General features: G+C 43.2%; 1 protein-coding gene across 4 annotated transcripts; it reads left to right on the top strand.

Moving 5' to 3' along the window:
• The first annotated feature begins 46,480 nt into the window (after positions 1-46,480).
• On the top strand, positions 46,481-284,235 carry LRFN2 (leucine rich repeat and fibronectin type III domain containing 2). 4 transcript variants are annotated; one of them, XM_083497190.1, is made up of 3 exons: positions 46,481-47,101; positions 237,784-239,176; positions 282,011-284,235. In XM_083497190.1, the coding sequence occupies exons 2-3, from the start codon at positions 237,804-237,806 to the stop codon at positions 282,930-282,932; spliced, it is 2,295 nt and encodes a 764-aa protein (XP_083353316.1). In that variant the 5' UTR covers positions 46,481-47,101; positions 237,784-237,803; the 3' UTR covers positions 282,933-284,235. The 4 variants fall into 4 exon arrangements, with proteins under 4 accessions (XP_083353316.1, XP_083353319.1, XP_083353317.1 ...); XM_083497193.1 differs by lacking the exon at positions 46,481-47,101 and adding an exon at positions 47,232-47,253; XM_083497191.1 differs by lacking the exon at positions 46,481-47,101 and adding an exon at positions 47,262-47,890.
• The last annotated feature ends 4,123 nt before the right edge of the window (positions 284,236-288,358 follow it).

Raw genomic sequence — 288,358 nt, 5'->3', positions numbered from 1 at the left:
AATCTTTCTTTTCCCTTGCCTGTGCTTCCAGCCGATGCTTCGTGACTCATTCATTCTGTGTTTTTTTAAAGTCCTACCATCCTATGCTGTAATATGGCGTTTGATTTAATGCTTCTCTGAACCAAATCCTGTGCAAACCACATAAAAGCCACTTTTATTATGAGTAAAATGAGGGGAAGGTCACAAAGCTACATAAAGCGGGGAGAATGACATCAGATATTGACTGTAACTGCCTGAAATTAATGACTGTTTGTTGATAGAGGGCCGTAAGTGGGGACTTTAGGCACTGTGCAGGGATCTTGGCAGTGGGCGGGGGGGGGGGGGTGTAAATCCCTGGAAGTCTCTCCAGCTGTAACCTAAACAATGAAATTTGGATAAGAGAATGCCGTTTGAATGTCAAAACCTGGGATGAGATTTATCTATCCGGTTTTGCTGAACAAATTGAAGGGTTCAGGGCATGCCACAGAACTCTGCAGTCAAACAAAACAGTAATAACTGGGAATTGGTAATCACCCCCTTGGCTGCCTCTCTGAACTGCTCACCTGCAGGCAAAGGAAAATCCCCTGACACATGAGTGAGTGTGTGTACGCAAGACCTAGCACAAAAGGGAGGTCTCGTTCCTTCCCCGCTTCACTCAGAAGCATCCGTCCGTAGATTGCGGGGCAATCTTCCCGACTTTTTGCACCATTTGCACAAGTGATGAAACGCAAGAGTTCGGAAACTGAGTGAAGTGCACAGCCCATTCATCTCTCTGCAGTGAATGAAATGGAAGGAAATATTTGGGATTCTGCGGAATGTTAGTGCTGCTTACTATGGCAAAGCCCCTCTGATCTGATCTGTGGGCCCCAGGTCAGACCCATATGATGCCACAGGGACCACCAGCACCCCTTGGATCAATTCCTGAAGAAGACCAGGGGCTGGCACTAAGTTGTTTTTTAAACAACAACAACCCTATTTTTAACATAAACATTCGGGTTTAAAAATACAGCTGGAAGGAGCACCACACAGGATTCCTTCTGCATGCCAGCTGGCTAGCTAGAGGATCTGGTCCTGCTGCTGCTTTGAAAGCAGCTTCCCTTTATGCAAGGGAAAGCTAGCTTTTTACAGAGGAGAAGTGACCAGCACCCGGAAAGATTGGATCCTCTTGTTTTCCAACTGGTAAGTGGGAGGATCCAGATTTCCAGTCAACAGCTGTTGAACAGAGGCACTGATCCTGCAGGGCAAGGATCAAGGCAAGAACAGGCAAGAAGGAAAGCCACAGTGTTGGGTTTCTCTTCCCCTGGAAAGGTTCAGCCAGTGGTCAAGTAGGTTTCAGACATTTAATGCAGTTTTCCTGTCCTGTCTTGCCTGCCTCTCCTTCCTGGCTGATGCCCCAACCCTGACAGCTATGGATCACTCTGGGCCATCAAACCCAATCCTCAATGTTTCATGACTGCCTGTACCCAACTAGACTGACGCCCAAGTCCTTCCAAATATGCCTGATTCGGCTAAGGATTTGGTGATATCCAGTGCACAGCTCTTCTGCTTACCACATTGGCTCTGACCACATGGCAGTTTTAGGGTGGTGTGATCAGTTCAGCACAGCAGGGGGCGCCACAACTATGTTGTACAATGGAGAGCAAGAGACAAGGGGAGCCAAATTTTAGCATCGCATGGGGTGCCACTGAAATTTGAGAGCCCAAAGTCCACCTCTGCACATGGGAGTAGTCTTGTAAGTTATTACTGGTCTTGCTGGCTCGTAAGCCTTCATTGAGGATTTTGCAAAGGTGTGCATGTCATTCCTTGAGACAGTCCCCAGAGTCTCATTTGCCTTCTTCTCTTCTATGGGTTAGGACTGTGTTGGGTTGTCATCTGCAGACTTAAGCATAAAGTTGTTGAGTAGTAGCAAAAACATATAGAAATTGCTATTAAAATGTGTACACAAGTAAAATTCAGCTATAACCTCACAAAGCGTGTTCTCCCTAACAGAGAGCACGTGTTGCGGTTGGGGGAACAAGCCACCCTGCAGTGACTAGGCAAATTTGGTAGGGAACCCAAGCCTTTAAGTGGTTAAATTTGGGTTGCTGGGGAGTTTTGATTGTTGCCAATTTGGAGGAGGGGTCAGAGTCTTTAAATACAGGGGCCAGACGTTGGATGTCCTCTTGGCCGTTTTGTACCGGATCACCCGCCCTCCCTCCCTTTTATAGGGTGTTTTTTTCTTGATCGCTTGACCTTGCTATGCCTGTCATGGGGTTGTCTGCCTTGGAGCGGGGGCCTGGTAGGAATTTTGCCATTTGGCTGATTGGCTGGTGCCATTTGGTTTTTGCCTACTGCGTAGCAAATCGTCACAACTTATAAGGTTGGCAGTTAGGCATTGGTTAAATTGGTTCTTGGAGGGGTAAGTGCCTATCCCTCCAAATGATGCGGAAAGGGAATTCCGTTAAAGGAATCCAGGGGCTTGCCATTCTTTTCGTCCTTGTCCCCGTAGTCGGACTTGGGCCGTGCAAGCCCCACCGGAACATGAGGGTGAGAAGTGTTGGTCTGATTCCCAGCTTCATTTCTCACCCAATACTTGTTTCCCACGCTGGCTTCCGCTGGAATCCGGAAGTCAGCCTAAGCAACCACTCACATTTTTTGTATTCTGAATAAAGTTGTGGCCAAAATTATGCCAAAAACCTTAAACAAAAATTGATGTGTGAAGTGTGAATTTTTTTGGGGGTGGCATTGTGGGACTCAACACGCAAAACATACAGTAAACATATAAATGAAATTAAAGCAATTATGGGATCAATAATTATGATCCCAAAAACACAAAATGAGGCCTCAGCTTCAAGCTCATTTGATTGTTAAGATCATAATTATATTTTTGTTCCTACCCAACTTTGTGCCTACATTAAGTCTACATTTGAGGTTGGGATTTGCATTTCCCTTTGTGTGTTAGTGTGTTGAGTTGCGTGGGCATCTGCAGCCACAGCTCACAGCCAGTTTGAGAACTGCTGAGTTTTAACACTGCTTAGATATTTGAAATAATAACTGACATATAACTGCTTTTAAATAAATAATCATAAGGATTATGAAATTAATAGTCATGAGGATCCATGAAAAGCTCAGCAATGCCTGGATCTGGCCCAGGTCTCAGTCCCTGCAAGCTGCCTGAGTGGGAAATCTGGAAATGCCTGAGAACCACATGGACGCTGCTTTTTGGAGGATGGAGAGGATATAACTCTATTAAATAAAAACTGCAAAGGATAGCTCCATACTGTGTCATTAGGCATTCCTGCATGAAGATCTCATGCACAGGTGTGACTTGCAGGAGAAATATGCTCAGGTAAAAAAACAGAACAAAAAACCCCCAATCAAACAGCTTTACTGCAGGGATCCTGGCAACCATTTCTGCCCCACAGGGGAATACAACCTAACAGTTCCTTGCTGCACTTCAAGTTGCTTGCAGGCTGTTTCATTGGGTGGTTTTTTGGTATAATCGCAAGTGGAAAAGGAACTGGGGAAAGGGTAATTGCTTCTTCAAAAGCATGTAGGCTTTAGAGCTCTAGCTAGACAAACCCTATAGTCATGCCTAGCTACAGTAAAATATGTCAGTTTCTTTCTTTTAACAACAAAGCAAAAGCCTTGTGACTTAATTGGGGTTTATTTCACCCCAGTACCACATTAGAAAAGTGATTTTTAAAAAACGTATAGGAAAATCAAGGCAGGGAGGCACTGGCGGAGGAAGAGGAGTGGGGGGGAGTGCACCGCCCCCAGCAGCAAGATCCCAGTAGGGTGCCATCGTGGCAGCCCCCCACCTGTACTGGGTGCCACGCCCCTGCAGGCAGCGTGCCCCGCCCCCAGAACATGCACCAGCCCCGCCCCCACCTGCTCTCCGCCCCCCCCCCCGGTGCCAGAGTATGAAGCTCTGCCACTGCAGGAAGGGTTATATGAAGTATGGGAATGGGTGAACCTGTCAATTCTACTTTCTCTTGGTTTCTCATCTTCCCATTCTTCAGTTCTCCACATTTCCACTTCAGCTTGAGGAACTTGTTTTTCAAAAGTCCTCATGAGAATTCATCAGGATTTCTCCTAATACACACATTTGTATGCCATTTTGCCTCTCATTCATAATATATATATATATATATATATATATATATATATATATATATATATATATATATACATACACACACACACACACACACACACACACACACACACACACACACACAGTGGTACCTTGGGTTACATACGCTTCAGGTTACAGACTCCGCTAACCCAGAAATAGTGCTGCTTCAGGTTAAGAACTTTGCTTCAGTATAAGAACAGAAATCGGGCTCTGGCAGCACGGCAGCAGCAGGAGGCCCCATTAGCTAAAGTGGTGCTTCAGGTTAAGAACAGTTTCAGGTTAAATATGGACCTCCAGAGCGAATTAAGTACTTAACCCGAGGTACCACTATATGTATATATATATGTGTATATGCGCACACACACACACACACACACACACACACACACACACACAAACAGTGTGTGTGTGTGTGTGTGTGTGTGTGTGTGTGTGTGTGTGTAAAACAAAGCAATTTTCCCCAATACAATACACTTTGCATATAATTTTCATGAATATATGCATTTCTGTGGACACTTTACCCTGGTATATGTCTTTTTGTACACATGACATGAATGGAGTAGTGGATTGCAAAATTTAGAGAAGTCTGCATTGTGAAGGCCAGCTTTTTTGTGTGTTCTCATGTGGTTTCAGACAGTGCAAATGTGGTAGTTTCATCTTTAAATGTGAACTCTGTTTAATTTATTCCCCATGTCTCATCCAGTGGTGGCTTGCCCAAGGCAGGGCACTTGATTGGTTTCCTGATTTGTTGCCGCTGGAGCCCCCACACCTCCTAAAAACCTGCTCATGAGGGACCCTCTAGAACAGGATGGGATAGGGCAGAAACTGTGGTAGGGAGGAGGGAACTGGTAAAGTCGGGTTTCTCACCTTGCACAGATAGGCGTGCTTTCAGCTACACCGAAGCCACTGTTGGATACAACTCCAGAGGCCTGAGAAAAATCCATAACTAGCAAAACTAATATGAGCGATAAAAAGGAAGCAGGAGATGAGATTAACAATGACTATTAAATCCAATTAAAGGGTATTATAAAGTAGAATTATAACAGGAAGATAGCTAGCACTAGAAATATGAGCATGTGAAGCATTGCATACTGTGAGTGCCTAGTGAAAAATATAACACGGTTGAACACAAATAGACAAAAATTCTGAAGGAATGATTCTAAGATGAGCAATGCATCACTGCTACAAGGTATATTAATTAAACCATTATGTTCTCCGTTTAGGTGATTTGCTTCTCCATGAAGTTTTGCTGATTCCATCTATGCTATTGTTCGAAATCCATTATCCCCCCTTGAAAGGTGATATGAAGCAAACACCATGGACCAAGATCTCTGCCTTTTTTCACCCCACAGCCAGTGTGGGCCTGTTTGGTTCCTAAGGCCCCATGCAGCACTGGATAATTTTCTTTATTTATTCATTCAATGCCCTATGTATGTCAGTTCCTGTTCCCCCAGGGGTGTATATACAGGGATGAGCTGCCTTGTGCCAGTTACTATTCCTTTGCAGTGATTTTCTCATCCCAAAAAGAAAAGGCCACAAATCAGATCTGCAGAGGAGGGCAGAAAGTGTGCTGTAAAGCTTAGAGTGTTGGATCGTGATCTGGGAGACCAGGGTTCGAATTCCCACTCAGTCATGAGGCTCACTGGCTAGGCTTGTGCCAGCCGCTATCTCTCAACCTAACCTGTGTCACAAGGTTGTTGTGAGGATGAAATGTGAACTATGCAACACCCCCTTGAGCTTCTTGGAGGAAAAGGTGGTACAGTAAGTCCATGGGGGTTATATTCCAGGAATCAAACTTAAAGTCAAAATTGTGTATAGTCAAAACCCATTGGGCTCAATGGCATAGGAGCTGAAACAAAGCCATTTATCCCAGGACCCTGCCTACTTTCCACCCCTTAAAAATAATATTTTTTTTACCACAAGCTGAATGTGCACATGTTAAATGCACATACTGCTGGATATAAATGTAATAAATAATAAATAAAGTGCTGGAAGGCAATGATTTGGAAAGGACATCACCTTGTAGCTCCAAAAAAAAGGATGGATTGAAGGATGGCAATGCCAGAAAAATGGGCAAGTGTGTAAGTGCCGTAAGATGAGCAGAATTTAAAAAAAAAAGAGATTTTGTGTGTGCCTGATTCCTCTTTTCTCGTCTGTGACAAATATGCAGCATCAATTCTCCTCTTCCTCCTCCTCCTCCCTCTTCCATTCTCAGGAAATACATATATATTTCAGTGTTAACTTCCAAGAGAAATTAAAAGACACCTCTGCTTACCCAGGCATTTGATGGCCAAAAGACACTACCCCAGGCAACCCTGGGGTCACTGTTTTTAGAATGTTTTTGAGGTTTTTGTTTTTAAAATGTTTTTATTATTGATGTGTTTGCTGACTTGAGCTTCTTCAGGAGGAAGGGTGGAATGAGTAAATAATTATGTTTGGTTCTTCATATCTTTGGCTGAAGAAATGTGAATAGTTCATAATCATCCAAGGCTCTCTTTTTTAAACAAAAGAAAAAAACAGCTAAAGGAGTTGGGAGGGCATAACTTGCATAATTTGTTTAATTCAAGGCCAGGACACTTGGACTCAACTGGAGACCTACTTTCCAATCAGCAAAATATGCACAGGCACTTGAGTCATCTTTCCACTCTCCTAATTCTGCCCCCCCCACCCTCTTGACCTATCTTGCCCTTCCTAGTCTATGCTATTTCCTTAGATATATGCCACGTTTGGTGCAAGGCTTCCCTGTAACTTTGGATCTAGATCTGCTTCCTTCTCCTTCCCACCTGTTTTATTGCGATTCAGGTAATTCCACTCCTAAGCCTCTTTTAAATTAACTCTGCCTCTTACACGTACATTATTATATTATGCTTTATGAATACAAATAGGTCCTTCGGCTTGGCTCGTCAAGACATACAGTGAAATTTTGTAACTTGTTACTAACACTCTCGGAGATTAAGCGTCTCAAATAAAAACATAATACGCATTTCATTAACGCAGGCAAGGAGGTACAGGAATCGGATACTACCCTGCGCAGTCTGCTTCGCGTCCTGCCTCGCACATGCAGAAGAAAACGAAAAGTGTTCAGCAGGTCATCATTTTCCTTGGAACTTAATTATCTTAATTTCCCCATACTTTTAATCAAATCGTGAAAAGGGAGGGCAGAGCAGTGAGGCTTTTACGGAATAATTGATATCTGAGGCTCAATCATAAATCCCTTTGGCAAGCGATAAGGAGCTAGTCCGAGTGCGCTGCAGGAATAATTGATTTTACTCCACAAGCCAATAGCTCACGTTCTTCGTTGCCCCCTAATTGCTCACTGAGGAAATGGACAGCTGCACAGGAAACTCAGCTCAGAGAAAGACAGACCAAGCCTCTCACTGCATTCTGTAAGAAAGAAGTTGAAAGTGTAGCAGAGCTGGAACCATACAGACTCATCCTGTTGCTCTGATACACATCCAGGAGCTTCATTGTATTCTGGGGGCTCCACGTATTTTTTTTATTAACCCCCACACCCCAGGAAAACAGGCATGAGACTAGTGCTAGATGAATATTTCAATTTTAGTTTCTCTTGATTTCTTGTTTTCCCAATCTTAGTTGAGGTTCTTTAAATCAGTTTACAACTTTTTTTTAGCTCCTCATGAAAATTCACCAGCATTTTAACATGAATTAAATTTCTCCCAATGTACACATTTGACAAAGTGATTCTCCCCAATTTAATGCATTTCTGTATGTTATTTTCACGAATACATGAATTTATATGCACACTTTATTGTATTCAGTTTCTTACACCCTATATGGCTGGAGTCGTTTTGCAATAATAATAATAATAATAATAATAATAATAATAATAATAATAATAATAATAATATATTACTTATACCCCACCCATGTGGGCGGCTCCAACAGAATATTAAAAGCACCATAAAACATCAAATATTAAAAACTTCCCTAAAATGGGCTGCATTCAGATGTCTTCTAAACGTCAAATAGTTGTTTATTTCTTTGACATCTGATGGGAGGGCGTTGCACAGGGCGGGCGCCACTACTGAGAAGGCCCTCTGCCTGGTTACCTGTAGCTTCACTTCTTGCAGTGAGGGATCCGCCAGAAGGCCCTTGGAGCTGGACCTCAGTGTCTGGGCTGAACAATGGGGGTGGAGACACTCCTTCAGTTCTTGTATTATGAACATAAGAAGAGCCTGCTGGATCAAACCAAAGACCAGTATCCAATCCTCCCTGTGGCCAATCAAGTGCCATAGGGAAACCTGTAAGGAGGAACTAAGCAGGAGAGCACTTTCCCCTCCTGTGGTTTCCAGCAAGCAGACTTCCTCCAATGGTCAAGGTATAGTAATCATGGCTAGTAGCCTTTCCCTCCATGATTTTTTCTTATCCCCTTTTAACAGCTTGAAGTTTGTGACCATCTCTGCCTCCTGTGGGAGCAAACTCCATAGTTTAACTAAATACTCTCTTTTGTCTGCTCTGAATCCTGCAGCTTTCAGTTTTATTAGAGTTCCAGTGCTAAGACAGAAGGACCAAACCTTTTCTCTATTTTTCTCTCTCTCCATGCCATGCATAATTCTATGAAATTATATCATGGCACCTCTTCCTTGCTTTTCCTCTAAACTGAAAAGTCCCCAAAACTGCAACCCTTTTTTATAGGGTTCCCCCCTACTCCACCCCCTTTGCTTGCCCTTTTCTGAACCTTTTCCAACACTACAATGTCCTTTCTGAGGTGAAGTAACCAGAACTCTACACAATATTCCAAATGTGACTACACCATAGAATTTGTATAATGGAATTACGATAGCAACAGTTTCATTTTCTGTTCCTATCATTTTATTATTATTATTATTTCTGTTTGTCCACAATGCACACACAGAACAATGATGACGACAAGGCCAATGCAGGCTGTCCACAAACAGCTTCCCACCAATGAGGTTTCCCAACAAAAAAAGCATTATTTCATTTCTAGGTTTTGCGCTGCAATGTCCAATCTGGATGGTAGGCAGCTGAGATGCGTTGACACTGCCATGCCCTTTGACATGCTGCAAAGCATAGTCCTCTAAACCAGGGGTGGGGAACATGTAGCCCCACTCAATGTTGTTGGACTATATTTCTCATCATCCCTGATTACTGGTGATGTTATCTCGTGATGAAGGGTGTTGGAATTCAACAATAACTTGGGGGTTTCCAGTTTTACCACCCCTGCTTTTAAAGAATCCAATCAGATAATTGTTTGCTGCATAAGATGCATCTGACCATAAGAGGCACCTAGTTTTTAGAGGAGGAAAGGGGGAAAGCCCTGTTTTGGGGGGATCAGCTCAAAGTTGTGCAGCTTCTTTAGCAAAGGGGAAAAGCCCCCCCTTTTTTTTGAGGCTCAGCTCAAAGTTGTTGAGCTTACTTTGCAGAGGGGAAAAATCCTGTTTTTATGGGGTTCAACTCACAGTTCTGCAGCTTCTTTAGGAAAGGAAAGGGAGTAATTCTACAGTTTCCAGACAGATAATCTAATCACCCAGTCACATGTCGCTGGGGAAACAAACAGGCTCCGTCTGCAGAACATTCAACAATGGAGGCCTAGGCAAGGGGGAGGGCTGGAAAGGGAGCCAGCGATCGACCACCATTCGCTCCATAAGACGCACAGACATTTCCCCTTCCTTTTTAGGAGGAAAAAACTGTGTCTTATGGAGCAAAAAATACGGTAGGCACATTCAACCTAATATGGAGAAGTGTTGCCCTCCCTTAAATGTACCCCCTCCACACACAACAGCCTTTCATCTATTTCAGAAAAACAATAATGGTGGAATAGGTGGAACACACTTTATCTCTTCTCATGGTTGCCTTTATAGCCACTTTGCCAAGATTTTGCTATATATTTGTGAATAGAAGAACCACAGGGCTGGGTAGACCATATGATCACCACTCTCTGGGCTGGAAAGTGGTGTGATGGGGAAATAATTCTCATAATTGGTCCTGCCTACATCGTTTTCATATTCATATGCATACAACAGCCATATGGACTCACACTATTGTGGAAGTAGCTCCTACACTGTTGTGGGTGTAAGTGAAGGGGACCTAAATGCAGTCTGATCCAAAGGAAAGGAAAGCTCAGTCCTGCTTTACCATAGATATTATGGGAAGGAGCGGCTACTTTCTAGGGGCCCCTCTTTCTCCATTGGCTAATGCCTGTGTTCTGACGGTAGAAACAGCATTATAGTGGCACCTGGTGGCAGGAAAAAAAGCATCACATCATCAACAAATTGAGGACAGACAAAATTGTTCCTCTCCCTCCCTTCCAACATTTAGGGGTTTTCCTCTTTTGCCCCTCACCCCCACAAATAGTCAAACACAGTTTACAATTTATAACTCTACTCCAAATTTCACAACTTTTTATTCTTTATCCTAAAAGCAAATACATCAACTTTATTGCAGTGTGGGAAGCATAACTTCTTACTTCCCAGCATAATGAGCACAATTCACAATGGCTCCTGATCTTTCTTTGTTTTTTTTTCTTCTTCCAGATGTGTTTATTTTTGCACTGGCCTTACCGAAAAGAATAAAAACCTTGTATTAGAACACAAAAACACTCAATACAAAATCCAGTTTCAAAATATCCATTCGATTCATTTGAAGTTTAAGCATATAGGAGGAAGTTCATCCATCCAAATTCCTGCCCAGTTTTGGAACTGAAACTTCTGAATTGAGCAGTTCCTTTTTCCAAAGTGGAATTTTTCCATTGTTCTATTTTGTATCCCGTTCTTGAATTTTGTATATCACACAGGTGTGGCCAGGTTTCAATTCCTTCAGTTCTTTTATGCCTCCCCCTCTGTAAATAATATGCATTTCTTCTTCAAAAAACACTGCAAGAGGGCAATTTTGATATTACCATATATGTAACTGAATCAAGATTCTGCGTGCATTCAGATATGGGGGGGTCGCTGTGTTAGTTGTCATAGAAATAATGCTAGTGCTTCTGTCCTGGAGTCTCATATTCCTTTTACAGTGCAGCACCTGTTGCATAATGGAACTGTCGCTTTTTGATCAATGTACCATACTACCATGTTGTGCTAAATTTGAAATGGCAAGTAAGAAATTTATGCTGAAATACCACCCCAGATTTCATCATGTGAAAGTACAGTGCAAAACCCCTGCAATGTTCCAGGTTAAAGGGATTGCAAATGGATATTTTTTGGAAGCAAACAGAAACGAGTGCTAAGCTTCTGCTAGATTCTGCTATTTTTCCAGAAGTGAAATGGGTAAAGGTAAAGAGTAAAGGACCCTTGGATGGTTAAGTCCAGTCAAAGGTGACTATGGGGTTGCAGTGCGCATCACGCTTCAGGCCGAGGGAGCAGGCATTTGTTCACAGACAGCTTTCTGGGTCATGCAGCCAGCATGACGAAACCTCTTCTGGCGCAATGGAACACTGTGACGCAAACCAGAGCGTACGGAAACGCCGTTTACCTTCCTGCCACAGTGGTACCTATTTATCTACTTGCACTCGTGTGCTTTCAAACTGATAGGTTGGTGGAAGCTGGGACAGAGCAATGGGAGCTCACCCCATCACGGGGATTTGAACTGCTAACCTTCCAATTAGCAAGCCCAAGAGGCTCAGTGGTTTAAACCACAGTGCCACCCAAGACCCTTCAGAAGTGAAATAACTGCACCCAAGAACAAGCTTCCCCAGAATCATCTACAAAACCCATAAGTTCTAGTGCATATGATCCTAGCCAATTGTGGGGAGGGCTTTGACTTCTTGAGGCTGCAATTTTGCACACACCTACCTGAAAGTAAGTCCCATTGAACTGAGTGAGGCTCAGTTATGAGTAGATGTGTTCTGGATAGCACTGTGTAGGTATACAGTTTAAAAACCCTTGAACAAGCCTAGGGAAGAGATTTGGTGACAGAAATAAATTGAAATGAATTGAATTCAAATAAATAAATTGAATTTTCTATTACGAGCTATGCATTATTCAAACATTTTGAAGAGGGCAGGGGAGGACACAGGCCAAATACTGAATTATGACTGAAAATGCTTAGCCTTTGGAAAGGATTTTTTTTTCTATGAGCAAGCATAAAGCACCCTGATCCAAATCAGGAGCTGCATGCACTGAAGACTTCCAAAAATACAAACAAATTCAGGGTTGTACATTGCAAAACAATAAAATAAGAAACAGCCTTCTTCAGCTTTTTGGTGGGGCTCAGGGGGTGGGCTACTGAAAATAGCTGGGCTGCTGAATCAGAATGATGCCCTCCACCAAGGCCTGCATATGCAACATCAGTTGTTGCACTGAAAAAGGGGAACCACACAGACAACCTGTTTAAATAGGAGCCTCCCAAGCCTTTGAATGGGGTAGGTTTAAAAGTATGGGAGGAATTCAATATTGAGCTCTTCTAATTGTTCTGTTAGTGCAAGCATTTCTTCTTACTAGACAGAATGATCATCTGTCCCCCCCCCCCCAATGTGTTGTTCTTGAGGTTCTCCTGATTGTCCAGATCAGATTTGGAAGAAAAATGAGGTAGTGAGGGATTTTACTTTCTTGGGCTCCATGATCACTGCAGATAGTGACAGCAGTCACAAAATTAAAAGACGCCTGCTCCTTGGGAGAAAAGCAATGACAAACCTAGACAGCATCTTAAAAAGCAGAGAGATCACCTTGCTGTCAAAGGTCCGTATAAGTTTAAGCTATGGTTTCCCCAGTAGTGATGTATGGAAATGAGAGCTGGACCATAAAGAAGGCTGATTGCCGAAGAATTGATGCTTTTGAATTATGGTGCTGGAGGAGACTCTTGAGAGTCCCATGGACTGCAAGAAGATCAAACCTCTCCATTCTTAAGGAAATCAGCCCTGAGTGCTCACTGGAAGGACAGATCCTGAAGCTGAGGCTCCAATACTTTGGCCACCACATGAGAAGAGAAGACTCCCTGGAAAAGACCCTGATGTTGGGAAAGATTGAGGGCACAAGGAGAAGGGGATGACAGAGGATGAGATGTTTGGACAGTGTTCTCGAAGCTACGAACATGAGTTTGACCAAGCTGTGGGAGGAAGTGGAAGACAGGAGTGCCTGGTGTGCTCTGGTCCATGGGGTCACGAAGAGTTGGACATGACTAAACGACTAAACAACAACAATGGGGGGGGGGAGGAGAGGGAATAAAGCCCAATGCACTAGTGGTAGCTGGCTTCACATGTTGGGTTAGTTGAAACCAGGGACTATAGATACCTTTGAAGAAATGGTAGGAAGTGTTTGGCCCCTTCAGCTGTTATTTTATGAGATCTATTTCTCAAGGAACTGTTCCATGCTTGGGCTTTAATTTGGGAAGCAGTTTCACTCAGATCCTTCCATTTAATGTGCTCCCTTCCCTATATCTGCAATGCAAAAGGGCTGGTTTTGAATTTCACTTGTCAGTTTCACAATGTGATCTTTGATGTTTGAATGAATTTCAATTTAGGAGATGGATGTTAATCAGAGATGAGCAGACCTCTCGTCTTCTGTTATTATTCCATCTCTAGTTTTCACTGCGTTGCTCTTCTCCCCTGCCTCCTTTCATTTTATTGAGGAGCACTATCACATTGGCACATGGGTTAAACCAGCAAGCAATGGGAGGGGGGAGGAATGGTCTGTGAGATTGTGATATCACTTCAAGAGCCCCTTTTTCTGCTGTGATTTAATGAAGGTGCATGGGCACTGGTCCAAGTTGGGAAGCTGTAAAAAAAATATATGTCTAGCTCAAAGTCAACTGAGAACTGTTCCAAAGAGTGCATTCAAGGCAATTAGAAAAAACTTCTTTTCAACCTCATTCTCTTTTCCCACCCCTGTACTTCATGCAAACCTCTCTTATCAGGATCACCCTCACAGGTCAAATTTGACAGGTAGGTAGGGTCACATGCCAAAATCCCTTGTGCAATGCTCCTGCTTGGGAATCACATTTCAAGGGACGTTATCAACCCCATATTCGGAGCTTTGAACATAAGAACAAAAGAAGAGCATGCTGGATCAGGCCAAGGTCCATTTAGTCCAGCATCTTGTTCTCACAGTGGCCAACCCAGATTCCTGTGAGAAACCTGCAAGCAGGATTCAGGCACAAGAGCACTTTCCCCTCCTGTTGTTTCCAGCAGCTAGAATTCCGAGGCATGACTGCCTTTGACTGTGGATGCAGGGCATAGCCTAGAGCAGGGCTCAGCAAACCTTTTCAGCAGAGGGCTGGTCCACTGTCCCTCAGACATTGTGGGGGACTGGACTATATTTTGGGGAAAAAATATGAACAAATCCCTATGCTCCACAAATAACCCAGAGATGCATTGTAAATACAGTGGTACCTCAGGTTACAGATGCTTCAGCTTACAGATGCTTCAGGTTACAGACTCCACTAACCCAGAAATAGTACCTCAGGAAATCGTGATCCAGTGGCGCAGCGGTGGTGGGAGGCCCTATTAGCTAAAGTGGTGCTTCAGGTTAAGAACATTTTCAGGTTAAGAACAGACCTCCAGAACGAATTAAGTTCTTAACCTGAGGTACCACTGTAAAAGGACACATTCTACTCATGTAAAAACATGCTGATTCCTGGACCGCCCATGGGCTGGATTTAGAAGGTGATTGGGCTGGATCTGGCCCCTAGGCCTTAGTTTGCCCCCCCATGGCCTAGAGGGTGAGGGGTTAGCTTCTGAAATGTTGCTATGTGTCATGCAATGATTGAAGTGGGAAGGAGCAGTTGTGTGAAATTGGGTGGAATAATTTTGCCTGAGTAAAGTTCCACTGGTACAAGATCCCACAGCTTGACTTTTGGTGCTCCTTTTCCCACTACAGCCTCCCAAATTGTTTGGGAATCAATAGTGCCCCCACCTCTGAGCTTTTAGTTTTAGTGAGTCTTTGCAGGGGGCACAGTATGGGGAGGAGGGAAAGACTGGTTGCCTGAACTGCCTTCTGCTTGTGCAACTACAAGATACAACTTAACGCCAAAAAATAATTTAAAAAAACCCAGAAGAATGACAGATTGCTATTACACTGGTAATACTCTAGAAACAAGACAAAGTAATTCAGAAAATCCAGGTAAAATTAAAATGGAGAGAATTTCATAACCATTGCTAATGTTTATAAGTATTTGATGAATACCAGTGCTGAAGACCCAATGGAAAATAAACCTGTGGTGTTTCTGCACCATAAAAGTATCCAAATGTCATTCACCCATTTCCTACAAATATCCCCAGGGTGAAGCTATTTTCAGGCATTTCTTCCTCATCAGGAATTATAATAATTATCTCATATTTTGGTATGATATTATTTGTATACTCCAACATGTTAAACAGAAGGAATCAATTGGAGCATCTATTGTGTATATTGGGAATCCAGAGTTTGCTCACATTTTGCTGAGAAGATGAAGCGGAAAAAGAGGAGGAGGAGGAGGAAGAAGAAGAAGAGGAGGAGGACTGTAGTACCAACTTCAAAAACCACATTGCCTGGAACCCTGAGTTGCCCTTCTTTGAATATAAGAGACTTTGATTCAGCAGAAGCTCCCAGTGATGGGAAGGGCATCCACTGCAGCCCCAGGTGTCACAGCCAAATATTCTGGTGGATCCCAGGAGGATGCAGTAGGAAACAGGGTTGAAAGGAGGAAGGGAATTAGTAAAAAAATCCTACCCCCTTTTGTCAGTGTGAGTACCCCATGAGTGGAGTTCACCTCCCAGAAAGATAGGATCCAGACCATTTCATCTGTGTGGTCAATTCCAGCTTTCCAGTACTGAAACTCCAACCAAGGTGTATAAGCTCGTCTTATGTAACAGGAATGGAGAATCTTTTCAGACCGAGAGCCCACCTTCTGGGGGACACATGCCAGTGGTGGGTAGAACTAGGGGCAAAGACGGGTGGAGGGCTGAATGTCAATTTTACTTCTGTACAGTAGCCTAATTTATGTACACATTCGCACGCCCCTCTCTGTCCTCAGTGCAAGCAAATAAAAGGCACAGTCGGAGTTCAAAGACACATTTCAGACAGGCAAAAGCAGGGCTGGTAAGGGGTGAGGCTCTGGAACAGGAGTGGTGGCATACAGAAAATCCTGAGGACTAGATAGAGAGGTTCAGAGGGCCTAAGTTTCCTCACCCCTCAAAGCTTCAAAGCAAGTGCACAGACAGTCTAATTTAAACAACATTTTGACCTTTTCCCTTGTGTTTGTGGATGGAATTGAAAGGGCAATTGCTTAGTACAGACTGGGTGTGCTGCATTAACTTCTTCTGCTGCTGCTGACTCATGCTGGAGCAAATCCCAGTCAGTCTGACATCAATACCAGGGAAGATTCTGAAGCAGATCATTAAGCAAACAGTCTGTGAGCACCTAGAAAGGAATGCTGTGATCACCAACAGTCAGCATGGATTTCTGAAAAATAAGTCATGTCAGACTAACCTGATCTCGTTTTTTGACAGAATTACAAGCCTGGTAGATGAAGGGAATGCAGTGGATGTAGCATACCTTGATTTCAGCAAGGCATTCGACAAGGTGCCCCATGATATTTTTGTAAAGAAGCTGGTAAAATGTGGTCTTGACTATGCTACCACTCAGTGGATTTGTAACTGGCTGACTGACCAAACCCAAAGGGTGCTCATCAATGGTTCCTCTTCATCCTGGAGAAGAGTGACTAGTGGGGTGCCACAGGGTTCTGTCTTGGGCCCGGTCTTATTCAACATCTTTATCAACGACTTGGATGATGGACTCAAGGGCATCCTGATCAAATTTGCAGATGACACCAAACTGGGAGGGGTGGCTAACACCCCAGAGGACAGGATCACACTTCAAAACGACCTTGACAGATTAGAGAACTGGGCCAAAACAAACAAGATGAACTTTAACAGGGAAAAATGTAAAGTATTGCACTTGGGCAAAAAAAATGAGAGGCACAAATACAAGATGGGTGACACTTGGCTTGAGAGCAGTACATGTGAAAAGGATCTAGGAGTCTTGGTTGACCACAAACTTGACATAAGCCAACAGTGTGACGTGGCAGCTAAAAAAGCCAATGCAATTCTGGGCTGCATCAATAGGAGTATAGCATCTAGATCAAGGGAAGTAATAGTGCCACTGTATTCTGCTCTGGTCAGACCTCACCTGGAGTACTGTGTCCAGTTCTGGGCACCACAGTTCAAGAAGGACACTGACAAACTGGAACGGGTCCAGAGGAGGGCAACCAAAATGGTCAAAGGCCTGGAAACGATGCCTTATGAGGAACGGCTAAGGGAGCTGGGCATGTTTAGCCTGGAGAAGAGGAGGTTAAGGGGTGATATGATAGCCATGTTCAAATATATAAAAGGATGTCATATAGAGGAGGGAGAAAGGTTGTTTTCTGCTGCTCCAGAGAAGCGGACACGGAGCAATGGATCCAAACTACAAGAAAGAAGATTCCACCTAAACATTAGGAAGAATTTCCTGACAGTAAGAGCTGTTTGACAGTGGAATTTGCTGCCAAGGAGTGTGTTGGAGTCTCCTTCTTTGGAGGTCTTTAAGCAGAGGCTTGACAACCATATGTCAGGAGTGCTCTGATGGTGTTTCCTGCTTGGCAGGGGGTTGGACTCGATGGCCCTTGTGGTCTATTCCAACTCTATGATTCTATGATTCTATGAAATCTGTAGTACGGTCACCTACCTGACAGAAACAGAAGGTCTCTCTTTTACAGCACTCTGTCTCCAGAATGTCTTCCTGGAGCTGAGGGTGCTTCACAGAAGGGGGGTAACTAGATAAAGCGTAAAGAAGGTCTTCTCCAGGACTACTCTGCCTTGCCTCTGATTGCAAACAACTGCTTTTTTGACCATTGCATGGATGCAAAAATCTGCTCTAAAAAAGTGGGCTTCAAGAGCATTGTGTGCACAGTAATGCTTCAGTTAGCAAAGGGTCGAACCAAAGTTTTATGTTCAAAGCAGAAAGGGCCAGCACCTCCTTCCTTGTCCTAGTTTCATCCTGAGCATAGCATTGTTTAGAAAAACTCTGAAAGGTACTGCAGGGGGAAATGGCTATCACCAGTTGCAAGGAGCTATGGCATACACGCCCTGAAGCAAATGCAATGGAACATATTAAAATTGACTATTAAAATCCAATAAGAGCTTTAATAAAATCCAGATCAGGCATGTTCCCAAGATCCCCATAAAACTATCAAGCTTAGCAAGTGTTGGAAAAAACAGCCAGTGCAGAATTCAGCGGCCAGGCTGCTCACTGCCGCAAGGCGGCTTGAGCATATTACAGTGGTACCTCGGGTTAAGTACTTAATTCATTCCAAAGGTCCGTTCTTAACCTGAAACTGTTCTTAACCTGAAGCACCACTTTAGGTAATGGGGCCTCCTGCTGCCGCTGTGCCGCCATAGCCTCATTTCTGTTCTTATCCTGAAGCAAAATTCTTAGCCTGAAGCACTATTTCTGGGTTAGCGGAGTGTGTAACCTGAAGCGTATGTAACCTGAAGCGTATGTAACCCGAGGTACCACTGTACAGTGGTCCTGGCCCAACTGCACTGGCTGCCAATTTACTTCTGGGCCCAATTCAGAGTGCTGGTTTTGACCTATAAAGCCTTAAATGTCTTAGGACTGCAACACCTCAAGGACCACCTCTCCCCATATGAACCGACCCAGACCCTGCAGCTATCATCTGAGGGTTTTTTTTTCATGTACCTTCTACATCAGAGTTCCGGAGGGTGGCAACACAAGAACAGGCCTTTTCTGTGGTAGCTCCATTTGTTGAATGCTCTCCCCAAGGAAGCTCACCTGGCACCTTCATTGCATATCTTTAGGCACCAGGTGAAAATGTTTCTCTATAATCAGGCCTTTGGCTGATTAACATTCTATGGACTTTTAAATGTCTTTGCAAGAGGAGGGTTTATTGGCTTGTTTTTGTTTTATTATATATTTTGTGTTCTGATTTTATGTTGTGATCTTCAGATGAAGGGTGGTATAAAAGTTTAAGAAATAAAAAAATCACTTAAGGTATAGTTCACTGTGATATCACAACTGTCAGCAAAAGGGGTGTTTTTTTCTTCTTGCATTTTTGGTTTCTGGCTTCTGAAAGAAACAAATTTTCAGAATTATTGACATGTAATACTTATAGTGACTGAACAAACAGAAATAAAAGTATTGCTGACTAAGAAATTATCAGCTCAGCGTTGGATAAAGTATATTCATTTTGCAGTACTTAGTGCACAATCTTGAAAGTAAATTGATTCTCTCCATTAAAGATTAGAAGGTCTCTCCATTGTAACATTTAATGGATCAGGAGCAAAAACTGGAAGAATGTCTGAACAAATACAGGAACCTCCCTTATTCCATGCCAGGCTATTTGTCCATCTAGCTAGTATTGCCTACTTTAGCCAACAGCATCTCTCCAGGGCTGGGAGAGCCAGTGTGCTGCCTTCCAGATGTTGGGCTTCAATTTCCATCAGTTCCAGCCAGCTTGGCCAGAGGTCAGGAAAGATGAACATTCTACGCCAGCAACATCTGGAAGGCAGCACGTTGACTATTCTACCTCTACAGTCTCAGAAGCTAACTCCATCAACAGCAACCATAAAAAACAAAAAAAAACCCTGGGGATATCAGGGATTGAACCTTGGACCTTGTGCATTCAAAGCATGCACTCTGCCATTGACTTACATTGCCTCTTGCCAGGTATTCAAATGCAGGTGTCTCCATCCACATTGTGTTGCTTTCAGTGTAATATGAGAGCATTGCCATCCACAGCTAGCCAAGCGTAGATATAATCCTTATCCACAACTGAAACAAGATCATTGTACGAGAGTTTAGCCCTTGGCTAAGGAGCAATGGTTTACTGTAAGTCAAAACCACGGCATTTTCATTCTATTAATTATTGAACACAGAGCTGGAAAACAGGTCACTAATGCCTAACTTTTGTTGGCTTTCGCTGTGATTTCATTGTTTGCTCTAAAACTGAATCCTGGGTGTTTAGAACTAGGTTGCTCTTTTGAAAGCAAAAAGGAAAAGAAAGGTGGATTTTGTAGGGGGTGGGAAATGGATAGGGGGGATTCAGGAAATTGCAAAGCAGTTTGCTTAATGTTTGTTCCAGGTAAATGGCTGTAAAATGTTATTAAATGTATAGTTATTAAGCATACAGTAAGCCTGGAACTTACACAGTACTCCATGTGTGGTCTGACCAAGACAGAATGGAGTGGTACTATTACTTCCCTTGATCTGACCACTATACTTCTGTTAATGTAGCCAAGAATAGCTTTAGGTGTTTTTTCTTTTCTTTTGTTTTTGGAATGTGTGCAGAGGAGGGGAACCAAGCCTTATGAGGAATGCTTGAGGGAGTTGGGTAAGAGGAGACGGAAAAGGGATATGATAGCCATCTTCAAGTAACTAAAGATGGTAGATGAAACACGCTGTTCTACTGCTCCAGAGGCTAGGACCTGCACCAATGGCTTCAAATTACAAGAAGATTCCAATTGAACACCAGCAAGAACTTTCTGATGGTAACAGCTTTTTGACAGCAGAATGGGCTCCATTGGAAGATAGTGGTCTCACCTAATATACACATACAGTGGCATCTCAATTTTCAAACGTCTCTGTTGATGAACATTTCAATTTTCAAATGCCATAAACCCGGAAATAAATGCTTCAGTTTCGAACATGCCTCGGAAATTGAACATGCCATGCAGCTTCCATTTTGAGTTTTCCGTATTGAGTTTTCAGTTTTCTAACGTTTCAGAACTTGAACCGTCTTCTGGAACAGATTACGTTCAAAAACCAAGGTACCACTGTATTTGCAAATCAATTTCCCCTGAAAGAATACATTTATGTGAGTGTGGGGGTTTTTAACTACTATATGCATTTTTATGTACATATGCCAGTCCAACAGACATCTGTTAATGATGGAATTGCTAACTGGGCCTCTTCAACCGATCTCAAAATGTGGACTAGATGGTACTTTAAGAGGCACCTTTCATTAGAATTGATCCCATGTGTTTCGTAATGCCATCTTAGATTAATCTTAGAGAAGTGAGGCTTTGGCTTCTGTCACAGTTACACTTGCCCCACTTCTGCAAGCTGTGAGAGGTTTCAGGGCACAGCACTTACCTGGATTTAGCTTTCTTTGGAAGGAGGCCACCGGAGGCTTATGGAGTGTAAGACCTCCTTATTCAGACAAGCCTTATACAATTAAGGTGCAGACAATGGAGTTCACTGGGTTACTGGCAGGCCAAAAAGTTTGCATTTGCTGATTTTATGCATTGTAATTATTGCTTTTGACTAGTTTGTTTTTTATGTCTTTGCAATTTATAATGTTTTTAAAATGTTTTAAGCCATCTTGAATCCTAACAGGAGAAACGTGGGGTATAAATATATTTAAATCAATCAATCAATCAATAAATAAATCAATAAAGGGAGTTAGGGAGGGAGGGCTGCATCTCCAGAAAATAGAATAAAAGATTATACATACAAATAGAGATAGAGATATATAGATATGGATAATGAAGATTTAGAAATAATTATTGTAACTAAACAAAGAATAAAACATATCACACATTAGCCAGAAAACTTACATTTTGTAAACTTTTTGCATATCATTAAGAGGCTACAGTGTTAAGCAGTATATACATAGTTGAAATAAATATGACTGAGAGGGTCTCCTTCTGCTGTCCAGGTGTAAACTTCAAGCCCCCACCCCCGACTCCCTGGTTATGGTTCTTTATCTTTAAAGTGGACTTGCAGTCAACAGTTCTTCAAATAGAGGGCTCTATTCTGATAGCCGTTGTCTGGTAGCCCTTCAATTCGATGGCTGTCCTCTGTGAAGCAGAAATATAATAAAAGGTAAAGGTAAAGGACCCCTGGACGGTTAAGTCCAGTCAAAGGTGACTATGGGGATGTGGCACTCATTTCACTTTCAGGCCAAGGGAGCCGGCGTTTGTCCACAGATAGCTTTCTGGGTCATGTGGCCAGCATGACTAAACCACTTCTGGTGCAATGGAACACCATGACGGAAACCAGAGCACATGGAAATGCCATTTACCTTCCTATTTATCTACTCGCACTGGCATGCTTTCAAACTGCTAGGTTGGCAGGAACTGGGACAGAGCAATGGAAGCTCACTCCATAATGCGGATTCGAACTGCCAACCTTCTGATCAGCAAGCCCAAGAAGCTCAGTGGTTTATACCACAACGCCACCCGCGTCCCTGACAAAAACATAGTAGCCTACTCATGGGGTTGCTGTGAGGGTCGAAATGGAGGTGGGGCTTCTTCACCACCATGAACTCCTTGTTGGAAGGGTGATATATAAGGTATCGAAAGGGCATCATGGAAGAGAGATGGCTCCTTCAAAGGCAAATCCTAAGCATAAATCCTTGTTTCCACTAAATGTTTTTGCTAGCTTCTTAATCAGAAATCTTTTTAATAGCCGGATGTCTGCAGAGTTTTCTCCGACTTCAACATTCTGAGCATGCAGCCTCAATTATACAAACATATTCCTTCTGCCCCTATTGGGACCCCTTTCTAATTTAAAAAACAGCCAAATCAACACTAAGGGGAGGGGGAATCTTATTTTCATCCTGATTGCCTCCCGTCCCCCCCACTTCTATGTGAGCTATTTGAAATAATACTCTTCGAAGGAAAGATCTTTGACAAGAACATGGAACTCAATCGATTTAATATGGAAACGGAGTCAGAAGAAAGAGAAGTGAAGATTGTTTCTTAGGGGTCACAAATGCATTGCGCCTATAATGTGTGTATATAACAAATCAAACCATATTCCTCTTCTTCAATTTCCTTGTCCCAGCCTCAGTCATAATTCTTGAGGCTGGCAGAGCTTAGGGAACAATAAAGAGAAGGCAAACATCCACACACATGCATTTGTACTGGTTGATGACACAGCCTTCTGGAGTGGAATCTCCAGGTGCTGGTACAAGGTAGCATCAAATGGAGGGCAAGACTTACGGAGACAGAATTTCAATTGTAGCAAGCTTTTTGGCCGTCATGGTTCCCCCTCCCCTTCATCCAATTTGCATGATTCTTTCTCAACAAATGATCCTTTTACTGGTCATCATTGACCTCAATTCCACTGTAATTGCTTCCCAGCCAGGGCTCATTCTTCACCCGCCTAGCTAACCCAGCTAATGAAGAGAATGCATAGGAAGTTGAAAGCAAGTTGAAATATTTGTTATCCATTTGATCATTACAATGTTCACTGTGTATCTGACCTGAGCAGTTTCATTCAGGCATGTAGGTAATGCCTCGGAGGAAATTTGCTCTGCCCTTCCAGTCTAAAGCAGCAGGTTTCAACAGAGAAAAATCTGGCTTTTAATTTAAATTCCACCCAGCTCCAACCCTGTGCATTTTTGTTCAATACCGTGGTACCTCGGGTTAAGAACTTAATTCGTTCTGGAGGTCTGTTCTTAACCTGAAACTGTTCTTAACCTGAAGCACCACTTTAGCTAATGGGGCCTCCCGCTGCTGCATGATTTCTGTTCTCATCCTGAAGCAAAGTTCTTAACCTGAGGTACTATTTCTGGGTTAGCGGAGTCTGTAACCTGAAGCATCTGTAACCTGAAGCGTCTGTAACCCAAGGTACCACTGTATTATCAGTACTGTGGAAGCCAGTTTTTGCATGTGTATTCAGTGGTGTGCATTTGTGAGGGGTGACACACACACACACACACACACACACACACACACATACACACACACACACACAGAGAGAGAGAGAGAGAGAGAGAGAGAGACCAGGGATGGATCAGTCTATTTCAGTCCATGTCAAATTGCTTTTCATCCCATATAAATCTGTATTTAAATGCATATTTTATCACAAATTTCAGAGTACACATTTCAAAACGTATTTTATTCTAATAGATGTGCATATATTTACACATTTTTGTACATTTTGAGCTTAGAACTGTATCATAAAATTTTGAGATGTTAAATATCCAGTATATATATGTGTGTGTGTGTGTGTGTGTGCGCGCGCGCACGCGCGTGTGTCTTGGAGGTGCACAATTGGTCATTTCACCATAAAATGTGGGCTAAAGAGAAATTATTCTCTAAAATATATACATATATTCGCACCTGCATCTGAATCATAAACAGAGCAATCCTAACCATTGCTCAGAAGTACATCCTGTTGAAATCAGCAGGGCTTGCTTTGAGGTAAGTGAGATTAGGATTACATCCTAAAGCTACACACTTATATGGGAGTGAAACTCATTGAACTCAATGGGACTCACTTCTTTAGTAGATGTGGATAGAATTGTGCTATAAGACTCTGTTATTTTTCCACATCCTGACCAGCCAGGCTTCAGCATGCCTCTGCTCAGCTTTCAGGGTCAGAGGCAGCAAGCCTTATGAATACCAGCTGCTGGAAGCTGCAGGAGGTGAGAGTACTCTTGGACTCAGGTCCTGCTGGTTGAGCACTGTGAGAACAACTCAATCGGTAGAGCATGAGACTCTTAAACCTAGGGCTATGGTGCTGAGCCCCACACTGGGCAAAAGATTCCTGCATTGCAGAGGGTTGGACGAGATGACCCTCATGGTCTCTTCCAATTCTATGATTCTCTGCTGGACTAGATGAATGATGTGCCTGATCCAGCAGCAGCCTCTTATGTCTTTACAGCTTTCCTTTGGAGAGTTCAGTTCTAACCAGCATTTGCCACAGTGAGCTGTCCAGGGTCCTGACAGAATGTGGTTTGCCTTGCCAGTTGTGAACCTGTATAGCAGAGCTTTCCAAACTTTTAATGTTAATGACACACGTTTTAGACTTGCATCATTTTGTGACACAGTAATTCAGTTTCACGAGCAAACCAGAGGTTAAAGTGCGGGGAGTGTTCGCATGACTCATCCACACACTGTAGCCAACACACTAAGGTGTCGCGACACACAGTTTGGAAAGCTCTGCTGTATAGCCTACCTTGCCTCACCTTCATCAAACTTGATACGGCTGTTCTGCGACCCTTCCTTTCTAGATAACAGCTGCTTTTTCGGCAAAGATGCCTCAAGTCAGGCTAGGGAACAACAAGTGCTAGCAAAATGGTGTACCAAATGGATCATTGTGATTATATTGGGCATGTGGCATGTGCAATGTAGGTTCATTCCATGAATCACATACTTGCCAAAGAGCTGCTCACTTAAAAACTAAAATCTGCTGCTAGGTACAGTGGAAAAATGTGAGCCAGGTTACAGCACAAGAATAAACAGGATGCCCTCAGGAAGTTCTGGAAGTGCATCTGGTGCAAGGTGTGATGCTGTGATGCTGATCCTGGCATTGTGAAATGGAGGACAGCACTGGACTATAAGTCATAGGATCATAGAATTGTAGAGTTGTTAGGACCACAAGAGTAATCTAGTCCAACCCCCTGCAATGTAGGAATAAAGAAAAGCTACGCATATTATAAGAAAAAGTGAACTCCTTAGATTCCAAGCTTTAAGGGAAATCCAATAGATGGGGAAGAGGAAGGACTAGGGGGCATTGAAGAAGAATTGGCTTATGTACTTCCCCCTGAGAGATGTGCATGGAATCAACATCTTCTGAGTGGTTTATAAACAATGAGATGCATGAAACGTTATCCATCATTTGGCAGATGACTTGCAAATACATATCTTTTTGCCCAGACTTCCCCTGACCTATAAGATTAAACCCTGTTGTCACTAAATTCCTGTGTTTTTTTCCTAATGCTTTTACTGGTTTTTATGTTGTTTCTCTGTTTTTATGGGAGTCTTTTGTTATTTTTATGTTGTGTTTTGTATAATCCTTACAGATTTTAAAATATAAAGCTGTTTAGAAATGCATTAAAATAAAAAAAAATAACAAGCTGCTTTTCTGTGTAGCTGTAACACTGGGAAACAGTTGGTTTCCACACACACACCCCTCACCCTGCAATGGTTCTACATCTTTGGCTGAATTAGCTTTATAATGAACTGTTCTTAAGGAAGGTTACCCTCTGTGTGCAGAAAGAAGTAAATCTGATTCCTAGTTAACTGGACACTCTCAGAACTGCAGCAGAAGAAAGCTAGCCTGTTGAATGGAAGGGAAAGGGGCACCAGTGTATATGTTTACTGACTATGTTGTTGAAATGCATATATTGCAATGAGCAGAAAAAATTCCATTTGCAAAGTCTGAAATTCACCCAGGGTCTGTCAGTTTGTAAATCTCTGTGAGCTTTAGGTTAGTATTAAGAATGCTGAGCCAGGATTGTGGAATAATCAGAGAGCTGATCCATGCAGGCAGCTCTCTCCAGCCTCAGCCACATTTTAAAAAGGGATGCTTGAGGAATTCTGATCTCCTGGGCTAATACACGGGCTAGACTTTAGATATCGACTAGCACTGGCAGTTCCTGTATGTTCATATATATATAAAAACTAAACCTCAAATTATATTTAACAATCTTTGCTTTGCAAGTGAATACATACAGAAAGCATTATTTGACAGAAAATATGTTTAAAGATGCATATGTAAATATGTTCATTTTCATCATCAAATGGTTCCTTGTCAACCTGGGGGGAAAGTGACAAATGGAGTGCTGCAAGCTTCTGTCCTGGGCCTGTTGTTGTTCAATGTCTTTATAAACAACTTGGATGAAGGAATTGAGGGGATGCTCATCTAATTTGCAGAAGAAATCAAACTGGGAGTGGTAGGTAATCATAATCAGGATTCAAGATGTCCTTAACAGATTGGACAACTGGGCCTAAACTAGCAGAATGAATTTCAGCAGGGATAAATGTAATGCACCACACTTAGGCAGCTGCACAAATATAAGATGGGGGGGGGGAGAGACACCTGGCTTCCTCATAGTACATGTGCAAAGGACTGCAAGCTTAACAGGAGTCAACTGTGTGATGCAGCAGCTAAAAGAAAAGAAAAGCTAATGCTATTCTTTTCTGCATCAACAGAAGTATAGTGTCCAGATCAGAGGAAGTATTAATACCACTCTATTCTGCCTTGGTTAGACCACACCTGGAATACTGTATCCAGTTTCGAGCACCACCATTTAATAATAATATGCTTATATTGACAAGCTGGAATGTGTGCAGAGGATGGTGACCAAGATTATCAAGGGTCTGGAAACTAAGCCTTATGATGAATGGTTGAGGGAGTTGGGTATGTTTAGCCTGCATAAAAGGAGACAGAGGACATATGATGGCCTTCTTCATATATCTGGATTGCCACATGGAGCAAGCTTGTCTCCTCCTTTCTGGTGGTAAGAACTGTTTCACAGTAGAACAGACTCCCTCAGAAAGGGGATGGGTTCTCCTTCATTGGAGGTTTCTAAGCAGAGCTTGAATGGCCACCTGTTATGGATATTTTAGTTGAGATTCCTGCATTGCAGGAGTTTGGACTAGATGACCCTCGGGGTCCATTCTAACTCTCTAAGTTTATGATTCTATGGATTTTAAATAGGGATATAATTGTGGATTGAAGGCAGTATTGAAGGGAGTTAATTGTGAGTCTTATAGGCAATATAAGTCTATCACTGGAATGTGATCTGTTTAGATATGACATGTGTGATCACAAGAAACACGGGTTTTATGAGAATCCTTAAAACCCTCTCTTCTGTCTGCATAGATATGCAATATTGAAATTGGAAGAAACGTGGAACCCAAATGAGCATCAAGCTTCTTGGTAGATATTCTCATATTCCACTGAGACAGCTTTATGGTTCTATCTCCAAGAAATGGGTTTACTGGTGTTGAATTCGGGGGGGGGGGAATCCATTTACTTTAGCATCTTCATAAATACCTTGGGTTCTACCCAATGTTAGATCCACACAAAGTAGACCCCTTTAAATTAATGTAAACCACCCTGTGATCTTCAGATGAAGGATGATATCATCATCATCATCATCATCATCTGAGGTCCATTAATTCCAATTGGTCCACTCAGAGAGTAGAACTGAGGTTAGATACAAACCATTTCTTTGTTAACTCCGGGGAATCAAAGAAGAGCCACAACATAACACATTAGCATTTACATTTTTAGTAGCTGTACGGTTTCTTTGTCCTGCTGTACTTCTGTTCTCCCTGTCACTGACAGTGAATGTGACATAATGATCAGTAATGGGCATCTGAATGGCTGATTCACAGGCAGCTGCAGGGTGGGGAGTAATACTGAGAAACCAATATGATCAACTGCATGCACAATGTAAAGAGCAAAAAATGAGAAACTAAGGTGCAAACATCTAAGGCCAAGTGTAGTGCTATTTTTTCTAGAAAAAGTGGTGCCAGGACTTACCATGAACACCTCCCTCAGTCTCTTAAAATGGCAATGGCACCCCCTGAGAGGTGCCCGAACTGAGTTCCAGTGAGTAGTGGCAGAAAAAAAGGTCTGTCCAAGTGGAAGAAGTGTTGATACAACATGTTCACCCATCAAGTCGATTCCAGCTCTTCTGCAGTTTGAGCAACAGTTCCCAAACTGTATTTGATATTGAACTGAATCTCTGTTGTAAGATGAAAATTTCATGAATAAAATATATACATGGTGGAACTGTGGTGCATTGAGGTGTCTGGGATGTGTCTGGTCAGTGTCAGATCAGACTGTTGTCCAGTGTTCAAAAGAACCTGTGTCATGGATACATGATATCTAGGAATAGCAGCATATACAATGCAGATCCCCAAAGCAGTACATGCTGGCAGGCTGCTCTTTTCCAGGAGCAGGAGACGACTCCCGCAACCCCACGCCACTTTGGTGCAGGGAGATCAGGAAATGAAGGAAGGCTGTTTGGTCTGATGTTACAGGGAATCAAACAGGGTTCAGCTGCAAGTAACTGACCACAGCAGCACCAGGGGTTTAGTCCTGGTGAGGTTTCTATATATTTATGACTCTGACATTTATATTGTGCCTTTCTGAACAGTTATGCTTAGCAATAACAAAATTAAGTATCCCGCAGAGCCAGGAGGGGGAAGGTTTGCAGACTGGCTGTGGGCCCCTAGCTGGAGTGTGGGCTTTGACAGGTGACACTAGCTGAGACTGCTTGGGGGTTAAAAAAAAGTCAGTTTTCAACACACATTTAACAGCAGGCAATGAAGGGGCCAGATAAACCTCTGTTGAGAGGCTGTTCCATTATCTTGAATCCTCAAGCAAAAAGTCCCCTATTAGATACTTATTATCCAGCAAGCTCAAAGACATTGATGTTGTACAAGTGTTATACAATGCTGACTTTTGCATTCATGAAAGAAGGAATGCCTATTTTATTCAATGGCACCATGAGGCCCCCCCCTCCCTTTTTTGTCACTGATATTTTGGTTCTTCATATTTTACTGAGTTTTAATTGCAGCTGTACAAGAATGAACTCACATCATAAATCCGTCAGTAACATAGGAAATAAAACCCAACCATAGTGCTCCTCCACTTGTAACTGTAAATCTTGCATCAGTAAACCGAGTATATAAATTATACTAACAAAGGGAATGGAGGAGGAAAGAAAACACACGGGAGGAATATGTAAAGTCATTTATGGAGAGCAGCATTTATTTAGTTGGGGTTTTTTTTAAGGGAAGCTGAGAGACGAAGTTAAATGTTTAGCAATAAACAAGATCCCCAAGCCCATTTTTACCATCAGTGTGAATAACAGGATATTTGTAGGGTGTGGGAAGAATCCCTAACCCTTTCCCACCCACCGTATTCCCCCTGCAGTCCTATTCCTTCTTCATGACTCCTTCCCCCAACCAACTCCAAGTGAGAAAAGCAACTGGGAAAGGAACCACAGAATAAAAATTGGTGGGTGGAGGAAAATTAAGCACGTCCTTGCCTCTGCTTCCACCCTGCAAATCACCTCTCTACGCATATATTCCATCTTCATATGTTGAAGGCAAGTACAGTGGTACCTTGGTTCTCAAACTTAATCTGTTCTGGAAGTCCGTTCCAAAACCAAAGCGTTCCAAAACCAAGGCACACTTTCCCATAGAAACTAATGCAAAACCAATTAATCCGTTCCAGACTTTTAAAAACAACCTCTAAAAGAGCAATTTAACATGAATTTTACTATCTAATGAGACCATTGATCCATAAAATAAAAGCAATACTCAGTGCACTGTACTATAATAAAATAAATAAGACAGTATTGTAGATGATAAAAATAAAATTAATTTTTTTCTTCTTACCTGCACTGATGATAATCATTGTTTGGATGGGGGTCTTTTATCCATTTTTGCAGTCACACAATCAATCAATCAATCAATCAATCAATCAGTAGCTGAACTGGGTTCCACACAAGCACAAAAACAAATTAATTGAAAAAGCCTCAAAAACACAAAATAAATAGCAAAAACAAAAGCGCCAAACTTAATCAGTTCCGGAAGTCCAACTGACTTCTGAAATGTTCAAAAACCAAGGCACAGCTTCTGAATGGTGCAGGTGCCCCAAAAACAATAGCTGACAGCCGCATCGGACGTTTGGCTTCTGAAAAATGTTCGGAAACCGGAACACTTACCTCTGGGTTTTCGGAGTTTGAGAACCAAAGCGTTTGAGAAACCAAGGTACCACTGTATATGGTGAGGGATCCTGTGACTGCAGTCAAACATTGAGTCCTGCTCCTACCTTGTTTCAAAACTTCATTTATTGTGTTGCACTTGAAGGCAATCAGGAAGCTCCAATTGCTCCAGAATACAGCTGCAAGGGTTCTGGCAGAAGTGGCCTGCTGCCTAGGCAAGCAGTAGAGGGAAAAATTGCTTGGCCCACATTTTGATCCACAACTGAACCAATCTACTTTGTGAGTTCTGAACTAAAAATCAGCACAGCTGCTGAATGGCTAATTCATTTCTCCAAATTTTATGCTGCAGTTTTGATTCAAGAAACCACGCATTCAGAACTATGTATTTTAGGCGAAATGTTTTAGAGAGCATACAAAGCAGTGTATTTTAGGGGAAGAATTGTGTCCTTGTTTAGGGATAATGCTGCAGTGAGGATAAGGGCTTATTCACACCTCTATTTGCCCCACCACTCTAACCCTAGGAAAACTTGAACTTTAGGGATGAACGGGAACAATTGGTTTTTCCACAGATTGCTGTTTGTTCTGATTCAGCACTAACGTTCAAGTTTTCCTAGGGGAAAGTGGTGGAGCAAAGGCAAAACCACATGGATCCATGTCATGCCTAGAAAGTGCAGAAGAAGCAGAAAACAGCTCATACCCATGCCTTCTAGGTACAGGACAAGCAGAAGTGTGGATGAACCCTTAAAATAACCCATCTGTGCTATAGGGCAGCCCAGACCTTGCAGTTAGATATCCTTCAGGAGTTCTTGCAATGCACAAACTCTCCCTTCACACAACCCAACCATGGAAAACAATGGACATTTCACTTATCTATAAGAACTCTAAAACAAATGTGTTCTCTCTCTGGTGGAATCTACACACATACAAAATGTTCTGAAAATGCTTTTTTAAAGCATTAAAAAAAATACATTGAATTTTCCATAAGGCTTACCATCACCATCTAAACAAAATAAAAATATTTCTTCCAGTAGCACCTTAGAGACCAACTAAGTTTGTTATTGGTATGAGCTTTCGTTTGCATGTATCTGAAGAAGTGTGCATGACCACAAAAGCTAATACCAATCACAAACTTAGTTGGTCTCTAAGGTGCTACTGGAAGAAATATTTTTATTTTGATTGACTATGGCAGACCAATACAGCTACCTACCTGTAGCCATCACCATCTAGTGTAACTTAAATCGATTTATTTGCAGCTGTGTAGCTGAGTCGTGTGTGTGTGTGTGTTAAAGAATCTCTTTTGATTCCATTTGTACTGGGGCCAAATACATCAGTTAGTAGAGGTGTAAACTGAATCTACTGCCTAGTGTTCATGCACTCAACTAATAATTTTTCCCCAGTTCATCAAATGTGAGAAAGGTGTCTTGTACTTTCATTAAATGTTTGTTGTAAGCAACAAATACCAGCTCTTCCCCAAGGCTTCCGCATCATAACTAATTCATTCAGTATACATAAGCTCGGATTACCCCAGATGGGAGGAAATATGAATATGGGAAGAAGAAGAAAATGTTGCTTTCAGTCTATCGTTTTCTAATCTGTTGTGTATAGCAGTTACTCTGAAAAGCGGCCTGCTAAGAAAATGTAGAAAATGTAGAAACCAAACTGTGATTTGGGTAGGGATGAAAAATGATTTGGAGCATTGCTCCTTGAACAGTGCTCCGAAGCATCATTTCCTACCAGAGATGATAAAATTCATAGTTTTCTATGTCTCCTGAACTGAATATTGTTATGAAGGCTTTTTCTGCCCTGCACCCCAGTCCTCCTGACTTCTGCTGAAATTAGCTCTGAAACTGGAACACTTTGTTGCTCCTTGAGCTCACATGGAATTCCTCTCAATGTAGACATGCCCGCGGGAGTCCTGTAGGATAAATGGATGTGTAGAAGAGGGAATTTCAAGAGGTATAGCTTTCATGACAGGTGCCTTCATCCTTGCTGTCCTAAGACATTTTGCCACCTGAGGCAAAGGATAAGACATCACTCCCTGCTTTCCACACAGAGGAGCTGACCCAGTTGGGAGCTGAGTCTAACTTCAACACCGTAGATGTAGCAACATCCTCCGCTGTATCTGATGGCAACAGCCTAGTTTAGGGGGCATAGGGCATGCCAAGTGGGGCACACACAGGTTTGTCTTACAACACTTCAAGACACTCCTCACTTACCAGCACCTGTGCCTTTTGCAGCTGCCTCACTCTGCCTAATGGTAGAGCCTATCCTGAGGGACGTGGGTGGCGCTATGGGTTAAACCACAGAGCCTAGGACTTGCCGATCAGAAGGTCGGTGGTTCGAATCCCCACGACGGGGTGAGCTTCTGTTGCTCGGTCCCTGCTCCTGCCAACCTAGCAGATTGAAAGCACATCAAAGTGCAAGTAGATAAATAGGTACCGCTCTGGCAGGAAGGTAAATGGTGTTTCCTTGCGCTGCTCTGGTTTGCCAGAAGCGGCTTAGTCATGCTGGCCACATGACCCGGAAGCTGTCTGCGGACAAATGCCAGCTCCCTCGGCCAATAAAGCGAGATCAGCTCTGCAACCCCAGAGTCGGCCACGACTGGACCTAATGGTCAGGGGTCCCTTTACCTTTACCTTTATCCTGAGCCTGTCCTCTTTTTCACCTGGCTACCTTAGTGTGCCATTCAGGCATTTTCCCTCTCATAGGAACATAGAAACTGCCTTTTACAGAGTCAGACCAGTGGTCCATTTAGCTCAGCAATGTCCTACACTGACTGACAGTGGGTGTCCAGGGTTTCAAGCTTAATAAAGATGCTGGAGACTGAACCAGGAAAGCAGACGAGATGCTATACCAAGGAACCATGGTCCTTCCCCACTTTGACCCCCCTCAGCTGCCTTCTACTCTTGAAGGAGAGACAAAAAGTGGGGCCATTTTGAATGACAAAATATCCAAGACACTACTTTCCCCCCTACTTCCATCCCTGGACAACCTGCTCTGTGGATGAAGATCTGCTTTTAATGTCTCAGGTCCTTGTGGTTAAGTATGCTGTGACTCAAGCATTTTAGCTTCTTGTGTTGTGGCACTAATTCTCCAGAATCCTCTTCCCTTTGAAGGCCCAATATTGCTAAGCGTTTGACATTCGTTTTAAAAATTCTTTTCTCTCAAACCTTCCTGAATTAATCTTTCTTGCTGAAGCTTGTAATGCTTCTTGGTTTTCAGTCAGCGGCTATCAATGGCTACCAGCCATGAACCTCCCCTAAGTGTGGGAGGCAGTAGGCCTCTGAATACCATTTGCTGGGAACTATAATTGGGGTGAGCACTGTTGCATCAAGTCATAGAATCATAGAACTGTAGAGTTGGAAAGGCCCATGGGGCCATCTGGACCAAGAACATGAAATGCAGGAATATTTTGCCCAACATGGGGCTTGAACCCAAAACTCTGAGATTAAGAGTCTCAGGCTCTACCTACTTAGCTATCCCAGTTTGAGATTGCATCCAGGTCCTGCCTGCCTACAGGATGCTGGACCAATGGACTACTGGCCTGATCCAGCATGTTGTTATATTTTAATAGGGTTATATATTGTATTTCTGGGCTTTACTGAATTATTCTTTTGTTGTATTGTGCTTTGTCTTTTAATATTTTATTGTCAGGTGGAGTTCATTTTGATTGGAGATGATAAGCTGCTATGTGGAGGAAGTTCCTTAAAAACGGGGTATACATTTTTTAATAAATAAAGTCGAATGGATTAAAGCAGTCCCTTTCTCTTCCATTTGCCTTATTTACTCACAATCTCCCCAGCTACTTTTGGTTCTTAAAAAAGAAAAGGGGGAAAAAATACATACAACTATATACAATGACATTCTAGACTGGCCCTTAATATCAAAAGAAAAAACAACTTGGTTTTATTAGTCTTATAATAATTAGCTGCTTATGATTATTGACTAGGGTCGCCTTCAGACTGGTGTTTTGTTTTTTTGTTTTTTGTTTTTTGTTTTGTTTTATTGATTTATTATACCAACGCCAACAGAGAGAACACTCACAAAACAAACTAACAAAAAGATACTACAACTACAAATGCAAAGCAGATGTTACAGATACATCCCTAATTCAGTTCTTATTCATTTCTATTTGACTTCCTTCATCCTCAGTGCGGGTCCGGTTGTATACTTAATCAACTATTTCTTTCTCAATTCCTCTTCTCTATTTTTCTCTTTATGTTACATTCTTACACTTGTGTTACACTTATGTTACATTCTTACACTTTGTGGGAATTAGTCAAGACAAGTCCAGGTATTAATTTTAGGGCACTGCTTTTTCAGATACAATATTTTCCCCATTATTTTTGAAATTTTTGTTTGCATTGATCTGTAATTGCATCTGTCAATTTAGCCAGTTCTAAATACTCAAATACCTTATCTTGCCACTCTTTTTTTTGTTGGGATTGTCTCATTTTTCCTGTTTTTGGCAATTAGAATTCTTGTTGCAGCTGTCGCATAAAGAAATATTCTCTTATTTTTCCTTGTGATATTTGACTCTAATAGTCCCAATAGAAAGGCTTCTGTTTTTTTTAACGGTTCATTTGAATATTTTCTTCAGCTCTTCATAAACCATATCCCAAAAACTCCTAATTTTATCGCAAGTCCACCACATATGCAGCAGTGTGCACTCCACTTGTCTGCACCTCCAACACATTTTTGATTTTGTTCTATACATTTTAGATAGTTTACTACCTGTAGAACATCTTTAAATAATTTTCTTTTATTGCCTCACATGCCGTGAATCTCCAATTCTCTTTTCACAATTTTCCCCATGCTGCTAATTGAATAGGTTTACCTATATCTATTTTCCATTTCACCATCACTTCCTTTACTTGCTGGTCTTTTACCTCCCATTCTAGTAAGATTCCATACATCCTAGATATTACTTTTATCTTATTTTGTATTACCGTATTTTTCGCTCTATAAGACACACCAGACCACAAGGCGCACCTAGTTTTTGGAGGAGGAAAACAAGAAAAAAAATATTCTGAATCTCAGAAGCCAGAACAGCAAGAGGGATCGCTGTGCAATTAAAGCAGCAATCCCTCTTGCTGTTCTGGCTTCTGTGATAGCTGTGCAGCCTGCATTCGCTCCATAAGATGCACACACATTTCCCCTTACTTTTTAGGAAGGAAAAAGTGAGTCTTATAGAGCAAAAAATACGGTAATTCTCTTTCCAATATTGATACTTCCTTTGCAAAACCTTTTTAGTTATCTGTTTTAAACACTAAATTTAGTTGGTGGTATTGGATCCAGCTTGTTAGGTTTTTTTGTTTTTGTTTCTCATGTGTATTCTGCAATATTTCATTGATGCAATGTAATTTAATGGTTGGATGACTGCAGGCCACTAACACGAGCATATCACACCTTGCTTGTGGGATTTGCACTGGCTTCCAGTTTGCAGTTGGAACAATTTCATAACATGTAAGCTGCTATACAGCTCAGGACCAAGTTGCTTGAGAGACTGCCTTATCCCTTATGCAACCACTAGATCACAGCTGTCTGTGGGAAAGTTTCTCCAGCAAGTTGAAAAGATCTCAGAAGCCCCTTCCGCAGAACTGTGGCTGTTCCTGTTCTGTGGAATAACATCTGTGTCCTGATATGGCAGTTGCTCCCTATCTGCACTTTCTGGAAACAGTTTAAGACATTTTTGTTCCAATCGGCTTGATAAATGTCTTCACCATGAGTGTCCACTTTTTAGGGCTTTAGTGTAGGTTTTGATGCATTTGTTGTTTTTGTGCTTTTAACTGTTTTGAATTATCTTATGTGCAAATTGTTGGGAATTTCATTCCTCTGTGCTGCAGATGTGTGATTGTTGTTGTCACTTGTCTGTGTTTTCATTCCACACTGTTGGATGTCATGGGAATGGAAGTTCAGATACACTGTTCCGTTCTGTATTGGTTTTGGTTTTCCCTTCTCTCCGAGGAAGAAAGAGAGAGAGGAGCCATGTTTCCTTTGTTCTGTTACGTTTGATTTTGTACATAATAAATTTAGGCTTAGATGTCACACCTCAAGGCTCAGCTTCTCTTTGGACTCTGCTAGTGTCGTGTGCCCATGTCCTTGGATATGGGTCACATCAGCGCAACGGGACACAGGAGTGATAAATCATCCCTGGCGGCACTGCGTTGGGGGAGAGGCACCGGCCTCAGTGTTTCACAACACAAATTGCCTTGAAGCTGTGGTTTAGAAGGTGATACAGAAACTAGTTGGGATGATGGTGGTGCAATAATGGTGCATTAGTGGTGAACTTATACTGGAACATACACACACCATTCCACTTTATTAGTTGTTTTGTGCTGCTGACCCTAACATTATACCATTATTGTCATCTGGAGGGGTCTTCTTGCACTGTAGAGCAACAACAGTGGGACAAGATAACAAGCCCAGAACATTTTTAGTATGAAAAATCACAGGGTTTCAGCAGAAAGCTACAGGACATGCACCAGGTGGAAATGAAGTAGTATGTCCATAGAGTCATAGAAATTTAGAGTTGGGTTCCAAGGGTCATCTAATCCAACCCCCTGCAATATAGGAATCTTTCACCCTGAGATGTTTCATGCTCTACCGACTGAGCTACCCACCCAAAACATTTGCAGGTACCAACCAGTGCCGGATTTACGTATAAGCTAAACTAACTATAGCTTAGGGCCCCACTCTCTTGGGGCCTTCCCAAAAATATACTTCTTCTTAATTGTATTTCACTATTAATATACTTCTTCTTAATTGTATTTCTGTTCAACAATTATTTTGATAAAATACATATTTTGTTATGTGCAAATGGCTTTAGATACCTATTAGGTCTATAAATTACCATATAGCATATATTCAGCACAAAAAAACAGTGACAATTTGTTGTTGACAAAGGACAGCTGGCCATATAAAGGGCCCCTTTGTATGCTTAGGGCCTCATCAAACCTAAATCCGACCCTGGTGTCAACAGTATTGAAAGCGGGACTGTGTATAACCACTATTATGCATCAGGAGCACAAATAATCATGAAAGCACAAGAAGAAAGGATGGCTGGAGGGGCTTCTAGTATTTACCTTTCTACATTCCCCTGCTCTGCATACTTGTGGACAATCCCATGGACAATCTGCAAAGAAACAACAGCCTTTTCTATATTTTATTACTTCTTGATAAATGAGCTGGCAAGGAGTAATGTTAGATAAACGTGAAATACCCAGAGACATTTCACAGAGCAGCAGGACAGGTACCTGTGGAAAAGAAGACTCAATGAGCTGCAATAGAATGACAGTGTAAGAATCTCATTTAATTTGACAGTGCTATGAATATTTAAAGTTTTATAAAGAAAATACAGGCGAGGCAATCAGCCTTCTTCAGCCCTGTGCTCTGGGGAGCAGAGTGATCTTCCTCGTATTGTCAGCACTTGTGCAAGAGATTAAGGGTGGAAGCCAGCAGAATGCGTCAGCAGAACCTCCAACCTCTTCTCAATAAGCTTTCTAAAGGAGGACAAGGGGACGGAAAGGAAGCAGATAATTAACCCAAGGTGCTGACACCGAAAACAGCTTCTTCTTTTTTAAAAGAATTTCCAGGGTCTTTGCATAGGATGCTCCAATACTGAGATATTAAAAGCTGGACCCCATTATTCTGGAACAGCATTGGCGATGTGATAAGGGCACTTGTTATTAAAACAGGGGAGGATGAAAGGTTTTCTCTCGACTGGCATTCAGGGCTTAAGTGCTGTGGCTCTGAACAGCTGCTTCACAAATTGTGAGAGCCATTCAGCGTAATACAGCTAGAAACAGAAGGATGGGTGGAATGGGAGGAGCTGGACGCTGCCAGCAAAGATGAAGGATCCCTGATGTTAGCGGAGAAAGTGAAGGCAGTCTTTGGTTACAGAATACCAACAGTCATCCTTGGACTTAAAAGCCAAGTGAGCCAAGTTCTTGTTGGAAACATGAGCTCTAATGACGACATTTCCAATCATCTTCCTGAAACAACTTCCCAATAGGTAGCCATGAAAATGTGCAAAGGTTGAACTCCTAAGGTAATCAATATTATCACCTTGGGTGATCTGTGCTGCCACACCTTGATAGGTCACAAATCATGCTGGCCTTCTGTAGGAGTTTCCTAATGCAACCCTTCAGGACCCATTTTTTTTTTTTCCTTTTCACTGGGGTGTTTCCTAACAAAGTGGTGAAACACTGTAACCGTTTGTTAGTGATTTAATTAATTCTTGCTGCACTTTGAATGAAGCCATGGAAGTGCTTGTGGTATCATTTCCAGTAGCCTTTCTATTTAAGATTCTATAGACTGTTGAAAGACTGTCATTTTAATAAGCTGTTAATAGCTTTGCAAGCAGTGCAAATGGCTGCTAAATGGGTCCTTTTATGCCTGTTGCATAGGCTTGTAGGAAGTGAAAGCAATAGTAATAGAGCTATAATTCCGGCGGGGGGGGGGGGGAATCCCACACAAGCCCAGTGGCAGACCCTGGGGTCTCAAAACACAGTGGCGCCCTGTGCAACACCACAGTTCAACACCCCCCCCACACACTTCTTGCACTCCATTGTAAAATGGTTAGTAGTAGTAATAACAATAACAGTAATAATTTATTATTTATACCCCGCCCATCTGGCCGCGTCTCCTCAGCCACTCTGGGCGGCTTCCAACAAAATATTAAAATACAGTAGTCCATCAAACTTTAAAAGCTTCCCTAAACAGGGCTACCTTCAGATGTCTTCTAAAAGTCTGGTAGTTGTTATTCTCTTTGACATCTGGTGGGAGGGCGTTCCACAGGGTGGGTGCCACTACCGAGAAGGCCCACTGCCTGGTTCCCTGTAACTTGGCTTCAGCAAAAGTGAGGACAGGGCAAAGAGTTGGACAACACACAGAGACCTCCATTTCTTCAAATGCTCTAGAATGCATCGTCTCTCTCTCTGTGTGTCCATATTCATGAAGTGATTAGGGAGTAGAAAAAGCAGGACACTGTCTTATGACGAGCACCACAGCTACCATAGGAAAGCACTGTCTGTCTGCATCTCTCCCATTCTTTTGAAAGAGTGCCTGCCAAGAGAGGGAAAGGGATGTGGTTTACACTGTTGATTACCTTCATTAAAGTGCCAGTTGCATTCATTACACTTGAAAGGAGGTGCGGTGGGGAAGTTCAGTGGTTGACTTTTCTAGGTAGATGGTGCTGCATTCATTTTCACTCTTGATTATTCATAGACTGCAATATCATTCATTCTGGAAGAATGGATGTAAAGACCTATGCATTAGAACTGTGGGAGGCCTCTAATTGCAGCTGTCAGCTGTCTTATGGGAAGGGGGGGGGGATTATGGCCAAACCATGCACACCTGCCCTATACCTGATGACATTCATGGTATCAGCTGTGGAGCAGCTACAGCTGTGACTGGACCAAAATGGGGTTTGTAGACACTATGCTGATCAGCAGCCCTCTGCACAGTGCTATGCAAGTGACAGAAACCGGCCGATTATCATGGCTTCTGATTATCAGAGTGCTGTGCATTTATTATAATTTTTATGTTTTTGTGCTGTTGGGTGATTGACAGATGGGCAGCTCCACCCACCTTTCTGACTTGGTTCATGGGGGAAGTGGGTAGACAAGGATCTGGCCTGCTGGCCTGGTCCCATTCCCCACCCCTGTATTGCTGAGGAACAAAAAGGGAAGAATCATTATTTGTCCATGCTCTGAGAGATGCAGAAAAAGATGCTTAAATGAATGTGATGTACATAAATGCTTGTAGCTTTATTTTACAGTAGTCTCAACAGTTCCTTACATCAACACTGCCATCGATTGGTTGTTCTGGGCACTTCTTCAATAAATGAAGTTGATTGTCAACCAATGATTAGGCATCTTCTTCAAGTCCATGCAGATCAACTCCGCTCTATATCTTTTAGCATGTGGAAAGCAGAAATCATAAAGCAGAATCGCAGAGTCTCTGGACATCAGCAGCAAATTGTGCTGTCAGTGCACAGTGCAATAGCAAAGGCTTTGGCACATGTTATCTACACATTTGTCAAGGTGAGTGACATTTGCAGCAAATTAAATTGTCCAAGCAACTGTTGGAGTATCTCGGTTTCTTTAGCTGTTCTGAGATCTCCTTGTTCATCCTTCCTTGAGTGTTGATAGCAATGCTGTCTTCCCAACAAGAAAGATGGCATTTGCTTGGGGAGAAATATTATGGCTTGCTACATTTTGTGAGTGTATGGCTATGTGAGTAGCGCAAATGGCCTAGGACTGGAATTTTGAAGGATGGTCTGGTCCCAAATGAGCCTTCTCAGGAGCAAGCTCATCATCAAACATCTCTGGCTCATGTTTTCTCCACCTTCTGAAATGAAGTGGATGGCTACCTCTAGTTGTGTTCCGCTCTTGTTACGGACTTTCAGCTTACAAACATGCAAACCCAGAAGTGTTTACTTCCGGGTTCGCCACATGCACATGCGCAAAAGCAATCTGCATGCTTCATGCATGCGCAGAAGTGCTCGATTGCGCCGTGCACATGCGCAGAAGAGGCGCTCTAGTTGCAGACTTTTTGGGGTGCGAATGGCACCCCGAAACGGATTAAGTCCACAACTAGAGGTACCACTGCACCTATTTTTACTTTGAGGTACTTGGTTAAAATGTATCATTTTTCCGGACTTTTGATAGCTTTGGATGCTTTCGAAACAACTCTTTTAAATGGTTTTGTGTTCTTTCCAACTGCTGCTGTGAAATGCTATTATTAATACGTTTCAATTGCTTGAATGGCTGTTCTTTAAACAGTGTCTGGACAGAGTTGATCCAAGTGACAGTCTGTGCTCGGACTTTCAAAAAGCTGTTGAAAAATCCCTCACCCAAAACTCCTGAGCAAGTTCAGCAGTCATCTGAAAAGAGGACAAGTCCTCTTCTGGAGCAATAGCTGGTCAATGAAAAGGGATAGAGTAGGAATAAATTGATGCAATGGGGGGTGTGTGTGTAACAAGTGGAGTCTACCAAGGCTCTGTACTAGGACCAATGCTTTTTAAGCTGTGTCATGAATGATATGGAGTAAGGAATGCATAGTAAGGTGGCCAAGTTAGCCGATGACAAAGTTTGACAAAGTGATATAGAGTATTAAAAACAATGGATTATAAGGAGATCCAAAAGGATCTATCTCAAAGTGCAAAAGTGATTCAATGTAAGCATATGAAACACTGCACCTTGAGGCATATTCAATGATGGAGTTTCATGCTCCAGCACTGGGGGTGGAGAGCAGGCGGGGGAGGGGCTGGTGTGCATCCCAGGGGCAGGGCGTGCCACCCAAAGGGGCGGGGTGCACGTCTTGGGGGGTGCGTTGCCCAAAGGGGTGTGGCATGCATCCTGGGGCATGGTGTGCCGCCCGCAGGGGCGTGCTGCGCGTTGTGGGGACATGGTGCGCCGCCTGCCAGGGCGGGGTGCCCAGCGTGTGGGGGGGACAGCCGCAATGGAACCCCAATGGGATCATGCTGCCGGGGGCGGTGCGCTCCCCCCGCCCCCCTCTTCCTCCACCAGTGGGCACATTATTATTATTATTATTATTATTATTATTATTATTATTATTTCACTAATTGCACACATACACTATTGGGGTCTGGTGGACAGCTCAATGAATATGTGCAGTAGCTACAAAAAAGGTTAATTCCATGCAATGGAACTCTGGGAAAGGGCTGGATATAAAACTGTCAATGTCACAATACCATCACGTAGCTCTATGGTGTGACTACACATTGAATACTGTGTACAGATCTGGTCACCACACCTCGAAAAAGGGCAATGTAGATCTAGAAAAGGTTCAGAAAATGATCAATGGGATGGAACACCTCCCCTAAAAAATAATGCTACATGTCTGCCTTTTTAGCTTATAAGTTTATGAACCAGAAATTTATAAGTTATACATGTAGAAGTGTGGTTTATAAGGGGGAACGTGGCATAAGTGTTGTGTTGTGAAGAAAGAAAAGCTTTTCTTTCTTTTGTAGAATACAAAAACTCAAAGTTATCTAGTGAGGCTGAATGTTGCAAGATTCAAGAGAGACAAGAGGAAATACTTGCTCACTCAGCAAATAGTTAAACTTTGGAACTTCCTACAACAGGATATAGTGATTGCCACCAACTTGGACAGCTTTAAAGGAGGATTATATATAAAATCAGGATAAAGAATAAAGAATAAAGGATCAAATAGGGCCAAAACAGAGTATCCGGAGTGTGAATCAGATGTACGACTCAGTAGTGGTGACCAGGACAGGGCCCTGTTTCGGAGTAAACGCCTTCTTCAGCTCGGTTTTTTTGAGGACTATAAATCTGTTGGAAGTCTGTATAATTTAATTCTTTTATGTTTCTTTTTCGACATGCGTCTTAGATAATTGAATCCAAGTTTTCTAGCGTTTCTCTGTGCGTTTCTCTGTGCACAGAGAAACGCAAGAAAACTTGGATTCAATTATCTAAGAGTAGGAATTATTCCTTAAATTGAAAGTTGTGGCCAGAGTTCTTGGTATATCCTTTTCAGTGCATTTCCAACAAGAACTCCAATTTCTTTAAAGGATTAGACACATTAATGGAAGATAAGACTATCAATGGCTATTAGTCGGGATTGATGCGCAAACTACTTCCACAATGGGAGGTGGTATGCCTCTAAAACCCAGTTGCTAGAGAACACCAACATGTAGAGAACAGTTCTGCTCATATCTTGCTTGCTGGCTTCCAATAGTCATCTGGTTGGTCACTGTGAGAACAGGATACTGGACTAGATGAACCTTTGGTCTGTTCCAGCAGACCTTCTATTTGGTCCTTATATTCTTAAGCCTCTTCGGGAACATAGGAAGCTACCAAATCAGACCAGCTCTGTATTGCTGACACTGAGGGACAGCAACTTTCCAGGGTTTAAGGCAGAGATTATTGCTGATCAACAGCTTTTCATTCTTGAGAGAGAGAGAGAAAAGTTGGGTAAAAATAACTTAAATAAGTGTGTGTTGGAATCAATGTGATGCCGTTTTTCTAAAGCTATCCACATTATCATTATTATTTAGGATCCATTTTTATGGACCATTGATCCTCCACAGCCTGCACTGCAGTGTCTCTTTACTTCAAGAAACCAGGCAGGAGGGGAGAAATGCTTGCTTTGTAGTTTGGTTCAAGTTTCTGAGGTATCATCAAGGGAAGCTAATTCCATCGGTTGCATTGCTGGTTGGCTTTTGTAAGTCATGGATAAATTAAGGTTTCTAAATGCCATTTCACAGATTACCAGGAAACAAACCTGGGTTTATCATGGTTATGCTGTCACACACACTCTCATTTCTGAGTGGCAAGAGACCTCATGCCAGATCCAACCTTGGTTTTGGTTTCTTTGGAAAGAAGGTCACTGGAAACTGTGGTCCTAAGATAGTGGGTTACTTCAATTTCAATTGATTGTTCACAGTTAGTTACAGATTGATCATCTTCTTTTCCTCCATTAGGTTTCCAGGGAGGCCCTGCAACACGGAGAGCAAGTGAAACTTCTCTGTCCTCCCAGCTCCAGATGCCACAAGCCCAGACTAGCCACTTGGCTATTGTACAGCTAGGATGATGTATGGTCCAGCCAGGTGAGGGGGGTGTCTCCCCTCTTCTTCTAGATGCATCACTGGCTAGATGTTTCTATGGCAACACATCTGTATGGCATCCAGAGGTTCCTACCAAATCCATTGTATAAACTGACCCCAATTCCTTTAATCCAGTGTGAGAAAATGTTGTGGTTATTCAAACATCTGTGTTGGTCCTCCAAGTCAAAACAATCTTTAGCTTTATTAGTGCTGGATCAGGCACATCTGGTCCAGCCTCTTGTTCTCACAGTGGCCAAACAGATGCCAAGAGGAAACCTGCAAGCAGGACCTGAGCACAAAAGCACTCTCCCCTCCTTAGGCTCCCAGCAACTGGTATTCAAAAGCATTGCTGCCTCTGACCTAGTGGCAAAGACCAGCCATCATGGGTAGTAGCCATTGATAGCCTTATGCCAGTGCAAGGATACGATAGGACTTCATCTTGGCAATTCCAAGCCTCTTTGTGTAGCAGGATATACAGCCCCCCTCCCCCACATCAGCTCTAAAGGGATAATCCGGTTCCCTTGTAAACAAATGTTTGGCATTCCTCAAGACTCATATGCAAAACTGAGCCATATAAGAAGAAAGAGAAATCTTGATGAGTGAGAATAATCAATCAGCAGAGAGCCTTGATCACTTTCCCCTCCCCAATACTCCTGTTCTCCAATATCTCAATCAGTTTTCCCCTTCTCCCACTCCCTCCATCTCTCTGTGTGTGCAGGTACATTTGTATAAAGGGGTGGGCGTTCTGCTTTGGGATGCGGGTGGCACTGTGGGTTAAACCACAGAGCCTAGAGCTTGCTGATCAGAAGGTCAGCGGTTTGAATCCCCGCAACGGGGTGAGCTCCCGTTGCTCGGTCCCTGCTCCTGCCAACCTAGCAGTTCAAAAGCACGTAGAAGTGCAAGTAGATAAATAGGTGCCTTTCTAGTGGGAAGGAAAACGGCGTTTCCGTGCACTGCTCTGGCTTACCAGAAGTGGCTTAGTCATGTTGGCCACATGACCTGGAAGCTGTACACCGGCTCCCTCGGCCAATAAAGAGAGATGAGAGCTGCAACTCCAGAGTCGTCCATGACTGGACCTAATGGTCAGGGGTCCCTTTACCTTTATTCTGCTTTGGGGTAGGTTATATCCAATTAAGCCAGTGTGAAAGCCAGTGTGGTGTAGTGGTTAGAGTGTCAGACTAGGACCTGGGATTCTATGGTTCTGTTATGAGTTTGTGGGTGCCAGGGTTCAGGAGTGCCAGCTTGGACCTGGGACCGTGGGTGCCCAGGGCCATGGGTACCATGCAGCTTGCATGGCCCTGGCACTGAAATTTGTGGGTGCCTGGCCCCTTCATGGGGAATGTTGTGGGTGCTCGGGCACCCAGGGCCCCAGGGAGTTGGCACCTATGCCAGGGTTTGTGGGTGCAAGACACCAATAATTCTTGGGTCTAGTAAATGTCAGAATTTAATCAATGCGTGGAGAGTTAAACTGGAAATCAGACTCTCTGCTCCCTGTGTTCAAAAGATCACCTGAAAGATGGGCCATTAGTGAAGGTTCTGTGCCAGCCAGCAAATGGGAAGGAACCAGCTCCCCCCCCCCCCAAAGCTCTGAGTGCATTAGTTAGAAAACAATTGTATTAGGAGGAAAATTTAGGATTTCATTTGGCTGTGGTGTGATCAACAGGTGTCTGTCTGTTAAACACAGCAAGCCTGAGGGGTGGGAGTGGGCAGAACACAATGTGGGCTGCCTGTTTTGAATTGGAGGCTACAGCAATGGGAGATATGGGACCCTCTTGGGGTGTATGCTGTGTATGCCTCCATTGTAGGCTCTGGTTGTCTGTGTGTGAGAGTGTGTATGTGTGTGTGTAAATCAGCCATATATCATAAAGACACTGCAGTCTCCACTGTGCATCATTTTGAAAGATCCCTGGGTCTAAACCCCTGGAATCTCACACCACTCATACTTGAGTGGTATGCAACAGTTCAGTTCTCCACTTGGCCGTAAAGCTCACTGGATGACCTTGACTGCTATTTGCGGCCTCTCGGACTAACCTACCTCGCAGGGATGTTGTTAGGATTGAATGAGGAAGGGGGAGAGCCACTTTGAGCTCCTTGGATAAAAAGATGGGGTGCAAATTCAATAAATAAACAAGCAAGCCAGTTGTGCTGTCAGCAGAGCCATCGGATTGAATTGACCCTGAGTTAGTTCCGTACATTTCTTTCAGCAGGTCTCCCCTGAGCGGGACCTCCATGGTCAACCCAACCTTCTAGCTATTTACTGCAGACTTTTCTAAGCCACGGAGGGAGCCAGAAACCAGCCCCCTCAAGCTTCCTCTCCAAATCATGTCCCTGCCCACCCTACTCCCACACCCCATCTCCTGGCAGCGAAGTTCCTAAAATAGCAAGTCTGCAAGAACATCTTTTTAGCACTAGAGCCGTGTGAATGGAGGGGAAGCTGTATTACCGATAGAGTTTACCCCTCTTCCCCCTTGCATTTTTGGGGGGCGTGTGCGCGCCTTGCACAGTTGCTTCCACACGCCTTCGTAGCAACAGCAGCAGCAGCAGCAGCAGCAGCAATGCTTTTCAGCACCCACGAGCGAAAGGCGGCAGCGCTTTCCTCTCGCCTCCCCGTCCCTCCCTCCTTTTCCGCGCAGAGCCCTGACATGCTTTCTGCTGACAAATGTTCACCGAGGCTGCCGAGGATTTAAGCATGCCGGGCAGCGTCTCTCCAGCTTAGGGGTCCCTAGTTACGCAATGGCTTATCCAAAGCGGCGCAGCGCCACGGTCGCCCAGCGAGCCTGCCGGAGAGTTTGGGACTATTTGGTTTCGGGAGCCTCGTCCCCATAAGTCTTACCCTTACCCCGCCGCCTCTGCCGCTTCGCAAGCCTCTCCGCCTACTTTTTTGCTTTCAATCGGCTTTTTTTCCCCTGGGGGAAGGGACTGGTCCCCCCCCTTTCTTTGGAAAGTATTGAACGAGGTTTGTTGTTGGAGATGGGCGCCTAGATGGATGCATTTGCTGCAGAGCCTACTTTCTTTACGGCGCGGCATCGGGAGAGGTAAGAAGAATTTCTCAAGCTGCTTGCGAGGGTGGATCCTTTTTTTCCTTCTCCTCTCTGTCCCCCCCCCCCCCCCGCTTTCCTCTTCCGCACCGCTTGTCTTACAAGCCTTGCCGGCTCTGCCATCTAGAGCACTTCGTGAGATCACTCCAGTGAGTCTGCTGGGTTTTTCTCCCCCCGTCCCTTCTCTTCCCCCACCCTCCATCCATCTCTGTCTCTCTGTGTGTTTGTGTGCACAGGGGTGGATATCCCCCCTCCTTTTCTGTTCTCACATGCATACACACATATACACAGAGAAGCTCTGCTAAGGTGAACTTGGAGACTTGCAATGCTCACATGCGTGTGGTACCCTGGGATGCGTTTGGAGCCATATGCCTGCAGGGCTGCTTAGTCGTTCAAAATTGTCTTTGGGAAAAGAAAGGGGGGGGGGGAGAGCAAGTTTATTCCTTCTCTGTCTGACACACACACACACACACACACACACACACGTCTTCTGCTGTTTTCTCTCTCTTTTTTTTCTCGGTTTTTTTTGGGTGCTGTGGATATTACTAAGAAGTCTGAAGGATTCAGTCATTTGGACCTCGCTGAATCAGGGTCCATCTGCCAAGGTTTCTTCCTATAAATATATTTTCATAACCGGTGATCGACTGAGGATTTTTTAAAAAAATATCATTATATTTTCATTTGAAGAAGAAGGGGGGGGGGCAAGGATGCATGGCATAGAAAGAAGAACTAAGTACCTTCCGGAGATTATATTGCCAAACCAGGGATAAATGTGATTCATCAAAGGTAAGAGCCGGGGTGTTTCCTATCAAACTCTCATTGTATATATAACATAACCTTTTCTTTAATGTCTTAGAGAGCATTTGAGGTGGGTTTGAAGGGCATTTGTGGGGAAATGCATAACTTTATTTGTATGTTTCTAAGACCCTTGGTAACAGAGATCTTGCGGAGGGAAATGAGTCTTGTTTTTGCTTTGCTTTTAATAAGGGGGGGAAAGGAGTTCAAAGGAATTGCATGGTGTGTGTCTCCCTTGGATGAAAAAAAAAACTGCTGCTAGAAATCTAAAATAATTTATGCTGGAGTAGATCAAAGATCAAAAAAGGGTTTGGAAAGGGGGAGCAGGAGAAATTACAATATTCTATTAGAACAAGCATTATGGGAAAAGAAGGAAGGAGAAATGTGTGGAAACCATCTAGGGATTTAAAAATAAAAATAAAAACCCTGTAAAGCTAAGGAAGAACTTTGCTATGCAGATAAAACTCCGTTCTGTCTGAAAGCATACAGTTCAAGGACAGAGGATCTTCGGAGATGTCATAGAAAGAATAGAAACTGGAGATACGTGGCAGGAGACCAGGAGAGGCAGCAGGACTGGAAGGGAACACCTGAGATCAGGTGAAATCCCAGTTTGTCTTACAGAGATTCCTAATAATGTAAAGGAATAGGTAAGGAAAAGAGGGTCCCAATGGGATTAAGCAAGTAGAGCTATTGAAAGGTGGGCAAATAAGGAATGGAGACCCACCTTGATTATGCCATATCATGTCACTCAAGCGTCATCAGATGTTTACAGTTCCCTGAAAGAGCTGGGCAGTTGATGTGACAGTGGTGGCATTTGCATGTAGTATGACAGATCAAAGTGGGCAGTCTCTCTTGATCACTTTCTTTGACACTCACATTCCCTAAATATATTAAACTGGTGTTCTAGAACCAAAGTAAGATTAAGAAGAAAGGAGATTCAAGAGATCCTCCAGCAGAAAATTGCTGGGGAGGCTCCACTGTGAACTTTCTAAACCCCTTGCCCATGGATAAATGGGCAGCCACTACATTTGATATGCACTTACACCTACAGAAAAAGGAAATGAGATCATGTAGCAGGACTCTATGTTGTGTGTGGCACACCTAGTGATTTGTTTCTATTTCCTAGAGATGCTAAGGGACGATCAAAGAGGTGGGGGGGGGGTTCCTCCCATACTCTTTTGCGAGTAACACCACCATTGTATGCAGAGACAGGAGGAAAGACGGACAATCTTGGAAGAGGAGCTTTTCCCTAATGTGCTTCTAAGCATATGCACTGCTGAGTAAACATGCATGTTCTCAGATACGCAGTACCAATCACTAGGAAGTCAAAGATCTGCCCCCAATTCGTTCCTCCAGGTTTCATGGATACGGAGAAGCTATGACACCTCAGGTGTCACTGGGCAGCAAATGTTGATCCTGTTATGGAAATGGTTGTGTGTGCTGGAACCATCACTGGTTTGAGAAAACGGAGAAACACAGCGTAGTTGGACATTGCTTTTTCCTACGATGCTTCCCATTTAGCCCCGCTTTGGTTCTTACCCTGAGCAGAGTTAGCTTGCAGTTGGCACATGCCCAATCTATGTGGTTTGCATCCTCTTGTCAAAACAGAGTGAGGGTGGCTGCAAAGCCCCTTTAGGGTGTATGATTTGCTGAAAAAAGAGGTTGTGCTTTTTGGGGGGGGGTGGACTCTGTCCAAATATGCCTTCATAACCTTTGGGAACTGGCACCTTCTGCAGCATGGTGTGCATTTTGAGACCATCTTCTCTGCAATGTAACTGTGATGAAATAAATAACATTCAGGACCCAGCTCTTATTTCTGGCTGATTAACATTGTAGGTGGAGTGCCTTGTTTCTAGGATCTCGCCTAGGCAGTTTCATCTCTGCAGACAGTAATAAAACCACGGTTCACTGTGAGCCCTGGTTCTGCTCCTCTTCCTCTCAGCCTGCCTGCTTCCTCTCCACTGTTGCTGCTGCCATTTAACAACACTTGTTTATATTGAAATGTGGAATATAATCACTTAGTTTTGCCTTCTCTCCTCCTCCTCCCCCTACTCTTCGGAAAATGTAAACAGCCCACTTAGCATTTCTATGGCAGCCTCTGTGCGTCCCTTTCTGCATGGTGGGATAGGAGCTGACAGCTCCCTGACAGTCCTTTGCAAGTCATCTCACTCTGTCTCTTTCACCACAGCCCTCAATCCATCGACTGGTGTTTGAAATGTGGCAGTCATGTCTGCTTCGGGCGTGCATGTATAGAGATGCTTGTTCTGGAGTAGGGATATTGCTATTTTCCTGGGCACAGGGCACTGTCATGTGTGGAAATGGGCTGGGGCGAAGCTTTGTTAGATGCAGGTGGGCATTTTCTCTTCTCTCTGAGCTTCTAGCCAATAGACTGGAGTGAAAAATAATGCCTTTGAGCACTTTTTCCTCTTCAGAAGAGAGGGGGACACTTTGGAGGAAAGAAAAGCGAGACTCATCTATGCTCCCGTCTCTGTACCCCAAACCTCTCAGCAATACTTGCAAAGACAGAAACCAAGTTCTGCTTTCCCTTCATCCAGTCATAAACAAGAGACTTCTGGGTAAAGATTCCTAACTCAGAACCACTTTGTTGGAGACTCATAGGGCTCTGAGCTTAACGCTTCCCCTCTTCCTAAACTGGTATTTGTGATCTGTGGTTCAACCTAACTTACCGTATATTTTACTTGTATTTTACATCCCTTAGATACACTAGTTTGAAGAGGCATATAAATAAACAATCAAATCATCTATCAGGTGACAAATTGAAAGGTTGTCAAATACAGCTTTAACTACAACCAGGAAAGTTTTGTATCATTCTAGAACCAATTAAAATTGAGCTAGGAGCCATGAAACTAGACTTGTCTTGTATTAAAAGAACCGTGAAACTAGGGTTGTGGCCAATAAATCACAAAAAAGCAAAAAGAGAGAGAGAATATTTCAGGACTACCATATTCATAACCTGCTTGTACAATTGCAGTAACCATACTAATATCAGCTGTTCTTGAGACAAATTCACTGGTTTAGGAAGGAAGTGTGCTTGTGTATTTGCATTTACATCAATAATCATTTCATATCCTTATGATGTTTGTATATTTGCCAGATGTCAGTCCTTTCACCATAAATCTTATAATACAACTTTTTCCTCTAATTAATTAGTGCCCATCTTTAAGACTACAATACCATGATGCAGTGTGATTGTAAGCGAAAAAGCATATACAACTAGCATAGATTATACCAAACAATTTAGAATGTGTGTGTGTCTGACAGATTGAAAGCTATACCTTCATGAGCCAGAGATCTCTGGTTGGTTCTATGATTACTGAAAGATCTAAAGAAGTATCTGGATTTTCCGCACCCACAATCCAGACCTAGAACATGTTCACATGGGAGTTACTTGTGCTAGTGGTTGATTACTGTAAAACACAGATGAAAGTGTGGAAAGTAGGGAAAGCCATGGCAGATGAGGAAAGTGATAACCTGTTCACTGAAGTTCATTGCATCTTTTTTCTGTGTCTAGTGTGTTATACTGGCATCCTCTGAATGCAACAGGGATACTACAGAATGACCCATATAAGCAAACAATGGGTAGCTTTCTTCTTGCGCTTACAAATTAGATCATTTCTCCCCCCTAGTGCTTAAGAGACTACTGGGAACTCAGATTATGAGAGCATGTTTATATCATCAAACTCTAAGGGCTTATTAAAAACTATGTCAATTTGTTAAAGTCTCTAGATGATAGTAATGGAACATGGCAAACATTAATAAGTAGAAATGTGATTGGAGAGGCTATCTAAGGAAGATACACCGGGCGAGGGAACTTTTTGGCACCCAAGGCCCAATCCTTATCATGATCAGCCTCATGGGCCAAACTTGGCAGGTGGATCTACCTGTCAATCATATCACATCAGTATGACACCGCATGATTGATGGGTGGGTTTGGCTGCCCACCTGTCAAATGCAGAGCTTTGCAGATCTCTCCCCACTTGAAAGTCCTGGTCTCAGAGCTCTAAAAGGGGAGTGTTGGGAGGCTTGCAAAGGCTTTAAAGCAGCCCTCATGATCCCATATCAGCCTGAGACATGAGTATGGGGCTGTTTTAAGGGCTTCTGCAATCTGTTAAATGAAAAAGAGTGGGATCAGCTGCACAGTTTTTGAGAAGTGCTTTGAAGCAACCCCCAGCACTCCCATTTCAGCTGAAATGGGGGCTGCCTTACATTACTCCCCAAAAGTGCTATTTGAAGCAGCTCCTATCAGTAGCCTGCCACTGCCACCCGACTGACTGCAGAAGAAGCACACAATCTGCTTCAAACAGCGTTTTTGAGAAGTACTTTAATCCCCACTCATCCGCTGATGAGTGGAGATTAAATCCTACTGCCTTGGCTGTGCGATCCTGTTCCCTGCTGGCAGCAGGGCACGCAGCCAATGCATTATTTAACCTTGTACTCCTGCCCATCAGCTGACATCACTGGGGATGTCAGCTGCTGCGTGGGTGGGTATGGTTTGGGGGAAATCCCCTTGTGGGCCAAACTATTCCCCTGGCCTGCTGGCATCTTCCAAGGTTGGCCTGCAGGCTGGTAATTCTCCACTTCAATATAAGGAATCACCTGTAGAGTGAATGTCCAGCCTTTCCTTATAGAACAAAAAATTAAAATATACCAAAACCATGTACCAATCTCTCTTTCCCTCTCTCTCCTCCACCCTCTCTCTCTTACACACACACTCCATTATATCATGCCACTAAAACTATGGCATAGCTCATAAATGTTGTTGGAGAGGATGCAAAAAGCTCTTAAGGATAATTTAATTAATTTGAGTCTATTTTGATTCTGTTACAATTTTATTAGTATTATGGGAATAAAAAGCCTTCCAGTGAATATGTACAACTAATACTGAGTTTATTCATGGTAGCAAAACTGATCATCACCTGACTGAGAAAAAGTTCCTTATTTACAAAATGTTGCTTGGTAGTGTTGTTGTCACAATCAGGACCGGCCCTTCTATGAGGCAGAATGAGGCAGCTGCCTCAGACAGCAAATTCTGAGGCGTAGAAATTGGCTAGAAATGTGTGCTGCGTGGTCTGCCCTGCAGCCCCTAAGCTTGCTTGCTGCCTTCAAGTGCGGTGGAGACACTGTTCCAACTATCAGGCTAGTCAGATTTGGTGCACAGAATGGGGAATGCACCTTCCAGTCCTTTGCCTCAAGCAGGAAAATGGCTTGAGCTGCTGCTGGCAAACATTGAACAAAATTTTGATGTCAGTCTTTACCATTGCAGCTGAAAAGGGTGCAAATCATCTGCCCCCAAGGGCACCCAAGAATGACTCCCATCCTTCAAGCTATTTCTTTGAATGCAAGCAGAACTGAACCCAGTGAAACTTACTGCTGACTAAACATGCATAAGATTGGGCTTGGACTCTGTGATCCCTTGAGGCACCTGCTGTTTTGCTTTCTCCAGATTTCCCACCATTTCTTAAAAGAACAGGCTCCCATTCCCACCCCCTTGTTCCTGATGTAAATCTCCACTCACCCCTTGTTCCCTGGTGAGGCCCCCCCCCCAATGTGTGGTGTGCCTCAGGAGCCCTGGATACAACCATTAGACAGGGACAAATCTGCCACATGCCATATCCAGAGAAAACATTGTGAGACTTCCCCTGGCAGGAGTGAGAGGTTGCTGGCCAGCTGTGGTCATTTGGAGTAAACCTTGGTGGCCCCCTTGAAAGACTGCTGGCATTTTCCAAGCAACCTCTGGTTTCAGTGTGGCATTCCTCTCTCCCATGGGGTGAAGCTAGTGGCATTTTCATGGTCTGAGTAAAATATTTGGGGATGCCCCATGATTGAACTTTGGAACACATTCCCTCCTCCCCACACCTATTCCACACTTCTCCTTAAGAACGTGGGTGCAACGTTTTCTGATTCGGCTATTCTGACAATTTACCACCACAACTAAACGGCAGGTAGTGATGGCTGGTGAACAGCTGGAGTCAGCTTTTGGGAGGAGGCTACTTAGACAACCTACCTCCACTTGTTGACTGGCTTGCTGGGCATTGATTGGCGCAATTGATTGGAGGTTTTATCTTTTGAAACATTGACCAGCAGAGGTGGGATGAAGTAAACAGGTGCCCCTCTGCTCAGCTTTAAGATGAGCTGTCCATGAAAGCTTTCATCAAGCATCTGGTGCTGAGCTTGGACCCAGTATGAGGAAACCGTAGGAGTTTAGTCCTATTTGTATACTCTGCTTATAGCTGCATTTAGTGAAGATTCTTGATGGGTCAGGTAAATAAAAGTTGTGATGATTTAACCCCCAAAGTCCTGTATTGTGCATTTGGTGACAACCCCCAGGGAATGTTAGCAGTGGTTAAATTGCCCCATTCTATGCACTGTAATATACACAGAGAATTATGTAATTGGAAGGGACCTGAGGCTCATCTAGTCTAATTCCCTGCAATGCAGGATTATGCAGCGGTCCCTTACCAGGATTGAACCTGCAACCCTGGCGCTACCAGCACCATGCTCCAACCAATTAAGCAATCCAGGCAATTCATAGTATTGATGATGATGCTTGGTGGCAGCATTGGGATGACCTGCTGTGATGTCACAGAGAGGCAAGATCAGCAGAATGGTCCCTGTTGGATGAGCTGTTCTGACTTCAAGGATGTCATGCTGCCATTGGGTGAGCTGCTCATAATATGAGGATATTCAGGCCTAAGTAAGAATGGATAGTAATAACAGGGTGTTGGTGAAGGAGAATTGGAAGAGAAAGTGGTCCAGAGGAAGAGAATGAGAGAAGACCATAAAGGGGATGGGCAGAGAAGGGAAAAGGCCTGGGAAACTAGGACAGAAAGTAGTAAATAATAGGAGTACACCTAGCAGGGAAAAGGATGACACTTTCTGAAAATCTTGATATCAAGCTTATTCACACTGGTCCCTCCCCCTATTTCTAGTCTCGCACCTTAATCTCAGTGTCCTCATTCAGCTAAAAATATGAGCAATCCTTGCCCATTACATGCACTATTACATGTATAATACTGTAAGAATATTATATGCATTTACACTCCTAGTTTCCTAGAGTAACAAGCGTATAAACAGATACTGCAATGCATTTACCTATATAAAAAAAGATGCATATATTTATATACATATGGAATTTTGTGCCAGAAGTGCAGTCCCATATGCAGCTTGACTCTTTCATACATATTATGTGTATAAGATATGTATTTCATTCTGTATCATTTTGCATATATTTAGCCGGGCTTTTAAAAAATGCTCGAGTGAACACAAATGGACACTTGACACAAGGGTCATTTTGATCCAGCAAAATTTGATCAGGCTCCAGCCACCCCAAATCCATGTATAGCCCACTTAAAATGGATTTCCCTTCCACCCCTAGCTATGAATTGCAGAGGCAAGGAACTGCATCTTGATGCAGAGCAACCAGCCAAATCGATGGATTTAGGCTCCAAGTGTTAAATTACGGGTGGTCTATCTGGAAAGAAGAGCTTTGTACTGGCATTGGATTCTTTTTGTACAATTTTGTAATGGGAGATCTGATACAAATGAAGTGGGTGCTCTATGCTTTTTATAATCTTCATCTAAAATATTTTGTTACAATCACTTTAAGGCATGTTGTAGCAATGGGTGTGTGTGTGTGGGGGGGGTGTAATCCCATTTGCAATAGTACTACAAAGCTCTTACCATCGTCCCAGCTGTTGCTCTTGATCCCACCCCATCTCCAGATTGGAAAGGAGGGGGGTTGTCACTGGTTGGTTTTTTTTACTTCAGAGTATAATAACCTGAATTACCTTCAACTTGGGAGGCTGCCAATGCCCTGCATGGCAGAAGCAGATGTAAACATGTCACTAAACAGCCCACAAAGATGCTGTATGGGATACTGAAAACATGCCATTTAGAGATGAGGCTGCTAAATTTCTGTTTGATTTGTTTTCTCCCCCCCTACTCCCGCCCCCCCGCTTTCTTGTTAGTTTTATTCCGGAAGGAGATTTGGGAGGAGTTTTAATAACAATAATTCTGTGGCCTTATCTGCCTGTCCTACATTTGTTTGATTTCCGTCGCTGCAGTGAAATGAAGTCTTTGACATCTCTGTAGACTGTGCAAAAGAGTGGTCACTTCCTATGCTGGAAATAAGGGGTGAGGAACCTTTGGCAGCCTGAGAGCCGTAATCCATTCATAGCAATCTTTTGAGGGCTTCATGACAGCGGTGGGAAGAGCCAGAGGCCAAAGAGAGCTGGCAACAAATGTAAATTTTGCCTTTGTACAGGAGGCTTGTTTACACACACACACTGTCTATCCTCCATCCTGATAAGCCAGAGACATTACCAGAGTACAGTGACACAGTCCAGCCAGGAAAAAGCAACCCTGGCAGAGCCAGTGAGTGTTGTGGCTCAAGGAGAGTTCTGAGGACCAGAGAGAGAAGCTATGAGGGCCACATTCATCCTGTGTCTTAGGTTCTCCACCTCTGCTGTAAATGTCACAACTTCTAAATGCATGTGGCTCCTGGAAGGTTTTCCTGAAAAGTTTCCTGGCTTCTACCTGTTTCCTTCTGGCTGATGAAGGTATCCAAATGCATTTCATTTTAGATTTTTTTTGGGGTAGGGGTAGGGGATGTTTCTTACTCCAGTGCATCTCATCTCTGAACCTACCTTAGAATGTTACACCTCCACAGAATACCCATGGAAAGCTATCTCACTGGTCCATCCAGCTCTGGTTTATCTACAGAGACTGGCAGTGATTCTCCACGTTGCCTGACTGGGGACGTTCCCTACCTTACCTGGAAATGCTGGAGGTTAAACTTGGGAGCTTTTGCCTGCAAAACAGATTCCCTACCACTGAACTAAGGCCCTTCCTTGAGTGATACATAGTGATGTATCTCTGTAGTGTTGCTTCGTTTGCTGTGGCAACTCTCTGTTAAATAGGAACTGTGATTCTGAATTTAGCAGTGGTAGAGATTGAAGGATTTGGATTAATATAAAGGTGTTGGAAGGCCAGCTGGGGTAGGTATTTTACAAAGAGCTGGCCTCTAATCCTACTGGCAGGTGTTGTGATGTCAGAAAGGTTGTGTTAAACTGGGTAAGATAAGGAGACAGGTCCTGGAATAGCCAACAAATCCCAGGGCTTAGATTCTGGTTGGATGCAAGATAAGAGGCTGGACTAGTGCATCTCAGTCCATGTCAGCCTCTGGTGCTCAGAAGTAAAACAAGGTGGATTAAGGAGGAGGTCAACTAAGAGTAAATGAATAGCAAGTTGTTCCTTTCTTTTTCACTTGGCTTTATATTGCTTTCAAAAGACAGACAGAAAACATATGTTGAAAGTGGTTAAGGTTCTTCCTCTGGTCTCATTAGTTACGTAAGTGAAGGAAAATACATTTCTATCAGGGCTGAAAATGACATTTCTCTTAGGGCTGGAAATGACACATTCTAGATTATAAGGATGCTGGTGGTGCTGTGGAACTTCACTGTAACCTCAGATTCTGGTGCAATTATATGTGCTACAATAGAGACTACAAAGATCAGCGCTGGACTCTCTCTGCGAAAGTGAGGTTTACAAGGAGCTTGACTTTGCATCTAGTCCATCAAGAAGATGGGAGAAATACAAGTGGACATCTAGCTTTTCACTTGTCACAGCTTGTACCAATAGTCCACTGGGAGGAAAAGCTCAAGATGGAATCAGGCAGGTGTATCTCTGCTGCTGTATCTCTGACTTCCTGATCAGGCATATCTGTGCAACATAGTTCATATCAACACAGCACAAGCATAACCTATAGAGTCTTCTGCTTACATCTATTGGAAGAGCCCTCTTCAGGTGTTAGTGTTGCTGTGTTACTCAACGTGGATGTGGGGGCCCCAACCTCCATGCAAACAGTGTGACCAACTGCAGTGATGGAGCCTTCACACATACAGCTGTGCACCATATCCATAGATCCAAGAACCATCACATCTCCATCTTGTCATAATTGAGCTTCAGTTTCATCAACCATGAGCTGCCACAACCCAGCCCTAGTTTCAGACACCATTTCAGCATTTCCATAGCTTCTCTCAGGGTTTTTTCCCCCCAGTTGGAACTCACCAGAACTCAGTTCCAGCACCTCTTAGGTGGGCACCATTGCCATTATAACAGAACAAGGAAGGCATTCACAGTGAGTTCTGGCACCTCTTTTTTTCCTAGAAAAAGCACTGGCTTCACTTGACTCGGATGAAAAGGGGAAATGGATCTGGGAGTCACCAGCATGCTGGTGACAGCTCAGCCCCAGTCTCCAGATGACCCCATCTATCAGCTTCATATATTTTTTCAGCCAATGCTTTGATCCTTCCTCCTGTTATTCATGTGCATATTAATACTGTCAGGTTGTATACTGAAAGCTTAGAAATTACCACACTGCTAAGTCTATTACTGTGGTGTTGCCGTAAGTGTGCACCCCTCACTCCCACCACACACCACCTATAAAATGGGATGTGTGGGGAAATAATGATCTACCTGTCCTTTAAAGAAAGCCTGCTCTGGAAACGGTCCAACTTCTGCCACAAATAGTGGTTCTGGAGTTGATTATAGTCAAAGTTGAACACCACCCCATCCCAAGTTTTGCGGGAAGTTCTTGTAGGCTTGCAGGCCTCTGAAGTTTAAATTCTGCCTTCAGATGAGACACAGCTTTCTCATCTGAGTCATATAAAGATGCTTTACTCTGTTACCTTGCTCACATCACCTGCACCAGACGGATACACTACAACACTTGAAAACAACAAGATGTTCTTCTGGTGTTTTGTTCCCCTGTACGTGTGATGTTGAAAAACAACTTTAGCAGGTAGCAGCAGTGTGTGAGTGTGCTGCACATTCTCTGTGGTGTGACAGATATTCAATCAGCTTGCTAACTGAAACAGCTCCATAAGATGTCCTTATTACACTGAACAAAATTGGCAATGCACACAAGCACAAAAGATAGGGATATTGTTATATCCAGTGCTTTTTTCAGGGGCTATTCAAGGGTTTGCAGTACTGGCACCTCTTTTTTCTTTTCTTCTTTTTGGTTAACAAGTGTGACACATACATGGTGAGTAGGTTTTTAAAAAGGTAAAGGACCCCTAGATGGTTAAGTCCCGTCAAAGGCAACTATGAGGTTGTGGCGCTCATCTCATTTTCAGGCTGAGGGAGCTGTTGTTTGTCCACAGACAGCTTTCTGGGTCATGTGGCCAGCATGACTAAACCACTTCTGGTGCAATGGAACACCGTGATGGAAACCAGAGTACACGGAAACACTGTTTACCTTCCCACTGCAGTGGTACCTATTTATCTACATGCACTGTCATGCTTTCGAACTGCTAGGTTGGCACGAGCTGGCACAGAGCAATGGGACTCACCCAGTCATGGGGATTCAAACCACCAACCTTCTGATTGGCAAGCCCAAGAGGCTCAGTGGTTTAGACCACAGCCACTCATCCATGGTGAATACCAGCGCTTATTTTTCTAGGAAAAAAGCACTGGTTATATCTTATATATCATGCTTCACTCTGCAGTTTGTTTTCCCCAACCCCTTCAACTGAATGTCTTCAACCCTTAGCAATGGCAAAAGGTGGGGTGAGGTGGAGGCTCTGACCTCCCAGCAGGTGAGATGCTCTTGCTTAGCAGGAGAGGAAAGGGGAAAGCAGTGGCAAAGCTGCCATCGTGGAAATCCGACAGCAGAGCCAATCTGGCACACCTCTTCCACCACCCCAGCAACCTTGCCCCCCTCCCAGTAAGAAGCAGTGACTCATCTGTCAGGTCAGGTACATGCCTCAGCCCCACCACTCAGTTTGCTACTGACCGTCAGAAATAAAACCAAAGCCCTCAAAATAAGGTTAATAAGGAACTGATTTCCTTCATGCTTTCCACCAGCCAGGAGAACGCTACTTATAGGACAAGACACGGCCTGAAATATTGTCAGAATCACTATAATATTGTCAGTCAGGCTCAAATGGTGACCTGGACTAAGCCAAATGTCTGCCCTCATGGGATCATAAGGAAATGGAGTGAAAACGAAACTGCCAACATTGCAATGGCTTTGCACAAAATCTATAGTGTGGCCACACTTGGAAAACTGTGTACATTTCTGATTTCTGCATTGGAAAAATGATACTTTTCCAATGGAAGAGGTGTGGAAATAGGCAATCAAAATGATTGAGGAGCTGGGGCAATTCCCCTTTGAGGAAAGCGAACAATGCATGGGGCTTTTTTAATATTTGTATCAGTGCTTTGTTTCCTAGGGAGGAAAAAAAAATGATGCCAGTCCTCTGAGCAGTTGCCCTTGGGTGTTAAATTTCCTCAGGGCCAGGAAAAACAATTACATGTTTTACTAGAACTTCATTAAGATCTTGGTATATAGTTATTACATGATAATTAAATAACTTGCTGCAACACTGTACCTTTCTCTGTACTCTCAACACCTGACAGTGCATGCCTATTTTCACTACAGGGTCGTACCCTGCAACATTCTTCTGGGTCATGGGCTCACGTCTCCTTCTCTAAGCTGGGCAAGCACTTCCTGGAATTGGTAGAGGAGATGTGATGCTCTGATGGGGTCACCCTAGCCACCTTCCCAAAGCCAGGAGAACTCCAGGAAGCAACTTTTATATGCAGCTTTTAAAACATCTCTAAAGGCAGCCCTGTGTAGGGAAGTTTTTAATGTTTGATGTTTTATTATGCTTTTATGTTTGTTGGAAGCCACCCAGAGTGGCTGGGGCAACTGGGGTGAAGCAGTTGTCAGTTTTCAGGGCGCCATTTCCCAGTAGCTCCAGGGCTCCTGTAGGCAGCAGGTGACAAAGAGATGTGGTTCTAACTCAGTCCAGGAATCATGGACTGTAGAGGCTCCATGTCCACTGATGGTTCCTAATAATTGAGGAACGAGCCTGGACAAATGGGTTGCCCTTGTCAGAGAGACTAGAATGCAAGGAATATTACAGGATTTGCTCTCCTACAGACTCACCCAGTCAAGAGAAGGCTGTACCCCTCTCATCCAGGCTACCCATTGGCACTGGCCTGAAATCAATAAATGTGATCATCAGAAAGTATAACATTTGCTGTGCTAAAAAAAAAATCAAGGGGGAAAATGAGCAGGTGTCTATGTAACAAAGAAATGACTCAGGCTGAATTGACAAAAATAAATTACGCAAATGCTATTGTATTTGCTAGGTCTTCAAAACAACAACTGGTGTCTGGCATTTTGTTAAAGCAATCTCACATGTAAATGAAATAGGCTACTGCTTCCTGATATTTACTGTATATTGGTGGGGGCGTTTTAATCACAGTACAGCACTGATTCCTAGTTCTTAAGGTTCCGACTTACCTTTGCCTTTGTAGTCATGTCTAAGGACTGCAAGTTTTCCATAACCCCGGTAGAAGTATGTTTCTGGAATTGGACATTGACTTGGTTGTGAGCTCAGCTAGAATCAAGAGGATTTCAAAGTGTTTACAATGGGATACCCAGTTTCAAAGTAGCGGGGGGGGGGGGGGTTAGATATCTCCCACTGTAGGGACATTAAGATATCACATAAACAGTGGGGGGGGGAATTGTGAGGGTGGGCATGGTGTTGCACAGGCTATCCCTGCCACCATTGACACGTGGCCACCCCTACCCACAACTTAAGTGTATTTAGTCAGTGTGTGAAGCAGCCTGAGGTACATTCCAACATGTGTACATAGACCTCCTCAACATGATTGCCCCACACAATGTTGGAAGACTTTTTTATATATTATATACAAAGGCTATCAAAATGTGCAAAAAGGAGAAGGCATGGTTGCTGGACACACTTGGTGTCATCTGAACCCCAGTTGTGAAAAGTCATTTGTTTGTTAATGTCCAAATTTTCACCAGCTTCTATTATGAGTTCCTTCTCATGGGAGCCATGGGAGCCAACTCCTAGGGACCAATGTCCCCTCAGCCCCTCCTCATAAAATATTTGAGGGGGACGGGTTCCCCCAAAGTTGATGGACGTTACCATTCAAACAGTGTGTATGCACCACATCTTGTGATCAATTATGGGGGTGGGACTTACCCCCCCCAATTTTATCCAAGTTGACACTGCTTATAGGAGCCTACTTTTTCCACCATTCTCTGTGGGAGAACTGTGCATGTGAGTTCCTGTCTTAGACACTGCAGTAGTCTGACACAAGGAAGTGTCAGTCATTTCCACTTCCTCGCTATGCCTCCTGCCCCTTTCTGCAATGTCTGAAGTTGCCCATAGGCAAGGAAGTTTGATGTCACTTCACATGAAATGCACATTGACAAGCTATTCCCCAGTTCAGCTTCCCCTGCTGCCATTCTACAGTACTGTAAAAAAACACTGGTTTTCAGTTATTTAGGTAAAAGATAGTCCTGATTAGGATAAAAATTTATTCATTTCTGCACTCTGATCGTGACCCTTGTATGCATTAAGTTTAATATGCTATCTATGCCTGTACATGGAGGCTTTAACATTGGTCACATTCAAATGCATGAATCCCCAAACACATTTAGACGTGGTATTCTAATGCGAAAAACTCATGTGCCATGCATGTGCCAATGTTAACTCTTTGACATGGCTGTGACTTATTTTTTCCAGAATCTATTGCTGGTTTTGCTTTATCCCAGCTGTTTGTGAAGCTCAAATGCAAGGAAGGCACTAATTGCTTTACCTAACTCTTATTGGCAGAGGTATCCATGTCCTTTACAGGTTCTTCTTTATTACTCTTCCCCTTTCATTCCCCTTCACTTCAAATCAATGAATGGAATGATTACAGCACCTATTAATACTTTCCCCTCCCCTTCAACACAAAGGAGGTTTGTCATTTTTATTTGGTTGATTTTTAGCAAGAACAAAAGAATCCTGGCCTGAGGACACTAGCAACACAACCACATAGTAATAATAAATGTGACCCTTTCGGAACTTGTGTATTTGCTGGTTATAACTATTACAGTGGTACCTCGGGTTACATACGCTTCAGGTTACAGACTCCACTAACCCAGAAATAGTACTTCGGGTAAAGAACTTTGCTTCAGGATGAGAACAGAAATCGTGCTCCGGCGGCGCGGCAGCAGCAGGAGGCCCCATTAGCTAAAGTGGTGCTTCAGGTTAAGAACAGTTTCAGGTTAAGAACAGACCTCCGGAACGAATTAAGTTCTTAACTCGAAGTACATAGTACAATGAGCTGATGATGAGATTATGTACATATGCATCTGGTTTATGAGTAGGCAGTACTGGCATCAACGCACAGCACCCTGAAGTAGAGATGGGGTAGAAATTCATGCAGTTTGAATTTAATTTGCACCTCCCAAACCAATATGGTACTAGCTACCTCTGCTGTCAGAGGCATTATGTATCTGAATATTGTTCGCTGGCAATTTCAATGCTATTGTGCTCATGTCCTGCTTCCAGGCTTCCAATAGGCATCTGGTTGACCAATGTAAGAACACGATATGAGACTAGATAGTATGATTCAACAGCAGGCTCTTTTTGTGTTCTTCTTTTAACAGTAGCTTGAGGGACGAGGGTGGTGCTGTGATCTAAACCACTGAGGCTCTTGGGCTTGCCGATCAGAAGGTCAGCGGTTCGAATCCCCACGATGGGGTGAGCTCCTGTTGCTCTGTCCCAGCTCCTGCCAACCTTGCAGTTTGAAAGCATGCCAATGCAAGTAGATAAATAGGTACCACTGTGACGGGAAGGTAAATGGCATTTCCGTGTGCTCTGGCACTCGTTGCACCAGAAGCGGTTCAGTCATGCTGGCCACATGACCTAGAAAGCTGTCTGTGGACAAACGCTGACTCCCTCAGCCTGAAAGCAAGATGAGCACCACAACCCCATAGTCTCCTTTGATTGGACTTAACCGTCCAGGTGTCCTTTACTTTTACTAATAGTGCCTTGTTTAGAAAAACTAAGACTGGATGTCAAGAGTCTCAACAATCTCTTGTATGATAGCTATCTTATTTGCCCACACCTTTCTATTATATTGAACCGGGGTTTTTAATAGATTTCGCCAACTCTAATATTAGCTTCGGTTATTTAGAGGCAGCAATTTTAATTGCTTTCTTAATACCATATGTCGCAGAGCTGCGAGACTGCAGTGGGCGTTTTGCCTGTATCAATCAAAATACATATTGCTCTCCTCTATCTCTAGCGATTATAAGGTCTTCTATAAATATTAGCTATAAATACCATTACATCTAAATCATGTTTGTATTGATCTGCTGGAGAGAAAAGCAAAACAGGCCAAGCCTTAAGTTGCTTCTTTTGCCTAAATACAAATTGCTTGCCCAGAGAAAAATCCAAGTTAGGGCACCACATTATCCTCCAGGTTGGTGTTCTGGCTCAAGTGTAGATTTGCAGGTGCATGTACTTGGAAGGTCAAGGCCTGCAGCATTAAAAGGAAAAACGGTTTTTGCAGGAAATCAATAGCCCTGGCAACCAAGAACAAGTTGCTGAGCTCTTGTGCCTGCAGAATGGAATCCAAAGCTATATTCTGCTATGTTCTGATTGAAGAAACAATAGTCTTCTCAGGTGATAAAGATTTTGGAGCAAGAAAATAACACCACTAGCTACTGATGTTGGTTTTGTTGTTGTTGTTAGCTTCACATGGGTAGAAATGAGATAAATGATCTCTCTGGTGCCTTGCTGTCTGTTTTTGTGCTGCTACTTATGATTTTACAGCAGAAGCAGAGCCTGCAACCCCTGGATGGGAAACCTGTCACTTTCCACATGTTGTGGGACTGATCTTTCATTAGCCCTGGCCTGCATAGACAATACTAAGAGACAGTGGCAATTTTAGCCCAGAGACATCTGGATTAAAAAGTGGCTGGAGGAGGAGGAGGAGGAGACAGAGGGTGAAGAAAGAGCTGTTAATGGAGAGGGACCCTTTTCCATTCCTTTGACCCCCCCGCCCAAACTCAACAAATCTGCTGTATCTGGAACTAGATGTGAGGAGTGCAGCTGGATGAGATGCAGCCTTGGGCCTGCCCATAAGAAGCAAGTCAAGAGGGAGAAACTCGGGTGATTAAAATACTTTACCCTTTTAAATGAGTTTGTGGGAGGGGTGGGGAAAGGGATGGTTTGTTCTTAGAATCATAGAGCCTCAGAGCTAAAACACCCATGACCGATGGCCATCCAACCTCTGCTTAAAAACCTCCATGGAAGGAGAGCTCTTGTTTTTATATGTACTTTGTGTTTGTGTCTTGGTGTCAGGGACTGGACTGAAGAGGAGGAGTGGTGGAGATTCCCCCCCACACACCTTCTGTAGTTTCCAGAGAGGAGGAAGGCAGTCTTGAATTACAGCAGCGCTTTGAGGAAGATAACAACAGCTCAAAGACAGGTGAACAGCAGAGTTATGAGGTGTTAGGAGAAGGAGGAGGGGAGGAAGAGCAGCTAGCTGACGCATCACTGGACAGCACAACCTACTCCCCTTCTCCCAAAATGCGAAGTTCGTTAAGGGTGCAAGAACAAAGGGCAGTTGTCCACTGACAGATACCGTAGAAGCAGATGTTATTAGAAAGGGGGGGGGGGAGCTCAGTGCAAGCAACGCCGTCATTGAGGAATGACTGGATTTCTTTGCCTTTCACCGTGATGACTGAAATAAATCAGAAGTAAGAACTTTCTTGTTTCCTCCCTGCTTCTTGGTGCCATCAGAGGGGAGGGGAGGATTCCTCAAGCCTGACACTTGTATTTTTATGTTATGATCTGCCCTGAGATCTATGGAAGCAGGGTGGTGTACACATTTAATACCACACATTTAATAAATAAATAACAAGTGCTGGGAGAACATCAGTGATGGAGAATTATGGATTGTACTGGATCTGGAGTGTGGCCCAGAAGACTCTTTAAATACTAGCCAACTACTCAGCCCAGCCAACTGCTCACCTTTTTGGCAGATGTAGATGCTGGCAATGATCCTTGGCTCTGCTCCCTCCTCTTCTCATTCTAAAAAAAAACCCTCCTTGTACACCTCATTTGATTCCCAGGTTTGAGTGCAGATGTATGAGATCCACTTGTTAGTGCTGAATCTGCACTGATGTTTTGGGTGGCTGGGTTGCACAACCAGATCAGGATCCTTGCACCATGGCTGTGGATCTTTTAGCATGGAACTTAGGATCCACAGGCATTCCTTTGTTAGACTGAATAATATCTGCCTGGAAGCTTAAGTCATGCTCTCTACCCTACCAACAAACAGTGGTTGTTTCTCATTAAAATGTCAACATATACAGTACAGCAAAACAGGGAGCTGTCTCATACTGAGTCGGACCATTTTTCCATCAAGCTCAATATTATCTATACTGATTTGTTGTGGTTTTCCAGGGCTGCAGATGGTAGTCTTTCATAGCCTTACCTGGAGATGCTGTGGATTGAACCCGAGACCTTTTGCATGCAAACCATGTGCTCTAACACCAACCTGTGGCCCATCCCATCCCATATCGACAAACTACTTCATAACACACCGGCATTGTGCAACACATTGCTGAAGCTGGTGAAAGGCACTCCTAATCACTGCAGCCACTTGGGCTTTCAGAGACAAGCCCTGCCATCCCATAACTAGGCTTTAGTACTGCATTGTCATAAATTCAACCTTAAAGGTAATGGTAAAGGACCCCTGACCATTAGGTCCAGTCGTGGACGACTCTGGGGTTGCGGCACTCATCTTGCTTTATTGGCCGAAGGAGCCGGTGTGCAGCTTCTGGGTCATGTGGCCAGCATGACTAAGCCGCTTCTGGCGAACCAGAGCAGCACACGGAAAAGCCGTTTACCTTCCCGCCAGAGCGGTACCTATTTATCTACTTGCGCTTTGACGTGCTTTCGAACTGCTAGGTGGGCAGGAGCTGGGACCGAACAATGGGAACTCACCCCGTTGCAGGGATTCGAACTGCTGACCTTCTGGCTCATTGGTTTAGACCACAGCGCCACCTGCGTCCTAATTCAACCTTAAATTGTCATTAAAAAATAATAACACTCCAGTGTGGGAAACAACGAAAGCATTTGTTCTTGGGCAAGTGTGGAGTACTTATAAGATCAAAGACTTATTAAATATAAAACAAATTCACAGGGCAGAATGAATATATAGGTTATAGGGAACCAGACAGAGGGCCTTCTTGGTAGTGGCGCCCTCCCTGTGGAACGCCATCCCATCAGATGTCAAGGAGATAAAGAACTTTTAGAATACATCCGAAGGCAGCTCTGTATTAGGAAGTGTTTTAGACATTTTATGTTTTGCTGGAAGCCGCACAGAGTGGCTGGGGTATAAATAATAAAATTATTATTAGTATTATTATTATAACCACTTGGAAGAGGGCCTTTACAGTGACAGCGCTTGCCACATGAAAAAGCCACTCATCAGATGTAAGGCACATACCCTCCAACATTTCTCTGATGAAAATAGGGACATCCCATTCTGTAATGATTATTTTACGATTTATACCCCACACATCTTATTGGGTTGCCCCAGCCACTCTGGAAACTTTACAACATAATAAATCATTAAAGATTTTTTTAAAAAAACTTCCCTATACAGGACTGCCTTCAGACGGCTTGGGGGTTGGATAACTCCATACCCTCCAACATTTCTCCAATGAAAATAGGGACATCCTAAAGAAAAGTGGGATCAAATCAGAAACCGGGACAGCTTCTCTAAATCAGGGACATCCCTGAAAAATAGGGACACTTGGAGGGTCTGAAGGCATGCACAGACTACTTGATGCTTCCCTGCCACCACCATACCTCCTCTGGGAGTGGCAGAAATCTTGCTGTACACTGTACTTTCCATAGCCACCTTGCTGTGTCCAGAGGTCTGCAACTGCTTTCCTTTCTCCTCTGACCCAGTGCCTGAGGTGGTTGTTGTTGTTGTTTACCACCCATTCCTCCAGGGGTTTGTGGGAAGTTTGCAATGGGCAATCTTCTTCCTCCCTAGGACCCTCCCACCCCAGCATCGCTGTTCCAGGACAGTCCACTCTGTTCTAGTGAGAAATTCCTCATCTTGCCTGACAGTTCAAAGTACAGTGGTACCTCGGGTTACAGATACTTCAGGTTACAGACTCCGCTAACCCAGAAATAGTACCTTGGGTTAAGAACTTTGCTTCAGGATGAGAACAGAAATCACATGGTGGCAATGCGGTGGCAGCGGGAGGCCCCATTAGCTAAAGTGGTGCTTCAGGTTAAGAACAGTTTCAGGTTAAGAATGAATTAAGTTCTTAACCCGAGGTACCACTGTACAGATAGGGGGCCTCAAGTCGCTGCATCTTCTCTTCCAGCAAGGCAACCAGCTTGCTGTGGGTGTAGCTTTGCACATTTTCAGGGAGTAAGATGACATGACACAGGTGTTGCAGGTCACTGCAGCAGCTCTCTCACTGCCTATGTCTCTGGGTCCTAGGCACACCAGTCTATGCTCCCCCCTCAACATCCCCTGCTAAATGCCCTCACAAGCACTCCTGTTTACAAGTCCTGGTCACAAGCTCCCAGAGGCTGCAACTGGCTAAACAGAACCACTTCTGGCTGCTAACTCTTTCCCCAACTGAATTCCTCCTTCAGCCTGGCTTCCTCTCAGCAGTAGCCCCTCCCCCTTGATGTTTTTCCCCCTTGAGCTGAGCAATAGTGTAGCACCTCTGTATGACAAATCACCGGGGGGGGGGGGGAGGTGAGGAAGAGAAATGAGCTGTTTTCCGTTACCACATAATCGCTAAGCAGTTTTTGTTAGGCATCTGTGGCCCACTTTACATGAGCAGCCGACAAAGTGGAAGAAAAGGGCTTTCTTCATATGTTTCATATTCTGAACCATTTGTCACCTTTATTGCTATTCCCCAAACCCATTTCTCATTTATTTCCACCATTCTTCAAATGAAATGACACAAATTCTCCACCTGAGGTTTAAACAGCATTGATTGGAATCCTAATATCGCTTCCTACGGCTTGCATGTGATATCTTCTTAATACTATCAAATTGACATTTACTATTTTCCAGTTCTTTTACCCTAATGCACATTTGCTTGTGTTCAACTGTAGCACCCTAGCACCTTCACACTCACATAAAGATTTAGAAATTATAAATTTTGTGTTCTTCATATGTGGATTTCCTTTCTTGAATTTCATATTAAGGCTACATACAATACTTTAAAAAAGACAACCCATGTTGCATACATTTTCCAACTCATCCACATCACATGTTGCAGCATCTTCCATTGTTCTGTTGATAGTTCTATTTTGTTTTAGAATAATCTGCCCACACAATAAAGCATATTTCAACACCTTAAAGATCAAGTTATGTATTGCTCCATTACTTGCTTTTTGTAAACGTTGATCCAAGTCCTGTGCATTTTTCCTAGGATTCAGGGTGGAATAAGCACATAACCTGATAGAGGGGAAAATGTGTTAGATTGAGTTTCTATTTCCCCTCAAAAAAACCCTGATTTTCCTGTTAGTTGGTTCATGGTAAATAGAAAGACTTAATGGGGTTACTATAAATGTAAGAGAAAAGGCCAAGATGTGAAGGATAAAGGATGTGGAAAACAGAGACAGACAAAAGACTGTGGAGGCATTGCTGAAAACATTAAGCAGCTGAGACTAAAAAGCTCATTCTGGTCTGTGAACAATTATTGCTTCTATCTTCTCCCTCCTACGCCTGTCTTAAGATGCATACCACAATAATTTGATGTCCAGGAGTAAGCAATTGTCTTGTTCTCTCCTCCCATCTCCTCTTGTTGGATGGTCCCTTTGAAACCATGTCTCTGATGGTGTTTCTGCTTTTCTATTACAGTAGCACAGAATATATGTCTATCAGTGGGACTATATTCTACCTTTGCTGTTGGAGGCAGCATCACTCTGAATATCAGTAGCTAGGAATCGTAAGGAAGGAGGGTGCTGTTGCTGTCAGGTCTTGCTTGCAGGTTTCCCTTAGGTATCTGATTGACCACTGTGAGAATAGGATGCTGGACTAGATGGGTCACTGGCCTGATCTAGCAGGCTCTTCTTACAGCTTCCTATTCCCCACAGCCTTCTCCCTGTCACTTCCTTCCTCATCTGTCCCCACCCCCTATAATTTGGCATAATCTGATATCTCACCCTTTAAACTGCAAATGCTAGGGATTGAACCTAGGACCTTTTGGCACAAGTGTTTTGCCACTGAGCTATTATGTCTCGCATACTTAACTGCTAGAGCTACTACTCACTGACATTACGGGGGGGTGGGGATGAGGAGCTGTTTCATTCAGATGTTACCTCCTTTGTGATGGTTAGTGGCACAATGGTATGTGTGCGTTTCTGTGTGGAAATGGGGGGTGGGGAGTCACCTTGTGTAACTCAGGCATGTTTGTATGAGCAGTTTCTATACCGACATTAATATTACAAAACACAAACATGCTTTGACTGCTGTTTTAATGGTTATAATTGCTGTGCTGTTTTAATGAGCTTGTTTTAATACACATTTTAATGATGGATGTTTATTTCAGTGTTTTGGTGGAATTGTTTTATTGTGTATTTTAATTAGGTGTGTATATTTTTTGTAATTGGTTTTATACTTGTAAACCACTTAGAAGTCACTTTGGCAATTAAGTGGTATATAAATTAAAAACATCCTTAGGGCATGTAGAAGAGATGTTACAATAGCACTGCAGACAAAAAGATTGATGCAAATCCTTAGGACTTGATTGTTATTTCTCTACCTACTTATTTAAGTGTAGCACAGCATAGTAATAAATTTAGGAAAGCTGAATGTGCTCTCTTTAAATATTTTTTGAACTGTAAACTGAAGGGGTTGTAACCCTTTTTCTGTTTTGTGATTTCTACGCAGAGGTCTTCCTCAAATAAACCAAATACCTGGAGCTTCGTGTGATTTTCAAGATTCTATGTGAACTTATTTCCTTGGGGGATGCTAGCTATTTGCTGCTGCTGTTACTTTCATGGCTTTTTTATTTGGTCGATTCAATATAAACGGGTAATTTATGATTCCTTATTTACTTATATGCAACTAATCCCTTACAGGGCAAATTTGTGGGTGTTTTCTTCTGTATTTTGTACTTCCAAATTAATTGTAAGAAATAATAGGGGAAAGAAATTTAGGGAAGCTGTCTTAATAAGCAATTCAAAAGGAATGGAAAAGCTGAAAGCTACTGATCTCTTTTCTATAGCTTTTGGGCAGGGGGCTAGCAGCGTGTGGGCCACATCTGGTTGTGGGCCACCTCAAAGAGGACTGCAGATGTTCCATCTTCTTGGACTACCACCTTGACTGGCAGCTGAAAGGGGAGGTGGTTGGAACATTGCAAGCACTGGAGGAGACCAAAAACCATCAGAAAAGGCAAGGGCTACACTAGGCTCTGATGCCTCACAGCATCTGGAGCCTGCTCCCTGCTGCTCAGCTGTGTTAGCTGAGGATGAGAGAGACAGCAGGGAGGAGAGATTTAAACATGTCACCATGGCCAGCTCCCTTCCGAAACAACAGAGCAGTAGTGAAGAGGAGGCCACATGTGTGTTGTGTGTACTTTATGTGCAGAGGTGCCAGCTTCTTAAGACGATTGAGGGGCCCCGACATGATGTCCTGATATCATGCACAGGATGTGAGGAGCCAGGGGGCTGAGTTGAACACCCTCTGAAGGGGTGTTCTGGTCCCCTAAAAAACAACAACATTGGGGGCTGGAAGTCTCTTGGCCCCTAGGAGCTGGCTGTGCATGTGTGTGCACTGTGTAAAAATGTTTGGATGGCCATTCACACTTGTTCTATCCACGCCCATGTGACCCTCAAAGGGTTGGGTAAGAAGGAATGCAGTCCTCAGGCTAAGAAAACTCTTCATTCCTGGGACAGTGCTCCCCTTTTGCTGGGATTTATTTTGCTGCTTTATCTAATTTTATTGTCCCTTAAAAAATAAATAAACTTGCTGTACTGCTGCTATATAAACTTTTAGTGCTTGAATTCTGTTGTGTTTTATGAGATGTAAGCTTTACGCGTGGCTGTGTCCAAAAAGACAGCCTATAAATAATTTTCTAAATTAATAAAATAAAAATAAGTTGAATCTAAAGGTGCCCTTCTGGGAACGGAAGGACCTTCAGTCCAGAAAGTCCAGAAAGATGGGCAATTTTCATTTCCTCCTCCCTTCTACAGCACAACCTTTTACTCTGATGCACTCTAGAGCAGAGCTTCAGCCAGATGCATAGGGGGCTGAAGGAGAAAGGGGAATGGATTCAGATTGCCCTTCTTTCCATTCATAGCAGCTAGGATTGCCCTTTTCATAAGCAGAAAACAATTCATGGAATTACTAGATCCAAACCTTTACTTTCAGTGAAGAAAAACAAAACCCAAAGCTTAGGACACTTTCCTGGCTTTTAAAACAGGGAAGTGTCACTTATCAAGGTGGGCAGGAATTGTGATCTGGAGTGGCAGTTGTGACCTGGCAGGGGGGGCGGGACTTCCTTTCCCTTGCAACCGGCCATTGGAATTGTCCTTGGCCGGACGCAGGCAGAGTTGGGATAGCATGCCAGAAATTTTGAAGAAGTCTTCACTCCGGTCCACCCCTGGAGGATAAAAGTTGACCATGCTAGGGATCATCTGGGCAGTTGGCTGAAGAGCAGCCTTCCTGCCAACCCATTATGCTGCTCTCTAGGCACCTTTTTATGAAGACCTTGCTGTGGTTCAAAAATGGTCACTGTATTTGGGGCTGGAGAGGAGATTGCCCGCAAACATATTGGGCCTGTTCTTGCCTTCCTCATAGCAACTGTCATAGATTTCAGCAGGGGAATCCTTCAACTATTTGCAGGTGCAGGGTAACATGGGGCAGCACCCCAACTGCGAGCAGGAATGATATCTCAGGGTACCCTGGGAAAGGCGTCAGAGTGGAAGTTCTGTCCTGAAACCAAGATGGGGGCAGATGGACCGTAGAACTTCCACTTGTGGTCTTGAGGTGGCCCATAACCTAGGCACGACCCTGTCCTAAACTCAGCCTTCTGCCAGGATGCTGATACAGGATACACATCCAGTGCCTAAGCCAAAGCCTACCTATATCTGTAATCAATAAAGTTGTGGCCAATTTTTAATCCCATAATGTTGTTGTGCTAAGTTTGTTATGCCTGTCATCCCTTCATACTTCAGCCCACAAGGTGCCATATTGTGCATGGGTCCACAAGGACAAAAACAAAAATGCAGCAGAGTCTTTTCCCTTCCTTCCTCCCTCCCTCCCTCCCTCCCTCCCTCCCTTCCTTCCTTCCTTTTTTTTATGCCCCCACCCCACTGGGCAAAATGATTTCAACTCAGAACCTTGTTATCAAATGCATATACATGTCCGTTTGCACACACACCTCTCGTCTGCCAGGAATTAATTGCTCTCCATTGTAAAATTATAAACAATGTGCACAGTCCCTTTAGACAATAATAGCACAACAATTAAGCTGACCAAAAGTAACCAGAAAACTTGTCAGCCTTCATTTCTTCTAACCCTCCCTCTCTCCCCCCCTTTCTTTTCAACTGATGCTAATGAGATTGGAAATAAGTTTATAGGTTTTGGACAAATGAAGCATCTGCCTGGATTAAGTAGGAGTGGTATAAGTCAAGAACATTATAATCAGCTTGTTAGCCTGTCAGGGATCATGTTTTCATTTTGGCCTTTTACATTGCACTCCCTTTGGCATTTTCACCGCAGCTGCAGCTTTGGCAGCTTGGAAACACAGCTGCTACTTGAAAGTGACATCGGATGAAAACTCTACCTTAAGGGGTGATTGGAAGACTGCTAAATAAGAGGCATTAGATGAAGGAAATGCAGTGCCTGTGTGGAGAAATTATTCAGGGCACTTTCCCCCCCCTCCAGCAGTGCTTATTAGGAAACATCCTCTGGGCTTCGTATCTTCAAAGCACAGTAGCCCATGACCTCCAGGCACAAAGACTATGACAGCTGCTGACTTCTGGCTACCATTGCCAGGTGGAGAGGTGGCCACGTGAAAGCTGATGCTGTGAAGACATAGGCTTTGACTATGCAGTGTTGTCCTTAAATCAGTATACACAAAATTTTGTATGTGGCTTTGGATGTCGCACATGGCGACTGCATGACCAGTATAATTCTGAAAGCACGGGACCTATAATATATGTGGATGGTTATGCAAATCAGCACAGAGGTAGGTGGATGTTCCAAGCCAAATGACTGTCAATGCTATTTCTGATTTCAGTGGTTTCAGGACCATGGCTTTTAAAGTTTTGGCTTAATGGCATTCATAATTGTCTTACTGGTTCTACACTTATGCCTCATTGCTGCTTTGTACCCCCCCCAACTATATATATCTTTAAGGATGCACAGCTATTTAAAGGAATTTATATACATTGCGTCTCTGTGATTCAAACAACCCACTTTCTACATGCTGAAATGTCAAGATTATTGTGCTCATGGGCAGTGGTAGACCTATGTTTTGGGGGCCATGAAGCTTGAACTGCTATGGGGGTGCCTTTGCAACCAGCAACAAGGTCTGGGTAACCACTGTTATCTTCTTTAAGTGGGTTGTTCCATGAAAGATCACCACATTTTTTTTAAAAAAAGAAAGAAAAATAACTACTACATCTCAGATTTTGTTTTTGTTCTGGATTATCTCACATGTCAAAGTCTCTGGTGTGAATAAACTCTTCCAATGCCTTATAGTTTTTGAGTCATGTGATTCGAATTGGGTCTAGTAGACTCAAAATTTTAAAGCAATGTGGACTGAATTCACTTCTGGGACCCCTCTGGGATTAGGGGCTCGGAAGTTTAAGCTTCATTAGTTTCATAGTAGAACCACCCTTGGTCATGGGAACATAGTCAAAGAGCGAGTTCTCAGAAAGAACAGAGATGATGATTTCCTGTGAAAGCATTTCTTATGAAAATAGCCTAAAAATCTCAGTTGTAGTGTTCCAGATTGCAATTTGCTCAATCCAAAACCCAGCAGTTCCTAATAATCCACTAGTGAGCTGCATTACATGCTTTGCTGTTGACTTATAAAGTCACAGAGCGTGAGTTCTGGATTTAAGGAGGCTGCTACACTACTCTAAATCTTCATAAGTAATCTTTACAGTTCATATGCGCAAGCAAACAGAGAAACATTATGATGAGGGGACAATAAAACATACAATGCTTACTTTTCATGCTATTTACAAAGGTATGTGATTTGTGAGTCCTTAGAACCCCTTCACTCATTTGTTATATTATTTAAATACTTGAGAGGACAGAGCTAAGAATGTATAAAGTCATTATGGGTATTTTATACTAAGTCCTATGTTTCTGTGACCAGGAAGATCTGTTTTGATTCATAGGACAATGCCTTTATGGGACAGGGACAAATTTGCTACAACCCTCCTCCACTGGAAGAAGAGGAGAGGTGAGAATGTTATGGCCTGAGGGTGGTGTGGTGATGGGCTATTTAAGCCTACCCCCCCCACACACACACACTCCCACACACTTTGGCACCCTGCCTCCTTCCCTTTTGTAGTGTGAACTATTCACCAGTATTCAAGGGGCTGAGTAGGAATTTTTTGGGATGACCCTTATTGGTTCTGGGTCTTTTCTTTTTTTGCCTGCTCCACACTGTCAGCTGGTGTTTGTCTGTTGAAGTGGTGTTCCTTCAATTTGGCTAATTGGCATGCAGTCCAAGCAGGTGAGAAGATCTCAGAAGGAATGGAGCACTTACCCGAGGCAGTGTTGAATTATAGGCATCCCTTAGACACTGTTGTGAAGCATGGCCTGAAGGTGCTGGGGGGGGGATGCCCTTTGGCCTAACAGATACATTGAGGTGAACATTGGCCAATGAGGCCACCATTTGCCTGTCACGCTCTTACAGCCAAGGTCCACACAATGGAGAGGGAGGAGTCTTAAGAAACATACAGCCAGTATGTGGCTGTTAACTTGCCCAGGTGATGGGGTAAAAATTACCACCATCTGTTAATGAACACCTGCATAGACTTAATTTGATTTGGTTACATTGGTTAAATCTTGACTGCATGGTATGTTTTGCAGCTCCTCAAGTTATTATTTGATAATTAAACCTATTTGCCCACGTTTGGTTTTCTTAACTCCTCTCCCTGGTGTGCTAGCAATGCTATACATGTCCACTCAGAAGGAAGTTTCATTGATTTCTACTTAGTCACAGGTAAGGGTGGAAGGAGCTGTCAATTCCAGTTCTCTGTTTCATGTGCAGCTTGCTTTTTTATAATCCTCTTGAAAATTCATCAGCATTTATTGCAAATTTCTCATAATAAACATGCAGTGTTGACTAATGTATGTGGGGAGAAGGGGGGAGTCCCACTTCACAAGCAGAAATCCTTGTGCTGATGGGACCCAGCAGTTAAATACTGCCCCTTGCATGTGAGTCAGAGAAAATTAAAGTCAGTTAAGAATGATTGTTCTTATTCTAAAAAACCCCACACAGTGTATCCCACCAAATTCTGAAGGTGCATTTGTACAGAGTATAAATCCAGTGTTCGGAAGATATAGCCACAACTTCCTAGTGGCAATGACCAAGATGCCAAAGCCACATATTTCAGCTGCCATGGTTCCAAAAAAATGCTGTAGAAAACCTGTTGCTGCATCCAACCAAAGCTTCATTCACAGCTTTTGTTTTCCATGATGAGCAGTGGTGATGCATCAAATGGAGCCTTTTGTAATGTGTGCACCAGCCCATTCCTTTGGAGACAGAACATTTTCACCCATGACATGAAAGTAGCTCTGGCGCATTGCCGTGGATTCAATTTCTTCCTTAAACTTTGCTTACTGTAATATTAACTGACATTTCCTCTCCCCATTCTCCCCAGATGGCTTTTGAGATGTTATTTGTCCATTGAACAAAACTTACACAGAGAGAAAGAAACCACCAGGTCATTCTATGTGTGATCCCAAAGTCAACAGGGAATTCCTTACCTTGTGTTTGTGGCCTTGTCCAGCCGACAATGTTCTTTGGAATAAATGATGCCCGGAGGGAAGTCTGCATTATGCTCTAGACAGAGTACTGATGGTTATGTCTTGACCTTGATCCTGTTTACTGGCCCTGCTGACTTACCTGCCTTAGGGCACTTTGTTGCAACTGCATCTATTGTGTTCTCCAAGATCAGGGCCGCCTTTACATTTTCTTCCTCTCCTCGCCTGCCCCCACCTCACCCACCCAAACATACATGCATACACATACATCCTGCCCCAAAGAACAGTCTCTGCCAATTCTCATCTTAATAGGGCTATTTAAAGAAGTGCTGATGCCTCCCAGAAAATTGGGAAGACGCAGTTCTGTTCGAAGACAATTCTGCTGAGGTTTCAGATGAGTGTTTCTCTGTTGTTTTCATCCCTTGGTTTTTCAAGTAAACAGAAGCTTGAGGCAGAATGTCAGGGGGAAAAATATCCCTGACAGTGAGATTTATGAGGAAGTGGGAGTAGGTCTCCCTAAGGAGATGCCATTACTGGAGATTTTAAAAGTAGTCGGGGAAAATCAAAGGGGAGAATCTTTGGGAAAGGAGGAAATGTACGAGTAGGTAGCTTGACAGACCTTACTTCATTCTGTCTTGGATTTTATTGTTTAATTATTATTTTTTAAAAAATATCCAGATTTTTGTTCCTCGTTATTTTTATATCTTCAGTGCTGGATTACTGATGGTTTTATGCAAAGAAATATTTTGGGAAGTGTGGTGCTGATAGCTTCAAGGTTTCTGCATATTCTGCATTGCCGGGGAGTTGGCTAATGATTCTTGGGGTCACTTCCAACTCTATGATTCTAATCCTATGCCACCCTTCCAGGATGTTAATCATGCAAGGATTCCACATCAGAAATACCAGGGATGGGGAATATGCAACCCTCCAGATGTTGTTAGACTCCAACTCCCAACCAGCATGGTTAGTGGTCATGGAGTTGTAACCTAATAACTCTGGATACCTAAGTACAGTCCTTCTGGTGTGCTGTTCTGTACAGAGTATGCTTAGTGTTAAGGTTTAGACTTATTGTAAGTTATTGTAAGTTTAATTTAAGTCTGCTGCAATTGGATTTATTATGGACAGTGCCAGTTCTGAATGTATTGGATTTGTGACCATTATGCTCATTTGCCTTCAGTAGCAGTAAAGCTCTGCTGAATGAAATACAAATGCCTCTGGTCTATTTTGGGGGGACTCCTGCAACATATTTGAGTTTTTATTCTGCTAACTATATGTCAGAGTTCTGCTCTAGATCAATATTGAGTAGAATTCCATGACACAACATGCATACCTATTAGAGAGCCTGATGGTGACTCTCATGCTAAGGAACACATTCCTAAGAAGTGTGCATCAGGTGAAACGGATGAAGAACTATATTCCCATGATGCTCTTACCCTCATTTCCCTCTTTCTGATCCTTGCATTGCTGTTCATGAGGGGAAGATTGCTGTGATAGCTATCAGGGTTAGAAGCACTTGTTTACTATGTTCTGTCTCCACTGTTGGAGACAGTACCCTTCTGAATACTAGTTGCTAGAAACCACAGGAGGGGAGAGTGTGGTTGTGGTCAAGTCCTGCTTATGGGCTTTCCACGGGCCTCTGGTTGGCTGCTGTGAGAAGAGAATGCTGGTCTAGATCAGCAGTCTAGATTACTGGTCTGATCAGCAGTGTGCTTCTTATGTCCTGTTGTGTGCTGCACAACAAAATGTTGAAAGACCTACATTGGCTCCCAGTACATTTCCAAGCACAATTCAAAGTGTTGGTGCTGACCTTTAAAGCCCTAAACAGCCTCGGCCCAGTATACCTGAAGGAGCGTCTCCACCCGCATCGTTCAGCCCAGACACTGAGGTCCAGCTTGAGGGCCTTCTGGTGAATCCCTCACTGCAAGAAGCAAAGTTACAGGGAACCAGGCAGAGGGCCTTCTCGGTAGTGGCTCCCGCCCTGTGGAACGCCCTCTCATCAGATGTCAAAGGAATAAACAACTATTTGACATTTAGAAGACATCTGAAGGCAGCCCTCTTTAGGGAAGTTTTTTTTAATGACTGATGTGTTAATTTATTTTTAATCTCCTGTTGGAAGCCGCCCAGAATTGGCTGGGGAAACCCAGCCAGATGGGCAGGGTATAAGTAATAAATTATTATTATTATTATTGTTGTTGTTGTTGTTGTTGTTGTTGTTGTTGTTGTTGTTAAATGGATTATTCTGTTCAAGTTTTCAGACACTCCGTTGCACTTCTGTCCTCCATATTTTCCATTCCTCCTCCCACAGTTACTTAGCATTCTGTGCCCACTGCTCTCACACACTTCCAGTCCTTCAGTCCAGATTTTCTCATACCAGGGATACACCAAAAAGGAGAGAGTATGAGAAAATAAGGACCAAGGGAGAGGAACATGTGGAAAGGCAGTGATTTGGAAGAAAGTATCATAGTGTTCCACGCCACCCCAATCTCTAAGCGGTGTGGGATTCCAGGGGTTCCAGGCGCTTACCCAGGGTTTAGTTTCCTTGAATTAAAGGACAGCAGAGACTCTGGTATCTTTATGATATACGATTTATTTACATATATATACTACCTGAGCCTACAATGGCAGGGTTGAAAGCATTAACATACCAATAGGGTTAGCTTCTCCCATGGCCACAACTTGGGATCCCAACAGAAATCAGGCTCTGTCTCTCAGCTCACCAGCCTACTGCCTGCTTCTGGCTTCTAGCTCACACATCTCAACTCTGCTTAAGTCTTTCTGACTACCAGACAGTTGAGGGTAGAGGACCCACCCATATTTCCTCTGGCACAGAGCCACTTCCTTTGTTACCTTAACAACCCATACTTAGGGGGCCATTACCAAGAAACTTGTCCCCCCACCTCACAAACTCACAACACTACAGCCATCTGAGAATTAATGGAGGTAGAGGAAGCTTCCTATCCGCATTGACCAACAGTATGGATAAGCCCCAAAAGTCCCTGATTAAGGAGGTTCCAATATCTTCTGCCCATTCCATCAGTGAAGTCTTGCCCTGGACTGACCAGAAAAGGATGTCTCACTTCCATCTGAAAATTCAAGAGACTGGCTCGTCCCCTTTTCTGAAGGTGTTAACTGAACCCACAAGCAGAGAGCTATCATTGTTGAATAGCTATCTTCCGTTGTGGTTGAAATGTGTGGTTGGGTTAATAAAACTGAGCTGTATCTTTTCTCTCTTTTGTGGTCTGGATTTCTCTTTCCAATTACACAGTATATTAAACCCTCAAGCAGATGTGCTTCAGCACTTACATATTGTGATCCCAGCACAGGGAGCATGAGTGGGAATGGTTCCTGGTGGTAACCCAAGTGAGTTTGGAAGCTGGCAGGGAGGGCCAGTGTATTTGGGGGCTGTTGTTTCACATCCTGAGAATGCCAGGATCACACCCTGAATGTGGCATTTAGATCTTGATTCAGCTTTCTGGAAAGTTAGCAAGTGCTTGTGCGAAATATAGTTGTACCTCAGGTTAAAGACGCTTCAGGTTACAGATTCCGCTAACCCAGAAAAAGTACCTTGGGTTAAGAACTTTGCTTCAGGATGAGAACAGAAATCGTGTGGCAGCGGCGTGGCAGCAGCGGGAGGCCCCATTAGCTAAAGTGGTGCTTCAGGTTAAGAACAGTTTCAGGTTAAGAATGGACCTCCAGAATAAATTAAGTTCTTAACCTGAGGTACCACTGTACTGAGTTGAAAAAAGAGAAAGGTGGACCCATGGAGCACAGATGCTTTTAGTGGTGATCTGGACCCACAGCTCCTGTTATTGCAGCAGCTTGAGGACTTGCAGACAAAAGACAAATAACATCAAAATAAAGAAATAAAGCAGGAAAGTTAATGCAGTTTTACATGGACCTTGCTTGTGCAAGTCAGAATTCTTTCAAGAATGAGAAGGGCACTGTGCCATGGAAGAACCTTTAGAGATAAGTCTTCTGCATAATGTTGACCGCTTTTTCTACTGCTGTCATCTACAAAGGTTGAGAACTAAATCAAGTTTCAGGGTGGGCTGCTGCAATTGCACATACAAGGGATTATGTAATTGCATAATCAAAGCAGGGGGTTGAGCGCAAAGAGTTGACCTGTAGCTAGTTCATGCATACAGTGGTACCTCGGGTTACATACGCTTCAGGTTACAGACTCCCCTAACCCAGAAATAGTACCTTGGGTTAAGAACTTTGCTTCAGGATGAGAACACAAATCGTGCTCCGGCGGCGCAGCAGCAACAGGAGGTTCCCATTAGCTAAAGTGGTGCTTCAGGTTAAGAACAGTTTCAGGTTAAGAACGGACCTCCGGAACGAATTAAGTTCTTAACCTGAGGTACCACTATATTGCTTGACTTCTTTTCTGATGATGAACTACTGTCTATGTGAACAGACTCCACTCAAAAGTATTCTGTAAGAAGTGATATATGCCTGTGGTGTTGTATCTGTTCTGTTCCATTTACACATGCGAACCATCATTTGATACTGCAGTCATCAATTTATGAGTCTTACATGTGTAATAATAGCTTGTTGCTGTTGCTGTTGTTAAATGTGATATGATTGAAACATTGTAGCTCATGCTGTGTTCTGAGCTGTGTTAAAAACATTTTTTCCCCTGGTTTTGTAAAACTACAAAAATATGAAATCCCACTTTGGCCAGAGATGGCAGCTGAACCAAAACAAAAAAGTCTATCTGTGTTTGCATGTATGCCATAAGCAGCAATGTATTTTTCTCTTTTTCTTTTAAAAGGATTATGTGCTACCAGCCAAATTGGATGTGGAAAGAATGGGTGGATTCATAAATAAATATTGTTCTGCCCATGCATTACCTAAGCACAGGGCAAATCTCTGTTGAAAGCAGATTGGAGCCACATTTTTAGACCCACTCTCCACCCTTGGGTCCTCTTGCAACAACCATGCATTGTGTGAGGTCATTTGCAAAAAATAAAATAAAATTCCAGAGCATGAGCATCTATGTCCATGGAGGGGCTACATATGATTGGGAATTTTTCTGCAGACAACTGCATGCAGCACATGGCTGCTTCAAGAAGAATACTGGGCAGTGGGGGTGGTTGGGCTAATAGCGTGGTCCCACTTTAGCATGAGCCCAGACTGTGTAAAGTGGTAAGATTTAAATCTATAGTGTAGATGGGGCCCAAACTAACTTAATGTTGGGGTTACTGTCACTCTTTGTTCTTCAATATTTCTTTTGAAATTGATACTATTCCAGCCATCATCTTTCCCTATTCTGCCTTAATTACCTCTAGTTGCAAAAGTTTGTTTGACTTGGAGAGTATGAAGAAGGAAATAATTGAATTTGGCCCTAAATTGAATTTTGGTTTCAGAGTTCTTCAGGTACAATGAAGGCCTCTTGAAAGAATATTTCCAAGGTTTCTGGAGTGTCCTCTGGTAATGAGGTGATGCTATTCCCTCAGTTATACCTGTCATGCAAGAAGGATATTAACTGCCATTTGTATTTTAAACTGATGCTATAATTTTCAGAGTCTCAGCCCTCCCTCTCCGCATAGGCCAAATCACCCCATTCCATCAGCTCAGCTGATGCCATCCGCTTAGGAGAATGACCTCTTCCCAGAATGATAGCTTCCTTCATTAAATGGATATTAACAGTCCCATTTTGTAATAAGTGAATCCAGCGAGTTGAATTCATCTGACTTTTACTGTTTGGCTGTTTCTGTCCATCGTTGCCTGTCATGAATTATTAGGAGGCTTGAAAGCACAGCCATTTGATTTTGCATCCCCCCAGCGGCCCTCGCTGGCTCTGTGAATGTGTGGGAGAGGTATAAAGGAGTAAAGATGTTACAGGTGTGTTTGTGTGTGTGTCTATAAGCTATGTTGTTCCTCCATTATCAGAGGCAGAACAAACCTTGCTTCCATAAACTGTTTCCTCTACATTTGGAAATTTGCTTGTGTTTTTAATTTTTAACACATGTTAAATCCAGCCTCTATTGCCTTTATGTTCATTGCCTTAGAGTTCACATATGTTTATATATACTGTTCATATATTGGGCGTCATGCCTTGGTGCTCATTCTATACCTGTGCAGTTGTCTGATTCAGCACCTGTAACATTGCCAAGTTTGACTGTTTTTATTTTCGCTTTTCAAAAGTCCCAGTTCTGGGAGCAAAGCGGAAGCTGTGCAATCAATATCTGTCACAGTCAAAGCACATTTGAGCAAAGTAAGCCTTTGAGGTGGAGGTGGATTGTCTCCTAACAGCAAACAAGTGTACTGAAGAAGCATGGGGACAACTGGGCACCCTTTGTGCTGGGCCTGGCTCATTAAAAAAGCTGTTGTACCTTTTCACAGCTGTTTTGCAAATATTCTGACGAGCTTCACCTGAACACAGTGACACCTAATGCACAAGAAGCCAGCCTTTGTGAGGGCCCAACAAAATTCAGGGTTTCCCAAACTTGGGAAACTTGTTTTTGGACTACAACTCCCATCATCCCTAACTAGCAGGACAAGTGGCCAGGCATGATGGGAACTGTAGTTCAAAAACAGCTGGCGACCCAAGTTTGGGAAACCCTGGTCTAATCGCAGAACTAATATACTTTCTTAAATACATATTAGATTTATTTATAAGTAAGAGATGTAATCATTTTATTTTTATCCTTTAGATAGAGTAATAATTACCTTGTTAATATCTCCCTTTAAGAGACCTTCTTTGGTTGAAAAATCCCATGAGAATTTGCTTTTGGCAGAATGAGAAAGGCTAATTGTTCTCAGTTTGGGAAGCAATATTAAGGCTTGCGGGGTTTCCATCTGTACAGCACACCCCCTCAGGACATGTCATGCAGATTGCAAGATCATCTGCTTCTCCTCTGAAGCCCTATTCCAATTTACAAGAGATATGTCAAAAATCTAGAAGTTTCTGAAAAGTCAGCTCAAAAATGTCTATTTTAAACTGAGTTTAAAAATGAGTAAGTTATATAATTGGTATAAAACAAAACAACATTTTCTAGATATTGCTAATGTCAGGGATATGTAAGAAAAGAAAAGAAAAGAAAAGAAAAGAAAAGAAAAGAAAAGAAAAGAAAAGAAAAGAAAAGAAAAGAAAAGAAAAGAAAAGAAAAGAAATCCAGCTAAATTATGTTTATACAGTGGTACCTTGGATTACATACGCTTCAGGTGACATACACTTCAGGTTACAGCCTCCACTAACCCAGAAATAGTACCTCGGGTTAAGAACTTTGCTTCAGGATGAGAACAGAAATTGTGCTCCGGCGGCGTGGCAGCAGCAGGAGGCCCCATTAGCTAAAGTGGTGCTTCAGGTTAAGAACAGTTTCAGGTTAAGTACGGACCTCCGGAATGAATTAAATACTTAACCCGAGGTACCACTGTACACCTAATATGGAATTTATGCCACCCAACCTTAGCAAATCCAGGTAGGGTGCATTTACAGCAAGACTCGAAGAAGGGCAAAAAGCCACTTCTGGGTTGCCAGCTGGTAAATATGCCAGTTTAAGGGAGGAGTCAAAGTGGGATATCAGGCATGGTTCCACCAACATCCTTCTCTCTTTAGTTTCTCAACTGCCATCTTCAGTTTCCGACCAGAACCCAATTACTACCAAGGGCCTGAGCAGGAAATTTGTTTTGGTCCTCTTCATAGATTGGCCTCTTTGGCCAAATCCAGGGATGTTGGGGGCACAGGGGGAGGAGAAAGGTAGAAGTCCCATTGTGCAGGTGGAAGGCCTCATGAAGGTCTTGCACAGACGTGAATTGTTTGGTGATTCCCGCCCAACATAACATATATCTGCAGAAGTAGGAGGGCTACAGAACAGGGAAGAGAGGAGGAATGGAAATGGCAGCAGTCCCTGCGCAAGGAGGAGTGAAAATGGTGTGTTCGTGCAAAAGGGATTGCAGAACACGAGAGAGGAGATATGGAAGTGAAGCGGTCTGCATGTTCAAGAGGGAATGAAGAAAAGGAGGGAGAAGGCGGGAGGAAAAAGAGGGTGAAGATGAAAGTGAGGGTTCAAGGTGGGGGGCTGCCAAATAGGAGGGAATGGTGGGTTTTTGATTGGGCAGAAGGTGAAAAGGGCAATTAGCAGCTACAATGTGTGAGAGGAGGAGGATCCAGGATATTACCATATGGGTGATCTGTGAGCAAGGGGGAATGTAAAAAAAAGAAGAAGAAAGAAAAGGAGGGAGAAGAAGGCATGGACATGGGAGTAAACATGAAAATGGGGTGCAAAGTGAGCTGCAGAAAAGAAGGGCTGAGTTGGGCTGAGTTCTTCAATGGGCAGAAAATTCAGCAAGTAGCATGTCTTATGGTGTTGGAGGAGACTCTTGAGAGTCCCATGGACTGCAAGAAGATCAAACCTCTCCATACTTAAGGAAATCAGCCCTGAGTGCTCACTCGAAGGACAGACCGTGAAGCTGAGGCTCCAATACTTTGGCCACCTCATGAGAAGAGAAGACTCCCTGGAAAAGACCCTAATGTTGAGAAAGATGGAGGGCACAAGGAGAAGGGGACGACAGAGGATGAGATGGTTGGACAGTGTTCTCGATGCTACCAGCATGAGTTTGTCCAAAGTACAGGAGGCAGTGGAAGACAGGAGTGCCTGTCGTGCTCTGGTCCATGGGGTCATGAAGAGTCGGACACGACTAAACGACTAAACAACAACAACAGCAGCAGCAGCATGTCTTATGGAGGGGGCAGCGGAGGCGGGGACGAGGTGCTGGCAAGCAGAGGGCAGGGTCACCATAGTTATGGGTGGTTTTTTGGAGGAGGATGAGGGACAGATTATTCAAACATGGTACAGAGCAGATTTACAACTGAAAACATGTGAAAGTGATGTGGAAGGGAAATAGGCAGATCCACCCATCCATACCTTGAAATAATCTTTAGCACTGTGCCCAAATCTACTTTATAGCAGCTGTAGCAGTTGCTCAAGTCAGTGTGAATTCCTACCTTTAGCTTCCCCCAATGTTGATTACTCTGTAGTAGCAGTGGCGGTGGTGGCGGCGGCACTGGTAGTGCTTGTTCTTTTAAGCTCTGGGAACAATCTGTCTTTTCCCCACCGAGGCGCAGGTGCTCAGTGTAGTACATTGATTCTCTCTTGGCGGTATACACTATATATGAAAAGTTAAGATAGGATGATAATGTACTACAAAATGGGCTTGTTTCTGTAGACTGTGTGCCGATTAATGTTCCCTGCAAGACTGTGCTTGGAAAGCGTCTTTGTGAAGTGAAAGCAAAACCTCAGCACTGTGTGCGCATATACATGCATGTATGAACACACATTGTGTGTGTGTGTGTGTGTGTGTGTGTGTGTGTGTTCTAATTAGGCATGGACAAATCATCTATTTCTGTTCCATGCAACCTGTTTGCATGAATTCCGACATTTCTGTCCCAAATCGGCAGCAATCGGGATTTCCCCCCCAAAATCTTCACAAACATTCACATTTCAATACATGTTTAAAGGCATCCAAGAAAACAGTTATGGTAGCACAAACATTTAGGACTGGGTAACAGAACTTCCCCTCCCTCTCCTCTTACTGCACCCCTCCCCCAACAGACCCCCTAAATCTGTTCTCAGCAAGACTCCAGATCTATGGGTGGCATGGGGGCATGCTGGAAGAGCAGAGGGAGGGGGTGTTCCATCGCACAGCCCCAAATGTCTGTGATAGTAAAACTGTTTTGTTGTATACCATCCATAAGTGAAAACACATTTTCAATCAAAATATAAATTTCTAAAGGGGACATCTGAAGGATGTGTGGGAAAGAGGGGTGGAACACATATGTGGTTAAACTGCCTTATCCAAAGTTTCGTGAGGGCGGAGGAGTGAATATATGCCTCTCTACCTTTTCCTGTTGTGTGTGTGTGTGCTGTCGGAGCACAATTTCTGTTCTCATCCTGAAGCAAAGTTCTTAACCTGAAGCACTATTTCTGGGTTAGCGGAGTCTGTAACCTGAAGCGTATGTAACCTGAAGCATATGTAACCCGAGGTACCACTGTGTGTATGTGTGTGTGTGTGTATATACATACACACACACACATACATATACATACACACACACACACACACACACATATATATATATGTATATATATATATATATATATATATATATATATATATTAGAAACAGTGGGCAGTGGCCACAAAGGAAATTGACACTAGAGAATCCTGGGAACTGATGTTTATGAAGATATCTAGCACTAAACTACAATTCCTGGGGTTCCTTAGGATGAGGCGATGACTAACAAACCTATCTAGGAGATTTGTGGTATATATATTATATGCCCCTCACAACAATGATGGTAGAACTCTGACTTCTGGCCACTTTTACATATTTTATTATGTTTGTTTCCCCTTGTGTTATCCTTTAGCTGCTTTTTGGAGTGCTACCTTTGGACAAAACATTGCGTGCAGCCTGGACATCTCCTTTCCCAGCAGAGTTCTTTGGGTGACCCACAATTCTGAAATGAATTTCTGCCTTAGGTGTTTTTCTCACCAGTCTGGTCCTTTGGTTCAGTTCTGCGGTTTCTTTTTCTATTTCTGGGCCTTGTGCCTGACAGTGGGGGGATGTCCAGAAGGAACAAAGGCAGTTCCACGTCCCATTGGCAGCCGGAAACACAGCTTCTTTTGAGACTTTCTGAAAGTGATCTTCTGAAGAACCAGCAACCAGTACAAAGATGAGGTGTTGATGATCCTAGCTTTGGCTCAGAACTGAACTATTTTGCTTAACATTAAACACACCGGTTAAATTCCAACATATTGTTCAGATTTCACCATCCAGAATTGTGTTGTGCGTGTTATAATGCCATTGTTCCTTAGAATTCCCTCTCTGCCTGAGATCCAGAAATGGATTAGTATCTAATTGATTAACCCAGTGAGTCAGCTTGCATTTGATAGCTTAGCCATCTGCCTCTTCTCTATGTGATTAGGTTCCCAGTTGTGTGTTGTTGGGTAGGGATAGTCCAACGGCTTCCATTTCTGAATGGCTTTTTCAATAGACATTCCTACCCAACCCCCAGAATTTAAGGAAAGCCCTGAAGGATCAGACCAAGGCCACATTCACACCATAAATTTAAAGCTCTGTAATTCAGTCATGGCTTCCCCTGAAGAGTTCTGGGAGCTGTAGTTTGCTAAAGGTGCTGGGAGTTGTTTGGAGGTACCCTGTTCCCCTCATACAGCTACAATTTCCATAGTTTCTTGTGAAGAGGGATCTGTTTTTGAACCAATTTGGGAGCTGTAGCTCTGGGAGAGGACTACAGGTCCCCTTAACAAACTACAACTTTTTTAAAAAATCTTTTTTGAGGGGAAAGACATTTGAAATGGTATCATAGTGCTTCAAACTTTTGCTGTGAAAGTGGCCTACTGAGCCCAGCATTCTGTTCTCACAGTGGCAAACCACGTGATCATGGGAAGCCCAGCAACAAGACAGGAACCTAGGATTCCTCTCCTGAAAGACAGTCAACAGGATAAACATGGGAGTGTGTTAAGCTTTGCCCCACTGAGTCAGATTGAAGAGCCTGCTTGACCAGGCCAAAGGCCTATCTAGCCCAGCCTCGGTTCTCACAGGGGCCAGCCAGAAACCCTATGGGAACCCCTCAAGCAGAACCTGAGCCCACCAGCAACCTCTCCACCTATGATTCCTAGCAAATGGGATTTAAAGGCATATCGCCTTTAACAGTGACAGTGGTTGATCCCTCTAGCTTTGCCTTGGCTCACCAGAGACACATTTCAACATGCAAGGTCAAGTCCGGTACTCTGCCCCCATCTCAGTTTGGATCCTTGGCTCACCCCCCTCCTTCACAGATAACTCTTAAGGGCTTTTCCTTAGAACTGATTTGCCTAAGATGAAAGAGACTGTATCTTAGCACATCATTGCATTCTGGCAGTCTTGATGTAAACTGCATATTATCCGTGTCTTTGACAAGAGCTGGCTATTATGAATTATTTCATGCTGCTTGGATCTTCCCTCCTTTTCCCCACAGAAGAAAATGCAGAAACCATGCAATAATTGAGGCGTAGCGCCTGGGGCAAATTGTTTGTAATGCCAAATATTGTTTTTATTCCAATGCCTAAAACTCATTCCTTTTGATTTCCTTAAATATCAGGGAGAAGACATTTGATTGCATCACCAGTTAGAATGTGTCTGATCCTGAGTCAATGAATACATTCGTAGTAACTAATTGGTATTTATTGAAATCACGGCCATGGTCTCATAAAGCTTTGTAAAACCAGCCACTGAGTAAAGTGCTACCAATTTGGCTTAATATGAGAGACAATTGGGACATAACTCAGGCAGCTTGAGGGACACAGGTAAACTTGCCCTGGAATCTGATGTTTCCAGAAAATCCTTTCAAGATTGTCTAAGTTGGATTTACAGCAGAGCAGTAAAGTAAACTAGCAGTAATATATATATATATATTAAAAATACTCAAATTATGATGCTAAGCAATCTATGAAGCTGCTCTGCAAATGTAAACGCTTTCGTTTATGAGGACTGATTTATCATTTCATAAGGACTTCTGCTCTCTGGAGGGCTTTTATGAGACTCCTTTTGTCATCATGGTAATATTAATGCACCTCCATTCCTATGGTATCCTTTTGAATTCATTTCTGCTTGTGTTCAAGCAGAACTCTAGGAACTAGTCACATTCTTTTATAGCATACCGCATATTAAAAGGTAAAGGTACCCCTGACCGTTATGTCCAGTTGTGGACGACTCTGGGGTTGCACGCTCATCTCGCTCTATAGGCCAAGGGAGCCAGCGTTTGTCCACAGACAGCTTCCGGGTCATGTGGCCAGCATGACTAAGCTGCTTCTGGTGAACCAGAGCAGCGCACGGAAACGCCATTTACCTTCCCGCCGGAGCAGTACCTATTTATCTACTTGCACTTTGACGTGCTTTTGAACTGCTAGGTGGGCAGGAGCTGGGACCGAACAATGGGAGCTTACCCTGTCGTGGGGATTCAAACTGCTGACCTTCCGATTGGCAAGCCCTAGGCTCTGTGGTTTAGACCACAGCACTACCCGCATCCCTTACCCCACCATATTATCTACTATATATTCTGGAAAGTGGTTTGTCTGTCCACTTGCTTCAATGCATGGGGTTCAGTGGTAGACCAGGGGTGCCAACTTGAATAAAATATGGGGGGGGCAGGTAAGCCCAGCCCCACATAATCAATCACATGATGCGGTGCACACACATCATCTGAACGGCAATGCCCAGTGCTTGTTTTCAGGGAGTACTCAGGGGCACACAGTACCAACACCTCTCTCTTTTTTTGTTAAAAAGTGTGGTACTTACTGTTACAACTTCATGATGACTACCAACACCTATTTTTCTAGAAAATAAGCGCTGGCAATGCCCATCAACTTTGGGGAAGCCCAGCCTCCTCAAATATTTTATTGGAGAGGGGCAAAGACCCCTTGGCCCCTAGGAGTTGGCTCCTATGTGGCAGACCCATAAGTCATGCCCCCAGCCAACCCTCAACCTATGTTCATTTGTACGCAATTGAATGTCTGAACATAGTTAGAGTGGAGTGTCTTATGAGGGATTCATTAGCTCTGCTTTATGCATTTTAAATAGGTCAGTGTAGCCTGAAACAGGAAGCCTTGCTGGTGTGGTTAAAACCTACCATGCTCATGCTCATGTTGCAATTCCTTCATTCAAAAGGCTTATCATGATTACTTCTTGGGGACCAATGGCCTGAAGCTGAATCTTGAGATGACAGAGAAGTCCCACCCACCCACAAGGACTCCATCTTATCAGGATTAGATGATCTGCCTGTTCTTGATGGGGCTGCAAGTGTGTTGTCTGGGGGTGCTCCTTGACCCATCTTTGTTACCCAAGGGGCTGCAGGAGTTGGGTAGTGTTGTAGCTACGGCTGTTACTCGACAGGGCTAGGCTGGCCACTGCAACCCATGTATTGGTAATCTCAAGACTGATCTACTGCAATGTTCTCTAGGCGGGGCTGCCATTAAAGTTGGACTGAAAGCTGCAGTTGGTGCAGAATATAGTGTCCTGGGTTGCTGAGTGGAATGACCAACCCTAAGCAGGTGGCACTGTTCTTAATAGAACAGCTGCCATGATTATGGCCTGGTATGACGCGGGTGACGCTGTGGGTTAAACCACAGAGCCTAGGACTTGCCGATCAGAAGGTCGGTGGTTCAAATCCCCGCGACGGGGTGAGCTCCCATTCCTCGGTCCCAGCTCCTGCCAACCTAGCAGTTCGAAAGCACGTCAAAGTGCAAGTAGATAAATAGGTACTGCTCTGGCGGGAAGGTAAACTGCATTTCCGTGCGCTGCTCTGGTTCGCCAGAAGCGGCTTAGTCATGCTGGCCACATGACCCGGAAGCTGTACGCTGGCTCCCTCGGCCAATAAAGCAAGATGAGCGCCGCAACCCCAGAGTCGGTCACGACTGGACCTAATGGTCAGGGGTCCCTTTACTTTTACCTTTATTGACTTACAAAGCCCTTAACAACTTGGGAACCAAGTTACCTGAAGGAACACCTCCTGCCATACAAACCTGCAGAGTGCTTGCTTGCTTCTTCTTTTTTTAAGGCTAAGGGCCACATGACATTAGGGTGAAAGCCATGGTTTTCTATCCCTGGTGTAAAGGTAAAATTGACCCTCCGCAATGCCTGCCAGAGCCAGCTGGGTGGGTTAGATTTCATTCAGAAGAGGACAACACAGTTCATCCTCTTCTGGATGGCAAGCTGCCAGATCCATTTCTGAGTGTGTGTACGTGGATCTCTGTATTAACACTCCTTAACATGCTTCACGTCTCTGCAAGATGAAAGCTAAAATATCATTTATATACATGGAAAGTATTATTGATTTCCATGAGTGCTCACAAGCCCTTTTCTCTCCTTGCCTCTCATCTTTCCTGCCTTTAAAAGGGTTTTTCAGCACCATGATTTGAATGCTGCATTATGACATACTCTGGCCCGATAAATGGAGAGCTAACAGCTTGTTTTCCTTCCCTACTGCTTTTTAAAGGCAGCAAACTTTTCAATTATAAAGAAAGGTCCCTTTAGTTGCGGGTGGTTGTGTTGGAAGTAAATAACTTTGTGTAGGCCGCTGAATGAGATGCCTGCATATGTGTGCATTTTGCAGCATGTAAGATGTGAGTATCATTATTGTTATTATAAAATCAAAATTGCAGTGGTAGAGAAAAAATAATATAATGATATGCTTTGTTATATATACACATATGCATAAACAGTAAATAATTTGCAGGCTAATATAATCTTAACTCAATTTTGTAAATATATATAATTACAAGTTTCCTAACAGGTTCAATGTCAGTGCAACAAAACGTAAGATAACATGAAACCTATTAGGAACCTGATAGGAATAACATCAAGGTTGCAGGTCCGATCCCTGTATGGGACAGCATACAGTCAGACCTCTGGTTGCGAACGTGATCCGTGCGGGAGGCACGTTCGCAACCTGCAGCGTTCGCAGCCTGAAGCGCCACATCTGCGCACATGTGTGACGTGATTTGGCACTTCTGCTCATGTGCGTGAAACCTAGAAGTAACCCATTCTGGTACTTCCGGATTCGGCACAGTGTGGTCCGCAACCCAAAAATGCACAACCCGCAGCATTCATAACCCGAGGTATGACTATATTCCTGCACTGCAGACGGTTGGATTAGATGATCCTCAGGATTCCTTCCAACTCTACAATTCTCTGATTCTACAGAGATTCTGTTTTCCAGTGAAATGATTATTAAGTCTCTTTGCTTCCCTTATGCTGACTACATTAGTCAGTTTCTGCTTTAGATGAACATGGAACTTCGAAAGCTGCCATATATAGCAAGTGGGACTACTGACATACTCTCCAACATTCCTCAGATGAAGATAGGGATTTTTCTCACTTCCCCACAATTGATCCTCCTTGACCTCCCATTTTGCCCCCACATCAGGGCAAGTGCCACCACAACTGCACCAACATCTTTGGTAGATTTACAAAAAGGAAAACACACATCGTGAAATTTTAGAAAGGGACAAGATTAGATGCAGATGCACAACACATTTTTTTTTTAAAAAAAGCAAGGCTCCTTGTGCTCCGCTCCACTTTGATCTGCACTGCTCCCCCTTTCTTCTCACCCAGGGCAGCCCTGCCATCTGTCTGCACCTCAGAGCCAGGGCTGGGCCTTGGTGACAGTAGTCTCTCTTGCTTCTATGCCACTGCCACTGCCACTCAGGACAAGGGCCAGCTCATCCTCCTTCCTGAACTTGGCAACGGCGGCACTGGCGTGAGAAAAAGGGACATTCCAGGAACAAATCAGAAGCTGTAATTCCAGGACTGTGCCTGGGAAATAGAGGCACTTGAGTGGTGGGCGTGTATGTACTGGACCATCTGGCCCAGTACTGAGTGTCAGTGGGCTTCTAGGGTTTTATACAAGTGTCTTTTCCCAGTGCTACATGAGAATGGCAGCAAACCATGTTCTCTACCATTTACCTCCGTCCCATCACCTTTGGCAGAAGCACACAGGATTACTCCAGTTACAGTGCAGTGTTTTAGTGTGATTCACTTTGCTTTACGTGTGATATCCATGCTAGTCATACTCCTAGCAGACACACTGAATTAATGGATTTAAGTAAGCCTGAGTTGGCTGGGTATAATCTGATCTATTCCCCCTGCCCCCAGACCTCAGTCCACTTTCACCCAAGAAATTGGGCTGCACACATTTTTGCTCAGACCCTCCAAGTGTCCCTATTTTCCAGAGACAGTCCCAGATTTACAAAAGCCCTCCCAGTTTCTGATTTGATCCCAGAATGTCCTGTTTTACCTTAGGACATCCTTATTTTCATCAGAGAAATGTCAGAGTGTGTGATTGGTATGTGCAAAGGTGTCACTCACTGTGAACTGAAAGGGCTTCTCTTGGCAAAGATAAAAGAATTGTACAGATTCAAAGAGGTACGTTGGAGACTGTCCAACTTCAAGGGCCTACTTCTGAATCATTTCTGCAAGGCCTCCACCCCCCCACCCCATTTCCAGTGTCAGCTAAAATGAATGAGTACGGTTTAAATTCCAGGGTGCATTTTATTCCAACCAGCAAGGAAGTTAGCTGAGAAATAAAAATGATGATTATTCTTATTTAACTAGGGAAACACAAACAGACATCCTTATGTATATCTCCTTTAGCCTTCTGCTCAGCAGACACATTTGATCTCTCCAGTAAAGAAGTCTGCTAGATGTCACCCGCAGCACCAATAGCCGGGTCAGCGTCTTCAGCTGCTGCTGCTCAGTCTAAATGGAAATGTGCGCCACACTCTTCTTCCTCTCCTGGAAGATTTGATCCTTATCTGCTGCATTGCAGGGAGCACTGAAACGTAATAGAGCAGTTCAGAGTAGTTTGCTTTGCGAGCTAAATTTGCTTTCTTTGATGGATATTCCCATTAGCAATAATAAATAGAGATGCCACGAAACCTTTCCTCGGGAGGACTGCAGAACAGTTTGCATCTGCATGATACCTCCATCACAACAGTGTGTGTTTGTGTGTGTGTGTGTGTGCGCGTACATGCGCGCACAATTTCCCATGGGCAAGGAGCAGATCTCTCTCTTTTTCAGCCGGAACTCTCCGGAACTTAGTTCCGGCTCAGGTTGCCATATTTCAAAAAAAGGTAAAATTCCCGACACCCACAAAGCAAACCCAAATTGTTGTTAAAATAGTGAGTTTAAACTTTTGGAGCTGTTTTTGCTGCATTTTCAATCGTGTTGCCATACATCCGGGTTTTCCCTAACATTTTGCTGATTTGGTAAAATTCCCCCCTGATGCCATTTTTACACCCCAAAGCAAGGACATGTCAGGAATTTTTCCGATGTATGGCAAGCCTAGTTCTGACACCTTTCAGATGGGTGCCATTTGCCATTATAAGAGAAAAGGGAGGCATTCATGGTGAGTTTAAGCACCTCTTTTTCTAGAAAAACAGCACTGGCAAGGAGAGCTATAGAGTTAGATAGTCTGCTCTGCCCCTACAGGAAGTACAGACAGTCATTGATACAGCACATAGTACTTCCTGTGACTGCAGCAGCAGGAGAAAGCAAAGCCAGCATCTCCCTAACTGCCGCTAGTCATACATGACATTGTCAATACAAGTGCCTATCTAGAGATGATCTGGGCTTCTCACATGCAGAAGAAGTTGCCTTGTGAAAATGCACTGTAACAGATTGCAAAATAACTTGAGATGTGCATACATAACCTTTTAAAAAAGTAAGAGTTCTGTATTAGTTAGGGGTGGGCATATCAGGATAAGCCCAGTTTGTGTCCATTCTGCATTTGTTCACAATGAAGCCCATTCCGTCCCATTTCTGCTTTTAATGGGTGTATTCCATCCAAAACAACATCAGCCCCAAATTTATTATTTTTAAAAAAGAATCCATGATGTGATCTAAAAGTCAATTTTTTAATCTTCCCCACATTTCCCAGGCAGTATTCACCTGGACAAGCTAGAAAGCATGACTTCCAATTGGAATCCAAATACTGCTGAGAGTAATGGAATGTGTTGGCATGGCATGCCACCCATGGACTTTGTACAGTGAAGGGGGGTGGGAAGGAAGGAATGACTTCCAACATGGACTTATTGGGAACCTTCTCTACCCCTGCCCCAATACAATGTCCCTAGAAAGAAATCCCAAAGTTTGGTTCAATATTATTTCTTAAAATACAGATTTTTAAAGAATACAGATTACTCAATTTCTATCTCAGCTTTGCCAACCTGTGCTCTGTTTGCCAATGATACCTTGTTGTTCCAGCTTGATAAGTCCTAAAATGGGTTCATTTTTATAAATGAAGAGGCAAAAAAGAAAAGGTTTGGATGAGAAATGAACATGGCTTGTCGCTCATTTTGAATCTCTTTCTAGTAAACCCAAGCCTCTAGTTGTGACTAATCAGTCAATCAATCAATGTACTTTGAATGCTTCCCTTTCTTTTCACTGAACACAAATACTTAAATTCATTTTCTTTCCTGGAAAAAAAGGACTTATATATAATTAGGCGGGTGATTAAGCACATTTTCCTGCTCAATTCTATTTACTATCTGTGGAAAGCACAGGCAGCGATCGTTTTAGGTGTGCTCAATGGATGACGTGCGGGTCCTTTTGGACCCAGGAGAAGGCAGAATGGGTGCAGAATGGGGTGGAATAGGGGTGGGGCTGAACAAGGTGTGACGGGGCAGGGTGTGCTTATAAGTGCTCCACTGACATGTGTGAGAGCTGAGAACAGAACCCCCATGTGAAAGAGATGCCACCTGTAATCATACAATCATAGAATTGGAAGGGACCACAAGGGTCATCTAGTGCAACTTGCTGCAATGTAGGAATCTCAACTAGATTGTGTATGACAGAAAACCATCCAACCTCTGCTTAAAAACCTCAAGGAAGGTGAGTCCACCACTTTCGGAGGGAGTCCATTCTACCATTGAACAGCTCTTGCCATCCAAAAATTCCTCCTGATTTTCTGGATGGGGTTTCACTCCCCTAGATCCAGTCACCGGAAGCACCATGTGGTGCCACTGACAAGGAGGGAGCATATATGCCTGTCACTATTGATTGTATTACTTGCTCTTTGTTCGTACAGTGGTACCTTGGATCCTGAACGCCTTGTGAGTCGAACATTTTGGCTCCCGAATGCTGCAAACCTGGAAGTGAGTGTTCCGGTTTGCGGACATTCTTTGGAACCTGAACGTCTGACACGGGTTCTGCAGCTTCCAGTTGGCTGCAGGAGCTTCCTCCAGCCAATCAGAAGCCGCGTTTCGGTTTCCGAACATTTTGGAAGTCAAACGGACTTCCGGAATGGATTCCGTTCGAATTCCGAGATACAACAGTACTTTGTTAAATTTTAGTTCTTGTGTTATACTTTGTATTCAATTATTTTATCGTCCTGTTGGGGGCAACTCACCCTGGAATCATTTTAATCAAGGGTGGTCTTATAAATTGAATAAATACATGAATAATTAAATAAAAATATGAGCACTCATCTTTCCTTGGAAGTTATATAGCCCAGTATATCTTTTGGCTTTACACCTTCTGACATACGAAAGTGTTTTTTTAAAAAAACCAAACCAAACGTAAGTAATGTGTATAATTGGATTTGATTACATATATGTGTTTGTGTGCAGGAACACATGTACAGATTTCTTTAAAGAGAAATTGTGAGGTTGGTCTTATCGTAAGTTGTATTTAATTTGGCATGGATGAAACCTTATTGGTACCTTGCAGAAGTAAAGGAGACGTGCAGACTTTCACCTACCTTCCCACCCCCCTGAGAGTTGACAGATGGCTGCACTTATTTTTAATGGGGTTGTTTTTGCTATGATTGTCTATATTGCATGGCTTCTGGCAGAGCACAGGGACAAGTCATCAGTCGTGCCTATGCATTTCAAAATGAGCTCACTGTAAAGGGCAAATGCATTTCTCCATCTGATTATGACAACAAGCAGAATAATGACACCTACATTGTATTACATTGTATTGCATCATAATCTGGCATGCTTAACCAAATCAGCAGAACTATTACAGACCTCCTATCCCATCCTAGGCATCATTGGATATAATATCCAGTGATTTTTTCCCCTCTGTCTTAAAAAAGCACCCTGCGAGTTTAAGATCAGTTATTTAGGTGGCAGTTCCAAATGCAAAAAAAGGAGTTTGAACTCTTGTGTGATTCAGTCTTATTGCACAGGCACATAAAAAGCCAGGTTTTCAAATATGCCAATGAGTGCCCAAAAGCTGATGAGCCCTCATCTAGCCACTGCACCACTCTGTGATATTTCATAATTAAAGGAATAGGGATTTAACATATTCGGTGGGTCACTCTCTCTGCAAATCTTGCACTGGTAGTGAGATCTTTGGCTTCACTCACATCTTGTGGATTAGAATTTGGCAATCCACCAAATTTTGCAGTTTCAAACGCAGTGCTGTCACTCATAGCAGTTTAACTGTATCAGAATATGCATTTAAAGACAAAGACTGAGAGAAAACATTTGTTTGGATAGAAAACTTACACAGGTCATTAAAATTTAAAAATACGTGTTTAAATATGTATTAAAACACACATTTAAATATGTATCTAAATACAATTTAAAACACACATTTAAATATGTGTTTTAGGGAGGGTTTTTAAAGTGTAGAAACAAAAGAGAATTAGAAATAGAAATGTGTGGAAGTAACCTGCTGAAGATATAGACATATTCCCCTATCTGGATCTGAATAGTGATGAATAATGACACTGCAAACTCTCTCTCTCCCCCTCCATCCAATTCTAATGCCTAAACTGCCAGAGTTGTGACAATTGCTATGAGGGTGGCAAAAACCAGGTGGCTGAAGCCAGTTCGCCAACTGTGAAAATTCCAACCTGGCCCTGAATATGGCGACCAACTATGCCATAGCAAGGTCCAGCAGAGAAACATCAGCAAAAGTGTTATGTTGTGGGTGAACATATCAGACGACACAGTGATTCTTCAAACAGCTCTTGTTTGTTCACAGGCCAGAACTGAACTGACCTGAAGGGTTCAGCCAGCCTGCTTATATAGAGCTCCACTAGAATGCAACAGTAACCATTTTCTGTAACTATCCAATCAATGAATGTCACTTTCAATCCCTTATTTGCATATGTGGACCTGAGTGAAAACTATCTACAGTATCCCCCTGCTGGCCCAGGGTGAGAACTTCAGTACATAACAAAAATAGGGAGGGGAGGTGGGAGATCTGACAAGGAAGTGGCTGCAGTGCAAACCATGGGTCTTCCACTAGGAGTGGCCTGCCCCATGCCTCTCACAATTTGCCAATTGAGTGAGCATGCGGGACCTGCCTCCTAGGCAGCAAGCTTGGCCCAGGGACCTCTTTTGCTGCCTGGGAAGAAGCCCAAGGGCTTTCCCCCTTCAGATCGCAGAGGGCAGGGGAACGCCAGGCCGCAATGGCACCTATTGAAAAGTTTGAGTGGTCTTTTACCCCGTTCCTGATTTGTGTTTGTGCTTTCCCTGTTGTGGGCATAACCAGAGGATTTAAATCTCTCGAGCTGCCAATCTAACATAGCTCTCTCCCCAACATCCGCTGCCAACACAAAATTCAAACTGACAAGTAACCCCTTGTAAAATCCCTTTCAGGGAAAACAATAAGGGGGGGGGGAGGAATCCCCGTGAAATCAGAGAGAACTTGGGGAACAAAGCAGATATTCTTTGCTCCTCACATTGACATAGCCAAGGCGGGATTCCTTTCTGTTCATCGTGCCGTTCTGCCTTTTCTGCGCAGAGCTCAGAAAAGTAGCTCGTGCCCTTATTAACAGAAAGGTCCTTCCATCCCGCAGAACAGACCAAAGCTGTGTCTGCCTTATACTAGTCAAGCAGAGAGATGCTATTTGTTCAGTGATCCTGTCTGTCAGGAAGTGACAGGTGTCACTCATCCGTGAAGAGCTTAATTTGAGGCCGGAGGATTTGTAGCCCCTGCAGTGGGAAGCAAGAGAGCCTGGTCTGAAGGCTCACATTGTTGACAGGAACTAGCATATTCCGCTTCTTCTGTCCACTTCAATCCATATACAGAAAGTATGTATGTGCGTGTGGTGATTTTTAACCTGTCTGAGAGGGAGACTGAGAGAACACAGCTTGTAGCGTGCACCATGAAAGGGCAGAGAGGCAAATAACCAGCCCAACCAACCTGTCCTTCAAGTTAGCCTCACTCCTGCCATCAAGCTTTAACTAGCACTATATATTTTTCATATTGGGTAGAGTCCTGTGGCATTTAGCCATGGAGTGAATAACCAGACCTCAGACCAAATGTTTCTAAAGCAAATTAGGTTTATACTTCAAGATAGTTGCCATGGGTCCCGGTAGTGTTTTTTTTCTTTATTTCAGTAAATGATTTATATATAGAATAAAGCTAATTTTACAGTTTGAGTAGTTATGCATAAGAGCATTTTTAAAAAAAACACACATAGATAAATGTATCCAGCTATATCTGTCCTAGACTGCTTCTTCAACCAAGCCAATTTTTATCAATTTGCATTACTCAGTTCTGCTTCGGAGTCATTCCATGATCATCTCCTGGTCGGGGGTGGAAGAAGGGGGGAGGAGGAGGTCTGCCCTAGGTGTCATCACTGAGAGGGGTGATATTCGGCGTGCAACCCACCCATGATTCCCAAGCCTACCCTGAGCCGTCGGGGGAAGGGGCAGAGCTGCGCAGCCTTTCCAGCAGCCTTAGCCCCTCCCCCTTTGTTTTGGCAGCTCGGGGGAGACTTCAGAGTTGCGGGAAGGCAGCGCGCCGTTGCCCTCACTCCCAGGCTGCCTCCTGGGGGTGGGGAGCCTCCCCAAGTTATCAAAAGGAAGAGGGAAGGGAGGAAGGCTGCTGGCAAAGCAGCACTGCTCCCTTCCCCCTGCCCAGGAAGCAGCCCACCATGGGTGGTTCGCTCCACCCCCCATGGGCATCTCACCCTCTGGGACACTCCCCATGGGCAGCGCTCCCCTGGGATGCTCACCCTGCCCCCTGGGACGCTCACTCCGCCCCCATTGCCCCGCCCCTGGGTTGCTCTGCCTCTGCTCCTGGTTGTTTCCTCCTACAGTGCCCAGCTGTGCTTTCTGAGAGCTCGTCTACAATTCTACCTGTCCCTTGCCTAGGAAGCATGGGACCAAGTGTTTTCCCACTTGACCCCTTCTTTCTACACACAGGTTCAATTGGTTTTCTCCTTGCTTGGCTCTGTTCCCAAGGAAAACCCACCCTTTAGCTCTAAATTGGAACAAACAGCAATCTGCAGAAAACCTGATTTCCCTTTGCTGCAGTTGACTTTCCTCCGGAGAAAGCAGTGGCACAAGAGGAAGGGAGGATAAGCCCTAACACTTTAAAGCATTTGAGTTCTTTTGCATCTCTTAAACTCCATCTCTTCAAGTTTCTAACTCCACAGCCTTTCTGACAGCCTGTTTTTTTAACTTGACTTAATTGCAACTTTCTCATCCCCTCTCCCAAGTTTTAGCCCATCAGAAGGAGTAGGTTACGATATACGATATCTTTATTGTCATAGTCCCATGCAGAACAATGAAATTGAAAAACTACATAAAACATTCAAAAACCCCTAAAAACTCTGAAACCTCATTTTAAAATACACTATACTATAGAGACCCCTTATGCTGTGTTTAGAACCAGAATTGTATTTGTGTAGAAACTGTTTCTCAGGCAGCTAGTCCTGGCCTTTATAACCCTGTACCTTCTTCCAGAAGGCAGAAGCTGAAAGAGATCATTTCCGGGGTGCGTACTATCCTGCGCTATCTCTGCCGCTTTCTTATGGCACCTGGCAGCATAGATTTGATCTAAGGTGGGAAGAGTGCACCCAATTCTTCTTAATTTTCATGTTCCTAGGTAGAGTGTTTGGCTCTCCTGTGCACAGCATTTCATTGTACAAAACTTCCTGAGTAAAGTGCCCCTTGTACTGGGAACTTTCTTGCAAACTTTTGACCCTTCTGCATAGGAGATCCTTGAAAGCAAAAGCTCCCATTTTATAACCAACACCCAAACACAAAATGACTGAAAGCCCTGTTCCTTTGCATAGACTTACTTCATATTAACAGGAAGGTTAAAAAAAGCTGGTGGTCCCTGTATTTGCAGACAATTGTATCCTTATCCTTGACTTTGACAGTGAAACTCTTTCTAGCTTACAGTCCTACAACTCTGAGACCCAATTTATATATGCAAATATCAGTACAGCTTAACCGCTGCTTAAAATGCAACTGTATGCAGGAAATGCTGCATAGTAAAATATTCATATGGAAGCAGCATTCTCTGCTTCCACAGATCTATCTGTTCAAATAAAATAAAATAAAAAATGATTTCTTGTTATGAAATCATTTAATGTAGTTCAAAGGGTAGTTAGCATTAGTGTAGTTCAAAGTACCCAAACTTTCATGACAACTGCTTTGCACAAGACAAGTTGCCAGAATTCTTCCATATGTAAGTGTATAAAAAGCAGCATGTTTGTATTGTGTGCAATAGATTTTAGAGGTCATGTGGCCAGAGTGACTAAACCGCTTCTGGCGCAACGGAACACCATTATGAAAACCAGAGTGCACGGAATTGCTGGTTACCTTCCCGCCACAGTGGTATCTATTTATCTACTTGCGCTGCTAGGTTGGCCGAAGCCGAGACAGAGCAACGGGAGCTCACCCTGTTGCGAGGATTCGAATCGCTGACCTTCTGATTGGCAACCCCAAGAGGCTCAGAGGCTTAGACCACAGCACCACCCGCGTCCCATCTGTCTGTGGACAAACGCTGGCTCCCTTGGCCTGAAAGCAAGATGAGCGCCACAACCCCATAGTTGCCTTTGACTGGGCTTAACCGTCCAGGGGCCCTTTACCTTTACCTTTTTAAAGGTAGTTCAAACATTGCATGGGACACAGAGTAAAATGAATGGATTTCATCCCAACAATTGTGTGAGGTAAGGAGGACAAAGAAATGGGGATTGGTGCATGGATATCTAGTAAGTTTTGTCTTCCCAACAACTCTGTGGGTAGGCTGAGGGATGGCAACTGATGTCCATAGTCACACTTCATGACTGAGTGGGCATTTGAAACCATGTCATCCTAGTTTAAGCCCATCCTTTACCCAATGTTGACTCGCTCCTGGCTCACTTCTGATGCTCATATGAATAGATGACTATCAAAACAAAAAAAAGCGACTCAGCTTAACATTTGAACTAGCCCATTTAAAGAAAAATACAAGCCACTTTTTAACACTGTGTCACCCCTGAAGTGCTTTCTGTCGGTTTTAGCAGTCCAGAGGCTGATTAACACAGTGACTTTCTAGATTGTGGCTGCCACTGCTACATTATGCTTCAGAGCACATAAAGCATTCAAGGATATTTTATTTTATTTTTTGCAAGGTGAAAGGTACAAACCGAATATGAGCAGTTATTATTTTAGTGGGAGAAAAGAATGAGAAAAATCTCAGGAGCAAAACTGGCTGGGATTATCTCTCCCTACCCCCCACCCCTTTTTAGAGGTGGGAAACAGAGGAAGACATTCAATAAATGAGCTTTGCTGATGAGACTTTTCATATTGAAAAGTCGGACAGATTAAAGGATCAGGCCATCTCTACATCAGGAAAATAGCTGACTGGTAAAGGCAGAGAATTCTCTGATAGATATTTTAAAATGAGATTTGAACTAAGGAGGCAAAGTTGTGGAGGAGATTTTGCCCCCAAAAGGAGCCATTTCTGTAGTATTTGTAAAGCACCAAGGCAGCTAGGACCCTGCGCCATGCACTCACTTGGGCTGCCTTGCTAACCATTTGCCTTACCTCCCTCGCCCTGACCTAGCCACTGTGATCCATGCAACAGTCACCTCTAGGCTTGATTATTGGAACTCACTCTACGTGGGGCTGCCCTTGAGACTGACCCAGAAACTCCAGCGGGTGCAGAATGCCGCGGTGAGACTCCTTACGGGGTCCTCGCTGTGGGATCACATTCACCCGGTGCTATACCAGATGTACTGGCTCCCGTTGGAGTACAGGATCAGGTTTAAGGTGCTGGTTTTAACCTTTAAAACCCTATATGGCCTCGTACCTATGGGACCGTCTCTCCTGCTATGTCCCATGGAGGACCTTACGGTCTTCAAATAAAAACATATTGGAGATCCGGAGATCCCGGGCCACAGGGAGGCTAGGCTGGCCTTGACCAGAGCCAGGGCTTTTTCGGCCATGTCCCTGATCTGGTGGAACGCTCTGTCGCAAGAGACTAGGTGGAACGCTCTGTCACAAGAGACTAGGGCCCTGCGGGAATTGACATCTTTCCGCAGGGTCTGCAAGATGGAACTATTCCACCAGGCCTTTGGCCAAGGCACAGTCTGACCCCCTCTCTCCGTCTGTAACCCTCATAGAACTCTAACCCAATGGTTGCCATTAATTTGATTCTGAATTGATTTTAGAATGTATCTTAATTAATTGACTGTGTGATTTTATGTACACTGTGCTATTTTTACTTGTTGTTAGCCTCTCTGAGCCCAGCTTTGGCCAGGGAGGGTGGGATAGAAATAAATTATTATTATTATTATTATTATTATTATTATTATTATTATTATTACAAACATAGCTGCTAGTGGTTTGGGTTTAGATCAAGGGAAGTAATAGTGCCACTGTATTCTGCTCTGGTCAGACCTCACCTGGAGTACTGTGTCCAGTTCTGGGCACCACAGTTCAAGAAGGACACTGACAAACTGGAACGTGTCCAGAGGAGGGCAACCAAAATGGTCAAAGGCCTGGAAACGATGCCTTATGAGGAACGGCTAAGGGAGCTGGGCATGTTTAGCCTGGAGAAGAGGAGGTTAAGGGGTGATATGATAGCCATGTTCAAATATATAAAAGGATGTCACATAGAGGAGGGAGAAAGGTTGTTTTCTGCTGCTCCAGAGAAGCGGACACAGAGCAATGGAGCCAAACTACAAGAAAGAAGATTCCACCTAAACATTAGGAAGAACTTCCTGACAGTAAGAGCTGTTCAACTCGATGGTTCGACTCGGGGGTTGGACTCGATGGCCCTTGTGGTCTCTTCCAACTCTATGATTCTATGATTCTATGATTCTATGGGTGTGGGGCACACAAGTGTTTGTAGGCATCGGTCCTAACAGGCAGCTTCAACCTCTGAGGAGAAAGGTGGGAAGCAAGGAAGCAGACTGGCTACCACCAGCAATTTCATCTTCCCCACCCTGTCACCTGCCATCCTAAAGGTTTGTAGATTACAGCTCAGCTAGTCATACTCCAAGCTTCTCACTAGGTCATTTCTTTTCCAATTGATCAGGTGCAATTTTGCTTTATGATGTCACAATAAGGACATATGGTGGGGAGGGGCAGGAATTTCAGCATCTTTGAGCCAATGGCGAGCCTTTAAAAGGCAGGGTGACTTTCCAGAGTCGGGTGGGTGGGTGTCTATTCTACTTGTGTGATCTCCCTGCTTAGGGAAGTTTTCAATGTTTGATGCTTTATTGTGTTTTCAGTATTCTGTTGGGAGCTGCCCAGAGTGGCTGGGAAACCCAGGCAGATGGGCGGGGTATAAATAAATAAATAAATAAATAAATAAATAAATAAATAAATATCATTCCCTGCAAAATCAGCACTTGTGAATCCCTTTTGTTGCTTCCGGTTCATCTTTTCCCACATTACATGTGTTCAGATGTCCCATTCTTTTGAAGGAACAAAGTTAAATCAACATTCTGTGGGAGGAAAGGAGAAATAACCTTAATATTTTTAGAAAAGGTACCTCAAAGTTGATTCCCAGGGTGGGATTCACCTAATGAACCCCATCAGCAGAAGCAGTGGGGCTTGTCTCCTCCTCATCTCCCTGGGTACCCCCCCCCCGCACCCTGTGAAATTGGCTCAGGGTAGTGGTCAGGAGAATCCCCAGGACAGCACTCATTCCATCTTGCAAGCTGATATGCTTGCACAGACAGAACATTTGCAATAGTGTGAGGTTGAATTCCACCCTTAGAATGTTAGAAACTCTCCTGAACCCATTTTCAAATGAATACAGTATAAGCCTTGGCTGCTCAATGTCTTTTAAGAAAGCAGCCCTTATTGTAACATGACCCAATGAACTCAATGAGACTTTCTTCTGAGTAGACATAGACAAGACTGGTCTTAAGATATGATATGTTTACTAGGGAGTACCTTCTTGTTGAGCAGAAAGTTGGTCCTGAGCAACAGGACTGGATTTCTCTTACTTCTAATGTCTATGATCTTTTATTCACCTCTGCTCTGGGGCTTATGCCTGAAATACATGAGAGGGAATAATACATCACTCTCAGCAGCAAAAATGCTTCAGTACCTTGTCTGTCACAGCTTTCTGGAACATCTGGAAGTCATGTATTTCTGGATGTGTGCAAAAAACCTGGGTTTCTAGATCAGATTTTTGAGTTCATCTAGGGTAATTTGGTGACTAGTATGTGAGACTTGCATTGGAATCTATGCTCAGACAGTATTATTATTATTATTATTATTATTATTATTATTATTATTAAATTTGTATACTGCCCTACATCCATAGATCTCACAAATTACAATATGAAAAGAACAACATGCATAATAAAAATAAGACCAGACCAAATCCAAAATTGTGCTTTTAAAATGCATCAGATGTCAATCAGCCAAAGGCATGGTTGAAGTGGGACATTTTCTCCTGGTACAAGTAACTCGTTCTCAGTTCTAAGGCTTGACTCCATCATGGGTGGAACAAGTTCTAGCTGCTCAGTCCCACTCTCCAGCTCCGGAGGTACTCAGGGAGCTTGTTGCCTAGTGGCACAAAGGAAGACCAAGGAAGAGGACAGGAAATGCTACCCAAATAATCCTTGTATCCCATGGACACCACATTACTTCCATTCCTCAAGCTACACTTGAATGCAAATGTATTGTATGATGCCTTTGTAAGCCACTGTGAGAATGACTTGGTGCTATAAATCAGTATATAAGTATTCTGATTAAATAAATACTCAAATGTAAAATGGGATAATAGTCATTGACTGATTGCAAAGGATGGATAAAATAAGAATTTGTTCAAAGATCAGATTTATATATCCAATTGCATAGCATTTTAAAATCATTGTTTTTAAAATGGGCAAGAACACGAGACAAACCCTGCTGGTTCAGACAAAAAAAAAAGCCTTTCCAGACCAGTCAATTGCTTCTCATTATCCCATGAGATGGGTCTGATGTCAATAGTTCTCCAACAACAAGTACTGCTGGATAACCCCATTTAGCCATCACAGCTAGTGATCGACCTATGACAGCAGTTCTCAACCTGTGGGTCCCCAGCTGTTGTTGGACTACAACTCCCATCATCCCTGAGATCTGGCCTTGCTAGCTAGGGGTGATGGGAGTTGTAGTTCAACAACATCTGGGGACCCACAGGTTGAGAAAGGCTGACTATGAGGACACCACTGCCATTGACTTGCTAACGAAAGACCACCCAATCATAACCTGCACCCATGTCCTGTTTGCATTATGTATTTCATTACCCTTGGCATATTTTCAAGTTTATGGCTTTATCAGACTCCTGGTAGAAGGGTGTTTTATCATGTTTTTAATATTCTGTTGGAAGCCACCCAGTCAGATGTGTGGCATACGATGATGATGATGTCCTCTAGAAGGCCTTTGTGAAAATGGTCTCAGACCTATCTTCAAGCCACCCTAGCCCTTATAACACACCCCAAAAGCCCATCCACGAACACTCCATCCCTGAAGTCCATCCTACTCTGGAGTTCTGGGAGATCAAATTTGGTTTATTCTGGAGTCCAGCAAAAAGCACTGACCAGTGGGAGATCCCAGTATTTGCATAGCTCTTTCCCCAATCTGCTGCCATTGATTTTGACTCTGGGGTAGGGCATAAGATGCTGGCAATCCCAAAACTTCTTTGGGATCAAAACAAGGCGGGCATCTTGAAAGCAAAGATACGCACCACTCCTTCGAAGTCTTTTTCTTGTGGACTTGATTGAGTGAGATAACTAAGCTGATATAGCATCCAGGGGCCAATTCTCTCCTTTCCATCTCTAAAGAATACAGCTTGGCCAAGATCCCTCCCTGATACTTGAATCAGAATGGATTTTGGGATCTCCAATAAGACTTTTACCTGACACTTGCCCGAAGTGCTATATTTTAGAAGGAAGGTCTCCCATCCTGTATTACAACATCAGCTTCCAGAATTGCTCAGTGCGAGGTCTACATGCTTTCCATAAAGATTCTATAAAACTCTATGAGCCGAGGAGATTTTATTACGGCTCTTTAGAAGTAAAAGGAATGATCCTCTCCCCAGGCAGCTAGAGTTTATCCTCAAGGAATGTTCACTACAAATTCCGAGGCAAATTCTCATCTCAGCCCTCGGCCTTTGTTTCTCTTGGTCTTCCGTGTCGCGATTGCAGGAACCCCTTTCAGAGCAACGGGACCTATGATTCCTTTCCCACCTCTCTTGCCCCAATAGGCATTGATTACATTTTAGATCAATGAAAGGTTCAGTCTGGCTATACAAGGAACGTTGCAGCATTTACCACCACATCAGAGAAAGCACTTGGGAGTGATAAACGTTGGTGGGATGTGTTTGGATCTGTTGTCAGATGGCATTATTGAGAAACTGTGGGAGGAAGTAACTGCCTCCCATGTGTGACTACTTGTTAACTGAGCTGGAGAAGGAATACAAGAAAACAGTCATGATTTCTTTATTCCCAAATTGAATAATGCATACTTTCTGTTGCATCTATGTAAGGATGAAACTTTCTTTTAAAAAAAGTGATTTTGAGCTTATCACCACAGATTTTTTTTTATAATTACTACCCTGCTCTTTGATCTAACCTTCATATTGAACATGATGTGTCTGCAGAGCTATACGGACATGTTTGGGAATAAGTCTTATTGAATTCAGTGAGGCTTATTTTTAAGCAGCCATATATAGGCTTGTATTATAAATTCTGTGTCTCAAGGAAGGAGAGCTCAAGGGAGGTTGATTGTTTAGGGGGGGGGGGCATTTCTAAGCAGGTTAGTTGAGCAGAAACATGCAGGGCAACCAGAATCCAAACTGTGGTCCAGAGAACAATTGCAGAGGAAGTTACAGGATTCGGCCTACAAACAAGGACGGTCAGGAAATTATTTTTGGGACCTTGTACAGATCACTTGGAGCGCATCACTTTGTTCCAACAGAATCTGCTTTTCAACTGAGCCCATGCCTGGTATGAGCCAGTCGTTTGTGGAATAGTAATAGTAAATCCATAGAAATTGTTTTATTATTTTTTAGAGTTTTGTAGGGGTGGCCAATGAGCAGCAATGATGGGAAATGTGGTCCAACACCTTCTGGAGGGCACAGGTTAGCCCCTGTGAATTACCTTCACCTTAAGTGTGCAGGAAGCAGGAAGACTGGAACCCTGAAGTGCTTGAAGTGACTTTCTCCTCCCAGAGACTTAGAAAAAGAAAAAAAGTTTAATAAAACATGCTTCGCCTTGAAAGGCACATGCTGCTGCCATTCATGCATTGGAGGTGCTGCTGCTGGTGAAATCAGCATGTAAGCAGTGTACTTGCATTCATTATTGCGAATGGGGTTAGCTGTCCCTCCAAGCAAGAAGGTTGAAAGACATAATGCTTTGCAAATGGCTGGATATTGCTGGAGATGCCATTTTCATAATGAAAATACCATTACATTTTTATGTTCCTCACAATACGGAAGCTCAACGGGCAGCTGTTAGCCCTCCCTCTCCCCCCAGCATCTATTAGCCTCCCTCGTTGCTTTCCTAAGGGAAGGCGATTCAGCTTTGCTCTGTCTGAAATTTGCAAAACAGAAGCGAAACCACAAGCATATGCTAAAGTAAACATGCGTGAATGTAACAGCCTGGGATTCCTTCGAGGGCTGGAAGAAGCTCCCTCCAAGCATGACATGCAGATTGGACTGATAGTTGAAACACTGGGGATGGAATAGCATCCTCCATGACACTTGAGGGCAAGAGAGTAGCATAAGGTATGCAGGGCTGGCTGCTGCTGGTGCATCTGCATCAGCCCAACCTTGCCACCACCCTTCCAACCCCACCACTCCTGTCCATCTCAGGAAGCAGAAACAGCAGCACTGTCAGGAGATCAGCAATATGGCCCCAACCCATTGTGTCAGTTGCTCCGGGCACCATGGCTGGGAAAGGTCTCTTCCCAGCCAATCCCATAGGCCCAGTGGTAAAGGTAAAGGACCCCTGGTGTCAGGATGCTGTCAGCAGCTCCCAGCTGGTTGCCCAGGAAAGTATAAAGACAAGGAAAAGTTTCTCACAGTCCTTTTTTATTTCAATCTTTACAGAGAGAGGCTATAGATTCCAACCGCTTGGATAATGGCATTGTCCCGAGTGAATCACCACCCTCCGTCTCTCCCATTTCCTCATTCGTTACTTCTACGGGTGCTACTAAGTGCCCTCTGTCTTTGAGCGCTTTGCTCTCCTACTTTTAAGACTCACCAGGTTCTGGGAGATTGAGAGTGGGGATTGCTTTCTAATGACAATATGTCAGCCAGGTGTTGCTCTGGCTCTCCCATGATTTCCCAACTTTCTCCCTCATCTACCTGTGAGTTGCGACCTCTGTCAAACCAGTGTTGTAAATCTATACTATCTTCCTCTTCCTCCCTGGAAGGATTAGGATGGGGAGGCAGTCTCACTATTCCTCCTCTGCCCAGTCTCTGGATGGTTAAATCCAGTCAAAGGCAACTATGGGGTGTGGCGCTCATCTCGCTTCAGGCTGAGGGAGCTGCCATTTGTCTGCAAAAAGCTTTCCAGGTCATTTGGCCAGCATTACTAAACCGCTTCTGGTGCAACGGGACACCGTGATGAGTGCTAGAGTGCACGGAAACACTGTTTACCTTCTCACCGCAGCGGTACCTATTTATCTACTTGCACCAAAACAAAAGCATGATTTAACACCATTGAACTCAATATTTCCCAGGCTGCCCCTAATTTGTTAGCTGCTGTTGACCAAATGTTATTGGGTAGACAGGTAAAGATTGAGATCAGCCATACATCTCCTGCAACATTTGGTTTAAAAGATTTGGTAAATAAACCTGTCCTTGCTCAGTAATTTTATGAACTGTCACAGTCTTCAGAATATGGACCCAGCAGAGCATGGACCCAGCAGAAAGGAAAAACTGCAAAGGCTTTTGTGCTTGATTGTCATCTGCATGTTGCTGTTCCCTTCAATGGTTACTAGGTGATAGAAAACAGCCAAAAATGATGACTCAGTAATTACAATCAGGGATGCCTTGCAGTGGTTAATGCAGATCTCCCTGTGTCGCCTTTTAGCAAGATCTACTATTCCCTGTGCGCATATCTGGGGAAATGATTTGGCGTGCTCCAGTATCTTCTTTTAGAGTGACTCAAATTGTGTTTTCCATGAAGTTCCACTGTATGTAACAGAGCTGTATGTAACAGACCTTGACCACCATTCTCTGGTTATTCAGTGTTCCCAAATGATTTGCTTTGAAGAAACCAGTGATTAAAAAGCTCCCCTTTCATGCTGATTGGGCAGCTCCAGCATGCAGAAAGACATCTGCAGAAATAGCAATAGGTGTTTGCCTCCCTGCACAACTCCTGACCATTACTCTACTGTCTCCAATAGAAGAAAAATGTTTACGTGGACTGAGTCAGTACTGACTCCTTTACTTGTTCCATTCCTGTTCATTATAAATCACACAGACCCTTTACACCTGAGGCTCTGTATTGGGTCAACTGCTTGGCCAGGCCAGCCTTCAAATTGTCATGCAATGCATCACTATCCCTATTTTGTCCTTGATCTTTTCCTTCCATATTTCCTCTGCTGCGCCACTGCTGTGTTCCAGGAATTGTAATGCACACAACAGCTCAATTTGTAATGTCATTTCCTGCATTTTGACCATCTCGCAGCTTTAGAAGCTGTGACGGACAGCAGAGCCAGACCAGAGTCTGGTGGTGCAGTCCCCCTGGAATTCCACTAGAGTGCTGGAGCCTCTCTCTGGTTGGCTACAGAGTCAGCTAGCCACAGAGGAGGGAAGAACAGTGCTTTGGGGGGGAATAATAAAAGGAGCAGTTTCTGAGGGGAGAATGTTAGATAGGGCTGGATTTATGATGAGAGATAGGGCTGGATTTGAGAAGAGGGATAGGATTTGATTTGAGGTGTTTGACAGGTTTCAGGTTGGGAGATAGGGAGTGAGATAGGGAGAACTGGTTCTGAGTTAAACATACACAGTGAAGATACCAGTGGGTTGTTTTTTTCTGGGGGGACGCAGGGGTACGCATATCCCTAAACGTTTTCTGAATCTTTGTACTTTGGTCCATTTACTGTATTTATTTCCCCCAATCTGAACTATAAAATGGTGATTTTCTTGAGTCAAAATGAGAGTACCCCTAAACATTTTTTTTTGGGGGGGGGAAGCACTGGAGGAGACTATCCATAGTGAGAGGACAGAGTCTTGCAGCTTGGATGGGAAGACCAGGTTGAGGGTCTGGGAAAGGTATACAGACAGGAATCTCCTGGGAGGGCTGTGTCTGAGCCAGTAGAGGTAGATCTTGTGGGAATACAGGCTACTTGGGTGTCAGTATAACTAAGAGGGGAGAGTTTTTCTAGGCACTGAAGACTCCCAACCCAGTACAAGGGGTGCGGTGATCCCCTAGTTCTGTTATATCCAGTGCTTTTTTTTTCTTTAAAAAATGTTTAGGAGTACTCTCATTTTCCTACTCATATTGAGGCCAAACTTAGATTCACGATATGTTTAGGGGTATGCATACCCCTGCGTACCCCCAGAAAAAGCACTGGTTAAACCATTTATAATACCTCAGGTGTGGGATTGTTATGAGAGTGGGTAACTGAGGAAAAGTGTCCCTCGCTCATGAACCAAAGTATTAAACTGTGAAGGAAGCAGTATGGTGTTGAGAGTATTGAATTGCAATATCAAAGTGACAGAAACTGAGTTGAGCATTTTACCATTTACTCTGGAAACCTGAATATTTATCTACCTGCAGTGTACCAACTGATTTTTAGTAGCTGAAGTTTAAAAAGAGTTGTGCCTATAATATTTTGTTTAAGCCTGAGACATTTTAGAGTTAGTTAAAGTAAACAAGTTAACTTCTACCTGAAAGAACGCATTTCTTTACCCACTTTGTTTCACAAACTTCCTTTTGTTTAATAAAACTTTTCTTGTTTCTTTGATCAACTCTAGTCTGAGACTCTATGTCATTAAGTTTTCCCTCACACAAGTTCCCCACTAGATAATCTGTGGTAAATTGTAGAAATGTGTGTAATTTGGTGTACCGTGAATTGTGTGCACTATATTTAATTGAAGGCAGTTAGCGGGAGTGGATCTGCCGCATTATTAATGGGTGGTATTAATCGGGCCGTTTCTCTACAGAAGCATTTTCAGTACCACATTGGGGCTCTCCTGTACATTATTACAAAGCACACTAATGCATGGTAAAGGGGTGCAATTACCTTGCCTGGCACAACCATCAGCCAAGATTTGCTTGTGAAATGTGTTAAAGTGATCTACAATATAAGCAAAATGTACGTTGAAATGTATAGGAGTCAACCATGTGCAATGCTCAGCATGCTAAGATCCAGTTGCTAATCTGCTTAGGCTGGTGCCAATTAAAGATCATGCCTCTTATCTCCTGTCAGCCACGGTTAGCAAAGAGCTCCCTTAAGTATTTATATGTTCTTTTCCTTGCCACCGGGTATTTATTTATTTATCTTTCATTTATTTAAATGGAAAATGTATAAACTTACCAAGAAGTTTCAAGGGCTTAGTTTAGAGCCCTGTATTAACTGTGATCCAGGCATGGCATCCATGTATATGCAAGGAGTCTGATTTGCTGTAGTAGAGAAAGCAGCTCTGTACACTTTAAAGCAGAGGCAGGGAATCTCAGGCCTGGGTAGTGAATGTGGCCCTTGGGCCTCTCTCTCTCTCTGGCCCTTGCGAGTTTCCCCAGGCCATGCCCCTCACTGGGACAACTTTGCCCACCCCAAGCCAATTGATTTGCCTGGCTGAAAAGGGCCGTTGAAGTCTGATCATGAGTCTTTGCTGGATGGAGAAGAGAGGAGAGAGTGGTGTGTGTAGAAACGAACCTACTGTACAGAGGTAAAATTCACATTCATTGGTTTGCCATTGTTTTGCCGCCAGACTGGTCCACATAGAAGCATAGAAAGATAGAATTGGACACAGTGCTATTTTCTAGAAAAAGTGGTTCCATAACTTACCATGAACACCTCCCCCCGTTCTCCTAGAATGGCAATGGTACCCACCTGAGAGGTGCTGGAATTGAGTTTTGACAAGTTCCGGCCAGGGGGAAAAAGCCCCAAAGGTCATATATTGCAGGCCTCTGCAATGCAGGACTACTGGCATGTGGTGCTTGGAAGTTATTCACAAAGAAAGGTGGCCTTCAGACTGGAAAAGGGATGGATGGCTGCTAGCGACAATTGCTATGTTCTACCTTCACTTCCAGAGGCATTGCGCTCAGTTGGTAGAACATGAGGCTCTTGATCTTAGGGTCTTGGTTCGAGCCCCACATTGTGCAAAAGATTCCTGCATTGCAGGTGCTTGGACTAGATGACCCTCATGGTCCCTTCCAACAATACAGTTCTATGATCTGTGATAACCAAACCCCATAACCAAACTCTGAATACTAGTAGCTGGAAACTATAGGAGGGGAGAGTGTTCTTCTACTTGGGTCCTGCTTGCAGGCTTCCCATAAATATCTGGTTGACCACTGTGGCTGGACTAGATGGACCACTGGTCTCATTCAACAGGCTTACCTTAGGAATGTGTGGAGTTGCATCCTCAACTAACAATGAATGGGGAAGTCCTTGCACAAGCCCTGGAATGCTCATCAAATTCCCCCTTCTCCGTTGTCAATGTCAGAATGGAATAGCTTTGACAAACTCAGCACATTTTCCTTTTAGGCAACAGAGATAACCACAGAGGACAATAATTTGATTCATTTGCTCGGCAGAGTACTAAGTCATTCAAACTAACAGGGAAGAGGGACCCCAAACAACTGTAGTTCACACTCGTGAGTTACTAGAAAATAGCAATGTAAATATATGTTAGGTTCTTCCGTGAAAGATGCCTTGCTTTCCTTCAGGAGATTTATCTGCCAAGAGAGGAACCTTTGTGGACTGTTTGTTTGGAACCTGAAACACAAAATAGAGGCTAGTAAATACAACCCACTGGTGTGGAAAGATGGGCTTTGGGAGTCATTCAAAATATAAATCCTCCAGAATTTTACAGTGATGTTCTGCTGGCAGGTTTTTAAGTTCCCTGATTTAAAACAAATTCCTTCTTGCCATTGTCACCTCCCGCTATATCCAGGCATATCTGCCCATTGTTGGAGGGCTGTTAAGTGATGTAAATCAACAGACTGGTTCTTTCAGCTCCGTTCCAACCCAGTCATATATTTCTGCTGCTGCAACCAATATGCCCAATAAATGCAGCACTGTTGAAGATGGAAATCTAGCTGTGAAATCTGCTCCTTGGGCAATAAATACCAATAAAAAAGAAGCTTCAGTGTTGTTAAAATTTGCACAGAGCCTACACAGGCCTCTCTCCTTATACAGACAGTGCATTGCTCGCTACAGAGTTCCAGACATTGGACATTAAATTCGTGTAAAATCCTCATAGGCTTTTTAATACCTTCCTAATTATTTTCATCTAACTGATATTAAAGACCCCCAATTGTACCTGGAAAGGCCTGCTAGCCTTTCAAAGGAAAACCTTCGTTAGTTCGAACTCTAGAAAGGGATGCAAATGGGGTTTTACACATTAAAATTCTGTTTCCCCCAGCAATTTAGGGATGGGAGTGGGGGAACACAAATTAATAACACCATGCTGTCAGGGGCTCAGTTTTTTTTCAGTGTTGCTTATATAATGTGTTATTTCTCCTGTGCAGTGCCCCTGCCCCAGTAGCTTGAGTTACTTCTCTACCTTTGTGCATTGGAGAACTGAGTCCACCCCCCAGGCATGCAGACACAGATTATGTGCAAAACAGTGATTGCTGTTAACTTCACATTCACCCAAACATAGCTCGGAGTGCTTTATATGTTTTTATTCACAGCTCATTCAATGCACTGGAAGTTAGAAGAAGACCCAGGAAGGCTTAGGCTTTAAAAAATAAAAATAAAATGTCTGGGTTGTAAGAGAGGAAGGATTTCTTATATGGAAACTGGAAGACGAATGAGCATTGTTTTCTAATTTATACCTTCTGGAGGAACATGGCTCAGTGTTAGCTAGGGAAGTAAGAAGGCATTCTTTCCCTTTTAGTCCTTCATTCATTCCATGCAGCTCTGTTTCCATTCCACTGCAGTTCATCTTCTGCCCCAAACCCCATTATTCAACTTGCGGTCTGCTTTGCTGAAATTATGTGCCTTACATAGTAAATTGCATACATTATGTAATTTATATTGTCATTACACTAACCCACCCTGTTCAATTCAATGCAAATGGGGGAGGGGAGTAATCCGTTAGGTATCGTATGCAAAGTGAAAGCAAGAAATGCTTATTGTATCTGCTGGGTTGATTTCCATTCTGGACTTGGAACAAATGAGCAAACACCAGCAATCTCCATTCCTGTTTCTGTTTTCATTGGAACTCTCCTACATTCACCTAGTGGTGGAACATACCTGTGGTCTTCAGAAGCCCCAAGCTTAGCCCCTAGTATCTCCCAGGGATCTGGCAGCAAGTGATGTGAAAGACGTCTGCCTCACAGCACACTCCTATGCCACTTCAACTCTCCTCAGCCCCAGCCAACATGACCAATGGTCAAGGATGACCAGCAACATCTGCAAAACCATAGGTTTCCCACCTCTGGTTTGAAGCCTAAGGCTCTGGATAAATGCTACCAGCTGGAGTGGGGAATAACGGGATATGTGGACAAATACTGTGACCTGCTATAAGACCCATGTCCTGCTTGTGGGTTTCTCAACAGCAACTGTTTGGCCACTGTGAGAACACGAAGCTGAACTGGATGGGTCTGTGGCTTGACGTAGCAGGGCTATTCTAATGCTCTTATGTTCCGTAAGGTGAAAGTAAGTGCCATTGATTTTCAACGGCACTTAACTGCATCAAAGTGTGGAGCAGGACAATGAATGGTGAATCTTCATGAGAACACTCAACTTTCTAAATATAACATTTGCCTCTGACTCACTACTCTTCATCTTCCTTCCCAATCACCCTTGTGTATATACATTGGCAAAGCTAGGATTGCCCTTTTTGAATCTGAAAGCTTATGTCAGATTGCCAACTTTTGGGGGTGTGCATGGGCATATTTGCAAACTGGAGAAATTGTCATGGGTACCATGAACCCCCTCAAATTGCTTCAGAGTATGTTGGGGGGGGGAGGGACTGCTTGCACTACAGAATGTTTGTAGTAGTGTGACACTGAATTCTCCCCCCCCCAAAGGTATTTGCAACTAGGTTCAGGTGGGAGGGGGGAGGGTTTGCATTCCCCGCAAGTCAAATGTGGGGAAGGGGGAGAATCTTTCTGGAGAGCTGGGGAAGCAAGTGGTAACCCCACACAAGTGACAATATCCAAGATCACCTCTCCCTACAACCATTAGGCTTTGCGGGGGGGGGGGGGTTAGTCTCCTTTTGTAGTCAATAGAAGACTTCCAGTTGTGAAGATGGGGCATTTTGGGGCATGTGGAGGTAAGAGTTGATTGATCATCATCCCCTGTGAAAACACCCCTTTGCTACTATTGGCTACAATAAAAGGCTCTCCCCCCCCCCAACCTAATAGTTCATGTGGTCCCTCTCATCCATTTTCCACTGTAATCAGGCTTTAAATAAGCCAATTGGTTAGCAACATATGCAGAGCACCACACTGGCTACCTCTGTGCTTAGTGAATAATGGCAATATTTGCAGCAATGATAAGATTTGCTTTATATATCTGTACTGTTTGGAAGCAACCTGATCTGTTTCAGAACTGCTCTGTGTTGTTACCATTCAGTTTGTTATTCAGTTCTGAATCTGGTCTGCCAAATGGGAAGCTCTAGTTTGCCCCCGCTTACTAGAATGTGGACTCAAAAAATGGCAATAACTCCCCCCCCACTTTTCATATAAGTGGATGAGATTTGCAGGCAAAGGAGCCCGTCTGGAGTGGATTAAGCCTGCCAAATTTCTGGGAATTCTATCCAGAGGCTTTTGTGCAGGGAGGCTTTTACTATTATTATTAATATCTCAACTTTTTTTCTGTGAGAAATGGATGCAAATTGCAATCTTGCTTGCCACATCTGAGGGGATGAAGCCTACCAAAGTTCAGAAAGATAAGTACAGAAGTTATTCTGCAAAGGAAGACTTTGTCATTTGCAAGAGGGGAAATGGAGGGTTACGAAACCTGCCAAACTTCATACAACAAAAATCATTCTACCTTTGTTTTCAATCTGGAAAAGTCACCAACCAAGTACTCTACTCCGATCTTTATGCCCAATATTTTAGTGAAAAGTGAAAATAAAATACAAAAATGTAATACAGTGGTACCTCGGGTTAAAAACGTTCTGGAGGTCCATTCTTAACCTGAAACTGTTATTAACCTGAGGTACCGCTTTAGCTAATGGGGCCTCCCACTGCTGCCGCACCGCCACTATGCAATTTCTGTTCTCTCTCTTTTTTCTTTTTTTAATAATTTTTATTAACAGGCCAATCACATCACATTATCCAAATCACATTAGTTCCAAATTATACAGCCAAATTTTAAATTTTGTTGGGGGTGCCCATACATCAAGCTCCGCACGAGTCCAAAACTCCGAACAAGTCCAAACATCACTTATCTTACTGCTTTAATTAGACAGTTCTATCCAGTTCAATCCAGATAGTCCTTTATTACTTTCTTCCTCTTCTTGTTGTTATCGTATATTCCTTTCTTTGCGATCTCTGATAATTTTCACAAGCAGATTAAAAACAGGCATCCTCTGTGTGGGTTTTGTACTCTCCAAAGATCATATCGTCCAGGGACAGCCTCTGTTCAACGCTTCCATAAAAAAAAAATTAATCTTCGGTCTGTCCTTTACTTTTCTCAGGCTTGCCAAATAAATCAAATGAATCAGGAGGCTCTGTCAGGTCAAGATTGCGTTTCAACATTCCTTCTCTTTCGAATGGTCCTGACTCTCCTCCCCCTGTCCTTCTTTCTCCGGCAAGCCTGTCTTGGCGAGACGCCATTTTTTAACTGCGTCATAAAATTTTTCCTCTTTCTCACCGTTCACCAATCCTCTCTCCTGTTATAATCCATCCCACACAGTTCTTGAATTCCTGCTTGTGATTTGTAAAAACGCAACGATCTTATTTCTATCTGGGGTGAAGGGTTATTAATATCACATCGTGCAAAAAAAAAAAGTTTTTTCCTCCACCCCCCCTTCATTCCAAACATACAGTCTCTTAGTGGTGATTCATCAGAAGATTTACTTATCCATCCTGTTAAAATTCATCTTGTTTGTTTTGGCCCAGTTCTCTAATCTGTGAAGGTCGTTTTGAAGTGTGATCCTGTCCTCTGGGGTGTTAGCCACCCCTCCCAGTTTTGTGTGATCTGCAAATTTGATCAGGATGCCCTTGAGTCCATCATCCAAGTCGTTGATAAAGATGTTGAATAAGACCGGGCCCAAGACAGAACCCTGTGGCACCCCACTAGTCACTCTTCTCCAGGATGAAGAGGAACCATTGATGAGCACCCTTTGGCTTCGGTCAGTCAGCCAGTTACAAATCCACTGAGTGGTAGCATAGTCAAGACCGCATTTTACCAGCTTCTTTACAAGAATATCATGGGGCACCTTGTCAAATGCCTTGCTGAAATCAAGGTAGGCTACACCCACTGCGTTCCCTTCATCTACCAGGCTTGTAATTCTGTCAAAAAATGAGATTAGAGAGTTTTCCATGTTCTGCTTCTACACTGGTAGGCAATAATGCTTCTGAATCCCAGAAGCTGGAAACCACAGGAGAAGAGAGTGCTCTTGTGCTTGAATCCTGCTTGCTGGTTTCCCACTGGCATCTGGGTGGCCATTGTGAGAACTTGATGCTGGCCTAGGTGGGCCCTTGGCCTCATCCAGTAGAACTCTTTTTATGTTCTTTAGGATGTATGGGAAATTGCCTTGCAAGAGTGTTTATATTAGGGAAAACTGCTAAGGGAAAATGTGTCCATTAGGAGAAATTAGCACAACAATGCTGATGAATTTTCACGAGGACTCACTTTTTTATCTATTCTTTTCTTTTAAAATTGCAAACTGATGTAGATATGTGGAGAACTGAACTTAAGGTTGGAGAATGAGAAACTGCGACAAACCACAACCTGACAGATTCAGCCACCCCTAACTGGCCATGACCAAGGAACTGGGCTTCATCCCAGATCCACCACAAATTGCTAGATTTCATCCATTAGCTAAACCACTTTTGGCAATAACTCTAGGCCTTTCGCAAATACAAGAGCACCTGTGGTTGTCAGTAGCTGGCAAGCCTAATATAAGTCCCTGTAGCCTGGAGAGGGGAATAGGGGGTCTCAGTTGTTGTTTTCATACTGAACTTAAAAATTCTCCCATGTTTTCCTCTGAGCTTTTTTTGGAGCATTCAATTCTATGCTGTTACTGATTTGTTGTGATAGAACACTGGGAAAAGGGGGCAGGGGAGGCAATTTTGATAGAATTGTACATAGGATTCTCTCAATGTACATTTTGTGCAGTGTTTCACTGTTGCGCACATATGCTCCTGAACACTAGTAAAATGTCATAAAAAATGTTGGTAGAAGCATGCCTGCAATCACTTCAGTTGCCTTTCTCTGAGGCTTGTCGGTGCATCCATGTCTATTAGAAATGTAGAAAGTGGGGAGGACACAAAGGGAATAGAGGAACTAAAAGCTGTTCTTTCTCAGTGCTCTCTACAAAATGCCACTTTGAAAACAAACCATGTGATTTGGAATTCCATAATTCAGGCATTCAGATGAGAAAGTTTCAGAAGCATCACTACTATGCTGGGACAGTTGTGTAAAGTGCAGTGCAGGAACAGTGCCACCAAAACCTTTCCCACTTTTGATAAATGCAATGGGAAGCTGTGCTCGCACTGGCTTTTAAAGCTGAAATCAGGATACCTTAGTATGATGCAATCCTTCTCATGTAAATGCATTTCCAGCTTGATTTCGCCTCTGTATTTTATAGCGTGCATGAGATTTTAGATGCCCTTGTTCAAGAATCAAGGGCAGAGAGCAGGCCTGCATGATTAAACCTTGCTTAATGTTTGAAACGGAATGGCCTTGTGAGCGTATATCAGGTGCAGAAATGTCTTGGGAGGATACACTCATTTGTTGCTTCTCCAGTACCCTTTGTATAAAATATACATCAGTCAATCAGACCAATTGAGTAACCCGAGGAGAACATTTCTCCTCCCCACTCCCCCGCCCCCCCCCCCAAGAATCAATATTTCTTCTCTGAAAATAAAATGGCTTGTCCTCCTTAGCATTATAAAACTGCAGGATAATCATGTCTGTGCAAGAATTTGACTCTGCATCTAATGGTGCTGCATAAAAAATCAAAATCCATTGATCAGCCAGATCTAGCAATGGTGGTTTTTTGTTTGTTTACATGCAGCTGATACTTTGAATGTATGGGATGGCTGTTCTATACCTGGAAGCTCCCACTGGTGTTCTTGGGAGCAGCATCTCGGAGAAGAAGCTCATATAGACCAAAGATGAGATCTGCAGGTGTAATTCCAAAGGTGGAGAGTCTTGTGCCTGTAGAACTATTCACAATGGCACTGCTGCTATTTGAAAGACAACATCAGAGAGTTCTTATTGCTGCCTTGTGGGGTTTTATTTTTGTTTTGCTTTGTCTGGATTGCAACACCATTGTTGTTGTTTAGTCGTTTAGTTGTGTCCGACTCTTCGTGACCCCATGGACCAGAGCACGCCAGGCACTCCTGTCTTCCACTGCCTCCCACAGTTTGGTCAGACTCATGTTCATAGCTTCGAGAACACTGTCCAACCATCTCATCCTCTGTCGTCCCCTTCTCCTTGTGCCCTCCATCTTTCCCAACATCAGGGTCTTTTTCCAGGGACTCTTCTCTTCTCATGAGGTGGCCAAAGTATTGGAGCCTCAGCTTCACGATCTGTCCTTCCAGTGAGCACTCAGGGCTGATTTCCTTAAGAATGGATAGGTTTGATCTTCTTGCAGTCCATGGGACTCTCAAGAGTCTCCTCCAGCACCATAATTCAAAAGCATCAATTCTTCAGCGATCAGCCTTCTTTATGGTCCAGCTCTCACTTCCATACATCACTACTGGGAAAACCATGGCTTTAACTATACGGACCTTTGTTGGCAAGGTGATGTCTCTCTTCTTTTTAAGATGCTGTCTAGGTTTGCCATCGCCTTTCTCCCAAGGAGCAGGCATCTTTTAATTTCGTGACTGCCGTCACCATCTGCAGTGATCGCAATACCATTAGATTAGCCAATAGGATGTAGATTGAGTGTGTGTTCATGACTGTGTAGACATCCCACACTGCTTGCAGAGCAAAAGGATCACTGGACTGAGAGAAGGTGGTTTTGATCCTGCAGGGTGCTACTTCCTTTGCAAGCAGCTCCCCTGCACACAAGGAAATGGCTCACCAGGGGTGCCAACTTGAATAAAATAGGGGGGCAGGTAAATTCCAATCTCTAAAATCAATCACAAGGCACCATTTGAATGGCAATGCTCATCAACTTTGCCCCCACCCCATCAAATATTTTATTCCTGGCCCCAAGGAGTTGGCTCCTATGAAGCTCACATAAGGGAATGGAAACCAGCACCCTGCAGAATCTAATCTTCCATCTCATCAGCTGGAAAGCAGAGGGTTTTGATACTGTGAGGTGCTGTTCCTTCACAAGAAGCAAGGATTTGATCCTGTGAGTTGCTGCTTCCACGTGGGCAGCTTCACTGTCACTCAGAAGGAGCAGCAGCTGACAAGATCGAATCTGCTTACCAGCTGAGAACTTGGGAAAGGTGCATAAGTCAAATTCCAGCTGAACTAGGTGCCAGATTCAGAACCCACCACAGGCCTGAGTCACGATGAATGCTGACTATTGTTATTGTTTGAACTTGACTATTGTAATTGCTTGAACTGTTGCACATTTTTGCATGGGGAAGGAAATAGTGTATCTACCATGCAGGCATGCTCTCACATGAAGTGGTCATGACATGTGTCTGAGCACATGAGTGCCTGATCCATGTTCTTTCCCCTTCCTTTTGCAGGAGAAACATCAGACAAGGTCATTAATGCTTAGAGATGCATAGATCAGTCTGTTTCTGGCCCATGTCCATTTTGCATGTGCTCATCCATAAATTTGTTCCATCCTGTTCCTGCATCAATCTGCAATTTTTAAAAATTTTTTTTAAAGAAACAGGAGGAGAATGCTTTATTGTTGGATGGATGCATGGATTGATGGTTATCGAAGCACATTCTGTTTACGCTCTCCATGTGAACAGAAACTCCGGGCACACAAGACTTCCTTGCTGTATGGAGAGCCTGAGCACATTTCAAATGTTGCACTGAATGCATGGATCAGCTTAGGGCCAAGGAGGCTAGGAGGTACGGCAGCTCCTACCCCATGCATTGGATATATGAGTGGTTTCAGTGAATTCTGATCCTCCCCCCTTCTCACGGCAGACAGACAAGGAAGTAGACAAGGAAGCTCTTACTGAGTCTCTATTCAATATACACAGTGAGAGGCCTCTGCACGCTGCCTCTTAGGTAAATGGCACTGGTCCAACTGAGCTCTCTCTCCCCCTCCCCCTTCTTAACAACCAGCACTTCCCCTTACAGTGGCCGCCAGGGGCTAATTGTCTGAGTCCTTTGCTCTTCCACTTTAAATGCACGCCAGGTTCTTGGAGAAGGAGATCAGAAATGCTCTCCAGTGAGAACATCTCAGCTGGCTGCTCTGCCTCTGTCTCCCCCTTCTCTTCTCCCAACACCTCCCAACTCTTCTGTTCACCTACCTCTGAGCTGTGACCTTCCTCAAACCACTGCTGTAACTCAATACTGCCTTCCTCTTCTCTGGAAAGTTCAGGAGGAAGGGGGGCAGTCTCCACCCTTCCTCCTCAGTCCAGTCCCTGGCACAGTCCTAAAGACATGTGTTGATTCAAGAAGGAGAAGAAAATATTGAATTACGTGAGACCAGCAGCAGATGGGTGTAAGAACATAAGGAGGTTGGGATCCTGAATCAGACCAAAGGACCACCTAGTGTTCTCACAGTGGCCAACCAGATGCCTATAGGAAGCCTGTAACCAGGACTTGAATGCAGCACCACTATCCTCACTTGTGATTCCAGCAATTGGGAACTGAGAAGCATATTGCCTCCGGCACTGGAACATAGCCATTGTGGCTAATAGCCATTGATAGCCTTATCCTCCATGACACATGGAATAAATTAAAGGATCCTGCCTTAAGGATCGAAAATCAATGTGGCAGTTTCATTAGAGCTGCCATGTGTTAGCGAATACTGAATGTATCATGCCGGAGCAATCCTAACACTATTTCTAGTCCCTTAGCAACAGCTAACATTAGAGGCTTTGGAAGAAGCTTCAAAAAACTCCCAGAATGCTTCATTTTACAAGTATATGCTTTTTTGCACTTTATATGTATGTATTTTAACATAAATATAACTTTGTCACCGGGAAAAATTGAGGGACCCGAGGCAGAGGAGAATAGGCAGAGTCATGCAGGCATCGCTATTCATGTTCATCAATAGCTATTGTGAAGTTATTGGTCAATCATACTCCAGAGGCTTTCTTCAAAGATATCTAAACTGTGCACGAACAGCAATCTCTGCATTCAGGCTGAATTATGTAAATCAATGCCATTTAGACCAATTTTCTTTCAGTGTGCTGCATTTAAATGTCCGGTGATTCTGCCAAGCGTGGCATTTTCAGGAGGTGCCAGGGTGATGGAAGGAAAATGCATGGGCATAGGTAAGAGATAAGTGGAGTGCCTAGGCAAAGCTCAGTGACAAAATGCCAAGGAAGAAGGGCAGGAAATGCTATAGAACACAGGAACTTTGCCCTTTGTAAAGGGCACAGTTTTCACATGAATCATGTCCAACCCTGAGGACTGGGAAATAGCTTTAAACAATGAAAAGTGAGTTGCTTGGAAATTCAAGTTTTCCGGATTTCACACTGCATTTTCATGGAATGTGCTTTATCAAGTCAGCTGCACTCCAGGCTCTCCCAGTAATGGGGAATCGGAAGCCCCCCTTTTACAGTTTTCCCCCACTCTGACATGTGGACAGCACAGGGGAGGGGAAGCAAGGGAAAGGGGGGCCAGCTCATCCCCACTCTCCCTGCCCATTTGATTCATGGAAACCTGACTGCCCAATTTGCATGCTTTCCCCCACATTATCCCATTTCCTAGTGCTAAGGATGGCTAAAGACTATGCTAAAAGCAAAAATCCGGTGAATAAAATTACTACTAAAATGTAAACAGACAAAGAAGAACTTCCTAACACACAGCTTTGGGAGGTGATCAGCTCTACTTGTGTGAGGCATTTAAGTGAGGCTGACTGGGATACTTCAGCTCCATTGTGCAGCACAGATCCTGCACTGAACCATGGGTTGATGACCTCTGAGGTCCTTGGAGCTCTAAAATGTTGTCACTTTAAGCAGAATATAGGAAGCTGTCTTATGCCGAGTCAGATTGTGATTATGGTTACCATGATTATTTGCATTTATATCCTGCCTTTTCCTCCAAGGAGCTCAAAGTGTACATGGTACAAATGTACATGGTGCTCCCCTTCTGCGTTTTATCCTTACAACAACCCTATGAGGTAGGTTAGGCTGAGGGGGAGTAACTGAACCAAGATCACCCAGTGACCTACATGGCTGAATGGGGATTCGAACCCTGGTCTCCCAGGCCCTAGGCCAACACTCTAGCCACTACACCAAACTGGCTCCGTGCTCAAGCTCTGGGCATTTCCCCAGACAGGTTGGTTTCATTTCTCAGAAAATAAAAGGAAAACAAACCAAAGCTCAGACATTTAACTGTTTAGGAGGCAAAATCACCCCAATTCATCTCATTACTTGGGATCCATACATGCATAAATTCAGGGAATTGTTGGTTTGAACTTTCTGGTGCTTTTGTTACTCATCCTTCAAGGTGGGATTACAGACAGAGTAAGGAACCTGTGGTCCTCTAGCAGTTGTTGTACTCTTAACAACCATCATCTCTGAGCATCAACCATCCTAGATGGGTTCTGATGGAAGTTGGAGTTCAGCAATAGATGGAGGTCCACAGGTAGAGAGTGATGACGTCTTTTTCTCAAGTTTTTGCTTAGCAATAATTTAACGTTGCTCGTATGATGGAATTTTGAGCATAACAAGGAGCACAGGGCTGCAGCTTATCCACCCTACTTCCATCCTTCCTATTATACACACTTTGTAAGCTGATGCTGAGAAATGACGGAGATCAGAGAACAGCTGGCACCCAGAAGGTCCTTCTGACCTGGACCAGCTTTTCAGATGAATCCAGTGCTAAATACGGGAAGTTTATAACTTCACAGATGTTTCGGGATTTAAAGTCAGAAAACCTTTAATCAAACGAGTGAGATTGCTTATTTAAACGGCTTATTCCAAGTAAACAAATAAGTATATAAATGTGAGTTGCAATGCCAATAGCCCCCACGAGAGATTTTTCCTCTAGCATTTGAGAGTAGATGCCCTGAAAATAGTGAACAGGTGGGAGATACTGAATTTGTTAAGGGAAGCTTGAGGATTTCTCAAAAGCTGGAATCTGCTATTCAAGCCAGGAGGAATTAACAGTAGATTTTCAACTTAATCTGCAGCAGGTTCCAGAGCTGCCCAGCACCCAAACCTCATGCCTGGCACCTGCTAGAGACTTTCATAGAAAACTACAAACTAAAGAAGTGGATGCATACCTGGGTTTATAGGAGACTGGCAACATGATGTAGATCAAGCCTATTCTACATAAGAAGAGGCCCATCTCATCCAACATTCTGTTCTCACAGTGACCAACCAGATCCTATGGGAAGCCTGCAAGCTGGATCTGAGTGCAACAGCACTCTCACCTCATGTGGTTTCTAGATTCACTGCCTCTAACGGTGGAAATCCCCCTGCTGCCTCATGAATGGTCTTGGGCTGCCTTCTCCAAGCTGGTGCCCCTTCCCTTGCCAATGTTTTGAACAACTACCACCATGGGCTGGCTGGGGCTGATGGGAGTTGTAGTGCAAAATACCTGGAGGGCAGCAGTTTAGCAAAGGCAACTCTGGAGGTAAGAGCCTCTGGTAGGCCTGATCCATACAACACATGGAAGCCGTGATTGTCTCTGCTTTCAAGGCCACACTTCGCTTAGGAACAGAAATCCTCAAACGTCAGATTTGTTTGTGTGCCCTCTATCCGTGGACATTTAATGGGGAAATCACATAACAGTCGTACCTTGGAAGTCAGACAGAAACCGTTCAGGAAGTCCGTTCCGACTTCCAAAATGTTTGAAAACCAAACTGCGGCTTCTGATTGGCTGCATGAAGCTCCTGCAGCCAATCAAAAGTTGCAGAACCGCCTTGGACATTCAGGTTCTAAAAGAACATTCACAAACCAGAACAATCACTTCCGGGTTTGTGGCGTTCGGGAGCCAAAACATCCGAGTTCCAGGGCATTCAGGATCTAAGGTATGACTGTATTGCTCCATCAACTGGGAATAGGGGGTGTTCATAGAATTGAAGAGTTGGAAGGGACCACAAGGATCATCTAGGCCAACTGTCTGCAATGCAGAAATCTTTTTTTGCCGAACGTGGAGCTCAATCCTACAACCTTGAGATTAAGAGTCTCGTGCTCTACTGATTGAGCTATCCCACAGGCTTATAGCATTTGTATATTGTTGACTAGACTATTTGGTGCAATGGTGGGGGTTCGCCATATAACCAGTTTGCAATTCACCCCATAGTTACAGCATGCCTGTGTTCTTCAACAAATCTCTGTTCTTATGGCATGGTGATTGCGCTCTGGCCCAACCATTAGAAGCACATGTGCGACAACATAAGATTAAAGGTACTTAGAAAGCCTAGTCTAAACTATTGCTACTAAAAAGAGAGAGAATAAAAACCTGAATGTGTACAACTATTCCCCTTTGCCTCTTTTTTTTTTTTTTTAAAAAAACTTCTGGATTTTTATTATAGTGCAAAATAAAATTACAGAGGCAGAGTTGTAAGTAAAAGAAAATTGTCAGTTCTTACAGTAGCATGAATCATACGAATCATATAAATTTTAAATTTCTAATAATATACTTTTTTAGTCTGTAAGAAAGGATTAATATTATTCAAAATATATACTTATTCCCTAGCTTTTAAGCAGTGCATAAATCACATAAATCACAGCAAGCTTTCCCTATCTTTAATTTCCATCTTTCCTTGATTTGTAGGATTAAATTAAGGAAAAGCGGTATTTAAAACTTTGATAGCCTTACGTCAACAACAAGTAATAAAGTTCATCCAGCTTCCTCTAAATTTCCCTCCTCTTCCCTTCCCTTCTTCTCTTCTAAGGCATGATGTTAATTTTGTTCTACATGTGTGTTTCCACCATTTGTCAGTGTTGCACCAATAGCATTGTTTGCAACCTGCAGTTCTTCCCCTTTGAACTCTTCCAGAGGTAGATAAGTTTTATTTCAGGTGCAGCAGAGGAAACTGCTCCTACTTCTGTTGCCTTCCTGCACTAGAGCAATTTTATTTGTTACTGACTAAGGCCTTACAGTGGCGTAGCAAGGTCAGGTGGTACCCGGTGTGAAAAATTTCTTGCCCCCCCCCCTCCCACATTGAAATTATTAAAAGAAGGAAAAATAAGATACAGTTGCAAATGTTATTTTCTGGATTATTTACTTAACATTGTGAGCATAAGAATTTAAAACTATTTTTCCACGGTGGGAATTTCTTATTTTTAAAACACACATTTTTGTCACCCCCTCACTGATGACACCCAGGGCAGCCCACACGCACTGCACCCCCTTCCTACGCCACTGAGGCCTTATACTGACCAAAATAAATGCTGTCCTGAGTCCAGCTGCTCAGATCTTATCCAATTACCTTTTCCCTAGGTAATCTCTCTCCACCTTCTCCTCATCATAGATAGATGATTGACAGTGCAGTCTAGAGGCCGTAGACAGTATGAAACACTTCAGCTGTACAGATGATGAACCCCTAAGTCTACAAAATAGGTATGAGCTCACAAGGGTGAGCTGGGTGTTGAAACACAGGAAGGAATCTTTATGTTCAGAGTCTGTTTTAAATTCGGGAGCATCTGGACAGCCTGATAACAGCTTTGTATAAAAGAATCAAACGCCTCTAAGAAATTCCACACGCAGGAAATTTCAGATGTATTCCTGAGCAGGAAGCCTGCTAACATCGTATCAACAGGCTCACCCCAAGGATTTCTTAGCCAAAGGTGCTGGATTAGCTTTTGATAACCATCTGACCTTTCTGGAGTTTATCTGAACCAAACACCCAAGCCACGCTGAGAATCACTAGAAGCTCATTTGAATGCATCGTTCTTCTGCCAAGTTGTAGGCAACCAAAAGCAGAGGTGGAAGTGTGCAGGAAGACACTGTAGCTAGGCAAATAATTCTTTTTTGCTTTTGTGCTGCTATGCGAAGCTATCTCCTTTATAAAGGGCAGCAGGCAGAGGAATCAATCAAGCCTCTTGGGTGCCGCCATTACTATATCTACTAAGAACTATTGATGATCTTTGGCATGATGGCAATGCATGACTGTCACAAATGCCAGGTCCCTTCAAATGTTCTCTTCTTGATCTATAGGGTCACATCTATAGGATCTATAGTGGACACATGACAAGGATTGGTAACATAGGCAGCTGTCCTGTACCAAGTCAGACCATTGATGCATATACTCCAATAATGTCTACACCAACCTTTCTCAGCCTTGGGTTCTTAGATGTTTGACTACAACTCCCATTATTCCTAGCCAGCATGGACAGTGGTCAGGGATTATGGTAGCTCAAGATGACCTTGGGACCCAAGCTTGAGAAAGACTGGTCTACACCGACTGGCAGTGGCTCATCATTTCAAACAGTGGTCTCTCCCAGCCCTATAGGAGATGCTGGAAAATCAACCAGGGGTCTTCTGCGTGTGATGTAGGCACCCCACCAGTATACTAGAGATTTATGCAAACTTGGAGGCAATGGGGATGGTACAGGCATCGCACCACACGATCCACATGGATTGTGTGGGGTTGTTGTTTTTTTTACTTTGCTACACCCCATTTCTTCCCCTCTCTAGAGCTTTGAAAGAGGAGGGTGGGGATCAGACGTTCTGTATGCACAATGCTTGTCTACAATTTTACCTAATGTGCCCTGTTTTTGCGAAGCAATTTGCACAGCAATGCATTTTATGTTATTTTCATTAATATATGTTATTACCCTAGAATATGCATTTTTACATACATTACTTGACTGGAGAATGGCGTTGTAAAATGTGAAAATGATGGGTTCATTTCATTTTGAAAACCGTGGCTGAAGTAGGCTTGCTTTTAAATGCTATCACCTCACCACACACTCATTTGCCCGGATTTGCCTTGCCTTCTCCCTGGCTCTCGTCATGACTGCCTTGATAGTAGCCAGATTTTGGAGCCAGCCAGATCAATTCAGTGCCATCCACCCCCTCTCTTCCTGTATTTTCACTTCCTCCCAAACAGCATCAGGCTTACTGCAGATTAGCGAAGGCACTTTCATCATAATGAAATCTTAAACCAAGATCTTCCTAAATTCCAAGAGAAGCAGCATAACCTCAGCGTGCAAAAACCCAAGCTTCACAGAATGGGGTTGTGCTGCTTCTCGTAGAATTTAGGGAGATCTTACTTAAAGATTGCAGGTTGCTTTCGACAACCAGGCTACCCATTGCTGCATTCTGCTTCCCCAGGGTCCCTGACGCCTGCTCACCCACTTGCCTCCCCTCTGGCGGCGTGGAACCTACATTTCACGGAACCTGATTTCTGGCATTCATTTAGAAGCAGCATTTATAAGCAGCAGAAATTCCCCCTAAGCAGAGTGAGAGAGCTGGTTTTATGCTGACACCAGATTAATTGGAAATGAACCGCTGAGAACAGGACGGCAGAGGATCAAGCTCTTATTTCTGCAGTCTTAGATTAGGCCTGGCATGATAGCCCAGGTCAGGGGCCTGGAGTGGGCCACACAACAGATGTGCCTGAAGGTCCAGTGTGACTTGGAAATGGACCTATCCTCTACCCTCAAGTAAAATGTGATGGAACCGTCTCAGAGTTTCTGCACATGTTGCAAAACTCCTGTGTAGGCTGTAGAGTAGACTGCTTATCTCTAATAAATTTGCCCAAGATGCTGTGCTTTGGGAGGTTTCCTAAAACTCAGGTGTTAACATAGCAGTTCACCTTTTGGTTCACGGTGTACCAGCCAAATGTTAAAACACAATGGGGAGAAGCCACAGATGATTAGGCATGATTAGGCATGCTTGCGTTCCATTGAACAAGAAAAGCAAATGCATGATTAAGGGCATGGGAAGCTGCCTTATAGTGAGTGAGATTATTGATCCATCAAGCTCTATATTGCCTAAACTAACTGGCAGAAATTCTCTAGGGTTTCAGACTAGGAGTCTGTCCCAGCCCTAGCTGGAGATGCCAGGGACCGAACTTTGGAACCACTTAGCCAAGTTTTTTACATGCTCCATCAGCACAATACATTTAAAGCAGTATCATGCCACTTTAAACAGTCATGACTTCCCACAAAGAATCCCGCAAATTGCAATTTATTAAGAGTTATGAATTTATTAAGAGTTACCGTATAGTAAAAGCTATGGTTTTCCCAGTAATGATGTATGGAAGTGAGAGCTGGACCATAAAGAAGGCTGATTGCCGAAGAATTGATGCTTTTGAATTATGGTGCTGGAGGAGACTCTTGAGAGTCCCATGGACTGCAAGAAGATCAAACCTATCCATTCTTAAGGAAATCAGCCCTGAGTGCTCACTGGAAGGACAGATCCTGAAGCTGAGGCTCCAATACTTTGGCCACCTCATGAGAAGAGAAGACTCCCTGGAAAAGACCCTGATGTTGGGAAAGATGGAGAGCACAAGGAGAAGGGGACGACAGAGGATGAGATGGTTGGATGGTGTTCTTGAAGCTACCAGCATGAGTTTGATCAAACTGCGGGAGGCAGTGGAGGACAGAAGTGCCTGGCGTGCTCTGGTCCATGGGGTCACGAAGAGTCGGACACGACTAAACGACTAAACAACAACAAGAGTTATGAGAGACCGTCACAGAGCTACAGTTCCTGAACAGTCAGTCCTTCTTTCTGGGGAACTCTGGGAATTGTAGCTTTGCAAGAAGAATAAGGGTCTCTTAAAAACCCCTCTTAAAAATGGATTGCAGGATTCTTCGGGGAAAGCCACTATTATTTAAATTGGTATGATGCTGCTTTAAATGTATACTGCAGATGGGGCCCAAACTCGCTAAGTTTAATAGGGCTTAAACCTCCTTCTATTTAGTATCAGCGAGTCGGTAAAGATCTTGGAGGTTCTTTAGTGCAACCTCAATGCAGGATCTTTCTACTAACAGTAACTTCTGTTTACAGAGTCTCCAATCCAAGAGTATTATTCACAGAGTACAACACTGACTATGTGAATCATGAGTAGGGAAAAATCCCCATAATTTTGGATCATTATGTGACTGGAAAGAGGCACTCTTCTCCCCTGCCTTTCATCTTCTCTCTTCCCTCCCTCCTGCTGCGAGCAGAAACAAACCAGTCTGTTAAATAATATAGTGTTGGAACAACTAGATGATATTTGGGTATGAAGAGGCCCTCAAGATAAAATGGAGACAATGGCAGAAGTGCATTAGGAATGAAGATGCAACCCTTTCCATTTTTTACTATGATAGCAATCTGGAGATGATAGCTTGATTCACTCAGTGCATATGGAAACTTTGCCTCTCCATGGCATTCCAGTTATCTCATAAATATAATTTCAGGGCTGCAGCTGCAAAGCGATGTTTCGTGTTTACTTTCCGCTTTGATTGGTTTTAAATGTATGATTTTCTCCTTCCACCACACCTCTCACCAGTTTGCTTTTAGAGACACAGAAATGCAAAAAGAAATATAAAGCAGCACTTCCGTTCATGTGGGTGGGGATGGGGGTGGGGTTTTGCTTTCCTGGAGAGTGCTTCAGAGAAGAGGCTAGTTTAATGGTGACACTGGGCCAAGGACTCTCTCTCTCAGGGCTGCAACAGACTGGTGTCTTTTTTAAAAAATTGATGCTCACCTGGTGGAAACTCTAGCTCACATTGCCCTTAAATGTAAAATGTATGATGATCTCTGCCAACAATTTTTAGACCATCTATGTATTCCAACATGGAAACCAGAGACAGACGTTATACGCTACTTATTACAGGAGAGAGACCAGGAGCTCACCAAGGCAGTAGCTAAGTTCCTCTATTTGATTTTTTGTTGCTGAAGTACGCTACAGGATCCTGCCCTTGCTGGAGAGCCACAGAGGTGAAATAGATTGCTCGCCTCTTCTTCCCTTTGGCAAATGATTGTAATGTTGAAATGGCGACGAGATCGCACTGGCCTATTTATTCTGAATGTTTGTAAATGATGCCAATAAAGGTTTGATGATGATGATGATTTCCTTTTCTGAGTGGTTCTGCGAAGTTTTCCAAATGTTGCTGCATGATAATTGCCTAGAGGGGCACTCTTGCACTACAGTCCAACAAAACTTTTATAAGTTCATAAAATTATGTGTAGCGTGGAGAAAGTAGATAAAGAAAAGCTTCTCTTCCTCTCTTATAATCCTGGAGTTTGTGGATATTCAGTAAAGCTGAACATTGGAAGGTTCAGGATAGATATAAGAAAATATATCTTCATGCAGGGCTTAGTTAAACCATGGAATTTGTTCCCGTAGAAAACAGTGATCACCACCAACGTTTATGACCTTAGAAGAGGATTAAACATATACATGAAGGATAAGGCTGTTGGCTGTGTTCTACCTCCACTGTCTGAAGCAGTAGGCCTCTGCAGACCAGTTTCTGGAAACCAAAGGTGGGCAGAGTGCTCTTGAACTCAGGTCCTGTTTGTAGGCTTCCCACAGGCATCTGTGAGAAAAGGTTGTGTGGCAAGTCCCCTCCCCCATGTGAAATGAAGACACTGGACACATTATTTTAGGTTAATGGGCATAAAAAGGCCACAACTTTATTGATTACAGAATTGAAAGGTATTGGCCTTAGGCATTGGCTCCTATCGACTACCCAGCATGGAGACCGGGAAGGGTTATCCACAAGCCGTGGGAGTCCTGTTGGAGTACGCCAACTAGTATCCCACGGGTGTCACCGCTCTGAGGCGTGCCGGAGGCCCTTACCTCCCTAGGTTTCGGACAAGGCAACGCCCCCCGGAGTCCTCTACCGGACTACCCTTTCCTTGGGGGAAGGTGATGGCGCTTCCTTCCCCCCATTCATTTGCATAACACAGAACCCCTGCCAATGCCTAACCGCCAATACCACAGAAGTTTTGACGATTGCTACGAGGTAGGCGAAAAAACCAAAAGGCTGACAGTGCGCCAAATTGGAAAAATTCCTACCAGGCCCCTTGCGGCGACCAACCGGAGTCCATAGCAAGGTCATAGCTAGCTAAGCCTAAGGGTGGGTGGGATGGGAAAACCGCTCAGCTGGCAAGGGGAAAGAGGGCGGTCCCCGGGCGTACCTGGCCTTAAGTATGCTAGGCCACGCCTCCCCAGCCCGCCGATTGGCGGGCCAAGTTGCAGGCACGCCCGGGGATTCCCTGGATCTCGCGGGGGCAAAAGGCCAGCCCCCGCGTGTGTGGGAGGGGGTAACCCACAACCCCCTCTCCTCCCAAGGTCGGAAATGGCTATGCTGAACTTTCTCCATGCCACATATAATTTTATAAACTTGTAAAAGTTTTGTTGGGCTATAGTGCAAGAGCAGCCCTCTAGGCAATTATCATTTGGGAAACTTCACAGAACAATGCACAAAGGGGGACCTACAACCAAAGCACAACCCATGTTCTTATGTTCTTAAAAGTGGGACAAACAACAACCCCAGAACACCTGCAGTATGAAAAGTTACAGGATTCATTCCCATGCACCCAGTGGAAATGAAGCTGTACGTTTGTCCCCAAACCTTTCTATACTGATATAATATTAAGAGTGGGAATGGATCTGAGTATTTTCCCCCTCCTCCCTCTAAAAAATAATAATGAAAAACTAGTGTGGAAATGTGGAATACTGAAGTTAGGATTGGAAAAATGCAATACTGAAATTAACTGAAATTGACAGATTTGTCATCTCTTTGACTAGTATTGCTACAGCCAAACACACACACACACACACACACACACACACACACACACACACAATCCCATGAGAGGTCATGACTGGCCCAAAAGCACCTGGTGATTGCACAAAGGTTCTATACTTACTCCACTTCAATATGTTGCCAAAGCAAGCACCAGAAGAGAGAGAGTGTGCGTTTTGTGTACAAGCCGCAAATAGCAAAACCTTCCTTCCTCTTGTATGCATGTAACAAAGCCCATTTCTTCTGGGACAAGACCTTTCTGCATTAGCTTTGAGGCATGGAGCACACCCCCCACCCCCCGACTGTGTGTATTGTGGTTTTACTTGGACTGATCAGTTCCAGTACGTCAGCAAGAAACCAGACCTTTGGGTTCATGTTTGCTTCAGCATCTGAATTTTCCCTGAAAGCGTCTCTAGGAAAAGCTTAGAAACAGCCTGGAGCATTTTAATTATTTCACTGACACTACATGGGAAAGGAAAGCTGGATGTGATATTAGAGGTGAAAGAGCAAAATAATGTTTTATTTTATTTTACTTTATTTTACTTTGGGGTTTCAGGCAATCTCATTGCATTACTTTTCATTCCATATTACAGATATTTATGGGCACTGGTCTCCATAGAAGATAATGGCCCCGAGGGAGTGGATTAGAAAGTGTTCAGAGTTTTAATCAGGGGTATTCTCCATGGAAAGTCCTTGCAGTAATTTCTATGGAAGAAAGGTTTGTGTTTTCTCTGTTTAGGCTCATGCTGACACAATCCGTTACTTCATTTTGATAAGCAGGAACATAGAAAGCTGCCTTATACCAAGAGCAAATCCACACTATACATTTAAAGCAGTATCACATCAGTTTAAACAGTCAGGACTTCCTCCAAGGAATCATGGGAATTCTAGTTCGTTAAGCTGGTTAGGAGACTCATATTCTCATCAGTTCCTAGACTTCCCTGGGAAGAGGAATCGGTTGTTAAACCACTCTGGGAATAGCATGGGGAATTTGGACAGTTCTTCAAACGTTGAACCTCTGCAAATATTTTTGCTTTGGCAATGTGAGCAAAAGAAAGCCACATTCTGTGCTGGAAATGCAGTGGAGTCCATTCTGAAAATGAGAAAGTTGTGGAAATGGGAAGCGTCTCAATAGGCGTTGTTGATGAAGGCTGATGAGTTGAAATTGGTGTGCCCATTGACAGCACATTAGTAGTGCTCTTGATAACTACTATTAACTGGCCGAGGAAGAAATGTTCTTGCAATTTTAAACCAACTAATTTTTCAGCAGGAGCCTACGCATAGCCAAGGCTCTTTTGTGATATGATTATAGACACATGGTGCAGAGAGACTTATACTAGCGTCTATGGGTGCAAAAGGAGGATTTAAATAGTATAAGGCTTCACCCTTTCCCAGTCAGGTTTGATGATGGATGAACTAGGACTTGGGCCAGCCAAAACTGCATTATTTGTAAAAGGGCCATTAGCTCAATGATGTGCTCATACTTTGAAATGTAATTTTCATCTGAGCTCCTTATTTCTGTGCCCCCTCCATGAGAGGTCCAGAGGGTGGCAACATGAAAATTGTTGTTGTTGTTTTAATGTGGTGGCTTCCTGTTTGTTGAATGCTCTCCCCAGGGAGGCTTGCCTGGTGCCTTCATTACATATGTTCAGGTGCCAGGCAAAAAATGTTTCACTTTAACCATTCTATGTCCTTTTAAATATGTTTGTGGGAGCGGGGCCAATAATAGCACAACAGAAAACCCCTTGCAGACTCGATTACTGCAGTGCACTCTCTGCGGGACTGCCCTTGAAGATGACTCAGAAACACCAAAAATTCTAAAATGAGGAACAAAACAATATAAAGGAATCATAAAAATTCAGTTAAAATCTCAATAATAAAACAACAGCAAGCAACAAAATAAATATGACTTCCAAAACAAGAGAATGCAGGTAGGCTTTCATCATGCAGCAAAATCCCATTGAGATTGGAGCCATGCATTCTTCTAAGCCGAGGGAGTTCCAGAACTTGGGTGCCACAACAGAGAAAGACCTGCTTTGGTTCCACAGACCATGAACTTCATGCCCCCTTCTTTTTCTACACGTCTGCAGCAAACCTAAATAAAATTTAAAAAGATCACCTATCATACACATTGTAGTGGCGCATGATATGCATATTGATCTCTTTTCTTGTTAAATATAACTCAGTCCTGTATGGAAGTCAGTGGGTTCTCATATTGTCACCAACAGTTAATAACCACTTAAGTCTACAACATGAGATTTGGGTGTTGTATTGGTCTTTTATGACCTTTTCCAAATGCCAGGGTTAAATTTTATGATTCATAGATTGTTCATTTTCTAATCCTGCTCCAATAAAAATAAAAAGAGCACCAGGCTATATTTAATCATTCGTAATCTTGTTAGCACACAATGTTATTGTGTAGTGCAGTGTACACTGCCATTGCTTAATATAAGAATGCTAGCAGTGAAACAGTGTCTTTCTAACATGGGTCGTTGGTTTAGTTATAATGTTTCTTAATTTTAACACAAATTCTGACACAGTGTAACTGCACTCAATGACAACCCAAATAAAAGAAAATGGGGTGTTCTACTTAGTGGTCACTTCTGAGACTATGGGATAGATATATAAGAATGAATTGAGTCCAAAACCTTCACTGTACAGTGCATTTTATGTGCTATTATGAGCCTCATTAATAAGGAAAGGGAGATAATTAAATTTAGCAAAATTGAAGGGATGAATAGAAATAATGCAATAATGCAATATGATGTGATTGAAAAGAGGGCTTGTAATAGCAGACAGAGAGGAAATAAGTTGCATAACAAAACAAGGTTAGGCATTAATAAATGAGCAAAATAAAGGAAAAATTATAACTTTATGTTACATGTTGTTAGAAGTGACCAGTAAGCGATGAGATGATTATTGTAACAAATGGAACATAGATTTGAATATAAATGTGGAAGTGTGGAAATATTATTGTAATATAGGATAGAGATTTCCCCCTCTGTAAATTGCACGGAAAATCATTTCAAATATCAGTGTGGTATTTGACAGCTTAGTGATTGGGCAGGGGGATCTGTCATCTTGTTGTTGAACATCTGGATGTGAGAATCTAGATAGGATGCATTTGTGGTGGAAGCACCCAGAAATCCAAAAGTTTTGGAAGGAAGTGGTGAAAAGGAATTTGAGAAAGATGCAAATTACACATGAACCTTTGGTACTGCTACATTGTTTCTTTAAAAAGCCTTTCCTTACATTACGGCTTTTGCTCTAAAAATCAACCTCAGTTTGCATCCAAGCATATAAATTGGCATGTGGAAATTTATGGTTTTGGGATCGGCTAATTACCCCAGTCATTTAAGAAACCAGCAGTACCCATTCATGGAGGAGGCAGCCATCAGTGGCTACTATGCTCTGCCACCACCGTTGGAGACAGCAATGCTTCTGAAAACCAGTTGCTGGAAACCACAGGAGGAGTTACTGCTCTTGTGCTTGGATCCTGCTTAAGGAGTTTCCCACAAGCATCCAGTTGGCTGCTATGAGAACAGGATGCTGGAACAGATGGGCCATTGACCTGACCAAGAGGGCTATTCTTATACAGGGCTTTATTTTTCCAGCCAGAGCTGATCGGAACTCAGTTCCGGCACCTCTCAGGTGGGCACCATTGCCATTATAAGAGAACATGGGAGGTGTTCATGGTGAGTTCTCTGCACCGCTTTTTCTGGAAAAATAGCACTGCTTATGTCGCATACCCATCCTTATGTGTGTACACACTCACACTATTTTCTTCTCTACCTACATATACTGAATTCATGAAGTGGGGAAAAGGATGGCTTGTCTACATCTCACAGAATAGACATGTTCAACCAGTCGACTGTGGTTGACAGGTAGATTCCCGGGGTGTTCCTGGTTGATCATGGGATTAAATGAAGTGGGCAAGGAATGTCACCTCCACCCTCCCCCATAAAAGCTCAACAACTCCTGGCAACCCACTCCACACACACTCCGCCTTCCTCCAATGACAATGGGTAGATCACTTCCAGTTTTTTTATACTGGGAGTAGATCACAGTCTCTTGGGAGTTGGACATGCCTTTCATAGAAGATTATTATTTTTCTTTTCCTGAATGTAAGGTGGCAGCCCAGTGTTGATTATGCAGATGCACAGCTATTATTCTCTCCAGTCAGCTCACCATGGTACACCACCTCAATCTACCTGCCCCATTTTATTTTTTCTTTCTTTTTTTCTTTTTGGCACTGTTTGCTTTTAAATACAAACCAGGGGTTTTTGGGCCGTTTGTTCTTTAGCGGATCAAAAAACAATAACACACGGCAATGGAAACTGTTTGATTTATTTCTTCTCAAGTTCTCTAAATTCCCCGGACACTTACTTTTATGGATTTATTATTAACCTTTCCTGGGTACAATCGCAGAGCAAATAAGGCAAAATCCTTGGCTGCTTATTTCCAGCTACAGTTAAAAATAACCTTGACCTACCATGCGCTGCTGTGCAGCCGGCGCACTTTAAAGTACCCTTTTAGAAAGCACTTTCTCTTGATACATAAAAGTGAGGGAGTTGTTGCTTTCTTGTCCCATCATTGCAGTGATGAAGGGGTGGCATGAAGGTGGTGGTTGGGGGCGATTCTTTCACAATTCTTCCTTCTCCTGCAGGTTCAAAGCCTGATGGCATGTATTTAGGTGGCCATTTGTCACTGTCACCCAGATCAGCTATATTTAGGGCTGGGATATGGGTATGAATATGAGGAAGCAATTTTTATTTTTTTTGTATGTGAGGGGGAATCTCAGCATAATGACATTTGCGTCCCAGCATGCCTTGCAAATGCTAAGCTCTAGTATGAGCCAAGCACTTCCCCACTCCCTTTTGGCAAGGTGTCAGAGCTGCTTCTGGCTCCTTTGATCCCCCGTTGAGAGCAAATGAAAACAGACAGCCCTTATTATCCGCCGACGATGTGGCACGGAGCGGCGAAAGCCCAGTAAGGCGAGGGTGATACAGCTGCTCCCTTTGAAAAATAAAGCCGTGGCATTCAGAGGGTTATCAAGACCACAGGAAAGAAGGCAACTTTTTATCTCCCTCTCCCATTTCACAGGCATATTAATGTGCACATATTATTACTGCGGTTTTCTTGAGGCTGGATTGAGTGGATGTGGGAGGCAGCGAGAGGTAGGGCTGAAACTGTTTCAACAAGCTGTGCTGGATTGGGGGTGTGCAGGGGAAAGCCTTGCCTGACAACACAGTTCTTTGCACACCTTCACTCAAAAGCCTTGTCAGTTTCCACAATGAACTACACTCTCTGAGATTTGGGGAAGAGGCAATAGATCAGTGACCAAGCTCATGCAACAAGGCCAGTATCTCTAGTTAATAGATGTTCAGTTAGGACAGTGTCCACTGATCTCTACCTGCAGGGGCGCCGACTTATAAAAAATATTGGGGGGGCCCATACCGGGGTCCTGCCGCTGGTTCGCTCGGGTAGCCGGGAGAACGCAGTTCGAGGTGGCGGTGTTGGGGAGAGACCCTCGCTCAGGGCGCCACTAGACTTGGCGGCCGGCGGCCTATCTGGGGGGTTTGGGAGCGTATTTCGGCAGAGCGATTGGGGAGGAGGGGGCTTGTTGCCGGATTCTTCAGCTGAGCCGGAGATCCGCTGCTGGGGGTCCCTGGGCCGAGTTGTGAGCACGGCCTGCTGAAGGGAGATCCAGCCGATTGCGCGACGGGGACGGCCGGGGCTCTCCGGCTAGGGCGCGCGGCTGGCTGGCTGGCGAGGGAGCAGGTGGGGAGGAGGCGGGGGTCCTCACTCTCTTAGGAAACGCACCCGCGCGCCCGATTGCCACGAAGTCCGAAGGGTGCGTGTGTGGAATTAAAAAGCAAAAACGAGATACGGGCAGGGCAGGCAAAGAGTTTTCTGCAAGAGGATGGAGGGCAGGTTGAAGAGAAAATCACTCAGGATGAGACAGTCAAATCAGCCATGATAAAATGGGCTCAGGATATTGGGTATAACATCATGTTTGAGGACTGGGAAAGGTTATGGACCACCGGAATGAAATTCACGGCATATAATGCCTTGAAGGAAAATATTATGAAAATGATTTATAGGTGGTACATGACCCCAGTCAAGCTTGCAAAAATATATCACCTGTCTGATAATAAATGTTGGAAATGTAAGGAGGCTGAAGGGACATTCTTTCACCTCTGGTGGACTTGTCCAAAAGTGAAGGCCTTCTGGGAAATGATCTATAATGAGTTAAAAAAGGTATTTAAGTATACCTTTCCCAAGAAACCAGAGGCCTTCCTCTTGGGCATTGTTGGCCAGAAAGAGTTAAAGAAGGATAGAACTTTCTTTATGTATGCAACTACAGCAGCAAGAATACTTATCGCAAAATATTGGAAGACACAAGATTTGCCCACACTGGAAGAGTGGCAGACGCAATTGATGGACTACATGGAACTGGCTGAAATGACTGGCAGAATCCGAGATTTGGGAGAAGAAACAACGGAAGAGGACTGGAAAAAATTTAAGGACTATTTACAAAAACAATATAAGTTGTATGAATGTTAAAAATTTACACGATTCGGAAACTATAGCTTCAGCAATTAGATTTGGGAAACAGGAAATTATATTTTAAGTAAGAAAAGGTCAAAATCTAAGGTAATACTATGTTTAATTTAAGATATAAGTAACTGATGAAAAGTATGTTAAATTTAGAGGTATAGTATTTGAAAAGTACAAAATAAGGTACGAAACAAGGTAATAATTTGCTGATATCTTTATTATAAAGAATGCAGGGTAAGGGAGATGCGAGGAAGTCCAGTTAGTTATATAAAAAATGTGTTGAATGGTTGGTTTTCTTTTCTTCTTTTTCTTTTTTTCTTTTTCTTGTTCTTTTACTTTTTTCTTCAGTGTATGTTTCCAACTTTGTATTTGAAAACTTAATAAAATATTTATTAAAAAAAAGAAGAGAAAATCCTTTCGCTTTTCTGGGGCGCAGGGAAGTCTCAGAGCCGGAGGTTGGGGAAGGGACCCCCTTTGCTCTGCCCTCTTCTCCCGTCTTAGATTCGCATGGGGGTCCCCGCCCGAGCTTGCCTGGCCACCGGGCCACACAAGGGCCGCGCTCTACGCAGCGCACCATGCTAGCCGCGCAGCTGTCCTCCGCGGCTGCGGAGCGGCCCTGCACCGCTGCCCAGCCCCTCTGGGCGCCCGCTGCGCTGCCAATGACAAGCGGGCGACGTCGCGGGCGGGGAAGGCGTCGCTTTCTTTCCCGATCCTTCATCCTCCCAGTCTTCCAGCCCTTTTTTGGGTTGGAAGCTCGTCTCGTTCGCCCTTCTCCTTTCTTCACCCTGCGCGCAATTTTCCTCCCTCGCCTCCCTCCCCATTTCTCCTTCCTGACTGACTGACTGACTGACGGGCTTGGGCTCGGGCTCAGGGTCGGGCTCGGGCTCCGGGTCGGGCTCAGGCTCAGGCTCAGGGTCGGGCTCAGGCTCGGGCTCGGGCTCCGGGTCGGGCTCAGGCTCAGGCTCGGGCTCGGGCTCGGGCAGCCACAGCGTCGGCGGTGTTGGGGATCGGCGGCGCGGGGTGATGGCCCTCCCGGGGGAGCCGGCGCTGCTCAATGGGGTTGCCAAGGAGACAGGCCGGCCGCCCCCCTCCCCCGGCCCGGCGCCCCCCGCCGCGCCGGTGCCCGTTATCGAGCTGGTGCGCGCCGGGCACCCTATAAAAGCCGCGGACGCGCCCACCGCCGCCCGAGATTATTGGGGGGGCTGAGCCCCCCCAAACGAATTTTTGAGGGGGCTCGGGCCCCCTCAAGCCCCATGGAGTCGGCGCCTATGTCTACCTGACACCCTTAAAAGTCTCCACAACTTTTGCCCTGCACCAGCCTTTCTCAACTTGGGGCTGAAAGGAGTTGTATGTAGTCCAGAATATCTGGAGAGGACATGCGTGTGGAGAAGGCTAGGCCAGGCCAAAGAATGGTCTGTCTCTGCTTAATAATGAAGCTTTATAGATTAATATCTCTTCACATGCAATGGCAACCTCCTCATACATGACATCTGAAACAGTTACATTAACAAAATGTAATGTACTACGACTACGGCAGACCAACACGGCTACCTACCTGTAACTAGTTACATTAACACCTGACATCTTTTTAAAATGCAAAAAAGTGATTTTGAAGTTTATCGCTGGATCCTGAAATCCCTACCGTGTTTGACCTTCTAACTTGTTTGACTTGAATTCCACCTCTCCTACATGCATAAAGAGGAAAGAACCAAGGGATATGCTGTGGGATAAATCAGCCTTATAACCAACATGCTTAAGTCTCATTAGTGCATGAATGGGATAAGATAATAGAGAAAGCTGAAAGGTTTTCCAAATTCTTTGTTCTCTTACTTCTACCATGTGAGCCCTACTAGTAAGGAGGTCTAAGGTGGATGCTCCAAATTTAGACCACCTTTGTGTTTCTATACAAATAATTTAGAAGCATTTACCATTTTGGAACTTAAGTTATACTGCCTGTCGTTTCTTGCTGCTGTATGGAAAACCAGATGAACCTGGTTTTTGAAGTTTGTAAGTAAACTTATAAGGGGATATTTTAGTGTCTAACAGTCTATATTTCCACAGTTTACTTTGCTGCATGTTTTGTGATTTTTAGTCTCTGCTGGGACTCTCTCATCAAAGAGTACTTGCCCCCCAACCTGGATCTAGGCATCCAGGGAATTCTCATTTTTATTTTTCCATATCCATTTTTTCTTTTACCAAAATACAAAAATCAATATATACAGTCTAATGCTTGATCCCATTCAGAAATCTGTTCCAAATGCTTCATAAAGCTATTCAGATTCACAGTAGATTTCAATCTTTGTTATGTTGCTGTTTGTAAATTCTGATTAGCTTGCTGGCAGAGCTAATCGAGTTCTAAGCAATCCAGCAGTCCAGGATTTGCAAAGGGTATCTTAATGGACTTAGAGCTGAGATCTTGCAAGGGGCTTTTCTTTGGTGCCTGGATATCAGTCAGCCAGTCTACTCTAGGCCTATGTGAACACAGGCATATATAAAGGCATGTATAGGCAGAATGTCTTCACTTCAGGATGACCAGATCCACACCTCCCAGAATAATGTGCAGATCAAAACATACTTCTTCTTTGAATGTTGCACACTTCTGAAATTTGTGCTACACTTTTCTGTTCCAGAAATGTAGCAAAATGTGTTACAAAACAGATATTTTAGGACAAATATATTTCTAAATGGGAACATGGAGAAATGCAATATATACCATATAAAATGGTATATAAAATAAGTATTTAAATATGTGTGGTTTTTTGGTCCAGTTTAAAAGAAAAATGACAGATTAATACAGAAACAGCATGCAGTGTATTGGCGGCAGAGATGAGTGAATCTGTCAATTTCAGTTTTCCTCAATTTCATTTTTTTTCCAGCTCTCCAAATTTCCACATCAGTTTGTGAAACCTCTCATGAAAATCCACCAGAATTTTTTGTGAATTTCTCCTACTACAGTATACATATTTTTAAAGGGTGGAATTTCCCTAATACACACATTTTTTGAAGGAATTGTCCTAGTAAAATTCACTTTTGTATGTAATTTTCATGAATGCATGGATTTATATGCACACTTTACTCTAGCACATGCATATTTGAATGCACTGTTTGGCTGGAGAACTACATTGCAAAATTCAGATCATCACGGTAAATTACCAAAAAGCAGTGTGTCCTAACAACATTTTTGCCTTTACTGCTTTCTGTACTAAATATAGTAAATCAGTGCACAGTAATAATAGCAATGTTATAAATGCAGGTCAAGCCATGCAACACTCTTTAAAAAGGGGGTGGGGGTTAGAATCTCTAGACAATTGTGCTTTTACTATGAATATCTAGTTCATACTTTGAAGTCACTCAGGGTGCAGTGAATTGGCAAACCAATAAAGAGGGTTGGTTCTGACAGCACTGCTCTTTGCCCTTTGATTCAGTGACGGCTTCTGTTTATGGATGGAGAGAGGGTTGTTGCTGTTGTTACTTCCCCCTTTTCATCATCCTGCAGCTCTGAGATTGCTGGTGCTTCACACATGCCTTGTACAAACCAGGAGACAGAATCCAGGAGGGCATTCAGCACTATGAAAAGTCGCATCCCCTTCCTTTCACATTAAAACATCCATGGCTATGAGTATGTCAAAAACAATGTTGCATTTTGTTATGTTTTATTTCTGTTTTATAATTTGAGTAGAATGACATCTCTGGCAGATGCTACATTTTTTAAAAAAATACAATTAGTAAACACAATTCAGGTTCTTTTCCCCACCCCTGAGGTTTACCTGGCCTGATCCAATTGGACGAGTCAATTTTAATGTCCTGTTATAGAGAAGGATTGAAAACGAATGTGGCTGAGTTCTCCTGTGTGCCAGGATGCAGAGGCTCAGCAGAGATAAGATAACCTTGCAAATAAACAACAGATGGCCAGTGGCCTAATGCTATGCTGTAGATGAGCATGACAGGGATTTATTCTTTCAACCTGCAGAAGGAACCTTGAAGAGGCTGAAGCTGCGGGAATGGATAGGCCCACCAGCAGCCGGGCTTTTGCTACAGGAATTCAGTCAAAGCAGATACAGGGATTCAGTCAAAGCAGATGGCATTAAAATGCTGCAATAGTATTATGCAGCTGTTTCCTTTCTTTCTTGGATAATGCGTGCGATTCAGAATAAATTCCCCCGAGGGATTCTTAGATCAACCATCGGTCTCAAATATGCTTCTCTCCAGAGGTTCGTTCTTTCTTTCTTTCTTTCTTTCTTTCTTTCTTTCTTTCTTTCTTTCTTTCTTTCTTTCTTTTGGCACACACAAACACATACACACCAGTCTGTCTTGTTGATAAATGAGGGTGTAAAGGCCATTGACTTTAACAGAGCTACTCTGGTGTAAGGAGATTGGTGGACAGGATCTGTCCTTTGCAAAGAGTTTTAGCTGCAGAGACCAGACTGCTGGGTAGATATCTAAAAACAGAAGGATAAAAATGCTATCACAGGAAACAATGTCTTATTCTGAATCAGGACATTGATCCATCTATTGTTTGGGCCCTTACTGAACTCTAACATATGTGGAACAGTTGTAGGACTTGGGTGTGTTTAGCCTAGAGAAGAGGAAACAGAGAGATGCCAACAATAACAACTAAACGAGAACTAGATGATGCTTTGGGTCCCTTCCAACTCTACAGTTCTATGATTCTATAACTTGTGTTATACCTTTTGTCTCCCCAAACTTCCAGATATTATGCTGTCTGAGACTGGTGGAAGTTGTTATAGACTGATCATCCTAGAGATTATCTCCTTGTTGTTTTTGTTTAATATTCAGGCCTTATTTACAACAGCAAATATTTGTTGTTGTTTAGTCGTGTCCGACTCTTCGTGACCCCATGGACCAGAGCATGCCAGGCACTTCTGTCTTCCACTGCCTCCCGCAGCTTGCTCAAATTCATGCTGGTAGCTTCGAGAACATTATCCAACCATCTCGTCCTCTGTCGTCCCCTTCTCCTTGTGCCCTCCATCTTTCCCAACACCAGGGTCTTTTCCAGGGAGTCTTCTCTTCTGATGAGGTGGCCAAAGTATTGGAGCCTCAGCTTCACGATCTGTCCTTCCAGTGAGCACTCAGGGCTGATTTCCTTAAGAATGGATAGGTTTGATCTTCTTGCAGTCCATGGGACTCTCAAGAGTCTCCTCCAGCACCATAATTCAAAAGCATCAATTCTTCGGCGATCAGCCTCTCACTTCCATACATCACTACTGGGGAAACCATAGCTTTAACTATATGGACCTTTGTTGGCAAGGTGATGTCTCTGCTTTTTAAGATGCTGTCTAGGTTTGTCATTGCTTTTCTCCCAAGAAGCAGGCATCTTTAAATTTCGTGACTGCTGTCACCATCTGCAGTGATCATGGAGTCTAAGAAGGTAAAATCTCTCACTGCCTCCATTTCTTCCCCTTCTATTTGCCAGGAGGTGATGAGCCCAGTGGCCATGATCTTCTTTTTTTGATGTTGAGCTTCAGACCATATTTTGTGCTCTCCTCTTTCACCCTCATTAAAAGGTCCTTTAATTCCTCCTCACTTTCTGCCATCAAGGTTGTGTCATCTGCATATTGGGGTTGTTGATATTTCTTCCGGCAATCTTAATTCTGGCTTGGGATTCATCCAGCCCAACCTTTCGCATGATGAATTCTGCATATGTTAAATAAGCAGGGAGACAACATACAGCCTTGTCGTACTCCTTTCCCAATTTTGAACCAATCAGTTCTTCCATACCCAGTTCTAACTGTGGCTTCTTGTCCCACATAGAGGTTTCTCTGGAGACGGATGAGGTGATCAGGCACACCCATTTCTTTAAGAACTTGCCATAGTTTGCTGTGGTTGACACAGTCAAAGGCTTTTACAAATATAGCAAATATAAGGTTTTCTTATTAGCATGAAAAACATATTGGCTATTCATTGATGTAGGTAACAGGAGATGCAGCTGGGAGAAAATTGTCTCTCTGCCCTGCTTTCTCTGTTTAGGGAGAGGGTAAGATGAATGGCTGGGTTATGCTATCTTTTCGCCTTTTGTGTATCCAGTCCAAAACCAGTTCAGGCGTGTAAATGTCAAGATGCTGGAGGGCAAAATTATGGTCCATGGAATCACTTGGGAGTCAAGCTTTACCCCATTTTTGGTAAGGGAGTAAAGTGTGTGGAGCAAAGTCATTCAAGAGAAGAAAGAATATAATTCTCAGCCCAGGAATGAAAAATAAAGCCCCCTTTTCATGAAAAGGATGTAATGAGAAAGAGAAAATTGCTTCTTTTCATTACAGCCTAAAGCTTGACCTCATGCTCTGTCTTACAATCTGCACTTCTCATTATCATCTGAAGCTATGCTTTCTATTCCTCCAGCCTTTTCTTCTCACCAAAGGAAAATAGCAAGTTGATGATGAGGATTCTGCCTTCCTAGAGACCAATCCCTGGGTCGCAGCTATTCATTCACAGTGCAGAATCCTCTAAGAGTTTTCTCCTTCTCAACATTCATGTAGCCTATTAACAGTCTCCTCTCTTGCCATGAGTAGGTGAGATATAAAGCCAGAGAGCATCTATTTCTATTTTTGAAGACATCCTGCCAACTAGAACCATAATAGTTTCAGTAAATCGAAAGAGGAAGCAAAGGGGCAAGATCATTATAGTAACAAATAATTTCCTATTTTTCTATCATCTCTATCTATCTATCTATCTATCTAGCTCTATCTATCTATCTATCTATCTATCTAGCTCTATCTATCTATCTATCTATCTATCTATCTATCTATCTATCTATCTATCATCTATCTGTCTATCTATCATCTATCTATATAATCTGTTGTTGTTGTTTAGTCGTTTAGTCGTGTCCGACTCTTCATGACCCCGTGGACCAAACCCCGCCAGGTACTCCCATCTTCCACTGCCTCCTGCAGTTTGGTCAAATTCATGCTGGTAGCTTTGAGAACATTGTCCAACCATCTCGTCCTCTGTCGTCCCCTTCTCCTTGTGCCCTCCATCTTTCCCAACATCAGGGTCTTTTCCAGGGAGTCTTCTCTTCTCATGAGGTGGCCAAAGTATTGGAGCCTCAGCTTCACGATCTGTCCTTCCAGTGAGCACTCAGGGCTGATTTCCTTAAGAATGGAGAGGTTTGATCTTCTTGCAGTCCATGGGACTCTCAAGAGTCTCCTCCAGCACCATAATTCAAAAGCATCAGTTCTTCGGCGATCAGCCTTCTTTATGATCCAGCTCTCATTTCCTTACATCACTACTGGGGAAACCATAGCTTTAACTATAGGGACCTTTGTCAGCAAGGTCTCTGCTTTTTAAGATGCTGTCTAGGTTTGTCATTGCTTTTCTCCCAAGAAGCAGGCGTCTTTTAATTTCATGGCTGCTGCCACCATCGGCAGTGATCACGGAGCCCAAGAAAGTAAAATCTCTCGCTGCCTCCATTTCTTCCCCTTCTATTTGCCAGGAGGTAATGGGCCCAGTGGCCATGATCTTTGTTTTTTTGATGTTGAGCTTCAGACCATATTTTGTGATCTCCTCTATCTAATCTACTTTTCATTTATTTTATTACATTTATACCACACCTTTCCTCCAAGGAGTTCAAGGTGATCTACATGGTTATCCCTCTACTGATTTTATCCTAACAGCAACTCTGGTTGGTAGGTTGGGTTGAGAGGAAGTGACAGCTTCGTGGTCACCCACTGAGCTTTGTGGTTGAACCCCACTGTCCCAGATCATAGTCCAGAACTCTAACTACTGCACTACATTGACCCTCATGGTCCTCAAAGCAGGATCTGCCATGTAAAATGCAACTGTAGTGTCTCTGACAGCATCCCATCCAATTTCTGCTTCAGTGCTTCCAGCCAAGGAAACCCCACCTCTTTGTGAGTTATTCTGCTCCACAGCTGAACAGCTGTTACCATGTTACAACATTCGTCTGGATGCTTCGACAAAAACGCCTTCCCTGAAACTTCTTCCCATTGACTTTTGCCATTCGGTTGTGACTTAGAAGTAAGGAGTTACACTTCCTTCTTTGTTCGCAGTGAAAAATAAAAGCTATGCTGATAACAAAGCTTCAGAATGAGAATGCTTTGGAATACCAGTTGCTGGCAACCACAGGAATGGAGGAGTCCTGTTGTGCTCAGGTTCTGCTTGCAAGCTTCCCATAGGCATCTAGTTGGGCACTGTGAGAACACTGGACTAGATGAGCCATGGGCCTGATTCAGCAGGCTCATTTTATGTTCTTATGAAACTGGTATGAGTCTGATTTCAGTATCCTGACTATACAGAGGATATGGGCATATTTTTAGGTCAGTCATGTTACATGGTCATATATGATATTTATTACCAATTTCAATAACTATAGTAAGGTGCAAGAAGTTAATTCCGCTGATACCTCTCCATCGTAGTAGTTTTCTTCTCTTTGATTATAGGCATGTATCTCTGTGCTAACCTTCTTAACCCACCTAAGCTCTCTCCTTTCTACTGACTGCCTGAAATAGCTTCCTTGGCACATGGGAGCAATGTCACAATTAGATACAAAATGGATACTAGATAAATGCTTCTTCTATATAAATTTATACTAGTATACCCCCAATATTGATCTTGGAATGTTTAGGTACTTCTGAAAATGGCCTCCCCCCTACACAAGAAGATTTCCTTATTTTCATCTGCATAAGCTCCAGAATGGCCATTCCTCATTTGGTACAATTCACACTTCCAGCATTGTATCATGCTGACCCTTTTAAAAGTCATATCTGAGGGGAAGAGACCCTCTCCCACAGACTGCTATCATTTCCCCCTGTATATCCAACGTGTTCTGCCAGGGAATTTCAATTTATCTTTTGAATACATTTGAATACATTGGAGAGTTGCTCCAATATGGGAAAGAGAGTGAGGCAGTTCAGCTAGAGGTGACGTCAGCAGTTGGTTAAAGTAATATTTGCCCATTTGGTTTAATACAAAAAATGTAAGATCCACATTGAACACAAGTTACATAAATCCATAAGGTAAAGTATACCTGCTACTACAAGCAACAATTGGAATCAGCTTCCCTGGAATCATAGAATAATAGAATCATAGGGATTTCATTCATATCTCTGGAATACAGCAATTCAGAGAAAGTGCAGCCATATAATAGCATAAAGTGAGACGTCTGTTGTAATCAGGCAGAGAATTATATGCTCACCAGGTTATGAGGTTCCACAGGGAATGCCTTGTCTGTGAGCCCCCAAAATCTTGTTGCTGGTTTTATCTTTTAAACCAGGGATGGGGAACCTGTAGCACTATTGCTATTGTTAGACTCAGATCTGCCCTAATCAATAAAACCAATGGTAAAATACCTTTCCATGTGCTGTTCATTGGGCTCGTCTACACTTTCTCTTGCCCCGTGCCTAGGAAGCATGTGCTTTCTAGGCATGGGTCTGAGCAGTTTCGCCTTTGCCCCACTGCTTCCCCCAAGAAAACCCAGTCTTAAGTGATAAATCAGAATAGCAATTTATGAAAATCCTGATTGCCGTTTGCTCTTATTCAGTGCTAAATTGTGGATTTCCCCATGGAAAAGCAGTGGGACTAAGTGTGGATTAGCCCAGGGTGAACCTTTAAGCACCTGCTGAAGACCCATTTATTTAAGCAGGCATTCCTGGGTTCATAATAATTCATCTCATTATTCTCATTTATTTAGCAGAATGTTTTATTGACAGCCTCCCTGCTTTCCCTGATTTATTTCTTCATATTTTTGCTTTTAAATGTTGGATATACATTTTTCCTTTTTAATTATCCTACTGTGTTTTATGCAAACTGCTTCGGGGTTTTACATATTAAGCGGCATATAAATATTCTTGATGCTGATTATCATGCCTGGCCCTGGTGTCCCAGCCTCAGATGTCACCATGGATGTATGAGAGAGATACAAGTGGTATCTGAGCAAGACTAATGAAATTTGCTGTTCTTAGCAAGGAAAGGGAATACAATTTTGGTTCTGATTCAGGCAGCAAACTGTGTTGGCAGAATACTCATGGTGAACAATCCTGCAATACCATGCACAGAGCATCTATAGCATATACTGGGTTTTATACCCTGAAGACATCTAATTCTGGCATGCTGGAGGATCCTTTTCAAACCAAGGGTGGATGCATTCATTAAGAAATGCCATCTTTCAAATAAGGTTTTGGTGTAGATGTCAAAACAGGAATAAAATTATTAACGAGATCCTTGAAAACGCAATGCAAGTAATGACACTGATCAAAGGGAAGAAATTGGCCCGAATACCAGGAGTGGTGGGTGGAGATAATGCTGGGATTAGTATTAAATATTTACATAATGCTCTAAATTTACCTTTAAAAAATGTAGAATAAGACATGATCCTTGTGTTTAAAGAGCTTACAGTCTCTCAAAGCCTATCAAGCTATAAAACAATCTAGGAAATGAAAGGAAGGCCTCATCCATAGGAAGACAAACCAATCAAAGTGCTGGAGATAAGGAACAGTTCTGTACAGGACTGAGCCAAAATTCCTTTTTTTGAAAATGTGCTTTTTTCCACCCTCAGAAAATTATTTTTCTTGTTTAAATCTCAGTTTTTACAACCCTTTCTTACAACCCCCTCTGATGTTGCTCCCCTACCCCCCCCCCAAAAAATCTTTTTTTTCAAGTGCTCCTTAACTGTTGGAGAATTACAGTTATTTTGCTGTCAGGTAAAGTATCTCAGACTGTACAACTGAGGATGTCTTCTGGTTGTAGCCTTAGAGGACACTTGACATGGACTAATGGTTTCATTTATGTGCAACTATTTAGTTCTGTATTCAATTATTTATTTAATTGTTTAGCTCATTTGCTCAACACCCCCCCATCTCCAATAATATTGATATGTAGCCCTTTTTCAGTGTTCCTAGTGCTTCCTTTGCGTTACCTCAGCAGTAATTACCACTGTAGCAAGAAGGTAAACTGCGCTTCTGTGCACTCTGGCACTCGGCACGGTGTCCCTGTGCCAGAAGTGGTTTAGTCATGCTGGCCACATGACTCGGAAAGCTGACTGTGGACAAGCGCCAGCTCTCTCGGCCTGAAAAGCGAGATGAGGGCCGCAACCCAATAATAATAATAATAATAATAATAATAATAATAATAATAATAATAATAATAATAATAATTTATTATTTATACCCCGCCCATCTGGCTGAGTTTCCCCAGCCACTCTGGGCGGCTCCCAATCAAGTGTTAAAAACAGTACAGCATTAAATATTAAAAACTTCCCTGAACAGGGCTGCCTTCAGATGTCTTTTAAAGATAGGATAGCTGCTTATTTTCTTCACATCTGAAGGGAGGGTGTTCCACAGGGTGGGTGCCACTACCAAGAAGGTCCTCTGTCTGGTTCCCTGTAACCTCACTTCTCGCAATGAGGGAACCGCCAGAAGGCCCTCGGTGCTGGATCTCAGTGTCTGGGCTGAACGATGGGGGTGGAAACGCTCCTTCAGGTATACAGGACCAAGGCCATTTAGGGCTTTAAAGGTCAGCACCAACACTTTGAATTGTGCTTGGAAACGTACTGGGAGCCAATGTGCTCGGAAATAGTCGCCTTTGACTGGACTTAACCGTCCAGGGGTCCTTTACCTTTTTACTACGTACCTCAGCAGTTCACTCGTAAAACAATCTAGCATTTGTTTCCCAATCCCCAGATTGCAGATGAAGGTCTGTCGAGAGATTGCACCTTTCTGCATCATGACCTAGTGGGGAACCTGAGACTTCCTGGTGCACAAAAGTCTTAGCTGCTCTGCAGCTCTAGATCTCTGTAGTAGCGGTAGCTGATGTGGTACCTTCCAGATATTGTTGGACTATAACTGCTATCTGCCCCAGGCAGCATGGCTGAGGGTCAGGGATGATGGGAGCTTTATACCATCAGTAACTAAAGGACAGCACATTAGCAATAGGCAATGTGGTTTATGATTAAGGGGGAATAAATGAAATGGCTGTCATCATGTTCACCAGGGGGCACCTGGCTTGACAGCAGTACATGTGAAAAGGATTTCGGAGTCTTGGTGGACTACAAGCTTAACATGAGTCAATCCCAGTATGTTTCTGAGCACAATTCAAAATGTTGGTGCTGACCTTTAAAGCCCTAAATGGCCTCGGTCCAGCATATCTGAAGGAGCATCTCCACCCCCATCGTTCTACCTGGACACTGAGGTCCAGCGCCGAGGGCCTTCTGGCGGTTCCCTCACTGCGAGAAGTCATGTTACAGGGAACAAGGCAGAGGGCCTTCTCAGTAGTGGCACCCACCCTGTGGAATGCCCTCCCACCAGATGTCAAAGAGAAGAACAACTACCAGACTTTTAGAAGACATCAGAAAGCAGCCCTGTTTAGGGAAGCTTTTAATGTTTGACGCATTACTGCATTTTATTATTTTGTTGGAAGCTGCCCAGACTGGCTGGGGAAGCCCAGCCAGATGAGTTGGGTATAAATAATAAATTATTATTATTATTATTATTATTATTATTATTATTATTATTATTATTATTAGTGTCCAGGTCAAGGGAAGTAATCGTTTCACTATGTTCTGCCTTGGTTAGACCCTACCTGGAGTACTGTGTCCAGTTCCAGGCACAATTTAAGAAAATTATTGAAAAGCTGCAAAGTGCACAGAAGATGACCAGGGACATGGAAACCAAGCCGTATGAACAACAGAGATAGAGAAGTATATCCAGCCAGGAGAGGAGAAGACTGAGAGGTAATATGATAGCCATCTTCAAGTGTCTGAAGGGCTGTCACACAGAAGAGGGAGCAAACTCATTTTCTGCTGCTCCAGAGGGTAGGACCTGAAACAATGGATCCAAATTATAAGGGAGGAGATTCCAACTAAACATTGGGAAGAACTTTCTGGTGGTAAGAGCTGCTTGACAGTGGAATGGATCACCCCAGAAGATGGTAGACTCTCCATCAGTGGAGGTTTTTCAAGAGAGGTTGAATCGGGGATTCTTTAGCTGTGGTTCCTGCATTGCAAGGGATTGGACTAGATGAGCGTTGGGAATACCTTCCAATCCTATAGTTCTATGATTCTATGATCAATTTCCTTTGGGATTGATTGCTATGTATGTTCTACCCTTCCAGCTAAGATCCCTGGACCTTGCTGGCACTGGATATTCCTTGCCAAAGAGCGGGTGCCAAGCAAGTCTGAAAAAGTTGCTAGATTTACAGCCACTTTTTGAGGTGTGATAATGTTGGAGGAAGCTAGTAAGGTTAATGAATTGCCTGCCAGCAACTTCCTCCCAGTGAACTCTTTGCAAAAAAAAGTTAACAAGAACCTTTCTAGCAAGTGCATTTTCCATATTGACACCAGCTTGTATTGTTTATTCATGCTTACTGTAGCAGGGAACACCTATTTTTCTCTGAAGAGCCTATTTATACTGCTTTCTAATTTTCCATTTCAATGACTTTATGACTTGTCCTTCAGCTTTGCTCCATTTTCTCGGCTGGAAGAGTTCTTTTTTTCTTTTTCTTTTAGATGAGAGGCACAGAATGTGGCAAGCAAAGTACAACGTTGATTTCTGTCCACATTATACCAGGTCAAAGGCATGATGGGTCATTGCACCTGGGCCATACAGTGGGGGAAATGGGATATATTTCGACTTGCTCAAATTTTCCCAGGTAGAAAAGGAAACACACGGTAAGAACAACAAAGAGCCTCGTAGCACCGTAATGATTAACAGATAAATTGTGGTAAAAGCTTTCATAGACTGGAGTTCTGTTTATCAGAAGCAAAGCCTTATTTGACAGAAAATCATACAAGGATGATAGTAATGCAAAGAAAGTTTGATGGTTTGAGGAGATGTATACCCAAAGGAGAGGTTTGCAGGAGTGGCGTACCCTTTTCAGGCTGGGGAGAAGCTTATAATTTTCAGTTTGGGGTAGAGATGGGTGTGCCTGTCTAGTTCTGATAGGAAGGGAAAAGGAACCAACCTAATTTACTGGTCCTGGACAGCTATCCGTAAGACTGCACACACCTCCAAGTGAAATTCTGGTGCGTTCTTGGGGGTGGGATGCATTCAAAATCTATATTATCAGGGGAATCCATTAAAAAACATACAGAATGAGGATTTTAGGGGATGAAATGTGTAAAAAATACAAACTTCAGAGGAAAGTGTGTACAACAGGTGTAGCCAGTGATGGCCACCAACCCGAGAGCATTAAAAGAGGGTTAGTTATATACTAACCTGTCCTGCTCTGGGACCACATTCCCCTTCTAAATGGCATCTTCTTAATGGGAGAAGTCCAGATTTACTGGCCAGGTTGCCATAGCAAGGAAGGTTCTAACGCTTTGACACACAGAGAGGATTCAAGAAGGCTAAACATAGCTGAAGGCTGGAAGATTCAGAACAGATAGAAGAAGGTACTTCTTCATGCAGCAAACAGTTAAACTATGGAATTCACTCTCACAGCAGGCAGGGATGGCCACCATCAAAGATGGCTTCAGATTTATCACAGGCATCTGGTTGGCCACTGTGAGAGCAGGATGCTAGACTAGATGGTCCATTGGCCTGGTCCAGCAGACTGCTGTTATGTTCTTATTCTGTGGGCTACATCCCCTGTCTGCCCTAGTCAGTGTAGTCAATGGTCAGGGATGATGGACATTCAAAGCATCTGCAATAGAAGCAGATTGCCTAGCCAGGTGATTTAAAAGCCCCCTCCCTTGTGTTTTACTGTATTTTAATTGCCCCCAAAGGGGAGTAGAACAGGTCTTAGAGTTAGAGATCTAGCATGTGCGTGACATACCCAAATTTGTGATTCTGCTCCATGGTTTTGGCACATGCCATGATGGGCCTGATCTTCCTGAATCCCACTAACATTTCTGAGCATGTATGCTGGGTGGTTGCATCAGCCACCAGATCCAGACATATGGCAGGTCAAATCCATAAGTTGTAGTCTGAGAAGTTTTAAAACCCTAATTAAACATTAGCCCTACCCCCAAACTTATTCAGAAATACGGTGGTACCTCGGGTTAAGTACTTAATTCGTTCCAGAGGTCCGTACTTAACTTGAAACTGTTCTTAACCTGAAGCACCACTTTAGCTAATGGGGCCTCCTGCTGCTACCATGCCGCAGCTGCATGGTTTCTGTTCTCATCCTGAAGCAAAGTTCTTAACCCGAGGTACTAATTCTGTATTGATGTTGACCCAAGGCAGATCAACCTCATGCTCCCCAGATCATAGCCACTGGTGTGTGTGTGTGTGTGTGTGTGTGTGTGTGTGTGTGTGACTATGCACAGTAATAATGTGCAACCAACTTTTATTCCAGATAATATTCTGAAGTTGACCTGCCTGATGATGTTCTCTAAAAGATAAGCACAGTCCTTTACTATTTAGCAGTGAAATCAACTGTGTCATCTCTAAGAGCAGCCGAATACTGTCATATTAGCCAGGTTTGATTCTTGCAGTGCAGAGAGGGAAATGAATAGATTGCTGTACAGCTCTAGTAAATGTAGACACATCTGATTGGAACGTTACCCACTCTTGGCTCAACATTTCATCCATAAAGAAGCAAAGATTGCTGCCAAACTGAAAATCTCCCCAAATTTTAGCAACAATATGACCTGGGAGAAGCCAGAGCTAAAAAGAGCTTAAATTAAAAAAAATCCTGTAGCCTCCTGATATACCAGCTGTGACCAAGGTATGCAATACTAAAACAGAAGTTCATAGCTAAAAGATGTATTTGAGGCTGATCTCCAGAAATGTTTTACACAGAAGTGTTGACTGTTTAATCAACCCAAAGGCGTGCATGTGTGTGTGTGTGTGTGTGTGTGAGAGAGAGAGAGAGAGAGAGAGAGAGAGAGAGAGAGAGAGTATCTGGGGCAACAGGGAGAATCTTTCCTTTTAATAGTATTTTATATTAGTGCAGTCATCATATTAATTACTTGGAAATTTTTGTTCTAAGTAAGCCACTTGTAAGCCATGCTTTAAATTTGTACAGCAAATAGTGTGATGGGGATAATATATGATTCCACTTCAGGTAATTTGCATTCTGCTTACTTAATATTCCAATTGTAGTTTTCACTGGGGGGGGAAATGCAATTCTTTGCCTTCCCCTGATCAGCTTGCTGGGCAAGAAGTGTTGCCGTTTGTGAATGGATGGTGAATTTCTGAATGTTTGGCAAGGCCTTGGTCATGCTATGAATGATGGAACATGCCTTTCATGTGTCAAATGTGTTGGCTTCCTTTGAGTGTCAGAAACCTAATCTCTTGCCATTCCCCCACCCCCGCCCCATGGGTGAGGGGCGGGAAAGCAAGTTATTAAGCCTCAGGCTTTTCCTATAAAATTGTCATTCATTTATTTGTTTTTAAAAATGCATATCTTCAAGTGATAACTTCTGAAACTGGGATGGCCAAGTGGAGGCTCATGGGCTGCAGGCCTGCCACCACCCCTACAATTTTGTATTAAGAACATAAGGCAAGTCCTGTTGGATTAGCCCAAAGGCCCGTTGCATCCAGCAGGTCCCACAAAATGGGGGCTGTACAGTGAAGGCAGTTTTTCTCTCCTCTTCAACTCTAACCCTGCAGCAGGCTGGATAGATGAAGTGATGCTTCCCCTCAGGCTAATACCAATCTGCTTATACTCCAAGGACCTCTTGCAGGGAAAATAATTGTGCCTGTGGTTAAGAATTGTGGCTGTGGATACACTCACTCTTCCTCTGCAATTTTTATTGGCTGTAGAATAAAGCCAAAGTCCTCGCCTAAATGCAGTGTAGTAGAGCTTTGTTGGAGGGACGCCTAGGACTTGCTGATCAGAAGGTCGGCGGTTCGAATCCCCGTGACAGGATGAGCTCCTGTTGCTCGGTTCCTACTCCTGCCAACCTAGCAGTTTGAAAGCATGTCAAAGTTCAAGTAGATAAATAGGTACCGCTCCGGCAGGAAGGTAAACAGCGTTTCTGTGTGCTGCTCTGGTTTGCCAGAAGTGCCTTAGTCATGCTGGCCACATGACCTGGAAGCTGTATGCCGGCTCCCTCGGCCAATAAAGCAAGATGAGTGCCACAACCCCAGAGTCGGCCACGACTGGACCTAATGGTCAGGGGTCCCTTTACCTTTACCTTTACCTAGAGCTTTGTTGAAATAGGCACAATTTCTCAGCAGTTTTCCTGCTCTGCAAAAATAAATTGCTGTTTTCTACCTCATTCTCAGGGCACTTTAGAATTTATTTAGAATCTCAGTGTGTGCTGGGTTTTGAGCTCACCATATTGTTATGAGATGGCCAAAGATGTTTTGGATGTTTTTCTATGAGCTATGAAGCAAAAGCTGTGAGCATACTTCAGCCCTGTCCATGCCCATATATCATGATTCAATGTAACAAACAAATGACAGTTGTGGTGTCATGGTATGTTTTTGGCTGAAGAACCCTCCACCAATCTTGCCCCATAGGTTAGACGGTAACCAATATGTTTGAAGGCTGTTCTTGCCTATGTTATGCAGTATCCATTGCCTATCTCTCCTGCTCCTCTCAGGTATTCAAAAACCCTCCTGTGCAATCATCTGAGCCACCCCTCACCCTTTCAGACCCATCCCAGGTATAGTTCAAGATGTGGTCCCAGCTATGCATGTTGAGGATTTTGTTGTACTCAACACAAATGGGCCCAGGTGCAATTTCTGTACATGGTGACACATAATTAGTCCTCCTGCGTTTGGCTCACCGAGACTCCGTCACCAATGTTTCCTTCCAGAGATTATATTTACATTTTATTCATGACTCTATCAGGATTAATTTCAGTGTTTCATGTTGCTTGTAACTTCTCATGCAATATAAATGAAGCAGCAGCTGCTGCAAGCTGGCAGCCTGGGCCTTCCAAGGGTGCAACATGTCTGCATCCGCTCACCACCATCACTTCCAAAGCTGTTATTCCACGGACCACAGACTAGACCAGGGCAGATCAAAGGGAATAACTGTTGCAGCAGTAATCAAAGGTGAGGTCCCCATTCAGGGATTCACTTGATCTTTGGCTGTCAAAAAGCCTAGTGAGAGATCCATAATTACCATTAAGTTCTGAAGATTGTAAACACTAGGGGGATGATGAGGATATATATAATGTGCTGCAGAGCACATTAAGCTTTCTCATAGCTGAGAACATCAGAGAATGGATGGAATTCACACTAGATTTCATTTTCTCTCCCAGGACTTTCAACCAAAACAGCAGCTAGTCATGTAGTTCAGCCTACCAGGTGCTCAATATGTTCTCTTGCTTACATTTCTATGCAGCTAGGCAGGCAGGAAAACATTTGGGGGGGGTATTAAGTGTTTGGTGAGCTAGAATACATGACTAGCTAGACTGCTCATGACTTGGGTTGTAAGACTGGGCAGCTTGCTTAAACAAATCTCAGGAAAGTCAGGGTGGAAACAGAAAGTACTTATTTACACAGTGTTGTGTTAAACTATGAAATCCACTCCCACAAGTTGTTAACAATGGCCACCAGCTAGGATGGAGAATTAGGCAAATTCATGGAGGTCAAAGTTATCAATGGCAGTCAGCCATGATGGTTGTACTCTTCCTCCACTGTCAGAGACAATATGCCTCTGAATACTGGGATCATTATTACCATGATGATTTCACCACCTTCTGCATGCACCTCCTGTATATATCACAAAACAGAAGACGCTACATGAGCCCAACACACAGTGAGTTTCCTTATCGGTCATTTATGTCACTGGTGGTCAGGATTTGTGTGCGGAGTTTTGCTTCATGGTGAGAAGTGGAAAACATGTCACAGAGGTGGTGATCCTGCAGCAAAAGTAACACCTAAAATGACTCTAGGTCATACGAGACAGCCCTAATAGCTTATGAAAATAGTAGTATCAAGATGGAAGTAGTAATATCAATGATGAGATCATCACTCTTAACAATTGATTCTGGAAATAAGATGATTATAGATTATACGAGTAAAAACTGAGGAGACCTGCTGCAATTTTTGAGTTATGTGTTTCCTTTGAGACCTTGAGAACCAGTGTGGTGTAGTGGTTAAGAACTCATGAGTTAATGAGTTAAGACTCATAATCTGGTGAACCAGGTTCGCGTCTCCACTCCTCCACATGCAGCTGCTGGGTGACCTTGGGCTAGTCACACTTCTCTGAAGTCTCTCAGCCTCACTCACCTTACAGAGTGTTTGTTGTGGGGAAGGAAGGGAAAGGAGATTGTTAGCCGCTTTGAGACTCCTTAGGGTAGTGATAAAGCGGGATATCTGCCTTATACCAAGTCAGACCATTGAACCAACCAGCTCAGTACACTGACCAGCAGTGGCTCTTCATAGTTCCAGACTGCAGACATTCCCAGTCCTACCTGGATAGGTTGGGGGTGATGTATGGAACCATTTGCATACAAAGCAAATGCGCTATCACTGAGCAATGGCCCTTCCCCTTTGTTCTATCTGAACACAATTGTGGTGCTGGTGTGATTAGGTCAGGCATGTTCTATCAGGGATGGATGGATTAAAGCCCAAGTCCAGTCTCGCTATCAAAATCATGGTTGCAATATGGTGTTTAAAGTCCCATGGCTTGAACAGGGCGTGCTGTCACTTCAAAGGTTAATGACCTCTTCTGCCTTGTTCTTGGCCAGATGACATCTCTTCTGCCACCCACACATTCACTAAGCTGATGATAATTAATCACCACTCTGTGAAACTGCTTTTCTCTACAGGAGCACACTTGGATGAAGCAAGAGCGGCTGATTGAGGTCAGGTGTGATTGAGGGGAATAAGCTTGCCAGATCTGAGTTGCAATAGAAATGAGCAAGGTGGAAGTGTAGTGTTCTAAAATAAAGGGCATTCATTGTGCCATGTAAATCAGGGAAAGAAAATAAGACATATCCCTTAAAAATAAAGGGCCATCTGGGAAATGCTGAGAAAACATGCAATCTTATATAGACCTCTTAAGACAGAGCTGTAGAAACGAGAACTAGCTAAATAGAAGAAATAAATTACCTCTCTTCCAGGAAAGGTGGCCAAGTGAGCCCTGAGGAATTGGCCTGAAACTCTTGCTAAAGAAGAAGCATTCTGGTTCTCTAGACCAAGCCTCTTGGTCATCACTGATACATGAATTTCTGTGTTCAGGATATATGGAGGCATTTCTCCATGTCTGGAGGCTGTATGCCCCTGAATACCAGTGCTGGGGAGCAATGGCAGGAGAAGGTTGTTGCCTTCATGACCTCCTTCTAGGCTTCTCATAGGCATTTGGTTGGTCACTGTATGAAACTGGCTACAGGCTTTGCTCCCTTAATTTTCAACTCTTGTTTAGAACACTGTGCTCCAAACCATTCAGTTCCTCTGTGACTTTTCTTCAGCATGGTGTTCTAAACAAGAGTTGAAAATGAAAGATGGGATTCAACAAACGAGTCCTGTCAGTGGGCTTGCCCTCCTCTCCTCCCACTTTGGGGCCCCCTGAAATTGTCTGAGGTGGTGGTGTCAGGAGAACCCCTAGAACAGGAGAGAGGGGACATTGTTCTGTTTGGCAAGTCCAAATGCTTGTTCTGATGGAACACTCTCCTTCACGAAATGCTGCCTTCCTCAAAAACCCTGAACAATGGAGATTCCTCAGCTCTACGTTAGAAATCAACCAACCATCACACATGGTAAGATCAAAGGCTTACAGCTATCTCATGTGGGAGGAGTGCCACCTACTGAGCCACCAGCAACCTGGTTTGAGCTTTCTCTAGAGGTCATCTTCCTTAAGCTGTCAGTGGCACCATCTGACCCTGCTTAGCTGAAGAGATCTAACAGGATTTGACAGTCCAACAAGATACGGCTGCTTAATTGGAGATTATGCTGAAAGTATCTGTTGCAGTCTATTCCCAACCCTTTCCCAGTTCCATGATTTTGAGTTAGGCTTCTTGATTTGGGCCTGGTTCATCAGTACTGTGTGGCCTTTGACAAAATAGGGAATCTAGGGTTGCTTCTGAAATCCCCCTTACCTGAGATTTTTGAACCTCTCAGTTGCCTGGTTTTCTTTCAAAAGCAGAACCGATCCATTCTGGATTCTCCATTGTTCCAGATTTTATTTTTTATTTTTGTAGAGAGCACCGTGCAAAATCTGTTTTGCCACAATGTTGAGTGCCTTCAGTTCCTCTCTGGGTTTTCTTCAGGAGGAATGGAAGGCATAGCAGAGGGAGCCTGTGGAATAATAAAATATACCTTCCATTTACAGCAGGAGTAGGATCCTCAGGTCCAGACCTCTCTCTCTGGCCCTTGAGACTCTCCCAAGGCTGTGCTTATCACTGATTCTGCTCTGTGCCTTTCCTTGAGAACTTTAGCCTGGCTGACATGTGGTCTTGCATAGCAATAATGTCTCTTGTTGCCTGGATGGAGAGGTGTGTAGAAGCCTCAGAGTTTTGCATGGCTGTAATGTAGGCAAAAATCATAGGTGAAGGTAAAAGGTAAAGGACCCCTGGACAGTTAAGTCCAGTCAAAGGTGATTCAGAGGCGGAGTGAGGTGGGTGTGGCCTGCCCTGGGTGTCATCCCTGAGGGGGGTGACATCACTGTGCTGCCCCCCTGGAAGCTCGTCATTGGTGGCGCCTCCCCGGGATGCCGTAGACAGTGCACCACCCGGGACTGTTGCCATGGGTGACGCACCGCCTGGGACGCTTGCCACAGATGGCGCACCCCCCCCCCGGGATGCTTGCCCCACCCCCTGGGATGCTGTCCCTGTCCCCCTGGGATGTTCGTCCCACCCCCACGGGTGGCTAGCCTTGCCCCCCGGGTGCACACCACTCCTGGTGCAGGAGCAGCTAACTCTGCCTCTGAGGGGATTATGGGGTTGCAGTGCTCATCTCGCTTTCAGGCTGAGGGAGCGCGTGTTTGTCCACAGACAGCTTTCCAGGTCATGTGCCCAGCATGACTAAACTGCTTCTGGCGCAATGGAACACTGTGACGGAAACCAGAGTGCATGGAAACGCCGTTTACCTTCCTGCTTCAGCGGTACCTATTTATCTACTTGCACTGGCGTGCTTTCGAACTTCTAGGTTGGCAGGAGCTGGGACAGAGCAACGGGAGCTCACCACCATCACACGTATTCAAACCGCCAACCTTCCCATCAGCAAGCCCAAGAGACTCAGTGGTTTAGACCACAGCACCACTCACATCTCTAGGCAAAAATAACACTTGTTACTTGGCCTACTTTTGCCTCTGGCCCCACACACTTTTCCCTTTGCATCTGCCCAAAACTGGCCTCAGATGATTCCCTACCAAGTGAGGAAGCCCTCAAGCTGAAGGTTCTCCGTTTTCCAGGACCTTGCTTCAAAAAAGATTTCTTGCGACTTAGTGAAACTTTGAATCCTTATTAGCACTGAGTTATTTGTCACTTCTTTGGGGTGGCATAGAAATTATCATAATTTGATCTCCTGTCATGGAACAGCATCCCAAAGTCCTGGGGATTTTCATTACAGTCAATAAACACCACAGGTGGCCCAGGACATGGGACATACCGTATTTTTCGCTCCATAAGACGCACTTTTCCCCTCCTAAAAAGTAAGAGGAAATGTGTGTGCGTCTTATGGAACGAATGCAGGGGGGAGGCACGCAGGAAAAGCCCCCAAAAGCCGCACGGAGAAGGGTGCAGCCAGTCAGTCCCTTCTCCGTCCTCGTAGAAAAGCCTGCAGGAGCTGTGCGCTCCTTAAAGGGTGCACAGCTCCTGTGGGCTTTTGCAGGAGGTGGGGGTATTGCCATAGCAGCGTACAGCCTCTCCCTGCCAGAGAGGTTGTGCAGGGCTAAAGAAGCATTTGCTCCATAAGACGCACACACATTTCCTCTTACTTTTTAGGAGTGGCAAAATGCGTCTTATGGAGGGAAAAATACGGTATGTCCCATGTCCTGGGCCACCTGTGGTGTTTATTGACTGTAATGAAAATCCCGCTCCCTGTCTTGGCTTCTTTGCTCTTTGGGGCTGGGGGGGGGGACCCGGGCTTCCCCGGCAGCCCCGAGAAGCTTGCAGAGCAGCAGAAGGCTGTGCGGCTTTCCGCTGCTCCCCAACCTGCTCTTTGGGGCTGGCGGTGGGCTTCCCCCTGCCAGCTCCAAAGAGCAGGTTGAAAGGCACCCGAAGCCTCCAGAGTGCAGCGGGAACTATGGAGGCTTCGGGTTGCCTTCACAGAAGCCTGGAGAGAGAGAGGGGTCACAATGACATGGAACAGGGCACAGGTGCAAAGCTTTGAAAGCAAAGCCTTGAAGTGGAAGCCTGTAAAATAGTAATTGCATCCAGTCCTAAATTCACATTATATTTGATATACCTTTATTCACCTCAATGGAATAATATTGGGACCAATCTGTCTCACTGTTTTTTAACAGAGGAACATAAGAAGGTAGCCTATCTCACTTACAATGAACTTGGCCTAAGACGGGGGCTTACCAGGCATTAATTTTTACATGTATTAGTCAAATTGTACAGCAGCCCTTCACTCCTGACCCTCGGCTTGCTCTTCTATCTATTTTTAGGGAAGAGGTTAAGAAGCCTCTGGTCTACAGAGATCTGATGCTGAAGCTACTGGTGACTGCTAGATAAGAAATAGCATGTCACCAGATGGATCTTGCTAACCTCCCTGGTATGCCAGGTCCTCCAATTGACTGCAAATGAGAAGTTAGCACAGAGCTGTCGGAAAGACGGGGGAGAGATACAAGTTCTCTGATACATGGTTTCAATATATTATATACGCTAATAACAAAGATAAAGGCACTCTGACCTCTGATATCCCATCTTTCCTTTAGTTTGACTCAGTAGTTTCAGCAGACCTACAAATTCAGAATGCTGTTGTTGTTGTTCTGTTTCCATCACTACCTATGCGGTGATTTTGCACTAATTTGCTGTTTATGTTTTTATGAAAAAGTTCAACAAAAACTTGTTTCCCCCCAAACAACAAACAAATAAACAAACAAGCCATACACTTTGTTTTAAATTGAGTCTGCAGATACTGGTTTGTATCCACAACTAAGTAATACTCAGAATCAATGGACTTAAGATAGTCACATCCACTTGGGTCTACACTGAGTATGACTTAGGTAGATAGAATCTGCAGACATCAGCATGGGACATCAGCATTTTGCCCTAGGCAAAGTTCAGTGTCAACTCTCTCCTCTATTTGCTCACCTTATATAATATTAGCCTTTCTTTGTTCCACATTCACGCACTGCTAGACTTCTAAATGAGGATGATAAGAGATACACCAGAAGGAGAAAAACGCAGAAACTGGATGGGTATTGTTCGGAGTAGTGGGAGACCCTGGATGTACTGCTGTAAGGAATGAGATTTGTATTTTAAAAAACCAATTTGTAAATAGTTTCTCTTCCTAAATTACTTTCCAATGGATAAACTGTTTGCCATTTTTCAATGTCATCTTCATGACATCCTTTTGAGATGGATTAAGTCGAGAGGCAGTGACTTATTTAAGGCAACCATTTGCATTCATTCAGTGATTCGAAGCAGGTTCTCCCTCAAGCAAATCCAATATATGAATTGTTGGATTAGTTAACTTCTGTTCTATGTCAGTTCCACATGTGTTTGTTCATGCCCATTCCGTCACATTTCCACATCAATCTGCAAATGTAAAATTTGCATTGCTTTTTAAACCTCCCCTCCCACCTTGAAAATATTCATTTTCTATGCTTTTTGGTACTTTTTAGAGCTGAGAACTGTATCACAAAATTCAGAGAAATGTGAAAAACGAAGAAGAATGTAGTTTTGATCTGCAAATTAATCCACAAAGCACATGGAAATATTGACTAAATAAAATAATTGAGCATTCCTAACACAGAATTATACCTGTGGCTCTGTACTGGCATAATGAAACAGAGATGGCTAATCTGTGTCTGTCCATGTCTTGCTGGACACCAACAGCCCTCAGTCCTAACCATTGACCATGTTGGCAAGTGGCTGGTGGGAGTTGCACCCAACATCTGGACAGCCATAGGTTAGCCCCCAATGTTGTAGAAGATCAGCTCCCCTCCACATACCTAGGAGGAAGGAGCATGGAAGCAAGTTGAGGAAACCTGGAAATGAAGATCCCTCTGACAGGACAATAAAGCTGGGTGAGATATTCAGTGAGACAGACATAATAGGCAAGGGAACCGATCAGCTCTGAACTGGCTGGATGTGTATGTGGAATTCTCTCCTTTTGGTTAAAAAAATGCAATTTCTTCGTGATCTAGAAAAATAATAGGATCCCACTGAATGAACTCTTCTTCTTTGTACATATCTTAGTTATGGATCCTTTTAGTATGTAGTGATGCCTGTGACCATCGCCCTCCTTGTACTTTAGTATAACTTTCAGATCAGAAACAGCCCCCATTGTGCAGATTGCAACTCGTTGGAAACATTAGCAACCAAGTCAGCATCGTTTTCTGTTGCTAACTATTTGTAATACTCTGCCGAACAAGGAATTATTTTTGTACAGGCTAAACTCTGAATCCCTCAGACATGTCAGGAAGTGGCCCCATCACTTTAAATCTGCATTGTGTTTGGTCACACTTATTCAAGGAGACGCAGTCTGTTTCTCAAACTGAAATTGATGAAGACATATTTGTTGAACTGTAACAAGTGCTGTTAGGGCCAATAATAACAACTATAGTTAGGCATGCTAAATGTAATAAAAATCTTGCCTGCGGAGATCCATGGGGTCGGGAAGCAATTTTTAATGCCCACGTACAGCATTGCACAATTTACCGGGTGAATTCCAAAAGGTTCACATTGTTTGGAGCAACAATGATTAAATAACGTCAGCGACAAGCCCACAAACTCAACAAAGAATGGCAAGTCTGAACACTCTTTAAGTTAGAATCCCTTTCCTCTGACTTCAGTAAAAAGAGGGTAGGAAACAGTGGGATCCTGTTGAGACCCTTTCCCAGAACACATGGAGGCAAAGGGGAAACTGTTTACTTGCCCAGGATCCAGTGTCCCTATCCCCACTGGTTGTAGCCCTAGATCTTTGCTCACTGAGCAGAAATGTCTGAATGGGAAATCTCGGAACATGCAGCTGAATGTGGTTAGAGTCCTCCATGTGATTTGGAGGTGTCAGGGAATGACTGTAGTTCAGTGGTAGAGCATCTGCTTTGCATGCAGAAGGTCCCGGGTTCAATCCTCAGCAGCTCTCAGTAGGGGTGGGAAAGAACCCTGTCTGAAATCCTGGGGAATGCTTCTGCCAGTCCATGCAGACAATGCTCAGCTAGCTGGAACAATGGTCAGACTCAGTAGAAAGCAGCTTCCTATGTCCCTATATACAACTAAGGAAACTCCGGCAAAAGAAGACAGATCTTCTCCCCAATACGTCTTTTTTTAAAAGGTATATATATCCCTATTTGAAAATAAATTGATGTAGGTTTTAGACTTCTGCATTTGAGTTTTGTATTTGTACTTAATCATTACACTTATTCCCCTTCGCCTCACTTCTTTATCCTTGCAACAACCTTGTAAGGTCGGCTAGACTGAGAGACTATGGTTGCTCCAAGGTCATCCAGAAAGCTTGATGGCTGACTGATTGAACCCTGATCTCCCAGGTCCTAATCCAACACAGTAACTGCTAAACCACACTGGCTTTCTTTTGACCATTGAGAACCACATCAGGACCATTGTGAACCACATCTTTTTGGATGAAAGATGGCATAGAATTAAATCCAACTTAAGCTGAAACAGACTGGGCAAGAAATTTCTCCTTGGTATGATATCATTTTCTGTGTGCAGAGGAATCTTTATGTAGCAGATAGGGATGGGCTTAAATTTGTTTCCATGGATGTCCTTGTTCCACTGAAAAGAGATATGGCATCATTGGGACTTTCCAACAGAAGAAGAAATACCAGTTTTAATCAATGTTAGAATTATATCAACTATTAATTTGAATGCTGATTCCTGGATTCCACATTGTTCTCCATTAAAAGGCAGGCAGACCTGCTTAAATTGTGCATGGCTCCCCTGTGCTCATCATGATCCAAAATTCAAAGCAGACAGTCTAGCTATTTTACATCCATTCAGTCCAATTAGTGTTCATCACGCTCCCCATTCAAAGCAAATACTGGGTAGCTTTTCTATGTCCACCTGGTCCATTGTGATTTGCACAATATGTTGCAGAACAACTTGTCACTCTTGTCTTTTCTTCTTTTTAGACCAAATCAGGAACACATAGATTCATTGGGATGCTTATCTGCAACAGCAAAAATGTGTGTGCTGTTGTTTTTTGCTTCTGAAAGAAACACTTAAGGATATTTGTTTCTTGTCTAGTGGTGGAGAGGTCGGGCGGTAGATTGCAGGCGGTTGGACTAGATGTCCCTAGAGGTCCCTTCCAACTCCACAATTCTATGATTCTGTGAACTGAATATGTAGATATGCAATCCTACCTATTTCCTTAAAGTGTTCCAAGGAACATAAGACGCTGCTTTTATAACAAATCAGACCATTATTCCATCCAGCTCAGTATTGTCAACTCTGGCTGGAAGTGGCTCTTCAGGTTTCCAGGCAGGAGCCTCTCCCAGTCTTTCCTGTAGGTGCTAGGAATTGATCCTGGGACCTTTTGCATTCCAAGTATGTGGACTGCTACTGAGCTATTGCCCTTCCCCAGGGAGACATTGTGTACATAGCTACCCCTTCTTCCCTCAAGAGACACTTGGCTTATTGATGCTCTGGTTCTGTCACCTTATTACCTGCTTCCTCACTATCTCATGAAGCTCTCCTTCCTTTCTGACACTCGTTCAGTTATGCTATTGAGTTTTCAGATTTGATTTGGCTTTCCCCTTGTTCCTTCCTCCCATAAATCTTTGTTACCCAAACAAAACCATTGGAGATGCCCGACCACCGCTGCAACATCTGAAGGCTTTTATGGATTGACCTTTCCTGTACTAAATGAGTTCCATGCTCAATAGGGCAACAGTAGAGAATGAGTCAAAGACTGCTGGAGAAGCACTTGTGTGTGTGCTCGCGCGCGCGCGCGCACACACACACACACACACACACACACACACACACAGAGTGTTCTCAAACACTTTGCTTTGATGCTTTATTTTCATATTTATATGAAGGGTTCATATATATCTGGGTGCTTGCTGAGAGTAAAAAGACATAGATTGTGAACTTTGCATATTTCATTCCCAGCATTTATGGGTTTTGTTTGCAGCCAGATGGGTGGGGTAGAAATAATAAATTATTATTTTTACTTTTACTGGCAGCTGATTAAATATATCTCATGGTAGGCAGACATGCATAAAAGGACTGCAGACTCGAAATTTCCCACCAGTGCCCCAATTGCTCTTTTTGGAGAGTTTAGCATCTTCATACCCTAAACTACTCGCTGATTTATATGAGTCCACTTTTAACAGCTATATCTACAGACAGCAAACATATTGAACCAACTCCTAATGAACTGATTACTTAGCTTAGCATTTTAACTGCCACATTTAACATCCTTTCACCCTCATAAAGATATTGAACTACGAAAGGGATTATAGCTTCCGGGCTGATTGTGACACCCTTTAAAATTAACCCAGAGATTTAATCAAAAGGCATAACCGTAAACAACAACAAATTAAAACAGGACGGAAAAACAGATTTTTGCTTGATGGGCGGATAAAAAGTTGGGGCTGGTGTCATTATGGAGGTAAAAGGATTAACAGGATTGTCTATTAGATTCTCTGCTTCTGCTTTGCACAGAGACTCAAAGGACACAGATATATGGAATTTGGTGCACAAAACAAGTATGCCATACCCATCTATTCAAGGGCCTGAACTAGCACAAAGGACAGGGTTCTTCTAAAGCAGGGATGGCCAACTCTCAAGCAACTGTGATATACTTTCAGAATTAAAAACTGGCAGTGATCTACCACCATTTTGGGCGGTTCAGTTCAAAGTTGTTGAGCTTTTTTTGGGAAGGAAAGCCCTTTTTTCGGGAGGAGAAAGGCCCCCCGTTTTTTAGGGGTTAAAAAAGCTTTGGGGGGGGACTTCCATTTCTGGGGGGGGGGGTGTTAAAGGCAAAGGACAAAGGGGTAAAGTCTCTCACAAAAATATCACTATGGATGAAAACAGCAGCACAGAGAAACCTCAGTCTTCCCTTCCAGAGATCAAACAACAATGGAGGGTGGGCCAAGGGGGCAAGGCAGGAGTCAGTTTTAGCAATGCTAAGGAAAGGGAGCCAGAGATCGACCGCGATCTACCTAAACCTCACAGGGATCTACCAGTAGATCATGATTGACCTGTTGGACATCCCTGTTCTAAAGTTTTCTCTCTGATCTGTTACTTTTACAACTTCAGAAAGTTTTTCTATGTTAGAGAAGACTCAGAAATGCAACACATCACCTATATACGCTGAAGTGGTACAGTCCAAGAACTCCTCTACCACCTCATTCTGTGAAAATGGCTCTGATTCCATGTGCACTTATGTGAATTTATATGCAATTCCACATGTGCTGGACCATTAACATGCAGTGCTCATGTGGCAGCAGTGCACCCACCAAGGCCATGGATAGCTGGCATGCTAACCAATGGTGTAGCAGAGAAGGATCATGGGTGAGTGTAGATCCAGCACATTTCCCAGAGGAAGCAATGGTGTCATCTGCTGGAGCAGTATTTGCCATTGTTGTATCCTTGGGGAGTTGAAGGACAGGTCAGGCCTGGCACATGATCTCTCTGTCAGGTAGGCTAGGCTCAGACAGTGACTGGCCCAAGTTGAACTTCGTAGCTGATCAAGTCTTCTCACCCAAAGTCCAATGGGGTAAGCCCTGCCCAGCCCATCAGCTCACTATTCTAGGACATGGCAGCTGATCTTAATAAAATGCTATACCGTGTTGCTTTGGGGGAAGTACGTTTATCACTGTGTATAATAATAAATCAGTGGTTGCTTACCACATGCTGGTGGCAGGCAGGACCAGAGGCAAAAATGGACGAAGAAATGTCACCTTTGTACTCTATGCAAATTTCTACCCAGATTTGCACAGCCTTCTCTGTCATTAGTCAAACAAGAAGCATGATGAGAGTTCAAGGAATTATTCCAGTCAGGAAAAAAACCAGTCAAGTAGGGTGCAAAGCATGGCTGGGAAGGGGGTGTGGCCTAGGGAGAGGAGGTGTGGCAAAGGAGGGTGTGTTGCTGGGGAGAGTTCCAAGGGCCAGGTAGAAAGGGCTGCCTGGAGGTTTTCCATTTTGTGATGTTGGTTCTCCATTTCTCTTTTGTGCAAATGGGACAGCGCACATGCTAAGAGCATTTTAGCAGGTCTTGGCATAAGCAAAAACGCTGGCACAGGTAAATGCTTTACCTGTTGCCTTCATCCTGTATAAATCAACCGCTGCAGAACAATATGCTCTGAAGAACTGAATTTGTTGCACTTGGGCATGGGGTGTGTGTGGATCTGATATGCAGAGTTGTATAGATCATCTGTAGTGTTTCTCCGGGAAATTCATTTGACCATCATATTCTACCATGATTATTGAAATTCTGTCTGATAAAAAGACACTGTGTGTGTGCGCATGTGTGGGGGGTGAGTGAGTATTGATTTCTCTGCAGCACCAAAATAGCATGTGTTGCCATAGCAACAGCTGATCCTCCAAAATCTTTTTTTTTTTTAATGCTTTGATTTAGGTTTGGAAGTGAGACATGGATATCAGTGGTGACACATTAATCCAGACCATCTGCAGCAAGTGACTGTGGTGCAGGGGGTTGGGGAAGTGAGAGAAAGAAAGGAAAAAACCCTCCTCGTTTGGTAATTATTAAGGAAGATACACTCCTGCAACAGCTCATGAAGCTCACTTGCCAAACCGATAATAAGCTTTTGGAATGAATATCTCTGTAAGAGCCTGATCCAAATGTCCATTAAGGCACCTTGTATTCTTTGGTATTTATCAGGCCCCATCTTTGAGCAGAGGAGTGTGTGTGTGTGTGTGTGTGTGTGTGTGTGTGTGTGTGTGTTTTCCAGCCAAATTTAAGCACTTTTAGATCCATTTGATTTAAGCATGTGCTTAACACTCTTCCATTGAATTGACAGTGTTTAACTTCAGGGTGCCATTTAGGAAGAACTGAAGCAAGTAACCAGTGTTTATTCCCCTAGAAAAATAGGTGCCAGTACTTACCATGAAGTTGTTACAGTAAGTGCCACACTTTTTAACAACAACAACAACAACAAGAGGTGCCGGTACTGCATACCTTTGAGTAGCCCCTGGAAAAAAGCACTGAAGTACGGAAGCTCAACATGGGATGATTCAGGTTAGATAAAAGAGAGTACATCTTCGTGCGGCACATACTTAAACTATGGAACTCAGTCCCACAGGAGGCAGTAATTGCTACTAACTTGGATGGGTTTAAAAGAGGGCTAGGCAAATTCATGGAGAATAAGACTACCAAGGGCTACTAGTTGTGATGGCTATGCTTTGTCTCCACAATTGGAGGCAGTAGTGCTTCTGAATACCAGTTGCTGGAAACTTCAGGAGGCAAGATTGCTGTTGTGATTGAATGCTTGCTGCTTGCAGTTTTCTGGCAGGTAACTGGCTGGCTACTGGGAGAACAGGATGTTGAACTAGATGGACCATTGGCCTGATCCAGCAGTCTCGTCTTACGTTTTTATGGGAATAAGCCCTGTTTTTGGTAGGTAGGTAGGTAGATAGATAGATAGATAGATAGATAGATAGATAGATAGATGATAGATACAGTGGTGCCTCGCAAGACGAAATTAATCCATTCCGCGAGTCTCTTCGTCTTGCGGTTTTTTCGTCTTGCAAAGCACGGCTATTAGCGGCTTAGCAGCTATTAACGGCTTAGCGGCTTAGCGGCTATTAATGGCTTAGCGGCTTTAAGAAAAAGGAAACAAACTCGCAAGAACTCGCAAGACATTTCGTCTTGCGAAGCAAGCCCATAGGGAAATTCGTCTTGCGGAATGACTCAAAAAACGGAAAACTCTTTCGTCTTGCGCGTTTTTCGTCTTGCGAGGCATTCGTCTTGCGAGGCACCACTGTAGATAGTTTTAATTAATTGCATTCCTTGTGCACTAGGGCTTACTTCTGAGTAATGCCTAGCAGAAATGTGCTGACATCTTTTAAATATATCCCCAAATGGTCCTTTGATCCTTGCTCCCCCCCTTCCCATATCTATGCGCGCACACACATGATTTTATCACCGCTGGATTACATCTCAGTTTTAAATGATGAGTCATTTCTCACACACTCAATAGGGAGTTGTGGCCAATCACAGCTTTCTGATGAGCGTACCTGTGTGAAGCACATATTTGCAAACAATTTTTCTTCACATTAAAATTTCTCATGTCTGATAGGGGTGTGTAAAGGGGGAAAACGCCTCATAAGTCTCTTCTGTGGTTCTCCCTACACTCAGTTATGTCTGTTGTGTTCTTCGTTCATTTCCATTATGTTCATTTCATTACACTCATTCTGGGCTGGTTTTTGTTTTGTCTTGTTTTATTTCCGATTTCTCCCCCCCCCCCTTTTATTTTGTCACCTCCAGCAGCAGTGAGTTACAGCAGCTGCCTGTTGGCTGCTGCCATTTTATTTTCCGACAATGTACCAGATGCCAGTTGTCACCACACACACACACACACACACACACAAACAAGACAGCTCCTGCTATTTTATCATGGAATGCACTGGAACGGCACAACATCTGGACATTCCTGGAAAATGAAATGGAATAAAACAGGAAATCTAGAAAACAGGGAAGGGGAAACTTTTTTTCAGTCTTAAGACCTCCCTTCCTTTCTGAGCAACATTCCAGGGACCACATGCCAGTGGTGGGTGGGGCCAGAGGCAAAAGTGGGTGGAGCAACAAATGTGGGTTGTGCACCTTTTATAGTAGGCTAGTTCTACACACCGTAGCATGCTCCTTTATATTATCCATTCATCCAGGCCAGCAAGAGTTTCAGGGCACATTCCAGTAGGAGAGAACTCAAGAAGATACTAAGCAGGTTCAAGGGTGTGACCTTGGGGTGGAAGGATTATTAGTGGGAGGAGCATGGTCAAGGGAGAGTACAGAAGGCCAGGGTCCTGATGTGTCTGGGGAGGTTACCCACCTGTGCTGTATAAGAGGATCCGGCCACCAAATCAGCTGCTGCCATTGGAGAAATGGAAGCCCTTCCCTGAATGAGTGACTCATGGAATAAGAAGAATAAACCCATTTGGCCCTCTGGTATTCATTGCATTTGTGCCATGATGAGTGAAAGTTGAACCTAATGGGCCCAGTACAGGGGCGCGGGTGGCACTGTGGTCTGAACCACTGAGCCTCTTGGGTTTGCTGACCAGTTCGAAAGCATGCCAGTGCAAGTAGATAAATAGGTACTGCTGTGGCGGGAAGGTAAATGGTGTTTCTGTGTGCTCTGGTTTCCATCATAGTGTTCTGTTGTGCCAGAAGCGGTTTAGTCATACTGGCAACATGACCCAGAAAGCTATCTGTGGACAAACGCCCGCTCTCTCAGCCTGAAGCATGATGAGTGCTGCAACCCCATAGTCGCCTTTGACTGGGCTTAACCATCCAGGGGTCCTTTACCTTTACCTTTTTACCTAATTGCTAGATGCACCTTCAGAGCATCTCAGGTATGCATCTAAAAATGTAATGTGTGGAATGACCCATAGAACCTCCAGATCCCCTCTCAGAAGCAAATGCTCACTGCCATTGCCTACTTCACAGCTGTAAGACTGTGGGGTGCTTTTTCTCCTTCACCTCCTGTCCTTTTGTGGGACGAAGAAGGCTGATTATAAAGGTATTTGAGGTAAGCAGGCGGTAGGACTTCAGTTTTTTGGAAATGAGCAGTCAGTAAGCCAAGGGCAGCTGGAGACCTTGCCTGCAAAGCAGAATAACCACTGGCACCAGGAAAGGCAAGCAGAGTGATCAGAGCTCAAGCAAACTGCAAAAGTGAGAAGGTCAAAGGAAAAGGAATGGGTGGGAAGGACTGTGAAGAAGGAGCTTTGTGACACTCATAGACCAGCACACTCTTTGCTAGTGTCAAACATGAGTTTTCTGCTCGGAAAGGCATAATGTTGATTGAATGCATAATGCATGTTTATTCTCTGTGCATTTCTGACAGCACTTCGAATTACCACATCTCTGGACTTGCTGACCTTCACGCCACATTATAAAGCATATCTGATTAGCAAGAAGTTTTATTTGGAGTGTGTTAATTGAGTGGTTTTGTTGGCCAACCAAAGTGATTAGAAAGCTATTTTCTTATTTATTTGCATTAGTTAAAATTGATTTGACACATAATTGGTGGCGGTGTTTATACTGCTCCTTCTGCTAAATGTTCTTATGGATTGATCAATAGGTATGTGTTACTACAAAACCTTGGTGGTGATAATGGGGGAGGCAATAAAGGACTTGACAGTAAACAAATGAGATTCTGCTAATTCTGTCGAGTTCTTTATTCATGTAGGCAAGTGTTGATCTCTTGGGATACCTTAAAACAATGAACACGGGATCCTGACTGTGTATGGAAGACATAATAACAGGAATGGAGAACCTTTCTCAGTTTGAGGTTTTTGAGATTCCTTCTGAGGGCCACATGCCAGTGGGAAGGGATAAAGTAAAAAATGGGTAAAGTATTACCTGTGCACAGTAGGTTAGTTTCTGCACACACACACACCGTGTATCCACCATCCAGACAGGCAAGAGGCATCAGAATTCAAGGAGACATTCTGGCCAGGCAAAAACACTTGGGGGGGGGGGAGGACAGGGACTTTAAGGGTTTGGCTGGGATAGAGGATATTTGACCTAGGGAGAGTTCTAAGGTCCAGAGAAAGATGGTTTGGATGGCCACATTCAGCCCCTGTGACTGAGGTTCCCTATCTGTGAAGATCCACTAATGAAAAATGTGTATTTGTTTGGGAGCCAGTTTCCTGTGTCATCCATGGACCCAGAGCTAAGTCTTATTCACAGCTGTTACCAATGCCTTCTTTTGGAAACCTAGCAAAGGTGTGAGAGAGAGAGACACCAAAAAGCATATCAGAAATTGAAGAACAGAGGAACAATGGAACCATGGATCTTAGGGGCTAGCCCAATACATTTTGCTGCCTGAGGCATCTCCCTAGGCAGCCCTATTGGGCTGCAGCTGAAGCTAACCTCATTCAGTACCGGCAACAAGACATCTGAGGATAAAAACAGGCTAGTTGTGGGGGTGCAAGACAGGGAGCAGGATACACACAGCACTGCCCTACAATGGAAAGATATAGCCAGAGGGCTTAGAAGAAACTGCTAAAGAGGCTGCCCCCAGCTTTTGACACTTGAAGTGGTTTTCTCACTCTGCCTAATGATAGGACTGGGCCTGATAGATTCCATCAATCACCCATCCATTTTCAAATTGTCCACACCAGGATTCCTTACACAGGCTGCCTTTTCTAATGAAAGCAAGCCCCTCTCTGGATCAGGAGATAAAGCCCTGTTCTATGAAGTCCAGCAGCATAACGCTGCTGCAGTCAGTTTATTCCATTTATATCACATCTCTTTTTCCTAATGGTAGAACTCAAGGCAAAATACAGGAAGTTATTGACCAACAATAGTCCTGCTTAGTTTCAGCACAGTTGCTGCTTTGTGTGTCTTCAGACCTTGCCCCGAGACCATTTTAATCATGCAGCAGAAAAATGAGCAAAAACTCTCCCTCTAGAAACAATTATTCTATCCCTCCCTTGAATCCGGTGCTTATCTATAGGCCATGATGATTGTGCATTCTTTGTATGCATTTTTTTAAACACACTCAGGTTCCTGCTGTTTCCTCCAAGAATGCTGAAAGGGGCTTTTGCTAGCAAACAGGCACCTTCTGTTTTGTCATCTGGTGACAACACAAGAAATCTGCAGGATACCTTTAGGGGACCACAAATGTCCAAATGAGGAAAACGATTAGGAACAAGAATTGCCCTTGTAAGCCTGGGAGCTACGAGTGTGTTCAGGGGAAGCAAAGCCATTTTTACGAGGGGGGGCAGCGGAATCAGATTATGTTCCACCCTCTTTGGAAACAGAGGTTAAATGAGCACAAGAATCTCTCTTAGTGGCTCGTTGCATTAAAGATAACGAAATGTAAATAAAAGTAAATGTGAACACAGTAGAGTGTTGTGAAAGGACAAATGTTTATTGTAATTTATGTGGTAGGGCATTTCCTCCACACAGAAAACGGGGGCAGTGGGGGCAGTGGCGTAGCGTGGGTTGTCAGCACCCGGGGCAAGGCAAGTAATTTGCACCCCCTAACCCGTGGATTTGCGCCCCCTAACCCTAACCCCCAGATGATGCGCCCGGTGCGGCCGGCCCCCCCTGCACCCCCCACGCTACGCCACTGGGGGGGGGGATAAAGGGCAGGGCAGAACAAGATATTCCGCTGCCTGAGGCAGGCCACTCTGCTGTCCTGCATGCTGCCTCCATTTACTGGCTTCTTCCTTCTTGTGTTTCCCTCTCCCACCCAGGGCCGTCTTACCCATAGGCGCTAGGGGTGTGGGGCACCCAGGCACCAGGCTCTCGGGGTGCCACACTGAGAGTCCAGGGCCCAAGAGTTGAGTCCGGGGAAGAGCCCGCCCGTCGGTTGGAGCGCCGCAGCAGGCTCTTCTGCTGTGGGAGGCTCTGAGCCGCGAGTTCGGGGGCAACTGAGCCAGCAAGATGCTGAGGCGGCCAGCCGGCTCCACCCTCCTGCGCGCTTGGGCCTGGGCAACCGGGGGGGGCACTGGGCGGATCTTTGCACCCTGGCACCGCATATGCTTAAGGCAGCCCTTCTCCCACCCCCACACTCCACACAACATAACCTTCTGTTATTGATGACAAAGAGAACTTACGGTTCTTTCGTAAAGGATGCTGGACAAAATGGATGTTTGCCTTGATCTTGCAAGGCTCTTTTTATGCTCTTGCTGCAACTCTGTCCAGTTATGTGTAAGTATACTTCTACTCAGAAGTCTCATTGAGTTGATGCTAAGGCAAATGGGTATAAGATGGGTAAAGGATTGCATGATTTTATTGCATATCTTTCCCCTAAATACCTGGCTTTCTCGCCTCTTCCTCTGTTTTCTCCCTTGGGTCAAATAATAGATGGTGATTGCTTCTACCTCCAGTATTCTGCCAAACACTATGCACATCAATAGTGCTAGGCAATAAAAAGATTTTATCTATCCATCTATCTCCATTCATCTTTTTCCATGGTAGCTTTTTAGTCCTGGGAATCATGCACAGGATTATTCTGTTTAACTCAATGAATATTATGTCACTTGTTTTCAAATTTGTTGTTTGCTGAGTTATTGAGATAGGTCAGGCTACGAGTCTAAATAAATTCACCCTTGTCATATTTATTAATGTGGAGTGGAGAAAGCTTTTTGTGGCGGGTACCTTGCAGGGTAATTGTTTTTCCCATTCCTCGTCCTTGTCAGTCAGACAATGCTATCTCCTTCAGAGTTTGCAAGATGCTACCCAGAAGTGCTGCCTTTGAAATCCTCCACATGAAAATAAAATCCATGCTCTTTTTAAAATGTCTGTTTAATTCCTATCAAAGGGCTGTCTTATGGTTTTAAAGCACCAGATGGTGTCCATCAAAAAAGAAAGGACGAGGAGCATATTCAGATTATTTCACTATGTTGAAGGAGATGTAAAGTGAGAGATTCTGCAGAGCTTGGAATATCACACTTTGGGCCAGTCTAGCTGCTGCCTTCCTTATGGTGCAGAAAAGAAAACATGTTTTTCGTGCTTCAGTGATGTGGTTTGAGAAGCATTTTTTAAAAACAAACAAACAAAAAACCTTCTCCGCGCTGTTTGATGATGCGGCTATCATATGCTATGTTTTAAACTGTGCACAGATAGGGAACCTCAGGCTGAGGGGCCAAATATGGCTCTTCCGGCCTCTATCAGGCCCTCAAGACTAGGCCACACCCCATTCTCCATTCCACAGGCCACACCCCTCACTGGTCCTTTGCTTGGCTGCAGTGTGCCCTTGAGCCATCCTATTGTCTCTTGCTTGCCTGGATGAGGAAGTGAGTGTCTGGAAACCCCTGTCCTTCGCATAGCTTGGAAGCTGTAGAAAGGTAAACATCACATCCATTGCTCTGCCTATCTCCCCCCCCCCCTTGTCTGCCTCCCACCTATAAGGAACTGTGGCCCTTATCAGAAAATACATCCCCCGGCATAAAGGAATATGGTGCTAGCTGCGCAACAGGTTCCCCACCCAGTCTTAGAGAGGAATAGTCTGGTAATTGTGATGGCGTTTGAAGGAGCTCCTTGCCCTGTGTCAAATAGACTTGAATTTGACAGGAGTACAAATCAGCAGTTAAATGGCATCATTCTCCTGCCCCAAATATTTTCTGTTGAATTGAAAAGTGCCCCCTTTTGGTGGTGGTTAGGAATTGCTTGCAACAGGTTTGCTTGATCAGTTCTATTGCCCAGCTGTGCTCTCTGGGATGTATGAAATATTAGAGGAGGGGTAGTACCCCTGGCTTTCTAGTTTGTCCATCTTTGGTCCCAACCCTGCACTCAGCTCTCACCTGTAGCTCCTAGAAGCTGTTAGCATGTGACAGCAGCCACCCCCTGGGAATTGCTTCGGCTGGCTGGCTGACTAAACCAGAGGGTAGCCAGTGGGTCTCAGATTCTCAGTGTATTAGGGGCTTCCCCTGCATGTGAAGACAGATTCTGGCAGGTTGAGTGGATAAGACCAATAGTGGGTCCAACTGTCAGGAAGGCAGTTTCTTCATGTACAGTAGAGGGAAGTGAGGGGCAGATGGGGCTCATCAACCTGGGAAAGTAGCCCATCTAGGAGAAGGAAAGTTCTGGTCCTAAACCTTTGCTGCGTTGCAGTGTATCTCCAGGAGAAGAAAAGGCTAAGGAGTAAATCCAGAGTGGAGTCCCTAAGGCAGTTGGATGGCACCTTGTATGCCTTCTTCTGTCAATACTGCAGTGAGGCTGAGAGGAGGGGTCTTGTGGTCTGGGTAGCCAGGATCTCAATATGTACTGCCCATCCCAGGGAGGTCACCTTGGTGCTGCTAATGCAGCTATTTGACCACCCCTGGAGGTACACTCCATTGTCTCTCAAGACAGACGGATGCCAACAACATAGTTCTCTATCTTACCTGACATCCCTTTCCTTGAATGACATCATCATGTAACCAAGTCTATGTGTTGTGATGTCATCAGCCTCTTCATTGCATGGTCCATGAATGTCTAGATTCACCCATGCAATAATCCAGGCAGTATTGTCCTCGCTCAAATGGCTTTTCGTTTGTTTGTTTTTACAAATACAGCTTAATCTGGAAGCTCCTTTAGATGCCTATTTTTAGCTGTGAGTGAGGTAGTAATGATTTAAGTAAATAAAACTGCCCAGGCCTGGCTTAGGGAGGTCAGTGGTGAATCTTCCTCCTTTTTTTTGCCTGCCAGAGAGTTGGAGGCTAGTGAACTAGCTCTTGCCTTGCTTTTTTGACTAATTAAAATTCTGAACTACACACCTGTAAAGAGCAGCAAGGAACCTGACAGAAAGATGCCACTGCTTGAGTTGCTAAGAAATGGGCTCAGCCTATAGCAGCTTCCAGTGATAAAAAGCTTATATAGATTCATACTAGCAGTAAAAACAGGAACAATAAACTTGCAAGCCCTGGGGAATAAACTCATCCTCCTGGTGCCAAAAGTGACAGCAAAGTGTCAACGTGTGCCTGGGAAAAGCACGCCTCCCTTGGGGTGCCACTACTGAAAAGGCTTTGTCTCTGAATCTCTCTTGGATATGGGCTTCTGATGCAGCTTCTTAGGAAAAGGACGGTTTCATAGCCAGCAGATAGCTATCTCCCAATTTGTATAGGTAAAACCAACAACATGTTGCAGTGCATCCTAAAATGAATTGGAAATCCATGCAAGGTTGATGTTTCGAGTGTCTCTGCCAAAAATGTTGTTGGTGCAGCGTAAAGAAAGCGGTACCGTATTTTTCCGTCTATAAGACATCCCCATCTATAAGACGCTCCCTATTTTTGGGGACTCAGATTTAAGAAAATAGGGGGGGAGATATATCCGTGTATAAGATGCTTCCTAATTTTTTACATTATTTTTTAGTCTTATACACAGGAAAATATGGTAATTCTGGTCTATGTTATGAATGTGTGTGGCTCACAGACCACTGTTCTTTTGCCTAACCCCTCCCCACCATGCATATTTATCTTCCTTTGTGATTCATTTATTACGGTACTTGCTGATGACTGCAGCTTCCTTCTGTGCTTCCTTTCCTTCCACTGCCCCAATTCCATTTGCTACATAATGCCACTATTTAAGGCCAGGAAGGCTGTTTAATGAGGAGGTAATCTGGTGCCTTCAACGGGAAGCAACAAATTACTCAGCCTTACCATTTACCCAGCCAGCAAACAGAGTGTCAAATAAAATAGCACTGCACTTTGCCCTAAATAACTTTTTTAAAAAACCACCTGCCTAGATATTTATCATTCTGCTACTCAGCTGACCCTGTGTTGTTTTGAGAAAGGAGATATCTCATTCCGAGCATAACTTATTACAAACAATGTCAGCATCACATTTAGAGTGTCGCTGCGAAGGGAAAAGTGGCAGCTGAAAATGGCAATGTGATTTTCCATATTTATTTCTCCCTGTGACTTCCAGAGCAATTTTGCTCCATGGGTATATAAGTCACCGGATGATACTTCCCCATGTACACACACTTTCTGGCACCTCTGCAAGCTCAGCTGTGGTGAGGGAGATCATGCTGGGCTCCCTTTGCCCTTTAGTTCAACTCTAGTAAAGGCAAAAAAATGCAAATTTAATATCTGCAGCTGGATTTTAGCTGACAGTTTTCATTGTTGCAAAAAAAAAAAAAAGAGCAAATCCAGATTCCTACTTATTTTTCTGTCTCTGCACACTCAACGGGAGTAAAATATTTCTGTGTAGGTCAGCCAAAGGCAGTACTTGGATGGAGCGAACTCGGGGAGATATGCAGGGAATGCATGTATAATACAGCACTTTCTCGAGCACTTTCTCTTTTTTATGTTGTTTAAAGTAATTAAATCAAGAGAGCTTTCATCGGCACCGCTGTAGGTGCCACTTTGTTTCGGTTGCTGAGATGTAAATGGGCTCCTTGAGTAGGTAGCCTGTGCGTCTATGTTTTGAATTGCAGTCAGGTAGGCAGCGTTTCGGGAATAATGACATCAGCACTCTGAAGTATGTGATCAATGTGACCTGCATTGCTGGAGAATCTAAGCCCCCTCACTGAATGTGGAATGACGTGCTGATCCAGAGAGCAGCCCTGTTATGGAGGGAACCAGAACCACATTTTACAGACTGGGTATATCAATGCAGGGGGCGTGGGTGGCGCTGTGGTCTAAACCACTGAGCCTAGGGCTTGCCAATCAAAAGGTTGATGGTTCAAATCCCCACGACGGGGTGAGCTCCCATTGCTCTGTCCCAGCTCCTGCCATCCTAGCAGTTCGAAAGCACTCTAAAAAAGGTGCAAGTAGATTAATAGGTACCGCTCCAGCAGGAAGGTAAGTGGCGTTTCTGTGCACTGCTCTGGGGTCGGTGTTCCGTTGCACCAGAAGCAGCTTAGTCATGCTGGCCACATGACCTGGAAAAAACTTTCTGCGGACAAACACCGGCTCCCTCGGCCTGTAAAGTGAGATGAGCGCCGCAACCCCAGAGTCGTTCGCTACTGGACTTAACTGTCAGGGGTACCTTTTGATATCAATGCAGAGAGAGCAGTGATTCTCCCCAGTTTGCTTTTGAGCTTCCTGATCTCATGGAACCCCAAATTCGTACTATTGATCTACAACATCACAATCCACATAGTGAATTAGCAAGACTGGCAGAATTCTAGCAGTAACTGCAAAAGGGATGTCTGCCATCTAATCAATATCCCTAACCGCTGTTTGCCAGCTTCAGAGTGTGGTTGCTGGTTTTTGTGACAAGCAGTTGAAATTCCCAAAGGACATCTCCTTATGTATTGTTCAGATCATGGGAGCCAGAGCAGCACATCAGCATAATATTTTGTCATTATTTTGGTAGATAGTTGAAAGTGATGAAAAGTCGGTCTTAATTTAAGATACCCATGCATATGAAACAGATTAGTTGCACAGCTCTTCTTATATTGATATCTGAAAATAAATGTATATTAAGGCTCCCTATTAAATCACACATAAGTTGGGATGGGCAAATCTACCAATTTTGTTTTCTCATTTTTCCAGTCTTATATTCAGCCCTCTACATTTACATATCAGTTTGTAATTCCTTTATTAGTTTTTTAAAAGGTCCTAATGAAAATTCACCAGCACTTTAGTGTTAATTTCTCCCAGCAAACAGATTTTTCTTTGCGCTTTTGCCTAATATACATATTTCCCAAAATATACAAAATAAAGTGTCTCTCTAGAATGGCGGTGCTCCCAATTAAGTCTTACCCCCCTGTCCCTATTAATCTGCACCACTCCTGCGTTTTTAATCTGAGCTTGTACCCTCTGTGCTTTCTGTTCTAACACTCTCTGAGCAATTTGTGTCTTTGGGGAAGGGGGTTGAATGCTGTCCAGAGATTGTGAATCTGTTAACCCTCTCTCTTCTAGTGTTTCTTCTGCTAGCTGTTTCCCATCCAGTATTTCCCAGCTTCTGCCTTCTGAACTATGCCCCTCTGCAAACCACTGTTCTAACACTATACTGTCCTCCTACTCCTCGGAAGATTCAGGATCGGGGGGCAGGCAGTGGCTCCCCACATTCCATAACTAATTTATGCAAACTTGACCAAGAATTGAAATAGAATAACCCATATATCCCTAGCCCAGGCCAACGTTTATAGTTTTGATTTCATTGACAGATATACACCTGAGAACTCCAGGTATAGGGTGGTATAATAATAATAATAATAATAATAATAATAATAATAATAATAATAATAATAATAGTAATATTAATACACCCAAGTCACAGTATGCCTCAGCATTTTATCACTATTCTAATTAGCTGGATGTACTCATCATCATTTTATAGACTTTCATGTGAAGTACGGAACAATTCCAATTATTTTGTCCTTACAGAAATCGAGGTCTCTCTTGATTGCTCACTCTGTTATTAGTACTCATCAGGGCTAGAAGTCCTTTCCTTTCGTCACAGGACAGAAGGATATAAGACTATGAGATATATCGCATGAAATGCTAGCCTTCACAGACTACATTTGGTTTGACCACCTTACTGCAGCTTTCTGATTTGTAGAAATAACAGCCTCTGTAATTTCAGGAGCAATACAAAATGCGCTAGCAGTAGATGTTTTTCTCCATCACTCCTAGAGCCATGAGCTGTGGATGGTTAACTCAATCACCAAGGAATGAGGTTATCATAAATAGTAGCGGTGAGATTTTATGACTCTAAAATATTTCTGAAATGACTTTCACCCATTACATTCAGGAGTAAATGGAATACAGAATGGTGTGGCGTAAGAGCTTTCTTGACACTCACGCGCCAAATGAGACAGATCCTTTTTCTCTGCTACTCAGTTGCAGATGCCCAATTCACACTTTCTAAAACAATCCATGAACCGAAACACAGCCATCCTTCAAAATCTGCAATGCAGTTCTCCAGCCAAACCATCTGTGGGGAAAATACATATGCTGCGCTGGGAAATGCATAAAAATGCACATAACAGTGGATATAATTTACAAAAAAAAAGCAATATACTTGGCAGAATTGCACCTAAACGTGTATATTAGGAAATTCACACTAAAATGCTCGTGAATTTTCATGAGGATTTTAAAATAAATTAAAAGCCCACAAAGTGCTGTAGTAATGTGCAAAACTAAACCAAAGATTAGAAAAAAGAGAGAAACTGACAGAAATTGAAATCTACGGATTTGCCAGCCCCTATTTGCAGAGGGCACACTCATCAAATCCAGCACCAAACATTCACCCAAGTTACATGATCACCAAGGGGAAATGTTAGAAGTTACAATCTGTATTAATTTTAAATATACATCATAGCAAAACAAGAACAACAACAAGAAGAAGCTCTTTTTAAAACATTTTGGTTCGAGTTTTTCCACCAGTTGCATGACCATCTTATGAAAATTTCTCCTACCTAGTCCGTATTTCCAGGTCTTTCTGTTTAAGTAGTTATTTTGAACTTCAATAGAGTGACTGAATACATATTATGACAACCCCACATGTGATTGTGTACTAAGCAAGTGAGTTTAAGTCTGGTAAAGGACAGACTTCTTGGTGTACTGGAGATGGATTTGGGGAGGAATGAAGAATAAGAGAGAAAAGAGCATACACAGACATCAAATCTCGGCACAGATCTAAGCATGCTTATGCTACCTGAAGTCCATGGTTTTTGGTGTGCTTTACTCTATATTGGATTATGGCAAGAGTGTGTCCACAGCTGCCACAGCTGGAGACAATAATACTTCCGAATAACAGTTGCTGGAAGGCACAAGATGGAAGAGTGCTCTTATGCTTGGCCCCTGTTTGCAGGTATCTGACAGGAATCTGGTGGGCCACTGGGAGAACAGGTCGCCATTGGTCTGATCCAGCAGTCTCTTCTTATGCTCTTATGTGTCTGTATACGTCACAAAAGCACACATCATTACATCTTTGGCTACGTAATCTTAAACATCAGGCATTTTCAGTCAGGAATCTAAAATAGTAGCTGCTCCTATGCACATTGTGTCAACAGTGTGAGGTAGAAAATGGCATCCTCTCTGGAACCTTCTGACCAACCCAACCCACTTCATTTCACTTAATAGCTAGCCCAGCGCAGGTGGAGTGGAGCTAGCGAGGAGGAGAAATGACTGAGCTGTCATTTCATTTGTCTATCATGAAAAATCCAGGAAAAATCAACAAAAGGAAACACTTAGTTCAGGCCAAGATACTGTCCAAAATGGTACTACTTCCTGCAGTTGCATTGCTAATCAGCTCTATAGATGACATTCATTTCTATTTCGTTTTGTGTTCTTGGCATTGACTAGGTTCCCAAGGTGATGTAGCCCCCCCCCCAAAAAAAAACCCTGTACAATAGAAACCTTTCATTGCCATAGCTGTCAACTTTTCCCTTTTTAAAAGGGAATTCCCTTATTCCGAATAATATTCCTCGCAAGAAAAGGGAAAAGTTGACAGCTATGTTCATTGCATATTAACTTTTCTGTCCCTCCCAAGATATCTTAGCAGTGTGTTTCAGAGTGACTTTACATGCTCTCAGGAATGTAACATTCCTATTTTCACATTGCAACAGCAATTCAATGACCAGAAGCACGACACACTTACATACCTGGTGTATACAGATCCTTTATTGTTATGCCCAGTATCATGTCATCTCACTACAAAGGCTGCAAGTGAGAAGCTTGAGTGAGAGACTCTTTTCAGCAGAGGTTGAGCTGACAACAGATTTCACAACTTTTTTTCATTTCTGCCATGAAGGGTTTTCTCTAGACTGACTACCTGGAGATACCTACATAATGCATAAGTGCTGAACTTTCTAGAGCCAGTGTCTGCATGCATTGAAAAAACTTTTGTGCAAGCAATTGAGAAAAGGGAAAAACAGCTTTTGTCAGAGTCAGGCTGGAGGAAATGGCACACATATGCAGAAGGGTTTTTATTTATTTTTTGGAAACTCAGTGACTATCCGAGGCACTCTGAATTTTCTATAGATAGCCATGGGGTAGAGTAGCAGACATATTCATGGAAATAAAGAAACAAAAGCTATACATCCTTATGTGGTGTATTTTATAGGAATGGCTGTTGAATCTGATTAACTTAGTGTGAAAGGAAATGAGGACAGCTGTAGTATATCCAGGGTTATTGTGCTAAAACATTTCAGATAGGAAAGGGTATGATCATATTTGCTTAATTGTTTTTTAACAATACATGTACAATGAATTTAATAAATCAAATAGAAACCTACCTTTTTCAAAATATTTATTTTCTCTTTTTTACATTTCCCTTTAAAGTAGTTTATAAAATAGGTTGGTTGATACCTAACAGTCATATTCTTAGTAGAGCCACTGAAATCAATGGGTAAGTCTATTCATTTCAATGGATCCACTCTGAGTATGACTAATATTAGACTTCATCTGCTGTTTTAACTGTTGCAGGTAGGTGATGCTATTGGTGAGAGTGTAGCAGCGGAGGTTGGGAATAAATCTTGTAGAACTACAACTTGTAAATCTTAAAAATTGACTATTTGTAACAAAAACATGTTCAAATGAAATGCCTGGTGTCATAATAATAATAATAATAATAATAATAATAATAATAATAATAAATGTTATTTATACCCTGCCCTCCCCAGCCAAGACCAGGCTCAGGGCGGCTAACATCAGTTATAAAGACAATTAAAATACAATTTAAAAACAGAAATAAAATACAACTTAAAATGCAGCCTCATTTCAGTGGAAGCCCAGATCAAAAACCGGGGGGAGAAACTGCTTTGTAAACCACTTTGATGTTTGTTTGTTTTATAATCAAGCAGTTACAAATTTTATGAAATAAAATCAATTATATGTGTGTTTATTATCATACCATTTTGTGCCAAAATATATTCAAAAAAACGTATTTAAATACAAATATGCCTTTAAATATGTATTTAGAATCATATAATCATAGAGTTGGAAGAGACCACAAGGGCCATCGAGTCCAACCCCCTGCCAAGCAGGAAACACCATCAGAGCACTCCTGACACATGGTTGTCAAGCCTCTGCTTAAAGACCTCCAAAGTAGGAGACTCCACCACACTCCTTGGCAGCAAATTCCACTGTCGAACAGCTCTTACTGTCAGGAAGTTCTTCCTAATGTTTAGGTGGAATCTTCTTTCTTGTAGCTTGAATCCATTGCTCCGTGTCCGCTTCTCTGGAGCAGCAGAAAACAACCTTTCTTCCTCCTCTATGTGACATCCTTTTATATATTTGAACATGGCTATCATATCACCCCTTAACTTCCTCTTCTCTAGGCTAAATATGCCCAGCTCCCTTAGCCGTTCCTCATAAGACATTGTTTCCAGGCCTTTGACCATTTTGGTTGCCCTCCTCTGGACACGTTCCAGTTTGTCAGTGTCCTTCTTGAACTGTGGTGCCCAGAATTGGACACAGTACTCCAGGTGAGGTCTGACCAGAGCAGAATACAGTGGCACTATTACTTCCCTTGATCTAGATGCTATACTCCTATTGATGCAGCCCAGAATTGCATTGGCTTTTTTAGCTGCCACGTCACACTATTGGCTCATGTCAAGTTTGTGGTCAACCAAGACTCCTAGATCCTTTTCACATGTACTGCTCTCAAGCCAGGTGTCACCCATCTTGTATTTGTGCCTCTCATTTTTTTTGCCCAAGTGCAATACTTTACATTTCTCACTGTTAAAATTCATCTTATTTGTTTTGGCCCAGTTCTCTAATCTGTCAAGGTCGTTTTGAAGTGTGATCCTGTCCTCTGGGGTGTTAGCCACCCCTCCCAGTTTGGTGTCATCTGCAAATTTGATCAGGATGCCCCTGAGTCCATCATCCAAGTCGTTGATAAAGATGTTGAATAAGACCGGGCCCAAGACAGAACCCTGTGGCACCCCACCACTGATGAGCACCCTTTGGGTTCGGTCAGTCAGCCAGTTACAAATCCACTGAGTGGTAGCATAGTCAAGACCGCATTTTACCAGCTTCTTTACAAGAATATCATGGGGCACCTTGTCAAATGCCTTGCTGAAATCAAGGTAGGTTACATCCACTGTGTTCCCTTCATCTACCAGGCTTGTAATTCTGTCAAAAAACGAGATCAGGTTAGTCTGACATGACTTATTTTTTTAACAACTTTTGACACAGCAGTCACATTCAGGGGCACATTGCCTTTAGCAGTGGATATACAACACAGTCATCATGTCCAGGATCCCTCAGTGACCAACTATGGAAAACACACAAGCAGAAGAAGAGGGCAACATCCCTCTCCCCCTGCTGTTCCTCCAGGAACTGGTATGGATGTTGCATTTAGCCACCATGACTAGCAGCCATTGATAGTCTTCTCCTCCAATAATTCATCTAAGCCTTCCATGTTGGTGGCCATTACTGCCACCTGTGTGAGCAAGTTTCAAAGTTTAACTATGTACTGCATGATTAAGTACTTCCTTCTATCTGTTCTGAATCTTCTAACATTCAGTTTCAAGAGTTCATGGATTTTTTTCAAAAAAAAGTTTGATATTTTATTGTGTTTTAATATTCTGTTGGGAGCCACCCAGAGTGGCTGGGGCAACCCAGTCAGATGGGCAACATTAATAATAATAATAATAATAATAATAATAATAATAATAATAATAATAATTTCACAAGTTCTAGTATTATGAGAGAAACTTTTCTCTGTCCACTTTCTCTATGCCATGCATACTTTTATAGACTTCTGTCATGTTGCCTCTTACTTCCCTTTTCTCTAATCTAAAAAATCCCAAATTCTTCAGCCTTTCCTCACAGGGGAACTTCCTCTCCTCTTGGCCTAGATCTATGCCCTTTCTCTCTCATCAGTGTATAAAGAAGATTCATTCAAAGCAAACTAAGCTGCCCTTGTGCCTCTTCTTTAGATGTTCTCTCGCCTCATACATCTGATTCCATCTGTCTTTTTAATTATTACACTGAGGGAAACCGTGAACAGGTTTTTAAATGTTCATGCTTTGTTGCATAAATTGTACATCCTGCATACTAGTAAATAACATCTTGCATTATTGTCTGATAAATAAAACATTTTTAAGCTATATGATTTTGGCCCCTAGAGAAGAGTAACAAGCTGCTTTAATATTTACTATCTTCTTTTCAAGCCTTCTTCAGAATTAGATTTGGAAGAATTTATGAACGTAAACACTGTGAAAACCACGCACCATGTCCATTGTGCTAACTTGGTAGCTATCTGTCTCTTTATCTCTCCATAGTCCATCAAGTTTATTTAGGGCGACGTGTAAGAAGGTCTTGTCTTTGTTGCATACAAAGTGCAGTTTTAATATTATGACAGGCAATAATTTCTCTTGTAAAGAAATTGAATCATCTTCATATTTGACATTAAGCAACATAGTGTTTGTTACAAGCCAAGCAATGCATGAGATTCCAGGGGTCTTGGCCTTGTCTCTTAGTGGAAATGAAGGAGCACCAGAGACTTAAAGTGTATTCACATATATACAACCTGAGTGTAGGTGGAGGGAGTGCAGAAGTTACAGCATTGCCATCTCTAGAGGGGTTCTCCCTGCTTCTCTCATGGCTTCACAGCCAGCTTGAATCTAGAGCAGCCAGCCATGTTCTCCAGTCTTTGGGTTGCCAGCTCTTCAGCCAGCAGCCAATATGGTTCTGGGCTTTCTTCTCCTCCTTTCCAGCAAACCCTTGCTCCAAGCAACTCCTCTTATCCACCTGCTATCCCACCTGGCAGGCATATTTTTCCTCTCAGCACATCCTGCCCCCTTCCTGTCACCTCAACAACCCCTATTTTGCCCAGACACAAAACACTTTCTTTGACATGTATTTACCTGACTTTTGTTTCATAATGGCCTACATTCAACCAGCCCAGCCAGGCTGGTTTGCATGGGCTACACCCAGGAGAACTGCTGCAGACTGCAATTTCCCTTCAGTATATCAAATATTAACTAGATTCTGACATTCATTAATTTATTGGGTTATGGGGGGGCTGCCCCCCAAAAAATCTGTCTGAGTCAGACCATTGGTCCATCATGCTCAGTATTGTCTAAGGCAGGAGTGGATTTGGCTAGAGCCTAGCCCCCCTCAAACTCAGGGGCTGTTTCATTTGCAAGCGCGATGAGTTATCTTCAATTTCCTTAGTGTTTTGATATTTTTGCTTTTCTTTTTCTTTGCTTCTGGTTTTTGTTTTTGTGACTTCTTGCTGGTTACTGGGTGACGCATATCTGCTGGTTCGGGTAGGTTGTACATTTGGTCAGTGTCATTTGGCTCTGTGCCTCTTTCTTGAGGTGTAAAATTTTCCACTAGAGCCAGAAGTAGCCCATTTGTTATCGTTAGAATTTTTTTCACGCTGGAGAGGTCCGTGCATATCAAGTGGAGCTGGTCCTGAAGATAACCATCTCCTCTGTTTGAGTACATCTGGAAGTAACCAGTTGACTTTGAAAGTTTTTTTTCAAGCTCAGAAGGTGGCCTCTGGGTCGTCATATCAGTTATATTTGCCTTATAGGATTTCTCAGCTAAGGCCAGTTCTTGAGCCAGGCTTGTTGGGTAGTTAATATTTTCAGAATCTTGTCGGAGCATTTTAAGATGAGTTGACCAATCCAGAACAGTGGAAGGAGGAGGAATGGCCTCATCTAGAATTAACTCATTCAGCTCCCTCTTACTCTCCTCCTTTTGGGGGCTGTTTCGACAGGTGAGCAGGGTACCAGGAGACCCATTTCTCCTTTTGTAGCAACCTGCACTACAAAGGAAAAACTGAGCCAAGCCAAGCCTAGCTTGACATGAGGCTTGACACTTTCTGTAGAGGGTGGCTGCACTGTTGAGCTCCTTGACAGTGTGGTGTGGTGGTTAGAGTGTCAGTCTAGGACCTGGGAGAGCATGTTCAAATGCCTGCTCAGCTATGAAGTTCACAGGGTTGTTGTGGGGATTAAATGAGGACAAAGGGGATCCATGTACACCATCTTGAGCCTTTTGAAGAAAAAGGAGGGATATAAATGCAGTCAATCAACTCAGTAGCACAGCTAATCCTGGCAATGTTGAAGTCCATTCCTATCATCTGACAGTCACTGACTTCAAACTCTGCTTTCTGCCAGGATCAGCTGAGCTACGGAAGTACCTGTAGCACAGCCAATCCCGGGTGACTTGCTCTAACCATCTGTCTGCTGATTGGCAGTGGCAGCAAACCTCCCTGGCTGATGCCCAATCAAGAGCAAACTTTAAGGATGCCAGCTGTGCACCGGCAGCCATGTCTCTACTTGGCCCTCACCTGATGTCACATTTGATGAGGCAAGTGAGCCTAGCTTTGTGGAAACGGCCTCATGGGAGCTGTGCTGAGCTAAATAGTCCCCCCTAAAGAGCCCAGAAGGGACGCAGGTGGCACTGTGGTCTAAAGCACAGAGCCTAGGGCTTGCTGATCAAAAGGTCGGCAGTTCAAATCCCTGAGCTCCCGTTGCTTGGTCCCAGCTCCTGCCAACCTAGCAGTTCGAAAGCGCGTCAAAAGTGCAAGTAGATAAATAGGTACCGCTCTGGTGGGAAGGTAAACGGCGTTTCCATGCGCTGCTCTGGTTTGCCAGAAGCTGCTTAGTCATGCTGGCCACATGAGCGCCGCAACCCCAGAGTCGTCCACAACTGGACCTAAATGTAAAGGCTCCCTTTACCATTAAAGAGCCCAGAGGTTCTCCATGCCTGGCTTACAGGGACTGACATTAGTTATCCAGAGTGTCAGAGAGGGTGCCAGACAACCCCAGACTGATCTGGAGATGACAGGAATTGACCCTGGAAATTTTTGGCATGCAAAGCAGGTACATTAGCACCGAGCCATGTTCCTTCCCAAGCAAGTGAGATGGCTTGTATTTGATCATATGTAGGCCACTGAAGAAGAATCTTCCTTGCAGGCAAGTTCCTTTGTATGGAAGAAACAGGCTAATGGATGAATAATATATTTACCTCAACAGACTGATAATGAGGAAATCAAATCCTTCCAGGTAATGCGGCAGAAAATCAGTCAATCCCTGTTTCCTGGCAGTCGCTGCTGCTTATTCAAACCTAATGCTTCCTGGCTTTAGTGATGCTGGAGGAACTAATTCTCTAGGGGAAATTTAATTTGTATCTGTTTATACTATTTATGATGCTTTTTGTCTTTCGAATGGGAATATCAACCATGTCTCTATAGTGCAAAGGTGAAGTGGAGGTCATGCATGAGGATTGCAAGCAACCGCTATCCCGTTTAGTAGAGAAAGAGGCTTGAGGAGTTTCTTCTCTCTCCCAGATTCATAATACTAGAACTCAGGGAGATCCGATGAAGTTGATTTGTTGGAAGAGTCGAGGGAGACAAAAGGAAATAATTATTCACACGGTACATTGTTCAGTTACGTAATTCGCTCACACAAGAGGTATGGGTAGTCACCAACATGGATGGCTTTAAAATAAAATACTAGCCATGATTGTACTGTTGTGGCTCCACAGTCAGAGGCAGCATGCTTCTGAATACCAGTTGCTGGGAATTACAAGTGGGGAGAGAGCTGATTCATGCAGTTCCCTTTGGGGCATTTCTGTGTGTGTGTGTGTGTGTGTGTGTGTGTGTGTGTGTGTGTGTATTAGATGAAATTTCTAAAAACAACAACATACAACATATTTTCTCATCTTATTCAGTGTTTTGGACTTCCATCAACCACATCTGAAGATTTTTCAATCTTTATCACTTAATCTGCATTTCATTAATCTCACTATTACTTTTAAAAGTCCTTCACTAATAGTTCTCTTCATACTTTTCTCTGCAATATTTCACATAGTCCTCCTTACAAAACTTCTTGCAATCCTACTAGTGTAATCTGTTGATAACAATTGCTTTTCAGATAGTTCACATATTTACTCCAGTCCTCTGAGAATCTGTGATCCCACATGTTTCGAATCCTTCCTGTCATCTTGTCTAATTTTGCATAGTGCATTAATTCTGTCTGCCATTCCTCTTTCATCGATAATTCTTCTTGTTTCCATTTCTGTGCCAATAGTACTCTTGCTGCCGTTACTGCATATAAAAACAGTTTATTATCCTGTCTATTAATATCCTCCCCTACAATGCCAAGTAGAAATGCTTCTGGGTTTTTTTAATAAATGTATATTTTAACATTTTTTTCATCACATTATATATCATTTCCCAGAAGCTTTTCACTTTCTTACATTCCCACCACATGTGGGAAGATAAAAAGATCCTTCTTTTTATTTACATTTCCAACATTTGTTACTTGTTTTATACATTTTAGCTAATTTCACTGGTGTAATATACCATCTGTACATCATTTTCATCACATTTTCTTTCAAAGCATTGCATGCAGTAAATTTTAATCCTTCCTTCCACAGTCTTTCCCACTCTTTTAGCTGTATGTTATATCCAAAATCCTTGGCCCCCTTTTGGGCATTTCCTACAGGCTAATGGTTGGCCATTGTGAGAACAGAGTGCTGGACTAGATGGATCTTTGGACTGATCCAGAAGTCTCTTCCTTATTGCTTACAATTTCCCATCTACTATTTTTATGCATTCCAAGTTCCAGAAGCTGCTATGCACTTTGACATATCCCTGTATTCTTTCTCCATGTTTTCCTATGATGAGCACAGGGGGAGAGAGGGAAGTAGGTACAGCTTCATTTCAGTGATAGGAAGCTGCTTACCTATCTTAGGAGGGTCAATTGTCCACAGGTTCCTTCTCATTGGCACTTATCTGTTTAATGATGCCACCCGGAGAAAGAATGGATTGGATCTAGACTTAGTCAACTGCAATTAGTTCCCCTTGAAATCAGCAGCATTGAAGTTGAATTGCAACTAATGTTATACATTGATTTCGGTGGGACGTAAGTGCAGCTAACTTCATCTGGATCTGTCCCAGTGTCCCTTTTCTTTTTGGATTCTACCAGTATAGCCAATAACTCAATGAAAAGAGAAGCTAAAAGATAGCAAATACAAAATGAACCCAAGAATGCGCTGCCTGCCAACCCAATGTCAACATAATTGGACAATAGAATCAATTTTTCAGAGACAGCAACTTCTTTCGACAAAGTGGCATTCAAAGCAAGTATTGGCTAGTCCCTTAAAATATCCTTTCCTGTCAGAGCTTAATTATCATGACATTGAGGGGAAAGATACATATGTATTGCAGAAGAGCCTAGGGATGAACAGATCGGCCTATTTGCAGTCTGTGTCAATTTCACATGTATTCATTCATATCTATTTCATTTTGTTTCCATGTTAATCTGTGATTTTTTAAAAAGTTTGCACACAAATGTACATTTAAATAGCTATTTTATCCCAGTCGATGCATTTCTAGATGTACTTTATTCTACCACACTCATTTTAAAACACATTTTGGTATGGTACATTTTTTCCCCAGCTGATTACTGTATTATAAAATTCAGAGAGCTGCAGAATCCAAAGGATGTTTGCATAATAATGTGGGAGGTGCTGATCTGGTCAGTTCAGGGAAACTGAATTCCTCAAGCATCCCTAGAATAGATCTCTAAAATGATTAATATGAATCTTCATGAAGGCATATGCTAGAACTGCCCTCAGTTTTATTCCTAAGACACTGAAGAAACGATGCTTGCATAAGTGGTCTGTGGACATGATCAGGTGCAGATATTTGAATTTTCTGGTGCTAGCTGGTAAGCAAAAATAGCTAACAGTGAATCTTTATTCCTTTGAGCTGTTCACTAGCCTAAGTGCTGAAAACAGAAGCATAACATTACATTGTTATTGACCAGAAACGAAATAAATAACTTGGGGGAGTTCTTAGAATTTCCAACCAAGGCCAGGTAAGAGGCTGCACAATATTGTGTGTGTGGAAATTTTATTACTGTGCCATTATACTTGTCTCCTAAATAAATAAATAAATGCACCAATGCAATGCTGTGGAGGCTTTTTCTTTGGAAAAACAGCCATGGCATCTCTGCAGTCAATGTCATGGCCCACAGCATTAGAAACAGGTGGCTGACTCTTTGAGGATGCCTTGAAGAAAGACTGAATCTAGGCTTTCCCCCATTTAGCACATTGCCATCTGCTTCTCACAGTGTGGCGACTGTGGGAATCTTGGCATCCTATGGCCTTCTGAAGCTTATGATTCTTGACAGACAGCATTTTGATTGGGGAGCCAAGCCAAGCCAATGTGCCCATTGGAGAGGAGAGGAATTAAAGACAGGGAGTTGTGGTGGTGCTCCATCTTTGATGAGACATCAGAAATAATTGAGATACAAACAGAGCTGGCCCAAGAGATTTTGGCACCTGAGGCAGACCCTAAAATGGCACCCTACTTCTCACCAAGGAAGAAAGGGTGAGGGAAGATATACACCAGGAACAAGGGTGGGAAAGTTTGATTTCATTCATATTTCAACGGAAGCCTACCTAACTGTAAGAAATCAATCTTTTAGTGTGGCAGCATCCACACTCTGGAACTCCCTGTCTCTTGGCACCAGGCATGTGCCTTCACTTCATTCTTTTCAGCACCTGCTAAAAACATTTTTGTTTAGGCAAGCCTACCCAGACACGTGGAATGCTGCTGGATGTTCTAAACAGGTTTTTAGTTTATTGTTAAGTTTAATTATTTCCTGAATGTTTCAAGCAGTTGTTTTTAACAGAGAATTTCATTGTTCTATTCTTTGGCATGCTTTTTCATGATCACAATGAACAAAAGCAACCCAAGTGTCAATGGATCTATAGTACAGAAATAAGAATAGTTCAAGACAAAAACAAGAAATCAAAAATATTTTTATCTCTCTAGCTTCTTTAACGCTCACAAGTGTATTCAATAAGCTTTTTTATCATTATTTTAAATAAAAACCTTTTGCTTCCAAACTGTTTTAATTAGAGACAAAGGAAGCATTTAGAAAAATATAAATCTGCGGATCCATTTCCCTTTTAGTGTGCTTGGAAAGTTTTTTTTGCAATTATGAAAAATGTGAAATAGCAAGTAGTTATGACAAAAAAAAGTGAGACAGCAGGCAAAACAAGCATATGTGTGCATCCTCAGTATGTGTATGTGTTCTGCTACTACTTTTAAAACAGCTTTTAAAGTGAAGATATAGACAGAAACATACAGCCAAGGGACCTGTACCCCCTTGAGAAATTCCGCTCACCTACACACACACACACACACACACACACACACACTCCTCCAAATTCCATAGATACTTTGCCCCTGTGGGAAAGAACAAATTCACTTTGAACCTTGCTTTAGAATACCACAGCAAACAAGACCCCTCCCAAGAAATTTCAGGGCTCCTAAAACATTTTAACTGCACTCAAAGTTCTTCAGATGTTTTGCTCTGCCAGGAAACCCACATTTGCTTCAGATTTCATGTTGGGAAGGGAATCAGTGGCAAGTTGAATACAGCCTCATCAGTAAAAGATGCAGTGTCTGTGTGTATCTGTAGGGAGAAAGTGTTGATAGTTATTTATTCATTGGATTCATAAGCCCACCCATCACCAAAGGGTCCCAGGGTGGGTTGCACATATCACAAGATAAAACATTAGTGTATGAAAGTACAACCAGCACACAACCAGGTGCTAATAGTACCTCAAGCATAAAGAAGAACATCAAATCCAAACCTAACCTAATGTCTAAGATCCAGTAAGATACTAATAAGCAGCAAGTGATGCAATGAGGGTAGAGAACCTTTTGTGGCCAGTGGACCAGATCCTCATCTCCTCACTCATGGCAGGGCATATTTGACCAGTGGGTAACCCGCCTTTCAAACACCTGATGTTACTAAGAAGTCAGGTGACCCTGTACTTTCAGAAACTGATTTTGGGGACTTCACAAATCACAGTGAAGGGCTGTTTGGAAGTCCTTTAGTAAACAGCCCCATGCTGTTCTTGGAACCTCTGAAAACCAGGTGGTTTTCAGAGGTTCAAATTGTAGCATGGGGATGCCTGCAGAAGGGCTTTCAAGTAGTTTGAATCTTTGGTTCCCCCTCTAGGAGTTAGTGGATGCTCAACATCTATCAGAGAACACACCTTTCTCCATCAAAGGAACAATTGGGAGCTCACTTGAAGTTCCAATTGTTGCTTTGAAGTCACAGCAGTACCTGCCATAGTTTACAGGAAATGTAATTTGGGCCCCTGGTGTGCCAAGTTTGACCAGAGGTCTCCCACTACTGTGGTACGGATTGCATGACTGGCATGTAACTCCTCACAAACACCTGGGTAAAGAGATGTGTCTTCAGACACTGGTAGAAGGTCAACAGTTTGGAAGGGAAGCCTGTTGACTGAGCATCCACCCTGATTTCCTTGCACAAAACTTTGATGGAAGTTAGGCTAAGTCTAGTCTTTATTGTGGATGCATTCTGATTTCTTTTCAACAATAAGCATTCATCATATATTTATCCTGATTTGCTTGTGGGCTGTTTATATGTATTCCTGCTAATGATTGCTTCATCCCACACATTTCAGTGCATTTCCCTGTCACCCTTTTTACTATGAAAATTCATTTACTTGCTTTTTAAAAAGATGGATTGGGAGTAGTAGAAATAATAATAATAATAATTTTATGTTGCCCATCTGACTGGGTTGCCCCAGCAACTCTGGTCGGCTCTCGACAAAATATTAAAAACATAGTAATCAGCTATTAAAAACTTCCCTGAACAGAGCTGCTTTCAGGTGTCTTCTAAAAGTCAAATAGTTGTTTCTCTGCTTGGCATCTGATGGGAAGATGTTCCATCGAGTGGATGCCACTACCAAGAAGGCTCTCTGCCTGGTTCCCTGTATCTTCACATCTCACAATGAGGGAGCCACCTGAAGGCCCTCAGCGCTGTACCTCAGTGTCCAGGCTAGAGCATTTGCTGGGCAACAGAGCACACTCACTCACTTTAATTGTGCAAACTTAAATTTATTGTATGTGCTTGTACCCATCCTGTAAAATCGTAGCAAGTCTGGAGGCACCCCTAGTGAGCTTTACAGTTTCAAGTTTCCCCAGCCTCACACTCTGGCCATTACATCATATTGGCTCCTGTGTTTTTCCCCTTCAGAAAGCCAACCTACCCTCTATCCAGCTCTGCTGAACTCCACATGCACTTGTCATAGCCATTATTTTTTAAGGAGACTTTACGTAAGAAAGATAACCTTTTTTAGATTGGCAAACAACAGAGCTTGCTTTCAAATGCCTCAGTCGTGCCTTCCGTCGCCTCGGTGCATATGGCAGAAACACCCACATTAAGAGAAGGATGTGGCAGCTGAGCTGAGAAAATGTAGATGCTGCAAATGTTGGAATCAGCACATTTGTGTGTGTGTTTTTTTTATAAATAAAATGACTTTATGGTGCCTCTGGTCCCCTCACGCTTTCCAAAAGTGTTGCAGAGGGAAGGTGAGAAAGGCTCTTTAATTGCTTTCTTGTTTAAAATGATCCTCCTTTAGGCTTTTAAAAAAGTGTTTATTTATTTTAATGAGGAGTTCACAATCCCTCTTCCCATTTATATGTTTTGCAATGCCTCTCTAACCACCTGGTTTTGTTTGGAGGAGGGAGTACACAGAGATTTGCCTGCATTAATCACAGCAAGAGGAGCAGCACATGCCATTTGGAGCCATCCTCTGTGGTAGAAGTGTTGTGCTCAGTGTTCAATATAATATGGCCACTTTGTCTAATAAATGAAGAAATAAGTTCCTTGTTTCTTCTGGGAAAACAGAGCTGTAGAGAGGACTGTAAAAGGGTGGCATGAATAAATGCTTTGTAATAATCGGGTACAGATGAAGCAGTAAATTTAGGGATATGTGCAAAACACATTCCTTTATTTTTGAATCTATTTCTGCCTGCCTTACATGCTGGCACTTAGCATAGAAGAGCAGCCATGCAATTTGCACAAAGCAGATCTAAGTTATTGTTGTGCATGATCATCATGAATTGCGCAGAGTGCGCCCATGGAGAAAAGCTCAAGGAACTTCGCAGATCTGAATCAGTGTTGCCCATTGCCTGCACAGTGGGCTCTTTCAAAAGCACAAACCAGAGTATATACTATTTATGTCTTTGCTTAGAGCTTTCGTAGGCCACTTTCTGCCACTAGTGACCTTAAAGCAGTTTACATACAGCAGTCGAACAATACCAATGCAAATTGTAAAATGCAACTCATATTAATGAGTTCTGAAACACTGTCAAAGAAACCATTGGCTTCTTTGTACCACTGCTTGCTCAGTTTAATCACTGATTCCTTCATGGTTTCAATGATAAAATCCACAAGCCTGCTCCTCTGGGATACTTATCTGAAAATGGAGATATGTGATCTTCCATGTGGGAATAGAAACTCACAGCTCTTCAGGACCTGCTAATTCCCAATGGTCTATGAGAGACTTTCTCCTGCAAGTTCCAAAGATCTCAGTAGCCCATTTCTCAGTGAATTGGAACAGGGCTTTTAGTATGGCTGCCCCTGTTCTATGGAATAGCATCCCTGTTGAGATATGACTATCTGCACTTTCCAGAAACAACTGAAGACATTTTTGTTCCAATAGGCTTTCCCAGCTGGATAAATCGGTCTTTTCTGCAAGTGCCCTCTTGGAAGCATTTTACTTTTGGTTTAAATGTTTTTATTGCTTTTCTGTTTTTATCTGCTCTTCATTCTTTATATGTAAATAAGTTTGAGATTTGGGTCTAGAATGCTTAGAAACTTAGCACATGGTTTCTCTGTCACTGGGCAAAGAGACAGCTTTCTGTAGCATCTAACCATGTCATAAAGACCAGAGTTGTCACTGTTGCACACTGCACATATGTCTGCGGCGCACCATATGCATTCTATGCTCTGCTTGACTCTATAGATAGAGCCTACAGGCTCCCCTTATGATCATAAGCATTAGGCAGAAAACTCTTTAAGTGGTTACTGCATGTCTTCCATGTGGCTGAGTCAACTCTCCAATGAAAGCTAGTAGTGGTTGGTTGTGCATACTTTTCTGTAGAGTTTGGAGTAGGTACTTCAGTGGCATGGCAGACACAACTGTGCGCTGCAAACTTTCTATGAGAAGGAAAAATGCCTAAGACATCTGAAAGAGGATGGGGGGAAACAAAATGAAGTCATACCACACTCTTGTCATGTGCCTAGCTTGAGCAAGTGAAGCCTAATCTCTCTCCATCATCACCACTTCTTATCCAGGAGTGGGTACATACCACTCAGTATTTTTCTCTCTGAATGAATCACCATTTCTAAGCATATACACCATATAAGCATACACCATATACAGTCTCTGATAGTTTGTCTTTCTCGTAGTCCCAATATTTGGCAGTAAAAGTGTCCTTCTGTCAGAGCCTCTCTCTCTCTCATGACACTAGCTGTACATTTGTTCCGGCTTAGACTTATGGAGTGAGGTTGGTGGCTTTCAGACTGAAAAATGTGTAGTCACCACCACCACCAGTTCTACATTAATGTCAAGTATAATTGAGACAAATGGCTCAGGATGTGTGTGCTTATGTTTGGGTCCCTCCCTCACCAACGCACACAGATAGGATCAAACACATTGTTCTCACTCTCTAGGCCATTGGAGAGCATTTGTGAACATCATAGGATAGGATTAACTGCACAGACCTTTCCAATTGGGCCTATCAATCCCGGTGAGGGGCACACATAGTCTCTAGCAGTATAGAACTGTTGTAGTTCCTAATGCCGCTGTGCATGTATGTGTATGCAGTCTTAAGAAATAGAGGGATAACGGGTATAGGATAACACTAAGTAGGAGAATAAACATAGGAGGAAAGATAGGAGTAAACATGCTGCAATTTAAAATCTGCACTTCCCAATTGGCCTCTTAGGTAAAGGTAAAGGGACCCCTGACCATTAAGTCCAGTCGCGGATGACTTTGGGGTTGCGGCTCTCATCATGCTTTACTGGCCAAGGGAGCCAGCGTTTGTCCACAGACAGCTTCTGGGTCATGTGGCCAGCATGACTAAGCTGATTCTGGTGAACCAGAGCAGCTCACGGAAATGCCATTTACCTTCCCACTGGAGTGGTACCTATTTATCTACTTGCACTTTGATGTGCTTTTGAACTGCTAGGTTGGCAGGAGCAGGGACTGAGCAACGGGAGCTCACCCTGTCGCGGGGATTCGAAATCTCAGCAATGATTCGCCTCTTAGAAATGACCAAACCACAAATCCTCAATCAAACAGTGTTTCATCTGATGCTTTACTTTCTGCTGGATAGCACCAGTCAGTACAAGCAATGAGGACCAGTCCAAAGTGTGGCTGGAACATTTGACTGAACCTTTACATTGTGCATGCAGTAAGTGGCAACCCCAAGAGCAGAAGCCTCATACACAGTCTGCTTTCCACCACCCTTGACATTCATGTCCTGTCTTCTCTAGTCCCGGATTATTTCCTGTTGCCATGGCTTCTACTCTTGGAAATGCAGCAGAAGGTTAGAATGTATGCCTGCATACCATTTTGTCTCCCTTTAGTTTTAAAGGGTAAAGATTCCTAATTCTTTCTTTCATTCCCTCTCTCTGGCTGTGTTTGTGAGAAAGAACGCAGCTACATTCACTATGCCTGGCGTGCTCTGGTCCGTGGGGTCATGAAGAGTCAGACACGACTAAATGACTAAACAACACATTCACTATGTGCCACTTTTCAGGGTGAAGAGCTAACAATAACAAAGGAAGAATAGGCTAGTGGTTAGAATGGAGTGAAGTGTGAGAATGAGGGGCATGTTGAAAGGTGTGACATCTGCTTTGGACAATCACCTGTCTGGTGGAGGGCAGCACTTGGTGGACTGCAAGAGCTGAAAGCTACCTATCCCACACCACGCAATCCAAGGACCATCTATCAACAGTGGTGTATGATGGTGTGTATACAGTGTTGGTGGTGGCGCTGCCAGTTGGGAGAGTGCCAAGTTGGCAGCCCTGTAGGAGCACAGATACTTGTGGCACTGAACCTGATCTCCCCCAATCTCACCTCGCCCCATCCCAGCTAATGTGGCACCACCACACCTGGGAACATGCTGCGGCCCCTTTGCTTCCCTCCCTTGCCATTGCTGCCATCACCAAGCAAGTTTGGTTCGTCAAAACCTGTTTTGCGTGAGTGCACACATTGCGCTTTGCTCTGCATTAACAAACGCCCATGCGCCATCCTTGCCACAGCTTTGCTTCTCCTTGCCTGCTCTTGATGAACAATGTAATTTACATATGCACCTTCTCCTTGCAGCTTTCTCAGCTAGTGATCAGACTGGGTGTACTTATTTCGGTTAGCGTTTGCTTACTGCACTTTTGCATGCTGAAATGTCGGTTAGAATAAGGAGAGGCAGATTTGAACACAGGAAGCTGTTTTACAGCAAGCTAGATTATTTCTCTATCGAGCACAGTGTTGTCTATCCTGACTACAGCTCCCTGGGGTCTCAAGCAGAGGTCGTTCCCAGCACCTGATAGCCTGATACCTTTAACTGGAGATGCTGGAGATTGAAGGGGGAAAGGTGGCTCAGTGGCAGGGCTCTGCATGCATAAGGTCACAGGTTCCAACCCTGGCATCTCCAGGGAGGGATAGGAAGCTCCCCTGCTTGAAACCTTGGATAACCACACTGCCAGCCTGCATGGACAATACTGAGCTAGAGGTATCAGTGGTCTGACCCAGTATAAGGCAAGTTTTGAATGGATCAATGCCCCCTCATCCTGTATTTTCTTTCCTACAATGGCCAACTGAATACCTCTGGGAAGCCCACAAGCAGAACCTGAGGGCAATAACCTTCTCCTGCTTCTGTTCCCCAGCAACTGACATTCAGGGCCATGGTCTCTCTGATCCTGGAAGTAATATAGCTATGGACAAATTGATCCCCCCCAAATCCATTCATGCCTCTTTATGCAGGAGCAAATTCCATAGTATTTCTCTGCACATCCTTTTGTCTGTCCTGAATATCCCACCAGCTTTCAAGGAGGACTGGAGACCTTTTCTAGTCTATTTAAAAACCAACTTCTCCTATGTGAAGTCCACAGTGTGGTTTGACGTCTAAGGGTGGGGGGATAACAGAACATAGAAAGAAATTTGTTTTAAAAGATGAAACTGGGTAAGACGGAATTTTTGAAATGCAATTGTGTGTAATCATAATTATAAACATTGAGGTTGGATGAACAGGGAGTCATTAATATTGTAGAATAGGATTATAACTGTTGAGTGATAAAGTGTAACTTTGAATCTTGAAATAAAATAAAATATTAAAAGGAAAAAAGAATATCCCACCAGCAGCTTCATTGGATGGCCACTGGTTCTAATATTATGGGACATTATTCATGCAAAGCTGAAGCTTTACTCCTGAGCTATAGCCCCTCTCCAATGGAAGGGAGCAGGGCCTACAGATTCCATTTCCAGCTAAAGAGCTTGGTCAGGCTGCCTCTACAGGGAACCAGCAAAAGACACCTGCAGTGTTTACAGACTAAGGTGAAATTACACTGAAGCGCGGGTGGCGCTGTGGTCTAAACCACTGAGCCTAGGGCTTGCCGATCAGAAGGTCGGCGGTTCAAATCCCTGTGACGGGGTGAGCTCCTGTTGTTCGGTCCCTGCTCCTGCCAACCTAGCAGTTCGAAAGCACATCAAAGTGCAGGTAGATAAATAGGTACCACTCTGGTGGGAAGCTAAACAGTGTTTCCGTGCGCTGCTCTGGTTCACCAGAAGCAGCTTAGGCATGCTGGCCACATGACCTGGAAGCTGTCTGCAGACAAACGCTGGCTCCCTCAGCCAGTAAAGCGAGATGAGCGCCGCAACCCCAGAGTCGTCTGCGACTGGACCTAATGGTCAGGGGTCCCTTTACCTTTACTTTGCTTTACCCATCTGTTGCATTCTCTGTAATGGAACCCCCTATACACCATAGTGAGGGACTAGGGGGCTTGATTAAAGAAGACTACAAATATATTTGCAGGTCTTTTCAAAGTATGAAAACTTCTGTAACCCCTTTACTTCCATCCGGAAGGCCGAGTTGGAAGAAAAAGCTGATCTAGTACTGAGCAAATGCACCAGCAGGAGTGTTGCATGAGTTTGGCTGGTACTTTTGTACCACATTGACTTCTCCACTGCCTCACTCCTTCCACTCTTGGTAAACAGCAGCAATTCCTGCTACGAAACTAGTCCACTCAACACAGTGAGCTGTTTCTGGTGGTCTGTATGTGTGGCATGTGTGCTGTATGTGTGGTTCAGTGTGTGTGTGTGTGTGTTTGTGTGTAAAAGAGAGAGGAGGGTGGCAGCCAAGCTGACTTTGGGCACTCCTTGTTTCACCTGCCTTTTGAATATGGCCCTTGTAGGGCTGAGCAACAGGGAATGTGGTCCTTGCCCCTACACTGAGGGATTTTAATCACCACTGCACTATAAAGAGTCAAACGCTCTTCTCAAAATCATAAAATAATACCCCACTGTGTGACAGTTATGACCAGTTTCCTAAGTTATTTGACGATGAGGCCTTGGAAGGCAGGAATGACAGAGAGGCTGAGATGTAGGCTGAGTTGCTTGTAGACTTAAATTAAACACTCACGCAAACCCACCACAGGCCTTGATCACAGGGTTTCACAGTCAGATTGCAGTCTGTGAGTGTTTCCTTTCCAATGGGCTAACTAATCAGGGCTTCCTCTATCATTGCCTCTTTCAAGTTGTCATTCCAGATACCCACTTAGGTGCACTTAGGCTTTGTACATACTATGCCTTTAAAGCAAATTCAAAGCACATTTTCCCTTCAAAGAATTCTGGGCACAGTAGTTTACCTTTCAAAGACTTACAATTCACAGAAACCCTTAGAATCATAGAATCATAGAATCATAGAGTTGGAAGAGACCACAAGGGCCATCGAGTCCAACCCCCTGCCAAGCAGGAAACACCATCAGAGCACTCCTGACATATGGTTGTCAAGCCTCTGCTTAAAGACCTCCAAAGTAGGAGACTCCACCACACTCCTTGGCAGCAAATTCCACTGTCGAACAGCTCTTACTGTCAGGAAGTTCTTCCTAATGTTTAGGTGGAATCTTCTTTCTTGTAGTTTGGATCCATTGCTCTGTGTCCGCGTCTCTGGAGCAGCAGAAAACAACCTTTCTCCCTCCTCTATGTGACATCCTTTTATATATTTGAACATGGCTATCATATCACCCCTTAACCTCCTCTTCTCCAGGCTAAACATGCCCAGCTCCCTTAGCCGTTCCTCATAAGGCATCGTTTCCAGGCCTTTGACCATTTTGGTTGCCCTCCTCTGGACACGTTCCAGTTTGTCAGTGTCCTTCTTGAATTGTGGTGCCCAGAATTCAGTGAGAGGAAAAATGTGCTCTAAAAAGTGTAGTATGAGCATACTGTAGCTATATGTTAAGGGTTGGGAATCTGTGGCCCTCCTGATACTGATGTAAAGCTAATCAAATGACTAAGCCAAGTACCCTAGAGATCTTTGTTCCATTATATGTTGTTGATGGCTGTAGTGGGCAGTGGAAGGCTGACTGTGTCCTTGCCTGCCAGAGAATACTGGTTTTATAAAATAGGTGGAAATTCCAACAAGGGGAGGTACTTTTGATTTTGTATCCAATGACACTCTGTTAGTTATATTCTATTAATTGCCCTGAGAGCCAGTGTGGTGTAGTTGAGAGTGATAGACTCATAATCTGGTGAACCGGGTTCGCGTCTCCGCTCCTCCACATGCAACTGCTGGGTGACCTTGGGCCAGTCACACTTCTTTGAAGTCTCTCAGCCCCACTCACCTCACAGAGTGTTTGTTGTGGGGGAGGAAAGGAAAGGAGAATGTTAGACGCTTTGAGACTCCTTCGGGTAGTGATAAAGTGGGATATCAAATCCAAACTCTTCTTCTGAGGGAAAAGAAGTGTCTGTAGGGAGGTCCGAGTATATCTGAGCTAAAATTTTGGAACTTTGGTTCATGATGCAGCCATGAAGGGTATCTCCCATTTAAATACACTATTCTCATATTTTGGCACAGAGGAAGGAATGGGCAGATTTATTATGATTGGTAGGTCTTACTCTGCTAAAGACACCAGCTGATAAGTGGCAAAGAAGAACCCTCCATAGAAATGGCATGAGCTCATAATTTTTTTACGATAATGGACACCTGTTTTGTTAGCTCCCAATTAAGAACTGAAACTATAGAGAAAGTTGCAAGTCTCTCAAGCGGGTCATCAATCAAATGCAGAGCGCTGATAATTGGAATAGAAATGTTTAAGCTGGTTAATGTAATGAATTGGGGTGGGAAAATAATAATGGAGGATGAGATATAGATAGATGAATGGATAGGTAATTAGCTCCCACATCAGAAGTCTCCTGCTTATGCTGGTCAGGGAAGAAGCGGGGAGACAAGAAAAAATTCTTCCAGTTGGTGCAGCAGAGTAGTCTAGAAATGGCACATCACCGGTAACTGGAATGACTTAAAATCCTGTGGATCCTTGGCTGGTTCAGCTCCACACCCTCATTGCTCCTGGGTTCCACTGTGGTAGCACTGTGGGGGTATAGCTAATGCAGTGGACACAGCAGGAACGTTTGCAGTGATGGAAGCTCCAGACAATGGACCCCACATCCTAATCCCCTCCAGTATGGCAGGTCAGGCAGTAGGATTCCTCTGCTCATACTCTGGATATTCAGACACAGTCATGACTGGAAAATACGTGGCTTCAAACAGTGCTGACATCAAGCTGTGATGGAAAAGGAACATTCAGGGGCAACCCAGTCAGATGGGTGGGGTACAAATAACAACAAGAAGAACAACAATTCCATTAAAACAATGATTTGAATGTGGCACTGTCTGAATTTGTTAGCTTACCTTGTTGCGTTGCTTTAGACAGGGATCGGAAAACTACAGAGTACTTTATTTCTCCGGAGGGCATCCGTCCAATCACTTTCAGGATAGAAGGGCATCAGATTCATGATTAATCAGGATTGGACTCTAGAAAAAAACCCTCAAGGCAAAATGGCCCCAAGCTTCAGGGGACGTGGTCTAATATAGACTTTCCCCTGCCCTCTTCAAGTGCTCATGGGGCAGTTTTTTCTCATGAGTCCATCACACAAATACTATATTTACTGTTGACATTCATTAATTGTTACTAAGGCTTTTCGTAAGGGGGGGAAATGGTGAGCAGGTAAGACTTTGAACTGAATATATGGTTGCTTGATGGTAACTTCCCCCCACTGTAGCGAGCCCTGTGTTTCAGCATAACCTGACTGGAGTAAATAACATGCTAAAAAATATTTTATGAATGAGGAACGAAGTTCATTGTATCAGGCTGACATTTGTTAATACCCTACAGCAGCAGGGAGTCATCTTCAAAGTGTTTTGGCCTTTTTATTCTTGTTTTGTTTGTGTGTGTTTGTGCCTGTAGATGTGTTTTGCGGGGAGGGTGTCATTTGGCACCTGAAGCTGCTTGCTCTGTTGACTAATGCCACGGAAGAGTAAGCATTCTTCACCCATCGTGATTTCCCTGGGGAAATGGGCAGAAATGCCATAATTCTCTTTCACAGTCATCTATTTTGCTTTTCAGCTGATTCTCGCAGAGGAAGAGGAATCCATGGCCTGCCATGTGTTGTTGGACTTCATTTCCCATATTTCCTGGCCATTCTCGATCCTGGGTGTGGCTGATGGAGTTCAACAATCTCTGGAGGGCCACTGCACACCCACACTCCTGCCGTAGATCTTATGAATAACCTCTTGACAGGACTCTAAGGGGAGAAGCAAAATACACCTAAAATCCCATGTATTTGTTCTCAGAGTCGAGTACAGTGGTACCTCAGGTTAAGAACTTAAATAGTTCTGGAGGTCCGTTCTTAACCTGAAACTGTTCTTAACCTGAGGTACCACTTTAGCTCATGGGGCCTCCCACTGCCACCGTGCGATTTCTGTTCTCATCCTGAAGCAAAGTTCTTAACCTGAGGTACTATTTCCGGGTTAGCGGAGTCTGTAACCTGAAGTGTCTGTAACCTGAAGCGTCTGTAACCTGAGGTACCACTGTAGTTTTATTCAGTTCAGCACTGGGCTGCTTTACACTCAGATCAGTCTTCTGAGGAGGTTAGTTCATGCCACAAATATATTCTTGGTTTTTCTGCTTCTAGCGTAAAAACTTTGTTTCTGCCGTTTTGGAAAATTCAGGAAAATACCCTGCAGGATAAACAAAACTGTTGGCAACAAGTGGCCCTGGTCAAAATAATGATAATCCAACTGGACATGCAATTATTCAGATCTTCATACAGAATTGATCCAGGAGACCACATAGGGAACTGACTATGTCAAAAAGTAACACGTGGTTCAACACTGAGTTCAGAAGCTGTTTGGGCATTAGATAAGTTAAGATCACAAGGTTATTCAAATATCAGAAACAATGGGAATTCACTTGGGAAGGAAGGTCCCTCTGGTTTCCCTCATATCCAAAAATTTCCTTTGTTTATGTTCCTAACCATTCTGACATACTACACCTGGCAACTGGAGCAAGGGGTTGTTTGTGGAGATGGGTGCTGCTGCCACTGTGCTTAGCAGGAGGAAGAGGCAGAGGGGTGGGGCAGTCACTTTGCTTGCTTCTGTTACTCCACAAAAAGATTTTTTTTGGAGGGTACAGTGGATATTTCCATAAGGGAAGGCATAAATCCTCATGAAAAACATGTGATTGGGGTTATTGTTGTTGTTTAGTCATTTAGTCGTGTCTGACTCTTCGTGACCCCATGGACTAGAGCATAGCAGGCACTTCTGTCTTCCACTGCCTCCCCCAGTTTGGTCAAACTCATGCTGGTAGCTTCGAGAACACTGTCCAACCATCTCATCCGCTGTTGTCCCCTTCTCCTTGTGCCCTCCATCTTTCCCAGCATCAGGGTCTTTTCCAGGGAGTCTTCTCTTCTCATGATGTGGCCAAAGTAACTGAAAAGTAACCCCTCATGAGGTAGCCAAAGTATTGGAGCCTCAGCTTCAGGATCTGTCCTTCCAGTAAGCATTCCTTCAGAATGGATATGTTTGATCTTCTTGCAGTCTATGGGACTCTCATGAGTCTCCTCCAGCACCATAATTCAAAAGCATCAATTCTTTGGCTATCAGCCTTCTTTATGGTCCAGCTCTCACTGAAAAACATGTGATTGGGGTACCTTGGGGAAATAATATACTGTGATTAAAGCTAGACCTGCCCATCAAAACAATAGATACATTCAACTCCCCGCATCTGCCCCCTTGGTCTCTGAGCATTTTCACCAATCTGTTTGGTTTTGTTTCTCGGGGTGAGTGGCAATTGTACATTTTTTGGACAGTTAGGGATGCAGAGCAAGTTTAAGGAGTCCTGGATCTGACTCAAAATGTCTTGTTAGCAGCTAAATACAGCTTGGGGATGTAAGAGTATTCCCTGATTCACCCCAATTCACCTCATAATTTGGAGTATGCATAGAGCCAATTCACACCCTTCATAACTTCTTACCCTGTTCTGTACACCGCTTCGTGATCGTTACATGAAGCACAGTATGAAATTATAACTTTTAGCATAAAATAAAATAAAAGCATGAATGAGTATGGGTTAAGGGTCAATACTGAGAAGTAACAAAAGGCATAGAAAAGATAAGATTATGTTAAATCAGGAGAGAGGTTGCTTTTGAAATAGAATTTGAATGTGGGTTTTGAAAAAGAGCAGAGTGCCTTGAAAAAGAGCAGAGTTTTAAGTGACTTATGTGAAACCAAGGTATGTTCCTTGTTCCTTGGAAAGGTACAAGATTGCATTTGAGGGCTCCTTAATTATTTTTCCGGGTGACACAGGGCTAGGCCTGAAAGATGTAACTTCAATTCCATATTGGCTGAAGAGGACTTCTTTTTGCACTAAAATATTTGGGACAAATGGTGCTCTAGGCAAGCATGTCATCTTGTGCGCTTCAGGGACAGGCCTGGGGAGTACATCTGGGCTCACAGCGTACCCTGCTGTGTTCTCAGCTAGTTCTTCTATCTGGCATGGAAATAGGATCAAACTGTACCTCCTTTGTCATCGTGGAAAAATGATTGCATGGGGGGGGGGGGAGTGAGGAAAGGGAGACATGATAGAGGTATATAAAATCACGCATAGTGTGGAGAGAGGCAGGGAAACATAGTCAGACAATTGGTCCATCTAGTTCAGTATTGTCTACAGCAGGGATGTCCAATAGGTCGATCACAATCTACTGGTAGATCCCTGGGAGGTTTTGGTAGATCGTGGTTGATCCCTTTCCTTAGCATTGGTAAAATAGAATCCGGCCCCACCCCCTCAACCCGCGCTCTATTGTTGCACTATCTGCAGTACGGAAGAGAGAGTTTACCCAGTGAGGATGTTTGTTTCCCCAGCAATCTGTCAGTGAGTGGCTGTTCCCCTTTCTCCCCCAAAATTGGCAACAGCTTAGCCCCAACCCCCCCCCCCCTCATGGGGCTTTCCTTCCTAAGAAAAGCTCAACAACTTTAACCTGAAACCCCCCAAAGTGGGAGGTCACTGCCAGTTTTTAATTATATGTGAGTAGATTGCAGTCTCTTGGGAGTTGGCCACCCCTGGTCTACAATGAATGACAGGAGCTCTCCAAGGTTGCAGGCAGGGAACATTCCCAGCTCCTACTAGGAGATACTACGGATTGAATTTGGGGCCCTCAGCATTCAAAGCAGCTGCTCTACCCCTGAGTTTTGATTCTTCCCCTCTCATAATACTGGGATCTGGGGCCAGCCAGTGGAGCTGAGTGGTTAGAGATTCAGGAGAGACAAAAGGACGTTATTTGTCACCAACCAAATAACTGAGCCATGGAATTTGCTACCTCAAAATGCAGTGATAGCCACCACAATACCATTCTGTAGATTTATTGTGCAACTGCATTTGCACAGCTGTGTACAGCTCTGGTTGCCTCACCTAAGACATGATATTATTCAGAAAAGGGCAATAAAGTGATCAAGGGCATGGAGCAAGTCCTTTATGGGGAAAGGTTGCAGCATTTGGGGCTTTTAAACTCAGTCCCAGAGGAGGCCATGATGGGCACCAACTTAGACGGCTTTAATAGAGGATTAGGCAAATTCATGGAGGATAAAGCCATCGGTGGCTGCTAGTCATGGTAGCTAAATATACCAGTTGCTCATCTTCTCCTTGTTGGTTTTTCATAAGCATTTGGTTGGCCACTGATGGCCTTTGGTCTGCTTCCAGCCAGGCAGTTGTATGTTCTTATATTTATCACTGACCACTTTTGTGACTAGTGAAGATGCAGGAACATTTTCTCATGTTTTCCTTGCTAATGTTCCCTTTCCCCCAAGTCACTGTGACCATCAAAACTGACAAAGGAGCTCAGACTTCCTCAGCCTTCTGACAGCCAGTTTATGCTGAAAGCTATTGCAACAATCATGGGCTTACACTTACTCAGAGATTACCCACAGCTGGCAAATCTGTATTGACAGTCCCCTTCCTTTTAAAGGGAAGAGCCAAATTCAAGATGTTGAAAGAAAGGAAGACAACAGCTGAATGATGTAACTGTAAACAAACCTTGGCAAGCAATGTGTCTCTTGGGGACATGTTATCATCAGGTGCACATAATGAGCATTACAAGCTGCACACACGAGAGAGGCCTTTTCAAGGAGCCTGTTATGTGGTGATAGAGGTTGTGGTAAGCAGTATTAGAAATTACTGGCGGTAATGCCCCATTTCCCCCTTTGTACCACAGTGGTGATTGAATTACTATCCCTTTCACTGTAGCATCTCCCTGGGCTTCACAGAAGGCTACCTCTACTGTCAGAGGCAGCAGTGCTTCTGAATACCAGTGGCTGGAAACCACAGGAAGGCAGATCTGCCTTGCAGGCTTCCCATATGCATTTGGTTGGGCACTGTGAGAACAGAAAGCTGGATTAGATGGGCCATTGGCCTGACACAGTAGGCTCTTCTTATGCTCTTATGCTGTGTACTGCATCTCCGCTCAGCCCCACACAGTATAATCAGTGGTCAGGAATGATGGGAGTTGTACTCAAAGCACCTGACTCTTCTTATGTTCTTAATGAAACAAGGTATATTATTAGAGGGTCAGCATGTCAGACTTCAGGGAATCGGCTGCCTACCCCCTGTGGCAGTAGATAAGCAGAATAAAGGAAAAGGAGTCTTCTTATCAGTTAGAAACTTTAATAATCTCAGCGAGAGAACAAAGAACCCATCTCCTAGAATGGTGGTGCTCCCAGTTAAGGATCCCATCCCCTTAAAGGTAAAGAGACCCCTGACCATTAGGTCCAGTCGTGGCCGACTCTGGGGTTGCGGTGCTCATCTTGATTTATTGGCCAAGGGAGTTGGCGTACAGCTTCTGGGTCATGTGGCCAGCATGACTAAGCCACTTCTGGCGAACCAGAGCAGTGCACGGAAACGCCGCTTACCTTCCCGCCAGAGCGGTACCTATTTATCTACTTGCACTTTGACGTGCTTTCGAACTGCTAGGTTGACAGGAGCTGGGACCGAACAATGGGAGCTCACCCCGTCGTGGGGATTCAAACCGCCAACCTTCTGATCGGCAAGTCCTAGGCTCTGTGGTTTAACCCACAGCGCCACCCACGTCCCTTACGTCCCTATTAATCTACGTCACCTCCACGTTTTGCAATCTGGGTTTGTACCCTCTGTGCTTTGTGTGCTTTCTGTTCTGCCACTTTCTGAGCTCTTCTTGACCTTGGGGAGAGCAGAGGAATGCTTTCCAGAGATAGTGAATCTGTTAACCCTCTCTCTTCTAGTGTTTCTTCTCCTAGCTGTTCCCTTAGTATTTCCCAGCTTCTGCTTTCTGAGCTATGTCCCTCTGCAAACCACTGTTCCAAATCTATACTGTCCTCCTGCTCCTGGGAAGATTCAGGATCCAGATCAGGAGGAGGGGGAGGGGAGGCTCCCACCATCCCTCCTCCGTACACCATCCCTCCTCAGCACAGTCCCTGACACAGTGTGGTGTAACGGTCTCAGATTTCATCTAGAAAGCTTACTGGGTGACCTTGGGCCCAGTGGTGTGTGGTCAGTGAACTAAGGGGACTAGGCTAGTCCCCTAAATGTTCCCAGTAAATTAGAGTATTAAAGCTTTTAAAGCCTGGGGTCTCCTTCCCAAAGCCTGGGAAGCTTCTGCCTGGAATAGGGAAGGAGCTGCGGTGCTCACGCATGCAACGTCGCCCCCCACAATCGCCCTTGCAAACTGGCGCTTCTGGCCCTAACTGTTCCCCCACAAAAAATTTCACCACATGCCACTACTTGGGTCAGTTCCTTTTTCTTAGCCTAACCTAAGATTTTTTGTGTGGGTGTGGATAAAACAGAGGCTGAAAGAATTATGTCTGCTTCCTTGAGCTCCTTGGTGGAAAGATGGGATATGAACATAAGCAGCATTACTGTTGTTTTTAACCAGAAGTTGACTAAAGCATTAGCTGAAAATTACCTTCTGCTAACAACAGCATTTATATTATGTTATTAGTATTTATTACATGTGTTAGTCACTTTATCTTGCCCAGGGCAACCCAAAGTGACTTACAAACAGGCAATGAACCACACATAAATACATTAAAACCAATAGGACTTTATGAAATAATAATTAAGAAATACAGTTTATCCAGTAAGGGCAAAAATTAAAAATGGAACCCCACCATACTGTCTGCTAGTGTATGCTGAAAATTATCACAGTGTGGTACATCTTATCAACAGGTGCACACAATGAACATTACAAGCTTCACCTAAGACAGGCACGGTCAAACTTGGCTCTCCAGATGTTTTGGGACTACAGCTCCCATCATCCCTAGTTAACAGGACCAGTGGTCAGGGATGAATGGAACTGTAGTCTCAAAACATCTAGAGGGCCAAGTTTGGCCATGCTTGACCTAAGAAGTAGGCTTTATCAAGTAGCCTGTTATGGGCAGATAGAGCTGGTGGTAACTAGAGTTAACAATGACTGACAGTAATGTCCTGTATTTCAGCTGTGATTGAATTATTTCTCCTTTGTTTGCAGTGTATCCTTGTGAATTTTAAAGAATGAGCAACTCACACAAAACTGGGGGGAAGAGCAACAGAAATATATGGTACTGTTCAATGTGAGTGGTGGTGTCGCATAGTGGTTATGGGTACTCTGAATCAGGAAGTTCCCTTTGCTGTGGGCAAAGCAGGGAGAATAATAATACCTACCTTACAGAACCTACCGTAAGGATTGTCCTGGGGATTAAAATGAGATGATATTAAATACTTGGAATGCATTTTGAAGACATTTTCTATGCGGTACCGGTAATCTTGCAAGCTTGCTGTGCAAATGCCACGAAGGGTAAGACATTAATAGGATTTTGGTTTTGGGGTTTGCTGATGATTATCTACATAGCATGGATCTTTTATTGAAACAGATGGTGATTGGTTGTTCACGTTCGTGTAAGTGCTGTTTGCTCATTTGGGAAATGAAATAGACAAGGCTCTGAAACATCTTCCCTCAATTGTATTTGCAATTTTTGATACTGCATACAAATGAGAAGGCATTCAGCTGATACCTGAAGACATTCTTCCAAATTATACGAGGCCCAACTATATAATTGTCTTTTATTTAACCAAGATATTCTTCGTTTTCTTCTGGTTATCATTACTTTTATGCAAATGAAAATGCAGAAAAAATCACCACTAATTTGTGAGAAAAAGGAAGATTTTCTCTTAAATCAAAAGCTGACCAAAGCTAATATACCCATGCCCCAGGTGAGATCTAACTAAGGCCTCCCATGTCCTATACATTTAATGCAGTTCCATTCCACCTTAAACAGTTATGGCTTTCCTCAGAGACTCCAGGGTGCTGAACGTTGTTCTCCTCACAGAACTACAATTCATAGAATTCCCTAGAAAGAGGGATGGACTGTTAAACCACTCTGAGAATTGTAAGTCTCTGAGATGGAATAGGGAGTCTCCTAACATCTCTTGGCACCCTTAACAAACCATAGTTCCCATTGTTCTTTGTGGCAAACCACAACTGTTTAAATTGATATGAGACTGCTTTAAATGTAAAGTGCAGTTGAGGCCCAAGTCATAGTCATTGGATTTTAAAAAATAAATTAGACTGGAAAATATGAGTCCACTTGAAGGTGTTTTAAAAACAGATACTCCGGATATTTCAAGCCAACCCTGCCTGGAGAGACACTGATGAGAGACTACATTAACTCCCAGACCTTTTTATGTTCAGCTTCAATTTTACCTTGTTTCGCCTGCGTGGAAAATGTCAACAAATGTCACTCAGTACCTTCTGCACCCCTTTCATTGTATTTTGACGTTATTTGATGGACACAGAGGAGTGACCATACAATTAATGAGAGGAGGTTTTCTTCAAAAGCCTGTGCTGTTAATATAAACCTTTCCTTAGTGGTAGAGTGAAAGTGGTGAAGGTTCTAGATTCAGGCCATGGAGGAGGGATGCATTTCCTAGCGGAAACAGCACCCACTGCTTTCCATCCATTCTGGGCCTAGTCTGGACAAATGTGAGAAGCATCAATAGTGAGTTGTGAGTTGTTGCTAGTCATGCTACTCCCCATCTTCAGAGCCTCTGGTACATAGTGATGGAAACACAACAGCTTCCTTCGTGCAGACAAGATGAGGCCAGATGCAGTCCATGGGATGTCACACTAAACCTAGTCTCCTTTGCTGTGATGCACTGAGCGATGATGTTGCTGCCTACTTGGTGAACCAGATGCCATCTAGCAGATGTGTATCACAGGTCCTTGGAGTGGTACCCTAGGCTACTCTAGGCCTCCTTTCATCTTTTCTATGGCCTCCAGGGTTGGACTGACCAAATAGGGCCTTACAACGTCACAGTGTGTTTTGGGGGAGACTTTCTGAATACGTTCAGCATGGAAAATTTACCAAGCTTTCTCTGTGGCTGGCAATTGGCACCAGCTATCCACCCACCTCTTCATACATGCTCCATACATGCTCAATCAATCATACCTAGCATTCTCCAAAGGGTATTGTACTCAGGAAGACTTCCATGTCAATATATGGACATATTGGGGGTGGAGAGAGCTCATGGCATCAGGGGTAGGGGAGGGAGGCACAGTTCTGCCCTCTGCCAATCATTTAGCCCTACTCAAGAATGGCAAAGAATGTCCAAAGAGGAAGCAGAAGGTGTAGGGCTCTTTGTGAATGGGAAGACATTGCTGCTCCCCCAGCCAATTTTTAGAAGTTAAAAACTGGCCAAGAAAATGGTCTGACTGGCTTCTGTGAATGTGATTTTAATTTGTTAGTTTTTTTAAAACTATTTTTATTAGTTTTTTAACATATCGTTTTCAACAATTATTAAACATACTTTTAAATCTTATACAATTTTACTGTGAATGTGATTTTGAAATGGTAACTGCTGGGTTGTTATATTAACTTGCTCTCTGACTTCTGCTTGAGTTTTTAAGGTATTTTCTACAGGTTTTCCCCCTCTGTGCTTTCACTCCTTGAAGGTTAAACTGAATTTTTCATTAAGGCTGATTTTTTTAAAAAAAATATTGGAGGGCTAAATTTTTCATGACATTATATATATAAATATATATATCCACAGGCCAGGAAAATGCATTTATGCTTGGAGATTGTATGTTGTGTCCCTTTTCCATATCCTTTCATTTATGCCTTTAAGGGAAAACATCTGATGTGTTTAGTCAAACGTTTAACTCATCAAAAAACAATTTATTGCATCCAAGGGTCACATTGAAATGGCATCATGAGCTGCAGGGGTTGCATTTCTGCTTTCATTGCTGACAATTTATATAATTTGTATATTGTTCTTGCATATGTTGCTAAGTGCTCCTCTATCATCTTTCTTTTCATCCGTACTTATCTCTAGATTTTAAAATTCCAAACTAATGGCTCTCTTTTCCAGAGTGAAACCACTGCATTAGGAAGTCTCCATTATTCCCTTATTCATTTCTAGATTTTGTAGAAGGAGAGCAAAACTGGCATAAAATTCTCTGTGCTATTTGTTTGAGGCAAATGAATGAATGAATGAATGAATGAGAGATGAATTTTGCTGACTATTCTTGGGCAGAAGGAGGTGAAGTCCTCTAAGGTTTGCTTCCAACCAAATCATATTGAGAGGAGAGTCACTGAAATTAATGAACATGACTAACTTCAGCCCATTGATTGGAATGGGTCATTTCCAGCATTGTATTTGTACAATGGAACTTCCTTTCCATCCCCACAGGCTGTGGCCCACCCAAATCTGTTCTGGGGTTTCCTCAACCTTCCAGAGCAGATTTGGGATAAGCATTGGGGAGAGGGGGCAAGCAGGGAGAGGAGAGGGCACAGGCATTATGTGAACAAGCAGAAGTCTTTGCATAAATAGGACGACTTATGAGGCTACTCCGAGTTAGACTTAGGCCACTATAATACCACTTTAAACCATCATGGTTCCCTCCCCCCAAGATAAAAGTTTGTTAAGGGTGCTGAGAGTTGTTAATTAAAGGTAAAGGGACCCCTGACCATTAGGTCCAGTTGTGGCCGACTCTGGGTTGCAGCGCTCATCTCGCTTTACTGGCCGAGGGAGCCGGCGTACAGCTTCCAGGTCATGTGGCCAGCATGACTAACCACTTCTGGTGAACCAGAGCAGCACACGGAAATGCCGTTTACCTTCCCGCCACAGTGATACCTATTTATCTACTTGCACTGGTGTGGTTTTGAAGTGCTAGGTTGGCAGGAGCAGCGACCGAGCAACGGGAGCTCACCCCGTCGTGGGGATTCAAACCGCCAACCTTCTGATCTGCAAGTCCTAGGCTCTGTCGTTTAACCCACAGCACCACTGGAGACCCCTAATCCCAGAGTTCCTTTGAAAAGGAATTGATTGTTAAACCACTCGGGGATATGTAGTTCTTTGAGAACAGGAGTCTCCTTACAACAGTCAACACACTTAACAAACTACAGCTTCTAGGATTATTGTATTCTAGGATTTTAAAGTGGCATCATAATGCTTTAAATGAATCATGTGGCTGTGACCTAAATTGGATTCATCCCCAACTGCTTGGATGCCACCACAGACAATTTTCTGCCTGCTTACTGTTGAATGAAACACGATTGTTAGTTCCTAGATGAATAAAGCAATGAGCTAAAAGAGAACTGGAATTGCAAACTGCAGTGCAGAATGGTGGTGTTACTGGGAATTTACCTTAGCAGGATGAGTTAAACTTTCTCTTCCTTCAAGATACAGTCCTGAAGAAAGATGTGTGAGTGTGCATGTGGTTTGCCCTTATTATTAAATAAGCAAATGCCACAAATGTGACTGGCAGCGATTTCTTTAATGTCATCTGCGGATAGGCCCTGATTCAGCCCAGTCTCCTGTTGAGTCCTTAGTTTCTTTCTCGCCACAACCCTTCCGGCTGACAAGCTCTCATGAGGGAAGAGGAATGAATGAAAGCTCAGGGACACTCACAAGACAGCAAATTAGCCACGCTGTCAGAGAAGGGAGGAGGGGTTAGCAGGGAGCTTTCACAGTTCCTTCGAGGCCTTTGTCCTGTGATTAATCTCATGTGCGCCCTTGATAAGTGCTGGAGGGACACATCGGTGCATAAATTCCACCTCCATTCTGTGAAGGATCTCAAGCTGAAACAAGCTTGAACCGTTGTCAAGCAACCTTCTAATGCCGAATTGATAAAAGTGCAGATCCTTCTTTCCCCTTCCTTTATGAAGAAGGACACGGGGTTAAACCACGGAGAGCCTTGGCCTCTAGGGCACCAGCAAGAACTTCTCCAGGGAACATCTATTTCTTTTCTTCTTCTTTTTATTCCTCTGCAGCAAACCAGTTGCAGATGTCAAGGCTGTGAAGAAAACAGCAGCAATAACATTATTCTTGCCTGGGGGTTAAGCTGATGCACAGGCATAGCTGGGCTGCTTTCTCCAAGGCGGATTGCTGTGCTATTTGCTCCAGAGTTGCTTAGCACACAATGAAGTGTATTTGGGAGGATATTAACAATCAACATTGTCGGTTTATTTGTATACCTCATTTTCCACAGTCAATCTGCGTTCAAAGTGGTTCTCGGAAAAAGCAGTCTCAGTACAATAATACAATGACAATACATAAAATGATATATAATCTCATAACCAAATACTAAAATAAATAATTACCCATTCATTTAATACAGTGGTTCTCAAAGTGGGTGGTACCACCCCTGGGGTGGGGCAGTGGGATTACCTGGGGGGCACTAAGTGGCAAGGGGGTGTCAGGAGGTGTAAATGAGTATCATGCTTTGAAAAGCTGGTATCACTGAATCAACATCCATTTGTTGAATTAATTAAGGTAAATCATTTTAATTGGATTTTGAATAAATGTGCAATTAATTGATACTGTTTTGAATTTTATTGTGTTATTATCTTCATCAGTGGGGTGAGCAAACCACTGTTTTGAATAAAGCTTATGGGTAGAGTGGGGAGCACGGATGCAACCAAGGGGGTAGTAGTCCCAAAAGGTTTGGGAAACTCTGGTTTTATATATAGCTAAACCAAGCATACAGTTTTATATATTTAACCAAACGTGCAGCTTTCTAATTGGTCAAGTCAAAATATCCACTATGCAACTCCCTTACAATGGCTACTGAAGTTGGAGGGTGAGGCAACACAAGTTAAACCAACCATCTCCTGATATCAACCACAGAGGCGCTCTCCTCTTGTAGTTCTTTCTCTGGAAACATCTCCCTTATGAAGGCTCTGACCCCTCACAGTTGTTCTCCTAGCAGCAGCTGCCTTTATGGAGGCAACTAGGGCTGGAGGGTGAGGAAAGGCAGGTGGAAAAAGCTATTTCCTGGTGTCCAACATAGAGTCTTTCACTCTGATAAAACAGATCCCATGTTTAATCCTCTTATGCCTCCCCCCCCTCTCTCTCTCCCTCCCTCCGTGTGTGTGTGAGTGAGAGAGAGAGAGAGAGAGAGAGAGAGAGAGAGAGAGAGAGAGATTTTGTCAACCCAACCCCAAACCCCACCAACGTTATTCCTTTTCCATGCAAGGGATCTGATTGAATATGCGAGCTTGGAGAGAGAAATTGTCTTAACCTAGAGTGAGGAAGGATCAACTCATACAATAATCACTTAATGTTGAAATTGAGCATTTCATGCCTGCTTCTGTGCCCCTCATGCTGAGACAATGAGTATTTATATTAGCAGTCATCTTGGTGTGAAGAATGTGGGTGAGCACAGACTCTCCTTCCTCACGCTGGCGAAGTGACCTCATTGAGATTTGTCAAGCTTCAATTTCCTGCTGCTGGAGCACAATTGTGGTTTTTCGTCTAAAAGATGAAAGGTCAAAGCCCTTTGTTTCATTACTCACTTCCGACAATTAATCTGGGTGAGATTTTTCTGAAATGGAAAATACCCCTGCGAGGTTAAAGGCCAGAAATTGCATGCGCTATCCATTATCTCATATTAAAAAGGCCTTTTCATAGATTTCTTTTCCTACTCTTCCCTCCTCCTCTCCTCCCTGGGAGCAAATATCAGTTGTAATTCAGCACACCTCTGACACAAAAGCCAAGTGTAAGCAAGAAATGAGGCATTTCATTCACTCTAATAGTTAGCCCCAATTGTAGCATTGAAGCTTTTTTAAAAATGGACCATCAGCATGAATGCAAGGATGTTGGCCTCCGGAATCCCTGACAGCCACTTCATTGCAACTCATTGTCACTTTTAGAGATGATTGATTGAGAGATGGGCTATTCTTGTTTATTTCAGATGAGTCACAGCGGGTGGCGCTGTGATCTAAACCACTGAATGTCTTGGGCTTGCTGATCAGAAGGTCAGCGGTTCGAATCCCCATGAAAGGGTGAGCTCCCATTGCTCTGTCCCAGCTCCTGCCAAACTAGCACTTCAAAAGCACACCAGTGCAAGTAGATAAATAGGTATCACTGTGGCAGGAAGGTAAACGGCATTTCCGTGCACTCTGGTTTCCGTCATGCTGCACCAGAAGCAGTTTAGTCATGCTGGCCACATGACCCAGAAAGCTCTTTGTGGACAAACGCTGGCTTCCTCGGCCTGAAGCGAGATGAGCGCCGCAACCCCATAGCCACCTTTGACTGGACTTAACCATCCAGGGGTCCTTTCCCTCCCATAATTCAATTCTGTTTTGCTTCCACTTTAGTCTGTAACCTTTTTTAATGTATTACATATTTGTTAAAATGTGCATTTTCTCTCAAAATAGTATTGCCATGCATGGTTTGATATGTTCAAACTTCTGAAAATTGAGTCACTATGTTCAAGGAAATGAGAAACCAGAGTTTGCTGACCCATAAACCATCTATGGTCTGCAGCAAGATTTCATCAGGCCCTCTTGGTCGACTCCCATCCATCAGCTGTTCAATGGGAAGCAGGTCAGAGGGAAAGGGCATTGATGTTGTGCAAAGCATATAATTGGCCCTCCTTGCTCTGCAAGAAGAACTGCTTCAAGAGGATCAAAACATGGGGGAGGGGGATGATTCCATAGAGAGTTAGACCTGAGTTCCTTGCCAATATGCAGAAACTCTCCATGTGCTTTGCAATTGCATGCAAGCAATTTTTTATTTTTTAAAAAAAGTTTTGAATAGCTGTAAGGCAGGGTTTGCTGTTCATCTGTGCATTGGCATTATCTGCATTGTTCTGCTTGGATTGCTGAGGTTGTTTTGCCGTTGGCACAGTCAGGGCACATAAAGGGCATTGGAGAGCTTGGCTTTACAAACTTTGTGCCTAAAAGTCTACAGGGTGAATTTAGGGTGAAACTTGAGCAGAGTTATGGAATTAAAAATTCAGTGCCCTGTCATGGGAAATAGATATGTAGGTGTGTTTGTACTTGTGTGTCTCTTTGTGTTAAGGGTGTGTGATTGTGTGTGTGTGTGGGGGGGGGAGTCTGATCCCGCTCACGACTGCAGACGTGAGTAATTGGATCTGGCAATTGGTGCCGATCAGCCAATTAGTGCTGAGAGCTTGTTTTCAACGGTCTTGGTGCCAATCAGCTAATGGCTGTTAAGTCCATTTGCAAGCAATTCGAATATAAACCACCTGCAGACGGGCTTCAACTGATCAGCACAGAGAGCCCCTTCAGCAGCAATAGGGAGTTCCTGTACAGCTAATCTGAGTGGGTGGCTCCCTGTCAGTGCAGATCAGCTGGCTGGTCCTGAGACGGAGCCCTGCTTACCAGAGAAAGATTGAAACTTTAAGCTATTTACCTACCCACACCTGATTTTGCTTATTATGTCTAGCATGGGACATGAGGGTATTGGTTGGGGAAAAGGCATTGTGGGCCCTATTGGGCCCACAGGGCAGAAGTTTCTCACCACTGCAATACTGCAATACAGCTCCAAATCACTTTTCCTCAGAATAAAGTGACCTCAACCTGAGAAAGGTCCCCCACCTATGCAAGAGAGAGCTAAATTCTGATCCAAACATCAGTCCAGGAAGTGACAGTGAGGCCATTTTGTATTGTTGTTGTTGTTGTTTAGTCGTTTAGTCGTGTCTGACTCTTTGTGACCCCATGGACCAGAGCACGCCAGGCACTTCTGTCTTCCACTGCCTCCCGCAGTTTAGTCAAACTCATGCTGGTAGCTTCGAGAACACTGTCCAACCATCTCGTCCTCCGTCATTCCCTTCTCCTTGTGCCCTCCATCTTTCCCAACATCAGGGTCTTTTTGTATAGAAATGTACAAATATCTGGTGCATGATGCTGGACTAGACTGGTTTTGAGAAGAGCTCCCCTTAGTTTCTTATGCAGGAAACAATGCAGCTGCAAAAGCAGAAGAAAACAAAGTGAGCAAAAGTGGTTGAAAATGGAGTACTAAATATCAGGCTGCTTAAACAAAGGTCAATGAAGTTGGAAAAAGAGTGGGGCGGGGAACAAAGGGCATATTGTCATGCACTAGAAAAACAATCTTACATGGAGATGGAAGAAATAATAAAGCATGGAGAACAACAATATTAGGAATGCAGTCAGAAAATCCAGAGGTAATGGGGCCTGTTGTTTGCAATATAAATTTAAATGCAGTCTACGGCAACAGGGTGCCTTTATCTGGTAACACTGTCATTCTGTGAGTGGCTGGGAAGCAGGAACTGTAAAGTGAGGCCAAATTTGTTTCTGAAATATATGAGGTTTATTTTTTCTCACTTATTTTCAATTTCTTTTAAATTTAAGAGACTCTGTTTATTATGGCTGTGCTGTGCCCTACCCCTCCTTCCCAGTTTCCTAGTGACAAAGAACACAAGCATGTGGAGAGTTATCTAGAAAGGATGTTTTGCATTGTAGTTTTATTGGTAGGGCTGAAACGCTGGTGACATTTCCCTGGATTTGGGGCTGGAAATGAGCTTTGGAGCTCAATGATGCTTGCCTCAAAGGAGAAGAGGGCACCGGAGACTCCCAAATTCTTCTCTGGCTCAGATCAAAATCTTAGCCGGGAGAGAATACACACCTTAATGAGTGTGGTGCTGTTCCTTGAGTGTCAGACTCCGATATGGGAGGCCATGTTTCAAATCCTCACTCAGATTCTCACTTTGGGGGTTGGGGGGGGGGCTTGAGTCAGTTGCCATGTCTCAGCCTAACCTGCCTTACAAGGTTGTTGTGAAAATAACATGGGGGCGGGGAGAACCATGTTTGCCACCTTAAACTCTTGCAGGAAAAATGGAATGTAGAAATGGTAATCAAATGCCACCACAGAAGATGCCTGGGACACAAAGATCTTCAACAGTGGCTTGGTGTTAACATGGGCATCTGTTTGGGGGGGTTGAGAACAAGGGGAGAAGTTGTTGCCACAGATGAACTATAACCCCAGATTCCCAGAGAGAGAGAGCATTTGTAGAACCTGATATATGAGTCAAAATGCATAGGTACTACAGTGGTGCCCCGCAAGACGAATGCCTCGCAAGACGGAAAACCTGCTAGACGAAAGGGTGTTCCGTTTTTCAATGCGCTTCGCAGGACGAATTCCCCTATGGGCTTGCTTCGCAAGACAAAAATGTCTTGCGAGTCTTGAGATTTTTTTTCGCTCCCCCCCTTTTTCTAAGCCGCTAAGCCTTTAATAGCCTTTTAGCAGCTAAGACACTAAGCCGCTAAGCCTTTAATAGCCACTAAACTGCTAATAGCGCTAAGCCGCTAAGCCGCTAATAGGGTTGCTTCGCAAGACGAAAAAACCGCTAGACGAAGAGACTCACGGAACGGATTAATTTCGTCTTGCGAGGCACCACTGTATTCTAATAAAAAAAATGTGAGAAACTAGCCTTCCCACCCTTATAGTGTTTTAACTCACCCGGGGGAGGGGTGGAATATTGTGAAGGGGAGGCAAATGTCGGCCCCGTCATGGGACCCTTGGGGCAAGGAAGTTACCTGCAGAGGATGGCATTTGCTCCCCGGCATCCAATTTCCTAGGTGTCATCCTTGAAGGCAGCCCCCACGTAAAGCATTTGAGACAATTGCCCTGAGCTGCTTTGAATGTCTGCATTCAGCAGAAACTATTCGTGCATTTGTGTTGGTTCAAAAAATTATTCAGCCATTTCCCAATTTTCAGAGAAGTGTCTCAGTTCATTTCTCAGCCAATGTGAACTGAGTGAGATGAAGCTTGCCGATCTCTATTTTGGGGTGAATTGAATCACAGAGATCCTCACTATACATTTAGAATATCAGTGAAAAAAGAGGGAGGGGATTGATACAGCTAAAGATATCCCCCCCCCGGTTTTTGTTTAGTTCTTTTTAGATATCCTTTTTGTATTCTGCCCCCCCCCCGCACATGTGGTGTTTTGATTTGTTTTTAATGTAATCATGCAAAACTAAAGTGGAATGCAGTGCATGTAAGTTTTCCCTGAGCCGACTAGCGATGGGTTAAGAAAAATAGCAATCATAGATCAAGTAGGGGCAAAGGGGGGTGGGGAGACACTAACAAGAGGAAGACCTAGTCTTAACAATCACTTTCATTTAAGTAGTTGGGAAATAGAAGCACATACAGCCATTTACTTGCATTAGAGCAAGCCTACGATAACAGCCCACCCTAGGAGATCCTGCTAGCATTCTGAGCAGCAGGGAATGTGGGCCAGAACAAGAAAAGCCGGCACTGAATTGACTGTAAAGGGGGAAACAAGGCCTGCTTGATGAGCAATCTCATGTCACGCAGTAGGGGAGAGTTCCAAGGAGGTCATTGCTTCATCCCTTTGCTATTTCTTTGTAATAGAGATGGAAGATTGGGGCAGCAAACTTTTCGGAGGAGTTTGCTGAGGAAGCAAAACTATGGCCACTTCTAAAAGAGCTGAACAATGCCCCCATTTACAACCTTGTAAAGTTTGGGTTCAAGCTGATTTATCTTCTGCATAATGTTGAGCATGGATAGCAGCCACACCAGGGGAAAATTAACTGATCCTATTGGAAATGCAGTGAACTAAGTTCTCCAGAACATAGCCTTTAATGCAGTTATGGACTTGTATGTATGTATGTATGTATGTATGCTGCAAAGGGAAGATAAACGGCATTTCCGTGCGCTCTGGCACTCATCGCAGTGTCCTGTTGGGCCATAAGTGGTTTAGTCATGCTGGCCACATGACCCAGAAAAGCTGTCTGTGGACAAACGCTGGCCTGAAAGTGGAGATGAGTGCCACACCCCATAGTCAAATTCCTTTGCCTTTATGTATGTATGTATGCATGTATGTCACAGCTTTTACATGTCACTTGATTGTAATGAAACCTAGAATCTGTTTGCAAAAGAACCACATTGAAATTATCAGTAAAAGATGGTTTCAAGCAGGTATTTAAAACAATGAAAAGATAATTAAAAGCAACATTTTTAAATGAGTGCTCACACCTGACAATCAGCTGATTGTTGGCATGGGCAATAATGGGTCATCTGATGTCATTGTACTGTCAGGTGATTGACTGGTGCATGGCCCTGCCCACCTATCAGACTTGGTCGGTGGTGGTGGTGAGGGAGGGATCTAGCTCACTGGCCAAATCCAGTTGCCTGCCTCGCTTTCCTGCCATGCCAGCTTGGCTTACCTGCTTTATAATCAATGAAGTTGTGGCCTGATTTCACCCAATGCTGTTGTCCAGTGGGAGTCATTCCCACCAGACCCACAAGCCACAAGCCTGGTCAACATGTACCTTTTTTCAGTACCATTGCTGCTTTTCATTGGGCTATTGGCCAAGGATGCCCAACTTGTAGCAGAGGCATTGGGGCAAGCAGAAGAAAGGAAAACCTGCCTAGAACCTTGCCTATACTCCTGCCTACTCAGAAGCCAAACAGATTAGCTCATCCTTAAACCAGAGCATCCCTGCCAGGTGCCCATTTAGCTTCTGCCGAAATATCTCCAGCAAAAGAGAGCCCAACATCTTCTGAGGCAGTCTGTTCCACGTTCAAACAACCCTTCAAATTAGGGAGTTTCTCCTAACATTTAGGGGAAATCTTCTAAAATTTCTGCCCATTTGTTCTAATCCTGCCTTCTGGAGCAACAAGAGAAGAAGTCTGTTCCATCTTCTACGTGACAGCCCTTCAGATAAGCAGAATTCAACTATCATGTCTTTTCTTAATCATCTCTTCTGCAGGCTAAACATGCTCTGCTCTTTCAGCCGTTCCTCAAATTAGTAAAGTACAGGCTGTTACAAAGTAAATGAATACAGGCAAGCAGAACAGAGCCTTTAGCAATGTGTAATAATAGTGCTGGGTATGTGTGTGTGTGTCAGGAAACAAGCCTTGATAGGAAAATAGAGGCTTACAAGCATCCCCCCGCCCCCCAGCTTTCAACTTGGAACATTAGAGTGCTGGCATTGCAAAACCAACCACTACCACCCTTGTCCATGAAAAAATAAAGCACTGGACCTGATCCACAATGGCATCCAAGTCCAAGGCTTAGTCTAGAAAGGGACTCTTTGAAACCCTTTTCCCTGCACTGTCAGGATATCCTCTCTCTCTCTCTCTCTCTCTCTCTCTCTCTCTCTGAATTTAATGCTAGGTGTTGCAAATAAGACTTAAGGTAGACAAAGAAACACCTCTTCGGTGCCCCATGCCTGCATCGGATCTGAATTCCACCTCTCCCCCCCCCCCCCAATATAGAATACTGTAGAAGATAAAGAAGCATTTACAATCTAAAAGAAAATACAAATGTTGCCATACAACAAGATAAGTATAAAATTTCATAATTCGTATGCACTATTGGAAACAAGTCAATAAAAAGGGGGGTGGAGAAGTGAGGAAACTCAGCCAGATCGGTGGGGTATAAATAATAAATTATTATTATAAATTATTATAAAGGGTATGGCAGAGGAACTGGTGGATAAGATTGACGGGATATACCGTATATTTGTTCCTTTGCATTAAATACCTGTTTGACAAGGATGGAAGGTTTTTTGGTATTTTATTATATGGAAGAAAATTGTTGGTTGCATCCAACTAGGAGGTCTTCTGGCGCATGCAAAGCAGGCGTCCTCATTTTTTGCCAGGAGCCTTTACCAATTGTAGCCATAGACCAGTCCCAGTGCCCTTCGAAAAATCTTGGAGCAAAGACAACCTTGTACAGTGGTACATCGGGTTACACTCCACTAACCCAGGTTACAGACTCCACTAACCCAGAAATAGTACCTTGGGTTAAGAACTTTGCTTCAGAATGAGAACAGAAATCGTGCGACAATGGGAGGCCCCATTAGCTAAAGTGGTACCTCAGGTTAAGGACAGGTTAAAAATGGACCTCCAGAACAAATTAAGTTCTTAACCTGAGGTACCACTGTATGGCATTTTGTGCAAGGACAACATACATAACTTTAACCTTGCTGTAATTTGCCAAGATTCCATGTTATGTTATGAGTTAACTGATCTCTATGGGCTTCCAGTTACTTAGAGGTAAAAGGCAGGTGTTTTCTCTAAATATAGCCAGTAAGCAACGTAGTGTGTCCAAGTTTCATCTGTAGGTTCCAGACTTTGGCTGAGCTTCTTTCTCTTCCATTGCCAGCCCTGCCTTCACTTTATAGTACAGATTTTAAATATCAGCCTCTGTTCACAGCTATATAGGGAAAGTGCGCCTTGTCACTGTGATGGAAAGTAATTTGCAAACTGTTAGAACCTCACCGTCACAGTAATTGAGGTTCATTAAGTGTGTGTGTGTGTGTGTGTGTGTGTGTGTGTGTTTTCCTTGCATTTGTCAAGCACACACTCAGATTTTACCATCTGTGATCAATGGCTGGCTGCATCTAGAGGGAAGCAGCCAGAATTGTGTGCAGTCCAGAAACCAGGTAGTGTGAGGAATGGATGTCACAAAAGAGACTTGTTCTCTCTTACCTCAGAGGTGCGGGATTAGAACCAATGGGTGGAAATTACAGGGAAGTGGTTTTGGGCTAAACATCGGGGGGGGGGCAGGGGACAACACACATGAATGGTAATAGCTGTTTCACAGAAGAACATTTTGATCCAGAAGAGTGTGGGCTCTTCTTCACTGGTGGCATTTAAGGAAAGGCTGATAGCCACCTGTCAGGGATGCTACAATCGCATCCTGCATTGCAGATCCTGTGTCAAGCGGAGGATTGGACCAGATGACTAAGGGCCCTTCCAGCCCTATGAGTCTATCTAACTGCCTTCCACACCAAACTGAATGCTTGGCTTTTTCTCTGTGGAAATACAACCCACTCTTATCAGATATATTTTTTAGCCCTGTTCTGAAAACCACCAGTGGAAAGGAGCAGAATCTGAGCACTGTCTTTTCCTTAGTTCTTTGATGGACCTGAATTAGCCCTGAATAAGTTAAAGATTAAACAGTACAGCTTGGGGAGGTGAGATTCTGCCTTTGAAGGGAAATATAATTAGCCAACAAAACATTCTGCTCTTCATCCTAATTTTAGGGAAGGAGAAGAAAATAAATGAGTGGTATCTTAAATCTCAGGGGTTTCTTCTGTTCTGTGCTTTGGGTACTCCTCCAATCAAATAAACGCCATTTAAATTACATGTTAAGCGTCATCCTTGGATGGAGTACAGGGTACAAAAGAATAGGAGTTTAGGAAGTAGAATGTGAAGGCAATGGGATCTTTATTGGATTGTACAAAAAAGATGAATACAATGGTGGTGCAATCAGTCATTCTGAGAAAAGCAATGTTTTCATTACAATAAACCTTAATGAATGCAATAGCAACAATGAAAGGCCCTGGAAATGCCGCTTTTGCTACATCAACTTAAAGATCTTGGAAGGAATCAATGACTAGATATTGTGAACACAACAACAGCATGAAAGCAAAAACCTAGAAATATAAATATTTTTGCAGAGCGCACTCTTACCAAGTTAAGTTTTCTGACTGCTGCAGACACGCTACTTCCTGGCCACTCCCCTTCCTTCTTAAATTGTAGTGCCCCGAATGGAAATAATACTCTGGGTGGGCTCTGAACAAAGCAAAATAGAGTGGTACTATTACTTCCCTTGATCTGGACACTATACTGCAGCCTAGAATTGCATTCGCTTTTTTGCTGCTGCATCACACTAACTTATGTTAAGCTTGTGGTCTACTAAGGCCCCTAGATTCTTTACATATGTTCTACTATCAAGCCTGGCTCCCCCCATCCTATATTTCTGCATCTGTTTATCTCTGCCTAAGCAAAGAACCATAAATTTCTCCATGTTAAAGTTAATTTTGTTGCTTTTGGCCCAGTTCTCCAGTCTGTTAAGGTCATCTTGAATACTAATTATGATCTTCTGTGGCATTACCTACACCTCCCAGTTTCATGGCTTTAAAATAGGAGGAAGACAGGTGAGAACTGGCTGAGGACTGACTAAGCACACATTCTAATGAGCCAACCTTTCTTACTTCCTGATGAAGTCATTCCAAGCATTATGAGCTTTAAAATGAGGTGATTCAGGTCTCCTTTGAATCAAGCCAAAATTAGCTTGCTTGGGGACAATTCATTCTAAATCAAGATAAGGAAGTCTCTCCCATTACTACGCATAAGTTGCTGTGCTATCAGTTCCCTGAAGGTGACCTCCAATATGCGATGCTTACAGTAGTTTCTAGGCTGCACTAAGAAAAAGAAAACACACACACATTTTCTGAAGAGCATTACTGACTACTCTGTCTTCTAAGTGCTTTAACCTTCAGCAATATGCTCATAGCTGAGATGTGTGAATTTGGCAAGTGCTTGGAATGAGAAGAAGTGTGTAAACAGGAGAGACGCTGGGTTGCCAGCTAATTGATGTGTCTCTCTGGGTCTACAAAGGCCTGCACATTTCCCTTCCACACTGAAAAACATGAAATGCTGGAACCATTTGTCTACACTGATTTGCTGCGTTTTAGGCACTAGCCCCAAGTAACACAGCTGAGCACTGCTTAATTTTGCATCTTGCAGCTGGGTACATCTCTGCACTGTCTCAAGCCAAATTCCCTGCAATAAAAAAACAAAAAACTTGAGCAGGCTACATGAGAATTTGCAATATACCTAGATCTGGTTTGTAATAAGCATTTCCGTTTGCATTAGACATCAAGTGATCTTGATTGCAGCAAAAAAAAAATGTTTTAAAAAGGGGCCTTATATTATATAGAACTCCATAGACGAAAGACTAATTCTCATGAAATCATTTTCCACATAACTCCGCTTCCAAGATTGCAGATAATTTGTTGGATGTGTACAACAGCTAATCCTGAACAAGCTATTTTTGCTGAAGACTGAAATTTAAGCCAAGAATTTATAGCTTTAGTAGGCATGTAGAATGGTAGCATATAGTTGGATCCAGTGCTTTTTTTCTTAAAAAAAATGTTTAGGGGTACTCTCATTTTGACTCAAGAAAATCACCATTTTATCGTTCAAATCGGGGAAAATAAATATAGTAAATGGACAAAAGTACAAAGATTCACAAAATATTTAGGGGTGTGAATCCCCCTGCGTCCCCCCAGAAAAAAGCACTGGTTGGATCTAAGATTCAGTGGCATAGCTTCCATAACACAATGCAATACAGTACAATGATCATGTCACTTCTCATAGATTTAGCACCCACCCACCCACACACACACCACATGTGTTGTACAATAGTGCATTGGCTCTCCTGGCTTGCTATCTGAGAAAGTGTCCAATTCAGCCCTTAAAAGATACTTGAAGAGGTTCTCTGCACCACAACCAACACAGAGAGGAATATGCACCATTTTTTGGCATTCTACCGAGCACATAAATTGCCCAGTTTTCATGCTAAGTCTGTGCACACCAACAGTTCAATGACATGTAAAACAGGTGTCAACTTGAACAAGATATTGGATAGGGTCAAGGAAAGCCCCACCCCACATAATTGATCACATGACATGGAGCACACACACCATTTGAATGGCAATGCACATCAACTTGAGGGTGCCCTCCTCAAATATTTTATGGGGGGAGGCAAAGGGAGCTCCTCAAAGCTTTCCCTAGGCAGGATTCAAGGATCCCAGTGACAATAAGAAAGGAGACCTCTCTAGGTGCTTCCTGGTGCTGCCTTACATTGTTCTTCTGTAGGTATAGAGAGGCAAAATGTACATCCATCATTTCCTGGAAAAGGGAATGAGTAAATTTGCCCTAACTAGGGATGGATGGGTCTGTCAATTTCAGTTCCTCTCAGATTCTCATTTTTCCAATAAAACAGTTGGTTGTTGTTGTTATAATTACAATAATTACAATATAATATAATAATAATAAATAATAATTTATTATTTATACCCCGCCCATAATAATTATTATCATTTTAAAAGCCATCATGAAAATTCATCATCATTTTAGTGTGCCTTTCTCCAAATCTAACTTTTTTTTTTTGCAAGCAACTACCCCTATTATTGGAATGCGGGTGGTGCTGTGGTCTAAACCAGTGTTTCCCAACTTTGGGCCTCCAGCTGTTTTTGAACTACAATTCCCATCATCCCTGATCACTGGTCTTGCTAGCTAGGGATGATGGGAGTTGTAGTCCAAAAACAGCTGGAGGCCCAAGGTTGGGAAACACTGGTCTAAACCACAGAGCTTAGGACCTGCCGATCAGAAGGTCAGCAGTTCAAATCCCCGCAATGGGGTGAGCTCCCGTTGTTCGGTCCCAGCTCCTGCCCACCTAGCAGTTCGAAAGCACGTCAAAGTGCAAGTAGATAAATAGGTACCACTCCGGCAGGAAGGTAAACGGTGTTTCCGTGCGCTGCTCTGGTTACCAGAAGTGGCTTAGTCATGCTGGCCACATGACCTGGAAGCTGTACGCCGGCTCCCTCGGCCAATAAAGCGAGATGAGCGCCGCAACCCCAGAGGTGGCCATGACTGCACCTAACCTACCTTTACCCCATTATAATGCATTTTTGTAGGTTATTTTCACTAATATATGCACACTTTCCCACAATGTTCACATTTTTGTATGCTTTTGGGAAGTATAAATTATGTCTTGTTTTGAAAGGCATGACCCAAACTTCTCTCTCATCTCTAGTCCTAACTTGTTTCCTAGAATAAATCAAAAGGAACTCACTTCTCAGCACTGGAGAGAACAGTTTGCGTCGCAAGTTGCCATCCATTCATATCCACCAGTGAATTTCTACGAATGACAGCATAAATTCACCGTTCTTTCCTCTTCTTCCACTGACACAACCAAGTAGCTCCTAATTCATAGTGTGTACATTTTTCTTCCTTTATGATATCTTTGAGGGGGCCCCCAGGCCCTCCCTTTGTTCCCGTTTCTATACAAAGTGATCCAGTTGTCATGGAAATGAAACTGCCAGTCACTTTGGTAGAGACAGATGATGGCCATGGAAGCAAAGGATGTCTGGGTGTAATTTGCCTCGTGTTGATCATCCTGGCTGAATAAAAAACACAAACCAAAACTGTAGTTTGTGTAATTAAGGTTGTTAATTATCTCGTGTTGCAATTAGGTTTGAGAGCCCTGGCCAAGAACAGAGCCCACACTGTGCTAATACTTCACAGACACAAATTCAGAGGCTGTCCTCTAGCTCTCCTTGAAGGGCTTCCCATCAACAGCTGAGACATAAGGAGAGGCTCTGGGGAGACAGGAAGGAAAAACCCTGAGGAGTATTATGGCCTGTGGGACAGATAGGCGAAGAGCAATTGTGGCAACCACCATCTCCTCTAGTTTCACCTTGAGGGTGAGCTGAAAGCAAGGATGGGCAAATCTGTCCATTTTGGTCTCTCAGTTTTTCTCTCTTTTTCAGTCTTCAGTTCAGTTCAGTTATCCGCCTTTCAACAGCATTGAAGACATTAAACAAGCACTGTCACTTTGTTCTTTTAGGCACCTACTGAGGCAAGATTTGTTGCATCTGTTCTCAAATTTGTTTTAGATGTGTTCGTGTTTTAAAATGACTGCAACAGTTTATAATTTTTATTTTTATTATTACTATTTTATTTTTAAATGCAGAAGCATTTGCTGCCCTGGGTATCTTTTGGAAGAAGGGTGGGATATAAATGTAACAAACAAACAAATGTTCATTTAAAAAAAATTAAAGTCCTCATGAAAATCCATCAGCATTTTATTGGGAATTTCTCCCAAGGTGCACATTTTGTATGCACTTTTGTCCAATATATATAATGGTATCTGCTGTATGTTTTCACCAATATATGCATTTTGATACACAGTTTACCCTAGTATAAGCACATTACTTGGCCAAAGAACCGCATCACAAAATTTGGAGAACTGCAAACTTAGGGAAATTATTATTTATTTATTAGATTTATATACCACCCTGTGTTTTCATTCATGTATTGTTTCAGGAAGTGCACATTAGGTATGTTCATCTTTAAATGTAAATGGAATCACATTTCCCCTCATTTTTTATTGAAACAACTGGGAACAACACAGCAACAACCCACAAGCCTTGTGCATAGTGTCCATTACAGAGGTCAGGGCTGGCCTAATACATTTTGATGCGCAGCAAACAGGTGTTGAAAATGCAACAGTAGGGATTATTATCAGTGCAATTTAAGAATTAACTTTTAGTGCTAAAGATAGCTAACCAAGAAGGTGATGGAAGTGTTGCTTAGCAACCAGTCAGCATGGCATGATGTTCACGGGGGAAACTTGTCCTTTGATTGGCTCTGTAATTCTGAGGGAATTTTCTCCTGTATGTTTAGTTGTATGACTCCCTGCTAGGGACAAAACCTGAACTACTAACAAAAACAAAACCACTCTGTTTGTTTCTCCTCAAGTTATGCACCCATTAGTGTTGGTTTTCATTCCCTCCGGACTCTGCAGTACTTGAGAGCCAGTGTGGTGTAGTGGTTAAGAGCGGTAGTCTCGTAATCTGGGAAACCGGGTTCGTGTCTCCGCTCCTCCACATGCAGCTGCTGGGTGACCTTGGGCCAGTCACACTTCTGTGAAGTCTCTCAGCCCCACTCACCTCACAGAGTGTTTGTTGTGGGGGAGGAAGGGAAAGGAGAATGTTAGCCGCTTTGAGACTCCTGAAGGGGAGTGAAAGGCGGGATATCAAATCCAAACTCTTCTTCTTCTTCTTCTTCTTAATTAGCTCTGCTAACATCCCCGTCCCCACAATCCTACAAGCACCTCTTACTCTCCCTGGAATTGAAATTAAATAACTAATGATTTGCTGCCATTTCATGATACTGATGTTCAGCTGCCTGAGAAAACCACCTCACTCTGCCTTGTGATTGTGCCGGCCCTGTGATGGACTAAAGGATGCAGGGACAAATTATAGAGAATAACCTTCATTTTGAGGCCCTACTTTTGAGGATTTATCCTAGGAAGAGGAAGCTGGACAAGATGGATATTGACACGATCTAACAAGGCAATTGTGTATTTTTATAGGGTGAGGCAAATTGTAGCTTTGAACCACCAAAGTGTTTATCTGATAATGGACTTGTAACCAGTGAGGTGACTTGTAATTTATTTGCAAAACTCAATGAATGGAGAAAGCATTTTTTTTTTTTTAAATGTGTCTTGGAGACATCGCTCAAATGAGATGCCACCTCTCAAGACTTGTATCTTTATGAGGGGAATTTGAATACAAAACAAGAGTCTTTATGCCTCTTACTCATATTAATTCATGCAGAACCATGTTATAAGAGGACTAAAGAGGCAGTTTTTCACTCAGTACCGAGACAGGAGCCTACCTTGATTTACAGACTTGCTGCGAAAATGCCACTTTCATAGCCTGATAGATGCCTATTAAATGCAAATTGGGAAAGCGGTGAGATATCACCGTCATCCCATCTGCATTCTGTGGAAAGTTTGATGGTAGGAGTAGAAGAGAAGTCCAGAATATATATCTTCTGTGGCTGGAAACTCTGTGGATCAGAGCATGTGGGGCAGATGAACAGGTCCGGTTTTGCTGCTACAGGTGTAGAAAAGACTACATAGTGCCAAAATATAGCCAAGAAGGAATATTTCCCTTTGTTTGGACTTCCTTCCTCAACGACCTTTTTCAGTGTTGACATCAACACCTACAACAACTTGGAAGACATACGTGGCAAATGCCTTTCTTGGAAGATGCTGGGAAGTATTTTGCCCAAGCAATCAATTTCTAATTCTGTGGGAGGCTTGTTGCAACTGCTGAAAATTGCCTGTAGTGTGTTTCCATTTATGCAATAGGTGTCTGCAGTCAGAAATATGGTTTCTGGGGTATTTCCAGCATATGAAAACTGCTGATTCTCCTCTTGATGAACACTACTCTCTCTTTCACTCTCTCGCACACATAACTTCACACTTCTCCATTTCTTTATAGCTATTCACTAGGCTCTAAAAGTTCATAGGAACGTTATGCAGCCCTCCTTTCTTGGCTGTTCCTATGCATTCCCTACAACTGTATTCCATCTCTTCTCCGTTTTCTTCTTCAGTGACAACCTGCTCTCATGAGTAAAGTGAAACCCACAAGCATCTCCCCAAAGGGTAACTGGGAAAATATAATACACTTAAAGGAGTCCCCATAGTGTGCAGAAAACCCTTTCAAATGCAGTTTTGGACTAGAAGCTAGGAGAAGTAAGTTTGTAAAAGATGTTCTGCTCATTGCAAATTAGCCATCTTCATCTCTTTCTTCAAATTGTTTCTAAACTCCTGTTTTGTTTATAGTTACAGCTGCTAGGATAATACACAAAATTAAAGCTCCAGAATATAATTATCCTTAAGATTCCAAAAGCTGACTATCTGTTAGTAATGGATAAATACAAAGCATGGAGCTTTTCTAACTGTGCTACAGATTTGCATAAATAACATGGCTACAAATGCACTGCATCCTGGTTTAATACAGAAGGTAAAATGAAGCTAAACTTATCCTGCATTTTGCAGAAACATCCAATATTTATTTGCAAGGCTTAACCAAAGGAGCCGTTTCAATCCTTTGTCTTTCCTCTCTGTCGCAAATTAACAGTTAGGTCTGCCAACATCTCAACAATTTGTCGAGAAGGGAAAAAAACCCCTCTCAAGATAAAAAAAAGAAAATGGAAGATAGGATTATTACCTCTCATCTCAACAAGTTTGAAATACTGCACTATATTGCACAGCTTAGACAAGCATTTCTAATAGATCATGTGGTCAGTGGAGTCTTGGACAGTAGGTTTATGGGGGCAATAACCTATCAAATGAAAATTCAAGGCATTAATTTTTTCCCCCTCAAAATCTCAAAGCAACACACTTTCCTTGTTTTATTCTTTTTTCATAAAATCTTAGCTCTGTAGAGTTAGAATGGACCCCCAAGACCAATCCCCTGCAAAGAGTGTGATACACATACTCTCATACCCCAATTAAAAATCAAGGACAGGCAGGCTGGATGTTTATATCCATTCCATTTTTCCTCCAAAGAGGAATATCAAGGTGGCATTCATGGGTCTCCCTTTCCTTGCATTATTCACACAACAACCCTGTGAGGAGGCTGAGACAGTGACAGGTCCAAAACAACACAGTGAGCTTTGTGACTGACTGGTGATTGTATCCTTCCACCAGGGATGGCGTGTCCCACTTCGCCGCTTGAGGCAAAACAAGGAATGTGCTGCAGTGCTGCCCCACCACCGCCCTGCCCCACTGAAATCTCCCTTACCTGGCAACAGCAGCTTCTGGCAAGATATCACTGAAATCACATAAGATGTTGAGTTTTATTGTACACCACCATGATATCATTTTATGACTTGGCAGTTTCTATTTATATTAGTATAAATTACTACAAATAAGTAAATAAATATTATTGTTGTCAATGTATAGAAAGGAGTAACAATGCTGAGCATTTCTAATTCACCAGGTCATCATCAGGAAAATGCCCATTGGGTTATTTTGTTAGAACCATCTACATGCATTTGGCATCTGTTAAGATCAGAGTTCAAAAACTGTTTCTTTGGTCAAATAAATGGTCATGAAATTGCTTTAATAGCTCCAGGTGGAAATAACTTTCTAATATATAACTCTATCTCATTCTTGCAGGCCCCATCGTGTGATTTACCATGGAAAAACTGCTCTGTGGCATCCTGGTGTTTGGAGTGGCTGTTGTGGTCAACGCTTGTCCGAAATATTGTGTCTGCCAGAACCTGTCTGAGTCACTGGGGACTCTTTGCCCTTCCAAGGGCCTCCTTTTTGTACCACCAGACATAGACAGGAGGACTGTTGAACTCCGTCTTGGGGGCAACTTCATTATCAACATCAGTAGACAGGACTTTGCCAACATGACGGGCCTTGTTGACCTTACATTATCTAGGAATACCATCAGTTACATACAGCCCTATTCTTTTGCTGACCTAGAGAGCCTACGGTCCTTGCATTTGGATAGTAACAGGCTGCCTGACATTGAGGAGGATATTTTGAGAGGCCTGATTAATCTTCAGCACTTGATTATAAACAACAACCAGCTGAGCTGCATTTCAGATGAAGCCTTTGAAGACTTCTTGTTCACCTTGGAAGATCTGGATCTTTCTTACAATAACCTCAGAAGCATCCCTTGGGAATCTATAAGGAAGATGGTAAACTTGCACCAGATTAGTTTAGACCATAATTTGATAGATTATATTACAGAGGGTACCTTTGCAGATCTTCAGAAACTGGCCAGGTTGGATCTAACCTCCAACAGACTTCAGAAGTTGCCTCCTGATCCCATATTTGCCAGATCCCAAACAGCTCCATTAACCTCAACTCCATTCTCCACACCTTTATCTCTGAGCTTTGGTGGAAACCCTTTGCATTGCAACTGTGAACTGATGTGGCTGCGGCGTCTTGACAGAGATGATGATATGGAAACTTGTGCTTCTCCCCCAGGACTAAAAGGGAGGTACTTTTGGTATGTCCGGGAAGAGGAGTTCATTTGTGAGCCTCCCTTGATCACACAGCACACCCACAAATTGTTGGTTTTAGAAGGACAAACAGCCACCTTGAAGTGCAAAGCAATTGGAGATCCATCTCCAGTTATTCACTGGGTGGCACCAGATGATCGACTTATTGGGAATTCATCAAGGACAGCTGTTTATGACAATGGCACCTTGGAAATCCTGATCACAACATCGAAGGATTATGGGACATTCACGTGCATAGCGGCAAATGCTGCTGGAGAGTCTACTGCAACAATTGAGCTGTCAATTGTCCAGCTTCCCCATCTCAGCAATGGAACAGGCCGGGCTGCCCCACCAAAATCAAGGCTTTCTGACATCACCAGCTCTACCAAGTCAAATCGAGGGGAAACCAAGGGGCCACCTGAAAGGGCTGTGTTGGTCTCTGAGGTTACAACTACCTCAGCTTTGGTCAAATGGACAGTAAGCAAGTCAGCTCCAAGAGTTAAAATGTACCAGCTACAGTATAACTGCTCTGATGATGAGGTTCTAATTTACAGGTAAGTGTGACTGGCTGTCAGCTTTTCTTAGAAGAGAAATGATGGGGTGGCAGGTGATTTGGTTGAATAAGTTGTAATATATGCCTCCATCTGATAGACTTGTCACAGAGGACAAGAACTGATGGATAGTGATTCTCCTTTCCTCAATCCAAGTTGTGGCACATATTAGGAAGGGATCGAAAGGGAACATAGCTCAGAAATCAACTTGCAATGGCTATGCTCCTCACTGTGATTAAAGTGGCATTCTTAAAATTCCTAGTTCCATCAGCCAATGTTGATCTGTAGCTTATTAGCCCATAGCAAATGAAACAGCTTAGCCTCCTCCATTTAATGGGAAGTTCTGTTCTCTCCTCTTCCCATAAACATTCTGCCTTCTTTGTGGGATGCCAAACCTGGCTCATGTCGCCCCTCGGCTTCCTATTGCCCAGTAATCTTATCAAATATGCATGCGACCGTGAATACAAATGGTGAGCTGTGACCTTGTTTGAGAAAGTATCCACAGCTTGTTACTCCAGCAATATTCCAAGAGTAATATTGTGCTCATTACAAATGAACATTTATCATGAACATTTTCAGATACAGCAGGGAAAAAATGACTGCTGCGACTGAAAACTAAGTGCAGATTAGGTTGGCCCTAAGAGCCTTTGACAGAAGATGGGCAGCTTGTTCTTTTTCATGGTCACAGAGAAGCCATCCTTTGTGTTCTCTGTTCTGCACATTTCATAACTTCTGAATTCTTTTGAAATATTGAATGGGGAAGAGGATGAAGAGCCAAGCCTTCCACCCTCAGCGAAGACTATTGATTTTTTTTTTTAAGGTACAAATTGCGTATCAGAGTCAGCTTCTTGTTTAGACAGTAGGATGCCGCTGCCTTCACAGGGTCATGCTTCGGCCATATGAAGGGGATCTCAGGGTTGCAGTGACCACCTGCAAATTAGTAGGCCTAGGAAATAATGAGAAATATTTCCCATCAATCCTGCAAGGGCACAAAGCATGAAAGTCTATCAGACTGAGAATCTCAAGTGCTGGGAATGTTTGTGCTGGTGTTATTAAGATTAATGGCAATGCCGACCAGCTATTCTAGGTATGTTCCTATGGAATTTCTACATTATACTCTTGCCCTCTGCATCTGCCTGTTATGTACAGTTAAGAGGGGAATAACAGACCCACAGTATAACACTGAGAACCCTTTAACCAGGTCTTTGGTTTGAGTAGACATATTTCTTCCTCTTACATTGCTTTCCTTTATTGTGCATTGCAGTTCTGCTCTGCTGTTTTGTTCTTTTGCTGTAGGTTGGGTTTTTTTGTTTTTTATTTGATAATTTTAATTGAAATTTGTCATTATTAGATTTTTGTAACCCACCCTGGGACCATTTTGGGAAGGGTGGGCTACAAATACAAACAAACAAACAAACAATAAATATCCAGGTCTGTGCTGGAGACTTCCTTGAAGGCTCATGTGATGTTAATATTGTGCTAAGCATGACGTGGACCCGCAACTTTAGCTCCACCAGGAATACAGTCTGAGCTGATGACTTCCATAGATCTTGAGAAAGAAGAGGAGGAGAAGTAGAGGAGAAAGAGAGGAAGGAAGAAGTGGAAGACCAAGAGTTGCCAGGCTCTGATCCTGGGGAGTCTAGAGCAGATAAGGGGAGTGCTAAGTGCAATGAAAAATGTGGTACTTCCCTGGAGGGTGGAGAGAATAATTTTGCACAGCAAAAGCATGACCCCTCCTTCTCTCTTAGAAAAGAGAGTGCAAAGAAGGATGTGATCCACAGTCTGTCTGCACAGCACAGTCCTCCCAAGAGAGGGGGGAACTTGTGATGCATTTCATACTGCAGATGACCTTAGGAACTAGAGGGAAGAATTCCCAGCACAGGAGTCATAATGGCCAGATAGACTTGTAAAGAAACAATAGCTTCCTGTACTCTTTGTTAGGCACTGCCATGCTCTGCCTCAAATATAGCAAGTGTTGAGGACCATCATGGAGGAGCTAATGTACACTAATGATGGCTGAAGTACAGGGATCAGATCCACTGAAACAATACACCAACTTATCTTTCCAGTGGACCCTGAGACACAACTTCCTACCAAGAATGCAGTTACCTAGTCCAGTGGTTCCCAAATTTCTCCCCCTGGGCATTACTGACAATCTCTGAAGGTTTTTGTGAACCACTTAATGTTGTTTTTTCCCTGCCTGTTTTAGCAATTGTTATGCACAGTGCTAGATGCTGTGCGGTTTTTATTGTATTTTTGTTGCTTCTTTAATTTCTTACATTGTATAACACTTAGCATTTTATAGAATGCAGATTATAATAACAATGAACTACAGTATAGAAAGAGCAATAAAAATACAATTTAAAATCAGTATGGATATTCAATGCAAACATGCCATGGACTACATGAATGAAGTTTGAGGTCCTCTGCCCTAGTCCAGCTTCTGTAATGGGAACCTTGCAATTCCTGGCTAGAACGTCCCCATGTGGGCTGGGATATATTGAATAGCATTTGCAAATTGCAATCCTACTGAAGGTGAAGGACGTTGACAAATCTGGCCCATGACTTCATGATCCTGCTGGCTGGAACTATGTTAGAATGAACAAAATTCTTCTTTTGCTCCTGAAATGTGGATCTGAGAAACGCTTTGCAACTGTTGGATTTATGACAGACTTAGCCTCATTTTATTTTGCTGTATTTCTTATTAAGGGTGATAAAAGCAAGTCTGCAAATTAAGAATTACTGCAGCATCTCAGTCTGTGTGATGGTTATATTCACACTATGAAAATGTATATTGGATATTTCCCGAGATTTATATTTTTCATATATATTTTACAGCCTGGGGAGGATAATCTGTAAAATATAAAACATGTTCCATGTCTCAAGCATATTTAAGCAATTGTGGGCTGATTGGATTACTTTAGATTAGATTTTATTAGATATAAATAGCCTTCAACACTAAATATTTTTACTAGGACGTCCCACTGAACACTGTGGAATATATTTCCAAATAAAATTGGATAGGATTGGACTGTTATTTAGAATTTATTTTTATCCTAATGGGGAGATTGAGGATTTAAGATACTGCAAATTTGCAATATATTTGTATCTGTATTGGTGCATATAAAGCTGTCTCACACTGAATAAGACCACAGGCCCATCTATCTCAGTGCCACCTACACAAGCTACAACAGCTCTCCAAGAATTATCAGACATAATTCTATCCCAGCTCTCCCTAGATATGCCAGAGATTGACTATGGGACCTTCTGAATGCAAAACACATGTTCAGTTATGTGTATTAGGTTGATGCCTCTGGCACCAATTGGGTGAACTGGTGTGATGGCACAGGCTTTTCATGAACTTTCCAAATGCTAAGGGGTTCACTTGGAATGTTTTTGAACATTCCCAGTACTTAGGGCAGAATATTTGCATTCTGTGTGATATGGGGTCAGTTTGACTGGGATGGAAATTTGATACAGGTCCTTGGTACAGCAGTGTTGAGCTGGTTGAAGACAGGTAAACAGGTACTGTAGATGCTTGTGTTGAGGGTAAGGAACTAGGCAGTGCTTCTTTCTGGGGGGGGGGGATGCAGGGGTACGCATACCCCTAAACATTTTGTGAATCTAACAGGAGAAGAAACTAAAAATTGTAAAATAATTAGTTTCTTCTCTAGTACGGTGATTGTTAAATTTCATTGTTACCATCTCATTTCCTTTCCTAGTGTAATGCATGTTCTTTGTACTTTTGGCCATTTACTGTATTTATTTTTCCTGATCTGAACTAGAAAATGGTGACTTTATTGAGTCAAAGTGAGAGTACCCCTAAACATTAGTTTTTTTAGGGGGGGAAAGGCACTGGAACTAGGGATACACAAGGAATAAAGCAGCTGCAAAGTCTGATATAATCTAACATGATCCACAACTCCAGAACTAATATGTGGATTAGAATTTAATTATCCACCAGCTTTGACCCTTCTCAACTGTCCCTGAATGCATAAAATATGGTTCTCGGCATAGCTAAAATGGGGTGGGGTGTGCAGTTTAAAATGAGCATTTTTAAAAATAAAAAACACCATGCATATTTTGAGATAAAATGCATTAAAGATACAAAAAAATGCAGGTTGGTTTATAAAAAAATATCACAGAATAATTCAGAAATGAGATGGAATAAATGTATGAGTGAATGCATGTGCAGGTGGCACAGACTAGAAATAGGCTGATTTGTCCATCCCTAAATAGACTGCTCTTAAGTGGTAGACTTAGCAACTGGGAAGATGAAAAGCAGAGAAATGTAAGGAAACAGTAGAGAAAACAAGGAAATGTTGCAAGAGGGGGCTATTGAGAATGAATAAACCTTAAAGCATTTGAGGCTCTAAGAGAATCTACAGCTAAACTTGGGGGTGATAGGAATTGTGGTCCGGCAACATTGGTGGGCCAATGATTTCCCACTCCAACATAGGGCCTATAGGTGTACTCTTTACCAACCAGTGCCTTCCAGATGCTTTGGACTACAACTCCCATCAGCCCCAGCCAGCACTGCTGTGGCTGAAAGAGTTGTATACAAATGGCAGGTAAGAAGCAGTCAATTAGAAGTGCAGCGTTTGGACTGGCAACCTTAACAGGGGAACAAGAACCAAAAAGCGGGAAGGAAGCACATAGGAAGAAGGGCTCTTTTAAGATGGCACTTTCAGCCTACAATATGATGATGATGATAACTATATGTTGCAAAGTCAATTGAAGGAAACTGAAAGGTGCTCACCATTTTGGAGGATGCACATCCTTAACACTTGAGTGTAAAATTTAGCTTTGTAAACTAATTTGTGAGCTAATCCTTGGGAATCAAACATTTCAGCTCCTGAATGATCGAAAACCGGAAGTGAGTGTTCTGGTTTTCGAACATTCTTTTGGAAGCCGAACGTCCGACAGGGCTTCCGATTGGCTACAGGAGCTGCGCTTTGGAAGTTGAATGCTTTGGAAGTTTAGCAGACTTCTGGAATGGATTCTGAGGTACGACTGTATTGTCCTTGTGAAAATTGAATGGTTGAGAAATGTCCCAAGCTTGTCATATCATAAGAAGGGACCAAAAGCACATCTAGTGAGACCCCCAGGTATAGGGCTGTATATAAATTCAATAAACAACAACAGTCCAGCATCCTATTCTCACTGGCTAATTGGATGCCTATGGGAAGCCTGCTAGCAATTGCATTCTGCTGCTCATGATGCTCAACAACTGGTATTCAGATTGGCATATCCCTTTTTGACAAGTCAGAAAGATTTGTGGATGGAACGGGGAAAGTTCTTCACTACTCTCGGACTGAGATTTAAGGTTGCAGCCGTATGTCTACTTGTGCCTCTGCTACTGGTTCATACTCTCTGTCTTCCTCAACATGAGCCCAATTAGCTAGCTGCAGATTCTACCTGCTGAGCACGGTCTGTGGCATGTGGGTGGCATGAAGAGAACTCCCCTAGTTTCTAGCTTTGCAAACAGCTGACCTGCAGCAGTTCCAGTGCAGTATGCCATCTTCTGTACTCCTTTTGGGGGGTCACAGACTGCCCTGCACAATTAAACTTCAAGAGGTTAAACTTTGAACATCAGACAGAAGAACTGTTGGTTAAAAAGAAATGTGAGGAAATGGAATGGCCTGAAAGACTGTTCTGAAGCTGCACAATTAATCGTAGTATCTGGGCAGGCAGAAGAAGTAGGCTTTTAAAAAAATCCTTTAATGAAAGATGAGGAACCTGTGGCCATCCAGATATTGCTGTCTTTAACTCCCACCATCCCTGATCATTGGCCATGGTGGCTGGGGTTGATGGGAGTTGGAGTCCGGTAACATCTGGAGAGGCTCAGGTTCCACATCCCTATTCTACAGGCAGAAAGAAGTCCCCAAGAAAGGGCTCTGCTCCCCCAAGATCTTAAACTTATTAACGGAATCCAAACGTTACTGCCCAGACAGAGATGTTGATGGGTCCTAACTGTGAGCATTGTTATGACATGTTCTGCCAATACATGCCAATTGTCATCAGAATTCTTACTTTGAGGAAACAGACACCCCAATCATTAGTGGAATTATGATCCCCTTCGTCAATTACATCAGGGAACTCCTGCAGCTATCGCTTGACTTCAAATTTCTGTGGTGTGTTTTATTTGTGACATCTCTTGATGATGCTCCACTGTGTAAGGCAAATCAGAATAACAATAGGGTTGCTGTAAGTGTAAGTTTTGCAGGGGCTCAGACTGAAAGAGGATAGGGAAAAGCTGAAATCTGCAAGAGTTCATTTGATCTATAATGCCATGTAGAAATGAGCCCCGTCCATGCATCCAAAAAACATATGATGACTTAAACTGAGTAGGGAGAGTTTTTACACACCCAGCTGTGCCTGTTCTACCCAAAACATTCCCACATGGAGTATGAAGGTTTGATGATTGTTTAGAAGTACATTAAAAGCCTCCCCATGACTATTAACCTTGCATTATAAGGGGGGCTGCTGCAGACCTGCTCAAAATGGGAAGGTTGGGGTGGAGTGGGCATGCCCAAAATGGGAAGGGGCACTAAAGACTCAACCAATGTCTCCCTCTCCAGTTTAAGCCTTCCTGCAGTCTTTTGAATTGATACAATAGAATGCAATGAGAAATGGATCAGCAGGAGCGAGCTTGTGAAAGGGTCCTAAACATCCTCACACAAACAACCCATGAAACAACCTAGTTTTATTAACTATAACCCATCTCTCAAAACTCAAAAACTTTCAAATGTGACTTAGTAACCTGATGAAGAAAGCATGTTCTATGGAATATGGTGGGGCTGATGTCCAAGTCAATGAAAAGGCTCCTATATAGCATGAGATGAAACAGCTTGTTCAGAGACAGATGTGGAAATTTCGTATCTGGCAATGATTTCCATATTGGATTTTTTTTTTCATTCACAGTGACCTTTAGCTATATAAACATTTTTTGTGTATCGCTAAGACCTAAAAATGTGACTGCTGCTGTTGCCATAGCAATGTGCTATGTTATTAACAGAATGCTAGGATGTCACTGTGAAATCATGAAGCCACAAAGTGAGTTCACATGAATGGTGGAAATGGCAAATGAGATGGGGACTGCAGCACAGGAAGATGCTATGGTGCCTAGTCCACGAGAGTTCTGCCATGTCTATCATGTGCAGCAGGTACATAGCTCAACATTTCCTTGCTCAGCTCAGCTTTCAAAATTAATCCAATAAGATGTGAGTTCTGGTGGTGGTGGATCACCTTGGGCCAGTTACCTCCTCTTACCTGAATCTACCCCGCAGGGTGGTTGTGAGGATAAAATGAGAGGAAGAAAACTGTGTATGCCACATTGAGCTCCTTGGAGGAAAAGTGGGATATAAATGCAAGCCAAGATCACTTCAGTATGCCATCTGAATCCAGCTAGATTACAAACATAGAATGCATGGATAAGGGGGTACTATTAAGTGGAGTGTGGTCTATAGGCAGAAGATGTTTCGGGGGCAGGGAGGCATTGGCTGCTATATGTTGGTCACTATCAAACTGGCAGTGTGAAACCGTACTTTTGCTTTGTAATAGGTGTGCAACATCCAATTATTTGGAAAATCTCTTTTTAATGTAGCAAATCATGTTTTTGAAGATTTGTGCATTAGAGTCATAATTCCAAACTCTGCCTTGGGAATCTTACTTACGAAAGGCTGGCTGTGTTCCCTGTAACTTTGGTGTTAATCAGCTGCAAAGACATGGGAGTTATACTTGTGGAAGTGAACATATCACAGGAAGTTTTCTGGATGTTAAGAAAATTATCTCTAGCAACTCTTTAAGCCACTCGGTGATGCTCTGTTTTAGCGCTGTCACTAATTGTTTATCTAACTCATCAAAGGCTCTACATTCTCACTCGAGGCACATTCAGGATGAGTAACGCCATGGTGCTTACCCACAACAGCTGCCACATTTCCTCTCTTAGCCGCGCAGCACCCAAATGACAAGGCCCTCCCTGGCCCTTTCAGTATGGAGAAGCTACTCCATGGAAAGTCTGTTTTGTTTAAACTTCAAATGACTCACCGTTGTCATGTGTGAGTTGGATGTTTTAACTTATTCATGCTTGTGCACGTTGTGAATATTAAAAGCCAACAAAAAGGGCCACTGGCTCCCTCCCTTGTGTCAATATAAGGAATTCCACATATTACACTGTGTAGGAGATATTGCAAAAGAACAGAATTGAACGGGCTACATGTATTTTGTACATGTTTTGTATTTGGGTGGAGGAAATATTATTAGGAACCTAGGAAGCCGCCTTCTACAGAGTCAGGGTGTAAAGAACCCAAAGAGTACTCACTAATGGTTCCCCATTATCCTGGGGGGAAAGGGACAAGTGGGGCACCCCATGGTCCTGGGCCCAGTGGCGTAGTGTGGGGGGTGCAGGGGGGGCCGGCCGCACCAGGCACAACATCTGGGGGTTAGGGTTAGGGGGCGCAAATCCATGGGTTAGGGGGCGCAAATTACTTGCCTTGCCCCGGGTGCTGACAACCCACGCTACGCCACTGTCTGGGCCTGTTGTTGTTCAACGTCTTATTGTTCAACTGTAGGGACATCAAGGGCGAATGCAAGGCATTTATTTAAGCAGCAAGTATCAGATTTCATACATCTCTAGCAATTTGGTACCAACATACTTTAAAGACCATATCCTCCCACAGTAACCTCTTTGGACATTAAAATCATTCTTGAAGCCATGCACACCTTGAGGATTGATGCACACCTAAGACAGGGTCTTTTCTGTTTTGACACTCCAACTTGGGAATGATCATTCTGGGGAGGGTCACCTGACACCGAGTCTGATATGTCTTCACAGGCAGATGAAAATGTTTTTACTTATGCAGGCTGGGACCCTACCTGCCCACAGACTGTCTCGCCAGAGTGGTGCATGCTCTGGTTATCTCCCGCTTGGGCTACTGCAATGCGCTCTACATGGGGCTACCTTTGAAGGTGACTCGGAAACTGCAACTAATCCAAAATGCGGCAGCTAGACTGGTGACTGGCAGCAGCAGCCGAGACCTTATAACACTGGTACTGAAAGACCTACTTTGGTTCCCAGTATGTTTCCGAGCACAATTCTAAATGTTGGTGCTGACCTTTAAAGCCCTAAATGGCCTCGGCCCAGTATACCTGAAGGAGCGTCTCCATCACTGAGCCTGGACACTGAGGTCCAGCACCGAGGGCCTTCTGGCAGTTCCTTCACTGCAAGAAGTGAGGTTACAGGGAACCAGGCAGAATGCCCTCCCTTCAGATGTCAAGGAAATAAACAACTATCTGACTTTTAGAAGACATCTGAAAACAGCCCTGTTTAGGGAAGTTTTTAATGTTTGATCTTTTATCATGTTTTTAGTATTCTGTTGGGAGCCACCCAGAGTGGCTGGGATATAAATAATGTTGTTGTTGTTAATGTTTTTAGACTGTTGATCTAACTTAACATCACAGTGGAGATATTTTATTTTGGGCAGCTCTGTTTGTTCTTCACTCTGTGTTTGTGTGTGCGCGCACACACACGCGTGTGTTTATCCTGTTTTAAATTACTGCTAACTGCTGTGGCTGTCTTTGGGCTGAAGAATGAGATAAGATATGAAAGGATGAACTAAGCAGGGACATTTTCATGTAATATCAATGCCATGTACTCTGCTTGAACTTCATGTGTGGAAGAATTCATTTTCCCTATCCACACCTTTGCTTTGAGCTCCTGAAGCAATGGCTCCAACTGAGATTAAATGGCTTGCGCAAGTCAGCTCCTTTTCTCTCACCTTCCTTTCCCCACTTGTTTGCCAGAACCATTTGTGTTCTGAAAACTAAACACAAGAAGACAAGAAAAACATTACTGCCTCATGACAAAAGTCTAGAAGGTATCTCTCATTGAAAAGAAATGGTATGCAGGGCAAACTCACCTATAGCTCAGTTTGTAAGTCAGCATGAATGTGTGCATCTATTAATTTCAGATCTCCTGGTTTCTCATTTCCCCCAGTCTTTAATTCAGTTCTCCACATTTCTGCAGCAATTTTCAATTTTTAAAAACAAAATTCTGATTAAATTTGGCAGAATTTAGGGGAAATGTCTCCTACTAAACACATTTAGAGAAGTGCAGATTTTGAAGGAGGACTGTATTTTGGTTCTCATATTGCTTCAGAAAGTGCAAATTAATTAGATTCACCTTTAAATGCAAACCCCATCAAATTTCTCCCCAATTCCAATAAGCTAGTTAAGAGAATGTGCATGACTTTTGGCCAATTTACTCCTATTGATTTAAATTAGGCTCTCTAAGAATAAAACCACGTCTTTTCTCACAACTGCATAGTCAGCTGACCAACCACAGGGCTTTTATTCTTGCTAAGTACCTGTAAACATCACACTAATTACACATAGCTTTGTCTTCTGCATGTGTGGTGCAATTGCTCCTTAAAGATAGGGAAATTCTGAGAAGTATATACTGTCTTTATTTCATGCCTTGCAGCAAATTGTCAGAGCATGGAAAATAATAGATATCGTAAAAGCACAAAGCGTGCTTCCCAAGAGAAATTATTGAAGCACAGAGACTGGAAAACTACCCCGGCTTCTCCAGTTTTGTTTGATGCTGGTTTGTTTTTCTTTAAACAGTCCCCTTCAGGCATTCACTGGAAAGGGCAATGGATTCCTGCCCCCAATGTCCTCATCTGCACAAGAAGACCATTATGATTTGTGACCGTGCAGATCAAGGGGGTTGTAGGCAAGCTTCATTATTCCCAGGGGGAAAGGGCAATAACCCATGTGCCACTTATTCCTAGAAAAGCAGTCTGATGAGCCTGGCTGAGGCCTTCTGTTGCTGGCTACCCTCCCCTTTTTCAAGGCAAGTGGTTTCTTCCACCTCAGGGAAAGGAGAGGTGTACCTACTGGGAAAGACAGAGGAAGGATAGGGTGCAGTGTACAGCATAAAACAAATACAACACACACAACAACAACAACAACAACAACAACAACAACAACAACAACAACAACAACAACAACAGAGAAAACTTTAAAATCTACTTGCTCATCAATTTAATCTATGCATGGTATGAATGGATCCAAAATACTATCCTTTTTGATCTGAATTACCATGCAAGCCTAACACCCACATGTGTTGGTGGGGAAAGGTAAAAAACTACTAGCCCTCAGTGGAGGCTTACAACAGGGTAAACAGGGATAAAGTTCAAACCAACACTACGAAAACAATTTCATAGTAACATAGCAGAGGAACAGCAAATATAACAACATACATTTCAGTACTATAAATATAATACAGTTGCTTAAACAACATGCCACATCTAGTAGCAAAAATAACAAGGGAGCTTCACAGTTTCACGTTAGACCTAGAAACACCCCTCCCATGATATTGCTCCATGATGTTGCAACCAGATCAAGGAAGGTGTCCCTGTCTGTTTGCTTCTTCCTCCTTACTCTCAGTGCTGCCCCTAGAAAAACTCAGGACGGAGGAAGATGAGGACAAAACTAGCATCACCTGGCTCTGGCTATCATTGGCTCCCGTTATGCCTGTCAGTGGCTCTGGCTCCACCCACTGCTGGGCTTCCTGGCGTATGCCCCACTACTACCAACAGACACCAGGCACCGCAGCATACCCTGCCATGCTGACTGAGTTGGAAGTTATGCCGGTAAAGAGACCAAACGGGAGGCATGTCAAGGGCAGGAATGGTCATGTGGGGGCCCACAATGCTGCATTCTAACTCCCTTCATTCACTGGTACCCCCCCCCCGAGGTCAGTCTAACTGACACCACTCAAAATGCAGGTGTAATTAAATTCGCGGAAGGGCAGAAAATGAAGTTTTATACCACTTCCTAACCCCAGCCAGAAACCTCTGGCAGCAGCATGCCACTTTAAGTAATCACAGTCTCCGCCCAAAGAATCATGGGAGCTCGGATGCTGAAACCCCTATTTCTCTCACAGAACTACAATACACAGAGGTTTAACAACCCATCCCTCTTCCCAGGGGACTCTGGTAATTGTAACCCTGTGAGGGGAGTAGAGGGTTTCTTAACAACTCTCAGCACACTACACAAACTACAGTTCCCAGGATTCATTGGGGGAAGGCATGACCGTTTAAAGTGGTATAATTCTGCTTTGGTCCTTACACAGGATATACACTAGCGTATCTGCCCTGTGATTTGGTACCTGGTTAGGCTTGCTCTTCCCCATTGCTTAGCCATAGATTATTATTTTTTATAGTTGAGCATCAAATTTTCTTTTTAGTGATTCTGGCCTCTGCTGCCACTAAAGGAAGGATCTCTTTTTGACTCAGGTTCCTCGTCTCCATTGAAAAACAACTCTTTGGATGTTCTCTCTTTCCCTGCTGTGTTGCTTATGCAGTCCCTCTCCTGCCCTATAATGATGTTGACTATACTTTATGTAGCTAATTAATCCAGAGCTGTAATATATTCCAGCAGCAAATAATGTCCCAGAATTTCTCTTTGGGATTCTCCACGGGGCTGTGGGTATATTTCTGGGGGGTGGGGGGAGGCGGTATATACAGCTAACTTGAAGCAGAATTTATGATCTAATTGGAGGATAGGAGAGAGGCAGCAGTGGTTTGTATAATTCTGGAACTGGGACTCTGTAAAACTTCTAGCCAAGATGCTTCAAGGCAGAATCGCAGCACTTTGTTATTATTATTTTTTAAAGGCAGAATAATTATTTCAAACATCTTACAATTGACTTTAAAGGACAAGTTTATCTCAGAGTCTTCAAATGCAAAGAGTTAACATTTCTCCTATAAGACCCTGCTGTGACTATCACGAAAAGGCAGAGGTTATGAATGTAAATGTCTTAGAGCAGGACTGGGGAAACTTTTTCAACCTGAAAGCTTTGTTCCTTTCTGGGTAACAGTGGCGTAGCGTGGGGGGTGCAGGGGGGGCCAGCCGCACCGGGCGCAACATCTGGGGGTTAGGGTTAGGGGGCGCAAATCCACGGGTTAGGGGGCGCAAATCCACGGGTTAGGGGGCGCAAATCCACGGGTTAGGGGGCGCAAATTACTTGCCTTGCCCCGGGTGCTGACAACCCACGCTACGCCACTGCTGGGTAAGCTTCTGAGGGTCACTGGTGGAGGGGCCCAGAGGCAAAAGTGGATAGGACAACAACTGTAAATTTCACCTTTGTAGGCCAGTTTCTACACAGATGTGCACACCCCTTTTATCCTCCATCCACGCAAGAGTCATGATCAGAGTTTAAGGAAACATCTCAGGCAGGCAGAAACACTCAAGGAGGTTGTGAAGCACTTGAGGGGGGGGGGAAAGTCCCCACCCCTCTCCTCCGTTACTCTGTTACTCCGTAGTAGCATCAAATATTCCCAACGAGTCAGGAAATAAAAGCAGTTATTTCTTTATTTCTGCTGCATAGTTGTTCTCAAAAAAAAAGCTCAACAACTGGGCGGATCTTTGCACCCTGGCGGCGCATATGCTAAAGACGGCGCTGGTGGCAGCAGGGGTGGGCAGGGTACCTACAGGGGTGCTGCCCTACAGAATTCTGCTGCCCGATGTAGCTTATTCAGTCTGCCTCATGGGCAGCCCGGCCTTGGAAGCACTTTTTGAAATGGCTACATTACCATTCATTTTGTAGGGGGTAATGTGTGGTTTGACAAAAAAAAAAAAAGGTGAGGACACTGAGCGGGGCTTCTGAATTTCATTACGATAGTAGTGAGGCGAATCTGCCTCTTCCCCTCTCTGAAGCCCCATCTTTTCACTTCACAACTAATTCCCTCATCAGCTGAGTAGTGGGGGGAGATTGTGGGGAGATGATATTTCAGCATCCCTTTCCTCCGCTGCCTTCCTACTAAACTGATGGCAGGAAAATAGCCCAGAAGAGGGATACTGTGACAGAATTGGCCTGCAAAGCTAATAGTGGTTGAACACAACAAAGTGCCTAAAGTCAGTGCCCTGGTCTCTCACTGGCTTTTCCAACAATCCCAAAGTAGCTGTAAAATCTTCATTCTGGATCTTTACTCAGAGATCAGAGGCTTCTTAAGACTTTCCCTGGCTCCATATTTTGCTGCAAGACAAGAACACTTCTTTCTTCCTCTTCCACTGCAAACTACTTGGGCCAGTCTCCATTAGCAATGCCCCCCACTCTTTCTTCCTGCATACATCTAAGGGATGACTTTATGAAAAGTTAGGAAGACAGGGATCTAACATGCTGGCATGTTTGGAATAGACATTTAAGAGAGCCTAAAGGCCTGGGTGGAGGGGAAATTGTGAGTGCCATCTACTAGGTCTGGGAGCGGGGGGGGGGGTGATTTGATAGAGATAGAAACAAGAGAGGCAAAAGGCTTATAAACATTGGAGTGGTGATCACAACATTTAAGGAAATTATAAAAACACAGATCACCATTTCAGTGAGCATGTGGAGCTGCTGTGATCTGTCCTTACCCTTGTTTTTTAAACAACAGGTAACAAAAATGTGTTAGCTTTCCAACTTCTATCTGTTTGCTCAAAATAAATTGCTCTGTGCATTCCTCCTGGCTTATAAAATGGAGTTTTTCCTCCCTCTTTCTATCTAGCTCAGGACAATCGGAAATGGTAGCATTTTATTTACTTAAAAGATATCTGTGGTGTTGTAAATATTTTCCTTTTTTCGGGATATACGGCTTGAGGAAAAGAAGGTTGCTGTTTTGCTGCCTGTCTGAGCACAAATTAGTGGATTCCTGACTCTGTGTATGTGTGTGGGTGACACAATAAAGTCGGAAAGAAATTGCTTTCATTTGCTTTCTGGAACAGTAACAGTGTTGGACTGCCATGCTAAAAAAAAAAGTTTGTGTATAATTTATTTGGGAATAGCCCAAATGATCCCAAGCAAATGATCCCAAGCAGAATCACAATGAATTATTTTCCTAGTTCACTAAAATCATACTTCTCTGAGCTTTGGGTGTGAAAGCAGGATCTAAACAGCACAGCTAGACTAAAAAGGTAGCATGATTCTTTTGCAATCATGTTTTCCCTTAACAAACAGAAACTTTCTTTCTTTCTTTCTTTCTTTCTTTCTTTCTTTCTTTTCCTCCCTTCCTCTTTCCTTCTACATGGAAAGTACTTCCAGGAAGTGGGGGCAATGTGGGGAAAAAATGCCTTTTCTGGTTATTTATTTTTTAAAAGGTAAAACCACCTATCACAATAGCCCCTGGGCATATTTGCCTGTAATTTGGCAAGTTTCTTCTCCCCCGTGTCCTCAGTTTTCAAACTGATTAAAAACAACAACTTGTGTTTTAATATTGATCTAATTTGAATATAGCAAGAAGATATACATCCAGATCTACATTGTCAAGCATTCATCACAGGAGTGCTAACTGATGTGACCAAAGTACCAGAGATTTTATTGTCCCTGTATTAAATGTGAAGGTGAAATTCCAGTCAATGGTTGAATAAAACATCCAGGTTATATGTGCCATTTCTTTAAAGTGTAGCAGGCAGCTAAGCCCAATGGATCTAAGGAAGTTTCAAGGCAGAGGTTGCTGAGCAATGAAGCGGTGAAAGCAATTAAGAGAAACTGTGGGAACGTCCTTAGCCTTGTTTCTTGCCCAGAAATCCTCCATCTATGGTGCTTTAGTGTGTTCATCCATTCAACAAATTATGCAATAAAATAGGTCACCATTTTACAGGTGGGGACCTGAAGCAAGAAGTCCTGATCTGCCCCAAAAAACGAAGTGAGTCCATGGCACAGGTCTCCCAAATGTAAGCCCAACTGATTATCCAAATGATCACAGTTCCTCCTATTTGGCTGATGAAGAGAAATCAGAGCCTGTGGCAGAAATGAGCTAGAAATATTCTGGCATGATCAGTTGTGCTTTGCTGTGCTTGCAATTATATGATTTTTAAAGCAGCAAACAGCAATTCAGAGAAGTGTGATCTGGATAGCGAAAGGATGCAGTTACTCACTAAAATTGCATATTTATTGCTGCGACTAACAAAACAGAGGTATCAAAGTCAAAGCAAACATTTCAGCTTCTACCCTTCTTCAGCCATCCTGATGTGAATCAAAGGGTACTGAAGCCAAGGTGGCAGTTACAGAATATTGGGGACAGGATATGCAGAAGTGCTGCATTTGCTGTTGAAAGCAGGGGTGGATTGGGGGGGGGGAGGACACAGCAGCAGCACCTTCAGAGGTGATGGCACTGTGTTCACCAGGGCAATGATGGGATGAGTCAGGGGGCTCTGGGTTGGTGGTGTCCTGAACTCCCACAACATGACTTTGCCAGGAGAACACTGTTGTCCACATAAGTGGATGAAATTTGCAGGCAAAGGAGCCACTCCAGAGTGGATTAAACCTGCCAGATTTCAGGCAGAACTATCCACTGTTTTTCAGCTGAGTAATGTTAAGGACTACCCCAGATCACCCAATTCAACTCACTACTTGCAGTACACACAGAGCCGGTGCACACTCCTAGTATTTACATAAGGAGGACGGGATATAATTGTTCAAATACAACAAAACAACAACATACAGTGGTACCTCAGGTTACATACGCTTCAAGTTACATACACTTCAGGTTACAGACTCCGTTAACCCAGAAATAGTGCTTCAGGTTAAGAACTTTGTTTCAGGATGAGAACAGAAATCGTGCTTCGGCGGCGCGGCAGCAGCAGGAGGCCCCATTAGCTAAAGTGGTGCTTCAGGTTAAGAACAGTTTCAGGTTAAGTATGGATCTCCAGAACGAATTAAGTACTTAATCCGAGGTACCACTGTATAGTCTATTGGTACCTTGAAAACTTTAAACGTTAATTTGTTTAAGCTACCACAAAACTATTTGCCGTTTATTCTAGAGTTACTAGTCACTGACACATAGCATTTCAAAAACTCATTAGAAGTACCCCGGGAACTCAGACTGTTTTGCATTTTTGGCCTTTTCATCCCTGCTGCTATCCTCACTTGAAGGCAGGTTTACTGAAGCATACTAGCAGAAGGTGGAGGGCTTGCCGATATTTCTGATTCTTTTGAGTGCATATTGCTTTGGCTGTCTTCACAAAGTTTTTATGCCTAATGTAGGCAGGCCCAGGCATATTTGTCTGAGCTGCATTATTCTGATACTGGGAGAGAGAGAGAGAGAGAGAGAGAGAGAGAGAGAGAGAGAGAGATATGTTGCTGTACAGCACTAAGCTCAGCAATGGGAAGAAAGAAACAGTTAGGTAAAAAGGTTCTTTGTACTCTGTTGCCATGATGCCTACACAAAGGCTTAATGAAGGTGACGCAGGTGGCAAATAGAAAACACTTTATCTTTCACTGACCACCACTATTGTATCTTTCTCTCTTGCATCCCCTGCCTATTAGGTGTCTCTCCCACCTGTGGCTCATGCTTGATGCTTCTAGTATGATGAAATCCACTTAGCATCTGTAATACAACTGCAAATTTTATACTATAGCAGACATGGCATATGAATGGTAGAAAAGTGATATTTGCATACCATACTTTTGAGACCCTGTTCCCGTGTGGATTGGGGGTGGGGAAGAGAGAAGGTAGGGTAGTCAATGAACCGGGGGGGGGGCAGAGGCCAGAACTGGCTAGTGCACTAACTTCTCCAAATACAGGAGAGCCATGAAAGTGATCATGGCATCTAACCAGATCTTCCTTCACACTTCTTGAACAGAGTAAGCTCTGTCAATATTATTTTGCTTTCAATCTATGTAATAAAAATAAGCATACAAAATATGTCTGTTGGAAAACCTTGAATAACTGATAATTGTGTGGAGAAATGGTCATGGAAAAATAAATAGGCCAGCTAAATAGCTGATTTGTATAGATATATATTACCATTGGCTATTGACCGTTGAACAGTGATAAATGGCCTAATGTGTGCTATCTCAGCTATCTGCCAATCACCCATTCCCACCACCCTTCTGAGTAATACCCCTCCCCACCTTCTCACTATATAGAAGGATCTGGCAACTTCTGTTTCAGTGTATCTGAAGAAGTGTGCATGCACACGAAAGCTCATACCAAGAACTACCTTAGTTGGTCTTTAATGTGCTACTGGAAGGAATTTTTTTATATAAAATTACAAACTGCTTGTTATTCATGCCTTTGATGCTACCGGAGGGGGAGAGGACTCTCCATGCCTGACATTGTGGCTAGTGGCAATGGTTAGCTTTACCCTAACTACATGACATTTAGAAGACATCTGAAGGCAGCCCTGTTTAGGGAAGTTTTTTAATGGCTGATGTTTTAATGTATTTTTAATCTTTTGTTGGAAGCCGCACAGAGTGGCTGGAGAAACCCAGCCAGATGGGCGGGGTAGAAATAATTTATTATTATTATTATTATTAGCCATAATCCATCCAATTTGGTGACGCTCACTACTTCTTGCAGGAACAAATTGGATAGATTTATCTATGTGCTTTTGTGAAGGACTTTCTTTAGTCTACCCTTAATCTTTCAACTTTCTAGTGATAGAGAACAACCTTTCTTTAGCCGCCTTTAATTTTATTAATTAAATTCTTACAACGTGCGCGCGCGCACACACACACACACACACACACACACACACATATTACGTACAGATATGTAATACAATATCCCACCCTTACCCAGAGAATGGAGAGAAGTGTTCCTATCTTGTAGCCATATAGGTTAGTCAATTCAGGCAAAAGAATCTCTGGGTGAAGGTCTCTGATGTTTAATGCTGCCTGCAGTCCAATAATGTTCCCTTCTGGCCTTTGAAATCAATCTGTCCAAAAGACAGGTTCTCAGAATTGCAAAAACTTAATAGAAATCAATTCATCAGTCAATTATGTTTACTGAGACCAACGGAATCAATGAAACTTAAGTGACTGATGCTAACCTGAAGACCCTGCAGTAGAAACTATTGGGATTAGAGTTAAACCAAAACAAGTCTTTTCAATTTAATTTTCTCCCTCATTTTTGTCAAAAAGCCTCTCCTTTTCTTCCCTTTGTTATGATTTTGGCTGCCCTTTCAACATTTTTTCTTACTTTCCATGCAAGTCTGCAGCATGAGAAGGAAGTGTGCGGAGAGATGGAAGAGCAATTATTTTGATCCGCTTTTCACAGGAGAATGGCCCCATTTGATGGTGCTGAACTTGCTTGCTGATTGGAACGCAGCTCTTGGGCAGATCACACACTTTTCAGGGTTTTGCAATGTCGTTTCACCGTGCAAAAAGTGCACACAAAATTGGTTTTGTTGTTGTTTTTAAAATGCATATTTAGTAGGGAAATGCATTGAAAAGCATTGAATAATGTCCTTACAACAACATGAGCAATGATGCATATGACTATACATGCAATTTAATTATCAACTTTTCATGCGTTCTTTCAAAAGATCTGCACAGAACAGGTGGAACAGATTTTGGATTGAGTGCCAGTGAAATGAAATGAAATGGGCATATCGCAGCCAGATTAAGTGTTTGCAAAGTGGGCTGCAATCCAAGGCCCACTGTCTGAAGGAGCCCATCAGCTTTCAAGACCCATCTGCCAATGACATGCATACAGTGGTTTTTTTTTTCTTTTTCTTCCTTATTTGTACAGTTTACAGTTAATTGGGGGAAGGGGGAAGCATCAGGAAAAGAAAGAAAAAAACCAATTCAGAACCTGGATTGAGCATGGTCCTGTGGATATCTTATGCTAACTGTTAGAACATATCCCCAAAAAGCAGAAGGGAAGAAGAATTTATTGTTAGGGGTGTGCACCTGCCACAAGAGTTGACTTTTTCCTGTCACCTTGGGAAGCTTCCAAAGCTTTGTTCTGGAGCTTCTTCGTGTCTTTGCAATCTGACTTGTGATTTGGGACTGAATTAGATCTGTTAAAAACAAAGTTCAATGTCTCCCTTCCCATTCACCATCATAGGGAATTTAAAAATGTCTAGAACTCCCCCCACCCTTTTCACAGATGTGGATGAAATCTTCAGGAAGAGCAACCCGTTTAGAGTGGTTTAAACCTGTCGCGTTGTACACGGATACAATCCAGGCCTTTTTGTGCAGGGCACCTTTAAATTTTACTTTTTTAAAAAAGGAAAAGTCTATTACTTTACATTTTCTGCCAGAATCGGAGGCAAAGCCTAACAAATTTCGGAAGGGCAGCTGCAGTTTGCTATGGCAGACTTTACCATTTTGCAGTGGGTACAATAGGAATTTTCGGAGGGCTACTGGAGGAAGAAAAGAGCTTGAATCACTAGGAAAGACTGCAGTGCTGAAAATGTCACCCAGCTCCCCCCCCCCCGAAAAAATCCTTGAGACCCTGTAACCCCAAGAGTAATTGAGGAGGGTCCATGTCTTCTAGATTTGTGAGGTTGAATGGAAATATCTGCATAGACTTTCATAGGGGAAATCATAGATCCATGTGAAAATCAGTTTTTGATCTGTTTCTCAAATCATTGTGATTGGAGTGTCTTGGGAAATTAATTCCATGTTATTAAAAGCTAGCTCTGTCCATCAAAAGAGAAGATTGCTCCCCTCCACACTATTATACCCCTCCTTTCTCAAGCTCTGTGTTTCCCCAGTCATGGCTTCATTTCTCAGGAAAACAAAACAAAACCCATACCTTTTTTGAACAGCTGAGACCCCTGAGTGACTTGAAAGCTTCAGGAACCCCTGATCCCGAATAGATTAGATTTTATTTTATTTTATTTTATTTTATTTTATTTTATTTTATTAAATTGATATACCACTTGATTGTGAGAAGAAAAACCCCAAAGCTGTTTACAAAATTTATAATACCTTGTTAATGGTGTGACTTGATTCAGAAATCTCCAAGTCTTCCCTATTTGCCGATGCACACCCCTATTATTAATGATGTGATGATAAAAATTTCTGCACCCCTTTTGGCTGAGTTGGGTATCGATTCCTATTGCTTAGGACAGTCAATGTCATCCAGCTCTCAGCAGGGGAGTGTGGAGCCACTGAAAATCTGACTTTATGAACTGAATCTACACTGTTTTGAGAACTATCATGAATTTATTATAGCTTCCAAAAATTGGAAGTGGTCCACATCACCACAATGCTCGGAACAAAGTAGCAAGATAGTCAAAGAAAAACTTCACAAGAGAACAATACTGGACCTTCAAGTATATTGCCAATTACTTGTGCATCTGTTCAAATCGCCATGAAATCAATGATCCTGGCAAATAATCCAGCATCTTTTTTTCCTCTGCTGCGACATAGAGAATCAGCTTGCTCGTTAAATAGCAATTGGATTTCGTAAACTTAGCAGTGAAGTCCGGCCATTATGGAATGAGTCCTTCTCTACTGGAAAAGTGTTAGAGCTAATACTAATTAAATATCCTTCTAATAAAGCATTGGTAGTTAATCACAATGAGCTGGAATTATACCTTAATTAGCTGTGTAGCTAAGTGAAACTAAACAGCCGTGTCTTTGAACTGCCATAGTGGCTGGCAATTTACTGCAGAACCACATATGAAGTCTGAGGAGGAAATGGTTTTGTCTGCATTATCTATAGCTTTTGCCTGCTAGAGGGAGCTACTGTTCATTTCCGAGTTACAGCCTCAGAATGGTTCCGTGTTGTAGTGGTTGGTGTGGGCCGTGGTGCTTCCCTGACCTCCCATCTCTGGTGTCACTGTGACTTAACAGGAGAGCGAGGCAAGGGGGCAGAGATGGGGATGCACCAGTAAGAACGCCAGATTGACCCCACTGCTGCATTTGCACCATGCACCTCATGCCTTCCCCGCTCCAGCCAGCATGGTGTAGTGGTTAAGAGCGGTAGACTCGTAATCTGGTGAACTGGGTTCATGTCTCTGCTCCTCCACATGCAGCTGCTGGGTGACCTTGGGCTAGTCACACTTCTCTGTGGAACACCCTCCCATCAGATGTCAAGGAAATAAGCAGCTATCCTATTTTTAAAAGACATCTGATGGCAGCCCTGTTTAGGGAAGTTTTTAATATTTAATGCTGTATTGTTTTTAACACTCAATTGGGAGTCACCCAGAGTGGCTGGGAAAACTCAGCCAGATGGGCAGGGTATAAATAATAATTATTAGATGATGATGATAGATGGATGGATAGATCATACATACATACATACAAACATACATACATACATAGCCTTCAAGGCAATGGCTTCTGCAGTGATAAATATACTGCAGGAGAAACAGTATCATTGTTCCTATCAAGAGACAAGGGGGAACAACTTTTGGTTTTCATTATTGTGGGATAAGAAAACAGGAATCATATGCCATTTGTCTATTCCCACCCCTACTCCCCACTGCAGAATGGCAGTTTTATTTCTTTAAAATAAATCTTACATGCTTTCATGGCAGAATAATGAAATACCTAACTGACAACAACGGAAAGAGGGCACCGATTTGCACAATTTTTGCACAGGGTAATTTGCATGGGCAAGACTGGGAGCAGGTGACCTGTCTGCCTATTAAGTTTACTATCCACCCAGGGGCTCACTAACATGAATGGCTTTAAAAGACAAAGTCAAGGTGAGACAAAGCTATCCATGGAAGCTGTGGTGGCAATGGTGGTTTTATTCGGGAATGCTGAATGGGTTGGGCTCTTCTTATGTTTTTAGTGGTGCCTTACAAGAAATGCAGAAAAAGAGCTGTTTCTTTGCAATAATATCCGTGGTGTTCACTGAATTATAAATGAACTGTGATGAAAACCCGCTAGCACATATGCATTTCTCCATATTATAAACTTTTCACTAATTTGATTTAATGGTGTACAAAGTCTCCACCCCCACCCCGATCACAGCCAGAGAAAATAAATATTAATTGTTCATCCCTTGCCATCGAGAACGGCACTGTGCTCGTTTGTAACAGGCATGTGCAAACATATTTGCATAATACAATAAAATGTTGCCTTCAAATGCAGCTGTTGACTTTTGCAGTGAATACTGTTGTTTTCCTATTTGTCTCATTCTGAGCTGCAGGGTCATTAATGTCAAACTACTGTAGCGACTACAGCTATGGACATCCTGGTTTTCAAATATATATTTTTTTTGCAACAGTAGCCAACCCAAAATGAATTTGATTGGTATCAGTAAGGTAATTCAGTGCTCAAAGCAACAACAACAAAAAAGTTGAACAGTTACCTGCTGTTCATACAACAGATCAGGGATAGGGTTGACAGTTACCGTATTTCTCGCTCTATAAGACACACCAAACCATAAGACGCACCTAGTTTTTGGAGGAGGAAAACAAGGGGGGGGGGAATTCTGAATTCCAGAAGCCAGGACAGCAAGCAGGATTGCAGCTCAGCTATCCCACTTGCTGTTCTGGCTTATGGGATAGCCGCGCACATCCTCTCCCAGGCAGCGGCATGAATTCTCCCCCTGCCCAGGAGAGGCTGCGCGCTGCTAAGGCTCCCCCAAGAGCCACACTCCCTTTAAAGAGTGCATGGAGCGTGTGTGCAGTTCTTGTAGAACTGAGCTACTTGACCAACCTAGACCTTTTATGCAGATCAGAACACAGCTAGCACTCAGATCGCGCATTTTTCTGAAATTAGTGGTCTGTATCAGGGTGTTTTTGTTGTTGTTGCTGTTTTAAAAAAGTTCACAAAGCTATGTTTTGTGGAGAAATGCATTAGAAGGCATACAAAAGCATGTATTTTTCACATAGAATGTGTGCACAAAATATGGGTAATTTAAATGCAAGTTTTTCATGTGCATTGTGAAAAATCCATGAAAAACCTGCCGGGGTGGTCCTATGATGGAGCACATGTGAAACTACCATGACACAGAAATAGGATGATCTACTTGTCATCAGGTAGAGCTTGTATTCAGCCAAAGACTCCATTTTCTCAGTCACATTTCTGTAAGCATTCCCAACCCTATCAATAGTTATTGTTGGGACCTGAAGTCATTAGACAGTGAATAGTTGGCAACAGATATAATTCAGCACCAACTGAAATTCAAATACCTCATATTTTGCATTTACTTTGCCACCATGCTATTATGCCAACCTTAAACATCTCTCTGCCTCGTAGTTGTTGTTTTTTTAACTTGAAAACAGATTTGATAATGTTCACTCTAAAAATTGAAATAATAAAACTCATCTCTTTTTCCATTTTTGAGGCACTAAATTCTAGGTAGTAAATGGGTTGCTTTACAAGAATTTAAAATGTGGTATAGGAAGTTGATGATGACAAATGGAATATTTGCCCTCCCACGTACATGAAAGGAAGCTACATTTTACATACTGCCAAGAGCTCATTATTCTGGTTTAGAATCACATGTACTAATTTTACCAGCGAAAGACTGACATATGACACAGATTTCTTGAACCATCATTATGCACCAATTCATATATAGTATATCATCCTATCTTGGAATTTTAGGTCTGTGCAATAGCTCTTTTTTCTGATCAAAGATATAAATATCTTCGGGGGGGGCACTTCGTAAGATTGCTGTGGGAATATATAAAATAATGCAGCTGCCCTACATTTTCAGCTCTTGGAATTTTAACTTCGGCTTCTCTTTCTTTCCAGGCAAGGTTTAATAGCATCAGTTGTTACAGAGCTCCAATATTTGTATTGCTCTGAACACCATTTATTTCTATTGAATTCCAATCCCCTTTGTGAAAAATGATCAAAAACTGGCATGCCTTTCCCCCAGCTGTTCCTTTCTGTCAATGAAGATAATGTAATCCATGTCCCAAATAATTGTGCATCGAACTGCATTGGGCATAGGGAATTTAGCTAGGTTGCAGAAATGGTGGGTGGTCTCAACAGAATTTTGCTGATACTGTAAAATATCTACCAGATTTGTATTCCACCCTTCATTCAAGGAGCTTAGAACAGTGTTTTTCCTCAGTGTTTAACTCACAGTAGCTCTCTGAGATACAGTGATAGATAGATAGATAGATAGATAGATAGATAGATAGATAGATAGATGCAGTCAACAGGCTCATGTCAGGCTCAGTGCTGTCACATGATGGCAGTATGGCCAGTTCGGGATCTGTTGGATCTGGGGCTGGGCTCAGCCACTTCCTTCCCCTGGAACACCCTGTGTCTGGGGTTTCCATGGCTGCTGCTGCCATGGATCATGCTAGCAGCCCTTGCACCAGACTGCAAATAATAGGGAGCACTCCACTGTATTGATGCTAACCAGCAGAAGTCAGCAGGAATGGGCAGAGGAGCACCTCCACCCAGTCCAACCGCCACCCTCTGTGGGTTTGGGTTGAACCCTTAAATACCCTCTAATATACTGGAAGGGCAAATCAGGATATGACCTCCCCCCCCTCCACACACCATCCCTCCTCCTCATCCCCACTATCCCACCACCGCTGTCCACCACACACACACACACACACACACACACACACACACACACCAGAATAAGAGGAGAACATAGAACCAGAAAACATGTATCATTTGGTTCTATGCTGTTTTGGTTCCTGGGTGATTGTGGCACCAGCTTCCAGGAGGATGTCGACAGCCACCCTGGCTGTGGAGGCCATGGAGGTGGCAGAAGCCAAAATGGGACATCCAGGATTGGCACCAGAAGCCAGGGTGGCTTCTGGGATGTCCTGCTCAAAATGGGGCAGTTGTGCCGTACACCCATAGGGTGCTATTCAACTTTCATCGTATAGTAAGTAGGTCCATTGAAATCAACTGCCTAACTTAAGCCACTTGATTTCATACTTGCTGTATGACTTAGTTTGATATCGTGGGTCCGAGCAGTTTTGCCTTTGACCCACTGCTTTCCCCAGAAAACATGCTGTTTATACTAAATCAGAGCAAATATCAATCCAGAGAAAACCCAATTGAAATTTGGGCAGGTTTTCCTGGGAGAAAGCAGCAGGGAATTTGGAAGTGTGGATGAGCCCTTAGTGAGTATTTTACTTAAATAATGCACAGGATTGCAGCTTTTCGTATTACCCCCTCCAGACAAAAATAATGAAATTTGTGAGACTTTTACCACACTCTTTTCTTAAGTATATGCTTCACCTCATTCGTTTTAATGGAGTGTGCACAGCAGGGCTTTCCTCTGAATCATCCTCCCAGTTTCTGAGGTTCTCAATTAATTATGGTCAAGGAAATTGTTGGGGTTTCCTTAAGGTTCATTAGACTGTCTACCCTTCGAAGTAGATTTTCCAAGATATCCACAAGATGGCACTGTGTGACATGTCTAGCTTATAAAGCAAAGATGGCCAACTTCTTCAAGGCTGAGCACCATAATATGTTAGTTGACGTGCCAAAGTTAATCCACAAGGGCTTCAGTTCTTGTGATTTCCAATATGAACTAACCCAATCTACACTTCCAAGACTAATGCAGGAAATGGGATGCAGTTAGCCACAAGTTTTACAGGCACACACCCAAGTGTCCTGACACCGTCTTTGTCGCATACACACACACAATCAAAACAGTTTTCAGAGAATGCGCAAATACTTTTAGTAGTGTATTTGAGAAATGCTTACAAATGCACATTTTGAGAGAATTTTTTTTTTGAAAAATCATAGTTACAGTCATACCTTGGATCCTGAACACCTTGTGAGTCGAACGTTTTGGCTCACGAATGCCACAAACCCAGAAATGACTGTTTGCAAATGTTCTTTGGAACCCGAATGTCCGACACGAATTCCCCAGCTTCTGATTGACTGCAGGAGCTTTCTGCAGCCAATTGGAAGCCATGCGTTGGTTTCCGAACTTTTTGGAAGTTGAATGGACTTCCAGAATTGATTCCATTCAACTTCCGAAGTACCACTGTATGTGCTTTTTATATAATTTTTTTTAAAAAAAAAATGCAGTAACAAGACGTGACAGTGTTGTGAAGGAACACATGTGAAAAGAACATGGGCCAGAGAAAATGCTCATCCCTCCTTCATTAAATGCATCAAATTAATAGTTTGTGTTATATTTAAAGTACACATAAAAAAACACATGAAAATACTATTCCAAAAGGGCATTATATTAAGGAAAATTGCAAAAAATAAGTATATTAGAAGAAATCTGCACTAAAAGACTGGTATATTTTCATGAGGACTCTTAAAAAACAACAACAACTCAAACTGATGTGGAAATGGGGAGATTCAACTTAATACTAGAAAAAAATGGGACATATTTGCCCACTCCTACTTCCTTATTCCCTCTAATGGAAGAACCAGAGCTGCTCTCATTGAAGTGAGTGGGGCAAACCTTCGCCTGAGGAGAAGGGATGCAGCCGAGAGAAAGGTCTCCACCCATAACCCTTATGTCTAGTTGCCATTGAGAGCCTTATTTTGATCCCGTCAATGGTACCCCCCCCCGATTCCTAAATTAATATTCTACCTTTTTTTAAAAAAACAGTTTTCATCCATTCTGAAGAAGTGACGTGTCAAATTAATGCTTAATAACCTCAACAAGTTAATAGCTTTTATGAGAGCACTCAAATACAAAACTGTGGGATTCCGTACTGCATGTATCACAGAATGGCAATTATCTCATAGTGTGAACAGAAAATTACCGTTGATATCTTTGTAATAGGCAAAAAAGAGAGAGTTCTATTTGGGAGCCTTTATTATTATTTTTGAAGCAGTTGGTTTCCACTAGTTCATGAATAAATCATGGCTGAGTGTGTTGCTGTGACTAATGTTAAAGTTTCTTGATGAGGCTGGATAATATTCGTTTAATTTCAGATATGTGGCCTGGATTCTCAAGAAGCTGATCTGAATTAAGATGGTGCTTCATTGATAAGCAGAACAAGACTCAGATGCGGGGGGTGGGGGGGGGGAGAGACACTAAGAAATAATGGAGTTTTTGACCATTTTCAGAAAGGTAGCCATGTTAGTCTGCTGCATAAAAATCAATAAAGTCTTGGAGACTAACAAATCTATTGAGACATAAGTTTCCACGGACTCCACTTCCATCAGATGCATGAAATGTTATCCTAAGTTACAGGCATATTATAGATACATGGTGGGGGTGGGGGAATTGTAAATAGTTAATTCAGAAATGGAGAGGTGCCCCTTTCCCTCTCAGTAAGTGACAGTGATGTTAGGAAGTTGAGAAGCCAACAGCTCAACACAACTCCACCCATGCAGTCCTGCTGCTGATTGTAGGAAGACTCAGTGTATGATATTATTTCTGTCATTTGGTCTGTGGCCACTGAAGTGTAGGTGAGTTCCCATGAGGCAAGACACGGTGATAACAGCAAGAACTTTTATTGAACTAACAGAACTAGATAACAGGGGCAAAGCAACTGCTTATATATATTTCTGAAGGCCTGGGCCACTCCCACTTCCAATGTGATTGGCTGTCTAAACTTCCAAGCTGCGAATCATAATTCAGAGTTTAAGGGCCAATGGCAGAGGCCCAAATCCTGAAATGTTCTGTGATTGGATCTCATGTATCAAATCAGAACACAGGGGCTCAGAATCCTTAGTCCAGACTCAAGCACAGGCAAACTCGGACCACTGAATACATAACATCCTTCATATTAGTCTACACAATGCCATCCCAGAGGCCTTTAGGACTCACTGTACACTGATGCTGTGCATCTCAGTGCCTAGTTTACTTATTTATTCATGTGTTCCATTTATATCCTACATTTTCTTCTTCAAAGAACTCAAGGTGGCATACATGGCTCGTCCTCATTAAATCCCCCTCCTCATTTCATCAGTTTATGCTGAAAGGCAGTAACCTTCATGGCCAAGTGGGGACTTGAACCCTGGCCCCCCAGGTCCTAGTCTGACACTCTAACCACTACGCCACACTGGCTCTCACGTCCTGCATATTGAGGCTAGGATCCTTGCAGACACCTACATGGAGTGAGTCAGCAATATCATCAGCAGAGATACCAAGGGAGTAAAAGTCAAACTTAGGTTATGCCTTCCAGTTGGGCCTCTGTCTCCTGAAGCTCATTAAGCGGAGACATAACTGAACTAAGTGATTTATTTGCAGATGTCTCACAGTCCCTAGAGCAGTCAACGATGTAATTGTTGCATATTTTCTTTCTTTTTTTAAAAAAAGTATTTCCTCTTTTCACCACACACAAACTGAGTCTTAATTCTGCCTTTTCATAGACCAATTATCATTACAGTCAACTCCCTCCCCATATTTCTGAATCCTGCCTTCTCATCACTCACACATCCAGATGCCCTTTGGAGAATTTGGCTTGTCAGATGAAACCCATGGTACATGTTGCCTCATTATTATTTCCTAATTTGATTATGCTCTCTTCAACTCATTTGGAGAAAGGGGGAAGAAAAGAAAAAGTCAAAGGGGCCTTGATAAGCCTGGTAGGAAATGGTGAGCAAGACAGATAGAGATAATGAACATTCCCCCTGAGCTTCAAAGAGAAAGAAAAGGCGTGTGAGATTTCTGTGCATGAGGGAACATTAATTAATGTTGAAATTTATTAGGCTGTGGAACTGTGTCCCAAGGGAAGTGTCTGGATTTTTTGGTGTTTTTTTTAAAAGGTGATCATACAAAGTACAGGAAGGCACAGTTTTGGTCCCTGCTGAACAATCCTACATATGTGAGACAAGTTCCTTCTATAGTCATTGTTAAGTCTTCTGTGTCCATAACCCTCAATGGTGCAGTACTATGCGTTGACATGATGGAACTGAAAAGAAACCTCATAGGTGCACAGAACAATCCATTATATGTGATTGCTCTTTTCATGTTCTTGGAGAATACAGCTGCAGAATAAGAAGCACGGCGTTCCTTCGTTCAAAGGAGCCACTATTCAAAGGTGGCCATAACTCAAAATTCACTGGAATTGTTGTTTCTGTTGATCATGCTTTATATTTCCATATAAGATGTAACAGCTGCATGTGGGAACTTCTCCTGTTCCAACACCAGCACTCAGTTCCAATGGGCTTCCCATAGGTAGCAGGTTGGCTACAATAGGACTGAATTAGATGAGTATTTGGTATGATTCAGCAAGATCCTGGTTATGTTCTCATGACAACAGGGAGGTGCGGTGCACAGCGTGGCCCTGCTGCCTCTTTTAATGCGTTGGACCCCCTACATCCATATAACCTTCACTTCTGCATGCCATCTTCTATGCCTAACATTGGTCCACATGTGGGCTTTGGGTTCATAAACTGCATTTCAGCTACACAGCAAAGAAGTTGTTTGCCTTTGCCCTCCCAATTTCAGTGCTTTGCTCACTCTTTTAGGTGAAGGTGATGGTGATGGCAATACCATATTTTATTGAGCAGAGCATTCTAGAAATATGGACCCTGATCTAAAAGGACACAGCAAAAACTTCAACATGCCCATGCTGAATTATATTCGACAAAGCATTTCACCCGTCAACATTCATTATCCTTCTTATGAAAAGGAAGTGAACACACATTTACTCAGCTTTAGCCCTGGGAAACACAGCACCTTTATTTGATAAAAATCTAATTAGTCATTAAATGCTTCTTCCTCTAAATCTGGGTGGTAGGAGTGGAGGCTCTAGGAGCCCTACAGGCCTCTATGTCTGGGTCCTGAGTCTCTCTAGGCCACACCTCCTCCCTGGGTCATGCCAATCCATGCCCCTGCTCCAAATCTCTCTTCCAATGCTTTAGGCAGGCTAGAATGTGATAGTCGCTCTCGCTTGACTGGATGGAGATCTGCGGGTGTGTGGAAACCTCTGGCTTTTGTATGGCTTGAATGTAGCCTATTGTACAAAGAGATACCCACTTTTAGCTTTCGGCCCTGCCCACCATTGCCATTCCACAGCCCCAAAGTTTGCCTGAGTGTGGGATGCAGTCCGGAAAAATTCCCACACCTCTGTTCCATATGGTCAGTTGTCTCTTACAGTCTGATGCCTTTAAACAAGGCTTCTTGTAGAGCCATCCTTTTCAAACTGCCCAGCTCAATTAGAGAACAGAAAGTTTCTTATATTTTACCCCATGATGGGAGAATAGGAACTGAGTGGCCAACCCAATTAGCCTAATCAATTCCCCCTTTGCCCCGCCCTTTAACCTTAATACCAGGATGTTAACATGTGACTTAGTCCATTTTTTGAAAACGGGGTATACGAGCATTAAGTTCTCATCAGGAATAGGACTGAAAGTCCACAACAAACCTGAGAATTAAAGGTTTCCTGCTGGGCTTCCGGAGCCTTTTTATTTCCTAATTTGCTTAATGATGCCACAGACCTAGTTAAAACATTGCAAAAATGCAATTTATGCTGTGCTGGGTCCTCAAGAGCACATGGTATGTTACTGATATGTACTGAGAGAGCACACCAGGGGGTGCAGATTTTCAAGGAGGAAATCAAAAAGGAGAGCTGGAATCAGAGGCAATGGGAGATATATATTTATTTCCAGTTATATGATTCATTAATGTTATAGTGCTCGGGTCAAATGCAAGATTAATTTTATTAGACTTGGACCAGAAAAATATGTAGAGCTGTGAATCCTGGAGTTTGTGGGAAGCCTCTCTGGGAGTGGGGATTAGGAAAAAAATTCAATTCCAGTTGCATTTCAAGGCAAATCTATATAATTCACACTTTCTGAAAGTAAGCGAACCGAAGCACAGTCATCCTTCAAAATTCAAACTTCTCCAAATTATGTAGTGGAATCCAGCAGCCATGTCATGTGTACAAGAATACACCTACTAGGGTAAAACTAGGGCATGTATGTGCATGAAGATAACATCCAAAAATACTTCATAGCAGGGGAAATGGTTTTGCAGAAATGTGTACTTTAGGCAAAATTGCAATCAAGGAGAAATTTGCACTACAATCCTGATGAATTTTCATGAGAACTAAAACAAACAAAAAAAACCCACCACAAACTAATGAAGAGGCATGGAGAACTCAAGAGTGGAAAAAATGGGGAAAATGAAATGGTCGTGTTTGTCCATCCTTACCCAGGAGGCAGAAATAACTTTAATGAGTGGGTAGCAGCTCCTCATAGTAAGTGTCTTAATTATGGTTAGGAATCCCCATTTCCCCACCATAAGACAATAACAGAAAGTAAGAGGGCCCTATGAGTGTACAAGAGCAGATCAGTCCTTTTCCCTAACTTCCTTCCTTTGCCAGCACTCCATGTACATCTGTGCAACAGGCATAATAATAATAATAATAATAATAATAATAATAATAATAATTTATTATTTATACCTCACCCATCTGGCTGTGTTGGTGGCTCCCAACAGAATAATAATCATAATAATAAGCAATAAAACATCAAAACTTCACTAAACAGGGGTGCCTTCGGATGTCTTCTAAATGTCAGATAGTTGTTTATTTCCTTGACATCTGATGGGAGGGTGTTCCACAGGGCAGGCACCACCACTGAGAAGGCCCTTTGCCTAGTTCCCTGTAACTTCACTCCTCACAGTGTGGGAACCGCCAGAAGGCCCTCAGAGCTGGACCTCAGTTTCTGCGCTGAATGATGGGTGTGGAAACTCTTTTTCAGGAAGGGTAGATCTGTCTATTTCCTGTCCATATCAATGTCCACAAGTTTTCACCCAAAAAAATCCCTTCCCATTTCTGTCTTAATTGCATTTTTAAAAATATCTGCACTACATAATTTGCTTTTAAATATTTATTTAAATAGGAATGCTCTTTTTTGCATTGGTCCCTCCCTTTTAAAATATATTTTAACTCAAAATAAATTCTGATACGTTTTTGGTGCTAAGAAGCTCGTTGGAATTTTTAGGAAGTGTGAAAGCTGGTGGAGAGCTCAGCTCTAATCAACACATTAGTCTGGGAGGTGCAAATCAGGTCAGTTTGCCAAGCCTGAATTGCCCTTGAATCTCAGAATAGGATAAGAGTGGGAGAAGTGACAAAGTGCCTGGACTTGAGCAGAAAATACATGCCTAATGTGCTTTTTGCCCATTCAGTTTGCTGAGAATCTTTGGAAGCAGGAGTTGAGAATTGAATCCAGCCTGTGGGCTGGATCCTTACTTTCCCCCCATCGCACTCCCTGCAGGCCAAGTCTGACATGTGACCCAATCATCTTGAAAACAAAATGCACAGGCAAAGGCACAGATCTACACTTTTCAAGCACTGACAAAGCAAACATCCAGTGTGATGTACTCACACTCTTGTTTAGTGCAGAAAAGGGGAAAGTAAATGCAGTGCCTGATCTTGAGTAGACAAGCAATGTAGAAATTAGAATGGTGCCTAACTAACCTCTGAGCTCAGCTGTGTACCAAAAGTGAATCACCACATGGATGTTCCAACGGAAGTGTCAGCCTTCGGGGAGTCGGCTTCCTCCCCCCATGGCAGTAGATCAGAAGATCAAAGAAAGGAACTTCTTACCAGTTAGAAACTTTAATAATCACAGCGAGAGAATAAAGAACACATCTCCTAGAAATGGCAGTGCTCCCAATTAAAGATCACATCTCCTTCTGTCCCTATTAATCTACATCACTCCTACGTCTTGTAATCTGAGTTTGTAACCCCTATGCTTTCTGTTCTGAGACTTTCTGAGCTCTTCTTGACCTTGGGCTTTCCAGAGTCTGTGAATCTGTTAACCCTCTTTCTTCCAGTGTTTCTTCACCTAGCTGTTCCCTATCCAGTATTTCCCAGCTTCTGCTTTCTGAACTATGCCCCTCTGCAAACCACTATTCCAAATCGATACTGTCCTCCTGCTCCTGGGAGGATTCAGGAGCAACAGCAGCAGGGAGAGGAGTGGCTCCCACTATTCCCCCTCAGTGCAGCCCTCCTCAGCACGGTCCCAACAGGAAGGACAATGGCAGTACAATGGCCCATCTAGTCCAGCATCACATTCTCACAATGGCCAACCAGATGTCTGTGGAAAACCCACAAGGAGGTTTTGGGCACAAGAGCATTCTCCCCCTTCTGTGGTTTCCAGCACCTGGTATTCAGAAGCATTACTGCCTCTGACTGTGGAGGCAGAACATAGCCCTCTCCTCCATGAATCTGCCCTCTTCTAAAGCCATCAAAGTTGATGGCCATCACTTCCTCCTGTGGGAGCGACTTCCATAGTTACGCACCGTGTAAAGACTTGCTTTTATCTATCCCAAATTTTCCAACATTCAGCTTCATTTGAGGTCCACGAGTTCTAGTGTTACGAGAGACAAAAAAAAAATCTATATTCACTTTCTCCATGCCATATGAATCTGAAATATGAGCACTTCAGGTTGAATGAGAAAGTATTCAAGCACTCTGGGAGTTAACAAATAAAAGCAAAGGTGGTGCTCCCATGTCTGAAGAGGATGATCTACTTTTCATGAAGTTACCCAATCTCAAGACTATTTTTGAGACACTCTCTGAAATAACCCTCCCTCCTCAAAACGTATTGCTAGTCGGCTGTGATTGATGGTAGCTCTTAAGAGTCTTCACACCTAAAATCAATGCAGACACATTTTCACTCAGGGATATTGATGACTCTTTGATTATCCCCAACATACGCAGCTGAGAGAGGCCACTCCAATTCCTGCTTTGCTCCATCACACAGTGCATCCTTTCACAGCTGCTCTGCAGTCCTGGTACTGTTAATCATGGAACATTAGCTGTGCAGGTGTGGCATCAGGGATGAAATAAAAAGCCCAGGGGGCTCTTTTAAAAAGTGGTAGCTGGGCAGGATTTGATAACATCCCAAGCATTTTAGCTGTAATCTGGGTTGGTATCCCCATAGGAGCTCAAAACTCTGAACAAACTTTAATTGGGGCTTCCACATTCCAAAATTACTAGCATTTAACCAGAGTGGAGATCTTGTGATGCACTGTGGAGACAACTACTTCTATGTCACTGGATTGGTGACGGCTTCAAATCCACATGCTTCTGAAACACAGATCTGACCCTGCAGTGATATTTTAAAATGTTGCCTTCAAAGCATGAATGCAGCACTGAAGGGAGAATTCACACTGACCGCTGAACTTGATGATGCCACAACTACTCTCCCATATTCTTAGATTCAGGAAGGCAGGTGTACAGGTTTAACTCTAAGATTCATGGTGTGTCTGAATTTGCAATTAAAAGAAACCACGGCTGTCTTGGTTATTTGCTCAAGCAAATAAACTGGGTCCATTTAGGAGAGGGATGAATCAATCTCTTAGATTCGTTCTTGCTTGGTTTCTCAATATTCCAATTTTAAACTCAGTTCTCCACATTTCTGCATAAATCTCACAATTTTATAAATCTTTATTGGATTGAGTTTTCACCTCCAAATCTTGCATCCATTTTTCATGCCTGTCCATAGCCATTTCCTCACCAAAATTCTGATTACAAGGGTGGGGACAAATCCCCCCTCCTGTGCCAACTTGGCCAATGCCCCTTGTATTATGGTATACAGCCTTTTGGAAGTATCACACTGTCCAGGAATGGCATTCATATGCACATTTTAGACCAGATTAGATGTGATGCTACACTTGCTATGGTATCCTTTTTTAAAAAAACAAAACACAACAACCCTTGCAGGTACAGAGTAATTATGGTCAGGAACGTGGCATGTTTCAAGAGGGAGTTAACCCTTTCCATCCCCACTGTGCTTTTGATGAAAATTGCTGCACCACAGCTTCCACTGGCACCAATTGACGCTTTCCTCCCTGGGTTAATAACTGGTGCAGTGGCAAGGGTCATTGGGATTGTAGCAGAAGAGGAAAGGGTTAAATACCATCCTTGCACATGGCAGTCATGATGAAAATCATCCCCATGATGCCTTTAAAACACACATATCAGCAACAACATCAGCAGCAGCAAGTAATGCAGCAAGTAAGAGCAGCCCTTAGATTTGCATTTAGCTATGGATGCTATGCCTCAGTTCTGCAGTTATATGCTTATTTGGATCAGAGGCCTATTTGGATAAACATCCCAAGTCAATAGACCATTTTCCCAGTTGGTAGTAGCTATGCATTCCATTCCCCTGACACAAATATTCTTGTGGTTTTGCACTTTGTGTTAAGCAAAGAGACAAAAAAAATAGCAGAGCTCATTTCATAATATTATAAATAATCCAAGCAAGTTTCTATCACTTTCGGTCACATTACACATTTTTGTCTTCTCTTAAAAAATACTTCTCTAAAGCTACTTCTTTCTTGAAGCCATAGACCACAGCAGGATCCTCTTCTCAATTCCATCTACTGGCGCTGATCTCTTCCCCTTCCCTTTCATTATTATTCCTTCATCCCTGAGTTCAGCTTACTGTTGCCATCTCTGCCATATAAATCCTCTGAGGCGGGTGATCACATCACTTCTGGGCAACACCTAGCACACAAATGAAATAGCCACAAAAAGCAATAACTGGATTGTGCCTTTGCTGCATAAAATAATGCCTCATTGAGAAAGAGCAGTGGAAAGGGAACAGCTCATTAACAAGCTTACTTGTTTATGCTTCCACATATTTAAGTTCTTTGGGGAAATTCACCAATCACTAAGAACAAATGTGGTGTCATTGAAGAACAATATTTGGTTGCAAGTTAGACCTAGCAATTCTTGTGGTGCTTTATTGCAGAGATCATGGCACTGTGCTCTTCTTTTGCATTTATCCCGAGCAGCTAAGAGAGACACTGTTAATATTTCTGTAGCCAGCATGCACATACACTTAATAGTTTGTGCTAGTAATCTCCTTATTGGGGAAGGTGATGACTTTTGCTCCTTTATTAGAAAACTCCCCTGCCCAGAGTAGCTGGAGAGGCCAGGCGAGATGGGCGGAGTTTAAGTAACAAATAATAATAATAATAATAATAATAATAATAATAATAATATTTCTAAGCATGGAAGAAGCTATCAATTCCATGACTGGCCTCCTCCAACGATGTATTACTCACCTGACTAGACCACTCATGCAAACAGCTGTAATTGCATGAGTATTCTGGATGCTTGCAACAGCTTTCTAAGATAAGGTTGTGCGATTGGCTTGTGATTAAAGATTGGTATCAGCTGGGCCCACTTGGTGCATGAAAACTAGGCAGCTAATCATAGCATTTACCGAACTTTATTGTTGGAGTAAAAATGAATTCACTTTGACATTAAGTATTCACAGGGAGTGCTGCAGAACGTAAAGGCAAGGGGAATGGGGTGAAAACAGTGGTGGCTTTTAAAGAAAAGTTGTTGTTGTTGTTTAGTCTTCTTAGTTGTGTGTGACTCTCCGTGACCCCGTGAACCAGAGCATGCCTTGGAAACTCTCACTTTCTTCTCAAAGCTTCTCCTTTTTTATGTCCATGGAGTTTTCTTGGCAAAATACTGGAGTGGTTTGCCAGTTCGCTCTCCAGGTGGATCACATTTAGTCTAAACTCTCGGCTATGACCTGTCCGTCTTGGGTGGCCCTGCATGGCATAGCTCAGAGCTTCCTGGAGTTATTCAAACCCCTTTGCCACGACAAGGCAGTGATCCATGAAGGGGTTAAAGAAAAGTAGAATCATGTAATTGGAAGGGGCTCCAAGGATCATTTAGTTCAACCCTCTGCAATGGAGAAAAGTAGTTTGGGTAGGGTTTGATTTAGGACGGTGGTGGGGAACCTTCAGTCCAAAGACCACATTCCTTGATGGAGAGCTTTTGAGGGCTGCATACCATTGGTGAGAGAGCCAGAGGCAAAGGTGAGCAAAACAATAGGTTGTGTTTTTACCTTTGTGTGGTTGGTTGCATTTCAGCCATGCAGGAGTCAGAGGTTTATACACAAACACATCTGCCCATTCTGTATCCAGGCAAGCAAGAGCATGTTGGCTATTCAAGGACACATCCCAGTTTGGGAAAAGCCAGTGCAGAGCAGGACTAGTAAGGGATGTGGCTTGGAGAGAGATGTAAGTGGCCTGGGCAGCAGGGATGTCAGATAATTCTGATGAAAATGGAACCAGGGACAGAAATGACCTATGTTAGCATTTTTTGTCTCATGTTCAGATTGGAAAACAACACTGCAAATGCGGTAGATATTTGCTATTTTGTTTCCATGCAATAAACAGTGTGTGTGTGTGTGTGTGTCCCATCCCACATTTCCAGTATATTTCCTCTTCACCAAAATGAACTTTGAGGAGTAACATAATTACATCATTCATTCATTATGCAAAATTCTGCTACAGCAGACAGCAAGACAAATGGCATAGTTTTTGTTGGGAGAAGAATAGCTGGATGGATATGGTGCTGCACCTGAGGAATACAGGAGGGAAAGGAAATGGATGCCTTCTTCCATCTTGAAGGCCAGAGAGAGAAGCTTAAGGTTCCCCCACCCTAGTTTAGAATATGGGTACAGGGGAGAGAGTATAAAGAAACCTCAGACAGTTTCAAGACATCTGTGGTGGCAACTCCACGGAATATAAACACAGAATATTATGTGAAACACCACCTCTAGCTTTCTGCTTTGTAATCAAATGGGACCAGCAAAGGCAGAGAAGTCCTCAAAGAATTCAGCACGGCTTATAAGGAGTGGCTAATTCATATCTCAGATGAAGGTGGTGCGAATTTTAAAAAAGGATTAAAGTACGATTAATCCTAAGCAACTAGTTTCACACTTCAGCTAAGGTAAGGAGATGGAGCTGCTGCTTGCTTAATCCTGAAGTGTGAATGAACTCTTCAGTCACCAGTAGCGAGAGAGAAAATATTCATTAATTTTATTTTTCCATGGGGAAGAAAAGAAATGATGTGAATTTATTTATTTATTTATTTATTTATTTAACAAGCTCTCTCTCTCTCTCTCTCTCTCTCTCTCTCTCTCTCACACTCACACACACACATGTTGCATGATTGTAAGAAAACATCTAAGTAGTTTAAAACCTAAAATTATTGAAATTATTTTACGATTAAACCCAACAGGAGTTAAAAAGAAAGAAAACACATGTAATTTCTGCATACCTGGATATGCTTGTCTAAACAAAAGTGTTTTAAGCCAGGCATCCCCAAACTCGGCCCTCCAAATTTTTTGGGACTACAACTCCCACCATCCCTAGCTAACAGGACCAGTGGTCAGGGATGATGGGAATTGTAGTCCCAAAACATCTGAAGGACCGAATTTGGGGGTGACTGTTTTAAGCAGATAACAAAAAGAGTACAGTGAAGGTAGTCTTGGTGTCAAGTCCACCATTTTTCCCAGGACATACATTAAGCTTGCCAGCCCATCATTTTTAGGAACGCTTCTAGGTTCCTTTTCCAAAATTGGTGTTATATTGGCCACTTTCAAGTCCTTGAGTATGGAGAGTGATATTAGGGAGCAGTTACATCTTTTTGTAGTACGTTAAGCACCCTTAACAAACTACATTTCCCAGGAAAATTTTGGTGAAGCCAAATGTAAGTTGTGGTTGGGGTCTAAATAAAGGTCCATCCTAAATAAAAGTACTTCCACCACTTTTAACTTTTGCTCCATGACTGTGGGCTTCCTCCTTATTGCTGTCTAACTCCATTATGCAGATTTCTTTCTCTTCAGAGACCCTAGAATGCAATGTATTGTGTTGCTGTTCAGTCGTTTAGTCATGTCCGACTCTTCGTGACCCCATGGACCAGAGCACGCCAGGCACTCCTGTCTTCCACTGCCTCCTGTAGTTTGGTCAAACTCATGCTGGTAGCCTCGAGAACACTGTCCAACCATCTTGTCCTCTGTCGTCCCCTTCTCCTTGTGCCCTCCATCTTTCCCAACATCAGGGTCTTTTACAAGGAATCTTCCTTTCTCATGAGGTTGCCAAAGTATTGGAGCCTCAGCTTCAGGATCTGTCCTTCCAGTGAGCACTCAGGGCTGATTTCCTTAAGAATGGGTTGGTTTGATCTTCTTGCAGTCCATGGGACACTCAAGAGTCTCCTCCTGCACCATAATTCAAAAGCATCAATTCTTCAGTGATCAGCCTTCTTTATGGTCCAGCTCTCACTTCCATACATCACTACTGGGGAAACCATAGCTTTAACTATATGGGCCTTTGCTGGCAAGGTGATGTCTCTGCATTTTAAAATGCTGTCTAGGTTGTCATTGCTTTTCTCCCAACCAGATGGAAATAAGGCTCATTGGCTATGAAGGAACACTTCCAACAGTTCTATCATAATTTCTGTGCTGGAAAGTTTTGTTAATATCTTGTAACTGAGAAGTATGGGTAGGAACTAATACTTGAGGAACTGTTTCTATATATAGCATGCTGAAGAACCAATCTTTAGTTTAAAATGCAATTTGTGAATATGCCCTCATTCCACAGATTTTGTTGCTGTGAATGAGGAACAATAGGGACAGTAGGGAGGAGAGAGCTTTATCTTGTTCTTATTTCCACTCTGAGTTATTCTTAATATGCAGCGCTACATTGACAGGAGACCCATGTAGACTTCAGAAATCTATTGTACTTATTAAGCTGCCTGTGTTAAACAGAATCTCCTGTTATTCTACAGTTCTAAGTTTGTATCTGTATGGGCCACATTGCCTACTAGGAAAAATTGGAAGCTGCCTTATACTGAAGCAGAGCATTGGTCTATCTACTTCAATATTGTCCACACCAGGGTTTTCCAAACTTGGGTCACTAGCTGTTTTTGGACTACAATTCCCATGATCCCTGAGCACTGGCTCTGCTAGCTAAGCATGATGGGAGTTGTAGTCCAACAGCAGCTGGAGACCCAAGTTTGGGAAACCCTGGTCTACATCACTGGCGTTCAATAGGTGGGCCAGAACCCACTAGTGGGTCATGGCCTGACCCAAGGTGAATTGCAACAGGATGTAGGGTTGCCATATGTCCTCTTATTCCAGGACATGTCCTCTTTTTCATGGGTATGTAAAATGAGAGTCGTCATAGCGATCCATAGTTAAAAGCAGAGGTTGGCAAATGTGTCCTCTTTTTTGCTCCTCAGAAAACATAAACAGGAGCAGTACCACTGTGCAAATAAATGGCAGAAGATTAAGAAATGGGTCTTCAAATACATGTTTAGTTTATAAGTAGGTCCTGGGTCTAAAATGGTTGATACCTAGTCTATGCAGGCTGACAGTGGGTCAGGATTTCAGACAGGGGTCAGATTGTAGGCAGCTACTATTTATTCCTGACTGTTTGTTTGTTTGTTTCTTACATTCCTAGATGGGAAATAGAATCTCAACTAAGACTCTACTCTCCTTCTGATTGGATAAAAGGTTGAGAGCGGGAGTCAAGCTATAAAGGAGGATACAGTGGTACCTCAGGTTACATTTGCTTCAGGTTACATATGCTTCAGGTTACAGACTCCGCTAACCCAGAAATAGTGCTTCAGGTTAAGAACTTTGCTTCAGGATGAGAACAGAAATCGTGCTCCGGCGGCGCGGCAGCAGCAAGAGGCCCCATTAGCTAAAGTGGTGCTTCAGGTTAAGAACAGTTTCAGGTTAAGTACGGATCTCCGGAATGAATTAAGTACTTAACCCTAGGTACCACTGTAGTTTGTTAGAAGGTTATGAACACTGAGATTCAAAGAGCTGGAGTGGAAGAGCTACAAGAGAGTAAAGAGGCCCAAACAGAGAGCTTGAACAGTGTAAAGTGAGAGGCAGCAGAGTCGGGAATTGGAAAAAAGGAGCCAGGGGAAAAAACCCACAAAGGGACCCAGAAATTTAATCAATGGGTGCAAGTTGATAAGTATTGGTTAGGGAAACAGTATCTGATAGATATAGCAGTGCTTTTTTTCAGGGGCTACTCAAGGATACCCAGCACTGGCACCTCTTTTTTGTTGTTGTTAAAAAGTGTAGCAATTACTGTAACAACTTCATAGTGAGTACCGGCACCTATTTTTCTAGAAAAAACGTACTGGATGTGTTTATCTCTAGTTTTTTTTTTTATTTGCTTCTACTTGATTGAACAGCTACTCCAATCATAAAATTACTTTTTAAAGAAGTTCCCCCCCCCAAAAAAACTGCTTACTGTGTTGCCTTTCTTAAACTTTAACTAAAAGTACAATTGGTTTTGTAAAAAATAGGTTTGTGGCCACACTTAAGTGCCTTGCTATTCTACGCAATACAAGGAGTAGGTGAGGACGGTTAAAGTCTGGAATGTTAAAGGGCTGTTTAGTGGAAGAAGTCAGAGAAAAATAAAGATGTCCACATGGTGACAGCAGCAAACATAACAAGGAGGGGGTTTGGTTTGGCTGATTGACTTGTCTCACTTCCCACTCACAAATAAAAAAATTCCTTCCAGTAGCACCTTAAAGACCAACTAAGTTAGTTCTTGGTATGAGCTTTCGTGTGCATGCACACTTCTTCAGATTCCCACTCACAGTTCAGGCTACAGCCTATGCTGTCACAAAGGCAGAGCTCTAGAAATGACAGTTTCCTAAGAAGAACTTGCTGATTCATCACTTATTATGTAAGCTGCCTATGTCAGCTGGATACATATCCAGTTAGAAACAATACTCTGCTTTTCTTATTCCTTGATCAGCATGGGGTTGTGGGTTTTGTTTTGGTTTTTTGCTTTTGTGTGTGTGTGTGCACACAGTATATATATTGTATACAAAAGAAGTAGTCTAACCTCCTGGCTTTTTGTCCCATTTTAACACCTTTGTCCTTTCAGCCAAATTAGCAAGAAAAGGAGAGCTAGTTAGCCAGCTCTTGGATGCTTACAGGATTATAACTCAGTGACCCAGCCATGTCTTTAAACCAAAGCAATTGCCCCTTGTTGAGTTTCTATTGCTAGGTTAATAAATGAAAACTACTTTCCTGATTTATAATGTGTGTTAACATGGATTTAATCCCAGCAGTAATGTTGGAATGGCTAGGCCCCCATGCACCATTCAAGGATACTAGTGACCTCGAAGGTCAGAGTAAGGAAAGGCATGAAGGAGTGCAGGGACACCAGAGGCTGTGAATATCATCCAGTATTTCAGGATTTTGGATAATATGTGTTCTACTGTAAGGAGGGAGGGAGGGAGGAAAAAGAGTGTGATGACAGAATTGGTAGAGGATACATATTCAGAGATGAACAGCTAAATGTCTTTTGACTTAGGCATTTGAGGAAATAAACTAAGATTTAGACATTTCCTTCTGCTGCTGTCCAGTGCTTTGGCCCCACCCACCCACCCCACTCACACTACTTTCCCATCACATTTTAAACTAATGTTGCTGTTTTCTTTCCTCCCTTAAAGGATGATCCCTGCTACAAACAAGGCTTTTGTGGTGAACAACCTGGTGTCTGGGACAGGCTATGATCTTTGCGTTCTGGCCATGTGGGACGACACTGCCACGACGCTCACCGCTACCAACATTGTGGGCTGTGCCCAGTTCTACACCAAAGAGGACTATCCCCAGTGCCAGTCCATGCACAGCCAGTTCCTGGGAGGGACAATGATCCTGATCATCGGAGGCATCATCGTGGCAACTCTGTTGGTGTTCATCGTCGTACTCATGGTCCGGTACAAGGTTTGCAACAATGCCCCGGGGAAGATGGCTAACGTTAGCAATGTCTATTCACAAACTAATGGATCCCAGCCTGTTCAGAACGGGGTCCTGCCCCAAGTCAACCCCAAAGTGGTGGTAAGGAACGAGCTCATGGAGTTTAACTGTGAGTCTGCACACAGCAGCATCTCCTCTTCTTCTAGCTCTGTGAATAGTCGCGACTGCGATGGCTACAGCCTCCAAAGTGAGCAGGGCACATTGTCCAGTAAGTGGAGGCCCCCATCGAGGTCAAAGCACAACAACATTGATCGGCTCATGGGAGCCTTTGCCTCCCTGGAACTGAAGTGTCAGAAAAAGGAGGACACAATAGACTCCAGAACTTCAACAGTGGCCCATCACTCAGACAAGGAGCCACTGCTGGGCCAGCATGAGTCCAAATTCCGTAGCCTCCTCATGTTGCCACTGGAGGGTAAAACTAAGCGTAGCCATTCTTTTGACATGGGAGACTTTTCCACCTCTCAGTGTTGCAACTACCCCAAAAAGATCACAAACATTTGGACAAAACGCAGTCTGTCAGTGAACGGCATGCTTTTGCAGTATGACGACAGTGACCTGACAGGGGCGAGGGGAACTTATGGGAGCTCGGAGTGGGTGATGGAAAGCACAGTGTAAATAAGCGTGGCCCTCCGTTCCATTCTGAATCCCTCCAAGCATAACAGAAGTCCATGATTGTTAAAAAGGCCATAAACGTGATGGGAGAAACACACAACACATGTGCGCGCGCACAGCCGTATATCGGTCAGATAATCAAGTTGGATAAGAGAGGTTATGAAATGTTAATAGGTGTGTGTGTGAGAGAGAGAGAGAGTGAGAGTGAGAGAAGCTGATGAAATGTATCCAACACATTCATTATGTTTGTGTGAATGTCTCAAGGAAATCACGGGTGCATTCCTGGTGAACTGTCAAAAAAGCTTAAATGAGGATTAAAAACAGGTTAAGCGGCATATGTTTCATTCAGAGAGGAATTCCTTCCCTCTTCTTTTTTCTAAAAAGGAGACTCCCATGGATATAAAGATGACCTGAGGATAAGCCCAGCTGCCACTATGGTTGTCCAAGGACCTTCATCAAGACAGCATCTGGAGAAAAAGAGCATGCGTGCAAACCATCTTCTCGGCTTAATTGAGATTAATGGAATCAGCAAGACGTGGAAATTTTCTTGCCATGGTTTGGCTGAGGATTTTTTTTTATCTCTTTCCTCCCAGAAATAATAAAAAGGTCTCTGCTGTTTATTTTTATTGCTTTTCTTTCCTGCACTAAATTAAGGAAGACCAGCCACCTAGTGAACTGCACACTTGTTTTCCTCTTCTGATCTTTATATCCTAGGGTGGGGAAAAGAAATCTAGGAGTTAATATTTTTTTAGATTCCCCCTTTGTCCATTCCCTTCATGATCCTTTGTTTGTCAGTGTATAAGGAGGCTGCAGATAATTTGGTCAACTGTCTGAGGGAGTTTGATGTCTGAGAGGAGGGAGGTAAAGAGGAAGCCGGTTTTCATAATCAAAGGGTGGGGGGAAATGAAACTGTTTTGATTATCTATTCATAAATCACTTCCAGCTAAGGTTAGGCAGTTTTCCTCTGTTCAACTGAGCACGAACAATGTAGAACTTGCATACCCTTTCCAGAAAACGAACAAGCACCGTTCTTGCGTGCTCGGTGCCACCAAATGGCATGTAGCAATGTCAATCAAAACAAGAGCACGAGAATTTGAGATCTCTAGGCATATTGTGCAGTGAAATGTTTGATTAGGGGGATGTTTCCAATAAGCCATGGAAAACAAGATGCTTTGCAGAATAGGTGGTGTCCCATGTTTAATCGTTTTGGTGCTGCTTCCCTTGCCCCTCACCACTTTCACAAGCCCTTCTCTCATGCCAAGATCCTTGCTCTTTTGAGATCAACTGTTGTGGCTTGCAAACTAACCACCAGACGCATTTGCAGGCACATTGCTGCAAGACCTGGGATTGCTGAGGTTATGCATGTGCAACTTCACTAAACCATGACAACTGTGAAATTTGCAGTATTTATGGCAGCAAGAGCAACCGGCCTTTAATTCAGATATATTTTTCTGTATTTATTTGCTCCCAGGAATCATTCCACTTGGAAACCATTTCTGAAATTGCACATTATTTTGAAGGGATGTGTTGAGAAAGGTGGCAAAGGATAGAAGAAACACACATACACACACAAATCTCTATGTATTTTTTTTAAGAGAGAAAAGCTCAGAGATCTATTGTGACATGGCTGTGTATTTGATCTTGTTATTCGTCATGTTTCCTATTTGAAGTTTTAGAAAATGACATCCCTGTGAACAAAATATTTTCTTTTTTCTCTCCCTCTTTTGCTACAAAATGTACAGTAAAAAAACTTATTGGGAAAAATTAGCCTCTTTTCTTTCGTTTATTTATTTTGGTGACCTGCTCTGAACACTCAACCAATAATATTTCTTGCAAGTGGAATAATAATAATAATACATACATACATACATACATACCTGTGGTCTAAACCACTAAGCCTCTTGGGGTTGCTGATGGTAAGGTCGGCAGTTTGAATCTGCATGATGGGGTAAGCTCCTGTTGCTTTGTCCCAGCTCCTGCCCACCTAGCAGTTTGAAAGCACACCAGAGCAAGTAGATAAATAGGTACCACTGTGGTGGTAAGGTAAAGGTCATTTCTGTGTGCCCTGGCACTTGTCACAGTGTTCCGTGCACCAGAAGCAGTTTAGTCATGCTTGCCACATAACCCAGAAAAGCTGTCTGCAGACAATTGCCGGCTTCCTTGGACTGAAAGCGGAGATGAGTGCTGCACCCCATAGTCAAATTTGACTGAACTTAACCATCCAGGGATCCTTTACCTTTACCTTACCTTCTGTCAATCATGAGAGCTGCTACTTTTGATCCACAGGTTACCTCTTGTGGTTAAAAGGAAAAGAAAAGCAACATAGAACAATGTTTCTTTACATGATTGTAACATAAAGATGATGAAAAGATCATGACTTTTCTTGAAGTCAGTGAGAGCTATCTATTTCACAGATCATCTCTACTCCAAATGCAATATATCATTGGCTAGGCACCTGAACTTCCCAGCACTCCCCTTGGTGACCAGCCCAAATTCATAGTGTCACCAACAAACACAGTGAGTGAAAATGTGAGTTGCCAGATGTGTTCCTCTTTTGAGGTCTATTTCAATGACATATAAATGACAATTTCTAAGCTATCCTTAAGGGTGGTTGTGGGAGGTGGAGAGACCACTACTTCCTATGGCTTAAATGGGGAGAGTGTTCAATGCAGGGGGAGGCTGAGCCAGTGCAAACAGGGACTGAACAGTATCTCACATATTGTGTATTTTTGAGAGGATATTTCCCGAGACCTTTCACGGGTGCCATAGGCAGTACAGGCTGGACACACTTGCAACCCATGGGTGCTATGATGATGACCCTTCATATATATGACAACCCCATATATTCCATTCAACAAACTTCTAATGGGATGTGCCCCACTCCACAGACTCCCCAAATCTGGACAGTCAATTGAAAATTAACCACATATCAACTACACAGGCTGCTGTGTGTATAGATACTGCTGCAAACCTCCCTGTCCAAATGTCCCTTACAATTCTTCGGACAATTGCCTCCCTGCTTAGTGTATCTATATCAATCTGTGATTATGTTTTCTAGTGTGTGTGGGGGGGCTGTAATTGTAATAAAATGAAATTGCATCCTATCAGCCTATAATTCCATAATCATAAGGAGAAAATGCAATCACAGCAATTGCCTTTAATTGTATAAATTGTTGCATAGGATTATACAGTGGTAGTGGTTTTTAGCCCTACATCAATTATTCATTTCGCAGGAGACTACTACAGTATCTGATACCCAGTTATACAGTCAGCTCTTTTTTGACTCCCAGGGAGCCAATCCTTAATAGTTACTTTCTTCTGAACACTTACTAAATGTTGCTATTTGTTTGTTTAGATTAACCGCATTTACAGAAATTATTCATGCGCTGCTGTTTTCCTAACTGTTTTCCATGCCTCTGCGTGCAAAATGGCTCCCTCTAACAATCCCTTTTGCAGAAAGAAATGATTATTTCCCACTGGGGTTAGTGTATTTTATAAGTCATCAATTTATAATTTATGAAGAGGCTGAGTTATCTTCTCTAAGACGAACAGCACCGGAATATTTTCATACCAGGCAGTTAATTACTGACTGTAATGGATTATGACTCAAACCACAAAACGCATGTCTGAAAGGAGAAACTAGAGAGAGGAAACTGATCTGGGATGCACTGCCATTGCCAGACTCTGTGCGGCAGGAATGTCAGATGTTGTTCAACTACAACTCCCATGAATGCTGACCACGGCTATGCTGGCTGGAGCTGCTGATTGGAGCTGGAGTCCAGCACATCTGGAGGGACACAGGTTGACCATCCCAGTGATAAAGGATGCTGGTAAGATTTCCAAAAAGGTAAGAGAAGTTGCTTAGTAACCCACACACATCCATCTGAGTGTTTGATACAATTCAGTGCACAAAGAACAGCAACCCCTGAGAGGTTGGTTAGGCTAGGAGATAGTGATGAGCTGAAAATCACTCACTGAGCTTCATGGCTGAATGGGGTTTAGAGTCTAAGCACTAAATGATGATGGTGATGATGAGGATGGTGAATTTGTACCTTGCCCATCCGACTGAGTTGCCCCAGCCACTTTGGGCAGCATCCAGCAGGGTATAGAAAAACACAACAACAGAACATCACACATTAAAAGCTTCCCGATACAGGGCTGCCTTCAGATGTCTATGGAAGGTTATATAATTATTTATCTCATTGACATCTGACAGCAGGGCATTCCACAGGGTAGGCACAACTACTGAGAAGGCCCTCTGCTTCTTGCAGTGAGGGAACTGCCAGAAGATCCTTGGAGCTAGACCTCAGTTCTGGGCTGAACAATGGGGGCAGAGACACTCCTTCAGGTATACACGGCCAAGGCCGTTTAGAGCTTGAAAGGTCAGCACCAACACTTTGTGCTCAGAAACATACTGGGAACAAATGTAGGTCTTTTAGGACTGGTGTTATATGGTCCCGGCAGCTGCTTCCAGTCACCAGTCTGGCAGCCGCATTCTGGATTAGTTGTAGTTTCTGAGTCACTTTCAAAAGTTGCCCCACACAGAGTGCATTGCAGTAGTCCAAGCAGGAGATAACCAGAGCATGTACCACTCATGGTGGTTATCATAAACGCAAAGATGGTGAAGTTGGACAATAATGAAATACCTGAAGAAATCTCAGCAGCAGCCATGTCACAATTAAAAATAAATAAATTCTAATACATTATGGTTTCCAACTTCCTGCCAAAGGAACTGAGCCTCCCTAGGCACAGAAGAAGTTACACTGGGACAAAACGAATTCCACAAGGAGAGATCTTATACAAATATAAGACAATACTAGTCCTTTGTAGGACTAACAGATTTCATGGCCTGGGTTGTATTTCCCATGTCTATGGATGAAACCCCATGTTTGATTTCTGTGACTGATTATTTCAATTAGGACCATTTGAATTATTCAGGGTAACTAAATAATGAAATAACCTGAGTCCACTTATGCAGAGACTCCACTCCCAACCTGCAGGAGTGGATTTATTGTCTATGAGCATTTGCCAACCACTGCTACTCCTCCCCAGCCCCCTGAGTGAATTACGCTTCAGCCCAGGCGAAGTTTGCAATTTGTTCACTCTTCATTAGTCCCTCCAAAAAGCCCTGTTGGGGACCATTTAATGAAAGGAAGATGGAATTAAAAAACAAGAAAGCTAAAGAGCCACATTGGTCTTGTAATGTTCACTTTCATGAGGAGAAAGGAAAGCATGTACTGAACTCATTTTTAAACAGAGAGAGAAACGGAGACAAAGAGCGACTCTAACTCTAGCAATTCCACTTCAAAGTTACAGCTGCATCTTTAGTGACAAAGTTAATATGTTCATTACACCTGGCACTGATATGGCTTTGTTGTTGTTGTTTAGTCGTTTAGTCGTGTCCGACTCTTCGTGACCCCATGGACCAG

Source organism: Podarcis liolepis (assembly GCF_965112155.1).
Source record: "Podarcis liolepis genome assembly, chromosome: 3".
Taxonomy (NCBI): Eukaryota; Metazoa; Chordata; class Lepidosauria; order Squamata; family Lacertidae; genus Podarcis; species Podarcis liolepis.
The sequence above is the reverse complement of the archived record's forward strand: the minus strand, read 5'-3'. Positions and strand labels throughout refer to the sequence as shown.

Coding starts and splice junctions, on each gene's coding strand:
- LRFN2 (XM_083497190.1), top strand. CDS start 237,804: ATGGAAAAACTGCTCTGTGGCATCCTGGTGTTTGGAGTGGCTGTTGTG. Junction 239,177..282,010: donor GATGAGGTTCTAATTTACAG/GTAAGTGTGACT, acceptor CCTCCCTTAAAG/GATGATCCCTGCTACAAACA.